General features: G+C 37.8%; 2 protein-coding genes and 2 pseudogenes across 3 annotated transcripts; 2 read left to right on the plus strand and 2 right to left on the minus strand.

Annotated features, from left to right (window-relative positions):
• Nucleotides 1-1,352, plus strand: part of LOC139187351 (craniofacial development protein 2 pseudogene) — a 12,750-nt pseudogene extending 11,398 nt beyond the window's left edge.
• Nucleotides 1,353-54,814: 53,462 nt separating this feature from the next.
• On the plus strand, nt 54,815-72,282 carry EIF3M (eukaryotic translation initiation factor 3 subunit M). 2 transcript variants are annotated; one of them, XM_019975412.2, is made up of 11 exons: nt 54,815-54,971; nt 57,410-57,542; nt 58,280-58,418; nt 58,670-58,793; nt 58,894-58,988; nt 64,830-64,913; nt 65,856-65,955; nt 66,517-66,598; nt 70,040-70,183; nt 71,357-71,417; nt 72,092-72,282. In XM_019975412.2, exons 1-11 carry the CDS (start codon nt 54,930-54,932, stop codon nt 72,210-72,212), a joined length of 1,125 nt encoding a protein of 374 aa, XP_019830971.1. In that variant the 5' UTR covers nt 54,815-54,929; the 3' UTR covers nt 72,213-72,282. The 2 variants fall into 2 exon arrangements, with proteins under 2 accessions (XP_019830971.1, XP_070660103.1); XM_070804002.1 differs by lacking the exon at nt 71,357-71,417.
• Nucleotides 72,055-188,431, minus strand: CCDC73 (coiled-coil domain containing 73). The gene is made up of 17 exons (XM_070804003.1): nt 188,147-188,431; nt 174,031-174,102; nt 161,432-161,503; nt 159,520-159,555; nt 158,617-158,691; nt 145,152-145,190; nt 133,249-133,384; nt 132,931-133,010; nt 117,052-117,180; nt 116,057-116,116; nt 114,528-114,611; nt 104,117-104,227; nt 98,889-99,023; nt 83,236-83,413; nt 80,666-82,168; nt 77,663-77,796; nt 72,055-72,909 (listed from the first exon to the last, which is right to left on the minus strand). The coding sequence occupies exons 1-17, from the start codon at nt 188,282-188,284 to the stop codon at nt 72,697-72,699; spliced, it is 3,195 nt and encodes a 1,064-aa protein (XP_070660104.1). The 5' UTR covers nt 188,285-188,431; the 3' UTR covers nt 72,055-72,696.
• On the minus strand, nt 86,580-87,269 carry LOC109569738 (splicing factor 3B subunit 6 pseudogene; annotated as a pseudogene).
• Nucleotides 188,432-253,217: the final 64,786 nt, after the last annotated feature.

Below are 253,217 nucleotides of genomic sequence, written 5' to 3' on the forward strand. Positions count from 1 at the left end.
AGCAGAGGATAAGATGGTTGATGGCATCGCCGACTCAATGGACATGGGTTTGGGTGGACTCCCTGAGTTGTGATGGACAGGGAGGCCTGGAGTGCTGTGGTTAATGGGGTCCCAAAGAGTTGGACACACCTGAGTGACAGAACTAAACTGAACCAAAAAATGTATATCAACAAGGTGAAAATGGGTAAGTACATAATAATATATCACTTTTAGGACCATCAGAAAGTGCTTATGCTAGAATGTTAAGTGAAAAAGAGGAGGATACAAAGCTGTATGCTACTGCCGCTGCTGCTAAGTCGATTCAGTCATGTCCAACTCTGTGCGATCCCATAGACGGCAGCCCACCAGGCTCCTCCATCCCTGGGATTCTCTAGTCAACAACACTGGTGTGGGTGCCATTTCCTTCTCCAATGCATGCATGCATGCTAAGTTGCTTCAGTGTTGTCCAACTCTATGCAACCCCATGGACAGCAGCCCACCAGGCTCCTCTGTCCACAGGATTCTCCAGGAAAGAATACTGGAGTGGATTCCCAAAAAAGCTATATAGGTGGTATTATCACAATAATAAAAAATATTACTGAAAAAATGAAAATTTGCATGGTCTCTGCTTCTTTATACTTTGCTTTTCATTCTGACCACAGTTAATGTATACTATACTTTTAAAAGCAGAAAAGATGCCAATGATAAAATATAAAAACATTTGATTGATTAATCTTAAAAATGCTATGAAATAGAGAAAAAGTCAAATGCCAAAATGAAATTTGTATAAAAACTTACAGTGTTACCAGAATAAATGCTAAATGGACCCAAGATCTACATGTATCAATAAAAAATAAAGCCAGAGCACTACCAAAAAGAAATTCCTTTATAATCTGCAGTGAAGAAAGCCTAACTATGTCTCAAAGGCTGAAAGTAATAAAAGGAAAAACAATAAATTTAAATGCATTAAAAACTTTTTATTGAGTAACAAAATAACACCGTAGGAAAACTACATCAGTAATAACAACAAAAGACAAAGATGGTGGTGGGGATATTTGCAACTTTTATTTATAACAAGGACTAATTCTCTAAAAATAAAGGGCTCTTAAGAAAAAGAGAAAAACTTAATAAAAAATGGGCATAAAACATGACCATACTATTTACAGGAAAAGATAAACAGATAACTCTTTAAGTACACAATAAAATGCTCAAGTTCTTTCATAATAAGAGAACTCTGAACTAACACTGCCCTGAGACACCATTTCTTACCTATTCAGTTCAGTTCAGTTGCTCAGTCATGTCCGACTCTTTGCGACCCCATGAATCGCAGCACGCCAGGCCTCCCTGTCCATCACCAACTCCTGGAGTTCACTCAGACACACAGTCCATCGAGTCAGCGATGCCATCCAGCCATCTCATCCTCTGTCGTCCCCTTCTCCTCCTGCCCCCAATCCCTCCCAGCATCAGAGTCTTTTCCAATGAGTCAACTCTTCGCATGAGGTGACCAAAGTACTGGAGTTTCAGCTTTAGCATCAGTACTTCCAAAGAAATCCCAGGGCTGATCTCCTTCAGAATGGACTGGTTGGATCTCCTTGCAGTCCAAGGGACTCTCAAGAGTCTTCTCCAACACCACAGTTCAAAAGTATCAATTCTTCGGCGCTCAGCCTTCTTCACAGTCCAGCTCTCACATCCACAGCTGGCAGAAATCCTAAAGCTTGATAACACTGTGAGGCTGTGTGGGAACAAGTTTCTCATACAGGTTTGGTACGATGCAAAATGCTATGTTCCTATGGAGGAGACTTGGCCATATCTATTAAAATTATACATGCATTTACCCTTTGGCAAGCAATATTCTAAGAGTCTGCTCTGAAAACAAGCCTCCACAAATTTGAAACAGCATATGCATGAAAGAATAGTTATTCACTGCAGCATTATCTCATGGCAAAAGATCAGAGATGGCCCACATGTCCATTAAAAGGGAGCTGTCAGGATCATCCACATAATGGAAAGTTTTGCAGCCATAAAAGAGAACGATGAACCAATACAGAGATGTCTCCAGGATATATTGTTGAATGAAACACAATGAAGATGCAGAACTGCATTATAGGAATAGTAATTTCTACCTTTTATGTAAGAAAGAAGGAAGACTATTAAGATATTTGTATTTGCTTATTTTTCTAAAATAGAACTACAGGAAGGACAAACTGCAGTAGGATTAAAATATCTACTTATGAAGGAGAGGGGTTGAGGAAGGGAGTGAGACTTCTATAAGGATATAAAAAGGAAAGGACATTTTTTGTATCACCTGGACTTTTGAACACTGTAAATGCTTATATTCTAAAAAATTCTTATATCAAATGGAAAGAAACAAGCCCTCAAATTTAATCAAAACAGGAATAAATGATCTTAACTGTGCATCAAACTGATACATAACCATACAAATAAAAGAATTTTTAAGGTAACTTCTGAGTATAGTATTCTTTAATGGGCTTCCCTGGTGGCTCAGCAGTAGAGAATCCACCTGCAGTGAGGAGACCACCTGCAATATAGGAAACGCAGGTTCGATCCCTAGGTCAGGAAGGTCCCCTGGAGAAGGAAATGGCAACCCACTCCAGTATTCTTGCCTGGAGAATTCCACGGACAGAGGAGCCTGGTGGGCTACAGTCCACGGGGTCGCAAGAGTTGGACATGACCTGGCGACTAAACCACCATCCACCATTCTTTAATGGGATATATTGTAAGGACAAAAAGAATTGTATGTAAGTCTTACACTTTTCTCAGGTGTACAGACAGAAAGAGAAAAATATCAAGCAAGTGTGGCAAATATTGACATTTGTTGAATGTATATGGAGTGTGTATTGTTCATTGTACTACTTTTTTCTGCTTTCCTGTGTTTGAAACTTTTCGAAATGAAAGGTGTATAACATTTGTTAACACTGGCATGACTATTAGAAGATCTGGGCTTCTGGACTTACCAGTGCCACTTATTTATTTTGTGAACTAAAAGAGTCATTTCACTTTCTTTTTTTTTATTGAAATATAATTGACTTACAATATTATATTAGCTTCAGGAGCACCACATAGAGATTAGATATTTTTAGACATTATGAAATGATCACCATGATAAGTCTAGTTACCATCTGTCACCATACAAAGTTATTACAATACTATTGACTATATTCCCTCTGCTGCACTTTATATTCCCGGGACTTGTTTACTTTATAACTACGAGTTTGGACCTCTCAGTTCCCTTACATATGTCACTCATCTCCCATTCTGCCTCCTCTTTGACAACCACCAGTTTGTTCTCTGTGAGTCTGCTTCTGTTTTGTGTTCATTCACTTGTTTTGTTTTTTAGAGTCCATATTTCACTTTCTTTTTCAGGAAAGTGAAGCTTTGGAACTCAGGGCTGCCTTGAGTCTCTTTCAGCTCTCTAGGTGTGATTGTATTACTCACAAGTCAATCTCTTACAACACTGAAAAACCTAGCCCCAGCATGATAAGAAGGGACAGCAGAAAGAAGTTACTGGTTTCTAAGACTGTTTCTTCAAAAAATTGTTCTGCCGAGCATGTCACCAAATGCCTGGTCATTTAAGATCTTTGGTCTATTTCTTGTAATGGGTCCTCTCCTGCCAAACACAGCCTGGAGTTGAAAATTTTGGTACTGTTTTATATCCACCATTAATGTGGGAAGAAAAAAACTCCTAGAAATGTGTTCTTTGTAGGAGTTGCTCCCAAATTTTCATAAGCAAATGAAAACCAAACAACAAATATTAGAGTTGAAAGTTATCTCATTAGAATGAAAATGTTTAGCACACAGATATTCCTTAATATCCTAACTAAATATAATCTTTTTATTAGTTGAACTTTTATTCTCTGGTAAGTCAGCTCAGACAGACACGTGTGTGTGTGGGTGTGTGTGTGTGTGTGTGGGTGTGTGTGTATGTGTGTGTGTGTACACATATAAAATATATAAAATTTAAAGCAAATGACTATAGACTTTAAAAATTTCAATAGAGACTGTATAAGCCCAAAAGCAACACCACATCTATAGAAATAATCTGCCTAATTGTCCTTTTACTGGGATATAATTATATTTTATTGCAATCATTCATGGGTTCAAGCTGTGTGTGTGTGTGTGTGTGTGCGTACACGCATGAATGCACACACACAGGCAGTAGGAAGAATGTTCTCGTTAGGAACAGCTATGTTGTTCCCAGAATGCTCCTTCCTCCTTTCTTCCTTCCTTCAGGGCACATAGACCTGGGTCCTACCACATGCCAGGCACTGAACCAGGTCCTGGGAAAACGGTATAGAGCAGTAAGTGAGTTGAAAGCCCGGTTCAGGTTAGCCTGAGAGCTGCTCTTAGGGAAGTTCTGCCTCCAGTTACTCCTGAGAACATTGGACATATGGGCTGTGGACAGTGGCAGAGGCTGCAGTGATGCGGGAAAGGTGAGACTCACGGCAAATGTGTGAGGACAGACATCCAGGGTCTCAAAAAGTGTCGGGCCAGGGCTTGTGCTTTCGGGAAGCATCACAAAGTCCAGCTAGAGGTGGTGGTTCTCCTCCTCCACCCTCATCATTGGACTCATCATTGCATTCTCATCACTCTGAAACTCGTTTCCTATTTAATAAAATAGAATGAGGATTTAATAACAGAAGATGGAGTAATGTGTCTGGGACTGGCATGCAACTTATGCCAAAGTGAGGGAGAGAATCAGTGTTTTCTGGAAATGTTTAGACTAACCCCAATAAGCCTTTATTTCATTTATTCTTTATCACCCTCTATGAGACAGCTGTTATCAAATCACCCCCATTTTACAAATAAGGAAAGTAAGATTCAGAGAGTTGGGAGACTTGTTCAGGATCATATGAATAGCTAGTGGGTGTGGATCAGGAATTCAAACCCAAGACTGTCTAAGCCCAAATTTTATGTTCTTGATTCTTAATGCCATGATGCTTGTGGGAAAGGGAAAGTCTGGAAAAGGTGCTTTGTTCCTTGACCCAAAGGAATGAGTTGATCTGTAAAGCTCTCATTTTTAATCCATTACTGTTTCATATTTCTTAACATGATTTCTACATACCAGGAGTTGAAAACTATTCCTACGGTAAATTTTTGGATTCCCCACCACCCCTTTTGGCTTATACCTACCCTGCTTTCCTCATCTACATCACCCACCTCTCCCCTTTGACAACTGAACTCATGGGCTCTACACAAACCTTTTCTATTTCTTACATTTATTCTTGCAAAAACACTTGATGTGTCCACACAGAGACTTGTACACAAATGTTCATAGTAACTTTATTAAAACAGAAAACATGGGGGGGGAAAATAAATGTTGGTACATGCATACCATAAAATACTGTTCAGCAATAAAAAGGGCAAGCTATGGACATACATAGAAATATGGACAGATTTTTAAAGAAATATTTTGATGAATGAAAGAAGCTAGACACAAAAGAGTACATACTCTATGATTCCATTTATATGAGATCCTAATCTATAGTGGCAGAAAATGGATCAGTGGTTGCCTGGGCCTGAAAAGTGGAGTGGGGGAGGGTGCGGACTGTGAGGGACACAGGGAGACTTGGAGGGTGATGGAACTGTGCTTTATCTTGATCACACTGGTGGCTGCACAGCCGTGTACATTTGTCAAAACTCAAGTTACACACCTGAAATAGATCTACTTAATAATATGTAAATTCTACTTTTAAAAGTTGAATTTTTTGTAAAGCACCCTTGTGTCTATTTTTTTAAAAATTCTCCTTGCTCCATAACTGTGTGGGCAATTTGTGGCTGTGGTGCTGTAAAGATGTCCTAAGGAGCCTGAGTCTTTGACTTGCCACTTCCTACAAACAGATCTTTCTGGGAAAGATGAGTTGGGTCTGTTTGGAAGTCAGCACTGTTTTTCTATCACCAAGGGGATTGCTGCGGAACGCCGCCCCCAAAGTTCATTATCTCAGCATTTAATGTTTTGTTTTTGTTTTTTCAAAATACAGAAAAGTAATTAGAAGACATGATGGGCAATAACCTCTGTGCCAAATTACCTTGTTTTAATTTGATGATGCTTTTGAATTGTTCAAGCTCAAATAATTAATTTAAAAACTGCCAGTCTTGTGATAGGATTTTTTTTTTTTTTTGGAATGTGCATGCCAAGTATTATAAGGAATGTTTTTCAGGGTAAAATCTTAACCCCCTAAGACACACAATGACCACCGGACCACTGATCTGCTTCAAATATTCGAAAGCTAATAAGCCACAAATTCACAGGGGGGAATTATTGCCTCGCCAACCACTAGCAGTCTAGGTTTGACTGTTTCTTTAGTGACATTTATAAAACCCCATTCCTTTCATCAGATCATAAGAAGACGGAATCAGGTTTCAGATTCACTCAGGGTTGATAATTGAGCTCATTCTTGAAAGGCCTGAGAGCACTAAAGCACTGAGGTGAAACCATGGAAATTAGTGATTTGAATAGGAGAATCGTGAACTTCAGTAAAGAAAACATTCCCCATCGGGGCGTTCAGGGAACAAGCTTTGCCGACGCCTAGTAAGATTAATGAAGGCAAAATGAGGGAAAACACCGTGAATCTTGTTTTCTATGGGAGATAAGAAGGGTAAGGGGAAGAGAACAGAAAACCATCAACCTCATTTGCACCCTGAGCTCTGTCATGAGGGGCCCACACAGAGGGGCCTTCTCACTGAGGAAAAGTTGGCCCGCAGCCTTGGGAACAGTTGGCCTCCCTAAATGACACCGGAGCAGAATTCCAGGCCATCTTTTGTAAATGTTTGTTCTCCACAAGGGCAAGGCGAACTTCCTAAGTGGGTAAGCTGGCTGAAGATCTGAGCAAGCTTAGAAAAGAAAGCCAGGCCTGCCCTTGAACTCCGGGAGCCTTGCACAGCAGCTCACATATGCTCCACCCTGGCGTGGGGCCCGGAAGTAGAGCCCCAGAGCTCCAGAGAGTTTGGGGGCATCCAAAGCCAGGCCTCGCATCTCCTTCCAAGGAGATGTTTCATTGAGGGCAAGTAGGGGATGACCCTGTTTAAATTGGTTTTTTGCTGATACAGCCTTACACCATGGCCTCCCAGCCCCTAAAAGGGTGGCTTGAGTTTTAGTTGTATCTATAAGATGGTTGAAAACCTCTGGGGTATTTCGTGGAAGATGGATCTGTGAGCCACACAGAACCTGTTAGACATCCAGACTATTCATTCATCTTTTACACCTGGCACCTGCCTGGCTGTGGAGTGAATGTGGGATATGTAGTGGGTACATGCTGTTGCTCAGTCCTGTCTGACTCTTTGTGACATCATGGTTTGTAGGCTTCTCTGTCCATGGGACTTTTCAGGCAAGAATCCTGGTATGCATTTCCATTTCCTCCTCCAGGGGATCTTCCCGACCCAGGGATCAAACCCACGTCTGTTGTGTCTCCTGCTTTGGCAGGCAGGTTCTTTACCACTAGGGCCACCTGGGAAGCCCTTGAATATGTAGATTTGACTTGAGATCTAGCCTATGAGCAAAGCCTGTCATCTAATTTTAGCGTTTACTTTTCTCCCACCATCATCTTTTCCTCTAGAAGGTGTTCCCTGAACTTCAATTTTACTGTTCCTGCTCCTCAGTTGCCCTCGTCTCTTCCTACTCTCCCCTCGTTCATGTCACCTGGGCCACCCTGGCCTTCAGGGAGTCCATAAACCCAGTAGGCACACCCTGCCTGAGGAACGGCCTTCTCCCAGATATGGGTGCATTCTCTTGACAAAACTCTGTTAGCCTTTCCCCTGCTTCGTTTTGTACTCCAAGGCCAAATTCACCTGTCATTCTTGGGTATTTCTTGACTTCCTCCTTTTGCATTCCAGTCCCCTATAATGAAAAGGATATCTTTTTAGGGTGTTAGTTTAGAAGGTCTTGTAGGTCTTCATAGAACTGTTCAACTTCAGCTTCTTCAGCGTTACTGGTTGGGGCATAGACTTGGATTACTATGATATTGAATGATTTGCCTTGGAAACGAACAGAGATCATTCTGTCATTTTTGAGACTGCATCCAAGTACTGCGTTTCGGACTCTTTTGTTGACTATGATGGCTACTCCATTTCTTCTAAGGGATTCTTGCCCACAGTAGTAGACACAATGGTCATCTGAGTTAAATTCACCCGTTCCAATCCATTTTAGTTCACTGATTCCTAAAGTGTCGACGTTCACTCTTGCCATTTCCTGTCTGACCACTTCCAACTTGCCTTGATTCATGGACCTAACATTCCAGGTTCCTACGCAATATTGCTCTTTACAGCATCGGACTTTACTTCCATCACTGGTCACAGCCACAGCTGGACGTTGTTTTTGCTTTGACTCCATCTCTTCATTCTTTCTGGAGTTATTTCTCCACTCTTCTCCAGAAGCATAGTGGGCACCTACCGACCTGGGGAGTTCATCTTTCAGTGTCCTATCTTTTTGCCTTTTCATACTGTTCATGGGGTTCTCAAGGCAAGAATACTGAAGTGGTTTGCCATTCCCTTCTTCAGTGGACCACGTTTTGTCAGAACTCTCCACTATGACCCATCCATCTTGGGCGGCCCTACACGGCATGGCTCATAGTTTCATGAACAAAGCTAGTGGAGGTGATGGAATTCCAGTTGAGCTATTTCAAATCCTAAAAGATGATGCTGTGAAAGTGCTGCACTCAATATGCCAACAAATTTGGAAAACTCAGCAGTGGCCACAGGACTGGAAATGTCAATTTTCATTCCAATCTCAAAGAAAGGCAATGACAAAGAATGTTCCAAGTACTGCACAATCGCACTCATCTCACATTCTAGCAAAGTAATGCTTAAAATTCTCCAAGCCAGGCTTCAACAGTATGTGAACCATGAACTTCCAGAAGTTCAAGCTGGATTTAGAAAAGGCAGAAGAACCAGAGATCAAACTGCCAACATCCATTGGATCATCAAAAAAGCAAGAGAGTTCCAGAAAAACATCTACTTCTTCTTTATTGACTACACCAAAGCCTTTGTGTGGATCACAACAAAGGAAAATTCTTCCAGAGATGGAAATACCAGACCACCTCACTTGCCTTCAGAGAAATCTGTATGAAGGTCAAGAAGCAACAGTTAGACCTGGACATGGAAGAACGGACTGGTTCCAAACTGGGAAAGGAGTATGTCAAGGCTGTATATTGTCACCCTGTTTATTTAACTTATATGCAGAGTACATCATGAGAAACGCTGGGCTGGAAGAAGCACAAGCTGGAATCAAGATCGCTGGGAGAAATATCAATAACGTCAGATATGCAGATGACACCACCCTTTTGGCAGAAAGTGAAGAAGAACTAAAGAGCCTTTTGATGAAAGTGAAGGAGGAGAGTGAAAAAGTAGGCTTAAAACTCGACATTCATAAAACTAAGATCATAGCATCGGGTCCGATCACTTCATGGCAAATAGATGGGGAAACAATGGAAACAGCGAGAGACTTTATTTTGGGGGGCTCCAAAATCATTGCAGACAGTGATTGCAGCCATGAAATTAAAAGACACTTGCTCCTTGGAAGAAAAGCTATGACCAACCTAGACCACGTATTAAAAAGCAGAGACATTACTTTGCCAACAAAGGTCCATCTAGTCAAAGTATGGTTTTTCCAGTAGTCATGTATGGACGTGAGGGTTGCACTGTAAAGAAAATTGAGCACCGAAGAATTGATGCTTTTGAACTGTGGTGTTGGAGAAGACTCTTGAGAGTCCCTTGGACTGCAAGGAGATCCAACCAGTCCATCCTAAAGGAAATCAGTCCTGAATATTCATTGGAAGGACTGATGCTGAGGCTGAAACTCCAATACTTTGGCCACCTAATGCAAAGAACTGACTCACTGGAAAAGACCCTGATGATGGGAAAGATTAAAGAAGGGGATGACAGAGGATGAGATGGTTGGATGGCATCACCGACTCGATGGATGTGAGTTTGAGTAAGCTCTGGAAGTTGGTGATGGATGGGGAAGCCTGACGTACTGCAGTCCATGGGGTTGCAAAGAGTAGGACATGACTGAGCGACTGAACTGAAGTGACTGAGACTTGAGTGGCTGCACTTTGTGATAAGAATCATAAAGTTATATGTCTTTTATGGAATCAGTGAGAACTGATTAAAGGATCTCTCTTCATTTATTCAGAGCCTTTTCAAGAGTTATCCCTTTGTCCTAAATTCCAGATCTCTTGTCTTGGTTTCTAGTGTCGAATGCCCATGTAATTTATCAATATGTCTTGAAATCATGAACTGACCTTTTGCCAGTTCTCATGGTGGATGTAAGAATGGCTTTCTTAATAAGGCATCTGGGGAGATGCTTTAATATCACTATCCTTAGTTAATACTTTCATGTTCTCACCGTTTTAAGAACTCATTGCATATATTTGACTTTTATTACTCCATACTTCCAAACCTGCCAGTGTTTCTGATATGCTAAGAGTGCCCCTGATTCTTTGAAAATAGAGGAAAGGGGGCCATAGGCTAAATCATGTGGCTATGCAGGCAGACTCTGGAAGCTGGGACCAGCCCTCAGATGACACCCAGCAAGAAAATGGAGATCCCAGCAAGGATTCTATTCCACCAACAACCTAAATAAGCAAGGACCTGGTAGCTCAGAAGTAAAGACTTGGCCTGCCATGCAGGAGACACAGGTTTGATCCCTGGGTCGGGAAGATCCCTTGGAGGAGGGAATGGCAACCCACTCCAGTATTCTTGCCTGGGAAATCCCATGAACAGAGGAGCCTGGAGGGCTACAGTCCATGCAGTCACAAAGAGTCAGACAGGACTGAAGTGACTAGGCACAGTACTCCAGAGGGAAACCCAGTCCTGCCACAATTTGATGTTAGCCCAGTGAGACACACATCAGACTTCTGACATGTATTACCTGTACATAAGTTTGTGTAGAACTTCAGAACTCTAAGTTAATACATTTGCATCATTTGAGCTGCTAAGAAAAAAAGCCCATGATTTTATTGATTCTACATCCTCAACAGATAAAGAGGCATTAAAATATTCCAAGGTTGACCACATTCTGTTTTACAGTACATTATTATAATTGTTCAGTTTTATTATTGTTGTTAATCTCTTACTATGCTAAAATCATAAATTAAAATTTATCATAAATAGATATACATAGGAAAAAATGGTATATATAGTATTCAGTACTATCTGCAGTTTCTGACATCTATTGGGGTGTTGGAATGTATTCCTTTTGAAGAAGGAGAGACTACCATATTATTGGGCTGATATTATCATATTATTAGATGATGCTGGTGGTAAAGAACCTGCCTGCCAATGCCGGTAGACTTAAGAGATGCAGATTTGATCCCTGAGTCAGGAAGATCCCCTGGAGGAGAGCAAGGAACCCACTCCAGTAGTCGTGCTTGGAGAATCCAATGGACAGAGGAGCCTGATGGGCTAGGGTTTCAGGGTAGGACATGACTGAAGAGACTTAGCAGCAGCAGCATATTATTATTTTTTGAACCACAAACATGTATTATGTGTGAGACAATATGCAGAGACATTACTTTGCCAACAAAGGTCCGTCTAGTCAAGGCTATGGTTTTTCCTGTGGTCATGTATGGATGTGAGAGTTGGACTGTGAAGAAGGCTGAGTGCCGAAGAATTGATACTTTTGAACTGTGGTGTTGGAGAAGACTCTTGAGAGTCCCTTGGACTGCAAGGAGATCCAAACAGTCCATTCTAAAGGAGATCAGCCCTGGGATTTCTTTGGAAGGAATGATGCTAAAGCTGAAACTCCAGTACTTTGGCCACCTCATGCGAAGAGTTGACTCACTGGAAAAGACTCTGATGCTGGGAGGGATTGGGGGCTGGAGGAGAAGGGGACGACAGAGGGTGAGATGGCAGGATGGCATCACTGACTCGATGGACATGAGTCTGAGTGAACTCCAGGAGTTGGTGATGGACAGGGAGGCCTGGCGTGCTGCGATTCATGGGGTCGCAAAGAGTCGGACACGATTGAGGGACTGAACTGAACTGAACTGAACTGATGGCCAGCATACTCAAAAATTCTGAAACATGATGTCCGTGTGCCTTTATAGATCAACCTGAATGATGATCAGATAAAATCCTGGCTCTTCCTCATGGAAGAAGCTTGGGGGCAGAATCTTCAAACAATGGGCATCACATGTCAATATCTGAGCTGTTGGCTGGAGTCCTGATTCTTCTGGAACAGGCTGTCCTGGGGACAGGCAAACCATGGATCAAGACCTTTTGAATAGAACTTCCACATTTCAGAATTTCCCTCTTCTTTTTGTAGCAGGATGTCAAAAGGATTCTGATTAATCTCAAGATACCACAAGTGTGAGAAAGAAAGATTTTTAACTACTCTGTATCCACAGACCTTATCCTAAAATGGATTTGTCAATTTTACCAATGATCACAAATTCAATGAAAAAAAAAAAAAAAGCCTTATAAGTCTGTTTCAGTACACCACACATGCTGATATCATGCTCAGCATCTGTGCTAAACAAAGCATTCGTTCATTGGTTTGTTTATTTTTTCACATATTTATTTAACAAATGTTTACTGAGTACATACACTGTAGGAACTATGGGTGATATAAAGATGAATAAGGTGATACCTCTGACCTTAAAGCACTTGGAGGTAAGAAGAGGAGGTGAAACATGCGTTTAAAGAACTACAGATGTAAAATGTGATAAATCATCCAAACTAATTAAAGTGCAGGGAACAGAAATCTGGTTAGAGAAAAGGGCTTCACAGAAGAGTAAGCTGGGTCCTTGAAAAAAGTGGTAGGAAACAAGTGTGAAAATGGGAATGGAGTTGAGGATTGGGAACTAACAGAAATCAAGGCAAAGATGCAGAAAAATGCAAGACCTGCTTGTAGAAAAGTGAATAGTTCCATTTGACAGGAGCAGAATGTGTATCAAAAAGAAGGAAGCGACAGTTTCTCAAAAAACCATAACCACCATGCACGCATAGTCGCTCAGTCACGTCTGACTCTTTGTGACCCCATGGACTGTAGCCTGCCAGGCTCCTTTGTGCATAGAATTTCCCAGGCAAGAATGCTAACAGTGGGTTGTCATTTCCTCCTCCAGGGGATCTTCCCGACCTAGATATTGAACCTGCGTCTCTGGCATCGCCTGCATTGGCAAGCAGATTCTTTACTACTGAGCTGCCTGGGGAGCCCAAAACTACCACACGACCCAGCAGTTTCATTCTTTATCTGAAAAAAAATCTGAAAAAAAAACCAACTCACTAATTCTAAAGGATATATACACCCCATGTTTATAGCAGCATTATTTACAGTTGCCAAGATACAGAAGCAAAATAAGTTTCCATCAACAGATGAATGGATGAAGACGTGGTGTAAATATATGCATTAATATACACAACGGAATACTACTCAGTCATAAAAAAGAATGAAACTTTGCTATTAACAGCAACATTGCTGGACTTCGAGGGCATTATGTTAAGTGAAATAAATTAGAGAAAGACAAATACTGCGTGATGTTATTGATCCATGGAATTTAAAAACTAAAATAAACTGCTGCTGCTGCTGCTAAGTCGCTTCAGTCGTGTCCAACTCTGTGCGACCCCATAGACGGCAGCCCACCAGGCTCCCCCGTCCCTGGGATTCTCCAGGCAAGAACACTGGAGTGGGTTGCCATTTCCTTCTCCAATGCATGAAAGTGAAAAGTGAAAGTGAAGTCACTCAGTCGTGTCCAACTCTTAGCGACTCCATGGACTGCAGCCTACCAGGCTCCTCCATCCCTGGGATTTTCCAGGCAAGAGTACTGGAGTAGGTTGCCATTTCCTTCTCCTAGTGAATATAACAAAAAATAAACAGGCTCACAGATATAGAGAACAAACTAGTTATTATCACTGGGGAAAGAAAAGAGGGAGAAAAAAGACAGAGATAGAAGATTAAAAGATACAAACTATTATGTATAAAATAAGCTACAGGAATATAGTATACAGCACACAGAATACAGTCAATATTTTATAATAACAGTAAATGGAGCATAACCTTTAAAGATTGTGAATCAGTATGTGGTACACCTGTAACTTATATAATATTGTACAGGAACTATATCTCAATAAAAACAAGAGAAGGGAGTGGAGACTCATGATACCCAACTAGGGAAGTCGGAGTTACGTTCACAGGTGAGGTGACCACATAATTTATCATCCAGATCATTATTTGAGAGTAAAAGGTGCATAAAAATAAAGTTTTATATATATATTTTAACATATTTCTTTATGGATCAATACATTTTTTATTAATAAAGTATAATCGGATATTCATGAGTTTCCACTCTATTCTTTTGAACACCCACTCTGCTCCTGTCAAATGGAACTATTTTTTCACATGCTTGCTGGCCATTCATAAGTTTCCTTTAGTTAAATTTCTGTTCACATCTTTTAAATTGGGGTTTTGTCTAATTCTTGAGTTGTAAACACTAATTATATGTGTTAGATACAAGTCTCTGGCAAGGTATACGTATTGTGAATATTGTCTGCTAGTCAGTGGTTTACGTTTAACGGTGGCTTAAGAAGAAGAGAAGGTGTTAATTTTAACAAAATCAAATTTATCAAATTTTCGTATGATTTGTTCTTTGCATGTGTGTCCTCTCTAAGAAATCTTTACTTTCCCAAAGTCACAAAGAATTTCTTCTATATTTTCTTCTAAAGATTTTATGGCTTAACTTTGACTTTTGGGTTATGATGTTTCCTGGTTTCCCTGGTAGCTCAGCCTGTAAAGAACCTGCCTGCAATGTGGGAGACCTGGATTCAATCCCTGGCTTGGGAATATCCCCTGGAGAAGGGAATGGCAATCCAATCTGGTATTCTTGCCTGGAGAATTCCATGGTACAGAGGAACCTGGCAGGATCTGGTATTCTTGCCTGGAGAATTCCATGGTACAGAGGAACCTGGCAGGCTACAGTCTGTGGGGTCTCAAAGAGTCAGAAACGACTGAGGGACTTTCACTTCACTATGATGTTTCTGCTATGATGATGAATAATTTTGTATGTATGGTTTGAGGTAAGGGATGAGGTTCATTTTTTCCATAAGAATATCCAGCTCAAACATTTCCATTTGCCAGGGCTGTGGGGAGGTGGGATGACCTCTTTTAGATTAGGTCAACAGCTTTGGTGATCAACTTTCTTGAAATATGAAAACTCAGTAATTTTTATAAAACTAACCCACCTTCCTCCTTCCTTCCTTCTCATTGTTGCTGTCATGAATGCCGCATGCTGTACCACCCAGATTCCCCCTGCAGGACCGTGGCAAGGTTCCCCTGGCTGCTGGGAATGTTGGCTGTTGACAGCTCACAGTTGGTTCCAGCTCCAGGAATTGCCCTTCACTGAAAACATGCTGCCTATCCAATGTCATGTTCTTGCCCCAGGGGCAGTTTCCATCCTATAATTTGTCACTGGTAAGGGGGATGGGAGACGTTGGTGAAAAATAAAGACCTGGCTTCATTTCAAGCAACCCTGACAGGCTTTCCCAGCGCCAGGACTCTCATGGGATCGGCTGAGGCCGATATATTCAGTGGACTATTACTAGGCCATAAATTATTAAATCTTGCCTTTTGTGATCTAGAAACTATTATGCTAAGTGAAATGTCAGAAAGAGAAAGACAGTTACCACATGATCTCACTTAAGTGTGAAATCTAAAACAAACCAACAAAACAAAAACAGATTCATAGATACAGAGAACAAACAGGGGGTTTTCAGAATGGAGGAGAGGTGGGGGGAAATGGATGAACCGGATTAAGAGGTGCAAGCCTCCAGTTATATAATAAATAAATGACAGAGACGTAATGTACAGTGTAAGGAATAGGTCAATAATATCATAATAACTGTATGGAGACAGAGTGTTACCAGACTCAGCTTGGCGATCATTTCATAATACACACAGATGTTAAATTACTATTTAGAACACCTGAAACTGCAAAATAGACATCAACTATATTTCAATTCGAATAAAGTGGAAGTCTGTCAGAAACATCCCAGCCTTTCATTCCACTGTTAATAAAAGTATGCCATCAGAACGTGAAACGCCTGGTACAAATACTAGGCAGCAGGCTGGGAAAAGAGGCGTAAACTCAGAGTGTTCAAGGCAAACCAACACTGTCGGCCACCCTAATTTATAAGTAATGGACTGCTACTGGAGCTGTGTACTCAAGAATATTATTTCACACCCCGTAACCTTGAATGGATGCAGGATTGCCCTTTGGCAATGCCAGGAGAACCAAAAACAGCTAAGAAGAGAAACTAAAATGCTCTACTCTGTTAAACACCCTTAGGAGATGTCACGGAATTTAGTAATCACCCAATAGCCTGGCCTTGATAAATATTCTGTGGGTAGAGCTGTCCATCCATACAGGATGTAAGATAACTAAGGTTTTAAAGATGAATAGCAACAAATGCAAACTGTGAAGAGTCAACGGCCAACTTCCAGAGTTTCCATAGTTTGCAAATGTGTACATTTTCTCTAGGCAAGTTGAGGACGATGGCACCCGTGGCCACTGTGAGCAGATTCAGAGGGTCAGATGTCTAAAACAACTATTTCAGACACGGGAGATTTAACTGGACAGTTTAAATGTGCCTGGTTGCATCCTATTTATGTAGAAAAAAAGTGAATACTTCAAAATGCCACACAAACAGAGTTTGGCTTATCAGCACAGGTTCTGGAAGGATTTGAATTGGTTATTTAAAAATCAGAGGCTTCTGGAAATTTCCTTGTGGTCCAGTGGTCAGGATTTGGCACTTTCACTGTCAGAGCCTGGGTTTAATCCCTGCTCAGGCAGGGAACTCAGATCCTGAAAGCCCCAAGGTGTGACTCAAAAAAAAAAAAAAGTTAAAAAATAAAATAAAATGAGAGGCTTTTGTAACAACTGCAGACATATGTAACTTGTACTCTTAGAGGATTGGGGAATAATATCATTTCCCAGTTAAATAAAATTTAGAAAGATATCAACTAAATCTCTTAATATTAGATACAGATTTCTGTTTGTGTAAGAACTTTATACACTTTTAATTTTTATAGCAACCCCATAGCAGTGTGACAATTAAATTAATACAGGCAAAACACTTAAAACAGTGCCTGACACCTAGTAGAAACTTATTAAATTTGAGTTGCTGACATTAATTTTCTTTTTAAGAGAAATAGAAACAGGAGAAATTTCAGAAGTGGACATAGATTACTGGAAAATTTCAAGCAACTATTAACATTTGTTTGGGACTTCTTTCCCCATTCATTATTGATTTCCTCAGCAAAGCATTTATTGAGTACCTAGTAACTGTAAGTATTCTGATTATTTGAGGCTGGTTGTCATGCAATCAGTATAACTTATCCATCAACATATGATCAATACAATTCTATTCTTGCATCTAATTTAATTTTTTACCCAGTCTTAACTGAAAGAAATAAACCATACAGTAAACATGTACAAAGAAAATAGCTTTAAAAATAATCTGCAGATTGAATGAATTCATTCTTCTGTTCAATTTCCAGTTGATAATTGCCCTTCAGAAATACCAGCAAGACACAAGATGCTGCAAAGTCAGGGAAATGTGGACATTAACAGAATAACTGGGTCGGTTATGATGTTATTTAAAAAAAAAACAAACACACACTCACATAACCCGAAGCCAAACAGACCATAAAACAATTAATTTCTTTCCACATAGAAAGACCAAATGCATCTCCCTTAAGAGTGAAGATTGTTTATGCCAGTTCAGTCCCTTAGTTGTGTCTGACTCTTTGTGACCCCATGGACTGCAGCACACCAGGCTTCCCTGTCCATCATCAACTCCTGGAGCTTGCTCAAACTCATGTCCATCGAGTCAGTGTTGCCATCCAACCATCTCATCCTCTGTAGTTCCCTTCTCCACTTGCCTTCAATCTTTCCCAGCATCGGGTTCTTTTCCAATGGGTCAGTTCTTTGCATCAGGTGGCCAAAGTATTTATGCCAGATAGGTTGTATTTTATATATTTTCCATAAGTTGAATGATTATATTTGGAAGCTCCTAGGATTTGATAAAAATGTATTTTAAGCATGTGGAAATATTTAGCAAAGAAAAAAAAGTATCAACAAAGGAGTTTTGAAATCAATTTTTTTTTAATATATTCCCTAAATCTTTCTGAACATAGAGGGTTAAATAAGATACAGCTTGGTGAAAAAGTAAGTGATATAATTAAGAGTCATTCAGTAAGTTTTGCTAAAAACTTTGGGTTTATGCTCTAGGAATTGAGAAGACAAATTACTCCACTAACTGAAGCACAAATCCTTTTACAAAATTAAGGGAGCATATAATAGAGTTGTTAAACAAAAGAAAGTCTTAAATAATTTTTATGCTAGATAATTGTTATTTTAAACAGTCATTTTGGAGGGCTCAAAGAGTCAATATGACATTGTCTTAATAACACTTTGATTCTAGTCTTAAATAATTTTTATGCTAGATAATTGTTATTTTAAACAGTCATTTTGGAGGGCTCAAAGAGTCAATATGACATTGTCTTAATAACACTTTGATTCTGTATGTGATTGAGATTTTGCAATGCTTACGTGTAAAAAAAAATTGGAATAGAATTGATGCAGAAATGTTATCTCATTTGGGTAATAAGTAAGGATGTGAGAGTTGGACTGTGAAGAAAGCTGAGCACCGAAGAATTGATGCTTTTGAACTGTGGTGTTGGAGAAGACTCTTGAGAGTCCCTTGGACTGCAAGGAGATCCAACCAGTCCATTCTAAAGGAGATCAACCCTGGGTGTTCTTTGGGAGTACTGATCCTAAAGCTGAAACTCCAGTACTTGGGCCACCTCATACGAAGAATTGACTCATTGGAAAAGACTCTGATGCTGGGAGGGATTGGGGGCAGTAGGAGAAGGGGACGACAGAGGATGAGATGGCTGGATGGCATCACCGACTTGATGGACATGAGTTTGAGTGAACTCTGGGAGTTGGTGATGGACAGGGAGGCCTGGTGTGCTGCAATTCATGAGGTCGCAAAGAGTCGGACACGACTGAGCGACTGAACTGAACTGATCCGTGGATATATAAATCAATTTTATGAAGGCCTGTCTCATTAATCATTTACTTCTGGGGTTAATAATTATTTATCAAAACTTGTAATATATTTTATAATCTTTTGCTTTATTGTGTGCTGCCATGTGCTATGTAATTGTAATGAAAACTCAATCCAGAAGGAAAAAATGTAACAAAATTTTGTGATCATGGGACTTTTAAAATTTCAATTTATTTACATATTTATGTGGCAAAGAGCTATGAGAGACTGATCAATGAAAGATTTTCAAGATTAAAATAATTTACATGGAGGTGAGAAGTAGAATGAAAATATAAATACAAAGGGAAAGCGAAATGATACAAAATTTCAAACTATTAAAGAGTGGTTCCATCTTTAAGAGGGTGATGAAAAGTATCAAATCACTGAAGTATTTAAAATATTTAAAGTCCAGTTTTGTTTTAAAATGTCAGTGTTTCCAGTAAACTAGAAATTAACTCATTTGCAACTTTCTAAACTTATGATAACACTTTCTGATGGTCAGCATAATTTGTGCAAGGACATGCATAGTTTTTTAAGTGAATTCGGTACTTATTGAGAGCAAAAGAATTGCAAGATCTCTGCTGTGGGAAATAAAATCCATGCTGAATCCACAAGGATGCAAAAGAGCTATCCAGAGGAAATGGACTGGGAGCTGGTGGCAGCCTCTGTAGGGCATAAGCCAAGGCTGGGAGACTAGAGAGGGAAGACAACTTATTTAAGGAAAAATATTTTAGGACAGCTAGAGTGGAGCCCCATGCAGGCAGCTGAAGCCATGGGAGTAGTCAGATCACCCAAGTGAAAATTTAGAATAAGCAGAGCAACAGAATCTAAGGATGGCGCCTAGGGAGCAGAGAAGGTGGAGAGGACCCCCTGAAGAAAGCAAGAAGGTGTCATCCAAGAAGAGGGAAGAGAATGGGAAGGGAATGTCATGAAGACCAACAGGGAGCTTCAAGAAAGGGAACTAACAACAGTGTCCATTGAATTTAAAGGGAATAAGGATTACTGATGAATGTGTTGATCAAGAGTCTCTGGGTGGGAAGCCTAGGTAAGCAATTTAAGCAACGAAAGCAGTCTTGTAAAAAGTCAGCATGCAAAGTTGATTCAGTCATGTCTGACTCTTTGCGACCCTACGGACTCTAGCCCACCAGGCTCCTCTGTCCATAGGATTATCCAAGAAAGAATACTAGAGTGAGTTGCCATGCCATCTTCCCAACCAAGGGATGGAACTGATGTCTCTTATGTCTCCTACATTGGTAGGGGTATTCTTTACCACTGAGCCACCTGGGAAGCTGGTAAAATGTCAGAGGAAGAGTTGAATCAAGGCAACTGCAGGAATTTGTGCAGGAGCATCTGGAGTCCTCTGTTCCCAGCACACTCCCATTTACCAGCTCAGCTCCAATTACTCCAGGCCTCTGGATTTCTTTTCAAGTTTCAAAGTTCTGGGACACTGGCCCAGGTCAGGTCATGTGTATATGTGCTCAGTCATTCAGTTGTGTCCAGCTCTTTTCAACCCCCATGAACTGTAGCCTGCCAGGCTCCTCTGTCCATGGGATATTCCCAGCAGGAATACTGGAATCAGTTGCCCCTCCTCCAGGGGATCTTCCCAAGCCCGGGACTGAACCCATGCCTCCTTCACTGTCAGCTGGATTCTTTATCACTGAGGCTCCTGAGAAGCCCATCAGGTCATGAATCTATTCTTAAATGATCAGCTGTTGTTGTGGGGTTTGATAACCTCGTGTGGAATGGCAGTGTGGACCTGTTTCTGAGTACTGGGGCTGAGTTAGAGAAGGGAGCACTATTGTCGGCTGGGACCCTTCCTGCCAAACTGCCACAGACCACCTTACCAAGACAAGTGATGGGAGCAGAAGTCAGACTGTAGTGCCCAAGGAACGAAGGTGACGTGAAAAAATGATGTTTAAGGACTTGGCCATGATAGAACTGAGGGTGAAAGTGGGTGGTAATCAGAGGGAGTGACTGGATTAAGAAAAGGTATCAACTTTGTCCACCAATGGAAACTCTATATACATCCAGTGTTCCCCTCTCCCACACACATAAGAATCTGGTATCAAAATTCACCTTTTTAATGGTTCCTCAGTGTGCCTGAAATATAAAGCAGCTGATGCATGGGGGTTGGGGGAATAGTGAGGCGGGGGAAAGAACATGGACTTTAGATAGGGCAGACATGGGCTGGAGCCCTGGGCCATGTCACTGAGTAGATGTATGACTTTGGGCAAGTTGCTTAGTTTCTCTAAGTAAAAAGAACTGTTCAGTTCAGTTTAGTTCAGTCGCTCAGTCGTGTCCGACTCTTTGCGACCCCATGAATCGCAGCACGCCAGGCCTCCCTGGCCATCACCAACTCCCAGAGTTCACTCAGACTCAGGTCCATTGAGTCAGTGATGCCATCCAGCCATCTCATCCTCTGTCGTCCCCTTCTCCTACTGCCCCCAGTCCCTCCCAGCATCAGAGTCTTTTCCAATGAGTCAACTCTTCCCATGAGGTGGCCAAAGTACTGGTTTCAGCTTTAGCATCATTCCCTCCAAAGAAATCCCAGGGCTAAGCTCCTTCACAATGGACTGGTTGGATCTCCTTGCAGTCCAAGGGACTCTCAAGAGTCTTCTCCAACACCACAGTTCAAAAGCATCAATTCTTTGACGCTCAGCCTTCTTCACAGTCCAACTCTCACATACATACGTGACCACAGGAAAAACCATAGCCTTGACTAGACGGACCTTTGTTGGCAAAGTAATGTCTCTGCTTTTCCTGCTGCTACTGCTATCTAGGTTGGTCATAACTTTTCTTCCAAGGAGTAAGCATCTTTGAATTTCATGGCTGCAATCACTATCTGCAGTGATTTTGGAGCCCAGAAAAATAAAGTCTGACACTGTTTCCACTGTTTCCCCATCTATTTCCCATGAAGTGATGGGACCGGATGCCATGATCTTCATTTTCTGAATGTTGAGCTTTAAGCCAACTTTTTCACTCTCTTCTTTCACCTTCATCAAGAGGCTTTTTAGTTCCTCTTCACTTTCTGCCATAAGGGTGGTGTCATCTGCATATCTGAGGTTATTGATATTTCTCCCGGCAATCTTGATTCCAGCTTGTGTTTCTTCCAGTCCAGCGTTTCTCATGATGTACTCTATATATAAGTTAACTAAGCAAGGTGATAATATACAGCCTTGATGTACTCCTTTTCCTATTTGGAATCAGTCTGTTGTTCCATGTCCAGTTCTAACTGTTGCTTCCTGACCTGCATACAGATTTCTCAAGAGGCAGGTCAGTGGTCTGGTATTCCCATCTCTTTCAGAACTGTCCACAGTTTATTGTGATCCACACAGTCAAAGGCTTTGGCATAGTCAATAAAGCAGAAATAGATGTTTTTCTGGAACTCTCTTGCTGAGAAGTGATCAAATCACAGAATGTATACAACTATTTTATAAACTGTAAAAAATGAACAAATCCTACTGTGTAACATCCACAACAGACACACAAATTAGAATTGGTCACGTACACCACCATCATTCAGTCTTCAGAAATTTACCTGCACTTGTTAGTTTAATAATATTTTTGTTTTGGAAAGCATAGAGCTTTGGAGGTAGAAAAGTCTATAGCAATCATTGAACCAAACTCTTGCACTTTGTTAAAAAGGAGATGCTCAGAGAAGTTTAGTGATTCATCCAAAGTCACACAGCTAGTAAGAGACAGGATGACTTCACTCAAGTTTTTCTGACTCCTATCCCGTACTCACTTCACTTTAGTATGCTACTTCTTGGATTTGATTTATATGTTGAAGTGTAACATACTATTTCTGCTGTCTCTATGTGCCTTTTTTCAAAAAGTCTTTCCACCATAGTAAAGTCTACTTCTTTGGAAAAAGAGAGAGGTCTTTTTTTTGCATAGTCTCAAACGGGAAGAGAAATTTCCATTAGGTCACGGAATCCTTGCCTTCCAGCCTTGAGGATAAAGAAATCGCACTGGTATAGTTGAAGAGAATGGCTACTCGGGGCCTACAGCAGTCTCAGAACATGTAGCCTTCTTGGGAGCATAGGTCTGAATCTTGGCAGGGTCAACATGAGAGCTTAACCTTTTAAGACAGATAAATTGAGTTCTTGGAATGCCCCTGTTTAGTGGACTCACAGGGGTCTTTCGGATGAGCCCCTTGCTAAGTGAAGCTCCGTCTGCTTTGCATCAACTTCACACAATCTCGAGATAATCTCAGACTGGATCTCCATGAAGCCAAAGCCAGCAATGGGAAATTCAGTCTATCAGTTCTTTATTTGGCATGAGAGAAATTGCTGTATTATCCATTGCAGCATTATTTATCCTAGTGAAGTTTGGAGATTGCCTACACATCCCCAAATTAGGAAAGTTTAAATGAATTATGATCCATTTTTATGAAGGAAGACTACATATGCAATGAAAAGTATGCTTTCTTAGAACCTAAGCATCTTATTTAGCTAAATTTTTTAGTGATTTAATTTATATTTTTGACAAAATGTTGACACAGTATTGACTCAGCCTGGTTGACAGCATGTATGAAGCACTTCATACTGTTTCCATCTACCCATCATATTATCTGGCCCTTCCTGTAACCTCTCTCCTGTGACTACTACAGAAAACTCTGGGGCTCATGAGGATGGGGGTGTAGTTACATAACTCTAGAAGTGGGGTTTTAATCCTGTATAGTATACCAAAAGATAGGAAAACCCTCAAAAAGTTAAAAGTAGTCTATAAATTGAATTGCTCTATCTCTGTTAAATACTTTTTTGTCTAATTATTTCATTAAATATTTTTTCTACTAATCAAATACTTTTTAAATATAACACTTTTTTCAGTGTCTAATTCTGACATTTGTAATGTCATTGTTAATTTGTAACAATGATACAAATTAAACTCAGGGAGGCTAAAATAAAAAGACTGTAATAAGAAGTTTTAGAAAGTATGTGGAGATATCAGGACCCTCATACCTTGCTTAGAGGAATGCAGAAATGGTGTGACCATTTTGGAAAACACTTTGGCAGCTCCTCACAATGTTAAAGATTGAGTTATCATATGACCCAGAAATTCCATTTCTGGTTATATACCTAAAAGAAATTAAAACACATGTTCACACAGACACTTGCATACAAAGGCTAACGGCAGCATGAGCCACCATAGCCAAAAAAAGTGGAAATAACCCAAATTTCTGTCAAATGATGAATGGGTAGACAAAATGTAGCATATCCGTAAAATGAAATAGTATTTGCCCACGAAAAGGAATGAAATACTAATACATGCTACAGTGTGAATGAAACTTGAAGATGTTATACTAAGTGAAAGAAGCCAGTCACAAACAACCACATATTGTATGATTCCATTTATATGAAACATCCAGAAGAGGCACATTTATAGAAACAAAAAGCAGACTCGTGGTTGCCTAAGGCCGGGGTGTTTGGAAGAAAATAGGGACTGACTGCTCGTGGGTACAGTTTCCCTTTGGAAAGATGAACTGTTGTAAAACTGATTGCTGTGAGGGTCGCACAACCTTGTGACCATACAAAAACCACGGAACTGCACATCTTACACAGATGAATTGTATGGCGTGTGAATTACATCTCAATAAAGCTGCTAGAAAATTACCCAGATACCAAAGGGCTTGTCTCCATTTAAGTTCAAAGTTTCTTATATTGGGAAAAGAAGAATTTGTTTCTTCTCTGAACTTGAAAGATTTGAAGTCCCTAAAATCAACATTTCAAATGAATATGAAAAAGCCAATAACAAATCGGGAAAATACACAGACTAAATGCAACACACCTACATCCATTTTCAAGACACCATCAAATGGTAAAATACAAGCCGAAGCTAAACACAAACCAAAGCATTCTGTTTTATACCTCTCCCATAAAAAATAATCTAAAGTATCACACAAGTCAGTGGAAAACAATAATTTTCATGGTAGTTAGTGGTACCAGCTCTGTGATTTCCTTAACCAATTGATCCTAATCTGCCTATCAGAAGTGGAGGCCAGTTTGATATATCTTTTGCTTTTGCCAAAGGGAGGAAGCCATTCCCACATCATAATCACATCCTTCTAGAAATCAAAAACGTGTGTTCAAGCCATGGTGGTCCTGCAAAAAACATAAACTCATAAAGGGGTTCTTGATTCATTGTCATCATTCATTCTGTTCACTGGAATAACCAGAGTTTTGCCAAGCTATACTATGACTGATAGCTTTTTCATAAAAAGGTATTTTACAAAATATTGAAATGTAGCCTATTTCTACCTGATAAATGCCTGGACCTGTAAACTTTGAACCCTCTTTGGCCTTTGTTGCTTGTGACCTTGTTTAAATGATTAATGTTCTTTTAACAACTGCAGGATGCAGAAGGCAGCATGCACTTACTATGTGCGGATTCTTTATTCGAGGCAAAACGAGGTTGTTCAAATATAAATAAAACTGATGATAATATTTACTCTACTACCCAGAGAGCTGTATCATTTTTAATTTCAGGTACTCTATGAAAGGGCAAGTATGTACTTTTGAGACACATATTTTTTTCTCTTTCTTTTTTGTTTTTTATATTATGGAAGTATAATAACACATTTATAGGAGACTTAGAAAATGCAGAACAGAGTTATACATAGTTCCACTACATATTACAACAATTTTTTAAGTAGATAAATTAAGATTTTAGTTGGTTTTTCAACATCGAACTCTCAAAAATTAATAAAATGAATATACAGAAAAGTAGAAGGATATAGCAGACCTGAAAATCACCATGAATCAATTCAACATAATTAAGAGGTATACGATTTTCACACAATAGTAGGATGAAAATTCTATTCAAGTTCCCATAGAACATAAACTAGGAGACACTGAAACATATCTGGGACAAAACAAGGTACAAAAATTTCATAGACTGAAGGTATTGAAATCATACAGAGTTGAGACACATAGTTTCCTATTTTAAAAAGTTACAAAGGAGCCCTCAGTTTTTTAATTTCAAAAAAGTACATTAACACAATTTATTTATCATCTCTAAACTAAAAACAAATGAATGAATAATAGGATTATTTTATCACACATTTAGAGTTATTGTTTTATCAGTGTTTAGTAGCATTTTGTACCACTTTGCTGTGATCATTAGTCAGTGAGTTATATCATTATTGAGTTATGTGAAGTCTCAAACCTCCCAACTCTATCTTCTGTTAATATCCATCACTTAAATATTAAAGGTCTGCATTTGCCAGAAGTCAGCAGAAATGCTTTCAGGGTCTAGATGAAAAATGGACTGCAAATTTCTTAATTAACATCACTCTGGAAATAGTGAAGACATACCAAATTTTCCTCATTGATTTTACATCAGAGTTGAAAACAAAATAAAATGTTCTGCTGGCCCACAAAGTGTCTTATGAGCCCAGGAAATAAACAACATTAGAAATCTTTAGCAACTTGCTCAACGTACACCCTTACTTCCAGTAATGATGCAACTCTGAAAACAAATGTCTTTGACAGAATATTGATACCTTTCCTTACGACTATGTAAAGGAAGATTCTCCTTGTTTAGGGATGGGGGAAACAGCTGACAGAGGGTGAACCAAAAGAATTAGGGAGAAGAGCTTTGTTTTAAAGAGCTCATCTGCAATGAAATCAGTGGATTATTACATCAGCACTGCAGACAAGGCATTTCCTATCTCATTTAGGATCCACATCGCCATAGGCAAGGTTTTTGTTTAGCAATTTACATAAAATATTACTAGAGCAGAGTTGTTGTTTTTTTTTTCTTAATGGCTTCAAGGTTAAAGTTGAAAATACCAACTTGAGGTTGTGCAGAGATGTGGCCATATTGAATGTCATTCCAAATATTCCAGTAAATCATTTCATTATCCATAATAATAATCTTCACTGGCTTTACAAATAATTGCTTTGCTAACTTAAAGGAAGTCTGATTTTAATTTGCTATCTACATCTACATTCTCATATTCTTTTTATAGATTTTTTTAAACAAGTTATCAGTAGGATCTTCCTTCACTCAAACATAAGTGAAAGTTTTATCTATCTTGAGATATCACTAAAATAATTTATTGCTGGGGAAACAAAACCTTTTGTCTCAAAATATATTTCTTCCCGACAGCTGTGGTATTTCAGGGAAAGCACCAAAGCTATGATGATCTGGACTGCAATCAACCATTCTTAATAGGAAATTTTACAGACTTTTAATAAGATATCCTCAAATAATTTATGAGGAGAGGTTTTGAAGTGAAGAGGCATTGTTTGGCAATATGTTCTTCCTCTAATCTCAGGAAATTTAAATAAAAGAGTACTCATTTCCTCTGAACTCAGCAGTTCTCCTTAAAAAAAAAAAAAAAGAAAAAGAAAAAAAGAAAGATTAAGAAAAACACCTGCTACAACAGTTGCAAAACAAAGCTTACTTGCTTCAAACAAAATTGTGCTAAAACAAACAAACACTTCAGTATTATTACAGACTTCTCTTGTAGACTCCCAGGTTAGGAATTTCCACCAACAAAACCACAGGCCCAGGACTGTTTGAAAATCATCAGGGAACTGTCCCCTGTCTTCTAAACGTATAGAATCATGCTTAGGTCACTCCGCTCCCTGGGAACAGTGATTCCCGATCTGGCCTGTATCCTGACCCCCCACCTCCAGCTGTTCATTGCTTTTGATGTTGTCTTGATGCTTCTCTGAATTCTTCCTGTTAAAGTTTCTACATTCATCTTCTTTGATTTCCCACCATTTTGTTGTGGGTTTTGTTCGGTAGATTGGTGTTGGTTTATAATGTTATCTTCCCACTTAAAATAGAAACTTTAAACCTTTCTTTACCCATCATCATAGTCATAATTTCATCATCTTCAGATATACTGACATTCATTCCATTTCGTTCCTACATGGGGAAAGAAATGGACGACATCCGAGTCTCTCATGCTTTAATGGATGTACATGTAAATTACTTCGGTGTCTCATTTAAAAGGTAGCTTTGACTTAGGGGTTCAGATGTGAGGCTAGAAATTCTACATCTCTAACCAGCTCCCAGGTGATATTCTATGCTACTAGCCTTTGAATCACATTGAGTAGCAAAGAGTAGATCTCTTCCAAGTTTAAATGCCATATCCTAGGAGTTTCAATGAAGTTCCTGTGGGGTCTCTTAAAACTCCATGAAATGACCCAAAATCCTTTTCAGAAAACTTTTAAAAATTTGACAGCCACATATACTGCCCTTCTTCAAGAAATGCAACCAGGAGAATTAAAAACAACAACAAACATTAGCTGACTAAAACATGCATGATGTTGAACACAATCTTTGTCTTGGGTCAAGAGAAAATTATTTTATTCATTTTCACACTAGCTCTTTCTCTCTTTTTTTTTCTACCAATAACCTTGACCCCTCTCCCACACACAGATTCAGTTGAGTAGCTTCTGTACTTACATAAATTTTGCTTTCATTCATCAACCATCATCCAGAAACCCACAGCTGTACTGTTAAAAGAGAAGAAAAAAAGATACTCAGCTATGCCTCTGATAAGATGTACACAAATTTACTCAAAGCACAGTTGTGTTCTCAAAGAAGAATGGGAGGAAATGTGGATTAATCGTGTATGTTCCCAAGATATCTTGTGGCCTTAGCCACTAATCCAGGAGAATTCTTTCTCCAATACCAACTCATTCCTTTATCATTCAGACTGAATATACAGCTAGCGATGGATAATTCTTAAACCTTCAGTCAAGATATAAACTGAAAATTTCTCCAAACTTAAAAAATAATCATTTAACTTATAATCTACTATTGTGGGCTCCATTTTATGAATTCTTTCTTCTTTTTTCTTTTTAGTAAAAGATATACTAATTTAGAAACGTGGAAAACTGATATCCCAGTTTTCTCTTCCTGTTTTCTGTATTTTCAACAGTAGAGATCAAAAGCGATGACCTCAGTTTTCCACTTCACTTCATAGATGAATACCTAGCCTAATGGAAGAAAAAATTTCAAGAACATTTATGTTATACTGGAAAAACCTAAGTGGAAAGAATTTTTAAATCTTTCAAGAAATTAACTTTTTGTAAAATTTCTAAATGCTTTTGCATACTATAAACCTTAGATCATATTGTTTGAACTAATCACAGACCAAAACAACCAAGGTCAGACATAAATTCAAAGGACTTCAGCAACAAGAGCAAAGAAAACAAAAAGATGGAGAATGGGGTAGGGCAAGGGAAGGAAGAGCAAGTTAGAACTGAAATAGTTGTCTCTTTCTGGGAAAGCTGCTTTTTGGAGAGCATTTAGAGTCACCAGGGAAGAATATCTGTTTAGCTAGTATAGTCAATCCAAGGGATCAACAGTATAGCCGATAGGTGTGTGTGTGTATTCAGTCGCTCAGTCATGTCCAACCCTTTGCGACGTTTAGCCCTCCAGTCTCCTCTGTCCATGGGATTCTCCAGGCAAGAATATTGGAATGGGTTGCCATATCCTCCTCCAGGGGATCTTCCTGACCTAGGGATCAAACCTGGGTCTCATGTCTCCTGAAATTGCACAGTAGATTCTTTACCACTGGGCCACATCCACTGTTAATTATACGACAATAGATTGTGGCTTGCACTAACAATGATATACTGGTAGCATATTGTAAGGTTCTCTGCTCAGTGGGTAAAGGAGCCACCTGCAATGCAGGAGACATCAGAGACATGGGTTCGATCCCTGGGCCGGGAATATTCCTTGAAGAAGGAAATGTCAACCCACTCCAGTATTTTTGCCCGGAAAATCCCATGGACAGAAGAGCCTGGCAGGCTACATTTCATAGGGTCACAGAGCTGGACACGACTGAGCAACTAAGCATGCAATAACACAAAATTTTTCAGAGTTTTACTGACGTACTTAAAAGCTTGGTCATGTTTGACTCTTTGCGACCCCGTGGACTGTAGCCTGCCAGAGAGTTTTACTGAATTCCCCTGAAAATAGATAATGAATGGTTTACAAAGTCCTTTGATAACTATGAATTAAACATTACACGGGGGCACAAATCATCGTTAGGAACAGTAGTCATGGTTTGTTTAGTGGTTTGGGGGCCAGATATTATTTTAGATTCTTTACTCACTATTTCTAAAGTGCTATCCATGGCTTTGTAAGTAGGTTATTAAAGTTTTATTACTATTAACTAGTAAAATAAATCAAAATCCAAGGAAGATTTTTTTGAACGAGAGTGATGTAAAATGATATATAAAACTGTGTACACCACTGTGTATCTCACACTTTTAGTTGTTCACTATCCAGATTGCTCTTCTCTACTCTGACAGCAGCTGAGATTTGCATGCAGTTAGAAAAAAATTGGGCCAGAATCAAAAAAATCAAGGGCAGGCCACAAGCTGGCTCATCAGAGAGTGGAATCCTCACACATCTGACGAGTCCATCTTAAGTCCCTGATTCTCATGGGTGATATATTCCTGAACAACCTCTTCTACTCTTTTATTTGTAGGTCAACTAAATACTGTAAAAACACTTGGGGAGTGACTGCTAATGGGGAACGGGTATTCTTTTTGGGAGTGATGAAATTGTTCTGGAATTATATAAGGGTAATGGTTGCACAGGTCTTTGGAAAAAATATCTACTGAATTGCACATTTTAAAAGGATAAATTTCATGGTAGGTACATTATAGCTCGACAAAAACACAAATATACTGTTAACCATACAGGAGCCTTATAGGAAAATTTGGGAAAGGACTATTATTAACAATTGAAACCCTTAAGAAACACTTTAATCAGTAAGTGAAGTTGTTACATACAAGATATTGTAGAGCATCATCTAATTTATACTTTCTACCATTGTGTTGACAGTACCAGCCACAGTGAGGTATCAAATTCTGCACTCGGGCAAATGAATAGTGAGTTAATCTTTGCCACTTCTCCCCACTTACTATCACCACACCAGCCACACTCCCTAAACCGCTCGTTAAAATGTCATGGAAGGAATGTGACCCAACCCCTTCAGTCTGGCTCTAACAAGACTATCATCGCTACCAAATCAATATGTAAACTCACACACTCCATTTGGTCAACTGTCCAAAGTCATCTTTACTTTGAAATTCATTTGAAGCCACAGCACTAAAAAATCCACCAAACCAAAAATTGCTGCTCATGGTTATTACACTTTTCTTCTTTGTCTTTTCTCCAGTTAAATGGTTTATCCCTTATTAAGGCTCACATTATGTTTTTTTAAAATAGAGTTTTTATTTGACTCTTTATTGCAAAAAGCGCCCCCCGCAAATGCCTGCCAATATCTAGAATTTAGAGAGTATGTCAGTGGAACTAAAGTAAGGAGATAATACATACAAGCTATCTTTTAAATTCAAAGCATATATTGCTAAAGAAAAATTCTTGAATTAAGTCACTAAATCCCAAGGTTGTAGCTATCGTTCTGTAACTCCCCACCATATCCTTCCAAAACAACAAAACATGTTACAAGATTTTTGTCACTGGAAATCAATATATGAAGCTTTTGCCTGCAGAAATAGCAGGGCTGTGCGGCTGCTAAACTCACTAAGAGAGTAGATCAAAGTCATACATCCGAGCAGCAAAGAGAATGCCAGCAAACACCTTGTAGACCTTTGTGTAAAGATGCTAATGTAGTGAAGTTACCTGGCAGCGGTCCCTCTCCTGGCCAGCCCAGGCCCCTGCTGGTCCCAAGTGCCCTCTCAATGCCTGGAGCCCTCTAATGTGTCTCTCCACTCTAGCTGTCACCTCTGGCCTCTGCGCCCAAATTAATCCTCCCTTATCTCTCCATCAAAACTCCCATTTCCTCCCTGATCTCTGCCCATAAATGTTAAAAAGTGATACAGAATATTTACAAGATGATAGTTTGAAAACTGCACAGCTCTACAGATATGACCTTTGTTTGCGTAACTAATATATTAATATTCAACATGGTTTATTTACATATGTAAAGAGGCTGTTTGTTGTGATATGTTGGCCAAGGAAGGAATCTATAATGGTAGAATGGCAAATGGGAGGAATGTTTTGGGAGTTAGAGGTTTTCTATGCATTCATCCATCCATCCAACACATCACATCATGAAGCTGCCTATCTACTCTGTGATATTGTTAAACATACACGGCTTTGGAATTTCCTTAGTTTATAGTTAGAGGCTGAACTTTGCATCTTTAATGCTAAATTGCTGGGCTTCCCTGGTGGCTCAGTGATAAAGAATTTTCCTGCCAATGCAGGAGACGCGAGTTCGGTCCTTGACCCTGGAAGATCCCACATGCTGCTGAGCAACTTAGCCTGTGAGCCACAGCTACTGAACGTGTGCCCTAGAGCCTGGGAGCTGCAAATACTGAAGCCAAATGCCCTAAAACCAGTGCTCCACAGCAAGAAAGCCACGCAGTGAGAAGCCTGTGCACCGCAACTAGAGAGTAGCCCCTGCTCGCCACAACTAGGGAAAACCTGTGAGCAGCAATGAAAACCCAGCACAGCCAAAAATAAAATTAGTTTTGAAAATGCTTAATTGCTTATTACTCTATGTATACTATCCATATGGCTGAGAATATGTGGATCACTTCACTTCAGTGAGTTTCTATGTTTATCAAATGCTTACTATTACACTGGGGTGTTCATTGTCCCATGGTCCTTTCCACTCTGGCCCTTTAAGTTGCCTAACCCACTACACATCACACCCCCGAGCTCTTCCTGAAAGGAAAGCACAAACAGCAGAAGCCTCCACACCCCTACTTCAGTATACACCACTACCCAGCCGAAGCTCCAATACTCTGGCCACTTGATGCACAGAGCTGACTCATTGGAAAAGACCCTGATGCTGGGAAAGATTGAGAGCAAGAGGAGAAGGGGCAGGCAGAGAGTGAGACGGCTATATAGCACCACCGACTCAATGGACATGAATCTGAGCAAACTCTAGGAGATAGTGAAGGACAGGAAGGCCTGGCACCACCAACTCAATGGACATGAATCTGAGCAAACTCCAGGAGACAGTGAAGGACAGGGAGGCCTGGTGTGCTGCAGTCCATGGGATCGAAGAGTCGGACATGTCTTAACGACTGAACAACAACAACAACTTCTGTTTGCACATCCCACTACTGGCTTTTTGAACTTAGGATTTTCACAAGATTCTAAACTCCACTCTCTCTCCTAGTTCTGGTCTCCCCGTTAGCTTCAAATGAGAAGTTCCACTCACACAGATCGGAACAACCCACCCAGTCTCCCCTCAAAGACGTGGTAGAATTCTCATAGGAAGAACCTTACCTTCAACACTCTATGTTGTTATATGAGATAAAAATTTGTTATATAATGGCTTACTTAGATTCAATTTTGCTGGGACTACCTAAGAAATAATTCTTTTCTTCTGTAAGACTATTAATTTCAGAAACCTCATATGATACCAGTAATGTGACATATTCTTGCATGTCTCTTAAAAGGAAGGTATATTCCATGGTGTGGGATTTTATGCTTCAAGGTGCAATAGTTAAGATGCCCCATAGACACATGAGTTTGCAACCCCTGAGATAGTGGGAAGATTCTGAGCATCCTATGAAAGACTTGAAGAGGATGTAGCTTATCCCTTCAGCTGCTGAGCTCTTCCCCAAACTTTCAAACTCACTTTACCCCTATTTCTTTCAAAGCTTCCAAACAGCCTTCCCATTTTCCCAGAGAAAAGTACTCAGATAATGTGTAACTTTACATAGTATCCTTTGCATTTGCAGAGCAGAGAGTCTAGAAAAGACTTTAGCGGAAAGCAATTGATCTTTAATGACAACATTCTAGGCACTGTGAGCCATACTCCTGGCCACAAGCCTTTATATCGCTAGCCTACCTATTTGTAAGACAGGTCACGGGCATATTCTTTGTATTAAGGCTTGAGAAGCATCTCCACAAGAGATTATTTTTGTCTTAACATGGACATAGTAATAGTGAAACGTACTGGCTAGTGAGCCTTTAGTGTTGAAAACTACTCATTAAATTTATTGGTTCTTTGATGTCCAATTCATAGCAAACTCTCACGGTTATTTTGCCAAAGGAAGTCAAAGTTATCAAGTTGTGTTTTTTAATGGGGATTAATACACTTTTATGAAAGGGACTTTGCGGAATTTTAAAAGAACATTCATTTCCCTTCTTCCTAAGTACAGTAACCTTGCCATGGCCCCTCGAGGCTGCTCAACACCAGTGTGAATTTGCTGCTCCCTCATGAATTTTACAACCCATCCAACAAAGCATTCTGACTTTTTCACCTAAATATCAAAAACTTTCAGTTAGCCAAGAGAAGAAAACATCATTATCTAAAGCCTTTCTCACACTCGGTTCTATGGAAACCACTGACCATATATAGGAAAAATAGCAAGCAGCCGAGACTTAGATGGGAGCATTCATCTTTCCTTTGTGATAAAAAGTTCGGCTGGTGACTCGGGACCTCACTCCACGCTTCATTGGCAGAAATGCTCTCTTTCTGCTTGAAAGCGTGGACACTTCAGAAGTGCCTCCCCTTGCAGGATGAGTAAAAACAATATCATTTTCCCTGATAGCTGCGGAATTGAAGTGAAGGATTATTTATTTAAACTTTTGAAGCATGAAGCCAAATGCAGCCAGTATGTACCGCGTCTGTCTTAGAAACCATAAGTCAGGGGGAGAGTTTACGAAGCATTCGATCAGCGGGCTGGTTCCCACTTTCTCCTGTAAACCACACAGACTGCAAGGTCGAAGCGCCAGTCTCTGAACTCCTATTAAAGAAGCAATTGTTTTCAGCTCCTCACTTCCTACGACGACGGCACAAACCCATTACCTCTTCTTTCCTCACAAAAATATGTTTCCAATTATTCCACGGTTGATGGTTGATGAAAAGCTCTTTTATTACTTGCTCACAGTCATTGTTATGACTAAGAGCAGTGGGTCTGAGTGCCTTGGCTGTCCCTCCTTCCATCCTGCTGCCGGCCCCAGGTAACCCGTCACATCAGCATCTGACAGCTGCTGTGAGCTTCACGCAGTCCTTACCACCTGGCGATGGCTACCTGCAGTCAGACCTCCTGCAGATCACCTCCACTGCTGCTTGAGCCCAAGTTCAAGTTGTTAAGACAGAGGTGGAAAGTGAAGTTTAACTACCCTGTTAACTAGTGCTTTTACTTTCTTTCTTCTTAGCATGAGCCCTTCACCAGACCCCTGAGGCCCTCCAGGGTAGCAGTTGCCAAACTCTTTGGCACCAGGGACCAGTTTCATGGAAAACTGCTTTTCCGTGGGAGTGGGGGGATGGTTTGGGGGTGATTCAAGCACATTACATTTATCGTGCCCTCTGTTCCGATTATCATCACATCAGCTCCATCTCAGATCATCAGGCATTATCAGATCCCAGAGATTGGGGATCCCTGCTCTAAGGCACAACTTTTCTGCTTCCTGCTTTGTTTTTATGATATCATTAGTCATATCTGAGAGTGAATGAGTTTATCATATCGTTCCTGAGACCAGGGGGAGGGGAGCATAGGAAGCCTTGACCAGAGCAGAAGGTCAGGGACACAAAGGAGAACAAAGCAGGGAACAAGCCTGAGAAAGACGGAGCAACTCCTCTAGCCTGGCCGAACAGGCCTGGGGATAAGTGAGGCAGACTGGCCTTTGAAAGATCCACAGAGACACCTACTGGGTGCAGACCAGACAGGTGACCCTGGGGTTCTTGCGGGATAGCATCGCCCTGACCCTGGAAGGGATCTAAGAGCAATAGTCTTTTCCAGACAAGACTTTGAAGCCCAAGGTACAGACAAGAGCGGAAAAGCAAAAAAACTCCAAAATATATTGCCCAAGTAAGTGTTAGTCATTCAGTTGTGTCCGACTCTTCGCAACCCCTTGGACGGTAGCCCACCAGGCTCCTCTGTCCATGGGATTCTCCAGGCAAGAATACTGGAGTGGGTAGCCATTTCCTTCTCCAGAGGATCTTCCCAACCCTAGGACTGAACCCAGGTCTCCTGCATTGCAGGCAGATTCTTTACTGTCTGAGCCAGTGCTGCTGCTGCTGCTGCTGCTAAGTCGCTTCAGTTGTGTCCGACTCTGTGCGACCCCATAGATGGCAGCCTACCAGGCTCCCCCATCCCTGGGATTCTCCAGGCAAGAACACTGGAGTGGGGTGCCATTTCCTTCTCCAATGCATGAAAGTGAAAAGTGAAAGTGAAGTCCCTCAGTCGTGTCGACTCTTCACGACCCCATGGACTGCAGCCCACCAGGCTCCTCCGTCCATGGGATTTTCCAGGCAAGAGTACTGGAGTGGGGTGCCATCGCCTTCTCCGGTCTGAGCCACTAGGGAAGCCTATATATCGCCCAAGTACCTCTCATTTTAGGGTAAGTTTTTACATTGGTTTTCTACTGTTGCTTTTAATTTATGTTTTTATGTGTGTGTCCTCGGTTGTGTCTGACTCTTTGTGATCCCATGGATTGTAGCCCACCAGGCTCCTCTGTCCTAAATTACCACAAATTTAAAGGCTTAGAACACAGAAATTTATTCTCTTACAATTCTGGAAGATGTAAGTCCAAAATAAGTTTTGTGGGGTTAAAATCAGTGTCGGCAGGGCCAATTCTTTCTGGAGGCTCCATTAGAGAATCTATTAGCTGCCTCTTCCAGCTTTTGATGGCTGTTGGCATTACTGGGCTTATGTTCGCATCATTTCCGTCTCTGCTTCTCTTGCCGTATCACCTTCTCCTCTTCTGCCTCCCTCTTTTAAGGACACTTGGGATTACGTTTAGGGTCCACTTGATGAAAGTGAAAGAGGAGAGTGAAAAAATTGGCTTAAAGCTCAACATTCAGAAAACTAAGATCATGGCGTTTGGTTCCATCACTTCATAGGAAATAGATGGGGAAACAGTGGAAACAGTGTCAGACTTTATTTGGGGGGGGCTCCAAAATCACTGCAGATGGTGATTGCAGCCATGAAATTAAGACGCTTACTCCTTGGAAGGAAAGTTATAACCAACCTAGATAGCATATTAAAAAGTAGAGACATTACTTGCCAAAAAAGGTCCATCTAGCCAAGGCTATGGTTTTTCCAGTGGTCATATATGGATGTGAGAGTTGGACTGTGAAGAAAGCTGAGCTCCAAAGAATTGATATTTTTGAACTGTGGTGTTGGAGAAGACTGTTGAGAGTCCCTTGGACTGCAAGGAGATCCAACCAGTCCATTGTAAAGGATTTCAGTCCTGGGTGTTCTTTGGAAGTACTGATGCTAAAGCTGAAACTCCAGTACTTTGGCCACCTCATGTGAAGAGTTGACTCATTGGAAAAGACTCTGATGCTGGGAGGGATTTGGGGCTGGAGGAGAAGGGGACGACAGAGGATGAGATGGCTGGATGGCATCACCGACTCAGTGGACATGAGTGAGTGAACTCCGGGAGTTGGTGATGGACAGGGAGGCCTGGCGTGCTGCGATTCATGGGGTTGCAAAGAGTCGGACACGACTGAGCAACTGAACTGAACTGAACTGAACAGGGTAATCTAGGATAAGTTCTGCATCTCAAGGTCTTTAATCACAGAGTTTCTTTTGTCATATCAGGTAATATCTTCGGGTGGGGCAGTAATGCACATTCAGCCTGTCATAGGCACCAAGTGTGAATTAATTATATTATTACTTCCTTCTAGATAGTATGCTTTCTTTCTAAACTTGGATGCTCAAAGAACACAGTGCTTTATCTAAGTAGTAGTTCTCCATGGGGGGAGAAATATTCTTGTGAGCTCCTCTAAATGACTGGTGCTCTAAATATTGAAAAGTTTTGGCATTTGGATCTAGAATTTTTAAAATTCAAACAAGTCCTAGGACCTCTAGTCCTCAGACTGTGGTTTATTAATACCATTTCCCTCTAAATGACCCATAACTCCTTGGATAAATAGCTGATTCCAGGTTTAAGGTAGGAAATCTACAACATGAGCCTGAAACATCTCTCTGTGAAAGTTAGAAAGTCTTTAAAGGCTCCTGACGGCTTTTAAAAGCAGTCAAGAGACAACTTGCAAAAGACCCCACTGGCCAATAATAATAATGGGTTGAAATACATAAAGTATATATAAGTCCATGAGTTTGAAATGATTCCTTGACAGTTTTAAAGGATGGTGGGGCATCAGCTTATTATTTTAAAATGTGATAAATAAAGAGAAAGACTCAAACAAATATCTGTCTTTCTTTTTTTTATATGAACTATATCCCAGGGTAATCAAAGAGTTGATCAGAGGAATTTTCTCTTTATAGAATTATTTCAGCTGATAAACACTGAAGGAATTAGAAAAATCAAGGTAATCCCTAATGAATCAGTGAACTGTGCAACCCCTAATGAATTAATGAATCTAGGCAATGATGATCCATGGCTGCTAATATCACAAAAATGAAATAACCAGGTTCACATACCTGTTGATAGAAGTACACATCTATAAACCACTACTTCTAAAACATCCTGTTAAAATGAAACTAATCAGAACCTTAGAGTTTAATAATAATCAAGTCACAGGAAATACAGGGAAAAAGGGAACATGCTAAAAAAATACTTGCTTAGACCCAATTTTTAAAATCCACAAGCGAGGTACCCTTCAGAACCAAAATCACAAGGAAAAAAAAAAGACATGCAGGGGGACCTGTAAATTAAAAGAGATTTCATTGACATAACAATCAATCACAAGGGATAAGATCTAGTTGCACCTTTACTCAAGCAAACTACAAAAATCTAACAAAACAATCAGGGAGATTCATTTTGATATTTGGCAAAACTAATACAATTATGTAAAGTTTAAAAATAAAATAAAAAAAAAACAATCAGGGAAACTTGAACTCTGTCTAGATAGGTAGTAATGTTAAAGAAGTGTGGTTAATTTTTAAGGTGTGTTAAGTTTAAAAAAAGAGTTTTTATTGTTTAGAGCTACAATGATGTGGTGTTTGGGTAATTAGAATCTGCTTCATATTAGTCTGGAATGGAGTACGGACAAGTGGATGAAACAAGATTGGCCACAAACGACTAACTTTTGAAACTGGATGAGAAGCCTTCATACTATTCTCTCCATTTTTGCCTATGTTTGAATTTTTCATATTTGTCTTTCGGTTTTAAGGTAAAATCTTGCTTTTGCTCTTGGCTTAAACCTAACAACAACAATAATAGCAATACTACTAAACACAGATTATTCAGGGCGTTTTAGTTTAAGCTAAATGCAGTGAAAGGTCTTTAGCTGCAGTATATTAGGAGTCTACAATTCCCCATGGACTTGTTAGTAAGGAACAGAAGTTTCAAGTTCAGGCACTGGGGCACTAGCTAGCTATTTTGTGCACCTTGCATTCTACATGAATTTTACTTGAATGTCCCACTGTGTTTTGTTATATATTAGGGCTAGACAGAAGACTTAAACATGCTATAAATCCTACTAAGTTCATAGATTGCTCTTATTAACTGTTCTCAAATATCTTGATAATATTCGAGGCAGTAAATCTCAGATTGGTTCCTGCTCTATTGTAACCTGGCATTGGAGAGAAAATTACAAGTGAAATTCAGCCCATCTCCTAATGCAGACTTTTCTAGGAAGAAAAGCTATGTATATGCTAAGTCGCTTCAGTCGTGTCTGTCTCTTTGTGACCCTATGGACTATAACCCACCAGGCCCCTCTGTCCATGGGATTCTCCAGGCAAGAATACTGGAGTGGGTTGCCATGCCCTCCTCCAGGGGATCTTCCTGACCCAGGGATCGAACCTGGGTCTCCAGCATTGCAGGCAGACACTTTAACTGTCTGAGCCACCAGGGAAGCCCTATTAAGCTGTAAGGATCTTTCAACTAAAGAATTAGCTCTCTCTCAGTAGTACCATCCTTGTCTTAGCTATCAAGACTCAATACTTTGGAGTTATCATTGATGTGTCCCATGTGCTCTTTGAAGTAAATATTTCTGAGTGTTGCTGCACACCTATGTGCCAGGCACTGTGCTTTACAGAGGAAACACGACACAATCCTGTCCATGAGGAGATCAGCCTGGTGGACGGGAGAGGTGCATGAATGAAAATACCTAGCAAATGCTCTGATGCAAGTTCCTAAGTTCTCCAGTTTTTGTATGTTCCCTCTCCCTTGATTCTCCATGGACATTGCCTGAACTACCATCCTGTGTGTCTACAGATGGTATGATCCCTTTCCAACAGACTAGCATTCAGTGCTTAAGAGCAGACTTGAGTCTCCACTAATTCCTAGGTATCTTTGAGGTGTTTAACTTCTCTCTGCCTCTGTTTCCTCATCTATAAACTGAGGATGATAAGGTTGTTGCTGGAATTAAAGGAATTAGTATCTGTGGAGGTCTCAGAATAGTATGTACCTGATATATTAAGGATCTTATCCATGCAAGTGTCTTAAGTGTCTTACTCATTTCTTCAGGCTGCTATGTTCCCATAAGTCTATGGCACTTCTAGCTGTTACAATTGCTTCCTTAAATTCTGCAAGTCACTGCTGATAAATAGTGTTTACAAAAGTATCGCTAGAACCTAGAGTTCATTAATGATACCCCTTTCCAGGAAGTCACTTACAGGACATCTCTTTGCTCAGGCCTCAGCCTACTACTGTTGGCTTACAAGAGTCAGCTCATAAACCTTAAGACAGAAGTTCTCAATGGCTTGTCCTCAGGCTTCACCCAAGTCAAGCATCCCCAAATCTCTCCCTTGTCCCTGAAAGCAAAAGCCCTGTTTAAATAATAATTTTTACTGAAACACTCCGATAGCAGCCAAACTGTCTTTTATGTTGCTATGAAAAAACAATTTAGCAACTAATCCTGAACTGCTCTATCCCAAAGCAGGATTTGCTTTTTTTTTTTTTTTTTTGCATAACTCAAAAGGCACATTATAAGTTGCTTTTCTTACAATTAAAAGAGCCATCCTCCCTTAAAGAAGAATTCTAAAGTCACTCCTAAAATAACTGACATTAGTTACATTAATTTCATTTGGTTTAAAGTTATTTGGGGGCTCCTGCTACATATGTATAAAATATTATAAGCACAGTGAATAAATCCTGCATGAAAATCCAAGAAGGCGTCCCAGAAGCATAACATATAAGCTTTACATCATCTTTATTTCAATATTCTCCCCAAATGTCTAATAGGGGTAATGACTGTAGAGACTCAAAAGAAATATGACAAAACATAAGCAACAAGTATCTCAGGGTGAAGGACTTGTGGTAATTATTTCCCTCTTTACATTTTGTGTACTTCCTGACCTGCTGCGAGGCTTCCCAGGTGCTGCTCGTGGTAAAGAATCTGCCTGCCAAGAGACAAGGGTTAGATCCCTGAGTCAGGAATATCCCCTGGAGAAGGAAATGGCAACCCACTCCAGTATTCTTGCCCAGAAAATCTCATGGACAGAGGAGCCTGGTGGGCTATAACTTGCTTCAATGCATGTATTACATTTAGAATAAGAGGACAAAATGGTATTTTAAAATATCTCATATCTAATTTTTTTTCTTTCCATGCTCACTTCCCCACCTTCTCCATGTTCCATCCCTTTTATCCTGACACCTCCCTGCTTGAGACCTACCAGTAAACTCCTGTTGTTCTTCTCCTGGAGCCTTAAGAACTCTGCCTGACTTTCAAGCATCTTCATAATTCATCCTGCCCCACCTATCAAACCATACTTCCACTGCACACTCTCAGAGCCTAAGGACAATTATCCTAAATTTCAAGGAAAGCAACTGCCTTTTCCTAGTTTTGGAGGGCTCTCAGGAAAATACCTAACAATGGCTGCTTTTCGGGGTAGCTGGTAAGAGGCAGAGCTAAATACAAAGATGATGATATACTGCACTTCCTTTTAGGAATTGCCATTATCTATCTACAAAAGTCACTCATGTGAAGAGTTGACTCATTGGAAAAGACTCTGATGCTGGGAGGGATTGGGGGCAGGAGGAGAAGTGGACGACAGAGGGATGAGATGGCTGGATGGCCTCACCAACTTGATGGACGTGAGTCTGAGTGAACTCCGGGAGTTGGTGATGGACAGGGAGACCTGGCGTGCTTCGATTCATGGGGTCGAAAAGAGTCGGACAAGACTGAGCGACTGAACTGAACTGAACTGATCTACAAAAGTCATGATTGTTACTATTAATAGCTGCATTTCATCGGTGAGGGTAAATAATTTGCCACACGCCGTGCAGCTCAAAGAAATCAGAGCCTAGATTAAGACCCAGGTCAACTGGATGCCAAAGCTATAATCTTTCCATTTTAGCAGACTCTTGGCAAGGGAAATAGTCATATTTTATATTCACTATCAGTTGCATTCATTGATAGATCAACACTGAAATTAAAAAATTGTAACTAAACTAATTCACTTCCATAGCTCTTTTAGCTTATGCCTCATAATTTAGTACAATGTATACTATAATGTGGGCTTCCCTGGTGGCACTAGTGGTAAAGAACCCACCTGCCAATTCGTAAGAAATATAAGAAACATGGGTTCAATCCCTGAATTTGGAAGACTCCTTGGAGGCAGTCCACTCCAGTATTCTTACTTGGAGGATCCCATGGACAGAGGAGCCTGCTGGGCTATGGTTCATAGGGTCACAAAGAGCTGGACACAACTGAAGCGACTTAGTATCCATGCACGTACTATAGTGTATTTTTACCAACTGCTTCTTGTGTGTAAATCTTGTCTCCTTTGTCAGGTTATTGGTTTAATAAAGTGATGACCACATGCTAAGCACATACTTAGAACTATCTATGCTGCTGCTGCTACTGCTGCTAAGTCGCTTCAGTTGTGTCCGACTCTGTGCGACCCGGCAGCCCACCAGGCCCCGCCGTCCCTGGGATTCTCCAGGCAAGAACACTGGAGTGGGTTGCCATTTCCTTCTCCATGCATGAAAGTGAAAAGTGAAAGTGAAGTTGCTCAGTCGTGTCCGACTCTTAGAGACCCCATGGACTGCAGCCCACCAGGCTCCTCCATCCATGGGATTTTCCAGGCAAGAGTACTGGAGTGGGCTGCCATATAGCACATTCTAAATATGCACTAAAAACTCACATAAGAAGAACTCCATTTCCGTTGACTGCTTGCTTTATCAAAGTAGTATCTTAAAGGTTATATAATTCCTAACCAAAAACCTTGAGTAAAAGGATAATTTACCAATTCAGAGAAGTTAATATATCTCTTATTAAGCTTAATTATTATATCATTGTTTATCAATATCCTCAAAACATCATGGATTCTGCCTCTCTTACAAAGATACACACCTTATCATCTCTACAAAAGAAAATACAGACGGACATAAAATTGTCAGTGTAATATATTTATGAACAGCATGTGCTAGCAGGAGATAGAAAGGTATAATTCAAAGGAGGAGATTTACGTTCACGAAGGAGCCTAGAGAAACAATTTCATATGCCAAGAATCTGTTTTTATCCCAAACATACCTGAGAATGGAAAAGCACTAGGTAGATGGACCCAAGATGTTTCTGTAATGAGGCTTATTTGTGTTTGTTACCAAGTAAATGTATGGATGCGAGATTTGGACTGTGAAGAAAGCTGAGCACCGAAGAATTGATGCTTTTGAACTGTGGTGTTGGAGAAGACTCTTGAGAGTCCCTTGGACTGCAGGGAGATCCAACCAGTCCATCCTAAAGAAAATCAGCCCTGGGTGTTCTTTGGGAGGAAGGATGCTAAAGCTGAAACTCCAGTACTTTGGCCACCTCATGCGAAGAGTTGACTCATTGGGAAAGACTCTGATGCTGGGAGGGATTGGGGGCAGGAGGAGAAGGGGACGACAGAGGATGAGATGGCTGGATGGCATCACCGACTCGATGGATGTGAGTCTGAGTGAACTCCGGAAGATGGTGATAGACAGGGAGGCCTGGCGTGCTGCGATTCATCGGGTCGCAAAGAGTCGGACATGACTGAGCGACTGAACTGAACTCATAATTTTGAAAATGTCATAATTTGTTTTCATTGCTTTTAGAAAGATGATCTGTATGATGCAACTGATAATGAAATGCAATTTTCTACCTGGTGAGATGTTTCCCTAGTTCTTCTGACCATTCTGCCTCATAGAGAGAGGGGACTAATGGCGATTTTGTTATTTATCAAATCACCATCTTCATTAGAGTAAATTCATGACTTTCTTTTCTCAAAGGAAGTCTCTCTTGACTCCTTCCATCTCTGCCCTCCTCCAGCATTTTCCTTTTGCATTGGATCATATTTTAACATACTTGTTTTCATTTGCTAGAGGTACCAACTCTCTCCAGTTAGACTATAAACTCCCCAGGGTTGGTTTAGTTTATTTTCTATAAAACCCCCTTAGCTCTTTGCACAGCAGAGAGCCAAAATAGGCATTTAATAAATTAAAGTATTATTGGGTTTTATTTCAGGAAGACAGAAATGGGGTCGTCCCTCTGCTTCGCTCCTTGATTCTTTGGGCCTCTCTGAAACCACATTCCCAAACACAGCACAGCTGAAATAACAATAGCACCAGCTTGCATTTTTACAGTACCATCCACTTTTCAAAGCGTTTTTACATCTCTTATCTCATTTATTTCTCACCAGAATCCTACGAGGTAAGTAGAACAGATATGCCTCGTTTCACTTGATAGATGGTAAAATAGAGGAAGGGAAAGGTTAAGTGACTTGCCCAGTCTCTCACCACTCTGGTCCATCTGCCAGAATTATCTTCCTAAAAATAAATATAAACATGACATTCCCCTGCATAAAATCATCAACAGGACTCCGGCTGTCTACAGGGTAAAGTGCAAACTCTTTAGCAGGGCATACAAGTCCCTTCACATCCTGGCCCCATGCTCCTCACCAACTTCATCTTCCACTGCTTCAGCCCAGCACTGCACCCTCCCCCAGCCACACGGAACTTCCGCCATCACATCAACAATTCTCAAGGCCATGTGCCTTTGGACACACGGGGTCCTCTGCCTGGACTGCTGTTTAGGGTTTAAACCTCTCATTACCACCTTCCAGCCTGAGAAATTCTCGTTCAGCCCCCTATATGTAGGTCAAATGAAACCTTCACATTCTTGCTTCTGGATTCTCCTCTGCTGGGTGAGGGGCTTCCCTGGTGGCTCAGATAGTAAAGAATTGGCCTGCAATGCAGGAGATCTGGGTTGGATCCCTGGGTTTGGAAGATCCCTTAGAGAAGGGACTGGCTACCCACTCCAGGGTTCTTGCCAGGAGAATTCCATAGACAGAGGAGTCTGGTGGGTTACAGTCCATGGGGTCACAAAGAGTCGGACACGACTGAGCAAGTAACACTTCCACTTTACACCACTGGGTGAGCTGGCCACTCCTTTATTAACCAGCCCCTGCCTGTTGCTCCCCCTTACCCTGATCAATATTTTTCTCTTTTTTTCTGTGGAACTTATCACCTTCCAACATAATATATGATTTGCTTATTTATTAACTCTTCCCATCTGTCTCTCTCTGACGGAATGTAAGCCCTACAAGGGCATGGACCTTTGCTGGTTTTGTTCACTGGTGTGTCTCAGGTACCCAGAATGGAGTCTGATACATAATCAATGCACAGGAAATTCAGAAAGCATTAATTAAGCAAATGCGATTTTGGCACTGAGACTGCAGAGATGAGATACAGTCCCTCTGGTCTAGGAGAAGGGGCGGGAACTAAAGCACCGCGATGGGAGCAGCTTGCCGCTTGCACAGATAGTGGTATGTGCTGGGGGAGATGAGAGCACAGATAAGGAGCAGCCAGTGAGGCGGGGCCCGGCTGAGTGTAGATGGAAACAGCAGACAGGAAAGGCTTAGTCTTCATCCAGAGGGCAATATGTAAAGAGAGCCTTGACAGCCGTGCACAAGTTCACTGAGTTCAGACAGAGGTGGGGAGAATCTTTGCATTTGAGAAATTACAAGGAATTTTTATAGCTTAATATTAGGGTATATATAGGGATGGAATATAAGGCCAGAGAAGTAAAATCTGTTTATATCTATACAGAAGATGGAAATGGAGCTCCTGAGTATAAAGGAGCATGGCTGTAATTGGGTTGTTTTTACCTCCAAAACAACTATGCTTCAGAACACCCTTTCCCTGTCATGAAAAACTACCAGAAATAATTAATTCTGATGTTAATAGTTTAGACAGGAAAACAGTCTGGAGTCAGGGCATTAGACCTTGATCTCCTGAGACTTTAGAAGAAAATCCTAGAGAATCTGTCTTGAAATATTAATCTTGCTCATTCATGGAGCTTCTGGATCAGCAGAAATTTGATATGTTTTCCTTCATTAAGCTCTTTATTTTGTCCTTTTATAGTTTGAAAAGAACTTTCATAGCTAGAGATATATCTAGTTAGAGATGAATTGTGGTACTTGGCTTCATTTCAAGAGACTATTATTTTTTTTCTTTGAGCAGTTCAGTGTTGTTAAGTCATCTGATGAGTATCAAGCACTGCGCTACACCCTTGCTCCAAAGACTAGTTAGGAAGCCAGGGCCATGACTGTTGAGGCTCCTAGACTATTGGGATAGACAGACATATGAATACAGTGTAATGTTGCAGGGATCGAATATAGATGTACACACAGGAGACAGAGGGCAGACAAAGAAGGGGGTGATTCATTCCTCCAAGGAGACAGAAAGAGGGAAGTGTGCACACCACACGAGGTTTTTCAGGAGACGTGATGCTTGATCAGAGTCTTGAAAGTTAGTGTGTGGTCACCAGTGGACAGTGAACTTCCAAGGTAAAGCGAGAAGCACAAGCACAGGCTTGAGGCTATGAAACAGGCTGGTGAGTAAGAAAGTACAAACAGTTCAACCTGACTGGACCTGGGGTGTGCATGTGGGCATGCTCTGTGTGTGTCTGTGTATGTGTGTGTGTGTGTGTGTGTGTAGGTTCTGAGGTACATAGCCCTTTATATGCTATGGTAAGGGTTGGGATTTAATCCAGTCAGCCATTGTGATTTAAAGAGCACTTGTCTCAGATTGCTTTAGAAGGTCCTCATTAAAATTCCCTGGTGGTCCGGTGGTTAGGATCTTTTATTGTGTCAGGATCTGGGGACCTTCCCCGGTCGGTGAACTAAGATCCAGCAGGCTGTGTGTTGCAGGAAAAAAAAAAAAAATTTTGCAGATCCCTGGGCAGGAATGCGGAGAAGCCAGTGGCACCCCACTCTGGTACTCTTGCCTAGAAAATCCCATGGATGGAGGAGCCTGGTAGGCCAAAGTCCATGGGGTCGCTAAGAGTCAGACACGACTGAGCGACTTCACTTTCACTTTTCACTTTCATGCATTGGAGAAGGAAATGGCAACCCACTTCTTGCCTGGAGAATCCCAGGGACGGAGGAGCCTGGTGGACTGCCGTCTATAGAGTCGCACAGAGTCGGACACGACTGAAGTGACTTAGCAGCAGCAGCAGCAGGGCAGGAATGATTTGGAATCCCAATAAGAACGGTGAGTGAGCTCAGAAAGATCAACAGTCTGCAAAGCTCTCTAGGTGATTTCTAAGTTTGAGGACTTCCATTATAGGCAATGGGGAACCAGTCAAAGCTTTAAATAGAGGCCGACAATCAGATTTGCTGTTACAAAGACTTTTAAAGTAGTTGTACTGTGTGAGATTCTAAACTCAGGGGCTTTCATTGACTAGGCTTGTAAAATAAATGACTGAACTAGGCTGGGTGGAATGGTTAGGGTGTGGTGGTGATTTAGTCGATAAGTCATATCCGACTCTTGGGACCCCATGGACTGTAGCCCGCCAGGCTCCTCTGTCCACAGGATTCTCCAAGCAAGAATACTGGAGTGGGTTACCATTTCCTTCTCCAGGGTATCTTCCCAACTCAGGAACTGAACCTGGGTCTCCGGCACTGCAGGCAGATTCTTTACTGACTGAGCGAGCTGCAAGGGAAGCCCCAGGGTGTGGTGGGGACTGAGGCAAACCAAAGAGCACCAACCTTGGCTAAGGGAGTGGTCACTGTGTGGCCTCAACCAATTGGTGACAAGTAGGAATTTGGGGCTTCCCTGGTAACTCACATGGTAAAGAATCTGCCTGCCATGCAAGAGACACAAGTTTGATCCCTGGGTCAAGAAGATTCCCTGGAGAAAGGAATGGCTGCCCACTCCAGTATTTTGCCTGGAGAACTCCATGGACAGAGGAGCCTGGTGGGCTTCAGTCCACAGGGTTGCAAAGAGTCAGGCACAACTGAGTGACTAACACTAGGAATTTTAACCCAGTGCTGTTGACCGTTATCTTTTTCACAATAAATTTTTCATCTGTATTTTACTGTAAAATCTCCCAGTATTTAAATAGTGGTTATATTAAGAAGGTTCTTGGATACAAAGAACAGAAGCAGATTCTGGATGATAAAGCAGAAAATACATTTATTAAAAAGATGTTTAACATAGTAAAGCCACTCTAGAAATTATTTGGCAAACATACATATACCTTGTGTTTCAACAACCTCATCCCTAGACACACACCTAACTAAAAGGTATGTTCCCCGAAAGACATATAGTAGGATATTTACAGGAGCACTACGAATCTTACAAGAGATGGAAACATCCCAAATGCCTATTCACAATAGAAAGGATAATATAGGGTAATACATTTACACTATGGAATACTGTGTACAGTGAGAAGGAACCATTTACCACCACATGCAGCGAATGGATACGTCTCACAAACAGAGTTGAGCAAAAGAATATGAACCAAAGGGTTCATATTATGTGATTCTATTTATGTTTAACACAAAGAGGCAAACTAATCCATGCAATTTGAAATCTGAATAGTATTTACCACTATTGTGTTGTGATTGTTAGGAATGTTGTGATTGGAGGGGCACACAATAGGGTATTTTGAGGTTCTTATTTTATTCTCTTTTGGTTCTGGTATTTTTGTATGTGAAGATTTATTGAGCAATATATTTATGACATGAGCAGAAATGTCTGTGGCATGTTTATTTTTAAACACCTACTCAACTACATGACAAAATCATTTTCGATGATAGTTATGAAATAAAACTATATAACTGGGACCATAAAAAATGTAGACAGTGAAATCATTTTTTAGTTAAATTTTATGAGCATGTATAAACCTATGCTGCTGCTGCTAAGTCACTTCAGTCGTGCCTGACTCTGTGTGACCCCATAGACAGCAGCCCACCAGGCTCCCCTGTCCCTGGGATTCTCCAGGCAAGAACGCTGGAGTGGGTTTGCCATTACCTTCTCCAATGCATGAAAGTGAAAAGTCAAAGTGAAGTCATTCAGTCATGTCTGACCCTCAGTGACCCCATGGACTGCAGCCTACCAGGCTCCTCCGTCCATGGGATTTTCCAGGCAAGAGTACTGGAGTGGGTGTCATTGCCTTCTCCAGTATACACCTATACACACATATATATGTATATAATTTTTTAAATAATTAACAATCTAAAAAGAAGAAATTTTTATTTTAAAGATATTGTTCAAATTCAGGAAAATATATTACGTATGAAGTAAAACTCACACTTACCATACAAAATATTACATCTTTCAGTTTTCTGTTTCACTGTTTTATATATTGAACACAGATAAAAACTTCAAGCACTCACATAGATTGATATACTTGAAGTGATTCAAGTTCTATTTCTTTGTCTTTAAAACCACTGTACCAAAGCATATTATCTATCTCTATCCATAATGAAGATGCTATTTCTTTCCCCATCTGCCTCTTCTGTACATTATTTAAAAAAAAAAAAAAAAAAAGCTCTGTTGATATAATTTCCATACCACACACTTCACCCATTTAAAACCTATAATTCTATGGTTTTTATTATATTCACAGAGTTGTGCAACCAGTACCTAAATCAATTTGGGAACATTTTCGTCTCACTCCATAACAAACCTCTTACCCTTTAGTTACCATTCTTCATTCTTCCTCTTCATTCTTCCTGCTCCCGCAACACACACACACACCACCAATGGAATCATATAACATGTGTTGTTCCTGGCCTCTTTCGCTTAGTATAATATTTTCAAGTTTCTTTCATGTGGTAGCATTCCTTTTTATTGCCAAATGATATACCATTGTATAAATATACCATATCTTGTTTCTCCATTCATCAACGGATAGATATTTGCTTATTATGAACGTTTTTGGCTATTATGAATAATGCTGCTATGAACATTTGTATATATGTTTTTGCATGGACATACATTTTCAGTTCTCTTAGATATACGCCTAGGGGAGGAAATTCTGCAACATATGACCATTCTATGTTTAGCCTTTTAAGAAATTGCCAGACTTTCCTGGAGTGGCTGTACCATTTTACATTCTCATCATCAGTGTATGAGGGCTCCAAATTCTCCACATCCTCATCAACACTTGTTATTGCCTGTCTTTTTTATCACAGCTATTCTATGGATTTGAAAGCATATCTTATTTTTGTTTCCATTTGCATTTCCCCAATGGCTAATGAATGCTCTTTATCTGACCTGCATAATGGTTCCATGTGTATACTCACTGTGATAATTCAGCAAAGTATCCAATTATGATTGGCACATTTTTCTTAACATGTTACACTTCAATACAAATGTTTATTTTGAAAGTACATATTCCATATCAGGTAAAGAACTCTTACATTCTATTTTGGAAATAAAATCATCACCAATCCACAAAAAAAGAGGCAAGAGAAACAACTTTCAAGTGAGACAGACTTGAATAGAAATCCATATTGACTGATGCTCTATGTCTCATGCTGGCAAAGCTGCCTAATTCATCTGAGCCTCTGTTCAATAAAACTTTAAAAATAATACCTCACAGGATTGTGGTTAGTGTGGCTTATACAGAAGCTAAAAATAATTTTTTCCCAAAAATGTAAAAATTATCAGCTCATAAAACTACTCTTGCATTCTCATGGTTTGCAGATGATATGCCCCTTGATGACTATGTTAATATTTTCCCTCTAGTCTAAACATGTCTTTCTAAAGTTATTTTAAAAACATAAATCATGAATGTGTCTTCTTTGGCTTCAACAGATTTATGAATGCTTCAGTTATTGACTATGTCATGTGAAATGAAGAAGTTATCCTTATGAATTTGGGAAAGTTAATTGAGAAGATTCATGTTTTCTAATGGTCTCTGGCACTGTATTAGTTCCACTGCTGAATCTACAGCTCAGATCCAATACATTTCAGTAAGCCACCAGTTAACTGGCTTAAACATTAATTGTTTCACCTACAAAGTCACTATAATCATATGTTGCATCACTAGTATAAAATTTAATTATTAAGATTTATAACTAATAATTAAATTTTATACTAGTGATGAGACCTTAATCTCTGAGACCTTAATATGATAGATGGTTTGTAAATTCAGTGCTATATCACAATAGCCCTAAGAGAGATTCCCACCATAAATACACATTACAAAAATGTGCTAACCTACACTTAAATAAACTTTTTATTTACAAAATTATGACTTTAGATTTCAAGCTTTTTTCTCTGTGTCAATCAGGATTAGATTCAGTTGAATATGAGAGAAATCCAATATAATGGTAGATTAAACAAGATGGAGGTTTATTTTTCTCTTATGTAAGACAAGTCTAGATGGCTCATCTAGACTTGTAAAGACTCTGCCTGCCATGTTGGAGACTTGGGTTTGATCCCTGTCAGGAAGATGCCCTGGAGAAGGGAATGGCAACCCACTCCAGTATTCTTCTTGGAGACTCCTATGGACAGAAGAGCCTGGAGGGCTACAGTCCATGGGGTTGCAAAGAGTCGGAGATGACTGACCAACTAACACTTTCACTTTTAAGACAAGGCTTTTCCAGCTTTCCTGTCTATTATCACAGATTCTACCTTTAAGATCACATCTTGGTTTTAGTTTGGTTACTGAAACTCCCACCATCAAGTACATGTGTTTTTAGGCCACAAGAAACAGAAAAGGCCAAGGACAGAAGAGTCAGCTTCCAGACTGAGGCTGCTCCTTTTATAGCATTTTCCCAGAAGCTCCTCCCCAGATTTTCATTTACGTCTCATTGGCTACCCCAGCCATAAGGTTGATAAATTTAGTTGCAAGAAAGGGGGCATTGCCACACCTACATTACAGGGAGGATTTCCAACTAAGGAATAAGAGGATGGACAGCAGGCTGACAAGTAGCAGTCTCTGTCACACCATTTTCCCTCACTCTTTTCCATGTCTTTCTAGAATGGCTGTAGTCATCTATTTTTCATTCAAAATTAAAATTTAAAGCAAAGACCAGAGATTTATTATATGCTAATTAAGGTTAACTTTTATGATATCATTCACTAATATAACACCTATTTATTACACTTTCTTTGTATCAGCCACTTCCATAAGTGAAGGAATGGAATAATGAGAACATTTCCACCTTCTCAGTGTTCAGAGAATATTGATTCAGTAAAAGAATGATGATTAATTATTATATATAATGCTCATTTCAAATAAGTTATCCTTTAAAATATAGCATTACTATTTATGTAATTAACTACATGTACTATTTTAGCATAAAAATATACTTTTATTTATCAGGTGAATAATTCCATAGTTTTGAGATACTTGATACAAACTTGAAGACAAATTTTGGGTATCAATATCACACAAAGAATTCTTCTTACAAAATATGTAATTTTGTTCCAATGATAAAATTTCATGTGAATATATTGATATGGTCCTTTCAAATAAGATAATTAAAAATATAGTTAAACCTAGGTTTTCCATAATTTTTAATTAGAAAAAACAAGGAGATATTACTAGAGCAAAAGCAGACAAATTAAGAAACAAAAAAAAACTATAAATATTTGGTTGTATTATTCACATAAAAAAATAATCTAGAAAATATTCCCTTTTAGAAAATAGGAGACCTGTTCAATTCACTTTTTGAAAATTTCGAGGTATACTTTCAAGAAACTCTATTAAAGAATATGACACAATAATAATAGGTTGCTATTGTGGCAGCATAAATGACAACTCATTTTATTGCCTTTAACACACCATTTGACCTGTATATTAGTTTTAGCCATAGGATCAAGCTGAAATTGGTCTGCTCAAATTTCAGCTAGCTCCAAATTTCTTCAAATGGCGCTACTTTTTTATCTGAAACTTTAGAATATATGAAACATGCCTTTTATAGAAAAATAGACAATATTTCTTGTACCACTTGTCTAAGTTAAAGAGACTTGTCTTCCTTAAAAAGGAAAAAAAAAAGCCCACAGAACATTTATTTTGTTTAACAAAACAAAGCTAAATTTTTTGATGCATTTAAAAACTAATTCGATCTGAGATACTATTTTTAAATATTAGTCCTCCTCATCTAGGCAACGACAATCTACAGTGCTGCTACTCTAGTTTGCGTTTTCTAGAGGTTATATAAGTGGAATCATACAGTATGTCTGGCTTCTTTCACACAATAAATTATTTTGATTCATCTGTATTGTTTCATGTATTGATATTTCATCATTTTTATTGCAGAGCAGTATTCCATGAATATATAACAACTTGTTTATACACTCATTTGTGTTTGGGAGTTTTTTTTGGCCATGCTATGCTACTTGTGGGATCTCAGTTCCCCACCAGGGGTTGAACTCAAGCCATGGCAGTGCAAGTGCTGAATCCTAACCACTGGATGGCCAGAAAACTCCATCCATTCACCTGTTGATGAACATTTGGGTTGTTTCTTATTTGGGACTATTAAAAATGAAGCTGCTGCCTTTTTGGAAAATAGCTCCTCAAAAAAATTAACATAAAGTTACCATATAACCTAGGATTTCTACTCCTAGGAAAAAGAAATATAAACACATGTTCCTGCAAAATCTTGTGCATGAATGTTGCTAAAAACATTGTTCATAGTAGCCAAAAAATGGAAGCAACCTAAATGTGTTCCCACTGATAAATGGATAAACAAAATATGGTATATGCATAACAATGAATATTATTAAGCAATAAAAAGGAATGAAGGATTAATACATGCTACAACCGTGAAAACATGTTAAATGAAAAAAGACGCAGGCTACATATTGTTATGCTTCCACTTATATGGAATGTCCAAAATAGACACATTCCTTGTACCTGCTTCAAGTCCCTTCCTTGCTGTCTTCTGCATAAAAAGGTTTCCGGCAGATTTATTCATTGGTACTTTCCTCATTTCCTTCAGTTCTCATTAATACTCGATCCATTTTCTTTGCTCACTCTATCCTAAAAGGCATGCACACACCACTCCTTTCTCTGCTTTTCTCTTAGTAGTGCCAGTTAACTGTTACGTGACTATTGAATAATAGCTAAGACATCCAAAGTTCACCGTGTTTTAATTGCTTTATTTATTACTTAGTTCTCACAATACCACCAAGAGGTAAGTACTTGATTTTATTTTTCCAACTGGAAGATGAAACGCCGCGGTTAAGCAATTACCCCAAATCACAAATCCATCAGACGGTACAGCAGGGATTCCACCCCAAGGAACTCGATTCGGCAGCCTGTGCTGTTAATCAGGATGCCATCCAGGACAGCATTTCTAATATACTTCGTACTGTTGTGTTCTGTGTGCCTCCACTGAATGTAAGCTGCTGGTGCGGGAGTTTACCTTGAAAACTTCTGCTATCCCCAGGGCAGAGTGCACTGCCTGCTACTTAGTCCCTCAATAAAGGTTTAAAAGTGGATTAAATTATAAGTCGAAAAAAAATTGCCTTAAAACTTCAAAATGCTAGGTAGGCTCCGCGAGCCACAAACTCGGCAGCAACTCGAAACACAGCCCGCAACTCCACTACCGAAGTTACAGGCGGCTGGAGGCAGTCCAGGGAGGAGGCCCCTTGAGCGTGGCCCGGCTCCCCTCTGCCCCGCCCCCAGCCAGAATGCGTGCTGGGATTGGTCTCTGTGGTTCCGCCCTTGTCGATGACCCCGCCCCGCAAGACCCGCGGTGGGTGACCCGGAAGCAGTTGTGAGGCGCCGCCGCGCGGCCCAGCTCCCTTTTCCGGTCGGCGTGGTTTGGGAGCGCAACGTCCACGGTGCCCGGGCGTTCACCATGAGTGTCCCGGCGTTCATCGACATCAGCGAGGAAGATCAGGTGTGTTCCCGGACCGCGGATGCCTCCAGGGTGGGAGGTGGGGGTAGACTCAGGGATGTGAGGGGCCGAGTCGGGGTTGAGCCCGGGCCAGGCGGGCGGAACGCTGCCCCGCGGAGCCAACCCCGGAGTCGAGAGCCGCGGTTGTCTCCTCCGCACCCAGGAGTGGGCAGGCCGAGAGGCAGGGGCGCACGTTGCGAGCCTGGAGTTGCACCAGCCCGCCCGCCGGCGCTCCCAGCGCTGGGTCCCAGGCTCGACAGCCTACTTCCTGGTTGGCGTCGGGACTCTTCCAGCCTGTAGTCACTTCTGTCTGTCGACACAGTACTTTTGACTCATTGAGACGGGTATCTGCTTCCGTCCCCGAAATGCAGCCACATCCGGAGTGGGAGGTGGCGAATCTTCAGAAGGCATAAGCAGTTCAGGGGAAAATTTGGTACTAAAGATCAAGATGGCTTTACTACTTTGTGACCGTATGTAGACTGTATTTTATAGTCTTACTTGAGCAAGAGTGAGAGTTCTGAAAGCATAACATCAGTTCCACCCCCAGACTTTTGAGGCATACACCTGTTGAACGGTCTTAATATTTTTAAGTTTCTGTTTGCTTTTTGGTATGTATGCATGGGTAATGCTTCTCATTTTAAACGGAGAAGTCTCAAGTTCAACTAAACTCGAAGTGAGTTTCTCGTTAATTTTGCAGAACTGAAAACTATTCTCCGAAGTTTTAAGTGTTGCCATTCTGTAGTTTTCTGCTACTCTACTAACATGGAAATTTTGGTTTCGATAGAAGAGAAAACATTACTAGTCTAAGATAACTTTCAGACCTGAAGAGCAGAGTAAGGGAAAGAAAAATGGGGGGTAAAAAGCTAGGGAAGGAGTTGAGCATTATTAGAAAAGACGTGTAAGGAAAAAAAGCCTATCTGATGAGGAATGAGATCATGTTATCAACAATAGGCTATTAGGTTATTGGGGAAAGAGAAGTTACTTGGTTTTTGTTTTTGTTTTAAATGGAAAAGGGTTGTTGATGCAGGAAGTTTTGCCATTGATTATATTAAAGTGTCTTTTCTAGTTAGGTTATGCTACTGTTCTTGTTTCACCCTAGCCATTCCTTTTGGGTAAATAGATGATTGCTTCAGGAATTTAACTTCCATCAAGTTCTCCGATTAGAATAACCACCTGTGACCAGTAGGGATGCCAGATGAAAACAGCAAAGTGTTGATTGAATAGTTTGCTTTGTGCATGCAAAGCAGAAAGTAAAGCAGAAAGAGGGGGGCACCGTACTATGTCTCCTTCATAGAGAAATATACAGTGGTATTTTAATGCTCTCTGAAATGGTGAGATTTGTTTTATGAAATCTTGTTTATACCAAGTCATGTGAAGTTTCTATGTTATCTGAAAAGATTGCGCTGTCAGATCTGCAGGTTTCATGTACTTAGGTGGCCAGACATAGCTGTGGGATTAGAAATGTGATGCCTGTACATGTGCTGGTGGTGTCCCTGCATCTCCATTTCATTTCTTTATTATCTTAAACACCGTTTACATTCATGTATAGCTGCCATAAATCCAAGTCCTCGAATAAGTTATTAAATATTATGTGTGCGTTAGAGTAGAAAATGCCTGAATACTTGATGTGGTCCTGTAGTTACGTGTTTATAGGCCCAACAGTGCTTTCTGATCCGGGTATGCATAGATGCAATTTGATAGAAACATTATATTAAGGGCGACATTCAAAGGCGTCTTCTTATTTTTATGTCTCTCACAGGGCTTATCTCAGATAGGTCCTCAAACATTTACTTAACAAATGATTACTCCCTTACCAGGGTAATGTGTGTAACTTTTTAAATTATCCATGTTACATAGACCTGAGCAATAAAACTTCACTTCTTTAAAACAGATCACTTATTCCCTTTCCCCACTTGCCCCCCAAAAAAGCTTGGACTATGTTAGAAAGGCTTGTGCTGTATACTGAAAATCCATCAGGATATATAGGTCATGTGAGAGAAATTCTGAAGGTGATAAGTGTGGGGGTCATAATGGGGGTTTGTGTAGCTACTTGTTTGAGGTGAAGTGAAGTTGCTCTGTCATGTCTGACTCTTTTGGATCCCATGGGCTATAGCCTACCAGGCTCCTCCGTCCATGGGATTCTCCAGGCAAGAATACTGGAGTGGGTTGCCATTGCCTTCTCCAGGAGATCCTCCCAACCCAGGGATTGAACCTGGGTCTCCCGCATTGTAGGCAGACGCTTTACCGTCTGAGCCCTTTGAGACTGATGGTGGATGAGCTGGGGAGAGAAACTTTAATATAATTTTAAGTCATCATTAAATGTGATATTCACATTTTGTTTATTATTTTTTTAAGAAACAGGACAGAATGCTTTTAGAGCTTGCCTTTTGTAATTTATAGTTCATCTAATAAATATAGAACAATCTTATTTGATTCAACAGGCTGCTGAACTTCGCGCTTATTTGAAGTCTAAAGGAGCTGAAATTTCAGAAGAGAATTCAGAAGGTGGACTTCATGTAGATTTAGCTCAGATTATTGAAGCCTGCGATGTATGTCTGAAGGAAGATGATAAAGGTTTGTTTTTAAATTTTTTGTATTATTACTAATCATAGACCTACTTTTAAAAACTTTGTTAGGAATTATATTTGTTTTGTTTTAGACCTTAGAACTTTAAAAACACCATTGTTTTTAATCTTTGCACACACTTTCAGTTTATTCTCATCTGTTAAACCTGTGAAGTAAGCCTATTTTGAGAAAACATCTTTTTCACATCTGTTTTTTGAGTGTTATTGCACACAGTAAATACTGGTAATTTCAGAATGAACTAAAGAAGAAATACGAATCTCTTCATAAGGTTTGCAGTATCAAATGGGAGGCAATTTCAGGTAATTGAAAAGCTAATCATTTGACTCATCCTCTACTTATTGAGATAAAATGGGAAATTTTGAAAATTAGGAGTCCTAAAATCTCTGGTTAAGGTTTGAGATTAAACTTGGCATATAAATAGTATCTTGCCAGTAAAAACTGAAACTGTATAGTATAAGGACGTGTAAATCAGTCTTCTGTTTTACTGGTTGAAAACCAGATCCTGGGTAGTAACTTCTTCCTCGTTTAATAAAATGTGGAAGTTGTTTTCTGAATGATAATGGTACAACAGAGCTGGTTATTTTAAATTCACGTGTTCTCTGTTTTTTAGTTTTTTTAAGTTTTAAGTTCAGTGGTCTTTGGTATATTAAAATTCTGGAAATACATATTTAACTCAATACATTAAATATTATAGTATCACTGTTGTGTCATCCATACACGTGTAGATGTTGAAAGTGTGATGAACAGCGTGGTATCCCTCCTGTTGATCCTGGAACCAGATAAGCAAGAAGCTCTGATTGAAAGCCTATGTGAGAAACTGGTCAAATTTCGGGAAGGTGAACGTCCGTCTCTGAGACTGCAGTTGTAAGTTAAGAACTGAAAGAGGCTCAGTTTTTCTATGGGGTTTTCATGTTACTGTCGTTTATTTGTAAACAGAATTCTAGAACTTGACTCTCAGCTGTGGCTTATTGGTGGTGTGTCTTGGGCTCCATTTCCCTCCTTGCAGTGTTATGTTCGTGACAGTATCTCTGCGAAGTTTGTTGTCAGGGCGGATGGCCTCAGTGTACTCAGCATAGTCACTGATCTCAAGCACTGCCTTATTGTTTGTTCACCAGGCTAAGCAACCTTTTCCATGGGATGGATAAGAATACTCCTGTAAGATATACAGTGTATTGCAGCCTCATTAAAGTGGCAGCATCTTGTGGGGCCATCCAGTATATTCCAACTGAGCTGGATCAAGTGAGTTACCATGTGGAATACTTGTTCTGCTTATAAGAAATAAGAAGCAAATATGTTCACCATGTCACTGCATTTTCTCCTTTTGTCAATCTCGTTGTAGGTTAGAAAATGGATTTCTGACTGGAACCTCACCACTGAAAAAAAACACACCCTTTTAAGACTACTTTATGAGGCACTTGTGGATTGTAAGAAAAGGTATTCAGAATTGATGCACTGTGAAGACAAGTAGGATAAGTGCTTTTGCTCTTTCTTTGTTCTCTGAGGAGGTGCTATAAATCTCTGTGTAAATTTCACCTACTAAATTCAAGATAACTGCAAAGTTTGAAATAGTTTTTCCCGTCTTTAAACTTTCTAAAAAGCAAAACTTGCTTTCCTAAAACTGGTACAGCTGTTAATCCCAAAGCTGTGTAATATCAGACTAAGTTATTTAATTAGACTAAGCTTTGATGTCTTAGTGCGGGGTAGTGCTGTCGCTTTTGTTTAATGGTGGTGAGGGTCTAGCAGTCAGTTCCCCTTAGTCAGTGTCTCCTATGTAAACAGTGTCCCTGAGGTGAAACTTTGCAATGAAAGTGAAAGAAAAGTGTTAGTCATTCAGTCATGTCCGACTCGTGGTGACTCCATTGACTGTAGCCAGCCAGGCCCCTCTGTCCGTGGGCTTTTCCAGGCAAGAATACTGGAGTGGGTAGCCAGTTCCTTCTCCAGAGGATCTTCCCAACCCAGGGATCGAGCCCAGGTCTCCCACATTGCAGACAGACGTTTACCATCTGAGCTACCAAGGAAGCCCAACTTTGCAATAGACTATACTGAATCTTATTGTGCTTTTGCAAGGTCTTGAGTTTCTAAGGCTTGTATTTAGCCCAGCAAACTGCATGCCCAAAAGATTTATTCCTCAGCCAGTTATGAGTGCAACCAAATGATAGATTTGGCCCAGATTTTAGAATCAGTATTGAAGGATAATCCTGCCATTTTGACCTAGCTTTTCAATTTCTCTTTTCACATAGTGGTTAAAAACTTTTAGAAAAAGTAATCAGTCTTCAGTTTAGTTTTATTGCACAATTTTTAGTGGCTTTCAGTGCTAGGGTGTTTGATATATTAGAGAAAATCAATAATAGTGTTTCTGTTACGTTAATGTAAGTTTTTGCAGGCCATTTACATTTAATAATACAAGAGAAAATTATATTTTTGTTGTGAAAGTTGCAGTGTTTTGTTATAAAAGAAGTAAGCAGGGGATTTTGCATTAATAGCCTTTTTCATTTTGTATCAGTGGCTACTGTCTGTTACATGCTTGCACACTTGTGGCAGCATTCCAGCCAGTTGTCAATAAGTGTTAGTTTTATATCAGACCATTTCAAATAGGGAGGGCATGAAAGCTACTGGAGAAGGAATCCGTATTTTAATGTACACTATAAATGTGTAGGCAGTGGAATAAAACTACTGGGATTCGAACCTTGGCCTTCCTACTAGCTATGTGTTAGTTGCTCAGTCATGTCCAACTCTGCAATCCCATGGATTGTAGCCTGCCAGGATCCTGTCCATGGAATTCTCTAGGCAAGAATACTAGGGTAAGTTGCCATTCCCTTCTCCAGGGGATCTTCCCAACCCAGGGATCAAAGCCGGGTCTCCTGCATTACAGGCAGATTCTTTACCATCTGAACCTCCAGGCTAGCTGTATGACCCTAAATAAATCTGTATACCTCAATTTCCAACTTCAAGATGGAAATAATAGTAGTATGTACCCAATAGCTGGAGAAGGCAATGGCACCCCACTCCAGTACTCTTGCCTGGAAAATCCCATGGATGGAGGGCCTGGTGGGCTGTAGTCCATGGGGTCGCTAAAAGTTGGACACGACTGAGCGACTTCACTTTCACTTTTCACTTTCATGCATTGGAGAAGGAAATGGCAACCCACTCCAGTGTTCTTGCTTGGAGAATCCCAGGGACGGGGGAGCCTGGTGGGCTGCCGTCTATGGGGTCGCACAGAGTCGGACATGACTGAAGCGACTTAGCAGCAGCAGCAGCAGTACCCAATAGCATTATTGGAAAGATTAAATAAGATATACACGAAGTTCTTAAAACAGTGGTTTTATTATTAAGAAAGCACTCAGTGAATATTAGATATTTTATTCCTGTCATTATCCTTTTCACTTTTTTCAAGCTCATCTTAAAAAATTAGTCTTTTTCTTCTGGTACAGTCGTTTAAAATGATGTATGTCGTTGATGACTACTCATTGGGTGGTGTCTCTGATTGCTATTTAGTAGATCCTCAGTCTTTTATTCATAAAAAGGAAGTAACTAAGGTCACCTTCTAAAGAATCCCAAAGCTAGTTCTCAGAGAAATTGAGATAGGACATCAGTACCCATCCGTCCCCTCCTAGACACACCCTAATGTTAACGTATGAAGAAATACCTGCAGCATTTGTCACAGGTGAGCATTCTTTCCCTGTTGAAACGCTTCCTTCAGTTGACTTCTGGGGCTTCTGTCTAGAGTCTCGCTTCATTCACAACTCATTTGTGGCTCCCTCCCTTCTTCAGATCTGCTCAGTTGTTGCCTCATTGGAAAGGCCTTTGGCTGTCTCTGAAAATAACAACATTCCTCTACCCTTGCGTTGCTTCCCCCCTACCTTCCCTCTTTTATTATCGCTCCCATTGCACTTATTATTAACTGACCTTCTATGTTGTAATGTTTATTATCTGTTAGTCCCCACCAGAATGTAAGTTTCACAAGGGCCTTAACTTTTTGTTCATTGCTAGGACAGTGTCTGACAAGAGTAGGCACTCAGTATGTATGTGCTAGGTGAATGATGACTATTTCTGGAAAACGAACGTGTTGCAACAGCAGTAGATGTAAGAAGCAGTGACGTAAGGCAATATGAAGCGGTGGTTTATGGAACTATAGCGTGTATGCCCTTCCCAGGCTTTCAACCCAGCTTCTCTTCTGAACTTTAGGTCTTTATGTTCAGCTGATTTCCACCTGTTTCTATTTAGTTTCGGCCTGGCCTTGGTGAGTCAGACAGTAAAGAATCCGCCTGCGATGCAGGAGACCTGGGTTCAGTCCCTGGATTGGGAAGATTCCCTTTGGGGAGGGCATGGCAACCCACTCCAGTTTTCTTGCTTAGAGAATCCCCACGGACAGAGGAGCCTGGTGGGCCACAGTCCATGAGGTCACAAACAGTCAGACGTGATTGAGTGACTGAGCACACACAGTTGCCTCAAACTCAGTATGACCAAAATGAATTACTGTTTTCTCTCTCTGAATTAGTCTATTTTCCTAGCTAGACATCTTGAAGTCATCTTCTGTTTATTCTATTTACAGTGAAACAAATTTCAGCATATGATTCTTCAGGTTTACATTTTCTTTAGGGTACAGTACAAAATTCTTAGTCTGATACAGAAGTCCTTTCTGACGTGGGCTTCCGTTTATTGCTGTAGTGTGACTTGGCAAATGTGACAATAATCTTGCCATTTTTGTATGGTGCAGTGACAAACTACAAAAAGTTTGCTTTCTCTATATAGATACTCCCTCCCTCCATTTCTCTCCTCCTCTTTTTTATGCACACCCACACCCACCCACATACTCTTCCTCTTGGTTATCATACTCTAGACATAGTGAACTGTGTCAGATACAAAAGCACCATGCTCTTTCCCAGTCTGGACCAGAGAGGCTGGAACTTGTTCTTATATGTTCTACAAGCTAAGAATGGTTTTTACATTTTTAACTGATTGATTGGGGTGGGGTTGGGGAGTCAAAAAAAGGCTATTTCTTAAAATGTGGCCATTATATGAAATGCAAATTTCAGTGTCCATAAAATTTTATTGGAACATGCCCATATTTACATTTTTATGTATTATCTATGTCTGCTTTCGCCAAGATTTGAATAGTTGAGGTAGAGACTGTGACCTCTAAAGCCAAAATATTTGCCTGGTGCTTTGTGGAAAGCTGGCCTCTATGTGGTCTAGACCCACACTCAGCTCCTTCACTCTGCCTGAAGTGCTCCTCCTGTACTTACAGTGCCCTCCACTCACATGGCGCCTTGTACCCTCAGCTAAGAGCTTTATGAGGATGTAGGCTCAGTGAGGGCTTCCAGGTGGTGCGGTGGTAGAGAGTCCACCTACCAGTGCGGGAGACACGAGACGTAGGCTCGATCCCTGGATTGGGAAGATCCCTTAGAGAAGGAAATGGCAGTGCACTCCAGTATCTTTGCCTGGGAAGTCCCATGGACAGAGGAGCCTGGCGGGCTACAGTCCGTGGAATAGCAGAAGAGTTGGACACGCCTTAGTGACTAAACCACAAAGCAGTAAAGCTCAGGGAAGGTTAGCAACCTTGTCTGCCCACCATTGCATTCCCAAGGTCTTGGGCACTGATGGGCCCTGAGTCGGTGAATGCTCCCCATGCTTAAGGAACTAGGAGAGGATACTTATTTAAACTCTGTAAATTTCTGTCATGCTGCTGCTTTAAGTTTTAAGATTTGGTTTTTGCCTAGTACACAGAAAATGGTCATTTTGTTGTTTTTGCTTCTTGGGAGTTACCTTGCCCTCTTAGTAAGAAATGCTTACACTTATTGGTGCCTCCTTCCTGATTTTATTCATATTGGTGGTTGATGAGTGCAAATTGTGTGATACCTTCGGAGGCCTTTAATATGTCAGATACTGTGCTCTTTAAATGGACTATTTGATATTTGTGAATTCAGATTTTCTTTAAAAAGATGTATTCGACTGAAGTATACTGTGGCTGTTAAAACTGGAAAGTGTGCCCGTGCTTGCAGTGTATCACAGGATAGTAATTTGTTTTTTAAATTGGAGGGTGATTGTTTTACAGTGTTCTCTCTGCTGTACAACATGAATTCAGCCATAAGTGTGTATATATATATATATATATATACAGCCTTCCTCCCACTCCCCCCAACAAGGTAATATATTTGAACCTTAGTTTTGTGGGAAGTTTTAGAATGTCATTTAACTTTTTAAAAATAAATGGTATAGCTCTTACTGATTTTATCCAGGTTGAATCCAGATGTGGGGAGAAGAGAAGGGTTTTTAGCAAATGAAAAGGGTATTTCTCCTACTTAGCAAACTGAAGCTTTCTGTAACTGGCTGAAGATTTTATCAGTTTAAAAGAAGAAATAAACGGTGAAGATAAACATTTTCTAAGTTCAGATTGAGCTGATGCATTTAATTATTTTGTACTTTTCACTGCAGTCAAAATTGATCATATAATTCTGGGGGTGATTTCATTGGAAGGGTGTCATTAGTGGAGTTATTTAAATATCTGGTGTTGGCTCAGGTTCAGCCGTACTATTCTCAGACAAAAAAACTTTTTCTCCTCTAGGCCTTTTTATAGCTTGTCTTCTCTGCCTGGAAAGTCATCCAGCCCCTGCCTCCCACCTCCAATACTCTTCATAGCCAATTATTTTACATCCTTCAGATCTCAGCTTACGTGTCATTTCCTCAGAGAGAGACTTTCCCTGCTCACTCTGTATGAAATAGCCTGCTCTTTCCTCTCTCAACTCTTATTACTGTATGCTGCTGCTGCTGCTAAGTCCCTTCAGTCATGTCCGACTCTGTGCGACCCCATAGATGGCAGCCCACCAGGCTCCCCTGTCCCTGGGATTCTCCAGGCAAGAACACTGGAGTGGGTTGCCATTTCCTTCTCCAATGCATGAAAGTAAAAAGTGAAAGTGAAGTCACTCAGTCGTGTCTGACTCTTTGCGACCCCATGGACTGCAGCCCACCAGGCTCCTCCATCCATGGGATTCCCCAGGCAAGAGTACTAGAGTGGGGTGCCATTGCCTTCTCCCTATTACTGTATAACATCACCATTTTCCTTTATGGCACGTACTTGTTAATTGTTATTTTTCCTTAGTTGTTTCTCTTTCCTACTAGAAGGAAAGTTCATGACTTTCCATAGAGAAGAACTGTGTCTCTGAGTCACCAGTGTATGTGTATCATCAGCACAATATTGGCACTTAGTAAATATTTTTTAATGAATGAATGGCAGTAATGACACTCTGAAGTTCCTAAAGTTGTATTTCTTTTTAGTGATGCCGCATCAAAAGTTATGGTGGAATTGTTAGGCAGTTACACGGAGGACAATGCTTCCCAGGCTCGAGTTGATGCCCACAGGTAATGTTTACCATGGTGTTCCAGTGATGGCTGTCGTCACTGGGGCAGAGGCAAGCTAGAGTATTTGGTCATATAGTGGAGGTCATGCCTGCATCCACCAGTGATCCAAAGCCATTTGATAGCACATGCTTCTTGATGATTCTAATGTAGCTACCAAAATTCAAGATTGGGTATTGAAAGAACCACAGAATGCATGTGAAATAGCCATATAGTGTTTGCTATTTGGGGTATTCCTGCAATTGGGGTTCCCAACCTGAGTAGTAGAACTTGATCTTGGTTTGGTGGGGAAAGGTTTCATTTGTATAAAAATTAACTTATTGCTAACGAGAACTGCTTCAAGCACTTTTAGGTCTATTTAGTAGCGATAAGAGTAGGATCAGTTTTTTAACTCGATGGAATGGAAATTGTGGTAATTTCTTCATAGGGTTATTGCTTCCCAAGAACTTGTATATAATGGATGTTGGTAGAAAGGGTAGTTAGTGGAAAAGATCGTCGTCGACTCAGGTTAGAATGCCTGCATTCAAATACTTGACCACTTAATTAGCCCTTAAAACCAGGCATGTTCTTTTCTGAGCTTGTTTCATCTTTGGTAAAGTGGGCTTGATAATACTGTTAAGTGTCTCAGGGTGCTGTGAGGATGAAATAAGATAATATATGTTAAAGCACTTAATGTCTGACATAAATGGTAAAATATTGCTATTTTATTCTTTATTTTGGTGGTGCTTTCTCTTCAACTATGTTTTTGTCTGAATAATTTGGTTAAAACAGGCGTCACTGATCAATTTATTGGCCTGTTTTAACCCCAGTTTTGTAATTTTTTTATGCCATGTATATCAAACTCTTAGATATTTCACTTAATTGAATATATTTTGCAGTCTGCAAAGCTAGTGAAATGTACCTGAATTTCAAGACTCTGAGCTTTGATTTTGTTTTCTAACTAAGGTGTATTGTGCGAGCATTGAAAGATCCAAATGCATTCCTTTTTGACCATCTTCTTACGTTAAAACCAGTCAAGTTTTTGGAAGGCGAGCTTATTCATGATGTAAGTAATTTATCCTTAATGTGAAAAGTGTTTTCTCCTCAATCTAACATACTGAACCCAGAACTCTTTGTATTAATGGACACAACTCAGAGAAATCTAGAAAGAGAACTATTTATTCATTTTTTATCAGGAACAGACTGAAATTTAGGACTAACATTTAGCTTTTCTCCGCTGCTGAACACTCCTGTTCTTCCTTTCTTTCCTTCATCTTCTCTATTATGAACTTAGAGAATACAAATTTCTTCATTTATATAGTGTCTGCTAGCCCCCAATTAGGAAAATAAGTCTGATATTTAAAAGCACATGAATGCAGTTTTCTAGTATAAATACATTACGGATTATTTTCTTTTAGTACTACGTCATTACTGCCATCTTTTGGGGTAAATCATTTAGAGCTCATTGTATTTACTGATTCTTTCATCTTAAGTGAATTTGATGAAAGCAGATTTACATGGTAATTTGATCAAACAGATTGAAATGTAGAGTCTCCTTGCTGGGAGTCAGTGTCCTAAATAGCTAGAATAAATCTTGATTCTGTTTTTTTTGTCTTTATTTGTATAGCTTTTAACCATTTTTGTGAGTGCTAAATTGGCATCATATGTCAAGTTTTATCAGAATAATAAAGACTTCATTGATTCACTTGGTAAGTTTTGGGGAATATTCTTTGGAGGGGTAGGGAGAGATAGGAATGTATGATTGAGAAAATACAATCATGGCCTTATGTGTAGATTACCCTAACCAGTGGTGTATCTTATTCCTTAGATGCATGGTGATTGAAATTTTTGGTACTTCTTTTAAAAAGCCACAGTCACATAATTGTAGCAGATAGCTTTTTTCCTTCTAATACAGTCTTACACTTGGTTCTCCATCACTGCCCCCAATGAACAAAGTATACTGTATTCCTAAGCAGATCTAAGTGAAGCTGTAGATGAAGTTAGATGTGGAGTTATGGTGATTTTGTGTGACAGTTTGTTGAAGACAGCATAGTAAGTTTAAGCTTTGTGATTTTTATCTTGAAGTTTTCTTTCTAGACCAACAGAGTTCAGTAAATGTTGCTGAATTGAATCTTACTCATCCTCATTGAGCAGACTGCATATATATTCAGTGTTTTCTTTCTGGAGCATGTTTTTAACATGGCTAAAATTAAAAAGAGAAACCTTAGGAAATCTGTAGTTGAACAGGTTTAATTGTTCTAAAACTCCGTTTTTTAGAGAGTGAAGACAAATAAAGCTAAGGTGCTTAGTTTTTCTACTGGACGATGATCAGAACACAAAGGCCAGTTGTAATTTTCCATATTAAAATTGAATTTAGTCTTCCTGGTTGGTTGAAGTGTAGATAAAGAATACATTTATAATCTACTTTGATTATACTATTAGTCCTCAATTTGGTAATCATTAATTTCTGTCACCTATAACTTTTGTGCAGCCATTGGAATTGGGGAAGATTGAATTATCCTGAACATAATAAGGCGTTTGAAATACACCAAGATAAAGTAGATGCAAGTGTGTTTGTGTGCAGTGCTTTGCCAGGTGCACTAGACCCAGAAAACCACATTCTGTCCCAGTTAATTTGTTTTGTGGCATGAAGTTATGTGATGGAATGTTAATGTCAGCAACCTCTTTATTTACGCACCAAAGAAAAAGGAGTAGTAATTAACACTTTGACACTCCCCCATTGATGTGTAATTGACTGTTTCAAAGGAGCACTGGTTCATAAGCTATTGCATGCATTAAAATTACGTTTTCTATATTGCAGCATTTTAAGACAGGGGTCAGTGACAATGCAGAAATTGCTCAATGATGCACATTTTTTTATTACTGCATTAAGGTTTTGACATATTAGTAATGAATAAATGTTTCCATAAAATTAGATTTTTTTATAACTTTAAAATTGAAATATGACACAGAACACTGTGACTTCCTCGTTGAAGGTAATCTACTTTCATGAAACAAAGCACAGCTTTCTACAAGTCTTTAACTCATACTTTACTGGCTTCATAGTTTGATTTTGAGAACAAGAATCCTAAAGACTTTAAATTTGGTTCTTTGTTTTAAACATCAGTTTGAAGTGTTTTTACATGCAGATTTCCATGAGTTAGACCATGGTTTTACATAATTCATTTGAGAAATAATCTTCCCTCTGATAAGTTTTTTGATTTATGGTAAGCTTGTAACTGCACAAGGAGTAGCAGTAAAATAAATTTAATTTCATTAGTATTTTAAATTATATCTTAGAAATTTTAGGAATTCCTATCATTTTATCATATTAAAAGAGGCCAATATGTATGTCCATAGAACTGGTAATGTTAAGGAATTTTCTTATATTAACAAATATTGTATACAAATAAACTTTGTATTTGTTCTCTGTGATAGGAAAAACATAATTCCTGTGTAAACCACAAATCAGATTCCCTGTTTGGCCTTTTGTTTGTCACAATCTATGCAGATTAGCAATCATTTATTAGTAATTTGTTTGTAAAAGATGTTTTGGAGAAAAACATCATATTAAATGTTTATTTTTGGGTTTTAAATGTATTAAGATGTTATTACAGCTGAAAGTCGGATTATAAATGTGTAGATGCCACAGGTGGCATCAGTTATTCTCAGAACACTTCGTTTTATTAACGGACAGCTTGGGCCAACAGTAGCACGACTTGTGTCAACTGAATTGCCCTAACATGTCCACATGTAATCTAGTGTTGTCCAGTTGCTACCTTCTTGCTTCAGAAAGTTAATCAGCATCTAATTTGCATTTGTTAATTAGGGTTAATGTGCACTAATTGATTTTTTGATGCTTGTAGGTTTCCATTAAATCTGCTTAGCAATACTTACTTGGGTACCTCATTCATTTGAGTTATGATGATCATGTTTTTGTTGAATCAGTGCCAAATAGAAAGCCTGCATCATAATTACAGCTAATTAACAATTATGTCCTATATTAATGGGCTTCCCTAGTCTTCTGCTAATATTGTTATAAATTTCAAATTTATTTATGGAGTACTTAGAACTTTTTTACCAGTACAAACTTGAGGCTCTTAATTACTAGAGTGTGTCATTCGCTGAGTTTACATAATTTGAAAGTTCAGAGAAAAGGAATGTGTGAGTATTTCTAAATTAACTTTAGAAATGTTTTAAGAAATTAACATGAAATAAGAGTAATCTGTGTGTTATAATTCGGCTTCTGTTTAGAAATAGATAGTTTGGGTATTCAGGATTTGTATATATTTGTATTTCTAGTTGTTTTGTAAATGAACTTGTTTTTTAGGCCTAGTACTGCCACTTTGTACCAATAAGTAAGTCACTTAATCTTACTCCTCAATTTTAATTTTTTTAAAGAGAAAGGATGGGGACTAGGTAGTTTGCTTTTAGGTCTGACAGTTGTTTGTGATCCGAATAATTATAATATTTCATTAGAAATTATAAGGCAAAATTTGAATTATTTGTAGTTTTCTACTTTTGCCTTAAAAAGAACAGGTTATCACTATTACTTTATCTAGTACTAATCATTTTAAACCTGTAAATGTTAAATATATACTTCTGCAGTTTGACTTTTAAGTATTAAATCCCAAGTGGTCTAAAGAGAAATTTAATGTTTTCATAACTGAATGTATGTTAAAATATTTTAAAATTCCATGCTTACCAGTAACACAGAAAACAGTTAAGTATCAATAGATACAGAATCCTGTGTTTAAATGAAGAGCTTATTAGTAAAAATAAGTTTTAAGTAATTTAGTTTAATGAGAATGTTCTTTATGAAATGTATTTTGTATACTTTATCTCCTAAGATATATAAAATAAATACTAAAAATAGAAAATGTGCAAAATGTTTAGGGCCTAAAAATACCATTTTATAGCCTGATCTTAACATTGAATGTGTCACCTGTGGCACTGAAGTAATAAAGAAACGTAGTTATAGAAAAATAATTTTAAATGCTCCATAATATGATTGTAGGGTCAGTTTATGGTTTGCAAATACAAGAAGGTTTGTGAAAATTAACACTGACACAATTTTACAGAAGCGTTGTTACCATGCAGGGCTGTAATTAGTATGGATGCTTATCTGGCTTCACTGCTGTGTTTCTCAGGCCTACTGCATGAACAGAATATGGCAAAAATGAGACTGCTTACTTTTATGGGAATGGCCGTGGAAAATAAAGAAATTTCTTTTGACACAATGCAACAAGAACTTCAGATTGGAGCTGATGATGTTGAAGCATTTGTTATTGATGGTAAGGCAATTGGAACATTTTCTTTTCTAGAATTTCCTTCTATCCTATGAAACATAAGATTTTTAATCCTGAAACTGAGTTTAGTAGTTGAGCAGATTATATTTGTAGTACTGGAAAATTCAGTGGGATTACATTCAGTAAGTTGCTTTGTGGTTTTTTTTGGAGAAGGAAATGGCAACCCACTCTAATATTCTTGCCTGGAGAATTCCGTGGACAGAGGAGCCTGTCAGGCTACAATCCATAGGGTCACAAAGGGTCGGACACGACTGAATGAGCACATTTGGTTTTTGGTGTGTATCTATTCCTTGAAGTCATGTAGAACAAAAGGCCTTTAGGGCGGTGGTATATTGTAGTGGTTAAGAGCCTAGATTTTAGTATTAAACCTGTGTTTGAGACTAGGCCTTCAGCTGTGAAACATGAATGTAGGAGTTAATTTGTGGTTGTTTAGATTAAATAAATTAATGCCTGTAATTAATGCATGTGCCAGCTCAGTAAATGATCTGAAAATACTAACCATTATCACATTTTTGTGATTGGCCTAGGAATAGGACCTCCAATAATTATATTGTGTGCTGTGCTCAGTCACATCCCATTCTTCGCAACCCCGTGGACTGTAGCCCACCAGGCTCCTCTGTCCCATGAAATTTTCCAGGCAAGAAACTGGATTAGGTTGCCATTTCCTTCCCCAGGGGATTTTCCCAACCCAGGGATCAAACCCATGTCTCTTAGGTCTCCTGTGTTGGCTGGGAAGCCTTAATAATTGCCTTATAAAGTGCAATGTAATTAGGATTTTTTAAGATTAATAAAATGCACGGAACTATTGACATTGTTTCATTGGAATGCTCTTAAGTCTCAAATAGTCCTATAATACCTTATTAAGAAACTGTTTCCTGCCTCCTCTGTTTTGTGATTTCAGGATGAACGCTAGAATTCTTACTGAAAATCGTTATGTGATATTTAATACAGATAGGTGCAGCAAACCAGAGGACAAATATATGTGGCCTTCCTTTTGGTTGTATCATACTGCTGCGCTTCAAAGAGCCAGTTTGTAAAATAGTGTTGGGAAACTGTAAAGTTTTATTATGGTTTACTTGGTCATAGTTTCATGCTTTAGACTGTTTTCCTTGGGAATTTTTCCATATAATAAGTCATGTAAAACATCCTTTTTTCTAGCTGTAAGAACTAAAATGGTCTACTGCAAAATTGATCAAACCCAGAGAAAAGTTGTTGTCAGGTAAGACACTAATACTTGGCAGCATTTTGTAGAACAGTTTATTCTATTTCACTTAAATGTTTATAGAGAACCAAGGTGTATTCTTATCAGTTGACTGTAGTTAAATAGTTCCTATTTATCATAATTTTATTAAAGTTCAGACTGAATGTGATTAGCTTATTTAATGAAAGAGTCCTATTTTCCAGCACATTTCATTTAATGGCTCAGCACTGGCTAGAATACTAATGACTTCTGTGTCTGGTTTATGTAGTTCAGGAAAATAGATGGTTTAGGATTAGTGTGAATAGTGAAAGTCGCTCAGTTGTGTCCAACTCTTTGCGACCCCATGAACTATACAGTCCGTGGAACTCTCCAGGCCAGAATACTGGAGTGGGTAGCTTTTCCCTTCTCCAGGGGATCTTCCCAACCCAGGAATTGAACCCAGGTCTCTGATATTACAGGCAGATTCTTTACCAGCTGAGCCACAAGGGAAGCCTGGTTTAGGATTAGTATGGCAAATAAAGGTTTTTTTGTTTTGTTTTGTTTTAAAAAACCTTATAGTCATTTTTACAACTCTATATTGTCTCCTATATATATTTAACCTTGCTGTTTTAACTAGATACAAGTGTATTGTATTATAAAAGAATACCAAAGGACAAAAGGTTGACTAATAACTTTATTTTTAATTTTTCCAGTCATAGCACACATCGGACATTTGGAAAACAGCAGTGGCAGCAACTCTATGACACACTTAATGCCTGGAAACAAAATTTGAACAAAGTGAAAAACAGCCTTTTGAGTCTTTCTGACACCTGAATTTTTATGCTGTATAGTTTTGCTCTTTTTGGAAAATCTAAATCATAGTAAAATATAGGCTAAAATCTGACTACAGTCTGGACATTTATTGTCTCATATTTAAAAGAAATAACCATCTTCAGAGCATACAAAGTAATAAATCACAAAGGGTCACTGTCTATTTTGTATAATACATATGTTGTGTTCTGTAAGGAAGGGGTTTGAGATGCACCAAGAGCTTTGAGTATATGGAGGAAAGACAAATTTAACTAAAGGGAATTAAATGCTAACATTCATTCAGTGCTAATATCAAACCTTGCAATCTTAGCTATCTTAAATGAAGCATTTATTGAGTGAAAACACAACAGTAATATAATTTCATCAAAGAAAAAAGTTGGTAAAGTGAGTACAACTATAAAGCTTTAGATATAAATTGTATTCCAATTGATACCACATCGATATTTCAACTAAATAATTCACTCTGAAAGCATTTATCAACATTATTTTAATCTGTTTTTTCTGCCATCTCTTCTGCTTTTCTTTTTTTAGGTTGGTTGTTATTTTCTAAGCTTAGAAACTTTTCAATTTCATTTATTTGATTTGTTACCAAGTGCTGCCAGTCATCTTCACCAGAAGACACATCTGAATCAGTATTTTTAATCTTGATTGCCTGAAAATGGCTTTGTAGCGGAGTTGATTTCAGAGGCTTTGTTTTCACCTAGGAAATACCAAACTTGTTTTACCACTGAAATTATTACTCATTTTCTAACCAGTCATCAATAAGCATTTAAAGAAAATCCTTCAGCCTTTGCAATTAGGGGTATGTGATAAAAACCCACTGTTGTCTTGGCTATTTTCCAGCTACCACCCTAGTAATTTTGGCACCAAAAAAAAACTATAAACTGTGAATTTGTAGGCTTATGTAGTAGCTCTTCAAGATCTTCAAGTAGCTCTTCAAGATATACTCCAGAGATACCACAAATGTTTTCTTAAAGGTCTTAAGCTTTCTTTGAAAGAAAACATATTTAAAACAATGCAGATTAAAATCTGTTTTGTCTGCTACTCCCCTGCCCTTCCCAAACAAGTCTATGTTTTGTATCTTCTATCAAGGCTGGGGAAATTTTTAAATGCTAACGGAAGTAAACTGCCATATAGAAACTGCCTTTTACTTCAGGTTTCCTCTTAGGCTTCAGAGCACCATTGTTGGAGAAACAGGAAAGCGCAATGAGGTGTTAAGTTGGTGTGTTTCCAAGGCACCACATTGGGTCACACTTCTAATACTGTGTTAAAGAAGTATTTTTAAGGTTTTTTCTGAATATAAAATAATTAACTACAAGTTTAGAAAACAGAAAAGTGTAAAGAAACTAAAAATCACTAGTAATCCACTATCCAGAGAGACCTGTCAACATTTTGGTATTGTTTGCTATTAGTCTTTCTATTTTTATCCTCTATATTTTAATGTTGACCATTCTGTAGAATTTTATATCAGTTTTTCCTTCTGAATTGTTTCCTATACAATACAGCCTTCTCATAAGCAAATGTCAGTGCTGCAAGACACTTCTTATGGATGTGTGATAATTCAACTAGGACCTATTGTTGACATGTTTCCAGTTTATCCCTATCAGAAATAAATTTGAGGGCTTCCCTGGTGGTGCAAATGGTTAAGACTTTGCATTTACATTGCAGGGAGCACGGGTTCAGTTCTTGGTCAGGGAATTCCCCACAAGCTGCAGGGTGTGACAAAATTCAATTTTTGAAAAAAATCTTTTATGGTCTTCTTAGATTCTCAGATAAAATCTTTTCTTGAATGGGAATATATTTTTGAAGTACAGAACAGAATAAGAATTTGATTAAAATTACCCAGTATTCACCACCATTAAACATTTTGATATAAATATCCTAGACTCTTCTCTATATATAGTTGTTAAAAATCTGGATCATTTATATGATTGTCTATGCTGGGTTAAAAACATTTTTAACATTTCCCTCTAGAAAGACCATGGCTCCATCATACTCCATGTTCCATAATTTAATATATTGTTGGACATTTGAGTTGTTAGAAAATGTTTACTGTTATTAAGCTATAATGAAGGTCATTTGTTCATAAATCTTTGTGAAGATCTTAGATTGGAAAATAATGTAAGGCAGTACTCAGTTAAAAGTGGCATATTTTTGTAATGTATTTTCAAAGTGAGATCATACAGTAACAATTTTTTAAACTGCATTTAAATATTTACATTTATCTCAGTTCCCTAAAGGATGTGTCCTTTTGGACTGCTCTGTTTGGTTCCTGCGAATTCTAGTCAACCGCCAGTCTCCTCAGAGTCTTAGCCTCTGATCCTTAGTGATGCTGGGTTCATGTCTGTCTCATTGCCTATGTTTTTGTGAAATAACAGATGAAAACAAAAGTATCAACAAAGGACCACCAGGAGACCTTAAGCAATTCATTTAACTTCTGTGGACCTCAGTTTTCTCATCAGATTCTTTTAGTTACAAAATGCTATTCTGTAAAGAGTAGCTGGATAAACTGCACATAAATATGTATTTTTCATAATGTCTGGCTTGTAAGTGTTCAACATACCTTATGTGGCTCACAGAGCCAAAATGAATTAAAGTCATCCATGCGTGGGTAGTGTGTCGGCCTCATGCAGTACTGAGAATAGTTAACAGAAGTAGACCAAATCCAAAGCTAGGTTGCTACTAATTTTGGAGTAAAATGATTTGATGATATGTATGACATAATGGTCCTGTTTTGCCAACAAAATGCTAGAAACATCTTGGTGCTTTGACACCAAGTACAAACTACCCAATTTCCCAAAATCTGTATCTTTTGACTTGATGGAAAAAGGAGGGAGACATTCACACATTACACTTCCCTTTTTCCTACTTAGTGGGAGGGGCAGAAGCAAGGATTGGCCATAGAGAGAAGCAGGATATAATTTTACAGTTTACACTTAACTTGTCCTATTTAGCTTAACTTAGGTTTTGCAGCCTACAGCAGTAATTCTAGTTATACACATGTTGCCATATATCTTTGCTCCTTCCTTTCCTTCTTAAAAAATCACCTCTTCACCTCTTTCTGCCTGACTCAAAAGATCTGCTCTTTAGCCTAAAATTTTCCCCAGCCTAGTAGCAGTAGTCCTCTTTCTTTAAGCCTGTGGTTACATTTTAAAATTCTGAATGAACCTAATACTGAATGTGTAAACAAGTGACTGCTTACTCTGGCCCCTCTCTCCCATCCTCATTCCTGTGTGTAATCAAGATTGCAGCAGGCTGCCAACCGAACCCCCTCTAAGAATAAAAAAAAAAACATTACTCTGGGTCTACAGGAGAAAAGTGAATTAACTCATAATGTAACTACCCAGAATTTTACAAGACTGATGTGGACAGTATACATAAAAATATGTTGAAAAAGTTAAAGAACTTATATTCCCTTTCTGGCCATAAGTCTTCATAAAATTCACTTTTCGTTTAGAACAAGAGTTGGCAAACTTTTGCTGTAAAAGAGCCAGAGTAAACATTTTTGGCTTTGTGGGCCAAGTGGCCTCCCTCACAACTGTGTCACTAACGCAAAAGCAGCCGTAGAACTACAGGTGAAGGCATGGGTGTGGCTGTTCTGATAAGCTTTTACTGTTGTCAGAATCAAGGCAATAGGCTGCATATGGCCCATGAGCTGTCATTCAACAGCCTGTGATGTAGAAAAGGATAAGTAAAAGAGGTTAGATTGGTCTTGTTTAATCCAGGGATCACAGCCTTTTCAGTAGACTAAGCAAAAGAGCTCACCTGCTTTTAAATTTGTCCCATATTAAATGTTAACTGGTAACCAAGCATCAGCTGGGACAATGATACAGAGCACACTACTTGACACCAAGTGATGATCACTTTTCTAAACAGACAGTTAGTGTGTGTTCCCCACACCAGTATTTTTAGAAGAGACTTTTCTATTAAAAAAAATTGAGAAGAAAAATTGAGAATGTAGCATGTAACAGCCAAGATACCTAGTCTAAGTCCACTGCAAACTGTTCTTAATGCTCTGGAAAATTATTTCACATTTGTGTCACTGCCTCAATATGGTTTTAAAGCTGTTGTGGGAATATTTCTTCAAAATTTTAAATTTTAGAAATTCTTAACTAATTACAGAAAAAGCATTAGGGATGCACTACAAAGAACTTATCTATTGGGTTTTTTTCTTTTTTTTTAAATAAAAATGGGCTTGAAAGGGCGATGTGAAATTTCCATCATACCCTTAAACTGTTTGAAAATAGAACAATTATGTTAGAAGTGTTAAGTATTCAACCCAATCAGAATGGATGTCTACCTTTGATACTCAAGCCTCTTTTTGCTTTTGATTTGATTCTATGACTTACCCAATTAGCTAAAGGTCAGAACTTAGATTTCCCAGTGCCTAGTCTACTGTGCATTTGTCACCACAGTTTAAAGATTGAACATTTGCACATCAAGCTGAAATGATTTGGTTTTGAGCTCAATTATGCAAAGGTGAAAAACGCAGATCCTGATTTTAGTTTCAACTTTCCCAAAGGGACAGTTAGGCTACCTTACTTGAGGTTTCTCAAATTTAAAAATGGAAATAAAATGTACTATTAGAAACTTACTCATAAGGCTGTGTTACTGCTATGATTTTCACTTTGTAACAGTGCTCAAAAAAGTTGTTTAATGTGCATCTTTAACATTTAAAATATACAGTGACTATGCAGTTGCTTTTTTGTCATTTTTCCTAACCTTTTTGGGTTCCTTATAGCAGCTGTATTTGTTTTTTAGACTTTGAACAATACAGCCATTTTTGCACTGAAGTTTTGCACACTTAAGTTTAAAAACTTAGAAATTTTCCAAAAAAACCCAACAAAAACCTGTCGATTGTAGTTAGTTGCTTTTCATATGACAAATGGACTCTTGGAGCCATATAACGTCTACAAATACTTTGCTTAATATTTATATCCATACTTGATATCATATACTTATGAATATTTGATCCTTTCACATACTGTGTTTTAATTGAAATAATTTAAAATAGACAAATTTCTTCCTTTGGAATAGTCAATTTCTGAAAATAATATAAATTACCTTTAAGCACTGTTAAAAACAACTTAAGACAGCTTTTATTATAATGTAAAATGCTCAAATGAGTCAACTATTTTTTAATAGTTTAAATAAGTAAATGCTCAAATGCCACTATTCCTAAATTTAGGTGACTAAAAAATAGAAGTACATGATACACTACCTCACACTCTCCTTCCCCAAACAGGCTGGATTATATCTATTTGATTTATACACTGTGACTTTTTCCTGCTGTTTTCCATCAACCTTAATTGTGAAAAATGGTGCCATGTTGCCCTCTTGATATTATTTTGGAGATCAGTTAGGTCTTAAACCATCCAGATGCATACAGTTCTACACATATCTGTAGAATTAGCTCACTAAGGTCTGCTCGGCAATATTTTTAATTGACTTACATGTTCTGTGGGAAAAGAAGAATCATAAAAAGTCTTTGCAATTGCATTCCTCTCTTCACTGGGCTCTCCCCTGGGATCTGGATGGATACTTGAGTTATTCAAAGTGTCAGCAACTCTGTTAATGCTGGTAGTATCTGGTTGACAAAGAGGAAATGACAACTGAATTTTATTCTCCAGGGACTCATTTTAGTGACTAAACTTGTTTTTCTCTGATCCCATGCTTTGGTATTTTAAAAGTAACAATTTCTATATTCTTATATTGAATACTGGTTTTCATAGACTTTGCTCTTACATTAGGTACTTCATTTCAGAAAACATTTCATTGCTACTTTCAAAAACCTGCTGATTTCACATTACCACCAGTGACACAGTGTTAGGATCTTCTCAAACAATATAACATACATTAAAATGTTATCCTTATTCCCCTGGTTACTGGACTGCCTATGCATATAAACATTTATATAGTAAACATCTTACTAATACAAAGGGAAAAGTCTGAACCAACTGAAAGATTTCTAAATTATATTTAAAAAGAAATTGACTATAAGAAGGCCAACAAAGGGCTGTCTAGTAGGGGGTCACTGTGTTTTAATAAATAGATAACAATTTAGAGCAACATGTCTTTGAAGGCTAAAAGATATTTAGGAGTATCTTTTATGAGTCTGAGTATTTTACAAGTTGAATTACTATAGAATTTTAGTCATCTCTCCTTGCATCCTATCACTGAGATTTAATTTAGAAGGAAAGACTTGTAAGAAAATGGTAAATGTTAGATCTGTCCATTGACTAACAGCATTAAACTGCTGCATTTGACAGACAAAATTAATGGAATCTGAAGTTAATGCATTTTATTATATTAGGAAAATGAGTTTGTGAAATGAGATTTTACAGTGTTTTTGTGTTTTGTATTTTTCCCTAATTACTTCTCCATTCAAATAAGATATACTTGCTTTGCTTTTAATTCCCACTTCTTTTTAAAATTTTCTCAATTTCCTTTTTAAAAGAAGCCTGTTAAAGTCAGAGGGGCCATGCAAAGCTTTCCTAATAAGCCATATTTCTGTAATGGGTCTAAATGCATATTGTTAAACAGGCAAAGAAGAGAGAAGTCGCTCAGTCGTGTCCAACTCTTTGTGACCCTGTGGGCTGTAGCCCATGCTCCTTGGTCCATGGGATTTTCTAGGCATGAATACTGGAGTGGGTTGCCATTTCCTTCTCCAGGGGATCTTCCAGACCCAGGGATCGAACCCAGGTCTCCCTCATTGTAGGCAGATGCTTTACCATCCAAGCTACCAGGGAAGCCCCAAATATTTCTTTGAGCCCCCCTTTTTTTGGGTGGGGGCAAGAATACTGGAGTGGGTTGCCATTCCCTTCTCCAGGAGATCTTCCTGACCCAGGGATTGAACCCGGGTCTCCCGCATTGTATGCAGATGCTTTACTGTCTGAGCCACCAGGGAAGTCAAGGCAAATTTCCCTAAAAATCTAAGGCTGTCTAACAGCCCCAACAACTTAAACATGTTGAGATTGCTATTAGCAAATAAACATTTTTATTATTATTATACTTCTTAAACAGTGATTATCTTTGTTACATTTATACAATACCTATACATGAGATATACTGCATTTCTATTTTAAAATGTCTTTAATATGAAAATTTTAAAGTACATAAAAGTAGAGAGAACGAACCTTAATGTACTTCTCACCTAGTTTCAGTACCTTCAATATTAAGTCATGTGTATGTCATCCATTTACCTCCCCATCCCTCTTTTTTTATTCTGGAGGATGTTTTTATATCATGTGGTAGTCTTTACTACACTCTAAAGAATAGAACAGTCCCTACAATCTGAAATACTGACTATTTGAATGTATCAATATTGATCTATAACTATTAAGGGATTCAATTTAAACTGTTTCAAACAATATATATCAAGGATATGAAAGGTAATGTTACACCTCACTATTACTTGGGGCTTTCCTGGTGACTCATGGTAAAGAACCTGCTTGCAATGTGGGAGACCCAGGTTTGATCCCTGGGTTGAAAAGATCCCCTGGAGAAGGGAAAGGCTTCCCACTCCAGGGTTCTTGCCTGGAGAATTCCACGAACAGAGGAGCCTGGTGGACTATCATCTATGGGGTCACAAAGAATCAGACACAAATGAGCAACTAACACTTTCACTTGGCTTCCCTGGGTGGCTCAGGTGGTAAAGAATCTGCCTGCAATGCAAGGGATCCATCCATGTTCCATCCTGGGTCAGGAAGATCCCCTGGAGAGGGGAATGGCTACCCACTGCAGTATTCTTGCCTGGAGATGCCATGGACAGAGCGGCCTGGTAGGCTACGCAGTCCATGGGGTCGCAAAGAGTTGGACACAACTGAGTGACTTTCACTTCACTATTACTTGCCAAACAAAAAAAAACAAAGAGCTGGATTTGTGGTGCTAGTGAAGGGACAGACAAAACAGAAAAATTAAGGAAGGAGGGAAAAATTAGAAGAAAGCGAGAGAAACTAAAACAGTTCTGAGAGAAGGAAGCTTGTTTTGTGTGTGTTCTTAGTATAGAAAGAAAAGGAGTAAACATGAATGCAGGCAGAAGCCTTATCAACAACTTTACTGCATTTGCTCTAGAAAGTAAGAAAAAAAGAGACTTGGATTAGGTAGATGGTCCTAATTTAAAATTAATGACACAAATGTGATTGTTTTTGCTAGTTTCAGTTCTTTGATAATGAAAAGGATTTTTTTTTTTAATTTCCAAAATGCAACTGACCTCTGTACATGTTATGTTGATAATACTGGTTCAGATTTAAATGAAAAGAAATCTGCTTCCATTTAAGTAAAACCTTTCCTACTTTTATATATATATATATATATATACACACACATATACAGAGTCTTTAGATTTAGGCAAAATAATATATATAGTAATATAAATTTTCATATTAAACAATCTGGAAAATTTTTACCAAGAATAATAAGTAGAAAAGCAATTTTTAAAATAATTATTTTCTTACCTGGTCCAACATCATTCCTGGCCTCATCCACACTAACATTTTTACAAAGTGTCATCGAAACAGTCTTTTTGTTTTCTAACAGACTTACTGGTCTCTCGTTCAGCAACAAAGGAATGCTAGATGTTGAAGTGCTCACTGTTTGACTTTCAATTTGATTTACTTTTGACCAAGAACTAGGGCCTAAAAAATTCACATACACTAGAGTTTTCTCAGTTTTTTTATCTGAAGTTGAAAGATCAAAGGCTGACCTTCCACTTATGTTTACTAAATCTCCAGATGGCTTTATGTGAAATGAACATGATTCTTCCAGCTGTCCTTCACTGTAAATTTTTCCTGAAACAATGTCATTTAATGACTCCGTTTTCTCTGTACTATTTAACAATGTATGCTGTCTTTCATTAGGGAAGTAGTCTTTTTTTTTAACTTCAGTTATCTGATTCTCATCAATCTGACTTTCTTTATTGGAAAACTGCATTTCTGTGGAAGTTTTCACATGACTAGCAGTTTTCATATCTTTGGCTTGTGAAGCATCTATATTCTCATTGTTAATTTGAAGATGGGAAAGAGTCACATTGTTTTCTAGACACCCCAAACAGTTCTCAAATTGACTGTTTTGCATATCATTTAGATTTTTCCATATAGTTCTTTTCCCAGGGCTTGAGTTGGGTGTCACCAACATAGGCATGATATTAACAATTTTATCTGAATTCTTTAAAAGTACATTCAAATTGTCACTGAAAACAGCAGAAGAAATGGGGTGGTTGATTGCTGTATCACAAGGAATAGCTAGTTGAGGTTGCTCTGAAGGACCTTCACCAACTTGCTGAACATCTGAAGTTTCTTTAAATGGCAATAGGCTACATTCACTTTTTTTATTTAACAGTTGTGTCTGTCTTATTTTACATTGTTTATCATCTAACATAACATTATTTGAATCCTGTAAACTATATTTCTGAGGCTGGACAAGATTCCTTTTTATATCTACAGAAGAATCCAGATCTGTTTTGATTTGGTGGCTATTTGTAATTACCTTCTCTGTGGTATTTTCTTGAGTCCCTGGAAACAATCTCAACTGTTGTTTGAATGGCTCATCTTCAGAAACATCTTTTTTATGATTTGTATGGCAAGCCATCTCATTTAAAATACTGTTAAATGATGTGCTGTTATTTTCAACCCCCAGATGTGTATTTGCATGGTGAAGATCTAATCCTTCAGTTCTTTCTAGATGGATCTTTTCTGTTTCCATTGATGAATCTGCCACTACAAAGGGAATACTTGGTGATTTAAGTTCTGTACACTCATTATCTTTCTCCAAGTCCACCTTGTTTTTTATTTCTGTAGTAACCACTTTTGTAAAGTTGGTAATATCCAAGGTTTGTCCTTCACTAATTAATTCTTTTTCTCTGCCGAGGGTTTTGCCTAGGGATATTTCACTTTGGTTTTCATCCTGTGGCACAACAATATCAATTTTATTCTTGGAGCTTTTTTCAAAAAGCTGTAAGTCTGTTATAAAGAGAACACAGTAAAATTTTGGGTTATATACTAAAGCCTGCTTTTATAACACATATTAACTGTTTTTAAAAAATATATTTAATTTTAAATATTTCACTGGCAAGCTATTATACAAACATAATGACATCAGTTTTACATAAATAGCGAGTTCCCTTTAATAAGCATGGTAAAATATTTGGTTCTACTTATATTAAATTTGTATTTCATAACAGAGAAAGTAGTTTTGGTTTAAAAAAGTAAGTTGAGGGCATTACAAACTGGTTATTTCTCTAGTCTGTTACTTCCTTTTGCATATACAGTACAATTCCATACAAACACACAGCTGATTAGATAAAAATTAATTTACACTAATAGTCATATTGTAATTTCTCTTATTACCTAGATCCAGAAGTTGCCAGCTGGTTTCTTTTCTTCACTTTTTTGCTCACTACCTTGTAAATATTTTTAAAATCTGGAATACTTTTGGGCAAAATGTACAGAATATCTACTTAAGATATTAATTTTATTCATCTGGGTTTTAACCACAGATTTCAAAATTTCAGTATAGTTACAATAATCTGTAGGCCATGAAGGGTCTTTTTAATCCAATCATTCTCTCTACAACATCCCCACCAAGTGGTTGTTCAGCCTAGGTTTGAACACCTTCAGATTACCTTCTTTAAACAACTCTTTTTCAATATGAATGAATTAGTCAATTATTTCAATGGTTACAGAAAGGTAATCTGAACTAAGAAAAGTGCTCTAGAATTTGGTCATCAAAAGGTTACTAGTAGCTCAGAGAACAGTCTCAGCAAAGAAACGAAAGCAGAAACCAGAATGCAAAAAGCCAACGAGTAAGTGATGAGAAAGGAAAGCAAAAATGTGTTTTTTCCCCTGAATACTGACTATTAAAGAACAGCTCAAAAGACATACAAGTCCTTTTGTTAAGACATACAAATGGAAAAGTATTTCTCCAATTATACTACTAGGTCCTCAAAGCGAAGACTGAAATTGATATCCCCCTGAAAGACCAATATAAAAATTAGAAAACATCAATATAACTGGGTTACCTTTATTACCTATAATGATTTCCTCTAAAAATGGGCCTTCTTTTGTTTCCCCTTTTTCTTTGTATTCAGTGTCTAAACAACAACTCTTGGTATTTTCTTCCCTTATTTCTTGCCTGGAATTATATTTCTGTATGATGGTGTTTCCTGATTTTTCCACTGACATTTCAGTGTTTACTTCTGGAAGATTCTAGTGTAAAATGGAAAAGATTCCTTTAATGTAAAAACATATTGTTAAAAAGCATAAAATATCTGAACAAATTTTGTTAATGAAAGTGGAATCTATATTTCAGTTAATCATCCAGCAATTTGTATTTGAAAGCCAAATGACTTTTTTACTACATTTAATATATTCCTCTTTATAACAAGATCACTCTAAGTTCATTTAAAGTCTATCATATTTAAATAAAATGGGAGAGCCTTAGATGTTTTCAAACATGCATTCCACATTATTACAAATACCACATATTAAGAATCACTCCTTTATTAAAAGCAAAGTAGTCATGGCAGGCAAATTGTTTTGAGTGCTTGGTGTTTCTATGCATCTTTAAAATAGTGATGCAATTCAACATCTTTTTATTCCCCCAAAATATTGAACATTATTACATGGAAGCACTGCACTAGGCTTTGGGATACAATGATGAACAAAATATAGTCACTATCCTCAAAAAATTTATGGTCAACTGGGAAAGATAGGAAAAGAAATAACAGACAATTTTAATATAGATGGGGATAAGGAAGCACTCCAGGGAGAAGAAATGGCATTTACAGATGTTAAAAAAAAGCAAAACTATAGTCATTTCATGTAGTTCTACTTCATGGAACTACCTGTGATTTACTTCAGCACGAGCTTAGATGCTGTGAGAAGAATGGGGAGAAATGAGTCTTGAGCTAGGCCTAGATCATTAAAGGCCCCCAAAGAGCATGCTAAGGAGTTCAGACTCTACCAGGAAGTCAATGAGAAGTCACTGAAGGATTTTAGATAAGGTTATTAATATGAGCTGATTGGAAAGACCATTCTGGCTACAGTATAAAGAATGGATTGTTTTCCAAACTTCACTAATTAAAAACTGCAATAAGAAATAAGTATGTCTCATAACACAATGAGCATACCCACTCAATGAGATACATTCTAATGTTTTCTATACTACATTAGTTTATTTCCTTTTTAAAACAATGCCAGTCATAAACTACTAGGCTGATTTCCATGAATCACTAATAAGTTGCATTTGGTATCTGACAAACACTGAATTAAGGGGAAACAATACATGAGGCAGAGAGATGCATCACAAGAATGCCACAGCAGTCCAGGTGATATCAGTAAAGTTGAAAAGCCTGAAGAGATGCATGAATTATGTACTGAGCTACTATCAACTGTTGAGTGACTGGATATAAAAACTGAGAGGAAAGTCAAGACTGACTTGCAGAGGTCAGAGTGGGTACCTAAGAGACTGGTGAGTGTTATTTACTGAGCTAGAAAACAGGAATAGGAGGTTTAGAGAAAAATATCATGAGTTCATTTTGAATCTCTTGAGTCTGAAGAGTTAAGACAAAAAGGTGGAGATGTCTAGTGAACATTTAGATGTACTGATTGGGAGCTTTTAAGAGAAAAATTGACTTGGAAAAACAGGTTTGAAGATCGCTGGCAGATAGACGGCAACTGCAGACATACTGGTTGATGAGACTGATTTGAGAGTATACTCTGAGAAGAAAGAATAAAATGCTAATGAAAATCCCCAAAGGAGAGGCAGGGAAAGAGAAACTTGCAAAAGAGAAGTTTGCAAAGGAGATTGAGAAAAATAGTATGATAGTTGCCAGGAGCTTTGGAGTTGGATAAATATAGGTTCAAATCCTGTTTCAATACCTACTGTGAAATCCTAGAAGGATACTTACAGAGTTGACATGTCAACATCATGTGTTGGAATAGCACTGGTCCAATTATACACAGATTTCCTTCAACAGTAAATACTCTAGTACTATACATCTGCAGTTGGTTGAATCTGTGGATGCTGAACCATCAATATGGAGGAACCATTTTTATGAAAGACTGATTATAAGTTATATACAGATTTTTTACTGTTGTGAGGGTTGGTGCCCCTAACCCCTGAGTTGTTCCAGGGTCAGCCATATTAAGAGTTAACAGTGGTTTAAAATAGCAAACATTTACTATCTCATCTTTTAGATGGATGAGGAATGGCTTGGCTTGATGGTTCTGACCCCGGTCTCTCATGAGTGTCTAGTCAAGCTATCATCTGAAACTTGGGGCTGGAACTTCTGCCTCTAGAAGGCTCACTTACATGGGTAACAGTTGTGTTGGCTGTTGGCTGGAGTGCCCAGTTCTCTTTTATGTGGCCTTTTATCCTCTAGGGCGTCTCCACTATATGGGCTCTCTGGTAGGATAGCTGGGACTTTTTTATATGTCTCAGAGAGAGAGAGACTGAGAGAGAGAGACAGACTGAGAGACAGGGTGTTCACCCAAGACAGAAACCACAGTCTTCTTATAACCTAATCTCAGAAGTAACATTGCATCACTTCTGCTGTAGTCTATTAACTAGAAGCAAGTTACTAGATCCAACTCCAACTCTATGGAGGGTATTACAATAGAACATGAATACCAGGAAGTGGAAGTCACTTGGTGTCACTCCTTGGTATGTACCTTCCAAAAATTAAAACTAGAGATTCAAACAGCTAGTTGCATGTCAATGTTCAAAACAGCACAACAGCCAAAAGGTAAAAGCCCAAGTGTCCATCAACAGAAGAATGAACACACAAAATGTGGTATATTCAAACAATGGAATTCCACCATAAAAAGGAATGAAGTGCTACAACATGCATGAACTCTGAAAGCATCATCTAAATAAAAGAAACCAAACAGGACAAATATTGTATAATACCACTTATATAAAATATATAGACAAATTCAGTGTCAGGAAGTAGATGAGAGGCTACCAGGACCCGAGGAGAGGGGGAAATCAGAAGTTATTGATTAATGGTTACACAGTTTCTGTCTGGGATGATGAAATTTTGGAAATAGATAGTGGTGATGACTATACAACATTGTAGCTGTAATTAATGCCATTGAGTTATAATTGTAATTTTAAACTTAACACTTTAAAATGGCAAATTTTATGTTATATATTTTACCACAATAAAATAAATTTCTAAATAAAAATGGTCTACAGAACATCAGAGAAAGTATGATTTTATTTTAGTTTTTAAGAAGTACATATATATGTATGTCTATTTGTTTCTATACAAACTGATGTACAGGAAAACTCTGGAAGTCATATACCATAATTTTAATAATTTCTGGGTGGCTGGGGTTATGCATGATCTTCACTTTCTTATTTTATTTATTTTTTTTTGTTGTTTTACCAAAAGCTACAAGTTTATTAACATAATATATTCTAACATATATCAGTTTCAAGTGGGTCTTTTTCAATCTCAAATAAGAAATCACAATATTCAGCATTAAAAAAAAAAAAATAGTGATTTTAGTCCAAAGTGAAAATGCAGAAAACGTTTACTTTGGTGGATCTGTGTTGATGCCATATTTCTCCTTAAGGAGCTTCAACTGTTCTTCCTTCTTCTTTGTGTCCATCTTCTGAAATGCCCTGTTGGCATTATAGTACAAAACCACAAGGTATCTGTTACAAACATTGAATCCTGACAGGTGATCACATGCATTCTTGGCATCAAAGATGTCCTCATAGATCACATAAGCTGTTCCTCTAGTTTCAGGTGTGTTCCCCACTCTGATTTGACGAATAGGTCCATATTTCCCAAATATATCATACATTTCTTCAGCTGTGATTTTGTAAGGCAAATTTCTTATATACAAAATCTGATTTACTTCTGGTGGAAGTCGAATGTTCGCCCTCTTGGCCGCTTGCATTGCCATCTTGGCGGGCTGATGAAGTTACAGCAGCAAAGACTTGAATTTCTCCGCACTCCTCTGGAGCTCGCTTACTTTCGAGCGCAACAAGGCATCAGATACAGGACATCAACATCCAGACCCCGCCGGAAGCTGTTCTAACTCGACGCACTTTCTTATTTTATTTTTTTAATTTTTTAATTTTTTTAGATTTTATTTTATTTTTATTTTTATTTTTTTCACCTCTCCCCCTGTCAGAGAGAGAGAGAAAAATTCTCACCACGGTCTTCTTATTTTTTTTTTTTTTGAAAATATGTACCATGAGGTACTTTAGTTATTTTCAGTATTCATCCCACTAGCATAATATCTAAGACAGAACTATGTCATACCATATTCTTTTTTTTTTTCTGAAAAATTTCACAATATAATGTTGATAGTTTACCATGAAGAAATTAAGAAAAGAGAATAGTTTCTAATGTTTATCCAAGTATTGACTGTTCGTAGTGCTCTTTACTCCTTCCTGTATTTCCCAGTTTTGTTTTGATATTATCATCATTCATAAAGGACTTTATCATTTTTTATAGCTCGTGCATGCTTCCTTAGCTTTCATTTCTCTGAAGGTGTTTTCACCCCCATTTCAAAAGATACTTTCAATGAATATCTATTACAGAATTGACAGCTTTAATTTTTCAGCACTTTATTAGTATTTTTTTTTTTTGATAAATTTAACACCTTTTATTGCCATACCTCATTTTACTGTGCTTTGCTTTAGTGAGCTTTATAGATACATGTTTTTTTTTTTTTTTTTTTCCTTGTTAATTTTCTGTTTAGTTGATCTATCCATAAGTGTGAGTGGGGTATTAAAGTCTCCCACTATTATTGTGTTATTGTTAATTTCTCCTTTCATACTTGTTAGGATTTGTCTTACATACTGCGGTGCTCCCATGTTGGGTGGATATATATTTATAATTGTTATATCTTCTTCTTGGATTGATCCTTTGATCATTATGTAGTGACCTTCTTTGTCTCTTTTCACAGCCTTTGTTTTAAAGTCTAATTTATCTGATACGAGTATTGTGACTCCTGCTTTCTTTTGGTCCCAATTTGCATGGAAAATCTTTTTCCAGCCCTACACTTTCAGTCTGTATGTGTCCCCTGTTTTGAGGTGGGTCTCTTGTAGACAACATATGTAGGGGTCTTGTTTTTGTATCCATTCAGCCAGTCTTTGTCTTTTGGTTGGGGCATTCAACCCATTTACGTTTAAGGTAATTACTAATAAGTATAATCCCGTTGCCATTTACTTTATTGTTTTGGGTTTGAGTTTATACACCATTTTTGTGTTTCCTGTCTAGAGAATATCCTTTAGTATTTGTTGGAGAGCTGGTTTGGTGGTGCAGAATTCTCTCAGCTTTTGCTTGTCTGAAAAGCTTTTGATTTCTCCTTCATACTTGAATGAGATCCTTGCTGGGTACAATAATCTGGGCTGTAGGTTATTTTCTTTCATCATTTTAAGTATGTCTTGCCATTCCCTCCTGGCTTGAAGAGTTTCTATTGAAAGATCAGCTGTTATCCTTATGGGAATTCCCTTGTGTGTTATTTGTTGTTTTTCCCTTGCTGCTTTTAATATTTGTTCTTTGTGTTTGATCTTAGTTAATTTGATTAATATGTGTCTTGGGGTGTTTCTCCTTGGGTTTATCCTGTTTGGGACTCTCTGGGTTTCTTGGACTTGGGTGATTATTTCCTTCCCCATTTTAGGGAAGTTTTCCACTATTATCTCCTCAAGTATTTTCTCATGGTCTTTCTTTGTGTCTTCTTCTTCTGGAACCCCTATGATTCGAATGTTGTAGCGTTTAATATTGTCCTGGAGGTCTCTGAGATTGTCCTCATTTCTTTTAATTCGTTTTTCTTTTATCCTCTCTGATTCATTTATTTCTACCATTCTATCTTCTAATTCACTAATCCTATCTTCTGCCTCTGTTGTTCTACTATTTGTTGGCTCCAGAGTGTTTTTAATTTCATTTATTGCATTATTCATTATATATTGACTCTTTTTTATTTCTTCTAGGTCCTTGTTAAACCTTTCTTGCATCTTCTCAATCCTTGTCTCCAGGCTATTTATCTGTGATTCCATTTTAATTTCAAGATTTTGGATCAATTTCACTATCATTATTTGGAATTCTTTATCAGGTAGATTCCCTATCTCTTCCTCTTTTGTTTGGTTTGGTGGGCATTTATCCTGTTCCTTTATCTGCTGGGTATTCCTCTGTCTCTTCATCTTGTTTAAATTGCTGAGTTTGGGAGTCCTTTCTGTATTCTGGCAGTTTGTGGAGTTCTCTTTATTGTGGCGTTTCCTCGCTGTGTGTGGGTATGTAGAGGTGGCTTATCAAGGTTTCCTGGTTAGGGAAGCTTGTGTCGGTGTTCTGGTGGGTGGAGCTGTATTTCTTCTCTTTGTTCAGTCGCGCTATGGGGAGGGAGGGAGGGATGCTGCAAACAAATGACACTGGCGTGCGCTCGCAGTGCCTCAGCCACACTGGGTCTGCCCCCGCTCACGGCGCGTGTAGCCTCCCTGCCCACACTGCTCAGGCTCTAGGTTGTTCCGCCGGGAACAATCCGAGGCTGGCCCTGGGTTGCATGCACCTCCCAGGTCCAAGCCGCTCAGGTTCAGGCACTCAGGTAGTCCTCAGAGGCGCAGACTCAGTTGGGGCTGCGTTTTGTGCTCTTCCCAGGTCCGAGCAACTCAGGTGATGAGGTGTTTGGCGAGCGCCAATGCTGCGACTTATCTCCTCCCCGCCACTTGGTTATCTGGGTGTAAAACCGGCGCACCTTCTCAGGCAGATGTTGACCAGACCCCCAATAAGTTTTAGTTAGCAAAGAAGCCAGTTTTATAGATAATGTCTCTCTGGGGCTGCGATTGCCCCCTTCCGGCTCTGGCTGCCTGTCACCGGAGGGGGAAGGTTTGCAGCCGGCTACCTCTGTTTAGTCCTTTGTTCCGTGCACGGGCTGGCGGTGTCTTAGGTTAGGGCTGGCTTTTCGCATGGTAGATATCCCACAGTCTGGTTTGCTAGCCCAAATTATTTCGCTCAGATAGTGCTCAGGGTATTCAGGCCAGATTCTTACTCTCAGTGATGCAGCCCGCGCCGCACCTCCCTGCCCAGCCCCCGCTTGCTAATGGTGGATGCAGGCGTCTGCGCTGCTTCTCCGCTGGAGGAGTTACCGTAGGGCTCGAAATCTGCGAGTTTTAATTGTTTATTTATTTTTTCTCCCTGTTATGTTGTCCTCTGTGCTTCCAAAGCTCGGCACGGATTCGGCAGTGAGAAGGTTTCCTGGTGTTTGGAAACTTCTCTCTTTTTAAGACTCCCTTCCCGGGACGGAACTGTCCCTCCCTCTTTTGTCTCTTTTATTGTCTTTAATATTTTTTCCTACCTCCTTTCGAGGAGTTGGGTTGCTTTTCTGGGTACCTGATGTCCTCTGCCGGCATTCAGAAGTTGTTTTGTGGAATTTACTCAACGTTTAAATGCTCTTTTGATGAATTTGTGGGGGAGAAAGTGTTTTCCCCATCCTACTCCTCCGCCATCTTGGCGCCTTCACCCGCACTTTCTTATTTTAAAGTGTCTGTACTATCTACATTTCTTAAAAACATGATTTATAGTCCGATTAAATAAAATAATGCTGATCAACTTCTTATGAAGGAAGTCTATATTCATTTTATAATCAATCAGAAGTAGGAATTACTTGCCACTTACAAGTAATATTACAAGCTATAGTACATTTATGAATATTAAAACAGCAATAAATATCTCCTGCCTGAACCACTTCAGTATTCTCCAAGCCGGGACCTGTGTCTTAGCTTTGTCTCACTGTCTAATCATATCATCACCAAAATGATATTTTTTAAAAAGTAATCTAATCACTTTACTCCCTTGTTTAAAATCCCCCAAATGACATGGTCAAGAACAAAGTTCCACGAACAGTCTATACAGCCATTTATAGTCTGTCTTCAGTCTCTTCTCAACTCTTCTCCTGGTACTTACTGCACTGCTAGCAACCTCTACAGCAGCCTCGCTAAACAGACATCTAGTTTACATACTGAATTACGATATTTCACATTTCTGATTCTTTGCTCATGCTATTTCATCTATTTTAAATCTTTATCTGGAAATTCTTAGTTATTTTTAACAACTCAGCTAAAATTCTCTTGCCATGTGAGATCTACTCCTTACATGCATGCTACGCTATGCTAAGTCACTTCAGTCGTGTCCGACTCTGTGTGACCCCATAGATGGCAGCCCACCAGGCTCCCCCATCCCTGGGATTCTCCAGGCAAGAACACTGGAGTGGGTTGCCATTTCCTTCTCCAATGCATGAAAGTGAAAAGAGAAAATGAAGTCGCTCAGTCGTGTCCAACTCTTAGCGACCCCATGGACTGCAGCCCACCAGGCCCTCCATCCATGGGATTTTCCAGGCAAGAGTACTGGAGTGGGGTGCCATTGCCTTCTCCACCTTACACACAAGTAAGGTGAAAAAAAATACATAATGCAAACACTAATCATAAAAGATGCAGTAGCTTACTAATACCAGACAAAATAATATTACTAGGATAAGGATGGACATGTTAAATGATAAAAAGGTTAATTAATCAGAAAGTAATAATAATTATAACTGTGTATACATCTAATAACAGGGCTTAAACACACGTGAACAAAAACTGACAGAACTGAAAAGAGAAATATAAATTCACAATTATAATTAATGATTTCTCATTGACTGACAGAACAAGTACACAAAAAATCAGTAAGGATAAAGAAGATTTGAACAATATTATCAACCAAACTGACCTGACATTTATAAAACATTCCACCAACCGACAACAGAATATACATTCTTTTCAAGAATATATGAAGTATTTGCCAAGACAGACAATATACTTGGCCAAAAACAAGTCTTGGTATTGGGAAAAAAAAAAAAAGTCTTACTTAAATTTGAAATCATTAACAGAAAGATACTTGGAAAATTCTTAAATATTTGGAAATTAAACAGCAAGGTTATAGATCCAACTCATATTCATGGGTCAAAGAGCTCACAAGAGAAATTTTAAAATACGTTCAACTGAGTAAGAATGAAAACACTATACATCAGAATTTGTAGAGTGAAGCTAAAGCAGTACTTAGAGGAAAATTAATAGCTTTAAATGTTTATATTAGAGAAGAAGAAGGGCCAATAACCAATAAATTGATAACTCAGATGAAAATGACAAGTTCCTTGAAGGAGAAAAATCAGCAAAATTGACAGTGCTGGAGGTCTCCAAGTTCACCCCCAGGTTTGGTGATTTGATATAAGGACTCAAAGAACTCAATATACAGTTGTACTCCTAAGATTTATAACAGTAAAGAATGTAAAGCAAAATCAGCAAAGGGAAAAGGCACAAGAGATGAAGTCTGGAAGAAACGAGGTACAAACTTCTTTCAAGAGTCCTCTCTTATGGCATGTAGGTATAATCTGAATTTGAAATCAGCTGATTTGTATCTCCTGTTTGTGTCATTTACTCTCTCCCTTCACTCTCACATGAATTTTGGAACTAAGTTCTATAAGTTCTTCCCCACATAAAACGTTACATAATGATGACAGAAGATGAGATGGTTGGATGGCATCACTGACTTAATGGATATGAGTTTAAGCAAGCTCTGGGAGTTGGCAATAGACAGGGAAGCCTGGAGTGCTGCAGTCCATGGGGTCACAAAGAGTCGGACATGACTGAGCAACTGAATTGAACTGAATAAATTTATCCAATTTCCAAAAAATAAAAAGAGTCTTCTCCTAGTGAAGTCACAGAGGACATGCTTAATTCCTGCAGCAATAATTGTGACCACAAATGTGAACTTTTGTCTACTAGGAAGCTCATTAGAGACTTGGTGCTCAAAGCTTAATTGGCCGCTGGTCACTCCCTGCCTTGCATGTACGAAAACTACTGACTTTCAGAAAGAAAGCAGACGTTCAAAGTAAACTACTTAATAGTTTAAGCACAGTGAATCACTCCTGTCTGTTAGGAAATGGTGGGAACCCTCCCCAAATCCAATTTCCAGTTATCAGTCAACAGCCAAACTGACAAGCAGGTCTTCCAGAGGCCTTTTGCAAACCTGCTATGTCAACTGTTTTCTGCACACTGGCATATTAAGAAATTGAAAATCTGAATAATCTGATAATTTAAAAGCTAAATTTGTTTCTAAAAATATTCCCACAAAGAAAAAGCCTCAATAGTTTCACCAATGAATTGTATCTAATATTTAGTAAACAGCAGCAGTTCAACACAATACTCTTTAAGGAGGAAGGAACACATTCCAATTCAATTTATGTGGCTAGTATTCAGTTCAGTTCAGTTGCTCAGTCACGTCTGACTCTTTGAGACGCCATGGACTGAAGCACGCTAGGCCACCCTGTCCATCACCAACTACCGGAGTTTACTCAAACTCATGTCCATTGAGTCTGTAATACCATCCAACCATCTCATCCTCTGTCGTCCCCTTCTCCTCCTGCCCTCAATCTTTCCCAGCATCAGGGTCTTTTCAAATTAGTCAGCTCTTCGCATCAGGTGGCCAAAGTACTGGAGTTTTAGCTTCAGCATCAGTCCTTGGAAGGACTGAACACTCCAATGAACACTCAGGACTGATCTCCTTTAGGATGAACTGGTTGGATCTCCTTGCAGTCCAAGGGACTCTGAAGAGTTTTCTCCAACACCACAGTTCAAAAGCATCAATTCTTCGGCATTCAGCTTTCCTTATAGTCCAACTCTCATATCCATACATGACTACTGGAAAAACCATAGCCTTGACTAGATGGACCTTGGTTGGCAAAGTAATGTTTCTGCTTTTTGATATGCTATCTAGGTTGGTCATAACTTTTCTGCCGAGGAGTAAGTGTCTTTTAATTTCATGGCTGCAGTCACCATCTGCAGTGATTTTAGAGCCCCCAAAAATAAAGTCTGACACTGTTTCCACATCTATTTGCCATGAAGTGATGGGGCTGGATGCCATGATCTTAGTTTTCTGAATGCTGAGTTTTAAGCTAACTTTTTCACTTTCAAGAGGCTCTTTAGTTCTTTGCTTTCTTCCATAAGGGTGGTGTCATCTGCATATCTGAGGTTATTGATATTTCTCCAAGCAATCTTGATTCCAGTGTTTCTTCTGGGCTTCCTCCAGCCCAGCATTTCTCATGATGTACTCTGCATATAAGTTAAATAAGGAGGGTGACAATATACAGCCTTGACGTACTCCTTTTCCTATTTGGAACCAGTCTGTTGTTCCATGTCCAGTTCTAACTGTTGCTTCCTGACCTGCATACAGATTTCTCAAGAGGCAGGTCAGGTGGTCTGGAATCTCTTTCAGAATTTTGCACAGTTTATTATGATCCACACAGTCAAAGGCTTTGGCATAGTCAATAAAGCAGAAATAGATGTTTTTCTGGAACTCTCTTGCTTTTTCGATGATTCAACGGATGTTAGCAATTTGATCTCTGGTTCCTCTGCCTTTTCTAAAACCAGCTTGAACATCTGGAAGTTCACAGTTCACGTATTATTGAAGCCTGGTTTGGAGAATTTTGAGCATTACTTTACTAGCGTGTGAGATGAGTACAATTGTGCGGTAGTTTGAGCATTCTTTGGCGTTGCCTTTCTTTGGGATTGGAATGAAAACTGACCTTTTCCAGTCCTGTGGCCACTGCTGAGTTTTCCAAATTTGCTGGCATATTGAGTTTTCCAAATTTGTTGGCACTTTCACAGCAGCATCTTTTAGGATTTGAAACAGCTCAAATGATTCCATCACCTCCACTAGCTTTGTTCATAGTGATGCTTCCTGAGGCCCACTTGACTTCACATTCCAGGATGTCCGGCTCTAGGTGGTGATCACACCATTGTGATTATCTGGGTCATGAAGATCTTTTTTGTACAGTTCTGTGTATTCCTGCCACCTCGTCTTTAGTATCTTCTGCTTCTGTTAGGTCCATACCATTTCTGTCCTTTATTGAGCCCATCTTTGCATGAAATGTTCCCTTGGTATCTCTAATTTTCTTGAAGAGATCTCTAGTCTTTCCCATTCTACTGTTTTCCTGTATTTCTTTGCATGGATCACAGAGGAAGGCTTTCTTATCTCTCCTTGCTATTCTTTGGAACTCTGCATTCAAATGGCTTTATCTTTCCTTTTCTCCTTTGCTTTTCATTTCTCCTCCTTTCACAGCTATTTTTAAGGCCTCCTCAGGCAGCCACTTTGCTTTTTTGCATTTCTTTTTCTTGGGGATGGTCTTGATACCTATCCCCTATACAATGCCATGAACTTCCATCCATAGTTCATCAGGCACTCTATCAGATCTAGTCCCTTAAATCTATTTCTCACTTCCACTGTATAATCATAAGGGATTTTATTTAGGTCATACCTGAATGGTCTAGTGGTTTACCCAACTTTCTTCAATTTAAATCTGAATTTGGCAATAAGGAGTTCATGATCTGAACCACAGTCAGCTCCTGGTCTTGTTTTTGCTGGCTGTATCGAGCTTCTCCATCTTTGGCTGCAACAAATATAATCAATCTGATTTTGGTGTTGACCATCTGGTGATGTCCATGTGTAGAGTCTTCTCTTGTGTTGTTGGAAGAAGGTGTTTGCTATGACCAGTATGTTCTCTTGGCAAAACTCTATTAGCCTTTGCCCTGCTTCATTCTGTACTCCAAGGCCAAATCTGCCTGTTACTCCAGGTGTTTCTTGACTTCCTACTTTTGCATTCCAGTCCCCAATAATGAAAAGGACATCTTTTTTTGGGTGTTAGTTCTAAAAGGTCTTGTAGGTCTTCACAGAACCGTTCAACTTCAGCTTCTTCAGCAATACTCGTTGGGGCATAGACTTGGACCGTGATATTGAATGGTTTGCCTTGGAAATGAACAGAGATCATTCTGTCGTTTTTGAGACTGCATCCAGGTACTGCATTTCAGACTCTTTTGTTGACTATGATGGCTATTCCATTTCTTCTAAGGGATTTTTGCTCACAGTAGTAGATATAACGGTCAACTGAGTTAAATTCACCCATTCCAGTCCATTTTAGTTCACTGATTCCTAAAATGTTGATGTTCACTCTTGCCATTTCCAGTTTGACCACTTCCAATTTGCCTTGATTCATCGACCTAACGTTCCAGATTTCTATGCAATATTGCTCTTTACAGCATCAGACCTTGTTTCCATCACCAGTCACATCCACAACTGGATGATATTTTTTCTTTTGCTCTGTCTCTTCATTCTTTCTGGAGTTATTTCTCCACTCATCTCTAGTAGCATACTGGGCACCTACTGACCTGAGGAGTTCATCTTTCAGTGTCCTATCTTTTTGCCTTCTCATACTGTTCATGGGGTTCTCAAGGCAAGAATACTGAAGTGGTTTGCCATTCCCTTCTCCAGTGGACCACATTTTGTCAGAACTTTCCACCATGACCCATCCATCTCGGGTGGCCTTACATGGCATGGCTCATAGTTTCACTGAGTTAGACAAGGCTGTGGTGCATGTGATTAGACTGGTTAGTTTTCTGTGATTATGGTTTTCATTCTGTCTGCCCTCTGATGGTGACGGATAAGAGGCTTATGGAAGCTTCCTGATGGGAGTGAATGACTGGTGGGTCTTGTTCTGCTGGGCGGGGCCATGCTCAGTAAATCTTTAATCCAATTTTCTGTTGATGGGTGGAACTGTGTTCCCTCCCCGCTATTTACCTGGGGCCAAACTGTGGTGGAGGTAATGAATATAATGGAGACCTCCTTCAAAAGATCCCATGTATGTACTGCTACACTCAGTGCCCCCAACCCTGCAGTAACCCTGCTGCATGGTTGGTGGCTACTATTACTCCGATACAAAAACTAGACCAAAAGCATGAAAAGAAAAAATGAACAAAAACTACAGATCAATATTCCTCATCAATTCAAAACCCCTGACACAGCATTAGCAAATCTAGCCATATATTAAAAGGACAATAGATATCTCAGGAATGCAAGGTATATTTGAAAATCAATCAATGTAATTAATTGTTAATGTTGACACATTAACAGAATAAAGAAAACAGAATGATCTTATCAACAGATACAGAAAAAGCACTTAACAAAATTTTGAACTGTGGTGTTGGAGAAGACTCTTGAGAGTCCCTTGGATTGCAAGGAGATACAACCAGTCCATTCTAAAGGAGATTAGCCCTGGGTGTTCTCTGGAAGGAATGATGCTAAAGCTGAAACTCCAGTACTTTGGCCACCTCATGTAAAGAGTTGACTCACTGGAAAAGACTCTGATGCTGGGAGGGATTGGGGACAGGAGAAAAGGGGACAACAGAGGATAAGATGGCTAGATGGTATCACCGACTCGATGGACGTGAGTTTGAGTGAACTCCGGGAGTTGGTGATGGATAGGGAGGCCTGGCGTGCTGCAATTCATGGGGTCGCAAAGAGTCGGACACAACTGAGCGACTGAACTGAACTGAACTGAATACCTATTCATGATAAAAACTCAGCAAACTAGGAACAGATGGAAATTTCAATCTGATAAAGAGCACATATAAAAAAAAATCTATGACTAATACTGGGTCACGAAAATCTGCTGGAGAACGGATAGGCTACCCACTCCAGTGTTCTTGGGCTTCTCTTGTGGCTCAGTTGGTAAAGAATCTGCTTGCAATGCTGGAGACCTAGGTTCAATCCCTGGGTTGGGAAGATACCCTGGAGAAGGGAAAGGCTACCCATTCCAGTATTCTGGCCTGGAAAATTCCATGGACTATATAGTCCATGGGGTTGCAAAGAGTCAGACATGACTGAGTGACTGTCACTTTCACTTTCAATAGACTATGAAATGATGAAAGACATCTAAGATGAAAAGTTAAGCAATCATGTCCACTTTTACAACTTTATTTAACACTGTACCTAAGAGTCCTAGCTAGTGTAGTGCAATAAGTTGAGGAAAAAATAAAATGCATAGAGAAGAAAAAGATGTAAAATCATCTGCCTTAAATTCTCAGACAACATACTATGTACAAAGAAAACTCCAAAGTTCAACCAAGAAAAACATACTACGAATTAATTAAAATGGTAAAAGAATACGAAGTCAATGTACAAAGATCAGTTTTAACCCTATCTCATAGCAAGAAACAATTAGAAAAACTCATATTAAAAATACTGCTTATACTAAGAGCCCAAAACATGAAATATTCAGGGGTAAATTTAACAAAATACTTGCAAGACCTATACAATGAAAACTACAAAACATTTCTGAGCGGTATTAAAGAAAATCTAAATAAATACAAAGATATACCATGTCATGAATTGTATGTTAAGATATAAATTCTTTGTAAATTAATCTATATATTCAACACAAGCCAAATTCAAATACCATAGACTTTTTCTTTTAGAAACTGATAAAACTGATTCTAAAAGTTATATGGAAATGCAAAGGACTCAAAATAGTCAAAACAATTTTGGAAAAGAACAACAAAATTGAAGGAATTATACTACCACATTTTAAGACTTTTTATAATGCTACATTAATAAAGAAAATGTTAAATTGTCTATCCACAAATGTATATGCTGAAATTGAAGATTCATGTCCAAGAAATGATTCTTAATCCTATGTCATATTGTATAAAAAATTAATTTAAAATGTACTACAGACTATATGCATACACTCATTTTTAGAAGTTGAGAAAGTGAAAATATAAACCATGGAGAAAATAATCAGCAATGGTCCTAATTTCTTTTAAGAGGTTATACCCCACATACTTGAATTTTACCTCAAACTTCTTGTCTTCCTCAAACTTTTTCTGATCACATAATTCATCATAATCTTCTTGTAACTTAGTATGAGTTTCTTTAAGTGATGATAACTCACTTTTAATCTCATTAATTTCTCCATTAAGTTCTTCAACCTAATATATAACATTTAACCAAAATGAACATGTATGTAAATTAGTTGTATATAAAAATACTTCATTAACACAAGTGTTTAGAAATTGTAAACAATGAAAATATTCCCCAAGTAATTACTAATATTAAAAGCTACCATTTGTTGAATTGTGCTGAGTACTTAATAAACATAATTTCATACTCTTAAAAATCAGCTCCCAACTTACAGGTGAGAAATGTGAGGCTCATAGACGTTAAGTAAGTTGCCCAAGATCAGGTAGAAAGAAAGTGATAGTCAAGATTCAAATGCAAGGCTAAGCCTAGGAGTTGTGCTCTTAAGTACTACATTAAATCACTTCTTGTTACAGATGAAAAATTAACTTTTATAAAACTTACTATAAAAATTCTGTAAAGGTTACCATTTCATTGCTTTCTTAAAGTTTTGTTTTCTTGTTGCAAATTAGATACACAGATTTCAACTCAACTAGATGAAGAATACTGAGTACTAAGTACTACAATTAGAAACTGACACTTCAGCATAATACTTATATCTACAAACTAGTTTCTACTGGCTATAAAATTTTATAATCTTTTTCTTGGTGGGATTCTCCTTCATAGGAACCTCAAATATGAGACAAAATAAGTTCCAGGAAAAAGAAAAATACTATTTTGTCATAAAATATTACAAAAGTTTCTCTTGAACAATTTTAAACTACCAAAAATTCTACTAATGCATGTAATTTTCCTTGTAGGGGTTAACAGACATGAGCTCACCAACTACTTTCCCTTCACCTTACCTATTTTAACCATCTTTTTACCTATCTCTGCAAGGTTCTTCTTCTCCAGGGCTCAACTCTTCCTGTGTTCTCTATCCTGTCCTCTCTTATCTCCCTTCGAGTCTAACTCAAGCAAAGATCTCTTCTCTCCTGCTGCTGCTGCTGCTAAGTCATTTTAGTCATGTCCGACTCTGTGCGACCCCATAGATGGCAGCCCACCAGGCTCCTCTGTCCCTGGGATTCTCCAGGCAAGAACACTGGAGTGGGTTGCCATTTCCTTCTCCAATGCATGAAAGTGAAAAGTGAAAGTGAAGTCGTTCAGTCGTGTCTGGCTCGTAGCAACCCCATGGACTGCAGCCTACCAAGCTCCTCTGTCCATGGGATTTTCCAGGTAAGAGTACTGGAGTGGGTTGCTATTACCTTCTCCCTATTCTCTCCTAGATATTCTCAATTTTCCCCACCATACCAGCATGTTTTCAGCCCACAAATACGCTCTTGTAATGACTATAACTTTTTTCTTCTTGACTCAATTACTCTCTCCCTCACTTCTTAAAGTTCACTCTTGGTACTTTCAAATTCTAACCTCTATTCACTCCTTAAGGGATTCCCTGGTGGCTCAGATGGTGAAGTGTCTGCCCGCAAGGCGGGAGACCTGGGTTCCATCCCTGGGTCAGGAAGATCCCCTGGAGAAGGAAATGCCAACACACTCCAGCACTCTTGCCTAGAAAATCCTATGGACGGAAGAGCCTGGTGGGCTACAGTCCATGTGGTCACAGAGTCGGATACAACTGAGCGACATCACTTTCCTTCTTTCACTCCTTAACAACCAGACTTCTGCCCTCATGTTCTACTAACTTTTTTTTCTATTATGACCTTCAAATTAGCAAAAGGACTTGTTCCAAGTTTCATACCATTTAACAGCATTGTAGCACAACTGTGTAGACTACTTATTTTCAAACAGCCCCTTTTCTTCATTTCATGGTACCACTCCCTCTTCATCCTCCTACCTTTCTCACTGTTCTTGTCAGGCTCCCTCTCCCACATTAACCACTCACAAAATCCTGGCATTCCCCAAAGCTCTTTCTTCTTTAGCCCTCTCTTCAAGTCTTCCACTCCTTCCATAGATGATCTTATTATACCTTCAAATTTCATCTCTATGCTATGCTATGCTATGCTAAGTCACTTTAGCTGTGTCCAACTCTCTGTGACCCCATAGACGGCAGCCCACCAGGCTCCCCAGTCCCTGGGATTCTCCAGGCAAGAACACTGGAGTGGGTTGCCATTTCCTTCTCCAATGCATGAAAGTGAAAAGTGAAAGGGAAGTCGCTCAGTCGTGTCTCACTCTTAGCGACCCCATGGATTGCAGCCTAACAGGCTCCTCCGTCCATGGGATTTTCCAAGCAAGAGTACTGGAGTGGGATGCCATTGCCTTCTCCATCTCTATGCTAGTAAGTCTTAAATCTCTATCTCATCTCCCAACCTCTTGCCTAAGATTAGATTCATGTTGCCAAATACATGATATAAATTTCAAGTCAGATGTCCTGCAGTCACTGTAAGTTAAGCAATTTCCAAACTAAACTCATTTTCATCCACCAAATCTGCTGCTTCTTTCACATTCCTTATGTCATTTAGTGATATTATTCTGCTAATCTGCATAAATTATTATACTAATCTCAGAATCAGAGTTGACTCCTTTCCCTTTTAAAATCCATTATATATAAAATGTGATTAATCCTGCTAATTCTACCTCCAGTCCTTCTTGCCTCTGTCTCTTTTCTCTGTATTCACTGTTGTTGTTGTTCAGTCGCCCAGTTGTGTCCAACTCTGTGCAACCCCATGGACTGCAATCCTCACTACTGTTGCCCTAATTCACATTCTCATGGGCTCATGGTTAGAATATTCTTCTTATTGATCTCTTCCCATAATGCTATTCTCCATACTACTGCAAGAGTTATTTTTCTAAACTGCAGATCTAAGTCACTTTTCTGCTTTAAAAATCTCAATGGCTTCCCCTTACTTATAAAATAAAATTCAATTTACTTAGAAAAGAACTCTTCAGAAGATGATTTCAACCTCATTTGCAATGTCACATTCTAGATCAGACCATTCATCCTTGAGAAAGCAATCTCATGCCTCCATCATTATCCCCTTTCTTAAATGGAATGCCCAGAGTGGAGTGAGAAGTATAAGAAGCAGGCACCTTATGTCTGGTGAAACCCTATTCATCTTTCAAGTCCAAATTCTAGGGCCATCTTTTCTCTAAAACTTTCTACAACCTAGTTAAACAATACAATTTATTTTGTGCTTTCATAGTAATTTGTTAATACTAATACTACTAAAAACACTCCATACTATTGTAGTTAATAATTATCTGTCTTTTGAGAGTGTGAGCTCTTTAATAATCTTTGTATTTTAGGCACCTTTGAAAATCCAGCACCTAGTATAGTGCCTAACACATAACAGATGCTCAACAAATGTTGTGAATTGAATTTCTTTTGTGACACCCCCTTTCTCTAAATAATTTCTGAACATCTCCATTTATTACTGTTTTACCTATAAATATCTATTGGCTATATAACTGGCCAAATAAAAGCAGGTATACATACCACATTCTTTATGACATTTCTATGAATTTTAAAATATATTGTCTAGTAATATTCACTGTTTGATTTGTACAGTATTCTTTCACTATTTAAAAAAACAGCAGTATATATGATTTCATCTTATACTTGTTACTATCTTTTAGTTTTTTAAAAAACCTATCTTGATCTGACCTCAGTAGCAATACTACAATTACCCTTCACTCAAGAGTGGTGAAATGCTTACAGAGAGACAGAAATACAATTAAAGAGTAGATCTGACCTCCCACTCAAGAAAACTCCTATAGAACCAAAGCAGCTTTTAAAAAATTTAACTATGTTCTGTTTAGTACTGAAGCATGAAATGAAATGAATGCAGATGCTAAAAATCCTAAGACAAAACCAATTTCATCCAAATTATAAACAGGTCTCACCAGGAAAGCTGAATGCTTATTTCTCTTAATTCAGTTGACTCCTGCCCTCCCCACACCCCCTGCCCCGACCCAGGGGAGGAACATAGCTGAAATATCAGTAGGAAAAATACACGTTTACTTTTCTTATCTCAACTAAGTTTGGGGGGCATGACTGGCATATTCAAGTTTATAGTCTCTTTTTACATCATAGTTTTCCTTACCCTGACAGTACTATTTCCATGGTCTTTTAAACATTAGAAATGAGACAGAAGTGTTAGGATGCAAGGCAGATTAGCTGAAGCTAAAATGAAAATTACTATGTTTGTTGCTTAATGATGAACTTTACCTATATGGGGATCATTAAGCATTTTGTAGTATTCTGATCTAATGAATTACAAAATACTTTTTGAGAATTTGGTAAAACTTGTCAAATTCATCAGTGAAAATCTGATCTCTCCAAAATACAAATTAAGAGAACATGTTAGCTGCAAATGTATCAAAAAATCAAGAATTACTTTTATAACAATTTATATCAAACAAACTCAACCACAGAATAGTACACAGATATATATTATTACAAACTATATTAATACAGTGTTAGAATTTTATAGTATAACTAGTATAATACTTTAAAATATCTTACTTTCCCAAAATATAGCTTCATAAACTTATAGTTACCTTCCATTTTTTTTTAATTCTTTTAAAAGAATTGAAGGCAATAAAAATAGATAATAAATAGAACAACTGATTTTGGGTTCACCAGTCTTTAAAGTGAACCTTATATTTCACAACTTTATATTACTTTACACGTTTTATTATCTACTTCACTGAAATTAAAATTTACTGTAAAATAAAAGAGTTGTGCCTTAAGCAAATAATCATGTTAATAACATAACAATTCTCTTGATAAAATGTTAATACTAAAGAACCCAACTACTGTATACATGTTCTAAACATGGCTTTAATATGACTCAATGAAACTATTGAGGAAAGCCAAAGAGATCAGCTAACAATAATAATGATATAATTCCTTATTATAACCATTTATTAAAACACTATCAATAGTTTTATGAAAAGGAAAATTAATTTTTGTCACCTATGAAAAGTCATACAAAATACATATAAATATACACATGTATATGTGTGGTTTTTCATGTATGAAAGCATTATAGAAAATTTTATTAAATTTAGCTTTAAAAACATTCACTTTTTAGAAATACAAGTGCAAGAAGAAAATGTGTCTGACTTTATTCCTACAATATTTTTGCAATATTTTCTTAGCATTTGTTATTTTAAATGTCTACAACTACTTAAAATATTTAAAAATTTTACTATTAAATAAACCTACATGCTTCTTCCAGGTTCCTAGTGCTTTCTCATGCTCATTTTGAAGATTAAGGAACTTTTCTTCATTTTCTTTTACCTTCTCCCTTTGCAGCTCATTATCTCTTTCAAGGGTCTGCAATAAAATTAATTATCCAAAAAATAATCAATACCACATTAATGAATTTTGATGTGTTTTATGTTGCTTGGACCTTTGCTTCTAACATGCTGAAAGTGCCATACAGATCAGTGATAATGTGCTATCTCAACAATAATTTTCATAAATTAACAGAAAGGTGCTTATAGTTTAGTTAACAGGAAATAGGGGGAGGTTATGAAAAAGAAATGGCTATAAAAGGGTATAAAAACATTGCCATTATTCAGTTTCACTGCATAAGTTTTAATGTACTGAAAAAAGTAATATAAAGTACAGCACTGAAAAATATGAAATGTAGCATAATCCAGCCTAACCCTACTAAAATTTTTTAACTATCACAGAATATATTTTCCCTATCTATTTATTTCAGAAATTAATTGGCTGGAAAACTCTTAAATACAATTAAAATTTTTAATTTCAAATTAACACTTTTTTAGTAGAACGTCAGTATTCACTCATTAACTTATTACTTCATAAATTAACATATTATATATTCACTACCACACTCTCCTCTTCCCTTCCCCAAAAAACTTTTAAAGAGTAAAATTATCACTGTTTTCTAAGACAAAGGTTTAAAAGATACTAAACCAGTATCACCAATATTATTAGGTTTCTTCAGTATCTGCTGATAATCCAAGTAAAATTCTGTAAAAAGACAAATAGTAAAACTCTAGCTGCATCTAATGTATCCGGAATTTCTATGTTAGTTTGTTTATCATTACTAAAGCTAAGTACATTCAGGGTCAACATCCAAGCCACACAAAGGATACAGAGAGAAAAGGCAAAGTTTTCCTCTACTGGTTTTCCAGCTCTCCCCACCAGAGGTAAAGTAGTTTCTTGTGTATCCTTTCAAAAATTGTCTATAAGCATACAAGTATATATCTTTCAAATCATACTATACATACTCTGTTGTGCTGCCATTTGCTTTTCTAAAAATATGAGTAATATATCTTGCTTAACTTCCATATCACTATTAAGATCTCATTTTAGAGGCTTCACAGTATTTCAACTATTTAAAAAGTCCTCAATTACTACACAGAATATCAGTATGTGATGACATAATTATGCAAAATTTTGAAAACATTTGATAAAACAATTTTAACACAAAGATTCTCCTCTGGCTCATAAAGAACCATGCAATTTGAGAGCACTCAATGAATACCTATTTTGACTGTCTCTATTTTAGGACAATGTAAATGTTTTTAAAGAAGTCATGATTTCATCTTGATTTATAGGTAATATGATTTCATCTTGATTTATAGGCTTCCCTGGTGGCGCAGAGGTTAAAAGGCCTGCCTGCAATGTGGAAGACCTGGGTTCGATCCCTGCGTTGGGAAGATCCCCTGAAGAAGGAAATGGCAACCCACTCCAGTATTCTTGCCTGGAGAATCCCATGGATGGAGGAGCTTGGTGGGCTACAGTCCATAGGTCGCAAAGAGTTGGACATGACTGAGCAACTTCACTTTCACTTGTGATAATAAGTTTCTAAATATATACAAGGGTATTATTTAATAGGTGCTTAGTACTTTAACATTCTAACAAATATTTACAGTATCTATTTATATTAGTAACACTATTTTAGAAGACAGACAAATCAAAAAATTCAGAGGAGATGTGGGAGAGTATACCACAGAGTATCCTAGTAAAAATAAATGACCGAAAGTATTATGTTCTTAAAAGCACATTAGATATATCAGTCATTTCCTGTCTGTAACTATACCCCCATCTAAAAGAAAGTGCCTGTATCTGGTATTCTCTGTTTCCATGTTTTGGAGACATTCCATCCTTATCCTACAATGTGAACTGACTGTTCTTTCATCCTGCTACACTGATCAGGCAATCTTTGAGAATTTCCTTTTTTCTTCTGTGGTGGGTCTCCTGTCTCCTAGATCCCATGATTTCCTCCTGGTTTATTCCCTTGTCTTGGTAAAGCAAGCTATTACTTTTTGATAAAGCAGACAAGTATCATATTTTTTGAAACCTTGCATGTCTGAAAGTTTGTTTATTCTACCAATACTTATTTGTTTGGCTAAATACAGTACAGTTCTGTTTTGGAACCTCTGAAAGCATGGTTCTATCATCTTCTACCTTCCAGGGCTGCCAATGAGAAGTCTGAAGCCATTATGTTGCCGTTCTCATTTTGGACCTTCATAGGTGACCTACTTTTTTTGCCCGTCCCCCCACCCCCAGAGAGTTTTATAATATTCTCTTTTAGTATGAAATTTCATAATGATATGCATTGGTTTAGGTAAGCAAAACAAACTCAGATCCTTCAATTCTGGGTTACTTTCCTGCATTATCTCTTGGGTCATTTGCTCTCCTTCCACTCTCTCTGTTCTCTCTGAAACTCACCAGACCTCTTCAACAACCCCCTCATTTTCTTCCTTTCCTATTTTCCGTCTTCTTGTCTTTTGGTTCTACTTTCTTATTTTTTTATGTTATCTTCTAAACTTTTCATTGTACTTTTTATGTATGCTAATATATTTAAGGGTTATATTTTATTCTATGAATGTTTTTTAGATCCTAAATTACTGTTTTTGGATTAACAAATATATTTCTCTTAACTGGGTATATTTTTTTAGCTTCTCCAAGTTTTTGTTCATTACCCTATTTGTTTTGTCTGTTTTTCACACTGGAGATTTTCAAATACCCAGTGATCCTTAACTGTTTGTTCCTATTTAAGAATGAAGTATTAAATAGCCAGTTAAAAGTTTTGTCAACTACGAAGTTTTTTCACTACAGTGGTGGCTTCACTGTGCATTGACCTGGCTGAACTGTTTCATCAGGAGACCTTAATTGCAGGTTAGTCGCCACAGAATCTTCCATTCTGCTGCCTGGATGTTACAAGGCACTTAACTGTCCTCCAAATGGGGAGACTGCTTGGAGGCTTCAGAATTCAGTATATAGACTTTCCAAACTATTTTTAAAATAATACTCTCTGTACTGTGCTAGTAAACTAGGTCTCAACAAAGCCTTATTTGTAGCATTTGCCAATCTCATTAAAGTTAAAAAAAACAACTCACTGTGGTTAATTCAAGCTACCACTTATTTAAACCAGCTTACAAAATGACAACAGCTCTAATAACCAGCTCTCCCCGGTACAAACTGCCTCCAGCACACCACTGGATCTTTCCAGTCTCAGTTGCTCCTCAAACACTCCAACTAGTTCTCTATCTTTTGCCCATTAGAAGATAGGGAGTGACTGTGCAGATTAGGGAGAAGAATCTGAATGTGCAATAGCTTTCCATGCAGACCTTCTAGCTACTGGCACCAGTTGTGCATCTTACTTTAGAGGCACATGATGCTTGCAATTCCTGATAATTTCTGTTGCTTTAACTTGGGTTTTTACTTTCTCTCATTTGGTGAGTAAATGACTAATTTTCCATTTGGTTTAAAACTTTATTTTTATTGTTTCTTCTCCCCATTTCTGCATTCTTGTGGTTTTTATGTCATTTTATTGCAGCTTCAGAAGGAAATAGAAGGGAATGTATAGGTTCAATCCAATATGTTTAACCAGAAGCCCTGACCTGGCAATATCTGAACTTGCAGAGTCTGAATTTACTCACTGTTAATCACCCATTAATTTAATAAGATTTAATGAGCTCCTATTATGTGTCAGAAACTTTTTTGGGCTCTTATACTATATTAGTAAAAATGTTAGTATTTTTATGGAATTTATATTCTACCAGGGAATTATTTGGTATTATCTGCACCTGGATTAACAAATTTGAAAACCTTCTCTGACAAAATATATATTGTGGAAAATCAAAATAAAACCACTAGTTAATGCTTTAATATACCAAAAACTAAGTAAATTATTCTGGTTAATACTATGTTAACACTATGACTATAGCAGCAAACTAAATAAATAGTCTTCCTAACACTATGATTATAGCAGCATAACTATACTTTTATCTGGACTAAACTATAATTAAATCACAGTAAAAAATATTCTCTATCATGAGAATTTAGGTCTTCTATGCTCCAAACTGTACTTTAAAAAAAATAAGACAGATGACAGCATGACTGCAGAGCACTGAAAAACAGCAGGCCATTATGAAGAGTAATGATCCCTTTTAGTACAGGTGGAATTAGAATGCTCCTCAGGAAAACACTTAAGATATCTATGCAGCATAATCCTCAGCAACAGTTCAACATTAATATTTTGTTATACTATATATCAGTGGTTCTCCAACACCAGTCTGTAAACAAGAACTGATCCATGACAAAAATCTCACTAGTCCATGGCAAAAAATGTCAATGTAAGGTCATTGAATGTGTTTTCCTATAAAGGACTGTCCTTTATCTGATATTACATCCTTAATATACTTTTGGTGTTAAAATGTTATCTTTTATAAAATGAAAGTGATGATAGATGGTACTATTTTTTTTAATGCCCTTAACTGTTATAATAAAAAGCAGACAATTCTATCTCATTCTTGCCAATACTTTGAAATTTTACTACTACATGAAATCTAGTTTCTCTACTATCAAGGCTTAGGCAATAACGGGTCTAGTATAAGAGAGAGGCATTTGGATTAACTAAAATATTTCCATTTATAGCTAAAAATCCTGGAAACAGTTGTTGTCATCATTAACTCAAAGACACTATTAGGTTGGTGCAAAAATAAGTATGGTTTTGCACTGTTGAACTTTGCCATTTGCTGTTGGAATCCATTCTTAAATAAATGTGGTTGTTATACATCATTTTGATGTGCATTTCTTCCCTTATGTTTTTTGCTAATGAATGATTTGCTGTTTATTTTATATGTACTTTAGTCTACAGAAATATGGAAATGATGTTAGACAAAAAGGAAATTCGAGAAATTTTTCTTGAGTTCAGAACAGGTCACAAAGCAGTGGAGACAATCACAACATGAACACATTTGGCTAAGGAACTGAATGTACAACGCAGTGGTGGTTTAAGAAGTTTTGCAAAGGAGACGAGAGCCTTGAAGATGAGCATAGTGGCGGGCCACTGGAAGCTGACAACGACCAACTGAGAGGATCACCGAAGCTACTACATGAGAAGGCCCAAGAACTCAATGTTGACATTCTATGGTCACGTGGCATTTCAAGCAAATTAGAAAGGTGAAAAAACTCGGTAAGTGGGAGCCTCATGAGCTGACCAAAAATCAGAAGCATTGTCGTTTTGAAGTGTCCTCTTCTCTTATTCTACACAACAACAAACCATTTCTCAATTTGGATTGTGATGTGCAAAGAAAAGTGGATATTATACAACAATCAGTGATGACCAGCTCAGTGGTTGGACCAACAAGAAGCTCCAGAGCACTTTCCAAAGCCAAACAAGAACGAAAAATAAGTCACGGTCACTGTTTGGTGATCTGCTGCTGGTCTGATCCAATCAGCTTTCTGAATTCTGGCGAAACCATTACATCTGAGAAGTACGCTCAGCAAATTGATGAGAAGCACCGAAAATGACAATTCTTGCAGCCAGCATTGGCCAACAGAAAGGGCCCAACTCTTCTCTGTGACAATGCCCAGTTGCATGTTGTACAACCGTTTCAAAAGTTGAACCAATTAGGCTACAAAGTTTTACCTCATCTGCCATATTCACCTGATCTCTCACCAACCGACTACTACTTCTTCAAGCTGTCTACAATTTTTTGCAGGGAAAAATGCTTCCACAACCAGCAAGAGGCTGCTTTCCAAGAGTTTGTTGAATCCCAAAGCACTGATTTTTATGCTACAGGAATAAACAAACATCTCTTGTTGGTAAAAAATGTGTTGACTGTAATGGTTCCTATTTTGATTAATAAAGATGTGTTTGAGCCTGGTTATAATTATTTAAAATTCAGAGTCCAAAACCATAATTACCTTTGCACTGACCTAATATATCATCTATGACTACCATAGGCCCTGTAGAATTCAACAATACATAAACACTTGATTTAGAGCTGATGAAGGGCAATTTGAAAGTTGTGGTCTTTGTATAACTGATACAGCAAGACTGGAATTTCCAACAGATCTAGGAAATATATCGTAACAGTGTAATGTTGTAGAAATAGTGCTGAAGTAGAATCGAGACAAAGATTTAATTCTGGTTTTGCCACTAATTTGGGGCCTTGAACTATACTGCTTGACTCTTGTGGATCTCCATTTCATCACAAAATGAAATGGTTGGATTGGTTAAACCAATAAGTCGGTTCTTTACATCAGGTGGCCAAAGTATTGGAATTTCAGCTTTAGCATCAGTCCTTCCAATGAATATTCAGGACTGATCTCCTTTAGCATGGATTGGTTGCATCTCACTGCAGTCCAAGGGACTCTCAAGAGTCTTCTCCAACACCACACAGTTCAAAAGCATCAATTCTTCAGTGCTCAGCTTTCTTTATAGTCCAACTCTCACATCCATACATGACTACTGGAAAAACCATAGCTTTGACTAGACGGACCTTGTTGGCAAAGTAATGTCTCTGCTTTATAATATGCTGTCTAGGTTGGTCATAGCTTTTCTTCCAAGCAGCAGTGTCTTTTAATTTCATGGCTGCAGTCACCAACTGAAGTGATTTTGGAGCCCCCCAAAATAAAGTCTGTCACTGTTTCCACTGTTTCCCCATCTATTTACCATGAAGTGATGGGACCAGATGCCATGATCTTAGTTTTCTGAATGTTGAGTTTTAAGCTAACTTTTTCACTCTCCTCTTTCACTTTCATCAAGAGGCTCTTTAGTTCTTCACTTTCTGCCATAAGGGTGGTGTCATCTGCATATCTGAGGTTATTGATATTTCTCCCGGAAATCTTGATTCCAGCTTGTGCTTCATCCAGCCTGGCATTTCTCATGATGTACAGTCCTGGGTGTTGTTTGGAAGGAATGATGCTAAAGCTGAAACTCCAGTACTTTGGCCACCTCATGCAAAGAGCTGACTCATTGAAAAAGACTCTGATACTGGGAGGGATTGGGGGCAGGAGGAGAAGGGGACGACAGAGGATGAGATGGCTAGATGGCATCACTGACTCGATGGACATGAGTTTGAGTGAACTCTGGGAGTTGGTGATGGACAGGGAGGCCTGGCATGCTGCAATTCAGGGGGTCGCAAAGAGTCAGACTCGACTGAGCAACTGAATTGAACTGACTCTGCATATAAGTTAAATAAGCACAGTGACAATATACAGCCTTGATGTACTCCTTTCCCAACTTGGAACCAGTCTATTGTTCCATGTCTGGTTCTAACTGTTGCGTCTTGATGTACACATGGATTTCTCAGGAGGCAGGTCAGGAGGTCTGGTATTCCCATCTCTTTAAAATTTTCCACAGTTTGTTGTGATCCACACAAAGGCTTTGGCATAGTCAATTAAGCAAAAGTACATGTTTTTCTGGAACTCTTGCCTTTTTCAGTGATCCAGCAGATGTTGGCAATTTCATCTCTGGTTCCTCTGCCTTTTCTAAATCCAGCTTGACCATCTGGAAGTTCGTGGTTCACATACTTTTGAAGCCTGGCGTGGAGAATTTTGAACATTACTTTGCTAGCATATGATTTGAGTTTAATTGTGTGGTAGTTTGAGCATTCTTTGGCATTGCCTTTCTTTGGGATTGGAATGAAAACTGACCTTTTCCAGTCCTGTGGCCACTGCTGAGCTTTCCAAATTTGCTGGCATATTGAGTGCAGCACTTTCACAGCATCATCTTTTAGGATATGAAATAGCTCAACTGGAATTCCATCACCTCCACAAGCTTTGTTCATATTTGCAGATAACTGGACTTTATGAAACTTTTAAAAATCTTTTATTGGAGTAGGTGAAAGGGTTAAAAGAAGGGAGAGATTTGGCTCTAGCATAAGTTTTCCCTCTCTGCCTTCCAGGTGAAATTTGTACAGTATTGGGGGGGCAGGCAAGAGAAATGAGCGAGGCAAACCTCTCTTTACATAACTAATCATAGAACATCAATGGTGAAAAGATAGTGTTTCACTGTTCAGGTTAAGTTTGGTTTCGTTCAGTGAGGATGGATTCAGTATAATTTCTGGGGCCATATGCAAAATTTAAAAAAAGAAGAGAAAAAAAAAAGCTATTAAAGATACTGATACTAAACCTTTTCTTTATGGTTCTTCCATCTCTCTTTGTCTCTCTACCCCTATCCACCTGTCAAGGTGCTTTTTATTTTCTCTTTAATGTCCCCTGGGATAAGATAGTCAAAGGCCAAAGACAGATCCTCACAGATGCCTAAGGGCCTCACCACACAACTTAGCTTTGAGTTCTACCTCCTGCAAGCTGCAAGACCCATGTATTATGTTCTGTCTGAAGTTGGGGAAGTCAGTCTCTCCATCCCATGGGCCCTCTGGCGTTCTGGCTGAAGTTGGGGAAGTCACTCTCTCCATCCCATGGGCCCTCTGGCAGATGGGTAACCCCTAAAGGATTGCAACTGCCAGGCAGGGATGCAGCTCACTACCTGGACTGAGGACTCACTTCCTGCCAAGACACCTACCTCATGTGCTAGGCATGGTCAACCTGGGGAAAAGATGCTGCAGGGCACATGTACTCAACTCAGACCCACCCTGCTACATCTAGGCCTCTGCCAGTGTGGGGTGTGCATGCTAAGTTGCTTCAGTTGTGTCCCTCTCTTTGTGACCCTATGGACTGTAGCCTGCCATGCTCCTCTGTCCATGGAATTCTCCAGGCAAGAATACTGGTTGCCATGCCCTCCTCCAGGGGATCTTTCTGATCCAAGGATCAAACCTACCTTTCTTATGTCTCCTGCATTGGCAGGTAGGTTCTTTACCACTAGCACCAGCTGGGAAGCCCAAACATTGGTAAATGACAATAGAACACACAGGCCTCTATCCACCAGTGTGACCCAGCCAACATAGAGTGGTGCAAGATAGGAGCAGAGAGGATAAGGCTGTGCAGGGCCCAGGGCACCAAAGGGCAGAAGAGACAGCAGCCAAGAATGGTTCCTTGGAGGCAATGGGGGACTGGAGAATGCCAAAGCTGGGGCTTCAAGCCCTGGTGCAAGTTCCATTTTACCATCAGACTTAATTTACAAAGCATACATTTAAATATAAAAGTTAATAAAAATGTCAAGGAAGTGACCACAGAATATTAAACCTGAAACTTGAGGCTCCTCTGGCTATCAGCCTTATGCAACTATACTGGTTACATTCTCATGAAGCTGGTCCAGGCCTCTGCTGATGGTGGTCTTTTCATCGGAGGTGAATATACTTTTCTTGGGAAATGTTGAGCTTCATGCTTCATTATCAAGAATCCCTTCAGAGGGGCACAAATATCTTCCACTGGCCACCACAGTGGAACATGTCCCCAACTCCTCTTGAGTTAGACATCCCATCACTTGCCAGTTTCTGCTCTTCCACTAACCACTACGTTCCTTCATGTGAAGCCAAGGAACCACCATGTTCTTGCTTATGACCCTTCTAGGGCCATACAGCGTTAGAACAAGCATAATACACACTTCAAGTCCCACTGGAACAGATTCCTCCAAAAACTTTACTCCTTGAAATTTCTAGACTGAAACCTGGGCATCAGTCTAGATGTTCTTGGTACAACTTCCAAACTTCAAGAAATATACATCAAATTCTCCCACAAAATGAATTTGTCACAATTTACTGGCAGCACCACAGTGAACCTTTAGGTTCAATAGCATCACAAGCATCCATCTAAAAAATTAAGATGGCAGTCTCCCCTTCTTGTACCCCAATTTTTACATAATTTTCCTGTAGACTCCTTCATTTTGATTCATGAGGGGAAAGACATCTCTCTAAACTAGGGATGTAAGAGAAAAGTATCACTTAATGAACCCTCATTCCCAAAACACTCCCATAACTTCTTCCTCTCCCCAGTCATTTTCTTATACATACTGGGAAGAAGATCATGAGGTGATTGCTGTGGTAAAGGACCAGTTCTATCATGGTCTTGTGAAAAGGGATCTGCCTCCCACCCCACTTCTGAAAGCTCACTGATTCCTCTCCTAGAATGTGGTGTCACTTGTCACCTTTTATTTCCAGTTTTGAATCTTGAGAAAAAATACCCAATCTGTTACAAAATTAAATCAATTACTTGTTAAAACTGAATGTTTAACTAGTGACTTAAACGCTAAAAAAATGCTCTTTTTTGTCTTCTTTGGACACTGATACCAAGTTGATGAAGGAGGTCAATACTTTACCCCTAAAATTAAAAATCTCAGATAAAGCTGGACATATGAAAGCAACTAAACAGGTAAAGTTCATTAGATAAAATATGCATATATATATAAAATCAGGGTATGTTTTTTATATATATATATATCCTAATTATTTTCTTTTATCACCTTCAATTTTTCTTCCATTTCAGTATTAGCTTGAGTCTGTTGCTGAAGTAACTGCTGCAATTGTTGGAAAGAAATGATGATACCCTTTAAAAAAATATAAATATGATATATTAATTGAAAAAGTTTTAAGGCAGTAGGTATATGTTTCTAAACTCACATTCTTAAAATATATTTTCTAGTTTCTTATTACAGTTTAATTTCAATGCCATAATAAACAATATATTAAAATAAACTAATGGCACATTTATTAATATTTAATGCAATTTGTATTATATGATCTCTTACAAAGTACTATTTCTAAGAGTTCCTCAAATAATTAACAAAGTTTTTGAAATGGGACATGGATTCTGAGACACTACTGAAAAATGTAAAGTATTCAAAACAAAACTACTGTTGGCTTTCTCCTCAAATAGTAAATATATCGCTACTAAAATGGCATAGTGCTAACGGGTGAGGATGGCCTGGTATGCATTCAGGATCAAACAGAGAAAAATCAGAAGAGAAAAAAAAAGAAAAAGGAGAAATTTTATTCACATATCTTTTTCTAAGAATAGAATAATTATAAATATGAAATTCAAATGAGAGTATAATGTCCTATAAAAGCATGCTATAAGGATAAATACATTTCAATAATTATCTACTAGAGTACCAGTAGTCTAAACTAAGGAAAACAGTGATTTATATTTATATACTTTATTTATAAATTATTTTAGTGTAATCTTTTTCCAGCTTTATTGAGATATAATTGACATATGTGTAAGCTTAAAGTATAAAATATGATGATTTGATACACATATGTATTGTGATATAATTATTAAAATAAGGTTAACATCTCTATTACCACACATAATCACCAACTTTTTTGTATGTGGGAGAACATTTAAGATCTATTCTCTGTAAAAAATAAATAAGCTACAAGGATATATTGTACAGAACAAGGAATTCAGTCAATATTTTAAAATAACTTTAAATGCAGCATAATCTAAAAATTTTGAATCACTGTTGCATAGTTAAAACTAATATAACATTGTAAATCAACTAGACCTCAACTAAATAAGTATTTTTAAACATGTCTTCAGAGTCTCATTAAAAAAAACTCTACTCTCTTAGCAACTTTCAAATATGACATCATGCTGCACATTACATACCTAGAACTAACTCATTTTACAACTGGAAGTTTGTACCCTTAGATGACCATCTCCTCATTTCTCCTCTGATTTTTTTTTTTGGCAGTACTTTATAGCATGTGGGATCTTAGGTTCCCAAACAGGGATCGAACCTTCACCCTTTGCATTAGAAGCGTGGAGTCTTAACCACTGGACCATCAAGGAAGTCCCTGATTTATTTTTTATGTGAATACAGGTTAGACTTGGTTTAAAAGGTACATATGTGATCTATTCAATATACACCGAGTGTTTACTGAGTGCTAGGAATTGACCTAGGCATGATTCAATTTGTTGTTTATCTTCCATACTGTATTTGGTTTTCAGAATATTTACTGACTTCCAAAATATCTCATGATTGCTTGCCTGTTTTTCGTCTTGAATACAGGTTATCTCTTCATTGATCTTCTTATTTAATTCCAATTCCTAAAAATTTGAATAATTTTAAAGTTAAGATACAACATTCAGCAAATTATACATTCAATTCAGGACTTAACAAATTCAGGAGTATCATGACCTATTTTTACTCCAGAGTACCAATGTTTGTCTACTGTTGAATTAATGATTCTAGTGAAGTGAAGATGGTGTTAGAGATTCAATACAGGCTGGTGCAAACTTATAAGTGTTAATGTTGAAGACAACAAAATTTCTCATCTCAAAAAGCTTTCCTGAAGATATCATTATGCCAGACGATTACCTGAAAGTGAAAGTGAAGTCACTCAGTCATGTCCAACTCTTTGCGACCCCATGGACTGTACCCCTCCAGGCTCCTCCATCCAAGGGATTTTCCAGGCAAGAATACTGGAGTGGGTTGCCATTTCCTTCTCCAGGGGATCTTCTTGACCCAGGGATTAAACCTGGGTCTCCCGCATTGCAGGCAGACTCTACTGCCTGAGTCACCAGGGAGTATTACCTCTAAAAGGAATTGTAAAGTGCAAGTCGCTCAGTCATATCTGACTCTTTGCGACCTCATGGACTATCCAGTCCATGGAATTCTCCGGCCAGAATACTGGAGTGGGTAGCCTTTCCCTTCCCGAGGGGACCTTCCCAACCCAGGGATTGAACCCAGGTCTCCTGAATTGCAGGCTGGTGCAGGCGGATTCTTTACCAGCTGAGCCACAAGGAAAGCCCTGATTACTGGACACCAAAGTAAAGTAAAAATAAAGTGGTTATAGATAGATAATGCCAAAAGGTATCTAGCAATTTTTCAAAAATTCATGAAATCTTTCTTTACTATGTATATTAACTCTACAAAGAAGGGAAAATTTTGTATCATACTCCTCTTATTAAATTGTTTACATAATCTCATAAATTTTACAAAAATTTTAATTTTATAAACAAGGATATATTTAAATAAATACCATTTTGAGTCTTTCTTCAAGTTCTTGAAATTTTTGTTCTTTAATTGTTAAATTGTTTTCTGCTCCCATCTTCTGTTGTTGACATGTGACTTTGGTCTTTATCAAGTCTGAGGTTACTGTTTTAAGTTCCTTAACATAAAAAACATCAAACAAAGAATTCAGTATAGATATTTCATTAAAGCAAGGCACTTTTCTGACAGTTTAAAGTTCATTTTAAATCTATTCTAGTACAGTCCATGGGGCTGCGAAGAGTTGGACACAATTGAGTGACTACGACTGACCCGTTAAGGTCTATTTTCCCTACTTGCCTTGCGAGATAATTAGCCAATGTGGAAATGCTGTCTGTGGTTACAGAATAGGCAAACACAATGACACAAAGCTAGAATGCATGATCTTTGTTCTTAAAAAGAATACACGAACTAAATGAACTAATCAACCAGAAGTAGGGTGTTTTCCCAGATGACTTATTCAACAAAAATCCTCTAAGATAAAAGATTATATGAAAGATTATCAATTTCCAAGTTATTAGCAGCTAATAAGAAAAATTTATTTAAGAAATAATTATAATGTGATGAGTGTTTTAACAGGAAAAGTTTAGGAAAGTACAGAAGTTTAAAGGATGAAACAGTTTGGTCGAGGGCATGAGGAAGGCATTACACAGGACAGTGGTATTTAAACTGAGTCTGTAAAGATAAATTTTTGCAGAGGACAAAAAATAAGTAGATATTCCAGGCCAAAACATTCAGAAAAGTACAGAAACATGAAAAAGCATGGTATTTTTCAAGGAAACAGAACTAAAATAATATGACCAGAACTAGTATGTCATGGGTAAAAGGGAGGAATTTAAGATACTTGCTCCTTGGAAGGAAAGCTTTGACAAACCTACACAAGTGTACCAAAAAGCAAAGACATTACTTTGCCAACAAAGGTCCATATATAGTCAAAACAATGGTTTTTTCCAGTAGTCATGTATGGATGTGAGAGTTGGACCATAAAGAAGGCTGAGTGCTGAAGAATTAATGCTTCTGAATTGTGGTGCTGGAGAAGAGTCCCTTGGACAGCAAGGAGATCAAATCAGTCAATCCTAAAGGAAACCAACACTATTCAGTGGAAAGACCTGATGCTGAAGCTCCAATACTTTGGCCACATGATGCAAAGAGCTGATTCACTGAAAAAGACCCTTACGCTGGGAAAGATTGAGGGCAAGAGAAAAAGGGGGCAACAGAGGACGAGATGGTTAGATAGCATCACCAACTCAATGGACATGAATTTGAGCAAACTCTGGGAGACAGTGAAGGACAGCAGAAACTGGTGAGCTACAGTCCATAGGATCACAAGGAGTCGGACATGAATTAGTGTCTGAACAACAAGTTTTGACTAGAAATTTGGCAAAATTCAAGTATCAAAAGATTTGTAGGCCAAGCTAAAGAGTTCTAATTTTACAGACAATGAGGAATTAACCACTGAAGGATTTTGCTTAAGAGAATGACATAACAAGATGTGCCTTTTAGAAAAATAACTCTGGCATCATTACAAAGGACAGAATTTACGGTGACATAAAAGAAGTCTACATTGTGAAGTTACATGTTCATGGAGTTTAACAGATACATCTGAATACATTTAAATCCAGAAATACCAACTTCTGAGGGGGTGTGTATTCTATAGTACTGCTGTTTTGTTCAAGGATCTGATTTTCTTGATTATACAGCATCATAACCAGAGATCAACTTGCCAACATCTGTTGGATCATAGAAAAAGCAAGAGAATTCTAGAAAAACATCAACTCCTGCTTCATTGACTACAATAAAGCTTTTGACTGTGTGAATCACAACAAACTGTGGAAAATTCTAAAAGAGATGGGAATACCAGACCACCTGACCTGCCTCCTGAGAAACCCGTATGCAGGTCAAGAGGCAACAGTTAAAACCAGACATGGAACAATGAACTGGCTCCAAATTGGGAAAGGAGTATGTCAAGGCTGTATACTGTCACCCTGATTATTTAACTTCTATGCAGAGTACATCATGTGAAATGCTGGGCTGGATGAAGCACAAGCTGAAATCAAGATTACCGGGAGAAATATCAATAACCTCAGATATGCAGATGACACCACCCTTATGGCAGAAAGTGAAGAGGAACCAAAGAACCTCTTGATGAAAGTGAAAGAGGAGAGTGAAAAAGTTGGCTTAAAACTCAATATTCAAAAAACTAAGATCACAGTATCCGGTTCCATCACTTCATGGCAAATAGATGGGGAGACAATGGAAACAGTGACAAACTTTATTTTCTTGGGGGTAAAAAATCACTGCAGACAGTGACAGAAGCCATAAAATTAAAAGACGCTTGCTCCTTGGAAGAAAGGCTATGACAAACCTAGACAGCATATTATAATGCAGAGACATTACTTTGCCAACAAAGGTCCATCTACTCAAAGCTATGGTTTTTTCCAGTATTCATGTATGGATGTAAGAGTTGGACTATAAAGAAAGCTGAGCACAGAAGAATTGATGCTTCTGATCTGTGGTATTGGAGAAGACTCTTGAGAGTCCCTTGGACTGCAAGGAGATCAAACCAGTCAATCCTAAAGGAAATCAACCCTGAATATTCATTAGAAGGACTAATGCTGAAGCTCCAGTACTTTGGCATGTGATGCAAAGAACTGACTCATTAGAAAAGACCCCAATGGTGGGAAAGATTGAAGGTAGGAGGAGAAGTGGATGACAGAGGATGAGATAGTTGGATGGCATCACCAACTCAATGGACATGAGTTTAAGCAAGCTCCAGGAGTTGGTGATGGACAGGGAAGCCCAGTGTGCTACAGTCCACGGGGTTGCAAAGAGTTGGACACAACTGAGCGACTGAACTCCCTTTGAACTCTGAAAGCCCCCAAGAGAAGCCACAAATGCCAGATACTAGCTTCAGAAACATGATATCAGGTTCTGCTAATCAGCAACACCTATCTTGGATATTGGATCCAGAACTAGTCGGTAGAAGCAGAGGCCATGCTAGTCGTGTCAAGCCTCCATGAACAACAGTGGTACTCCTGTAGCAGTAGCAGTATCCACTATGGTCAACAGCGATGGTATAAGTAGTATAAAACAGCTTAGTGGTGGAAGTTGGTTTCCTGCTACGGTTCTGGATATACATTCCCTGGCTGTTGACAATTTTCCAAGTCTGAGATGAACAACATCCAAATTCCTTTGCTGAAAAAAATCATCTTACAATTAAAAATCTTTATTAGTACATTTCAATTTTTAAAAACTGAAATTGGTTCATTAGGATGATGAGATTATAGGAAATTTTTATTTTCCTCATTTTGTTTTTTAAGTATTTTCTCTTTTTTTCTAAAATAAACACATTTCTCATGTATTAGTTTTTGAATAGTATGTAAAGCTATTGAAACAGGTGCAATCACTCCACTTTTAGTAAGAGGAAAGATGACAAATGACTGAGTTCTAAAAAAGTCCAAGATTCATGGATTAAATAAGCTGCTAATACAGAACTCAACAGAGGTAGGGATGAAACCAAGAGAGTGTGGTATCAAGGAAGCTGAAAAAGGAGTAGCAGAAAACTGGGCTCTCAATAGCTCCAGAATTCTATGTTACAGCCTTAGCCACCTAGACAGAAACTCACCTGATTAAATCTCTTTGGGTTTAGTCCAAAATCCAGGAGAAAAAATTCATTGTTCTCAGTTCACATATCCCCTTTAGATATGTATACTGCATAAAATGACTGCTAAAGTAACCACATGGGTCAAGAGATAGGGCTTTATTCTCCTATCTCCAAAAAGCAGGCAGACAAAATTATGCACTAAGAGAACAATCAGCATGTATTGAATAAGGAAAGAAGTTTAAATGAAGCTGGTGAGCCTAGAAGAGTAAGTAGCATACTGGATATCCTGCATTTGTACCTCCTGATTCATTTTCCACTCTTTCTCTATGACCTGTGTGGCTGGCATCTGTGGATACCGCAAGCAAGTTCCCTTTCCTCTCCCTTTGTTGGGTTCAATCTCTGGGAGGCACCAGTAATCAGTATGCTAGGAAGACAGAGTGATTGAGGTATTTTTCCCAGCTCCCTCCCTACATGACCACAAACTGGCAACAGCTCTGTACCTTTACCAAAGGCCACAGCTTCTGATTTGCAGCTTTCTTCAATAGCTTTACCTATAGCTCTCTCCAGGTTCCAGGATCTGTTTCCTTCCCTTGTCATCACCAGGTCTAGGAGGTGTAATCATTCCCCAACTGCTTCTATCCCTTGTTGGCTTCCCTTAACCCGACCTACAAGTCTGTAAATGGCTCTTCCATCAGACTTCTCTCAATTTCCCATTCCAATGTACCATGTTTCCCGACTCAATCCCATTTAATACAAGTAAATTGGAAGAAGGCATTTCAAGTTGCTATAAGGAACATGAAGGAGAAAAAGGCAAAAAGACAGGGAAAATTAAGAATTATGATAATGGAAACAAAGACTTTTAGATTACAAAGAATGAAGATACTTATTAGGAAGTACTAGGAAACAATGTTGGGACCAGATCATGGAAGTTCCAGAAAGCTAATTTTAAGAAGTTTAAGACTAAATCAACACATTGTATACCATAAGCTTAAATAATGTTGTATGGCAACTGTATCTCAATAAAGCTGGAAAAAAGTTTGGGACTTGATTTGAAAGACAAAGGAGAACCATTCAATTTAAAAGTCTTTCCACATGTGCTAAGTAGATGTGTCAGGCATATACAGACAATGTATTAAAAGAATGACTTAGTAAAATTAGTCTGGCAGAAAGAGTGAACAAAAACTGAAGGAAAGAACACTGGCTAAGAGGTATTTTATTAATCCAGGAATGAGATGATGAATGTCCATACTACTGGAAAATGGATAATGAAAATATGAGACATTCTGAAGGAAGATATAATCAAATAGGCAGAGGAAATGAAGGAAAAAGATTATTTCAAACTGTCTAAATGAAGCGAGAATAGGAAACTGAAATGTGAAAAAGAGAAGCATGAAAATGAAAAGAAAATGAAAAAGGTGCTTCACTGATGAAACAGATGAAAAATCTATTAAAGATAAGTAAGAGATGGATGATATTCTGAGACTGACTCTTCAGTTCAGTTCAGTGGCTCAGTTGTGTCTGACTCTGCGACACCATGGACTGCAGCATGCCAGGCTTCTCTGTCCATCACCAACTCCCAGAGCTTACTCAAACTCATGTCCATGGAGCAGGTGATGCCATCCAACCATCTCATGCTCTGTTGTCCCCTTCTCCTCCCACCTTCAATCTTTCCCAGCATCAGGGTCTTTTCAAATGAGTCAGTTCTTCGCATCAAGTGGCCAAAGCATTGGAATTTCATCTTCAGCATCAGTTCTTCCAATGAATATTCAGGACTGATTTCCTTTAGGATTGACTGGTTTGATCTCCCTGCAGTCCAGGGGACTCTGAAGAGTCTTCTCCAATACCATAGTTCACAAGCATCAATTTTGAGCTTTCTTAAGAGACTGACTCTTAAGAAAGCCAAAAAGCACAAATCACTAAACTTAAGTCATAGGGTGTTACTGTTCTAAAAGAAAATTAATTCATTATTTTTCAAATTATAAAAGGTTACATATGATAAATTCCCTCAAAAAAAGTTTCAGTGTATCAGTGATGAGTTCTTTATAGGCAGCAAGATGGTTTCCTTTGAAAGAGTTCTATGAATTTTTTTGGTGGGGGGGCAGGGTCAGAGGAGGAAGGATGGAAAGAATGAAGAATCAATGGGTGGGTGACCCTGAAACTACAGTAAGTCATAAAAGGAGATGACCTGCAAGCAGCTAAAAATACAGAACTGCAGATTAAAAGAAATGTAGGCTGGAAATATAGATATGAAGTCATCTACATAAAGTGAATGACTGCATTAAGGAGGATGAGCTAATTGAAGAAAAGAAAGATGTTATGACAGAGCTTTAGATGAATTGGGGAGAAAAATAGGACAATTAGGGAGCCAGAAGAATTTATTTGTACCCAAAGACAATGTATCACAAATAATTAAAATCAATAGATTTTGTATTTTAAATATCATTTTGTACAAAATACAATATTCTGTAATGAAAAACATGAATTAGTATCAGGATGCTTGGGTTATAACTATCAGAAAACCATACTTAAACCTTTAAATGATAAGGTTTTATAATTTAAAGAATAAATTTCATAAATAAAATGAAATTTATTCTGTAGTAAGAGGTAATTTAGGAATTGCATAGCAACTCATTGCATAGTCCCTTCGTGGAGCACCTTCTAAAGAGTAAGGATATTTTTTCTTTGAACCACCTCCCCCTGGCCAGAATTAGATCACATGCTCATTCCTGAACCAAATACTGGCATGGAGATTGGAGATGATATTAATTAGTTTAAAGTCAGACTGATCATATGAGACGCACTGGACATTGAGGAATTATCACAACATCTACTACGTGAAGAATTTCAACTAACATTATAAAATTTACAGGTTGTTTAGAATATTATTGTACTGTTCGTACAGTATGTGGTACAAAGTGATGATAAATAGAGACTCTTTTTTACAAGCTACTCGATATTGAGTAATTCACCTAACTGTTGGATCCAGTTAGTGGTTTTTAAATTGTGCTCCAAGAAGTCCTAGAGGTTCCACGGCCCCCCTCCATAGCTGCTGATAGAGAAGAAAGAGTCAACATGCATGGCTCCAGTGTTCTTTCAATTCTCCCTTCAAGCACAAGTGATCTCCTTTGTTTTATTTGTTGTTGTTGTTGTTGTTCTTTTGTTTTTAATATAAATTTACTTATTTTAATTGGAGGCTAATTACTTTACAATATTGTAATGGTTTTGGCATACATCAACCTGAATCCACCACGGGTGTGCACGTGTTCCTCATCCTGAACCCCCTTCCCACCTCCCTCCCTAAACCATCTCTCTGGGTCATCCCAGTGCACCAGCCCCAAGCATCCTGTATCATGCATTGAACCTGGACTGGTGATTCGTTTCACATATGATATTATACATGTTTCGATGCCATTCTCCCAAATCATCCCACCCTCACCCTCTCCCACAGAGTCCAAAAGACTGTTCTATACATCTGTGTCTCTTTTGCTGTCTTGCATACAGGGTTATCGTTACCATCTTTCTAAATTCCATATATATGCGTTAGTATACTGTATTGGTGTTTTTCTTTCTGGCTTACTTCACTCTGTATAATGGGCTCCAGTTTTATCCACCTCATTAGAACTGATTCAAATGTATTCTTTTTAATGGCTGAGTAATACTCCATTGTGTATATGTACCACAGCTTTCTTATCCATTCATCTGCTGATGGACATCTAGGTTGCTTCCATGTCCTGGCTATTATAAGCAGTGCTGCAATGAACACTGGGGTCTACTTTGTTTTAATACTGAGCCTCCAAATCTTTAACAGAAGGTTCTACAATTCAAAGAAAGATTAAAACCAATAAATCAGATGATCTCTACGATTCCATGAAATTTAGAGATGATATGAACAAGATAAATAGAAGATCTGAAGAAGAGAATTAGTCATTGAAGAAACAGAATATAATTCAAACATGAAGGGAGAAAAAGCAATTAATAAGTTGGAAGAAATTTCACACTTTCCTATCCGGAAAAAAGTTTATCAGATGAGGCTATGTTTCAGTTGTCTTGAAAGTCAATACAAATAACCCTTTATAGTTTTGGTGCAGAAAAACCAAATCCATCAAAATTTACCTTAATTTTAACCTAATTTCACTTGCATGTAACAATAATGCCATAAATTTCTACAGCATGATAAACTTTCTGAAGTGCTTTTCCATATATTATATTTGTTATAAGGGGCTTCCCAGGTGGCTCAGTGGTAAAGAATCTGCCTGCCAATGCAGGAGACATAAGAGACACAGGTACGATCCCTGGGTTGGGAAGATCCCCTAGAGGAGGGCATGGCAACCTGCTTCAATATTCTAACCTGGAGAATCCCATGGACAGAGGAGCCTGGCAGGGTATGGTCTTAGGGTCACAAAGAGTTGGACACAAGTGAGTGACTGAGCATGCACACATGCACAATATATAAAACTGGAAAGGCAGATATCATTAAACTCATATTGCAAATGAGAATACAAAGAGAAAAGCAACACTTGGTATGGTCTGACTCATGCACCTCCTTAGGAAGACTACAGTGAAAGGTTTAGTTTTAAAGAAAAAGGTAAAGTTAAGAGAAACAGAATAAATGAGAAATACTATGCAGGGAATTATGTGTATGCAGGAACAGGCCAATGGACTGCGTGAAGTAATGGACACTGAAAGACTAGAAATACAAGAACTAAGTGGGGTGTTTAATGGTACAGATGATGGAAACTGATGCTCAGGTTGGAGAAGAGGAGGGCCGAATGACAAAGCCCAAAGGAAGCAGTATTTAATGATGAGTTTCAAGGTAATGGAAATATTAGTCTAGATACATAGTCTAGATACATAAACCTGGTAGTTTAGGAGGATTAATACTGGCAACTTCTCCTTTTAATAAATATATATGCTTTCTAATGGTGAATAAAGCAGAGAAGAAACTTATGTGGATAAACTGCTTATCTGCTCCTGTTATCAGTAGAATGGTTAAGATCACAGGTTCTGGAGCTGTGCAGAAATTCTGCAATTTGAATTGCAATCCTCTATTTTCCTTGTTGTGTAACTTTAGGCAACTACTTAATTGCATTCTGCCTCAAGTTCCTCATCTGTTAAATAGGAATATAATTTTTTAACAAAACAAAGTGCCTGGTATGTAATAATCCATGCAAGTATTTGTTGAGCATCTACTATGTACTAGGCATTGTTACCTATTATTACTACTAATGTGAATTCAGGGCTTCCCTGGTGGCTCAGTGAGTAAAGAATCTGCCTGCAAGGCAGGAAACCCAGGTTCAATCCCTGGGTTGGGAAGATCCCCTGGAAAAAGAAATGGAAACCCACTCCAGTATTCTTGCCTGGGAAATCCCATGGACAGAGGAGCTTGGCAGGTTACAGTGCTTGGGGTCTCAAGAGTCAGACACAACTTAGAGACTAAACCACCACCAAGGTGAATTCAAGTGGTTCTATGATTATTTTCTCTACTTTTAAAATAAAGTGGTCTGAAATCCTAATGGTGATAGGAATGAACTACCTCAAGGAAAGGTACCACGTTTCATACTTATCCCATAGCACCTTAATACATTCAGGGATCTAAGAGGTGCTAAAAACTTTTAATGAACATAAGAAGAAAATAATGATGAACATGATATTAAATAAATGTGACTCATCTTTGCCTAAAATAGGATTTGATGAAATCAAAGGTGATTTATTCAGGATACAGCAAATGGCAATAAAAAATAAATTAAAAACTTGGTGAGAACAGTCAATGTCGGCCAAACAGATAGTTGTTAATGGCACGATAGTAGTTCATAGTCAATTTGTAAAACTGCATAGAAAATGGTAAGTATAGTATAGTGCTAATTGTATAGTATATAGGAAAGTATAGTGCTAAGGGTTTAATCACTGATTGAACCAGATGGCTTATTCTAATCAAAGAAATAACCACAACCCTGTAGACAACCATGTGACAGATAGATGCTCCTCATTTGAATGTAAACAGATTACTACAGATTACTACAATTTCCTTACCAATAATAAAAAATAAAGCTTAGTAGTTGGTGAGTCACTGGCATTATGTTAACTTTAGAAGAACAGCATATTTGGGGCTAGAAACTTAACTGACTTAATTAACAACCCTAAACTTGTGAGATTAATATGGGTTAATTCTGCATTATAAATTCAGATCCAAGTATATTCTAGAAAACGAGTAAGACAATATAAAAAAACATTATTCTAGTTCATAAGCTAGATGGTCTTTGACTCAATGAACTTATTGAATAAAAGAATTTATTGCTCTTAATATATCCATCCTGGATAAATATTCAAAAACATGGGTTAACAGTTAAATTGACTATGGATACTAAAGAATACAAAAATAAAGACAGTCAATTCAGCAATTAATTAAACTTTTTAAAACTTTTGGAGACTAAGGGAAAGCATCTGTTAGAAGGCCTCAAAATTTTAATCTCAATTTGACTAATATTTGTGTTGTTATTTGGAATTTAGTCAAACACCACCTGATTAATAAAAAAAAAAGTCTTATACGCTAAATTGATTTTTTAAAAGACACAATGATATTAGATTTAAAATAATGTACATTTTTCTTTACACATGATGTTCTAAAACTTTGCTTTCAAGCTGCTTTTTTGTGCACTAAAATGATTTTTAAAAGAAAACTTGCAACCAATTTTCTTTAATTTTTTATATTGGGTTTTCTTAGAGCAAGATTCACCTATATGAACTAAACAACTTAGAAATTAATTAGATGGCTTGTTTTATACTAGTGATCTGTTCTAGACTCATTCCTAAGATACAAAGCCTTATTGATAAAAATATAATTAAACTAAGATATATGGCTAAAACTTATATTCAGATATAGTATCTTACAATTCTGTAAATTTAAAAAGGGTTGGTTTTCTATAAGTTTTTCTTCTGTCAAGGTTACAAAGTAGAACAAACTTCTATGTCTTTCCACATTTTTCAACAACTGAAACCATGGAGCCATTGTAATCAGCTAAGTTTTATAGAAGATACTCTGAAATATATCAATTCTTTTATATTAATTATTATGAAACAATAGGGAAGTGGGAAGGGAGAGGGAAGGAGAAAAAAATCCAGTATGCAACTGACGAAAGTAGAAACTTATCATTTCTTATGTCTGTTTTTCTCTTATAATTACTTAATCTTAAGAGCATATTAAATTAAAATCAGAAATCTTTTTCCACTGAAAATATGCTTTTGATTTTACAGCCCTTATAGCTTTTAAATATCCTGAACTTTTAGTACATTGTCTGTTTTCTACCCATTTTATTCAAAGCTGTTAGTGCAGCAAATAAACAGCACATGCTTTGATCTCATTAAATTACAACTTATAGTTCCTAGAGTCATAAATATCATGCCCTTTTCTCCTTTACCCCTCCTCTTCTGGTATGAGGTAGTCTGTTAAATATCACTATCTCCTTGAGTGCTCTGACGTTTACTCAGACAAATAGCAGAGGTTATGAATGCAGCACACAGATAGTATCAGGAATCCTTCATGATTGCCATAATGGTGAACCCAGCATTCAGAACTGTAATACTTAGTTTTATCTAACAACTAAGTTTGGTCTGTTTAACTTTGCTCCACACACAAAAAAAAGAATTCCATCTTATCACAAACCAATAACTGTCCTGGACAAAATCAAACAACAACATAAAAGAAAAATAAAAATTAACTTTGGAAAAATTAATGATTAAAAGTTTTAAATGAGTAATCTAAAAAAATGTTTTTAATACTAGGCTTGATTAGCCTCCTCAGAAGAACAGAAAAAAGTTTTCTTAAAGTTAAAAATAAAGACTACACTAAGAAACACAAAATTCTTATACCAAGAATGTCTGAAATATTAAAAACTATCTGTTAAAATACATTTATAAATTCTTATCCTTTCAGCTATTTGAATATGGAACTCTTAAAGGCAATAACATTCCCACTTGACCCTTCTATAAACTCTCTCTTCCAAGAACTATTTAGCAGCATGTTTACTGACTTCATGCTTTCTATAGTGACAGAGGCCACCATCACAAGACACATCAGTGTATTTAGGCAGCCCTGAACAAGGTGGCAAGGTCTGGGACAAGGGGGCAAGTGTGCTCAGGAGCAACACTATTCCACTCATTTATACAGACATTCTTTACTTTTTTCATATAAATCCAGCACGGGAAACTCTCCATGGATTTACACAGACCTCATCTCCTTCTACAGGTGGGTCTTATTTTTTTTTTTTTTTTACAGGTCGGTCTTAAACTATACATTAGAAATACAATAGTCTAGAAGGCAATGGCAACCCACTCCAGTACTCTTGCCTGGAGAATCCCATGGACATAGGAGCCTGGTGGGCTACAGTCCATGGGGTCGTAAAGAGTCGGACATGACTGAGTGACTAAATAACAAACAATAACGTTACAATGAAATATTTGTTCTTATTTAACAAAAAATACATAATTTAGTAGAGAACTTTATGAGGTATAATATTTTCATAATAATGCAAATACTATTTGAATAGAGGCATATATAACTCTTAATATAATCACCAAATTAATGATTTAATCATTTAGGACAATGGTAACAGTGTCAAAAAAGTAAACTAAAGCAATATCACTAAAAATGTGTTTATTCACAACTATTCAGTCAGTATTGCTTATATTTCCATTCAAAGTTTATACTGATAAAAATGAACAGCCCAGGGAGGAAGGTTCAAAAGGGAGGGGATATATGTATACCTGTGGTGGATTCATTTTGAGGTTTGACAGAAAACAACAAAAATTCTGTAAAGCAATTATCCTTCAATTAAAAAATAAATTAATTTTAAAAAGGAAAAAAAAGAATCAGAGTATTTTCGCATAAAAATTGAACGGTCCATTTAACAATTCTCATTTGAAATGACAGACAAAATTTTTGAATTACAGCTTTTTATCCCTATATTAAAAGAACCATCTTTAGTATTCTTAAATGTGACTGAAATGAAATATTCTTTACATATAAACTGTCCTCTTAGGTAGTTTGTTGGATAGACATAAGACTTTTAAAGGCTAGAGATACATGCTTATTACCATTCTAACATTCTGTACTGGGCTACTCCTATGATCTTACTTCTGGTCCCTTGATAAAGTCCAGGGAATATGAAACCAATTTATGGGCAGTTATACAATCAAGTCAGGAAGATCTTCTGGAGAAGGGAATGGCTACCCACTCCAGTATTCTTGCCTGGAGAATTCCATGGATAGAGGAACCTGGCAGGCTACAATCCATGGGGTGTCAAAGAATCGGACACAACTGAGAAACTAACACTTTCACTTTTTTTATATATAAGAACAAGACTAGATATGATAGTGTTACAAATATTAATGGTCTTTGTAATATTAGCTTAGCATTTAGAAGTCACATTAATCTTAAACCCAAGTGGTCCTGCTTTCCTTGAAATGATACTAAAAGATAAAGCAGTAAAATTCCCTGATTTCTTGAATTATGCACTAAAGTATATGTCAATCATCTGGTAGCACAAACATTCTCAAAACTTAAGCCTGTGTCTCTATAAATAAATTATCTTTATATTTTTAATTTTGGTAAAATTACAGTTAAAAAGTTTTCCAGTTTCTCTCCAGCATGTAAGAAGCTTAGTTACAAGTTTCCATTTGATTCTACCACACATAAAAAGCTGAGCAAACTGAAAATCAACAACTCCTCTTACATCTGTTAAAGAAATGAGGTCATAAGACAAACTGCTGCCTCAAAAATCAGAGGAACGGAGAAGTCACTATAGAAAATCATAAACAGAAACCTTCACAGGCACCAATGCCAAGGTAAGAAAAACTGAACTGTAATTGACTAATTCCTGGAGGCTTAGAGTAGACAATTCTGGGAGTTAAAAAATTCAGAAGGATACACTCAGGGGGCCCTCAAACTTTTGTGACATTTTATCTCAAGGTCCTCTCACAGTGAATATCAGTGAAAAATTCATCCTGCTAGAAGCAGGAGGAAAAGGAACCATTCTGAAATTCACCAACTCATTCTGTTCTTATCAACAAGTCCTGCCTTTATGAGAAATTATTTGACTTGAAATATAAACTACCTGAGGGAAGAGTAATATCCAACTCTCCAACCATATGAGAGTACAATATGAGGTGGGTGGGCAGGGACTGAGAAGCACTGGTGAAATTCACAATCCAAGGGCAATAGGGCCATCTAATCATAAGACACCCATTCCCCCCACCTTTATATTACTATAGGCCTATTAACTGCAATTCCTTTCACCCAGTATATCATGTCTGTCTTCCAACAAATAAATTACAAGGCATACTAAAAGGCAAAAAACAAAGTTTGAAGAGATTAAACAAGCTTCAGATCCAGAGTCAAATACTACAGAAATTTAAAACTATCAGACTTGGAATTTTTTAAAAACTATGATTAATATGCTAAAAGCTTTAATAGAAAAAACAGACAAAACATGACAGAATAGATGGATAATGTAAAGAGAGGATGTAAATTCTAAACAAGAATCAAAAAGAAATGCTTCAGATCAAAAACACTGCAATAGAAATGAAGAATGCCTTTGTTGGGCTCAAAAGTAGATTGGACATGGCTGAGTAAATAATCTCTCAGCTTGAGGATATGAAAATAGAAATCCCAAAACTGAAAACTAAAAATAAAAAGACTGAAAAAGGCATAAGAGAACATCCATCAACTGAGGATCACATAGGCAAATTATAACACACGCATAAAGGGAATACCAGAAGGAGAAGAAAAGAAGGAAACGAAGCAATATTTGAAACACTGATGATTGACTTTCCCCAAATTAATGTCACACACCAAACCACAACCCAAGAAACTCGGAGAACACCAAGAAGAAAATGTGACCAAAAAATTAAACCCAGGTATATCATATTCAAACTTCAGAAAATCACAGACATTTAAATGTCACTTAGTGATTGATCCAAAGGATTTTCTGAGTGTCAGTAAAGACAGGTACTTAATTCTCTTAGGGATAAGGAGGTGGTCCAAAGTGGTATTATTCCATTTAGGGCTTTGAAAAGATTAGGAGAAGGTAATAAGAGGTCATGCTCAGTAAAAACAAAAAGGCCTTGCCTAACTTCTCTTTCCTCTCATACCACTCTCCCCTTGTATCAGAGGAGATATTTTTAGTTGCAAATAATGGAAAATTAAACTAGTCCTAATGAAACTGGTTTAAAAAAATAACAGGGATTCATTGGCTCACAAAACTGAAAGTCTAGAGGTAGGGCAAATATAGGGTTGATCCATTCAGGAACTCATAAATGTCATTAAAGAACAGGATTCTTTACATCACAGAAATCTGGCATCCACATCGTCAGGTTGCTCCTTTTTAGCTTCTCATGATTGTATTAATAGTATGACTGCCAGCCCCAGTAGGGGTTACATTCTTCCGGTTTATAACCACTGGCTAAGCTCATTTATCTATTCCTGAACCAATGATTGTGGCTAGAGTAATGAAATATGTTTATGGCTTTCTGCCAATTTAGGGTTCCTGTCTCAAGTTGGAGGCATCAAAACAAGAATCTGTGTAAGTTTAGGAAGGACAAAGGGGATATTGATGCTCAGTAAGCAACCAATAAATATCCAATGCACTCCTTCACTCAAAGTGCTCCAGCCATACCAGACTTTTCCTAGTTCCTTAAATATACAAAACTCTTCCCCTTATCAAGGCTTTTGCCGTTCCTTTGCCTGAACTATTAATCTCTTCCCTCCCCCACCACTTTATCTTCAATGTAATAAAGTCACCTATGAAAATATCATCACATCCTTTATTTTTCTTCATATCATTTACAACAATTTTAAATTATTTTATCTGTGTGACTATTTTATATATAACTCCTCCATTGGACTATAACTCAACAAAGCAGGAACATGTTTATCTGTATCCTCAGTGCCATATAGTACCTGGCACATAGAGCTACTCAAATATTGAATGAATGAATGGTGCTAATGAGATTAACATATAGCAAATGCTTATTGATAATACATGTTACCATAAAAATGTTTGCCACTAGTCATGAGTCAAAGAAACAATATTTTGAGTGGGTTAGAACAAATTCATTCATTATGCTTATTGAAATCTTAACTCAAAGTTTATAAATCTGTATTTAAAACTATCTTTCTACAAATAAAACTATCCAACTGTTCTGATATTATTTCATAAAACTAATTATGTTAGGTCAATTTTTATATAATACAAAAAATTATATCAATCATACCTTCTTTAAACTGTTTATCTCAGATTCTTGCTTTTTATTTAAAGCTGAAAGTCTTTTGTTTAACTGTATTGCTTCTTGTACTGCAACATGAAAGACACTTAGGAAAATGTTATTTCAATGTACATTTTAAGGAAATACTATTAACATGGACAAGGAAAATGACCTCAATGAAATATATAGTTATTGCTGAATTTAATAATGTTAATTAAACTGCCATTTAGTATTACCAATATCAGATAGGTTCAATTTATTCATTACAAATAAGTCCATTTAAACATTTTCTATTAAATATGTAAGTTTAAGTAAGATGGAACCTACCATTTTGTTCTAACTTTTCATGATTCTCTTTTACCAATCCAAATTGACCTGTTATTATAGTATAGTATTTCTCAATTTCATTCAGTTGCTTCTGATGATCTTCTTTAGCCAGAAGATGTAACTGGACTTTCTGTTCCTATTTTGAAGAGTTATTTTAAATGTTCTACATACATAAATACACACATTTATTAGATATATATAAAATTTATCATTTTTAATAACTATTGTTATTAACATAAGTATGTCATGAAAAAGTCTCTGAGTATACCTTAGGGAGAAAATGTTAGTTAACAGACATTTCTAAATCTAGGTAAAATTAAAGCATTTTTTTCCTATAACAAAACAGTCACTTAAAATTTTATTTCCCTTGTTTATAAAATTTTTAAAAAATCAGTTGGTTGTTCATAGAAAAGTTAATTAGTCCAGTACAGCACTAAGCAAAGTGAGGTGAATATTATTAAAGCAATACTTTTGACAATTTAGGAAATAAATTTTTCTCTAAATTTGCTGGCATAATCATAATATGCATCCTCAAAACTTAGATAATTTTTTTGAAATTCATTTTAATGATACAGCACCTTCTCACTGTGTTAAAAATGGAATCATAAAAACAATATCTATTAGTGACAGGGAGACAATATAATATAGCAGAAAGTTAACTTAAGCTGGGAGACATAGTTGATAAAAACTGGACCCTATGTATCAATAGGCCTTCACTGCTTTCAGCTAAAGAAGCCTGTCTTTCCATACTTAGAAAAATGACTTTTTTTTAATGTAATTTTATTTTTAAACTTTACATAATTGTATTAGTTTTGCCAAATATCAAAATGAATCCGCCACAGGTATACATGTGTTCCCCATCCTGAACCCTCCTCCCTCCTCCCTCCCCATACCATCCCTCTGGGTCGTCCCAGTGCACTAGCCCCAAGCATCCAGTATCGTGCATCGAACCTGGACTGGCAACTCGTTTCTTACATGATATTTTACATGTTTCAATGTCATTCTCCCAAATCTTCCCACCCTCTCCCTCTCCCACAGAGTCCATAAGACTGTTCTATACATCAGTGTCTCTTTTGCTGTCTCGTACACCGGGTTATTGTTACCATCTTTCTAAATTCCATATATATGCGTTAGTACCAACAGTATTCTTCACAGAGCTAGAACAAATAATTTCACAATTTGTATGGAAATACAAAAAACCTCAAATAGCCAAAGCGATCTTGAGAAAGAAGAATGGAACTGGAGGAATCAACCTACCTGACTTCAGGCTCTACTACAAAGCCACAGTTATCAAGACAGTATGGTACTGGCACAAAGACAGAAATATAGATCAATGGAACAAAATAGAAAGCCCAGAGATAAATCCACGCACATATGGACACCTTATCTTTGACAAAAGAGGCAAGAATATACAATGGATTAAAGACAATCTCTTTAACAAGTGGTGCTGGGAAATCTGGTCAACCACTTGTAAAAGAATGAAACTAGACCACTTTCTAACACCATACACAAAAATAAACTCAAAATGGATTAAAGATCTAAACGTAAGACCAGAAACTATAAAACTCCTAGAGGAGAACATAGGCAAAACACTCTCTGACATACATCACAGCAGGATCCTCTATGACACACCTCCCAGAATATTGGAAATAAAAGCAAAAATAAACAAATGGGACCTAATTAACCTTAAAAGCTTCTGCACATCAAAGGAAACCATTAGCAAGGTGAAAAGACAGCCTTCAGAATGGGAGAAAATAATAGCAAATGAAACAACTGACAAACAACTAATCTCAAAAATATACAAGCAACTCCTACAGCTCAACTCCAGAAAAATAAATGACCCAATCAAAAAATGGGCCAAAGAACTAAATAGACATTTCTCCAAAGAAGACATACAGATGGCTTACAAACACATGAAAAAATGCTCAACATCACTCATTATCAGAGAAATGCAAATCAAAACCACTATGAGGTACCATTTCACACCAGTCAGAATGGCTGCGATCCCAAAGTCTACAAATAATAAATGCTGGAGAGGGTGTGGAGAAAAGGGAACCCTCTTACACTGTTGGTGGGAATGCAAACTAGTACAGCCACTATGGAGAACAGTGTGGAGATTCCTTAAAAAACTGGAAATAGAACTGCCTTATGATCCAGCAATCCCACTGCTAGGCATACACACTGAGGAAACCAGAAGGGAAAGAGACACGTGTACCCCAATGTTCATCGCAGCACTGTTTATAATAGCCAGGACATGGAAGCAACCTAGATGTCCATCAGCAGATGAATGGATAAGAAAGCTGTGGTACATATACACAATGGAGTATTACTCAGCCATTAAAAAGAATACATTTGAATCAGTTCTTATGAGGTGGATGAAACTGGAGTCTATTATACAGAGTGAAGTAAGCCAGAAAAATGACTTTTAAAAGTTTTTAAAAGAAATATTATGTTAACAGAATCAGTAACACTCTTCAAAAGTTTTTGATTTTGGCATTAGCAGAATCATTGATTGGCTTCGTAACTTTCATTCATTTCTGCCACATGCTTTCGTTTCTACTGAGAGATGAAAAACAAAGAACAATGTAGGCCTATCAACAAGTACACAGTAATTACTTTCTGAGTGAACTGCTATCTCATACAGTTCCAACACTGGCAATTTGTTAGATTTACCTAGCCAGCATCTATTTCCCTTACACAAAAGTAACAGAATTTCAAGTATATATTTGAAATACTTCTTCATTACAATCTGGTAGGACTAAAATTCACAGGCTCCTATACTTCCCTAGTAAAGTGTAGGGCATATTACCCCAAATAAACCAACTGATTTCTACTTTATTGGAATTTCAATTGTGAGCAAGAGAGACCATAAAACTAAAGAAGTTCATTTTCCAGTTTTTTAAGGAATCTCCACACTGTTCTCCATAGTGGCTGTACTAGTTTGCATTCCCACCAACAGTGTAAGAGGGTTCCCTTTTCTCCACACCCTCTCCAGCATTTATTGCTTGTAGACTTTTGGATCGCAGCCATTCTGACTGGCGTGAAATGGTACCTCATAGTGGTTTTGATTTGCATTTCTCTGATAATGAGTGATGTTGAGCATCTTTTCATGTGTTTGTTAGCCATCTGTATGTCCTCTTTGGAGAAATGTCTATTTAGTTCTTTGGCCCATTTTTTGATTGGGTCATTTATTTTTCTGGAGTTGAGCTGTAGGAGTTGCTTGTATATTTTTGAGATTAGTTGTTTGTCAGTTGCTTCATGTGCTATTATTTTCTCCCATTCTGAAGGCTGCCTTTTCACCTTGCTAATAGAGCATGTTGTTCAGCCTCCATATGTTGGAATTTTTAATAGTTTTTCTCCTGTAATTGAGATCTAACTGCATTGTGGTCAGAAAAGATGCTTGGAATTATTTCTATTTTTTTGAATTTTCCAAGGCTAGATTTATGGCCCAGGATGTGATCTATCCTGGAGAAGGTTCCATGTGTGCTTGAGAAAAAGGTGCAATTCATTGATTTGGGATGAAATGACCTATAGATATCCATTAGGTCTAACTGGTCTATTGTATCGTTTAACGTTTGTGTTTCCTTGTTAATTTTCTATTTAGTTGATCTATCCATAGGTGTGAGTGGGGTATTAAAGTCTCCCACTATTATTGTGTTATTGTTAATTTCTCCTTTCATCCAGCAATCCCACTGCTGAGCATACACACTGAGGAAACCAGAAGGGAAAGAGACACGTGTACCCCAATGTTCATCGCAGCACTGTTTATAATAGCCAGGACATGGAAGCAACCTAGATGCCCATCAGCAGATGAATGGATAAGAAAGCTGTGGTGCATATACACAATGGAGTATTACTCAGCCATTAAAAAGAATACATTTGAATCAGTTCTAATGAGGTGGATGAAACTGGAACCTATTATACAGAGTGAAGTAAGCCAGAAAGAAAAACACCAATACAGTATACTAACGCATATATATGGAATTTAGAAAGATGGTAACAATAACCCTGTGTACGAGACAGCAAAAGAGACACTGATGTATAGATCAGTCTTATGGACTCTGTGGGAGAGGGAGAGGGTGGGGAGATTTGGGAGAATGGCATTGAAACATGTATAATATCATGTATGAAACGAGTCGGCAGTCCAGGTTCAATGCACGATGCTGGACGCTTGGGGCTGGTGCACTGGGACGACCCAGAGGGAGGGTATGGAGAGGGAGGAGGGAGGAGGGTTCAGGATGGGGAACACAGGTATACCTGTGGCGGATTCATTTCAATATTTGGCAAAACTAATACAATATTGTAAAGTTTAAAAATAAAATAAAATTAAAAAAAAAAAACAAAAAACTAAAGAAGTTCAGTGGTGACCCTATCCAGACTGATATGAGACCTCTGTCCTGGGTTCCTACATCCTGCTTCACAAACTCTGGTATTAACCTAGTCCCTGTTCATTTTCAAAACTATTCCTGACTCTCTGATTGTGTCTCTGCTAAATTTCCTTTTGCATAAGTTAAGCAGAGCCATTTTATACTGCTTAACACCAAAATACAGGCAGTATAGTAAAGTGGTCAAAAGATAAGTCTGCCTATGTTTAAATCTTGCCTTTGTAATTTAGTTGCTGTGTAACCTTGGGAAAATAATCTACCCTGTCTTTAAAATAGACTATAACAGCATCTCCCTCATAGAGTTGTGAAGATAACACAAATTATTAATAATACATACATAGCACTAAAACAAGAGCTTGTTACATAACAAGTACAGTATAATGTTTTGTTATTATTATTCCTTAAATGATAAAGGTGCCTTCAATAGATTAATTAGTTTTTATTTGGAATAAGAATAACCCTCTGTAATATTAATAAGGAATACATGTTATAATTTAAGTTTTACCTAATTATATTAACTTGGCAAATCTGGTGAACATCTTTTCAAAGGTTTTTTTTTAATGATTTTAAGCAAAATGATAAGCTGGCAACATTTCTAAAAGATCAGTTAAATTTTTTTCATGTACTTCTATGGGCTTTTCAAATTCACTACTTAAGTTATTTGAATTAAGCATGCAGCAGTCATAAATTCAAACAAACTGACAAGTACACTAACTCCTGAGATCTTACGCTTACCTGTTCAGTCGCTTCAGTCGTGTCTGACTCTGCGATTCCATGGACTGTAGCCTGCCATGCTCCTCTGTCCATGGGATTTCCCAGGCAAGAATACTGGAATGGGCTGCCATGCCCTTTTCCACTTATGCTTACCTAGGTAGTCACTATTATCAATAACCAAACAATGAAAAATAATGACCCATATTCTGTTCCTCTAAAATACCACTTAATTCTCTAATCTAGAGGTCCATCTAGTCAAAGTTATGATTGTTCCAGTAGTCATGTATGGATCTGAGAGTTGGATTATAAAGAAAGCTGAGCGCTAAAGAATTGATGTCTTTGAACTGTGGTGTTGGAGAAGACTCTTGAGAGTCCCTTGGACTGCAATGAGATCCAACCAGTCCATCCTAATGGAAATCAGTCCTGAACATTCATTGGAAGGACTGATGCTGAAGCTGAAACTCCAATATTTTGGCCACTTAATGCAAAGGACCAACTCACTGAAAAGACCCTGATGCTGGGAAAGATTGAAGGTGGGAGAAGGGGACAACAAAGGATAAGATGTTTGGATGGCATCACGGATGTGAGTTTGTGGCATCACAAACATGAGTTTGAGTAAGCTCCAGGAGTTGGTGATGGACAGGGAAGTCTAGCGTGCTACAGTCCATGGGGTTGCAAAGAGTCAGACACGACTGATCGACTGAACTGAGAGAATTACACTCCTTTCAGGAAATGTATAGCAACCCAATACAATCTCACTAAAGATTGGTCTAAAAACATTTTTTTCAATTTAAGGAATTCTCTCAATCTACAAGTCAGATCAATTTTCATATAGCCTTTATGAGAATACTGTCCACTACATATATTCAGACATTAATACTGTCAATGCCTGCAAAGGTTAACTAATCCTGATAATTAAGAATGCAGCAAAGGGGAATTCCCTGGTAGTCCAGGTGTTAGGACTCTGCACTTCCACTGTAGGGGGCACAAGTTCGATCCCTGGTTGGGGAACTATGATCCTGCATGCCGCATAATGCAGCCAAAAAAAAAAAAAATGCAGCAAAGATTAAAGTGAGTTTATAGGTATTCTCTACATACATAGAGCTGTATACACATTAGATAAGTTTGTGATATACCCTATTCCAACATTCTTTGCTTGAAGCCAAAGTTGAATTAAAATGCAGTTTCATTTGTTCTGCATGACACAACTTCTGATTTTCAAATACAATTAGTCTATTCAGTGGCCATGATAAATGTTATAAAGTCCTTCAAATCACAGTAGGCACCTATAGCTCACTGGCTCATATAGGACGCCACAGGACTGTTCACATGTGAACCTAGTTGGCTGCCTTGATTTAGTTTTGAGATGAAGAGGGCAGTTTGCCACTAACTGCATGACCGTCAACAGTTTAAATTCTTTGGGAAGCAATAACAAAAAGCAGATTGGTAACACCTGCCTGAGAAACCTAAGAACATTATAAAGAATAATACAACTATAGTGATGGTGCTGTTATAACATTACATATGTGTGTGTGTGTTAGTTGCTCAGTTGTGTTCAACTCTTTGTTACCCCATGACTATAGCCCACCAGGCTCCTCTGTCCATGGAATTCTCCAGGCAAGAATACTGAAGTGGGTTTCCCTTCCTTTCTCCAGGGGATCCTCCCAGCCCAGGATCGAACCCAGGTCTCCAACAATGCAGGCAGATTCTTTACCATCTGAGCCACCAGATGGTACCATAATAAAGATTATGACTAAGAAATTGCTGAGTATATAGTGTTTTTGTTCTTTTTAACTCTGTGAATTGTGTCAACTTGTTTTCTCTTTCACACAATTTTACTAATAAATGCAAAGACTGTTCACAAGAAAATAATGTCAGGATTCACTGCTTTCTAAATACATATTTTAAACAAATTTAATCTTTGAAAATCAAGATTAGAGGAAAACAGCATATACATAATTATGAGCGTGTGTGTGTATGTGTGTGTGGTCTAAAAGTTTACTTAAAAGACCCTTAAGGCACTTAAAATAAAAATAATTTTAAAATAACTCAACTTCCTACAACTATCAGATCAGATCAGATCAGTCGCTCAGTCATGTCCAACTCTTTGTGACCCCATGAATCACAGCACGCCAGGCCTCCCTGTCCATCACCAACTTCCAGAGTTCACTCAGACTCACGTCCATTGGGTCAGTGATGCCATCCAGCCATCTCATCCTCTATCGTCCCCTTCTCCTCTTGCCCCCAATCCCTCCCAGCATCAGAGTCTTTTCCAATGAGTCAACTCTTCACATGAGGTGGCCAAAGTACTGGAGTTTCAGCTTTAGCATCATTCCTTCCAAAGAAATCCCAGGGCTGAGCTCCTTCAGAATGGACTGGTTGGATCTCCTTGCAGTCCAAGGGACTCTCAAGAGTCTTCTCCAACACCACAGTTCAAAAGCATCAATTCTTCGGCACTCAGCCTTCTTCACAGTCCAACTTTCACATCCATACATGACCACAGGAAAAACCATAGCCTTGACTAGACGAACCTTTGTTGGCAAAGTAATGTCTCTGCTTTTGAATATGCTATCTAGGTTGGTCATAACTTTCCTTCCAAGGAGTAAGCGTCTTTTAATTTCATGGCTGCAGTCACCATCTGCAGTGATTTTGGAACCCAGAAAAATAAAGTCAGCCACTGTTTCCACTGTTTCCCCATCTATTTCCCATGAAGCGATGGGACCGGATGCCATGATCTTCGTTTTCTGAATGTTGAGCTTTAAGCCAACTTTTTCACTCTCCACTTTCACTTTCATCAAGAGGCTTTGTAGTTCCTCTTCACTTTCTGCCATAAGGGTGGTGTCATCTGCATATCTGAGGTTATGATATTTCTCCCAGCAATCTTGATTCCAGCTTGTGTGTCTTCCAGTCCAGCATTTCTCATGATGTACTCTGCATAGAAGTTAAATAAACAGGGTGACAATATACAGCCTTGACATACTCCTTTTCCTATTTGGAACCAGTCTGTTGTTCCATGTCCAGTTCTAACTGTTGCTTCCTGACCTGCATACAAATTTCTCAAGAGGCAGATCAGGTGGTCTTGTGTTCCCATCTCTTTCAGAATTTTCCACAGTTTATTGTGATCCACACAGTCAAAGGCTTTGGCATAGTCAATAAAGCAGAAATAGATGCTTTTCTGGAACTCTCTTGCTTTTTCCATGATCCAGCAGATGTTGGCAATTTGATCTCTGGTTCCTCTACCTTTTCTAAAACCAGCTTGAACATTAGGAAGTTCACAGTTCACATATTGCTGAAGCCTGGCTTGGAGAATTTTGAGCATTACTTTACTAGCGTGTGAGATGAGTGCAATTGTGCGGTAGTTTGAGCCTTCTTTGGCATTGCCTTTCTTTGGGATTGGAATGAAAACTGACCTTTTCCAGTCCTGTGGCTATTGCTGAGTTTTCCAAATTTGCTGGCACATTGAGTGCAGCACTTTCACAGCATCATCTTTCAGGAATTTAAAATAGCTCAACTGGAATTCCATCACCTCCACTAGCTTTGTTCGTAGTGATGCTTTCTAAGGCCCACTTGACTTCACATTCCAGGATGTCTGGCTCTAGGTCAGTGATCACACCATCGTGATTATCTGGGTCATGAAGATCTTTTTTGTACAGTTCTTCTGTGTATTCTTGCCATCTCTTCTTAATATCTTCTGCTAATAAAGCAAAGCTGCTCATTTTCTCCTTTCTTGTTTCCTTATAGAGACTGATTTGAAAAGTCTCCGTAAGGAAATAAATGAGCAATTAGTTCATATAAGTAAATTTTGAAGAAAAAGATTTAAAACCCAAAACCAAACTTTATATATTCATCATTCTATTTATATACTTATAAATAAACTTTATATATTTCCTCATTTTGCAAATTATCTTTCAGTTTCTTCAATATAAACCCGAAATAAATCAATGGGCTATAAAATTCACTTTTAAAAAACTCATGGTAACCTTAAGATATTTTCACTTTTTTGGTCACAACTTAAAAACACCAAAGTTACATATTCTATGTGTACAGATATATATATTATAATCACAAAGATTATTTCCAAATAGTCTAAAAATATTCTATTCTGAATGAAATAAGTGGTAATTGCAAATCTCATCAAAACCTTCAATGCTAAAATTTTGTTATAATTTAATAAAGAAAACTAAATCCTTCTTGTAAGTCTTTTCTTTAGAGGAAAAGTAATAAACAAAAAAGAAATAAACTGTAACTAAGAGATGGTTAGATAAGTTTTTATTTTGTTCATTAGTTCTATTGGTTACTCAGTTACTCAAAGTAATCACCTACACCAAACAGGAAAGATTTTCATCAATGACCAAATCAATTAATTTGATGTTCGATAGTTTATTTTTTACTATATTTTGTTGTATTTGTCTTATTGGTAATGATCCATATGATCATTTGTTCAAGAGAAGGTTTTGGTACTTTTAGAGACAGATGAATCTTTCCATTCATAATTGAGTTAATTTATCTAGAGACACGCTACCACTACATGAAAATCACCTTACTGAATTCCCATAAGACAGAATTTTACTAACAGTTAAGAGCCTGCCTATAGGAAATCATGAACTTCTTTATAACATTAGATTAGTACTATTTTTAAATGATTTCTTTTGGGACACAACTTTATCAACTGCTTCCCAAAGTCCTGCCTTGACACAAATGACTATCTTTTTCCTGTCTTGCACAGTCAAGTAATATATAAAGATAATGTGCTAATCTGAATAAAATTAATTGGATTTTTGAACACTGTTTACTACTTCCCTGGTGGCTCAGTGGGAAAGAATCTGCCTGCCAATGCAGGAGACAAGGTTCAGAATCTGATCTGGGAAGATCCCAAATGCTGCAGAGCAAACTAAACCCACGCACCACAACGACTGAGCCTGTGCTCTAGAGCCCTCAGGCCTCAACTACTGAGCCTATGTGCCACAACTACTGAAGACCACACACCCCAGAGCCAATGTCCATAAGAGAAGCCACTGGAATGAGAAAGCTGCACGCTGCAACTAGAAAGTAGCCCCTGCTCACCACAACTAGAGAAAATTCTGCTCAGCAATGAAGACTCAGCACAGCCAAAAATAAATAAACAAATGTCTTTTTTTAAGTCACCTGAACTATATAAGAATAATATAAAATGAATAATAAAAGAATGTTTTTAAAAAAGATTTTTAACTTTTAAGTCAATCATCTAAAATAGAGTCTAATAGAATTGGCATAAAATATTGTGTACCTATCAATATACAAAATAATTTTAATGCAAAGTGATTCATTTAATGCCTTGAAATGTCAGAAAAAATTATAACTATAATACAAATATCATTTTAGTAGGTTCTTAAGAATCTTAATTCACAATACAATGCTCAAAACTGACCAAAAACTATCACAAGTATACTGCAATGTTTCCACTTGTTTTTAAGATTACAAGTATCTGTCTGATGAAATTTTAAAGTGGAATAAAACAAAACACATTTTATGTTGCCTTTGATCTTTAACTTGTAGCTTTATCTCCCAGGTCAGAGGGTACATTATTCAATTTCACTATATTTTGTGTAAAACCACTGTAGCGTTGAAGATGACTTTCAGTACAAATGTCATGGTACTTAAAGCTAAACTGGAATCTAGTTTTTCAGCTCCTTAATTAAAATCATAGTTTAAAAGAGTCTGACAATATTATCTTTAGTCTTTCCAGTTGAACAGTGACAGAATTTTCAGATCTTTTATTCAATCAAGCTTAGCAATCTCTCTGAGGCTTTTATTTTCTAACCCATCAAAACATTTCAATAAGCAAAATATGTACTTTATATTTTTGTATTCAATGTCATAAGGAGTGATTTCTCATTTCTTACTTCTCATAGATATAATAGACAAACCTTACTCAAAAATTAGTTTCACTTGCCTTATGGTCTGCTCCAAAGAGAATGAAATAGCATAAAGACATCCAAAAAGTCCTCTTAAGATATAAGTGGATATGGGAGGATTTTGCTCAGTCAAAAATACAGAGAAAAAATTCTTTTGTATCAAATAGGGATATAGAGAATATGAAAGTAAATATTTCCTAAAATATTGTTGTAAAAATGCAAATATTAATTTTACTATATTACATAAGAGGAATGTGCAACAAACAAACACTTGTTGAATGATAAAGGATGAGTACCATATCTCAAGTGCAGTATTCAAATGTTACTTCATATTATTTCAATTTTTCAGGCTAAAAGTAATAACTACACGTTTACACAAATACCTATGAAAGACATCATTAAAGTAAGGGATTTCACAGTTCTGATTTCACTTCTTTGTTGTTTAATTTTGATACAGACCTCTACCAACAATTCAGTAACTGTTAAACTTATTTTATCATATGTAAACACTGAGCCCTGGTGACTCAGATGGTAAAGAATCTGCCTGCAATGCAGGAGACCCAGATTCGATTCCTGGGTTGAGAAGATCCCCTGGAGAAGGGAATGGCAACCCACTCCAGTATTCCTACCTGGGAAATCCCATGGACAGAAGAGCCTGGCAGGCTACAGGCCATGGGGTTGCAAGACAGTGACTAACACACACACACACAGGTAAACACTGGGTAAACTGGAAATACACTTGTGAAATAATTCATTTAAGCTACATCTGAAATTGTAGTCCTTTAAAACGGATATCAATATCCAGTTTCAACTCCTTTTTACTATAAGTATCACATTAATTTGACAAAAATACTGTACACATTATGTACTAATTTGGGGTGAGTGGGTAAATATTTTGAAATTTCCTTACCATTTCACTCACTTTCTTCTGTAAAGAATATTTAGAAACCTTGAATAAAATAAGCAGAAAAAAACTTTGTTAAAACTTTTTAGCTATTTTCTATAAATTCCTTCTGAAACTAAAATTGTATGCTATATGACATTTATCTTCTATGTACTTCTTTCCAATGACATTTTTTCAAAGTGTTATTTGCCATAACTTTATTTCTCATAACAAAATACATTTATTTATTCAACACGTATTTACAGAGCAAGTACTATATGCCAGCCATTTTCCTAGGATCCTGTGATACAATAGCAAACCAAGTCCCTGTTCTTAACAAGCTTTCTGTCTACTGGGGGTGGTGGCAGACAGACAACAGAATATAAGCAAAAAGTATAGAAATTAGAGAGTGACAAATACTATGAAGAAAAATAAAGCAAGAAGAACAGCAAAGAACTCTAGGCAGGTTTGCTACTTAATATTAGCTCTTTTGTTGAAAAAATTTTGATAAAATAGATAAGCACAAGGAAAAATGTTACCTTAAAAAAAACAATCCAGAAATAACAATCATTAATACCATAGTGTTTCCAGGTACTTTTCTATGTATTTTAAAAAAGAGTCAGTGGGGGGTAGAATAATAATATATGTACTATTTTGTACTGTTATTTTTACTTAATATATAGCAAACACTTTTATATCACAAATTAATCTATAACACAAGTTTTTAATGGCTGAATAGTATTCCACTGTTTAACCTTCTACCATAGTTTTATCAAACTGCTATTTTTGTAGACTTACCCAGTTTTCAGTTCTATGAAAGAATTCTTCTTTCATATAAACATACTGTACCAAAAATAAACATGCTGCACCAAAAAAAAGTCTGTAGTTACCCATTTTAGCAGAATGAACCCCATGAAGCAGAACTCCTAAGATGTGTTCATTTTTATAGACTTAACAATTGTCATTACACATAATAGTCCTCCAGAGTGGTAGGCCAAGTTAAGCTCCAACTAGCCATGTATGAGTGCTTCTCTGCTTACTCAGCAGTAAAGAATCTGCCTGCCAATACAGGAGATGTGGGTTTGATCTCTGGGTCAGGAGGATCCCCTGGAGAAGGAACCGACAACCCAACTCCAGTATTCTTGCCCAGGAAATCCCAGGACAGAGGAGCCAGGTGGGCTACAGTCCATGAGGTCACAGAGTCAGACATGTCTGAGCGACTTAACAACAACAACAAAGCCATGTATGAGTGCTTATTTACTTGAATTCACCTAGTATTTGTTAAAATTTAAACAAGAGTTCACTACTTCACATTTCCTATAAAATAAATTCTTCAGCATGCTGCCTTGAGTAAGTTAATAATTTCATTTCATTTTGGTGTAATCAGTTATGTGTGATTCATTTCTTCAACAAACAATGAATGCTTACTATAAGTAAAGCACTCATGTAGACACTGAAGGTATAGTATTGGACCAAAAAATCCTGTCCAGTATAAATTCTGGGGAATGTAGATAATGAGCAATATAAATAAGTTAAAATATATGGCTCTACTAGATATTGATAAGTGCTTAAGAAAAATAATAAATCAGGGAAGAGGATTACATAGATGGCCAGGAAAGTCTTTCTGAAAGGACAACTTATGAGTAAAGACTCAACAGAAAGTAAGGAAGATTATTCCAGCAACTGCAAAGGCCCTAAGGTGAGAAAATGTCTTATGTAGTCATAGAACAGCAAGGACGCCAATATGGCTGGAAGGTTTAGTAAGCAAGGGGAAAAAAAAAAACAGCAAAAACTGAGTTCAGAGGAGAGTAGGAGAGGGGGTAGGACCAAACCATTGTAGGTCTTATAGCACATGATAACGATTTCCACTGAATGAGACAGGAAGCCACTGAGGAGTAGCAAGCACAAATGTGACATAACCTAACTTATTCTTTAAAAGGATCACTCTGTTATGTTAAAACTGAAGGAGAACAGAAGTGGCAGCAGGAAAAACACTTAATAAATGACTGCAATTGAGATGAAAGAGGATGATAAAAGAGGACCAGGGTGTTAGCAAAAGACACAATGAGAAGTGGTTGGATTCTTGGTATACTCTGAGAGAAAAGCTAAAAAAAAAAAAAAAATCTGCAACAGGAAGAAAGAAGTTGTAATTAACAACAACAACAACAAAAAGACAAATAAGTTATTTAGTTTTCAGGGGGATGAGATTTTAAGAAATTAGTTTTATTTAGTTTTCAGGGGGATGAGATTTTAAGAAATTAGTTTTGAACATGTCAAGTTTCAGATGTCTTTTAGACATCCAATAGTCAATCCAGGCTGCTTCTGGAGCTGGAGATAAACATTTGGAAGCCCTTTGCATGTAGATCCCATTTTAAAGAAAAGACACTGGACGAGATCACAGTATATTTTAGGGGAAACAGACAAAAGAAAAGTAAAAGGGTAGAAGTTAAGTGAAGTGAAAGTCTCTCAGTCGTGTCCGACTCTTTGAGACCCTATGGACTATACAGTCCTTGGAATTCTCCAGGCCAGAATACTGGAGTGGGTAGCCATTCCCTTCTCCAGGGTATCTTCTAAACCCAGGGATCAAACCCAGATCTCCCACATTACAGGCGGATTCTCTACCAGCTGAGCCACTAGGGAAGCCCACCTAGAAAAATAAGAAGAAAAAAAGAGACAATCCTTGGAACTCAGACCAGAATTATACCTTCAGTTTTTCACAGCACTTTTCTGCCTCTAAATTGTGTGAATGTGTGAATATGTGAGTCAATTCCACATATCATCTCTACAGATATAGATATATGTGGGCTAAGTCACTTCAGTCATGTCCAACTCTTTGCAACCCTACAGACTGTAGCCTGCCAGGCTCCTTTGTCCATGGGGTTCTCCAGGCAAGAATACTGGAGTGGATTGGCATTTCTTCCTCCAGGGTATCTTTCTGACCCAGGGATGGAACCTGCATCTCTTACTTCTCTCCTGCATTGGCAGGTGGGTTCTTTACCAGTACCACCACCCGGGAAGCCCCTGTGTGTGTGTGTGTATATAATATTGGTTCTGTTTCCCAGGAGAACCCTCACTAATATAGCTACCATTTGCCAAAGAAAAAACTGATAAACAGAGCAAATTTACCAAATTTTTTCAGGTCACTGTCCTTGAAACATTAATATCCTGCATTAATATCCCTTTTATTCTTTCTGAATCATGACTCACAACTCTATTTTATTAACACCTCTAGAGCACTTCCCAACTTAAAAAACTACCATGTAGCTGCATCCCTATGACAAGTCAAATCTGAAAGTAACATTACTAGATTGACATGAAATTTTTATGGATGTTCTATAATGATTTTTCATTCTGAAATCACATAAAATGGGCTCACAATATCAGATATAGGCATCTTTCTAACACAGGATAAAAAAGATACTAAGACTAATTAATGTATTAACTATAGAAGGCAATTTTAAAGATAAAGTACAAATGATTTCCTAGTTATCCCTCACTTTATGGAAAATTTTATGAAAAATTGACTGTAAAGTACATTTGTTTAGAGCAAATCTTTTTTCCCATTAACTTTCCATTAACTAGATTTATGTTACTTGAGAATAATTTTTTTTTAAATACTGTGATAAAAATATTTAACTTCTCACATTCCTGAACAAATCAGTCCCAAATTCATTAGGTGGGGAAGAAGTGAAAGGGTCATGGCAGCAGCATTCCAGAACAGAGAATCAGGCCTGAATGGTGAGGCAATTTACTGTGGGGAGTCAAAAGCTGAGCAAGGTGGTTAGTAGGCAGTGTTGAAAAAGGGTGACCCAGGTATCAGAGTTGAAGCAGGGAAAAGAGGGTATCCACATTAGGAAGGAAGAAGTAGCAGAATGGTAGCCTGGTCACATATAGGGTAATTTATCAGATAAGTAAATCTATTAAGAATAAAGAAAGTCATATTTTTACTGTAAAAGAAAGGAAATATATAAATATTGAAGGGAAATAAAATTAACCTCGGGTTTTGGATTAGAATTGGAAATAATGTGAATTCATGGTTTTTGACATACATAGATTGATAAAGAAACAAACATAATTATAACTGCATGTTTATATATTTGTGTGTATATAAATACATACATCAATTCCCTAGCTCTGCCCATTGACAGGGTCTGAGACCACTGACACCCCAATAGTAATGAAGTGTAACAGTGCTGAGATCTGCATGTCTACATTCCATTTTACACTGAAAGGAACCAGGGCAATGTTGAGAAATAATTTATTCTAAGGCAAGGTTAGTTAAACTACAAGGTGATCCTGGTATATTTTGTTTTTACCTAACAGCAAGAAAACACTAAAGAATGATAAAGACATGTCCATAAGGCTAAAAAATCAGCCTGAATGGATAGCTACTGGCCAAACTAATGACAATCTGAGCACTGAAATAAAATAACTGAAATAACCAATTATCTGACAGGATTAAATTATAGGAGCAAGGCCTTATTTCTGTAATATTCCTGCCAAAAGTGCATAAACTGATTCTATTCATGAAGAAATATCATATGAACATAAATTGGGGGACATTCTACAAAATAACTGGTCTATGATCTTCAAGAGTTTCAAAGGCATAAAGCTCATGCAAAGACTGGGGAACTGTTACAGACTGAAAGAGATCAAAGAGACATGACAACTAAGAGTAACGTAAGATTTTAAACTGGATCCTTTTGCTAAGACAACTGGTAAAACCTGAATGGAACGTGAGAATTAGATTACAATTATATATCAAAATTAACTTTAAGATTTTATGGCTGTGTTATGGTTTTGCAAGAGAATGTCCTTGATTATAGGAGAGACAGTACAGTATTGGGGGAGATAGGGCATCAGATTGGCATATTACTTTTAAATCATTCAGGAAAATACATTCTGTAATGCAGAATTACTAGAGAATTGATATTTTTGAGCTGTGGTGTTGGAGAAGACTCTTGAGAGTCCCTTGGACTGCAAGGAGATCCAACCAGTCAATCCTAAAGGAAATCAACCCTGAATATTCATTCGAATGGCTGATGGCGAAGTGCCAATACTCTGGCCACCTGATGCAAAGAGCTGACTCATTGGAAAAGACCTTGATTCTGGGAAAGATTGAGGGCAGGAGGAGAAGGGGGCAACAGGGGATGAGATGGTTGGATAACATCACTGACTCAATCAACATGAGTTTGAGCAAACTCTAGGAAGTAGGGAAGGACAGAGAAGCCTGATGTGCTACAGTCCATGAGGTCACAAACAGTTGGATACAACTTAGCAACTGAACAAGAACAATGTATTTCTAACATCTCTGTAAGTTTATGATTCTCCAAACTACAAAATTATCCAAATATCTAAGAGTTCCTTATGGATAAATGTAGGAGAAGGGGACGACAGAGGATGAGATGACTGGATGGCATCACTGACCCAATGGACGTGAGTCTGAGTGAATTCCAGGAGATGGTAATGGACAGGGAGGCCTGGAGTGCTGTGATTCATGGGGTCGCAAAGAGTCGGACACGACTGAGCAACTGAACTGAAATGAATAGTAATTTGTTTACTCAACTACAATAACAATTTTAAAAATTTCTCTACTGGGATCATTTTTAACTAGATATCTGAGGTATGAAAAGAATCACTAAACTGTGTAACTACATAAACTTTAAATAGTAGCCTTAAACTTCTATTTCTTTTCCATCTATTTTAAAGAATATTTCTGGATATCACTATCAACTTCAGTTCCCTACATTTTTACTTTCTCATCAACAAGGTTAATAACATTTAAATTTTATTATGTAATCATAATTAAGTCTTCCATGCTTTGCTTATAGGTTAATTCTTACAAAATGAGAAGTCAACAGTGTTTATGTCATTAAAAACAACACAGATTTTTTTAAAGCAAAACCTAACAGGCTGTTAATACTACATTTTTTCTGGGACCAATATGCTATATGAAGGATGATTTTACTAGGGTCAGGACCTAAATATCTTCTCTTTTGTTTTAACCCATCAGTTGCTCAAAACCACTCCGAAATGTAATTTACTTTATATCCTAGTTATAGAGTAATCTGTTTTCTCTGGAGTTTCTAATCACTTACTGCTTTGTTGTTACATTGCTGTTGTTGTTGAAACAAAATATAAGGACTTTTTACCATATCAGTATCTTCCAGCCTCTTATTCATACAATCTGACAAACAGAATCCATGCCCTTCTTTTTACTGAAAACATTCTTCTTGGAACTCATTGACATTTTGTTTTACTTAATTTTTATTTACTTTGTTACATCAAAGTAACTAAGGAAATTCAAAATAAAAATTGCTTAATATCTCAAATGAGGAGAATCTAAACAATATTAAGACCATTTAATAACCTGAAAAAATATAGACTTAGATCCGTATCTCATACTGTGTTACAAAAGATAAACTTCAAATTGATCAAAGATATAATGTAAAATTTGAGTACATAGATGTAATAAAAGAAAACATGGGAAAATCCTTTTTATAACTTTGTAGTTGTGAATGCCTTTCTAACCATGACAAACTTCAAAAGCCATAAAAGGAAAATAATTTATAGCAAATGGTAAAAGTCAAACAAAATCAAAATACAAATGACAAACTGAAAAAAACATCTGAAGCCCAGAACACAAACAAAAAGGGCTTATTTCTGAGAAATAAAGAATTCACAGGCGTGTTATCAGAAAGATGGTAGATCAGGAGGACCCAGTCCTTTTCCCCCAATTCCACCTCCTCCACATGACTTAACAAGTACCTATGAATGATAACAGTTCTGGAAGACCTCTGGAGTACAATTAAGAAGCTGCAGGAACCCAGTAGAGCACCAAAAATCAAGGATGTCTGAACAGAAGTGTAGGCAGCAATTCACCTGTGTCATTCCATCCTCTAGACTCACACAGCTTGGTGCCAAAAGAAACGCCCTCAACCACAACTCTCCTCAAATGGGAGAAAAGGAGAGCAGGAGGACACCAGCAGCCTTCACCACAAAGACCTCAACAGCCCTTATCACTACCATGGACATGAGTGAACTTCACCTCCAAGGACCCTTACAGTCTTTGCTATGTCCATACCTACTTGAGTTGATGGAGATCCCTGGAGCCCAGGACACTGTGCTCTTTCTTGGAGCCAGAGGCACCACTGCTCCCAAACCAAGTCAGAGCTGCCTGACCCAGCACTATACCTAGTACCACCACATACCCTACTCAACTAGCATTCTCACACCCACCAGTAGGTCAAGATTTATACTCACCAGAGCTAGTCCAAAAACACTGCTCCTTCAATGCACAAATACCAACAAAGGACTACAGGAACACAAAAATCAAGGAACCATGAAACCACCAAAGGAACTTTGCAAATTTCTAGTAACTGACTCCAAAGAATTAGAGATCTATGAACTACTTGACAAAGAACTCAGAATAATTGTTTTATAGAAGCTCAGCAAAGTTTAAGACAACACAGATAGAAAATTCAACAAAATTAGGAAAAAAAAATTACATGAATAAAATGAGAAGTTCAATAGAGATAAAAGTCACAAGGAAAGAACCAAAAACAAACAGAAAAAAAACTCTAGAGCTAAAGAACACAATGAATGAAATTAAAAATGTAATACAGAGTTCCAACCAGCACACTCAATGAAAAAGGAGGAAAAAACCCCAGTGAACTCAAAGACAGGTCATTTTAAATTGACCAGTGAAAAGAAAAATTAATGAGAATGAAGAAAGCGTGTAAGATTCATGGAACACCCATCAAAAGATAAGACTTTTAAAAATCACTACAAAAACTTCAAATAAAAGAAGAGATGAAGAGATATATAAAACAACTGAAACAGAAACAGTCAACAGAATGACAACAGTAATTCCACACCAATTAATAATTACATTAAATGTAAGTAGATTAACTCTCCAATAAAAAGGCATAGAGAGGCTAAATGAATTTCTAAAAAATCCAATGACACAGTATCTATAAGAGACTCAATGTAGATTTAAGAACACACATAAGACTAAAAATAAAAAGATGAAAAGACATACCAAAGAGTAATCAAAAGAAAGCAGAGTGGCTAAACTTATATAAGATAAAATTGCCTGAAGTCACTCAGTTGTGTCTGAATTTTGTGACCCCATGGACTGTAGTCTGCCAGGCTCCTCCATCCATGGAATTTTCCAGGCAAGGATATTGGAGTGGTTTGCCATTTCCTTCTCCAGGGGATCTTCCTGACCCAGAGATTGAACCCAGGACTCCTGTACTGCTCCTGATGCTGCTGCTAAGTCACTTCAGTCATGTTCGACTCTGTGCAACCTCATGGACGGCAGCCCACCAGGCTCCCCCATCCCTGGGATTCTCCAGGCAAGAACACTGGAGTGGGTTGCCATTTCCTTCTCCAATGCATGAACATGAAAAGTGAAAGTGAAGTCGTTCAGTCGTGTAGTCTCTTAGCGACCCCATGGACTGCAGCCTACCAGGATCCTCCGTCTATGGGACCCTCCAGGCAAGAGTACTGGAGTGGGTTGCCATTGCCTTCTCCTGCACTGCAGGCAGACTCTTTACCATCTGAGCCACCAGGGAAGCCCCATCACATAAAATAAATTAAGTCAAAACTGTCTCTAAAGACAAAGAAGGTCATTATATAGTGCTCAAGAGTCAGTTTGGAAGATGCAATAAATATATATGTATCCAACATCAAAGCACTTAAATATGCAAAGCAAATATCAATAGACTTGAAGGGAGAAATCAACAAAAACACAATAATGGTGGAGACTCCAATACCTTACTTTGCATACAGATAGAAGAAAGAAAATTAATAAAGAAACAGTTGACTTGAACTTCACTATAGATCAAATGGACCTAACAGACATATACAGAAGTTTCACTCAAAGGAAGAAGAAGACACATTCTTCTCAAGCACACATGGAACATTCTCCAAGATAGAGCATATGTCTATCATATGGTCTATCACAGAAAAATCAACTTTAATGTGATAGGCCACAAAAAAGTCTTACATTTAAGAAGATGGAAAACATTCCAAATATTTTTTCTGGTCACAATGGAATAAAATTAGAAATTATTAACAGTAAGAAAACAGAAAATTTACGAATACTTGGAAGATAAATAACAAATTCTTGAACATTCATTATTTTTTAAAAAAGGATAATTTTAAAAATAATCTCAAGACAAAATGAAAACAATAACACAACATACAAAAACTTACGGAATGCACCAAAAGCAATATAATAGAAGATTTCATAATGATAAATGCCTACATTAAAAAAAAAAAAACCTCACACAATCTAACTTTACATCTCAAAGAACTAGGAAAATAAAAAAAGAACTAGCCAAAATCAGCAGAAGGAAGAAAATAGTAGAATTTAAACAGAAATAAATCAAATAGCAAATAGAAAAACAATAGAAAAAAATCAACAAAACTAAGACTTAGTTTTTTGGGAAGAATAAGCAAAACTGACAAACCGTTAGCTAGACTAAGAAAAAGACAGAAGACTCAAGTAAACAAAATTAGAAATGAAAAGGAGACATTACAGTGGACACCTCAGAAATAAAAAGTATCATAAGAGACTATTAAAAACAACTATATGCCAATAAATTCTCCCATTAGAAGAAGTGGATAAATTCCCAGAAAAACACAACCTACCAAAACTGAATTTGAATGAACTAAAAAGTTTGAACATACTGATAGCAAATGAGGACACTGAATCAGTAATTTAAAACCTCCCAACAAAGAAAACCCCAGGACTAGATGGCTTTGTGGAAGAATTCTACCAAACATTCCAAGAAGATTTAACAGAAATCCTTCGTATATCCTTCCAAAATGCAGAGCAGGGAACACTTCCAAACTCATTTTATGAGGCCAGCATCATTCTGACAGCAAAACCAGACAAAGACACTATTAGAAAACTATAAGCCAGTAGCCCTGATGAACAAAGATGCAAAAATCTTTAATAAAATTCTAGAATATCAAATTCAAGAGCATATTAAAAGGACCATACACCATTATCAAATGCACTTCAATCCCTGGGATAAAAGGATAGTCAACCATATGCAAATCAACCAATGAGATACACCACACTGACGAAAGGAAAAAAACCACACGTTCATCTCAATAGACACAGAAAAAGCATTTGATGAAATTCAACACCCATTCACGTTAAAAAACTCTCAACAAAATAGGTATGTAAGAAACATGTGTATGCTCAGTTGCTAAGTTGTGTCGGACTCTTTGCAACCCCAAGGGCTGCAACCCGTCAGGCTCCTCTGTTCATGGGATTTCCTAGGCAAGAATACTGGAGTGAGTTGCTACTTCCTTCTTCAGGGGATCTTCCTGATCCAGGGACTGAACCCATGTCTCCTGCATTGGCAGGTGTATTCTTTACCACTGGACACCAGGGAAGGCCATATAAGAAAGTTACCTCAGCACCATAAAGGTCATATATAAAAAACTCACAGTGGTCATCATAATCAATCCTGTATAAGGCATGAGTGCCTATTCTCACCACTTCTATTCAACAGAGTACTAGAAGTCCTAGCCAGAGCAATGAAAAAAGAAAAAAAAAAATGAAAGGCATCCAAAACACAAAGGAAGAAGTAAGATTATCGATATTTTGAGGTTAACATAATCATGTATATAGAAAACCTTAAAAGCGCAACAAAACCTGTTAGAGCTAATAAATGAATTCAGCAAAACTGAGGATACAAAATCAACATACAAAAATCAGCCACAATTCTATAAGCAAAAAAAAAAATATTTGAAAAGAAAATTAAGAAAATCACAATAGCAACAAAATGAATAACATATTTAGGAACAGATTTAAGCAAAGTGGTAAAGCTTGTACATTGAATACTATAAAACACTGATAAAAAGAAATTTAAAAGACATATATAAATTTGATGGTTGAATGGCATCGTCAACTCAATGGGCATGAGTCCGAGCAAACTCCAGGAGACAGTGAAAGACAGGAAAGCCCGGTAGGCTGCAGTCCATGGGGCCACAAAGAGTCGGACATGACAGCAAATGAACAACAAATATAAATGCAAAGGAATCTTGTGTTCATGGATGGAAAAATTAATATTGCTTAAATGTCTATATTACCCAAAGTGGTCTACAGATTCAGTGCAATCCTTATCTAAATCACATTGCCAATCTCTACAGAAATAGAAAAAAAAATCCTAAATTTATGTAGAACCATAAAAGACCCTAAATGCCCAAAGCAATCTTAAGCAAGATGGAAAAAATCGAAGAAATCATACTTCCTGATCCCAAAATATATTTCAAAGCTATAGTAATCAAAGCAGCATGGTACTGACAAGAAACAAAACAAAACAAAAACCAACAAGAGACATATCAACCAATGGAACAGACTAGAAAGCCCAGAAATAAATCCACATGTCTGTAGCCAACTGATCTTTGACAAGAACACCAAGAACACATAATGGAGAAATGACAGTCTTCAATAAATGGTGTTGGAAAAACTGGATATCCACATACAGAACAAGGAAATTGGACCCATATCTCAAACAATGCACAAGATTTCATACCATAAACAAAAATCAACACAAAACAGATTAAAGACTTAAATACTGAAGCCATAAAACTACTAAAAGGAAACACAGGAGCTTCTCTTAGTCTAAGCAATGATTTTTTTAGATATGACACCAAAAGACCAGGCAACAAAAACAAAAATAGAAAAGCGGGACTGCATGAAACTAAAAAGGTTCTGCACAGCAAAGGAAATAATCAACGGAGTGAAAAGGCAACCTACACAATGAGAGAAACATTTGCAAACCATGTATCTGATTAGGGATTAATATCCAAAATATAGGTGCTGCCCAGATGGGAGAGTGGTAAAGAATCCACCTGCCAATGCAGGAAATACAAGATATGTGGGTTCAATCCCTGGGTCAGAAGATCCCCTGGAGTAGGAAACGGCAAGCTGCTCCAGTATCCTTGCCTGAAAAATCCCATGGACAGAGGAGCCTGGCAGGCTACAGTCCATGGGACCACAAAGAGTCAGACACGACTGAGTGATTGAGCATGCACAGAGAGACACACACACAGACACACAGACACACACACACACACACACACACATACACATCCAAAACATAGAAGGAATTCATACATACATACTCAGTATCAGAAACCCCCAAATAACCCAATTAAAAATTGAGTTGAGGAACTAAATAGACATTTTCTCAAAGGAAGACATACAAATGACTAACAGGAATATGAAAACATGCTCATCATTACAATAATCAGGGCAATGCAAATCAAACTCATAATGAGGTTATTAACTCACACCTAATAGAATGGCTGTTCTACAGGCTGTTCTCTGTCTAAAAAGACAAGAGATAAGAATTTTTGGCAAACATATGGAGAAAAGGAGTGCTTGTCCTTACTGGAATCAGACTAAAGGAAGAAAGCTTGTCAACTGCTTAAACAAATGCATAGTATGGTATGAATTATCTGATTAAGGTAGTAACCATCAGAATCCTTCCATTGTGAAAATATACTTTGTTCTTTATAATTATCTGTAAGTGGTACTCTGAAATCATATGAATATCTTTTCCCCAAAAACTCTCTACTTAACTTTTTATTTAGTTTAGAATGTAAACTCCACAAGGGCAGAGGATAAAAGTTCCTTTTATTCACTGCTGTATTCCCAGTGCTTAGAGAAGCATTTAGCACATGCTGCTGCTGCTGCTAAGTTGCTTCAGTCGTGTCCGACTCTGTGCGACCCCACAGACGGCAGCCCACCAGGCTCCCCCGTCCCTGGGATTCTCCAGGCAAGAACACTGGAGTGGGTTGCCAGTGCCTTCTCCAATGCATGAAAGTGAAAAGTGAAAGTGAAGTAGCTCAGTCTGTCCAACTCTTAGCAACCCCATGGACTGCAGCTTACCAAGCTCCTCCGTCCATGGGATTTTCTAGGCAAGAGTACTGGAGTGGGGTGCCATTGCCTTCTCTGATTTAGCACATAGCAGACCTTAATAAATATGTATTGAATTAACCATCATTTGTTGTATACCTCTGTATTCTCTGAGACTGAACAACTTAAAGGCAAGGGCTATTTCTTTACCTTTGTATTTGCATAAAATAAACATAGTTTTGTACTTAGCAAATAATAATAACTAAATAAAGGCTATTTATGTTAATTTTTAAGGACCACAGATAAATCAGTTATAATATATAGGCCTAACGTGTTGTCTATAAAGTGTTAAAAATAACATATATCTAACTATAGTACTGTTTAAAATAATAAAAGCTATTTTAATATTTCCTTTTAAAACAAAAAGTAAAGCAAAAATCCTACTAATTTGAAATCAAAGGCCCTCAGAAAAAAAGCACCAAGTTATATAATATATGACATGAACTTTTGTCAGCTTCACTTTGCTAGATTACATGTTTAATGGTATTTTACTGATACAATGTTAAAATGCCAAGTTACTTATCAAGAAATACTAAATTACTTTACCTGTAATGTCTTTAATGTTTCCTTCAATCCTTCTATTTCTTTTTCCTTTATTTCTGTAGCAAGTTGAAATTTTCCCTTTAAGCAAAAAACTATATTTCACTAATTTCCAATGTAAGTGACATTATTAACAGAGAAAACAAGAGTTCAAGAACCAAAATCTCTACTTGAAACTAAATACTTCACAGACTTTAAACTTGGAACTATACTATAACCCATATTTCCAGTGATTACAAATATCACAAAATTACAATTAGGTCTATACAAGATTACAAATATCATGAAATGGAAAACCTCATCATAACAATAAATCATTTTATCAGGAAAGCATTCCTGAGAACTTATGGACACTATATAATTATTTAATTCATATAGCTAGAATAAATATATTCTAATTAATAAGACACAATTACATTTGTTTTATAAATATAGGGATATTATAAAAATTTTTAAGAAAGGCCTTTTGCTAAAAATAGCTATAAATTTTAATATTATAAATGGCATATATTTTGATATAATAAAAACATGTATTAGCTATTTTACTGTGTTTTAAAGAATGTAATTTCATTGAAAAGGCATTAAAAACATATTATACGTAATAGAAACACTGTAGTATAGTGGAAAGAGCATTAATTTAAAGGCTGAAGAAATCTAGGTTCATTTCAACTTTACCGCTTCAAAATGGGAACTTCAGCAAGTCATTTAAATCTTGCTAGGCCTCAATACTCTTAACTGTAAAATGATAAGAGCTGAAGTAACAGGATTCCCTTAAATCCCTCCTGTTTCTAAAATTTTAGGAAATTAATAGTCTCCATTGTTTATTACCAATGCTCCTTTCCATTATAGTGAACAATTGATAATTAAAAGCATTTAACTGTTTCAAATTATTAAAAAATTAATAAATACCTTTTCTTCTTCCAAGGCACACATCTTCATTTGCAACTGATAAGAATTTTAAAAATCAAAATACAGGTAAATGAAATGTTACCAGTGATTTACACTGGCCAATGAGACTATGTGTGTGCTAAGTCGCTTCAGTGGTACCCAACTCTTTGCGACCCTATGGTCTGCAGCTTGCCAGGCTCCTCTGTCCACGGGATTATCCAGGCAAGCATACTGGAGTGGGTTGCCATGCCCTCCTCCAGGGGGTCTTTCTGACCCAAGAACTGAACCTGTGTCTCTTATGCCTCCTGCATCAGGAGGCAGGTTCTTCACCACTAGCGCCGCCTGGGAAGCCCAATGAGACTACAGAAATGTCTATATTGTTTGAACTTAGTACAATGTGATTATGTTTTCACACTGAGAAAATAAATAATAAAAATATAAAATAGGGGGAAAAGCCAGTCACCAAAGTAAATGAACAATTTAATCTTAGGATCAGAGTATCCACGTTTTTTCCCCCCAGTTTCTTAAATGTTTCAGTATGTTGCATCTACTCATAAACAATAACATATAACATTTTCTAAAAGCACACTTTTATGAAATTGATATAGTTTATATTTGCACTGACAGTATTTTCTGAAATTTTTTAAAAATGCATGTGTCAGTCTAATAAATAAATAATGACATTTTAAAATAGGAAAACTAAAGTGAACTTGCCAACAAAAACTAATTAAATATTCCAAGCAACACAAAGATACTAGACAAAGTTGTTAAGAAATAAAACTTCTTTGGCATTTCTCCATCTCATTTTCCATATTCCTCACTTACATTCAAGAATCCCTTCTTTAAAAAAAAAAAAAGAAGAAACAAATATTTGTTAAAGGAAAAAAAATAATAATAAAGAATGCAGTAGCACTTTCTCCTCTAACTTTCAGATAACCTGGATTTCTTTCTTGCCCAGAGTCCCTTGTGGTAACAGAGACTTAGACTTGCTCTCTCCTAAGGAATACTATGCTGTATAGTTGGTTTCTGCTTCCTTACCCTTCAATTAAAACTCCCATAACTTAAGTAAAGCCAATTTCAGACTACAAGGAAGAAGTTTACCATCTGCTCAAACAAATCCACGCTACAGTGTAAATTAGCCATAACCTTAACCCACTAGTAATGTAGATTATATAGGTTTATTTCTTTTTATGCATTTCTTTCTAAACACACACACTTGTATGGAAATAATAAAAACAAAAAGAGGGAAGGAAAAAGGAAGAAAAAATGATAATGTTGGCATGGCTATAGGAAAGGCACTTTCAGAGTATATTTTTCTTAGGCACATTTCTTACACTTATATTTTATAACTAGGGACTGAAGATCAATTTGAGGTAGTAAAGAAGAGCTATAGAATTTAGAATTCAAAATAATGGAAGGAGTTGTTTTTCATTTCTTTAAAATATTTTTCCTTTATTTTTTCTATTTTTCTACTAATTTTTCTTTCATTTGCTGATACCTGAAATTTACAGAGGTGAATGATAATCATATCTCCTCATCCTTTATATCCCCCTACTTGCATCTCAGCTTTTCACCAGTGTTATAATTCTTGCTTGGGTAAAGGAATAATGTGACAATGTAAGCTCCTGGATATGCTAGTTAAAGAAAGAGGGGAGAAGGGAGAGAAAGAGCAAGAATACACATTCACTTACATAGATTATTTAGGACAAATGAAAACACCTCTCCAAGGAAATAATTTTCTCCTTAATTAAGTCATTCTACTACAGTACAGTATTATCAGTTGTGATTCAAAATAACCTTGTTCATTTCCTGCTTCCAATAACACACTTTTTGTCTTCAGTGAGTATGATGAACAACATGTCATAATATTCATGAGAAGTGGGAAAATTGCAATATTTAAAACTGTAGTGTTTTTCTATCCTTAAGAAATTACCTGCTTTTTAAAAACTGCCATGGCTTCTTTGTGTTGCTTTGCTAATGTATCCTTTTGATTCTGAAGAGTTTCCTATTTCAAAAATTATGAAAAGTTAAAACATAAATTATAGCAACTCAGTTTTAAATTTTTACTGGATTCACAAATTATACATCTTCATTGTACATATTATTTTAGGCTCTTAAGATGCAACTCACGACAGTTTTTATAATTTTTTTAACTGTCATGAAACTCAGCATACAATAATTTTGCTTCCAGTTGCGTCTTCATGATAAAACATATTGCTTTTTAAAATTCTAAACTCTGAATATAGCTCACTCTAAAATTTTCTTCAAGAAAATATCATCGAAATTATTAAAATTAACAGTCCAATACAAAGTAGACTAGTTTCAAGAGTTTCAAAAAAAACCAATTTTATTACCTAAGCACAAGTGTTTACATGGTAACGTTTGATTCTTTAAACTCACTAAAATAATTTTTTACAAAATCAGAAGTACCACAGGGCATCTTAAAAAAATTCATATAAACGATTCCATTTCTTTCCTCTACACCTTTTTTTAGTTGAAGTTGTATCCTGTCATTTAGATTCAAGATGAAGTTTTCTTCTACCTTTATCAAGTAATTCTTATAATTAAAAAAATTAGATCTAAAACTGACAACCACTTTCAAATGTTTCTTTTATTTTATTCGATAGTCCTACATATACATTGATTTATCAATTAAAAAAAATTTTTTAATGATCTACTGATCTATTATGATAGTTGGGAATTTGGCTTTCTTATACAACCATAATCCTACATGTCCTCCCTCTATTCTTCCAACAGTTATATAAAAAATGTGACAAATATTAATAGTATTTATACTCTTGTAATTATGCAATTTTTATTCAATGCTAAGCCACATGGCATATCATGATTACATTTCTATTCTCATACAACTTTTATTTTTTCTGAAGCTAGCAATTACTTTAAAATATTTTAATTCTCATAACTAATTTTTAGAAATAATATGCCATTTCCAAGGTCTGTTATCAATTGGTTCAGCTGCAAAAAAGAATAGAAAAGGCAAAGTAAGAAGATCCCAAGAATGACTTAAGAAATCCCAAACTGTATAGGAAACCAGACATTAAAATTTTTTTTTGGCCAAACCATGTGGCTTGGAGGATCTTAGTTCCCTGACCAGGGATTCAACCTGGGCCCCAGCAGTGAAAGCACCAAGTCCTAACCACTGGACCACCAGGGAATTACCCAAAAATTAGGCATTTAGAAAACCTGTAGATATTGTACAAAATTTTTCAGAGGCTACTGCCCAGTTTATTAGACTCTAATCTACTGCTGCAACAAGGAAAGAATGAATTTATAGGAAACGTCAGGGACAAGTACTTTGAGGAGAAGATTATGAAGTAGGTGTGAACTCCAGCTCTCTCCCCACTTTTTGTGAATAGCTGTAAAATCTAGAAATAGATTTCCAGGTGCATGCTCAGTTGCTAAGTCATGCCTGACTCTATGACCCCTTGGACTGTAGCCCCAAAAGCTCCTCTGTCTATGTGATTTCTCAAGCAAGAATACTGGAGTGGATTGCTATTTCCTTCTCCAGGATCTTTTTGACCCAGGGATTGAACCTGCATCTACTGTTAGGCAGGCAAATTCTTTATCACTGAGCCATCTGAGAAGCCCAATCATACCCATACTGGTGTTAAAACACTACTGTTCCCCATTCAAGAACCCAAAGGGTGAACATTTGTTCAAGACCTTAAGGCCATAAATAAAATAACCACTTCCCATTCCTGATAAATTATGAGCCATTCAGTAATTTCTAAGACTGCTTACTAAGAGAAAATTAGAAAGTTGTCTAGATTTCACTGACTACTATAGATATTGGATAATTTAAGTTCTCAATAATGGAACTTTTCCCTTAGGAACTTAAACAAAAACAAGAATATTTTCTTTTAAAAAAATAACTTTTCAACAGCCCCTCCCACACACACACACCTGCAGTTAAAGCCCTCCAAATTGTCATAAAGCTTTCTATTTGTATCTGAGCAATGCAGACAAGTCCTTAATACTCTAACAGAACACCGCAAGTATCGGCAGGACCCAACTGCTTACTACAATCTTCCTCTTGACCCACTGGCAAAATCCTACTCCTTATTTAAGGATAGTATTAGCAGCAGCCAAACTAGCAGAAGCTTCTATTGACTTAGTTTAAGGATCTTGTTTAAATTTGATAGTTCTATATGCTGAACAAGCCTGGACACTTACTAAAAACACATTTCTCAGCAAGCAGGCTTACTTCCTATGAATTTTTTATTACTTTCTCCCTCATACATTTCAACTCAGTGCTATCCTCTAAACATTGCTAATTACCCAAAGAAGAGGAATTTCACAAGATCTAGCCTCTATTCAAACAATCACTATGCCTCAAACGGATTTATTTAAAAAACTCCTAGAAAATCTGGGTTTAATAATACATGCTTAGTCGTTCAGTCATGTCTGACCCTGCGATCCCATAGACTGTAGTCCGCCAGGCTTCTCTGTTCACGGGGATTCTCCAGGCAAGAATACTGGAGTGGGTTGCCATACCCTCCTCCAGGGGACCTTCCCAACCCAGGGATTGAACCCAGGTCTTATCTGTTGATATATCATTTTCTGAAACTAAAATGGGAACTATCAGGTAAGATATACTGTAAGAGTCTCAACTGACCCCTAAAACAAGACTCTTTACCAGAGGTAAAACCAGTCCAGATGACAGTACTTACCCACTCAGCAGAGTTTGCCAAGTGTCAAGAGATAACAAAGTTAACATAAAACTATCAATAATATCAAGGTTATTTGGAATAGTATCTGAAGTAGTCCATGATTTTGTAATACTGTAAAAACAATGAATGTTTCTAACCTCAATAGGATTACCAATTAAAATGAACTCTGAAGTAGGAAGTAAGCTTCCTAAAGAGGTGGCTATCATGAAACCACACTATACAGGATAATAAAGCCTAAAGGAAATATCCCAGTTTATCTTTATGACACACAGGCAGCCCTCAGTTAGCTCCTGGCCCAATGATACTCTAAACAGCTAAATCTTCCTGTAGATAAAACAACAACAACAACAAACAACGCTATTCTGGAATGTCCACAACTGGCTTCAGAGTCTGAAAAGAATACATGGTTGTAAAATATAAGAGAATCCCTGACACTTTCAGGACAGACACTTGGTGGCACCAGAGAACCTCAATGGAACTCTGCAAACATTTACAAGAAATTACCCATCGGAACAAGGACATATTAAAAACTATATTCTATTAGCATTGGTGGGGTAATTTTAATAAGATTTTTGAGGATGTCTCTGGTGCAAATCTTATGTCTCCCTCACAATCCTAGTAAAACTGTTATCCTTCTAAACCCAAGCTTCAGGACGCCCCACTGAACGTGTCCAAATAGATTTCCTAAAATTAACCCTTGAAAAGGTTTCTGAATGTGTTCTGATCATTGCTTACTACTTTTCTGGATGGACTGAAACTTTTTCTTGAGAGACAGCTATAATTATGAGAGTAGGAAAAAATTACTTGATTTTGTGCTCCCAATATGAGTATTTCCCGTAATAGAGGCACTTTCTACTGGACCTGTTATTACGGAATTTTGCAAAGTCCTGTCATTTATTTGGATATTTCATTGTCCCAATCATTTCCACTCTTGAGGGAAAGTAGAAAGTTAATGGCATCTTAAATCTGACATTCTTGAACTGCCGGGACCAAGAAGGTTATGTCTAATGCTCAAGACCATTAAGTCCACACTCTCCTACACTCATTGGCTTTCACCACACACATCTGTTAGAGCTTGCCACATGAAACTGGCTACTGATATCCCAACCTTAGACATTTTCTTACTTTGGATAAACGAGCAAAGTATTATACTCCAAGGACTCAGGAAATATACTGCATAGTCTTATCACCATCTCATGTAAATTGCCTTTCCTCTACATGATCTAAAATGCAGATCAAAGCTAAGAGAATTCATTACCCATTAGACCTGCCCTGCAAGAAATGATAAAAGGAGACCTGCAGGTTGAAATGAAAGGACACAAAAGACTCCATACGAAGAAATAAAAATCTTTATTTCCATATGAAGAAATAAAAATCTCAATAAAGGTAAATACATGAGAAATTTATAAAAGCTTGTATTACTCTAACAATTTTTGTTTGTTTGTTTCTATGTGATTTAAGAAACTAACACTTAAAAAATTATTAGACTAAAAGCTAGTATTATTGTAACTTTGATTTGTAACTCCACATTTGTTTTCTATGTAATTCAGAGACTAGGGAATTCCCTGGTGGTCCAGTGGTTAAGACTCCATGCTCCCAATGCAAGGGGAATATGTTCAATCTCTAGTCAGGGAACTATATCCTGCCTGCTGCAACTAAAGATCCTGCAAGCCATAATGAAGATCCCACATGTGGCAACAAAGATCTATGCGTCGAAGCTAAGACCCAGTGCAGCCAAATAAATAAATAAATATTGTTAAAAATCTACGAAGTTGCTATTATTATAAAAAAAATTCAGAGATTAATACATATTTAAAACTACTAGTTTATTTTCTTGAGCATACAATATGCTATGCTATGCTAAGTCACTTCAGTCGTGTCCGACTCTGTGCGACCCCATAGACGCACCAGGCTCCCCCCTCCCTGGGATTCTCCAGGCAAGAACACTGGAGTGGGTTGCCATTTCCTTCTCCAATGCATGAAAGTGAAAAGTGAAAGTGAAGTTGCCTAGTCGTGTCTGACTCTTAGCGACCCCATGGACTGCAGCCTACCAGGCTCCTCCATCCATAGGATTTTCCAGGCAAGAGTACTAGAGTGGGGTGCCATTGCCTTCTCTGAGCATACAGTATATAAAGATGTAATTCTGTAATATCAACAACTGAAAGGGGTGTAGATAGAACTATAAAGGAATAGAGTACTTATATGTTATTGACATTAACCTGATACATATTCAAATTAGAGTGCTATAATAATAGATGCTAACTATTGGACTGCAATAGTTAGCATCCTTGGACTGCAAGGAGATCCAACTAGTCCATTCTAAAGGAGATCAGCCCTGGCTGTTCTTTGGAAGGAATGATGCTAAAGCTGAAACTCCAGTACTTTGGCCACCTCAAGCAAAGAGCTGACTCATTGGAAAAGACTCTGATGCTGGGAGGGATTGGGGGCAGGAGGAGAAGGGGACGACAGAGGATGAGATGGCTGGATGGCATCACTGACTCGATGGACGTGAGTTTGAATGAACTCCAGGAGATGGTGATGGACAGGGAGGCCTGGCGTGCTGCAATTCATGGGGTTGCAAAGAGTCGGACACGACTGAGCGACTGAACTGAACTGTAATACCTATGGTAACCAAAAAGGAATTAGCTAGAGAGTATACACAAAAGGAAATGAGAAAGGAATTCAAACATTTTACCATAAAAAATCAACTAAACACAAAAGATGATGGTAATCAGGAAATGAGGACAAAAATCTATCAGATACATATAAAACAGACAGCAAAATGATAGAAGTTAGTCATTCCTTATCAGTAATTACTTTAAATGTATATTTAAAGTCTCTCATCAAAAGACAAACACTGGAAGAATGCATAGAAAATGTGATCCAACTTTATGCTATCTACAAAAGGCTAACTTTAAATCTAAAGACACAAATACGTTAAAATAAAAAAGTGGAAAAAGATATTCCATCAAAATAACAACCAACCAAACAAACAAAAAAGCGGACTTTAAAAAGTTACAATAGACATAGAAAGACATTATATATTCATAAAACATTCAATAAGGAAAAAGATAACAATCATAAACATTTATGAACCAAATGACAGACCATCAAAATATATGAAGCAAAAATGGACAGAATTGAAGCAATAAATAGTTCTACAATAACAGTTGAAGACTTCAACACCTCATTCTCAAAAACAGAATACCCAGTTAGAAGATAACAAGGAAATAGAGGAGACTGGAATAACACAGTAAACAACCTAGATCTAACAGACATAAACAGAACACTCTACCCCAAAACAAAATATATATTCTTCTCAGGTGCATATTGGACATTTTTCCAGGACAGACCATATGCTAGGCCACAAATTAAGTTGCAATAGATTTTGATTGCATTCAAAGTATCCTCTCTGATCACAATGGGAAGAAGTTAGAAATCAGTAACAGGAGGAAAACTAGAAAACCCATATATTTGTGAAAATTAAACAACAAACTCTTAAACAACTGTGATTAAAGAAATCACAAGGAAAATTAGAAAATAAAGAAGGACAAATGAAAACAAACAAAAAAACATACCAAAACTGATGGGATGCAGCAAAAGACACGCTAATGGGAATATTTATAACTATAAATACTTACATTAAAAAACAAGAAAGATCTCAAATCAACAACCTAACTTTACCCTTGATAAAGAGAAGAACAAACTAAACCCAAAGTTAACCACAGAAAGAAAATAATGAAGATCAGAGCAGAGATAAATAAAATAGAGAATAGAAAAATAATAGACAGGGCTTCCCTGGTGGCTCAGTGGTAAAGAAACAGCCTGCCAACGCAGGGGACACAGGTTCGAGACACGGGTTTAATCCCTAATCTGGGAAAATTCCACATGGCGTGGAGCAACTAACCGCATGCACCTCAGCTACTGAGCCTGCGCACTCGAGTCCGTGAGCTGCAACCACTGAAGCCTGCATGCCCTAGAGCCCACGTTCCACACAACAGAATTCACCGCGGTGAGACACCTGTGCTCCACAACTAGAGGGTGGTCCCTGCACTCCACAACTTGACTAAAGACCCAATACAGCCAAAAATAAATCTAAAAATTTTAGAAAAGAAAAATAGAGAAAATCAGTGAAATTAAAAGTTGGTTCTAAAAAACAATTAAAAAAAAAAAAAGTTGGTTCTTTGAAAAGTTAACAAAATTGACAAACCTTTACCTAGATGGACTGGGCTTCCCTGGTGACTCATATGGTAAAGAACCTGCCTGCAATGAGGCAGACCTGGGTTCGATCCCTGGAATGGAAAGATTCCCTGGAGGAGGGCATGGCAACTTACTCCAGTATTCTTGCCTGGTGAATCCCCATGGACAGAGGAGCCTGGAGGGCCTCAGTCTGTGGGGTTGCAAAGTCAGACGCGACTGAGAGACTAAACACAGGACAGATGGACTAAGAAAAAAAGAAAAGGCTCAAATTTTGAAAGTGCTCAAATTTCAAAAATGGAAGTGGGGGCATTACTACTGATTCTGCAGAAATAAAAAGTATTATAAGAGTACTTTGGACTGCAAGGAGATCCAACCAGTCCATCCTAAAGGAGATCAGTCCTGGGTATTCATTGGGAGGACTGATGTTGAAGCTGAAACTCCAATACTTTGGCCATCTGATGCAAAGAGCTGACTCATTTGAAAAGACCCTGATGCTGGGAAAGATTGAAGGCAGGAGGAGAAGGGGGACAACACAGGATGAGATGGTTGGATGCATCACCGACTCAATGGACATGAGTATGGGTAAACTGCAGGAGTTGGTGATGGACAGGGAGGCCTGGCATGTTGTGGTTCATGGGGTCACAAAGAGTCGGACATGACTGAGCGACTGAACTGAACTGATAAGAGTATTATGAACAATTCTATGCCAACAAATTGGGTAACCTAGATGAAATGGAGAATTCCTAGAAATGCAAAACCTACCAAATAACAAAGAAACAGAAAAATTTAACAGACCTATAACTATTAGGACTTCCCTGATGGCTCAGACAATAAAGTGTCAGCCTACAATGCGGGAGTCATGGGTTTAATCCCTGGGTCAGGAAGACCTCCTGGAGAAGGAAATGGGAACCCACTCCAGTATTCTTGTCTAGAAAATCCCATGGATGGAGGAGACTGGGAGGTTACAGTCCATGGGGTCGCAAAAAGTCAGACACGACTGAGGGACTTCAGTTTAGCTTTAGCTTAAGCTTGTAACTATTAAGGAGATTGAATCTGTAATAAAAAAATAAACACCCAACACAGAAAAGCCCTGAGCTTGATCAAACATTTAAAGAAGAATTAACAGCAATCCTCCTCAAACTTTTCCAAAGAGTTGAAAAGGAAGGAATACTTCCTAACTCATGCTTTTAAGCCAGTGTCACCTTGATACCAAAGCCAGATGAAAAAACACGTCAAAAAAAGAATACTATAGACCAATACCCCTAAAGAACAGTGATGCAACATTTCTAAAAAAAAAAAAAAAAACCCACTAGCAAACTGAATTCAGATAAAAGGATCATACACCATGACCAAGTAGGATTTATCCTTGGGATAAGAGAAGAGTTCAACAACAAAAAGTCAAGCAATGCAATAAACCATATTAACACAATGAAGGGGGAAAAAAGCACACAATTATCTCAACTTATGAAATAAAAAGTAAATGACAAAATTCAATACCCTTTCATGATTTAAAAAAAAAACTCAACAAACTAGGAAAAGAAGGAAACTACTTCAACATAATAGCCATATTTGTAAACCCCACATGAACATAATACTCAATGGTAAAGGACTGAAAGCTTTTCCTCTAAGGTTAGGAAGAAAGCAAGGATGCCCACTTTTACAGCTTCTCCTCAACATAGTATTAGAAGCCTTAGTCAAAGCAATGAGGCAAGAAAAAGAAATCCAGTTTGAAAAAGAAAAAGTAGAATTATCTGTCCGCAGGTCTTATATGTACAAAACCCTAAAGATTCCACCAAAAAATTGAATAAATGAATTTAGCAAAGTAATAAGATACAGTCACACCAAAATCAGTTGCATGTTCAATACAATGAACAACCCAAAAATGAAATTAAGAAAACAGTTACATTTACAATAGCACTAACAAGAATAAAATACATAGAAATTCACTCGGTCAAGGAGATAAAAGACCTGTATAATGAAAACTACAAAACAGTGCCAAAAGAAAATAAATTAAATAAAACATAAAAAGTGTAAACACATCCTTTGTGCTGGGATTAGAAAGCTTCATGTTAGTAAGATGTCAATACTATCCAAAGTTCCCTATAGATTCAACGCAATCTCTATGAGAATTCCAATGATATTTTTGCAGAAATAGAAAAACTCATCCTAAAATTCAAATGGAATCTCAAGGAACCCCAAACAGTCAAATAATCTTGAAAAAGAAGAACAAAGCTCGGAGATTCACATGTCCTGATTTCAAAACTTACTGGAAAGCTCTAGGAATCAAAACAGTGTAGTAATGGCATAAAGAAAGACACATGGACCAATGGAACAAAATTAAGAGCCCAGAAATAAGCCCTCTTACATAGTCAAATATTTTTGACAAGGGTGTCAAGATCATTAAATCAGGAAAGAACAGTCTTGCCAACCAAAGGTTCTAGAAAAACTGGGTACAAATATGCAAAAGAATGAAGCTGAACCCTTACCTAACACCATATACAAAAATGAACTCAACCAAAACACCCAACCAACCTTTTAATAAAGCAAAACCATGCTTATTAGAATTCACTGCAGTAACTGAGGACACTACCTTGACAGTCTTCAGTTCAGTTTAGTTGACTCGCTCAGTCGTGTCCGACTCTTTGCAACCCCATGAATCGCAGCACGCCAGGCCTCCCTGTCCATCACCAACTCCCGGAGTTCACTCAGACTCACGTCCATCGGAGTCAGTGACGCCATCCAGCCATCTCATCCTCTGTCGTCCCCTTCTCCTCCTGCCCCCAATCCCTCCCAGCATCAGAGTCTTTTCCAATGAGTCAGCTCTTTGCATGAGGTGGCCAAAGTATTGGAGTTTCAGCTTCAATATCAGTCCTTCCAATGAACACCCAGGACTGATCTCCTTTAGAATGGACTGGTTGGATCTCCTTGCAGTCCAAGGGACTCTCAACAGTCTTCTCCAACACCACTGTTCAAAAGCATCAATTCTTCGGTGCTCAGCTTTCTTTATAGTCCAACTCTCATATCCATACATGACTACTGGAAAAACCATAGCCTTGACTAGACGGACCTTTGTTGGCAAAGTAATATCTCTGCTTTTTAATATGCTGTCTACGCTGGTCATAACTTTTCTGCCAAGGAGTAAGCGTCTTTTTATTTCATGGCTGCAGTCACCATCTGCAGTGATTTTGGAGCCCCAAAAAACAAAGTCAGCCACTGTTACCCCATCTATTTGCCATGAAGCGATAGGACCAGATGCCATGATCTTAGTTTTCTGCATGTTGAGCTTTAAGCCAACTGATTTACTCTCTTCTTTCACTTTCATCAAGAGGCTCTTTAGTTCTTTTTTGCTTTATGCCATAAGGGTGGTGTCATCTACATATCTGAGGGTATTGGTATTTCTCCTGGCAATCTTAATTCCAGCTTGTGCTTCATACAGCATTTCTCATGATGTACTCTGCATATAAGTTAAATAAACAGGGTGACAATACACAGCCTTGACATACTCCTTTCCCTATTTGGAACCAGTCTGTTGTTCCATGTTCAGTTCTAACTGTTGCTTCTTGACCTGCATACAGATTTCTCAGGAGGCAGATCACGTGGTCTGGTATTACCATTCACTAATTATCTCATGTATTTGGATCTATTTCTGGACTCTGTTATATTTTACCTGTTCATGTGTCAGTTCAGTTCAGTCGCTCAGTCATGTCCAACTCTTTGAGACCCCATGAATTACAGCACGCCAGGCTTCCCTGTCCATCACCAACTCCCGGAGTTCACTAAAACTCATGTCCATCGAGTCAGTGATGCCATCCAGCCATCTCATCCTCTGTTGTCCCCTTCTCCTCCTGCCCCCAATCCCTCCCAGCATCAGAGTCTTTTCCAATGAGTCAACTCTTTGCATGAGGTGGCCAAAGTACTGGAGTTTCAGCTTTAGCACCATTCCTTCCAAAGAATACCCAGGACCGATCTCCTTTAGAATGGACTGGTTGGATCTCCTTGCAGTCCAAGGGACTCTCAAGAGTCTTCTCCAACACCACAGTTCAAAAGCATCAATTCTTCGGTGCTCAGCTTTCTTCACAGTCCAACTCTCACATCCATACATGACTACTGGAAAAACCATAGCCTTGACTAGACGGACCTTTGTTGGCAAAGTAATGTCTCTGCTTTTGAATATGCTATCTAGGTTGGTCATAACTTTCCTTCCAAGGGGTAAGCATCTTTTAATTTCATGGCTGCAACCACCATCTGCAGTGATTTAGGAGCCCAAAAAAATAAAGTCCGACACTGTTTCCACTGTTTCCCCATCTATTTCCCATTAAGTGATGGGACCGGATGCCTGTTCATCTATGCTGCTGCTGCTGCTGCTAAGTCGCTTCAGTCGTGTCTGACTCTGTGCGACCCCATCGACGGCAGCCTACTAGGCTCCTCTGTCCCTGGGATTCTCCAGGCAAGAATACTGGAGTGGGTTGCCATTTCCTTCTCCAATGGATGAAAGTGAAAAGTGAAAGTGAAGTTGTTCAGTCGTGCCTGACTCTTAGCAACCCCATGGACTGCAGCCCACCAGGCTCCTCCATCCATGGGATTTTCCAGGCAAGAGTACTGGAGTGGGTTGCCATTGCCTTCTCCTCTGTTCATGTATACTACCAAGCTATTTCAATTATTGCAGCTTTAAAATACGTTTATGATTCTTGTGGGACTATTTCATCCTCTTTGTTTTCAAAACTTTCCCAGGCACTTTTTTCAAGTTTATTTCCACATAAATCTTAGAATCAGCGTAAGTATCCCATATACACAAGTGGTATTTTAAACTGGACTATATAAAACTTACTGATTAACTTAAAGATTCCGATAACTTTTGACTGTTAATGCTCTCTATTCAAAATAAGCTATGACTTTACGTTCTGAAATATGCTTGGAAGTTTCAATTGCATTTGGAATTTATCTGTTTTTTCCTCTGCACAGACAGGTTTCTTTATTTCAGACCTGTCCCTCATGTAACCCAACTCTGGTTTTACTCCCATTTCTACACAACCTTGTTGATCTGTCTGGCTTCAAAATTCCCATCGTAGGCCTGTCCTCTCTATTATGTGAATTCTGATTCTGACGTGTTGTCTCTGTGTTCCTGTTTCAAAACTACCTAACACTGCAAAGAAGGGCCATCTTGATTAAGCTTTCAGTTTTTAGTTGTTAAAGTTACTTTGCTGGAAAGGCAAGAGAAGCACTATCAAAAATGCTTCTATATGGATAAGGATCAAAAGAGAATCAGATTTTTTAAATATTTGGTTATAATATGTAATAATAGCCTAGGAAAATATGGAACTATTCTGAGGTTACATTTCTTAAAAAATACTTTGACTCTTCTATAATACACAATATGTTTTTCAGATATGAAATAATTCACAATAGTTTCCAGAGTTATCCTTTGCTATTTTCCTATTAGAAAGCATGAAAAATAAATGGTTATTCTGTTTTTTGGAAGCCCAAATGTTATTAATAGTTTTAGCTGTAATTTTTTGGAGACTCTGTAAAGTGATGCACAATTCTCCAAATATTATATTTTGGAAATTTAAAAATTATCTTTGCAAGTAAGGATTAAAATACATTTTTAAATAAAATGATAATCATAAGAGGAAATACTCACCTTTTGCCATTTAAGTTCTTGTGTCTCCATAATAATTTTAGCAATCTGCTCTTCATACTGAGTTTCTGCTTCCTAAGTCAAAAAGAAGAAAAATGCTAGTAAATAAGGACTTGAAAACTTCCAGTTTTGGTTCATTCTAAGGAGAAAGAGATCTAAAGAGATAAAAAACAACATCCTCCCACCCTTACAACAAGAAAAAAAAGTTGGAAATGTTGCAAGTTAAATAGTTAAATCCATCAGAGAACTGAGGTCCCATATCAACCAAGTAATCCAAAATCTGGATTGAGACAGGTACCTGCAGGGAGAAAAGAACCACAGCATTTGCTTACCTGGAACATAAGCCACTGAGTACTGATAAGAAAACTCAGCTACAAGTCCTTAATACATTTCTAAAGGCAGAGCATGGGCTGGTGTAAGAAGATGAATCTCCTGATGGCTAGAGAAATAAGGAGGTTAATGCTTTCTGACAGGTTTTTCTTCCATGAAACCCACTAGGTGCTTACAGAAAAGGAAGGAAAGAATCTGAGAAAACTTTCCCCCTGTGGTACTGGTTGGAGAGGAGAAGAGCAGTCACAAGCCATCTTCCCTAAATCTACTACAGACCAAAAACTTAATCTGCAGGGGAAAGGAAAATCAAAAGTACATCTAAGGACACTAGTGGAAAACCTCTGTAGCTAGGAAAAGGAATCAACTGACAACACTAAAAACTTACTTAGACAAGACTATCTTTCTTATCTCCTTGAAAGAACAAAACCGTTAATCTACGGGGGGTAGGGCAATAAAAACTGTAGCATGAGAGCACTTGTGGAAACCCCCTGAAGCTGAGAGAAGGCTACAAAAATAAAACAACAGTTCTATCACTGGGGCAGGGGAAGGAATACATTCTAGGCCTACCATTAAATACAGAAAAGGGATCAGAATTCTAGTGAAGGCTTCACCTTGAGAATCAGGTTCACTAAAGACTGAGGGCTTAATAGAAACATCAGAAAATGCTCCTATTCCCTACCTGATACCACCACCCAACTAATTAAGCAGTGAGATACAGCTGGAAGAGCTGCAAAGACAGACCCTCTCTGGGAAGCAGCACAAAGAGACCCAAAATCAAGGGAGGAAGTCTAAAGTCAGCCAGGAAGCAGTTATTTCGAAAAACTCTGATTTTGTTTAAAATATTGTAATATTCTTGAATTTGTCCGCACAATAAACAGAAGTATCACTAGAGAAATCTGAAGCTTCTATTGGAAACTTTGACAGGTAGACTTGAAAGGGGACTGGTTGAGTGTTAGAGGACTGTCACCACACACACACACTTATCACACACACACACACACACACACACACACACACACACACACACTCACAGACAGCTCTTCTGCAAAGACTGAGAGGTTTTCTTGTTTGTTTTGCTTCCAGGTATTTTAGGCTATCTCTGTCAGACAAAGCACTAGCTGATCACTAAGCTAAGAACATGGCACACGTGACAAAAACTGAAGACTTAAAATTATTTCAGAAAAGTCACTAAACAGAGACAAAAACAAGCAGCAACCCTGTAGAGAAGGAGGAATCGTATTTCCAGAGCTGTCACATACTCAAAATGCCCATTTCTCAACAAAATGTCCATTTCTCAACAAAAAATTATAAGGCATCCAGGTAAACAGAAGAGTGATTCATACACAGGAAAACAAACAAACAAACAATTTAATAGTAACTGTTCCTGAGCAAATGCAGACAATGGACCTAGACAGACTTTAAATCAATAATTTTAAAATATGTGCAAAATGCTAAAAGAAACCATGTACAGAAGTTCTATAGCCATTAAAAAGTTAAGGGAATGCTACAAACAAGTTTATGGTCATAAATGTGACAACTTACAGAGACAGACCAATTATTCCAAAACAACAAACTACCAAACCTCAACTAAGGAGATAAACAAAATCTGCAACAGCTCGATAACCATAAATTCAAAAGCTCCTAAAAAAGAAATTTCTTTCTTAGGAAACAGCTTTTCTTTAAGTGTGAACATTTAGGCTATTCCATGCATATTAGAAATACTTATTTTTGATACTTGGTACTTAATCAAACCAAGAAACCCTCTGAAAGAGTGATTAATATTGTATTAGACAATATGAAAAACTGAATTGGGCCATTTCGTAGGAGGTGGATTATGAGTTTGAAAAGGAGAATGAAAGTACCCAGTTACAGTTTTGGCTACTTGGACAAGAGCCTGCTATATATACTACATCCCTAAATCTGTTCAGGGTCAAGAATTGAAGAGGCCTGACCAATGCACAGTCCATCGTGTAAAACTACAGCCTGAAGCAAGTACTTTAAAAAAAGCATGTCACTTTCTAAAGGTTATAAAGAGTAAATAAACCAGCAAATTACTCCTCTTTTATTGTTTTTGTAAAAACAATAAAATCCTTGTAGTCCTAAGGCAGCCAATAAAAAATAAACACTTTAAAGTTTAGTTTTTAAAGTCTTTTTTAAGGTTCTATATTCTTGGATATTTTATTGAAGTTTCATATGGGATTTCCTTACCAAATTTATCATATTTTTTTCTCATTGACAATTTAATAAGAATTTTTATTAATGATTTTTGAAAACTGCCTGAAGAATGAAAAAAAGTGAAAAGTTCAAATAAAATGTAAATAATAATTTTTAATAAAAAGCAAGAAGTTATACCAAAATCCTAACACAGTAGAAGTATATTATAATGTTACTTTCAGCAATGTGGATAACACTCATTTTCCCAGTTTTCCATGTGGTTTAAGATACAGATTCTACAAATCATTATAACTGCAAAAGGGTTATGACAGCACAACTAATTTTACGGGGAACTGAAATGCTGCTTAATATTATTTACCACATTGTACGCATGTTCAGCTGGTCAGTTATGTATGACTTTTTTGACCCCATGGACTGTGGCCCACCAGGCTCCTCTGTCCATGGGATTATCCCAGCAAGAATTACACCATTAATTACCCAGTTTCCTTCCTACTAATTTCCTTAGCAAATCATTGCTTTTTTTTTTTTTTTTTGGCTGCACCCCACCAAACATCAAATGACCCAAAAATGAAGGAAAAAAAGAGACAACAGAAACAGATCTACAGGTCCATATATTAGAGTTTATAGGTATTGTTGTTATTCAGTCACTAAGTCGTGTCTAATTCTTTGCAACCCCATATACTGCATCATGCCAGGCTTCCCAGTCCTTCACTATCTCTCAGAGTTTGCTCAAACTCACACCTTATTGAGTCAGTGACGCTATCCAACCATCTCATCCTTTGTTGCTCCCTTCTCCTGCCCTCAATCTTTCCTAGCATCAGGGTCTTTTTCCAACGAGTCAGCTCTTCCCATCAGGTGGTACTGAAACTTTAGTCCAATGAATATTCAGAGGATTTCCTTTAAGACTGACTGGTTTGATCTCCTTGCTGTCCAAGTAACTCTCAAGAGTCTTCTCCAGCACCACAGCTTGAAAGCATCAATTCTTGCCTTCTTTACGGTCAAACTCTCACATCCATAGATTACTACTGGAAAAACCATAACTTTAGCTATACGGACCTTTGTTGGCAAAGTGATGTCTCTGCTTTTTAATATGTTGTCTACATTTGTCACAGCTTCCTTCCAAGGAGTATGCATCTTTTAATTTCATGGCTGCAGTCACCATCTATAGTGATTTGATTTTGGACCCCAAGAAGATAAAATCTATTATTGTTTCCACTTTTTCTCCATCTATTTTCCATGAAGTGGTGGGACTGGATGCCATGATCTTAGTTCTTTGAACGTTGAGTTTTAAGCCAGATTTTTCACTCTCTTCTTTCACTCTTATCAGGAGCTCTTTAGTTCCTCTTTGCTTTATTCCATTAGAATTATATCATCTGCATATCTGAGGTTGTTGATATTTCTCCCAGTAATCTTAATTCCAGCTTATGAGTCAGCCTGGCATTTTGCATGATGTACTCTTAATATAAGTTAAATATGCAGGGTGACAATATACTCATTGACAGCCTTGATGTACTCCTTTCCCAAATTTGAACCAGTCCATTGTTCCATGTCTGATTCTAACTATTGCTTCTTGACCTGCATACAGGCTTCTCAGGAGACAGGTAAGGTGGTCTGGTATTCCCATTTCTTTAAGACTTTTTCACAGTTTGTTGTTGATTCACACAGTCAAAGGCTTTAGCATAGTCAATGAAACAGAAGTAGATGTTTTTCTGGAATTCACTTGCTTTTTCTGTGATCCAACGGATGTTGGCAACTTGATCTCTTTTTCCTCACCTTTCCTAAATCCAGCTTGTACATCTAGACATGTTCAGTTCATGTACTGCTGAAGCCTACCTTGAAGGATTTTGAGCATTACATTGCTAGCACATAAAATGAGCACAACTGTGTGGTAATTTGAACATTTTTTGGCACTGTCTGTCTTTGGGATTGGAATGAAAGCTAACCTTTTCCAGTCCTGTGGCCACTGCTGAGTTTTCCAAATTTGCTGGCATATTGAGTGTAGCACTTTCACAGCATCATCTTTTAGGATTTGAAATAGCTCAGCTAGAATTCAATCACTTACACTAGCTTTGTTCATAATAATGCTTCCTGAGGCCCACTTGACTTCACATTCCAGGATGTTTGGCTCTAGATGAGTGACCACACCATCAGAGTTCGTTGTTTAGTTGCTAAGTCATATCTGACTCTTTGTGACCCCGTGGATTGTAACCCACCAGGCTCCTGTGTCCATGGGATTCCCTAGGCAAGAATAGTGGAGTGGGTTGCCATTTCCTTCTCCAGGGAATCTTCCCGACCCAGGGACTGAACCCATGTCTCCTGCATGCAGGGAGATTCTTTACCACCTGAGCCACCAGTAAAGCTTATCTGGGTCATTAAGACCTTTTTTGTATAGCTCTTCTGTGTATTCTGCCACCACTTCTTAATATCTTCTGCTTCTCTTAGGTCCTTGATGTTTCTGTCCTTTACTGTGCCTATCTTTGTATGAAATGTTCCCTTGGTATCTCCAATTTTCTTGAAGAAATCTCTAGTCTTTCCCATTCTATTGTTTTTCTCCATTACTTTGCATTGTTCGCTTAAGGTTTTCTTATCCCTTTTTGCTATTCTCTGCAACTCTGCATTCAGTTGGGTGTATCTTTCCCTTTCTCCCCTGCCTTTCGTTTCTCTTCTATTTTCAGCTATTCGTAAGGCCTCCTCAGACAACCATTGTGCCTTCTCACATTTCTTTTTCTTGGGGGTGGTTCTTGTCACTGCTTCCTACACAATGTTACAAACCTTCAGCCACAGTTCTTCAGGCATTCTGTCTACCAGATCTAATCCCTTGAATCTATTCATCACCTCTACTGTATAATGATACGGGATTTGATTTAAGTCATACCTGAATGGCCTAGTGGTTTTCCCTACTTTCTTCAATTTAAGCGTGAATTTTCAAATAAGAAACTCATGATCTGAGCCACAGTCAGCTCCCGATCTTGTTTTTGCTGACTCTGTAGAGTTTCTCCATCTTCGGCTGCAAAGAATATAATCAATCAGATTTAAATCCTGGCCCTCTGGTGATGTCCATGTGTACAGTCGTCTCTTGTGTTGTTGGAAGAGGGTGTTTGCTATGACCAATGTGTTCTCTTGGCAAAACTCTGTTAGCCTTTGTGCTGGTTCATTTTGTACTCCAAGGCCAAACTTGCCTGTTATTCCAGATATCTTTTGACTTCCTACTTGTGCATTCCAATCCCTTATGATGAAAAGGATATCTTTTTTTAGTGTTAGTTCTAGAAAGTCTTGTATGTCTTCAGAGAACTGTTCAACTTCAGCTTCTTTGGCCGTAGTGGTTGGGGCATAGACTTGAATTACTGTGATGTTGAATGGTTTACCTTGGAAATGAACAGAGATCATTCTGTTGGTTTTGAGACTGCACCCAAGTACTGCATTTCAGACTCTTTTGTTGACTATAAGGGCTACTCCAATCCTTCTAGGGGATTCTTGCCCACATTACTAGATATAATGGTCATCTGAATTAAAATCACCCATTCCTGTCCATTTTAGTTCACTGATTCCTCAAATGTCAATGTTCACTCACACCATCTCCTGCTTGACCATGTCCAATTTATCTTGATTCATGAACCGAATATTCTAGGTTCCTATGCAATACTGTTCTTTATAGCCTCAGATTTTACTTTCACCACCAGACACATCCACAGCTGAGTGTCATTTCCACTTTGGCCCAGACTCTTCATTCGTTCTGGAGCTATTTCTCTGCTCTTCCCCAGTGGCATATTGGACACCTACCAACCTGGGGGCTCATATTCTGGAGTCATATCTTTTTGCTTTTTCATACTGTTCATAGATATATATATACTATATATAGATATAGACTTTAAATATATGAAACTATATGCAAGAAACTATATGACAATATCAATTTCAGCAGAGGAATGAAAGTTATAAAAGAAGAACCAAATGAAAATATTAGGACTGAAAATATAAGAAGGAAAATTAAGAACTCAACAGATTGACCTAATCAGCAAACTACATAACCTGAAAATTCATTAACTGAAAGGAAGGGGAAAAAATAACCAGACTGAAATATGTACAGAAAAATAAAAAGGAGAAGGAAAATGCAGACAAAAAATAAATAAATAATTATACAGAAGATTTGAACAAGATTGACAAAGTTGACCAAATTCACAGTCATTCTATATTGCACCCAAGAAACACAGAATACATATTATATTTTTTTCGAATTCATCTCTGTTGGCCTATTCAGCAAATTTGATTATATGCTTGACTAGAGAACAAAGTTCCACAAATATTATGTGACTGAAATTATATAAAGCTTATAATCTGACATAAAATTATCCAAAAAAATGTTTTAAAGTTAATAGAAAGTAAAATGAAACTCTCAAATATTTGTAGAAGTAGTAGTATACATCTAAATAATGCATGGGTCAAAGAATAAATTACAATCTGAACTGAATGATAATAAAGATGTAGATAATATAGTTAATGAATCTACATAAATTTGTGGGATCCAACTAAAGGCATGCTAAGAGAAAAATTTAGTCTTAAATGCTGTACATTAGAAAAGGAACAAAGATGAAAACTAATCAACTAAATACCATCTTTAGAAGTTCAAGACAAAAAGAACAAATTAAAGTAAGGAAATAATAAAGATAAGAGTGAATAGTAATAAAACACAAAACAAATATGCAACAGAGAGAATCAAAGGGGAAAATTAATTCCTTGAAAAGAACAACATAACTGATAAATCTTGAAAAAGACTGATCCAAAATTCCTACTCATTTACAACATCTCTGCATCAGTTATTTCTTCTATGAAGCTTTCCTCACTCCCCTTAGTAAAATGAGACATTTCATTGTCCAGACTCAGAGTATATTCTGCAATCCTTTATTATTACATGGTATTATATTCTCTAAAACCTGGCATAAGTGTTCACGAAATATTAAATGAATGATCAAATATAGTTTTGCTTATTATCTCTTTAAAATTAAAAAGAAAAGAATCATATTGATTTCTACTATAGTATTTCTTGAACTTTCAGTTTCAAAGTCTAAATTTCCTTTTACAAACTTTTTATTTTGAAATTATTTTAGACTTACAGAAGACTTATAAAGATAGTAGAGTTCATATATACCCTTTATCCAGCTTCCCTAACTTTAAATTTTACATAAGTAGGGTACATTTATCAAAGTCAAGAAAATAACATTGTTATAATATTATTGATTAGACTATAAGGTTTCTTCACATTTCACTAGTTTTTCCACCAATATCTGTTTCAGGATATAATACGGGACACCATGTTATGGTTAATCATGTTTCCTTAGACTCCTCCAATCTGTAATAATTTCTCTCTTGTTTTTTATGACCTTGCTCTGACAAACACTGAGGAGCTATCTTGTAGAATGTTCTACATATGGTGTTCGTCTGCTATTTTTTCATGATTAAACTAGGTTTCAAGAATACCACAGCAGTAAAGTTCCCTTCTCATCACATCATATCATGAGTACCTGATGTTCACACGAATTACTGAACCACACCAATTCTTTCTGGGGATCTTAAACTTAATCATTTAGTGAAGGTGGTATTTGCCAAGTTTCTCCACAGTAAACTATTTTTCCCTTTATATTTTCTATCTGTTAAAACTTAGTCCACCATCAAGGTGAGGGAAATTAAGCTCCACTTCCTAGAGAAAAGAATATCAAGCAATTTGTGAACATGTATAAAACCATCACAGTAACTTACTAAACAATTTGGGAAAGGTACTACAACTATTCTATTTCTCCTTAAAGTTTCATCCACTAATTTCAGCATTCATCTGTGGATCTTGCCTGCAGTAATTATTACTGTGATGCTTTAAGGGTGGTTTCTGTTTCTCTCCTTCCTTCTACATTTATTAATTGCGATAAAAGATTTGTCCCATCTCCCTCATTTATTTATTTTATCATTCACTTATGTTAGTAGGGTACAATGGATATTTATTTTATTCTTTGGGTTACAATCCAATACTATCATCATTTATTTTGTTGCTCAAATTCTTCCAGCTATGTTCATGGGAATTCTTTAAGGCTGGTTTCTGTACCCTTTTGACATGCTGTTTTAAGTACCTTCTTAAAGTACCTTCCAGCACTACAAGATATCCAACTCTAGAACAAACCACTTCTTCAAGGGGTCCTGGTTCCTTTTATTAGATAATGACATATAGAACCAAAAAGTGAGTACTATAGATGGTTCCTGCTATGGGAGTGTTGCTACCTCTATGCCCTTTCAGCAGAGCCAGAAAATCTATGTATATAGTCTAGCCAATATGTATACATGTCTGTATTTCTGTATCTGTTTATACTAAATGAGTTCATAGTGATACCTTCAACTTTAATCCCACACCACAGAATTCATTCTAGCCTCCCCAAACACATACTTATTTGTAACTTCTTCCTTCAACAGAGAAAAAAATTCTACACAGCTCTATAACCTGCTTAATTTGTTCAACCCTAGCATAGCTATAAGTAGTGTCGGTATTACTCCCATGAAAAATAAATCTGCCAACCAGAGAGTGTTTAATGCAAACATTTAAGCATTTTTGTCTTCAGCCTTACAGTATCAACTCAACACGACAGAGGATGAGATGGTTGGATGGGCTTAATGGACGTGAGTTTGAGCAAGGTCCAGGAGTTGGTGATGGACAGGGAAGCCTGGCGTGCTGCAGTCCTTGGGGTCGCAAAGAGTCGGACACGACTGAGCGACTGAACTGATCAACTCAACGTACATTCTCTAAAGTTCTTAAATCAGCTTCTTTTCCCACCCACGTCTTTCACTGAAGTAATGGTGAAACAGTTATATATATTTTCACAGTCTGCATTCCATCCTGAAATTCTCCCCACACTCTGGTTGAATTTTTATAAAGGTTGCATATAGTATAGTTCACTGTGGTGTATAGTTTTATGGATTTTGACAGAAGCATGGAGAAATGTTTCTACCATCACTGTACCATACAGAAAAATCCATCACTCCTCAAAATTCTCTTATGCATTCCATTTATAGATAATCCCTATCCCATCCTTCAACACCTGGCAACTACTGATTTGTTTCCTATCCCCATAGTCTTGCCTCTTCCAGATCAGATCAGATCCATACAAATGCACTGCCTAGTATGAAGACTTACATAATTACTTCTTCCACTTAGAAAAACTCATTCAATACTCATGATATCATTTTTGAGGCTGTTTGGGGGGGAACAAAATTGTTTTAAGCACTATAAAGTATCATGCCATTGTCTCCTGGACTGAGCAATTATTATCAAGAAGTCCACTATGAATAGTATTATTGTTCTTTTGAAAATAATGAATCTTTTCCCACTTCTGACTGCTTTTAAGATTTCCCATTTGTGCTTTCTATTATTATTACTGAATGAAAGATTCTTCAAATTCTACAATGCTTCACAATTCTCAGAAGTTTCACATACATGATTTTGCATTGTTGTTGTTGTTCAGCCGCTAAGTCATGTCCAACTCTTTGTCACCCATGGACTGCAGCATTCCAGGCTTCCCTGTCCTTCACTATCTCCCGGAGTTTGCTCAAATTCATGCCCATCTGGTTGGTGATGCTACCTAACCATATCATCCTCTGCCGCCCCTTCTCCTTTTACCTTCAATCTTTCCCAGCATCAGGGTCTTTCCAGTGAATTGGCTCTTCGCATCAGATGGCCAAAGTATCAGAGTTTCAGCTTCAGCATCAGTCCTTCCAATGAATATTCAGGGTTGATTTCCCTTAGGATTGACTGATTTGATCTCTTTGCAGTCCAAGGGACTCTCAAGAGTCTTCTCCAGCACCACAGTTCAAAAGCACCAATTCTTCAGCGCTCAGCTTACTACATCTGTACATGACTACTAGAGAAACCATAGCTTTGACTACATGGACCTTTGCTGGCAAAGTGATAGCTCTGCTTTTTTAATACAGTGTCTAGGTTTGTCATGGCTTTCCTTCCAAGGAGCAAGCATCTTTTTCACATAACCTCATAATAATCCTTTTTTTCACCTACCCATGTATGTCTCTCCTCCTCCCTTTCCTATCCCTATTAGTAACCACTAGTTTGTTCTCTTTATCCATGAGTCAACTTTTCTGTTTTATTCACTAGTCTGTTGGGCTTCCCTCATAGCTCAGTTGGTAAAGAATCCACCTACAATGCAGGAGACCCCAGTTCAACTCCTGGGTCAGGAAAATCCTCTGGAGAAGGGATAGGCTACCCATTCCAGTATTCTTGGGCTTCCCTTGTGGCTCAGCTGGTAAAGAATCCACCTGCAATGTGGGAGACCTGGGTTCAATCCCTGGGTTGGGAAGATCCCCTGGAGAGGGAAAGGCTACCCACTCCAGTATTCTGGCCTGGAGACTTCCATGGACTATACAGTCCATGGGGTTGCAAAGACTCAGACACGACTGAGTGACTTTCACACACATGCTAGTCTGTTTTAATTTTTAGATTCCACATTTCATTTTGCATAATGCCTTCCATCTACGTTGCTGCAAACAGCAAAATGTCATTTTTCGTGGATTAGTAGTATTCCATTGCAGTATTGTCGGAGAAGGCGATGGCACCCCACTCCAGTACTCTTGCCTGGAAAATCCTATGGACGGAGAAGCCTGGTAGGCTGAAGTCCATGGGGTCGCTGGGAGTCAGACACAACTGAGCAATTTCACTTTCACTTTTCACTTTCATGCATTGGAGAAGGAAATGGCAACCCACTCTAGTGTTCTTGCCTGGATAATTCCAGGGACGGGGGAGCCTGGTGGGCTGCCGTCTATGGGGTCGCACAGAGTCAGACACGACTGAAGCGACTTAGCAGCAGCAGCAGCAGCATTGTAGTATTGTAGTAGTATTCCAATGCAGGAGACCTAGGTTCAATCCCTTGGTTGGGAAGATACCCTGGAGAAGGAAATGGCTACCCACTCCAGTACTCTTGCCTGGAGAATTACATGAACAAAGGAGCCAGGTGGGCTACAGTCGATGGGGTCTCAAAGAGTCAGACTCGACTGAGCAACTAACATTTTCACTTTTAGTATTCCACTGTACATGTATGGACGAATGAATGGATGGATGGATATGTATACGTCTGTGTGTGTGTGTGTGTGTATACACCACAATTTCTTTATCCATTCATCTGCTGATGGACATTTAGATTGCTTCCACATCCTGGCAACTAAATAATGCTTCTCTGAACACTGGGGTACATGCATCTATTTGAATTAGCATTTGAGCTCTTTCAAATATATACCCAGGAGTGCAGTAGCTGGGTCATATGGTAGTCCTATTTTTAGTTCTTCAAGAAATCTCCATACTGTTATCCATTGCGGCTACGTCAATTTACATTCCCCAACAGTGCATGAGGGTTCCCTTTTTTTCACATCCTTGCCAGCATTTGTTGTTTGTGTTCTATTTGATGACAGCCATTCTGATGGGTATGAATCAGTTTGGTTTTGATTTGCATTTCCCTAATGATTAGCAACGCTGAGCATCTTTTCATGTGCCTGTTGGCCATCTGCATATCCTCCTTAGAAAAATATCTACTCAGTGCTCCTTCCTATTTTTAAACAGGTTGTTTGTTTTTCTGATGTTGAGTTATATGACCTGTTTATATATTTTGGATATTAACCCCTTATTGGTCATATCACTTGCAAATATCTTCTCCTTTACAGCAATGGTTAGAGGAACTTCTCTAGGAGAAAAAAGAAGAGGCCACAACTGGAAACAAGAAAATTAGGAAATGAAAAAGCTCATCAGTAAAGGGAAAGAAACAGTAAAGGTAGGAAATCATCCACATACAAAGTTAGCAGAGTTCTGAAAGACAAAAGTAGCAAAATTATTTATATCCACAATAAGCAATTAAGGGATACACAAAATAATTAGATGCAAAATATGCTATCAACAACAGCAATAATTAGGGGAGTAGAGTATAAATGTAGGGTTTTAAAAATGCATTTGAAATTGAGAGATGAGTAAATTAAAACAATCATGAATATATATAGATTGCTATACAAAAACTTCATAGTAAACCAGAAACCAAAAATCTATAATAGATATACACCAGAAAAAGAAATGCAAACATAACCCTAAAGACAGTCATCAAATCACAAAAGAATAAAGAGGAAGAAAGGCTTATAAACCAAATCCAAAACAATTGACAAAATGTCAGTAAGAACATATATAATGATAATTACCTTAAATGTAATGAACTAAATGTTACAACCAAAAGACACAGAGTGGCTGAATGGATACAGAAACATGACCCATATATACACCGTCTATAAAAGACTCGCTTCAGATCTAAAGACACACATATAAACTCAAAGTGAGGGGATGGAAAAAGGTATTACATGCAAACGGAAACCTAAAGAAGGCCAGAGCAGCAATACTTATATCAGACAAAATAGGCTTTAAAATAAAGAGTAAGACTATTAGAAGAGACAAAGAACAACACTACATAGATCAAGAGATCAAAGAAGATATAACAAGTATAAATATATATGCACCTAATATAGGAACACCTCAATATATAAGACAAATATTATCAGACATAAAAAAAGAAGTCAACAGCAACACAATAATAGTAGGAGACTTTATTCAGAAAAGATACTATTTTAAGCTAGTTTTATAAAAAAGTTATTTTCAAAACTTATCCAAGATACCTATTTTTTAAAGCATAATTTCTTCTTTGTTTAATAGACTTTTGTTACATTGGTTGAAAGTAGCTTTATATATAGGATGGTAATTAAATTTCCTTATTATGACAACAAATTTCAGTATTTTAAAATCTTAAAACAGGGTTCATAAAAATAAAACTGTTTCAGGTTATTTTTTTACTCCTACTTATACTTTATTTCCAGGAAGTCACCAAATTTTACTGATTCTCTCTACGGTAGAGAGAATCTACCCTCAGTTACATGTAAGTCCTAATTACTTCATCCCTAGATCATTATTACAACGATTAAGAATTTATTTTTTTCATCTCAGAATCTTACCAACTCAAATCTAACACAGAGGTGATAACTTGTTCTGCAAATTCAGAGTCTCAGAAATGAAATGCTTTTCAGGGTTTCTGTCCAATACAAATCTCCTGCTAAAACCAAACATCTTTTACAATTTAATACTAGATATCCCCTTACTAAAAATTTCAGGGTTATCATTTTTAAAAACAGGGATATTTTATTATTTGAAGTCAAAATACTACATATATTTATTGTCACTTAATCATGTTATTTGTTTATTTAATCATTTAATCATTTCATTAGTATCTATCAAAACTGTACTGTGAAACTGCAGTTCTTTTTTTTTAATCAGTCACAGTATCCAACTGTAATGCTAACTATGCATTCCAAGGCACTCAATGCTAGCTAGCTTATGAAATCTCTTTTATTTTTTACCTTGGTTTATAACTTCTTTTCCACCTCCAGATGTTGACTAAATCTGACCTTTTCTCTTTTACTCTGTTGGCGAGGCTAGATTTCTTTTTTCTAAATAAGAAGCTATTTTGTTGTCTTTTTCTCTCCTTAAGACAAAAAAATAATGAACAAAATCAAGTTCTCTGACTTAATGTTTTAAAAAGAAACTCACCCTTCTCATACGTAATTCTTCTAATGCTTCCAGTAAACTTGTTTTGAAATCTAATAGCTGAATAGAAAACAATGTCTCTGAAGAACTTTGAAGAGAGAAGGCAGATGATGCTGACTCAGTCTTAAAATCGTTCTCCATATTAACATTTATTTCCTGTAATATAAATAGGTTTTAACTGAAAAAAATTTATTTAGGGTTTTCAAGTAAAAGCACAGTCATCGTAAAAATAAAACAACTTGTATCCCATAACCCTACAGGTTTAACACTGAATAACAATTTTGTCATCACTGTTATTCTGATCTTGATACACAAAACACTCAGCAACAATGATCCTATTCTATTTCTCGGTGGCTGAGGCTTTTTCTTTTACCTTAGTACCCTTAAGAACAAATTTTCTGCTCCTAACCACCCAAAGACTGGGTTCCTAATGTTACAGACAAGGCTTGGCTCAGTACTAACCTGATCATACCAAGTCTGAGATAGATACTGTGCTTCTTAACTTTGTTTTGATATAAAGCATTTTGTAAGGACAGTGTGAATACTAATTAACAGAAATGCCATCTTTAAACCCAACAAAGTTGGGAAAGGGGGAATGTGATAACTGCCTTTTGCTATAAACCAAGGCATTTAAATGTGTTTCTCAACCCAGAAAAAAGTATGAATCAGGCTGCAAGAAGCTTTTCAACTTTTCATTCTAATAACTGATTCACAAGCGGCTGCAAAGAAATGTACAATGAGTCCTACGCACCATTCACTCAGCCTCTCCTAATGTTAACATTTTGTATAGTAACAGGACAATAAGAAAACTGTGTGTCTGACACTGGTACAACTCAGAGAGCTTATGATTATTTTACTGATTATACATACACTAGTTTGTGTATGTGTCTGTGTTTATAATTCTATGAAAGTTTATTATACATACAGCTTCATTCAACTACACTACAATCACGATATAGAACTGTACCATCAACATAGGCTCCCTCATGCAGCTTCTTTGTCTCCATACCCACTACACTGATCTTTTCTCTAATTTTATTATTTCCAGAATATTATATAAATGGAATCATATATCATGCAACCCACTGAAACTGGACTTTTTTCACTTATAATAATTACACTGAGATTCATCCACGTTGTTGTGCATATCAATAGTTCATTCCTTTCTACTGCTGAGCAATATTCCATGGTATAGACATATTATAGTTTAACCATGCACTCACTGAAAGACATCTGAGTTGTTCTCAGTTTTTGGCTCTTATGAATAAAGCTGCTATGAACATTCATGTACAAGTTTCTATATGAACAAATGTCTTCATTTCTTAGGGATAAGTGTCCAAGAGTGTAACTGCTGGGCTGAATAAATATTGAGTCAATTTTCAGTTTTAAAAGTCAAACTATTTCCCAGAGTGGTTATGCCATTTTACACCCTATTTGGCAATGTACAAGTGTTCAGTTTCTCCAAAGCCCCACCACTATTTGGTATTATTACTACTTTTTATTTTAGCCATCCTGATAGGTATTATATTAGTAAATGTTCTTCAGAGAAAAGAGAACTAATAGAATATATATATAGAAAGGTTTATTTCAAGGAATTGGTTCATGTGATTGTGGGGTCTGACAAATCGAAAATCTTTAGGACAGGCCAAAAGGCTGGAGACCCAGGAAAGAGGTAATACTACAACTTAAGTCCAAAGGTAATCTGGAAGCAGAATTCCTTCTTCCTTAGGGAACCTCAATCTTTTTTTCTTACAACCTTCAACTGATTAGATAAGGCCCATCCACATTATAATTGGAGAAGGAAATGGCAACCCACTCCAGTGTTCTTGCCTGGAGAATCCCAGGGCTGGGGGAGCCTAGTGGGCTGCCATCTATGGGGTCGCACAGAGTCAGACACGACTGAAGTGACTTAGCATAGCATAGCATAGCATCCACATTATAAAGGGTAATTTGCTTTAGTTGAAGTCTACTGATTTAAATGTTGATCTCATCTAAAAACTATCTTCACAGACACAGATATCTGACCAAGTATCTGGGTACTGTGACATAGCCAACTTGACAAAAAAATTAACCATCACAACTGTGTATGTAAGAAACTTTATAAAAGGGAAACTTCCATTCCTAAAAATAATGGGCTATGTTATTTGGACTAACAGTCCAACTAAAAACAACAATTCCAAATAAAATATTTTTAAAATCTTAAAAGTATCAAAGACCTAGCCAGTGGGATTGACTGATGGATTGCATGTGAGGTGAGACAAAGAGAGGAGTCAAGGATAATTTTGAAGTTTTGGGCCTGAGCACCACCTGGGTGGATTGAACAGTGGAGGGAAGACTGCAGGCTGGAGCATTTGGGGAGGCAGGGCTGGCAAGTTCAGGAGTTCAGTTTTGGACATGGATTTTGGATGTCCAAATGGAGCAGACATCAAGGTAAGTGGATATGTGCTCTGGAGATGAAGAGGACTGGTTCCACAACTTGTGGTGATGTGTCAAGAGATATCAGTAAGAAGAGGGCAATGGGAACTTCTTTTATCTTCAAGTTTCCCATTATTCCGTCTTAACAGAAATGCAGTATTCCATTCCATTTCAGTTTTCCATTCTATTGCTAATTCATGTGTTCAGGTGAAGGCTTTTAGACAAATGGTTGTTCAGAAATAACAGTTAACACTTGAAGGACACAGACTACCTGCCAGGTGGGGGTCTCAGCTCATAATATATATTATTATAACTCAATCCTCAAAACAAATCTTTCTTGGATAAGTAAAATCATCATCCCCATTTTTTGCAGGTGAAGAAACAAAGGAACAGAGAGGTTAGTAAACTTCCAGAGGTTTCGCAGCTAATAAGCGATGAAAGCAGAATTTGAAAACGGACACGTTGACTCCGGAGTCCCTGCCCCAAACACTATATTGTACTGTTTTTGTAGTGCTTGGAAACCTAATGTTCTTCCATGTTAATGAAATAAAGATACTGTAGCCCTTTCAACTTTTCAGAGTTGACTAAAACAGAGTTCTGTATTACTAAATGATGTATGATGCTGTTTTAAATTGCCTTTAATAAAATATCAACACTTTTATTGTGTCAAGTTCCTATTAGTCTCTATAAATCAAGGTATTTTGACTATGAATTTTATGTTGTTATAGCTTAATGATGCTCACTGATTAGGTCAATAGATTTTTTTTTTTCTTGGCTGTACCGCCCAGCATGAGGGATCTTAACTTCCCCGATCAGGAATCAAACCTGCACCCCCTACAGTGGAAGCATGGAGTCTTAAACACTGGATGTCCAGGGAAATCCCAGGTCAATAGAAGTTTAAAGTTTGCCAAACTCAACTCTGTGGTTATGAAGCTACTGGCAGGAGAAAACAAAAAAGTAATTTAAGTTTCTTCCTGAATTTGACTTCTCTGCTCACAAATATTTTTCTGTTGTGAAACTTGTCTGAGACTGAAAAGGTGAGCAAAGGGGTGGAATCTACTTTCAGAGTGAAATGGATTTCTTGGACAATGGCCCATTATAAGGAATACTTTTCATTTGACAGCCTTACATCACACATGAATGAAAACTGCTATTTTTAAGTGGTTTATTATGTTCAATGAATGAAACTGTCTTATTGAATTTGGTGATGAATATTACATGGTATATAAAATTTAGTAACAGCTTTGGTGGCCTCTGGCTTAAGAGACATGGAATTCAAACCTAAGGCCTGCCAAAGCAGGGAGCCTAATAAAAAACCAACTATATTAAGTAGAATTCAGAAGAGTTAACTCTCAGATAAAATTGAAGCAAAAATAACCATCTTCAATAGGAGAGTTACTTTGGTGCCAAGCAAATAAATCGTAAAGGAGAAAAGGGAGGGGGAGAGGAAGAATGAGAAGATTAAACAAAAAGTATCATCACAAGAAGTGTTTAAAAACTTAACTTCAGATGAATTTGTTAACAAAAGTTACTTCACAGGATAGTGAAAGATACATCAATTTGTGAATATGATTTTAAATGTTTCCATACTGGAAGTGCCGATTAAGCAAATAAAAACTCTCTTTATTGTAGGTATTCAAAGAATCTTCTGGATAATTTTTCAGGGAGAGTGAGTAGCACATAAAGATAATTAGGCACAGAAAGAAGCACTGCATTATGAGAACAAGTTTAAAAAGGCACACACATACCGTAGATTTCTGGCATTATCACAAACAGACTTAAAAAATAAATATGCTTAGTATGTTTAAAGAAATAAAGTCAAGGTTGAAACTATTATATCTGCAAAGAATATCAGATATTTTTAAAGATCCAAGTATAATCTCTAGGTATGAAAAATATATAATCAACAATTGATAACTCAATCCATATGTCTGGTAGAAGACTGGACATAGTTGAAAAGAGAATCAGTGTACTAGAAAATAGATCAGGTACAATATGGAGGATGCAGTAAGGAAATTTAAAAAATGCAAAGTACAGAAGAAAGTTAAGAAAGATGAAGTACCATTCCCCAATGGTACCAAAGAATGGTACCATTCTTACCATTCCCCAAAGAAGAGAGAAACAGGCTATATTCTGAAAACCTAATAACTGAGAATTATCCAAAACCTAGATAGCATATTCAAAAGCATAGACATTACTTTGCCAACAAAGGTTCATCTAGTCAAGGCTATGGTTTTTCCTGTGGTCATGTATGGATGTGAGAGTTGGACTGTGAAGAAGGCTGAGCACCGAAGAATTGATACTTTTGAACTGTGGTGTTGGAGAAGACTCTTTGAGAGTCCCTTGGACTGCAAGAAGATGCAACCAGTCCATTCTGAAGGAGATCAGCCCTGGATTTCTTTGGAAGGAATGATGCTAAAGCTGAAACTCCAGTACTTTGGCCACCTCATGTGAAGAGTTGACTCATTGGAAAAGACTCTGATGCTGGGAGGGATTGGGGGCAGGAGTAGAAGGGGATGACAGAGGATGAGATGGCTGGATGGCATCACTGACTCGATGGACGTGAGTTTGAGTGAACCCCGGGAGTTGGTGATGGACAGGGAGGCCTGGCGTGCTGCGATTCATGGGGTCGCAAAGAGTCGGACACGACTGAGCGAATGATCTGATCTGATCTGATCTGATCCAAAACTGAAGAAAACATCAAGCTTCAGATCAAGAATCCCAATGAATCAAAAAATGCTGCATTTGATTTAATTCTGACTGAGAAACTGAAGAGAAAAGGATCCCTTTGTTTTAATCTCACGTTAAACTAATTGTACTTAGTTCACGGCTCACCTCTTCAGTCCATGCAGAATTCTGTACTTGACTCCTTTGTGCTTGATTTCTAATTCCATTCCTTTTCCAAACCTTCACAGAGCACCTCTAATACTTTTGATATGCATCCTTAAAGCTATAGTTATCCTCTTTAATGTACATAGTGTATGTATATTAAATTGACATAAATTCTATTTATTACAGAGGAAAAAATTGTAGTTAGTCCACAATGGATTTTTAAAAATCCGTATCTACAGATAGCACAGTAAAGTGTCAGAAAAAATTTCAAAGGACTTAAACCATACAGATAATACCAAAACAAGGAATCAAAATATGGAAATGAAATATTATAGACCAGTATAGCTCATGAAAGTAGATCCAAATTCTAAACAAAATAAACACATACTGAAGCTAACAATGGATAAAAATGATGTATGATAATAAAGTAAATTTACCACAGAAAGGTAAGATTTAACAATAGAAAATCAGTTAATGTAATTCTATATACTAAGATGCTAAAAGAAAAAAACTACATGATCACAGATTTTTTTAAAAGCATCTGAAAATATGCAACAATTGTTTATGATATTTTTTAAAGCTCTCAGAAAACAATAAGCAAATGAGAATTTCCTTAATCAGCAGAATCTACAAAAAGGTTTCAGCAACATCATGCTTAATAGTAAAAAATTGAAAGCATTCTCTTTGAGATCATGAATAAGGCAAGAATTTCAATTACCACTACATTTTATTAAAGGTAGTATGAGAAAGCAAGAAAAAGAAATAAAAGCCATATAGACAAAAGCAATTCACTGATGAAATAACTGCAAATAAAAATAACTTTTTAAAACTACAAATGACATACTAGAAAAAATAAGAGAATTAGCAAACTAGAGAGAAATAAAAATAATACACAATAACCAACTGTATTCCTGTACACTAAGAAAAAAATCTTGGGAATAAAACTTAAAATAACATTTGCAATAGCTAGAATAAATCTAACAAAACATGTTTAAGATTTTTAGGCAGAAAAATATAAAACTTGATTAAATAATATCTAAATAAATGAAGAAATACACCATATTCATATACCAGAAGCCTCAAAAGTGAAAAGAAGCCAATTATTCCCAAATTGAAAAACTCAATTCAATGCAATCTCAGACAAATCCTAATAGTTCTTGCAAAATTCAGTAACGTAATTTTTAAATTAATACAGAAACAGAAATGCAAATAATGAAAAATAGCCAAGATACTCTTAAAAAGTGGGAAGACTTGTTCCATCAATTATGAAGTTTTATTATAGCACTAGAGCAATTAAGACAATGTGACAATGTTGCAGGAAAATACAAAAAGACCTATGAAATAAAACCGGGAATCCAGACCAGTGGATGTTCTTATGTGTGTACATATATTTATATATCATATACACGTGGAAGGACTACTTATTTTCAATAAATAGTTCTGGGATGACTACACATCTATTTCAGAAAAAAAGTGAAATTTGACCCCTGCTTCACATAATATGCAAAGATAATCCCAAATGGATCAGAGAACCAATTTTAAAGCAAAAGTATAATCCTGTTGTGAGATACTACAGAATATACTAGTTGCTCTTGAACTGAGGAATGATTTTTTTTTAAACAAGACACCAAAAGCACTAGTAATGAAGCAAAAGACTAATCTCTTTACTACTGAAATTAAAAACTTCTGTTCACCAAAAAATATCAAAGAGAATAAAAAGATAAACACAAACTGGAAAAAGTTATTTTTAACACATATAACCCAAAAAAAGACTAACACCAAGAATATTTTAAATGTAGGAAGAAAAAAAATGACAGATAAACTAACAGAAAAGTATACATAGTATTTAAACAGGTACTTCATAAAAGAGGATATTCAAATAGCCAATATACACAGGAGAATGTGCTCAGTTTCACTGGTAATTAGGAAAACGAAAATTAAAACTCCAAGATTCCACAAACATACTCATCAGATTAACAAACATTTTAAAATTGGACATTACCAAAGATTAGTGAAGAAGTGAAACAATGGAAACTCCCAGACACTGTCAGTGTGTACACTGGTGAAAATAGTTTGGAAGTATAAAGTTAAACATATAAATCCTTTATCGGTTGTAACAGCCCCCTCAAAACCTAATGGCTTAAAATAACAACGATTAAAAAGAAAACGAGTACCTCAACATTTGAGGTACATTTGTTGTTGTTCAATCCCTCAGTCGTGTCTGACTCTTTATGACCCCATGGGCTGCAGCGTGCCAGGCTTCCCTGTTCATCACGAACTCCTGGAGCTTGCTCAAACTCATGTCGATCAAGTCAGTGATGCCATCCAACCATCTCATCCTCTGTCCTTCCCTTCTCCTCCTGACTTCAATCTTTCCCAGAATCAGGGTCTTTCCAATGAGTCGGTTCTTTGCATTAGGTGGCCAAAGTATTGGAGTTTCAGCTTCAGCATCAGTCCTTCTAATGAATATTCAGGACTGATTTCCTTGAGAATGGACTGGTTGGATCTCCTTGCAGTCCAAGGGACTCTCAACAGTCTTCTCCAACACCACAGTTCAAAAGCATCAATTCTTCGGTGCTCAGCTTTCTTTATGGTTCAACTCTCACATCCATACATGACTACTGGAAAAACCATAGCTCTGACTAGACGGACTTTTGTTGGCAAAGTAATGTCTCTGCTTTTTAGTATGCTGTCTAGGTTAGACATAGCTTTTCTTCCAAGGAGCAACCGTCTTCTAATTTCATGGCTGCAGTCATCATCTGCAGTGATTTTGAAGCCCCCCAAAATAATGTCTCTCACTATTTCCATTGTTTCCCTATCTATTTGCCATGAAGTGATGAGACTGGATGCCATGATCTTAGTTTTCTGAATGCTGAGTTTTAAGCCAGCTTTTTCACTCTCCTTTTTCACCTTCATCAAGAGGTTCTTTAATTCCTCTTCACTTTCTCCCATAAGGGTGGTGTCATCTGCATATCTGAGGTTATTGATATTTCTCCTGGCAATCTTGATTCCAGCTTGTGCTTCATCCAGTCCAGCATTTCTCATGATGTACTCTGCATATAAGTTAAAGAAGTAGGGTGACAATATACAGCCTTGATGTACTCCTTTCCCAATTTGGAACCAGTCAGTTGTTCTACGTCCAGTTCTAACTGTTGCTTCTTGACCTGCATACTGGTTTAGCAGGAGGCAGGGAAGCTTGTCTGGTATTCCCATCTCTTTAAGGATGTTCCACAGTTTGTTGTGATCCACACAGTCAAAGGCTTTAGCGTAGTCAATGAAGCAGAAGTAGATGTTTTCCTGGAATTCTCTTGCTTTTTCTGTGATCCAATGGATGATGGTAATTTGATCTCTGGTTCCTTTGTCTTTTCTAAATCCAGCTTGAACATCTGGAAGTTCTCAGTTCACCTACTGTTGAAGCCTAGCTTGGAGAATTTTGAGCATTACTTTGCTAATGTGAGTGCTAATGCTAGTGTGTGAGATGAGTACAACTGTGTGATAGTTTGAACTGTCTTTGGCATTGCCCTTCTTTATTACCTCAACATAATAAAGGCCATACATGACAAGCCCACAGCTAACATCATAATGGCAAAAAGCTGAAAGATCTTCCTCCAAGATCAGAAACAAGACAAGGATGTCCACTCTCTCTTTCCTTTTGCTGAGCAATTTTAATAATATGTAACTATCTTAAAATACGTCTTATATCTGGAGTCACAGTGGTTAATTCCCAAACATTATCTTCAGCATAGAAGATTAAGACTGATTTATAAATAGGCAAGCAACTCAATCCTGGTCAGAGTTCAGAAGGAAAGTGTATTCCGAAGGGAGGCTTCTAAGAAAGTTCTTTTTCCTCCTAGGAGTCACAGGAAGAAATGAGTCTTTTCTTATGCTGGATATTATTCTGTCTCATCTTAACACCTGGAATTGCTGAAGCCCTATTTGACCACAAGGGGAGTCAGCTTGAGGGCAGTGAGGATGGCAGAGTGGTAAAAAAGAAGGAACCTTGGTCCCTGACAACATTGCTCAGGCACCAACTATACCATATCAGGAATCTACTCAACCTCTATACTTGTATAATTTAAGATAATAAATGTCCTTCTTGTTTAAGGCAGTTTTAGTAAAATTTTGTTATCTGTTGCCAAGGAATTATGATCTATCATGCTACCATGTAACTGAGAATCTATAATAACTATGTACATCTACCTATGTTTAACAGTAATTGAAGGACTGATGCTGAAGCTCAGTCCTTTGGCCACCTGATGTGAAATACTTTGGCCACCTCATGTGAAAAGCTGACTTATTGGAAAAGACCTTGATGCTTGGAAAGACTGAGGGCAGGAAGAGAAGCGGGCAACAAGGGATGAGATGGTTGGATGGCATCATGAATCCAATGGACTTGAGTTTGAGCAAACTCCAGGAGATAATTAAGGACTGGGAAGCCTGGCCTGCTGCAGTCCATGGGGTCACAAACAGTGGGTCACAACTGAGTGACCGAACAACAACAATTGGTATATAAGATCACTCTTACATTAGATGACCCCCTAAGGGCAAGGTTATGTCTCATTTAATTTTCTTTCTTTCCTGTGTTTTGTTAATTTTTAATTTTACCCAAAGTAATATTTGCAGTTGTGTAAAAAAAAAAAAAGAGCCAGAAAGCAAACATGGGAAAACAGTGATCAGCTGGCCTCCCTTTCGCCATTCCCACTTTCCAAGTCACTTTCAATTATTTTGGCTGTTTCTTTGGATATATACCTAAATATTTCTAAATGCTTTAACTCTATTTTTTTTAATGTATCCATTTTTACTGTATTTTTTTACATCCTATTATATTAATTAATTTAGCTCACTTCTTCCATCTTCTTAACAAACTCACAGCACAATTTTAGGTTGACTCCAAGGTCAGTTTACATCAATAGTTACAAAAATGTGAGAAGATCTTTAAGGGGGTCTGCAACTTAAAAATTATTTTCATTATAATACTACAGTGTTATATGCCTTTATTTTTATATTCTCATTAGTATACAGTGGAATTTTCCATAAGCTACATAATAAGATACTGCAACAGAAAAATGTAAAAGCAGATACGATAATCTACTTGTGTCCTTTTAAGCCAGATATGAAGGAGATTCACAAATAGAAAACAATGCCATTTTTATTACTAAGGATTTTTGTTTAGGAAAATATGTTCTTTTTTATAAAAATGTCATTTCAAATTACAATTTATGATTTTATTTGAATAAACATCAAAAAATTTTCTCAGTTTTAATTCCTCATCTCATACAGAAAACAGCAAAAGATATATGCCACATCAACAAAAGTTTTCTAAGATCTTTAATAACCTTTAAAAGTATCTTTAAACCTTTGAGAACTACTGGCTTAAATTATTGTTAACTATGTAAATTTAATCCCTGGGTCAGGAAGATCACCTGGGGTAGGAAATGGCAACCCACTCCAGTATTCTTGCCTGGAAAATTTCATGGACAGCAAAGCCTGGCGGGCTACAGTCCATAGGGTCACAAAGAGAGTCAGACACAACTAAGCGACTGAGCACACACACAAATGTTGTTTACTGCCAAGCCAAGAAAAGTATCATTCATTACATGCCTTTTTGTTGTTAAGTTTAGATACTGTTAAGACTTTTTTTTCCCATTTCTTATTTTGCTTTGTACCTGCTATTTACTTTTTTCAAATGCTCCAAAAAAATGTCAGTCAACAATTTTTCTAAGTTTTCAAAAACATCAAATTATTTAGTCATGACTCTCCCACATCTTTCCATTCTGTTGCTCCAACCTGGCCTGGTCTGGATGCACAGCCATTGTTTTCCAGTTTTCCACTGACATCATCTCCTATGCCTTCTTTTTTTTGGCTTTTTTCCTGGTCTTGATAAAAAGTAACCCTCCAGTAGCTTCCTATGGGTGGGTGAATGGAAGCTAAGTTCTTTTCACGTAAAAATGTCTCAAAATTACACTATTCCAACCTCATACTTAATATGACAGTTTGGCCTCAGCTATAGAAAAGGAGGCCTATACTATTTATAATATCCTCCCCTCATTCTCTGTTCTCTCTGGAACTCCTTTTAGTAGGATGCTGAATCACATATATTGATCATCTACTTTTCTTCTCTCTCCTATTTTCTTATTTCTATCTTATTGTACTTTCGTTCCACTTTCTGAGAGATCTCCTCCCCCTTATCTCCCAATCATTCTGTTGAAATTTATCTTTTTAATGTCCAAAATTTATTTTCTGTTACAGAACTGTATTTTTTTCATAGCATTCTATTTCTGCTTTATGAACATAAAAACCTCTCTTATCTAGTAGTTTTTTATATACTGTGTATATATTCTTACATACATGTTTAACAGCCACAAATTCCTCCCATTCAGCACTCATACCTCTTTGCAATATGACTTTCTTGCTTCTCCCATCCAGAAATGGAATGTATTTCTTTTCTCTTTTGAATCTAGGTTAGCTGTATAACATTCTTTGATCAATAGAATGTGTGAGAATTGACACCAGAGTTTAGAGTACCAGAGTTTAGGCTTCAGAAGTCTTGTAGTTTCTGCCTTTGAACTCTTGGAAAGATCCCCAAAGAAAACCCTGCTTTATGAAATCTGGGGTGGAAAAAAAACATATAAAAACGCAAGAGTTCTAATTTTCCTATCTGAACTCAGCCCTGAGCAAACCCATCATTAAATAATACTTGTATTTAATAGCCTAATAAAATCAATAAATTAACATCCCAATCTACAAAATTATGAGAAATAATAAATTATTATTGTTGTAGCCACCTAGTTTGGGTGGTTTGTTATTCAGCAACAAGTAAATGATACAGAAAAGAATATTAGAAATGGAATGATACCACACAAAAACCCAAAATATGTAGGGCTGACTTAGGGACTGCATGGTAAGCAGAGGCAAAACTGGAAGAGCAATGAGGAAGTGTTACTAGAGTCTGTAAACCTAGTAATCGGCCAGAGGACTAAGGCAACTTGGAACATAAGAAAAACAAAATGTACCTAATTAAAATGTGAATATGACTAAGGAGATTTCCAGGTAGAATGTTGCAAGTGTCAACTGGTCTTTTTTTCCCTAGTGGAATATTAAAGGTATGTAAAGACAGATAAATTAAAGAAGGAATTATTTAGGTTCATTCATTCAAATCTGCAGGAAATATAAAGGGCCCAATATGTGCTAGGTTGGAAAATTAAAACCATTTCACACTTCCAGTCTCAAATTAACAAAAATTCTCATAGTAAGAACGAGTTCAAAATAAATATCAAACCAAGACCCTTTAATGTCTCAGAAAATGCAAGGCAATATTACTATATAAGAATCTCAAGGGCTTTATCTCAGAGCAGCCTGATATGTCCAAAGTAGACAGAGGTCCATCTTAGAATTATGGGTGTGGCTTTGGAGAAAAAAATCATAGGAAACCCAGAAAGTGTTATGCTTTTTGTTCTGAGTTAGTTTATGGGTTTTGGGTTTTGGAGAGTTTTTTTGTTTTTGTCTTTTCATAGTATTAGTAGGAGCACTACCAGCTTGGACTAAAAAAGACTGAGTCAGCTCAAACTGAAGGATCCTCTGGGCCACAAAGTTCAACAGGTAGAAAACATGACTGAAAGAGCTACTCAGTTGCAAAAAAAAGACTATTTCTCATAGAAAATGAAAAGCCTTTCAAAGAACTGAGCCAAGAATCCAGAGGTAGCACCAAGAGGAAAACAAAGGACTGGAGAACACATCTAGGGAGCAGAATGGACACTGTAAAGAACAACTCTATTGTTTTCCTTTTTTACAATATTTCACTTCTGACCACTCTAGTCACCAAATGTGTAGAGGTTTCCCACACACCAAACATTTCTGCCAACACTAACTGGGTGTCCTACAATTTATCTTAACTCTGATATTTTCTACCTAGAGACAGAATCAGATCCACAGGTTAAGGACTCAGTCCTACAAGACTATCCCTACCACCACTTCAGATACCAATCACAAGTCCAGGTTGTCACCTGTATGTCTGAACAACTAACTGGCTGTAAATCAGAGATTTCCATGACTCGCCCTCTGCAGGTTTGATCGGTTTGCTAGAGCAGCTCACAGAACTCAGGAAAAAGTTTATTCACTAGATTATCAGTTTATAAAGGAAATTAAAAGATGTGAATAAACAGCCGAATGAAGAGATACAGAGAGAGAGACCTAAAAGGGTCCCAAACAAAGGAGCCTCTGTCTCTATATATAGAGTCTGGAGTATGTCGCCTTCTCAGCACATAGAAGCATCCTTGTTCATCAGTCTCTCCAAATGTCTGTAGTTCAGGGATCTTTATGGAGGCTTTATTAAATAAACATGATTGATTGATCATCAGTGACCAAGTCATTCTCCAGCTCTTCACCCCTTCCAGGGGGTCTAGCTGAGGGTTGAGAGGCTGAAAGTTCCTATCCTTTTAATCACAGGGTTGCTTCTCCTAGCAACCACTTCCCATGCTTAGGGGCTTTCCAAAAACCACCTCTTTATGGCCAATTGGCACATGAAAAGATGTTCAATATCACTAATTGCCGCTGCTGCTGCTGCTGCTAAGTCGCTTCAGTCATGTCCGACTCTGTGCGACCCATGGAAGGCAGCCCACCAGGCTCCCCTGTCCCTGGGATTCTCCAGGCAAGAACACTAGAGTGGGTTGCCATTTCCTTCTCCAATGCATGCAAGTGAAAAGTGAAAGGGAAGTCGCTCAGTCATGTCCAACTCTTAGTGACCCCATGGACTGCAACCTATCAGGCTCCTCCATCCATGGGATTTTCCAGACAAGAGTACTGGAGTGGGGTGCCATTGCCTTCTCCCTCACTAATTACTAGAGAAATGCAAATCAAAACCATATTGAAGTATCACTTTACACCAGTCAGAATGGCCATCATCAAAAAGTCTACAAATAACAAATGCTAAAGAGGGTGTGGAGAAAAGGGAACCCTTCTACCCTGTCAGTGGGAATTTAAGTTGGTGCAGCCACTATGGAAAACAGGAAGGGTCCTCAGAAAACTAAAACTAGAATTACCATATGATCGAGCAATCCCATTTCTGAACACATATCCAGACAAAAACAATTCAAAAAGATACATGTACCCCTAAGTTCATAGCAGCACTAATCACAATAGCCAAGATATGGAAACAACTTAAATGTCCATTGACAGATGAATAAAGTAGATATGGTATATATATACAATGAAATACTATTCAGCCACAAAAATGAACAAAGTAATGCCATTTATAGCAACATAGATGCAACCAGAAATTATCGTACTAGTGAAGTCAGAAAGACAAATACCATATGATATCACTTATATGTGGAATCTAAAACAAGATACAAATGAACCTATCTATGGAAAAAAAAAAAAAAATCAAAGACACAAGAGAACAAATTGTTGATTGCCAAGGGGGAAAGGGCTGGGAGAGAGGTGGAGTGGGAGTTTGGGGTTAGCAGATGTAAGCTCTTAATGGATAACAGTAAGATCCTACTGTATAGCACAGATAACTCTATCAATATATTATGATAAAGCCATAATGGAAAAGAAGCTTTTAAAAGATATGCATAACTGAATCACTCTACTGTACAGCAGTAATTAACAAAACACTGTAAATCAACTATACTTCAATTTAAGAAAAGGATAAAATAAAAAAACAAAATCACCTCCTTAACACAAACTCAGGTATGCTTAAAAGAGGCTTGTTATAACAACAACAAAAAAGATACTTTACAGTTCCTTATGATTATACACTGGAAGTGAGAAATAGATTTAAGGGACTAGATCTGATAGAGTGCCTGATGAACTATGGATGGAGGTTCATGACATTGTACAGGAGATAGGGAATGACCATCTCCAAGAAAAAGAAATGCAAGAAAGCAAAATGGCTTTCTGAGGAGGCCTTACAAACAGCTGTGAAAAGAAGAGAAGCAAAAAGCAAAGGAGAAAAGGAAAGATACATCCATTTGAATGCAGAGTTCCAAAGAACAGCAAAGAGAGATAAGAAAGCCTTCCTCAGCGGTCAGTGCAAAGAAATAGAGGAAAACAATAGAATAGGAAAGACTAGAGATCTCGTCAAGAAAATTAGAGATACGAAGGGAACATTTCATGCAAAGATGGGCTCAATAAAGGACAGAAATGGTATGGACCTAATAGAAGCAGAAGATAGTAGGAAGAGGTGGCAAGAATACACAGAAGAACTGTACAAAAAATATCTTCACAACCCAGATAACCATGATGGTATGATCACTCACCTAGAGCCAGACATCCTGGAATGTGAAGTCAAGTGGGCCTTAGGAACCACCACTATGAACAAAGCTAGTGGAGGTGATGGAATTCCAGTTGAGCTATTTCAAATCCTAAAAGATGATGCTGTGAAAGGGCTGCACTCAGTATGCCAGCAAATTTGGAAAACTCAGCAGTGGCCACAGGACTGGAAAAGGTCAGTTTTCATTCCAATCCCAAAGAAAGGCAATGCCAAAGAATGCTCAAACTACCACACGATTGCACTTATCTCACACGCTAGTAAAGTAATGCTCAAAATTCTCCAAGCCAGGCTTCAGCAATACGTGAACCGTGAACTTCCAGATGTTCAAGCTGGTTTTAGAAAAGGCAAGAGGAACCAGAGATCAAATTGCAAACATCCGCTGGATCATGGAAAAAGCAAGAGAGTTCCAGAAAAACATCTATTTCTGCTTTATTGACTATGCCAAAGCCTTTGACTGTGTGGATCACAATGAACTGTGGAAGATTTTGAAAGAGATGGGAATACCAGACCACCTGACCTGCCTCTTGAAAAACCTGTACTCGGGTCAGGAAGCAACAGTTAGAACTGGACACGGAGCAACAGACTGGTTCCAAATAGGAAAAGGAGCACGTCAAGGCTGTATATTGTCACCCTGCTTATTTAACTTAAATGCAGAGTACATCATGAGAAACGCTAGGCTGGAAAAAGCACAAGCTGGAATCAAAATTGCCAGGAGAAATATCAATAACCTCAGATAAGCACATGACACCACCCTTATGGCAGGAAATGAAGAAGAACTAAAGAGCCTCTTGATGAAAGTGAAAGAGGAGAGTGAAAAAGTTGGCTTAAAGCTCAACATTAAGAAAACTAAGATCATGGCATCTGGTCCTATCACTTCATGGCAAACAGATGGGGTAACAGTGTAAACAGTGGCTGACTTTATTTTGGAGGGCTCCAAAATCACTGCAAATGGTGACTGCAGCCATGAAATTAAAATATGCTTGCTTCTTGGAAGGAAAGTTATGACCAACCTAGAGAGTATATTAAAAAGCAGAGACATTACTTTGCTGACAAAGGTCTGTCTAGTCACAGCTATGGTTTTTCCAGTAGTCATGTATGGATGTGAGAGTTTCTATAAAGAAAGCTGAGCACCAAAGAATTGATGCTTTTGAACTGTGGTGCTGGAGAAGACTCTTGCGAGTCCCTTGGACTGCAAGGAGATCCAACCAGTCCATCCTAAAAGAAATCGGTCCTGAATATTCATTAGAAGGACTGATGCTGAAGCTGAAACTCCAGTACTTTGGCCACCTGATGTGAAGAACTGACTCGTCTGAAAAGACCCTAATGCTAGGAAAGATTGAGGGCAGAAGGAGAAGGTGACATGAGATGGCTGGATGGCATCACTGACTCAATGGACAAGAGTCTGGGTAAACTCCAGGAGTTGGTGATGGACAGGGAAGCCTGGCATGCTGTGGTTCATGGGGTCGCAAAGAGTCGGACACAATTGAGCAACTGAACTGAACTAAAAGGTTTAAATATAGGAGTTACCACACAACCCAGCAACTACACCTCTAGGTACTCAAGAGAACATTTTATGTGAATGTTCATAAGAGGATTAATCATAGTATCAAAAAAAGTGGAAACAACCCAAATGTCTATCACCTGATGAATAGATAAAATGTAGCATATCCATAAAATGGAATGTCAGCATAAACAGAACAAAGTACTGATACATGCTACAATGTGGATGAACTTGAAAACATAGTAAGGGAAAGAAGCCAGTCACAAAGGGCCACATCCATTTATGTGAAATGTCCAGAAAAGGTAAACCCCCACTGGCTGTTACTTAGGGCTGGGGTTGGTAAAATTAAAGGGAAATAAAAAGAGACTGCTATGAGTTTGAGATTTCTTTTTCAGGTGATAAAAATGTTCTAAAATTGATTGTGGTAGGTAACAGTTGCACAGCTCTGTGCATAGACTAAAAACCACTGATTTGTACACTTTGACTGAATGAATTGTATGGTATGTAAACTATTTACATAAAACTTCTATTTTTTACAATGGAATAATGTACTAAAAAGCTGGATGGAAGTTCTGGGAAGGACTTAACGACCAACAGGCTTCAATACTGGTTGACTGGGTGGCCAAACAGTCTTTTCCTTAGGAGACTACCTCCCCAACATCCATATATAGATATTGTTTCTCTCAAAACTTTCATTTTCTCTGGAGAAAATGTCTCCATTCTTGTCTCAGAATGCAAGAAGAGAGGAAGATTTTATCTGGGCATTGTAATAGAAGTATGACAGACAGGATGAAAAGGGCTCCACACTGAACAGATTTTCATTCAGTTTTCATTTTCAGTCCTACACCTCACCCCTGTCCTGCACTGTGTCTTGTGCACTTCTGACTAGGACTGCATGGTTTAATTTTTTCAGCATAAATTTCCCATCTCCTCTGGGGAAAGAGACTGGGAAGATTCAAGTATTCTATACAAAGATTTTCAACAAATCACCTTTTTTATGCTCAAGCCTTATTCTCATCTTTGGTATTTGGTCCTTCCAAATGATAAGCATATTTCCAAACTTTTAAGTCAGTCACCACTTGTCTATCTGCTTTCTGAGAAACACTGTTGAATTATCTTCTGCTCTCTTGTCTCTCTGAGTTAATATTCCTTTTATGTATTTTAATGACATTGAGGAAAATAAATATATGTGGTCAATCCATCATGTCAAACAGGATTACAAAACCCACTTCCTATTTAATTAGAGAAATGGCTGTACATAGAATACCTTGAACAATGTTAGTCCTCAAAAAAATACATGATGAATTATACAGAGCAGTTGATTAAAGAAACTTTAATTAGGTTAGCACACGCAGAGCACTATGCAAGTTTCCCAAGGTAGGAGCTCACAACCTGGCTGGAGAGAGAGACATGGTAGCCAACAGTGTGAAAAGCACTAAAACAGATGCAACACAAGTTGTCAATGAAAATACAAACAAGAAACTAACTAAGTTTGTCCACAGGGCTTAAAGAGAAGGCTACAGAAAAAGATAATAGCTGTGCTAGGCCTTAAATTTGTTTGGTAAAGACTATGTGGGAAATATAATCAAAATGATAATTATATTTATATTCATCATTTTACATAAAAAATATCAATTTACCAACAGAAATATTTACCAGATAGTGCAAATCTACATGACTTTCCACTCAGTCTGGGAAGCCAGTGTTGTCCTCTTCACTTCTGTATCTCCCAGAGCCTAGCATTATATCTAGTACATAAGAGGAACTGAGCAAATCTTCTTTCAGTTCAAAACCAAATTTACTTTAGCTTTAACCTCCACATACTTGCTATTCCTCCTATCTAGAATGATCTATCACCACACTTACACAGAATTTCTTTCACGTTTTTCAAGTCTTAGATCAAATGTTACCTCTTCAGTATGTACCACACCTCATCACTCTTCAGTACATCATACTGTTTTATTTTCTTCACAGCACTTCCCATTACCCAAAATTATCTGTTAATTATCTTTTTACTTTTTTTAATAATTACCTTTTACTAATTATCTTTTACTCTTTACTTGCTCCTTTTAAAAAAATGAGCTTGTTAAAGCACAAGCTCATCTGTCTTGACCATGCTGTTGTCTTCAGCACCTAGGACAGGGCCTGATATAAAGTATAATAATATCAGAGATTACAAAATACTTATCAACTATTCAATGAATTGAACTGATTGCACCAGAGATCAAATTACCAACATCCATTGGATCATTGAAAAAGCAAGAGACCTCCAGAAAAACATCTACTTCTGCTTTATTGACTATGCCAAATCCTTTAACTGTGTGGATCATAACAAATTGTGGAACATCCTTAAAGAGATGGGAATACCAGATCACCTTACCTGCTTCCTGAGAAATCTGTATGCAGGTAAAGAAGCAACAGTCAGAACTGGACATGGAACAGCGGACTGGTTCCAAATTGGGAAAGGAGTACATCAAGGCTATATATTGTCACCCTGCTTATTTAACTTATATGCAGAGTACATCATGTAAAATGCTGGGCTGGATAAAGCACAAGTTGGATGAATCACAAGCTGGAATTAAGACTGCTGGGAGAAACATCAATAACCTCTGATACACAGATGACACCACCCTTATGGCAGAAAACAAAGAACTAAAGAGCCTCTTGTGAAAGTGAAAGAGGAGAGTGAAAAAGTTGGTTTAAAACTCAACACTCAGAAAACTAAGATCATGGCAACTCGTCTCATCACTTCATGGCAAACAGATGGGGTAACAATGGAAACAGTGACAAAACAGTGACAGACTTTATTTTCTTGGGCTCCAAAATCACTGAAGATGGTGATTGCAGACATGAAATTAAAAGACGCTTGCTCCTTGGAAGAAAAGCTATGATCAACCTAGACAGCATATTAAAAAGCAGAGACATTACTTTGCCGACAAAGGTCCGTCTAGTCAAAGCTATGGTGTTTCCAGTAGTCATGTATGGATGTGAAAACTGGACTATAAAGAAAGCTGAGCGCTGAAGAATTGATGGTTTTAGACTGTGGTGTTGGAGAAGACTCTTCAGAGTCACTTGTACTGCAAGGAGATCCAACCAGTCCATCCTAAAGGAAATCAGTCCTGAATATTCATTAGAAGGACTGATGCTGAAGCTGAAACTCCAATACTCTGGCCACCTGATGCGAAGAACTGACTCATTTGAAAAGACCCTGATTCTGGGAAAGATTGAAGGCAGGATAAGAAGGGGATGACAGAGGATGAGGGTTGGATGGCATCACCATCCAACGTGAGTTTGAGTAAGCTCCAGGAGTTGGTGATGGACAGGGAAGCCTGGCGTGCTATAGTCCATGGGGTTGCAAAGAGTTGGACATGACTGAGCAACTGAATTGATTCAATGAATTTACCGCATTTTCCAGCTCCTTAAAGGTATTTAGTTAGTGACCCCTCCAACAGGCACATAATCATTCGAACAGCAACAGACCAGGAATCACTTGATATTAACAAACCTGTTAGTAGGTAGTCATGTGATTTTGGACAAACTGCTTGACTTCTGGATCTACTTTCTTGGTTTATCTCTAAATTTACTTCCAGTTCCAAAGTTCTATCTTGTGACTACCGTGTGAATGATTCCAAATGTATCTTCAGTTATCTCAAAAGTTCTCACTAGCATTTTTCCACCTCAGATTTACAAATGAAAACTCCCATTTCTCTCTCAAATCTTTCAAACTTTATTTCTGTCAGCAGTAACACATTCTTTATTTAAATCTCCAGTGAACACAGAATCTTTGATCTCTTTCTATCTCGCTGTCTTCTCTGTGCCCTCTCTCTCATTTTCACTCCCTTTCATCCCTGAAATCTAATCTCTAAATGGACCAGTTTGTTCTTCCTTCCAATTGGTCCTTAGATTCATTCTGCATCACTACTCCTACTGCTATCAATCTAGTCAAACCCTCATTACCTCAGACATGAATTATAATCACCTTTTCCTGTTATCCTTTTATTTAATCTTCTCCCCTTTCAGTTTATCCTGTATATTTTCTCCAGAATTATTTTTTAAAACACCACTTAAATCTCATCAATTTCCAAATTCAAGAGGGCTCCTCTTGTCTACAAATCAAGTCCAAATGCATCTGTCTCATTTTTAAAGCTTTCCCACTCTCTAGTTTCATCCTCCTATTCAAATTTAATCTTCTACACCAAACACAGGTTCCAACAGAGAGCCAAGATGTCTTCTGTTATAGTTTTCTACTGCTGCTGCTGCTAAGTTGCTTCAGTCGTGGCCAACTCTGTGCGACCCCATAGATGGCAGCCCACCAGGCTCCCCCGTCCCTGGGATTCTCCAGGCAAGAACACTGGAGTGGGCTGCCATTTCCTTCTCCAATGCATGAAAGTGAAAGTGAAAATGAAGTCGCTCAGTCGTGTCCGACCCTCAGCGACCCCACGGACTGCAGCCTTCCAGGTTTCTCCGTCCATGGGATTTTCTAGGCCAGAGTGCTGGAGTGGGTTGCCATTGCTTTCTCCAATAGTTTCCTACTGTCTCCCACCTAATCCACACTCATTCCCACCTTGGTACCTAGAATAATTTTTCAACTCCCCTTTCATTTAAATTCTACTCCACCTCTTATGCCCAATTCAAGGCCCCTTTTCTCCAGAAATCCTTCCCTGACCACTCTAAACCCTCTATTTTCTAAACTCCTGTTGAGTGGTTAAAGTCAACACTACAGTTTAATAATAACTTACCAGTTGTTCTATATGTGTCCACCTGCCTCTCCAAATTAGATGTTTCTTAAAGGCAAGAACTGTTCCACATGCTTTCATTTACTCCCCCACATTTCTAGACCCAAAGTAAGCATTCATTTAATTAACTTGCAATTAAAATAGCTTATTTTTATACAACTTCACATATTACAGAGCAATTTCACCTATATTTTTCTTTTGATCCTTAAATTGCTTCTGAGGTGTATAGGCATTACTTCCTATGGCATATTTTTTTAAAAATCACCAAAGTCAGACTCCTAAAGGTGAAGATTAATTTTTCTGAGATAAAGTTCCCTAATCTGTCAATAAATTTCAAGCTTAACCCAAAAAATGCTTCCTATTTTAAAAGATGAGCACTCTCAAAGTTCTGAAATAGATTTTTAGATGGATTAACACCACCAACCAGTTCAATTAATAAATAATTGTGAAAAGAACACAGAAAAAATTGACAACTATGTCTAATTTTATTTTCTATACTATTCAGACTTTTAAAAATAGTACACAAAATAATAGTAATAAGCTTAAGTGTAATTAATATTTTATCAGAAAGCTTTGTTTTTTTAAATAGATGTTATCTATTACTTACATACCAACATATCCCAAAAGAGATTGAATATAGTGATCTCTTTAAGAGGTTTGCTATATTTTTATCTTTGATTTTTATTACTAAAGAAGGCTCGATTATTTCCATCAGAAGGCTCCTTCTATTTTATATGGAAAGTCAATGTCAAAGCATTATTCACTTACCAGAAATATACTTTATTTATGCAGAAATAAACTGCATTTATTTGGTGACCTGGTATTTGTTTCTTGCTATATAACACTGTGTGTGTCTTCTCAGTTGCTTCAGTCATGTCCAACTCTTTGCAACGCCATGGACCATAGCCTGCCAGGTCTCTCTGTCCTTGGGATTTTTTTCCAGCAAGAATATTGGGCTACCATGTCCTTCTCCAGGGGATCTTCCCAGGGATCGAACCCTCATCTCCTGCATTGCAAGCGGATGCTTTACCACTGAGCCATCAGGAAAGCCCATGTAACAACAGTACTTGTCCTAAACACTAAAAGTTCAAAATATCTGCAAAATTTGAGAACAGTACCTTTATGTTAAGAGTAGAAAATCACACTACCTACCTGTTAACTTTAATAAAAATCAACAGTGGTAAGCAAACAACAAAAGCATGAAATAAATCAGTGTTTCTCAAAGTATGGGCTTCCCTTGTGGCTCAGCTGGTAAAGAATCCACCTGCAATGCAGGAGACCTGGGTTCGATCCCTGGGTTGGGAAGATCCCCTGGAAAAAGGAACGGCTACACACTCTAGTATTCTGGCCTGGAGAATTCCATGGACTGTACAGTCAGTCCATGGGGTCACAAAGAGTTGGACACGACTGAGTGACTTTCACTTTGCTTCACTTCTCAAAGTATAGTCCTTGGACCAACAATACCAGCATCACTTTGCTAGAAATGCAAATTCTAGGGCCTAACTCAGATCCACTGAGTCAAGAACTGGGGGCGGGCTACTTCAATCTTGCTTTAACGAGCCCACTCAAGTGTAGAAAAATACTGATATAAATTAACCAAAGCATGGGATACTTACTTGGTCACTGAATTTTTTTTTAATATATTTTTAAAATGTAGATTTTAGATCCCATCTAGGAAAGGATTTGTTTCCTTGTTCTAGTTTACCAAATACTGATTTAAAGTACTAAATAAAACTATGAGACTTCTAATCAGTCTTCAACAATGGAAATGAGAAAACTGGTGACAACTCTATCTTTTGTATAAAGAATCAGAGAAAATTAATGCTGCGGCTACTGCTGCTGCTAAGTCGCTTCAGTCGTGTCCGACTCTGTGCGACCCCATAGATGGCAGCCCACCAGGCTCCCCCGTCCCTGGGATTCTCCAGGCAAGAACACTGGAGTAGGTTGCCATTTCCTACTCCAGTGCATGAAAGTGAGAAGTGAAAGTGAAGTCGCTCAGTCGTGTCCAACTCTTAGCGACCTCATGGACTGCAGCCTACCAGGCTCCTCAGTCCATGGGATTTTCCAGGCAAGAGTGCTGGAGTGGGGTGCCACTGCCTTCTCCGAAATTAACTCTAAGTATTCACAAATTTTCAAATATTCCCAAAATCTGAACCAGGGAAAATGATTAAGATTTGTTTCCCCACTTGGTACACTTTTTAAATTCATGATCAGAATTAGGAATGTTATAGAAAGAGCAAAATAAGCAAAGTATATGGGAATTGTTAGGTAGTTAGAATAGGAAAAAGGAGTCCAGAATGGCGGTGGCTAAAAGACAAGGAAGGGAAAAGCCCGAGAAAATAGAACAAAGGAAGGTCTGAGGACCGGAGTGAGGACCTCGGGTAGAAGAAACAGCACTCCTGGCTAGCCCAATTTATATAGGGCAGGCCCAGTGGGAGGAAAAAACATATAAAAAGAGGAGCCAAAGGGGCTGGGGGATGTCTCTCTCTCTCTTTCTCTCCTGTGCAGCCGTGTGCTTGCGTTCTCTCTCTCTCTCTCCTCTTCACGTCTTTTGGGATGGCATGCCCTCATGCCTCGAGGATGTATTTTCCTTTATTTTTTAAATAAAACTAATCTATCTGAGAACTATAACATGGATTGTCCAAGAGCTGTGATGCGCTGAGGGCTTTAATGTCCGTCATTTCAAATCTTTGTTATGATGAGACAGAACCGAGGAGATTACACTCCCCTAACAGAATCAATCCCATGATCTTAAGTTTGTAAGTATTATGTTCTAGCCCAGAGATTTCCAACTGGTGTGCTAAGACCGTATACTATGAGTAAGTTACAGGTTTGAGACTCATTACTCCTCTCAGTTATGCAAAGGCCAGGCATAGCCTGGGAAAGCCAAACACCCAGGGATGCATACAACTGGTCAGGAGTAACTTTGTCCACATGCCTTTCTGCTCTGTACAAATACTGTGCTATCATCTTTCAATTCATCTTTCAATTGTGTGGTGATGTGGGGCATAAAAAAATAGGAAGCACTCTTCCAACCATTACTGCTAACTCAGATGAGTATAGGATACCTTCAGTTCCAAATATAGAAAAACCAACTCAAAAAAGAAAAGGAAATTTAGGAGAAGGAAATGGCAGCCCACCCCAGTATTCTTGCCTGGAAAATCAGATGGATAGAGGAGCCTGGTGTGCTATAGTCCATGAGGTTGCAGGCATCTGGACAGGATTTAGCAACTAAACCATCATCATCAACTTGCATTTAAAAATATTTAGAAAGCCGAACAAGGTGTTTTTGAAAAAACATTAATGGAGTTATCTCTGTACTCTTTGTTGTTTCCATCAAAATGCAAAATACTAAAATGGTTTGTTTCAAATGTTAAATCTTGTAAAGAGATTCATTTCCATTTCAATGTAACCATAAAGAGAGAGACACTGGGAGGAACAAAGAGAATGCAGAAACTGTTTATGATTGCCCTCTTATGTCATCTTCTTAAATAAACTCATGATTTCACTGGGGGGTGGGGGGAAGCCAAACAAGGATAACTTAAAATATTGGCCAAAGAGCTTTCTTTAATGGAAACCATGTTATCCATCCCCTACCCTCTTTGGAAGGAACGATGCTAAAGCTGAAACTCCAGTACTTTGGCCACCTCATGGGAAGAGTTGACTCACTGGAAAAGACTCTGATGCTGGGAGGGACTAGGGGCAGGAGGAGAAGGGGACAACAGAGGATGAGATGGCTGGATGGCATCACTGACTTGATGGACGTGAGTCTGAGTGAACTCCAGGTGTTGGTGATGGACAGGGAGGCCTGGCGTGCTGCGATTCATAGGGTCGCAAAGAGTCGGACACGACTGAGCGACTGAACTGAACTGAACCCTCCATTAAAAGGACATCTCCAATAAAAATTTTCCCTTAAGTTAAAAAAAAAGAAAGAAAAGAAAATTTATTGGCTTGTCTGATTTAAAAAGCAGAGACATTACTTTGCCAATAAAGTTCCGTCTAGTCAAGGTTTTTCCAGTAGTCATGTATGGATGTGAGAGTTGGACTATAAAGAAAGCTGAGGGCCAAAGAGTTGATGCTTTTGAACTGTGGTGTTGGAGAAGATCTTGAGAGTCCCTTGGACTGGAAGGAGATCCAACCAGTCCATCCTAAAGGAAATCAGTCCTGAACATTCATTGGAAGGACCAATGCTGAAGCTGAAACTCCATACTCTGGCCACCTGATGCGAAGAACTGACTCATTTGAAAAGACCCTGATGCTGGGAAAGACTGAAGGCAGGAGAAGGGGACAACAGAGGATGAGCTGGTTGGATGCATCACCGACTTAATGGACATGAGTTTGAGTAAATTCTAGGAGTTGGTGATGGACAGGGAGGCCCAGTGTGCTGTAGTCCCTGGGGTTGCAAACAGTCGGACACGACTGAGCAACTGAACTGACTAACTGATTTAAACACTAGAATTAGATTTGGCTTAAGGTAATCAATGTGACCAGCACTTGTATTGTTATTCTTTTAATTTTTGCTATTTTCCCTTAATTCTGGCTACATTTTCAACAGGCTATCATGTCGTAATGTCAAAACTTCTGCAACCAGCTTCCAAGGCTATACACTTCCTTATTCCTTATTTCAACAAGAAAAAGGAGAGCCTGTGTCCCAATAAAAGTCCTAAAGTTACCACACTGGGGATGCGTGTGTTACCTTTCCATCCCTGAACCAATTACTGAGCTCAGGGTTAATGTAGACACAGTTTGACAAACTCAACCTTTGGAATGGAGATGAAGTCAATCCAGGTTAATCTCCCAAACATCACATGCCTGAGAAAGTGAAGAGGACTACTTCGGGGAAATGTCACATACTGTCATCAAGAAAGAGGAAGAAGGAATTCCCCGGTCGTCCAGTGGTTAGGACATGTTTTTCCTGCTGAGGACCTGAATTCAATCCCTGATCTGGGAAATAAGATCCCACAAGCCACAGAGCATGGCCAAAAAAAAAAAAAAAGGAAGAATGTATGTGGGTCAATAAAACAACTTTCCATGATAGTTTACCACACATCTCTAAATGAGCTAAAATACAAGACAAGCTAGCTGACTGCTTTTCTTCTTTAACACTGTTGTACTAGTAAGTCAAAAAATGTATGTTAAAATGACGTTTTTACCTACCAAATTAGCAACGTTTTTTTTTTTTTTTAATTAATATTTAGTACTGGTAAAAGGATAGTAAAACAGGCATTCAAATGGTTCTGATTGAAATTAAGTGAAAATAATCCTTTGGAAAACAACTTAGAATATCCCAAGAGTCATAAACTATACACATTCCATTTAGAAGAATCTATTCAAAAGAAAAAGAAAAAATTATTCAAAAGAAAAAATCTTAAATGCAGGAGAACTTTCATGTTAATAGATGTCTACTACTGAATACTTAATAAAAACAAGAAAGAAAAATTTGAAACAACCTAAGTGTCCAGTAATAAGAAAACAGTCAAGTTATCACTACCTGATGATATATGTAGTCACCTAAAATGAAAATATAACAATATTTATTAAGCACTAACTATATGCAAGCACTTTCTATATCTGATTTTAAATATTAAAAAACTAAGATCATGGCATTCAGCCCCATTACCTCATGGCAAATAGAGGGGGGAAAAGTAGAAGTAGCGACAGATTTCCTCTTATTGGCTCTAAAATAACTGCAGATGGCGACCACAGCCATGAAATCAGAAAACAATTGCTTCCTGGCAGGAAAGCTATGACAAACCTAGACAGTGTGTTGAAAAGCAGAGACATTAGTCTCCTGACAAAGGTCCATATAGTCAAGGTTATGGTCTTCCCTGTGGTCACATACAGTTGTGAAAGCTGGACCGTAAAGAAGGCAGAGCAGCAAGAATTGATGCCTTTGAACTGTGATGCTGAAGAAGACTTCTGAGAGTCCCCTGGATGGCAAGGAGATCAACCCAGTCAATCTTAGGGGAAATCAACCCTGAATACTCACTGGAAGGACTAACGCTGAAGCTGAAACTCCAGTATTTTGGTCACCTGATACGAACAGCTGACATACTGGAAAAGTCCCTGATGCTGGGAAAGACTGAGGGCAGGAGGAGAAGAAGGTGTCAGAGGATGGGATGGCTGGATGGGATCACCAATACAATGGACATGAACTTGGGCAAACTTCGGAAGATGGTGAGGGACAGGGAGACCTGGTGTGCTGCAGTCCATGTAGTCACGAGTGAGACACAACTGGGCAACTGAACAACAATACTATATGCAAGACTTAACACTATATTTAGTTCACCAAACTACATTATGAGATATTTACCGTTAGTATTTCCATTTCTGAAATGCCTTTTTGAAGGCAAAAAGAGATGGAGTACCTTGCCCAAGGTTACACAGGAAGGGGTGGAACTAAGCTATGAATCCAGTAACCAGATTCTAGGCTTCATTCCTAACCACTACATTATATCACCTCTCAAAAATGTGTTTGTACAGTTTATAATAGCAGAAAATATTTACATTATAATGTTTTGTTAAAATATCAACAAAAACAACGGGACTCAGAGTCGTTCAGTTAGACATAGTGGGTTGAACACAGGCATTTAGCTCATCCCCCATAAATGACAGTGACCAATTTAAGGCATAAACCCTTTGACCAAAAAGAATGAGAAATGAGACAAAACCAACAAAAATTTGGTTTGGGGCAGGCAGACAGGGGAGCAGTAATATTTTTAAGACCTATAAAAGTAAAGCCAGGAACAGGAAAAACTAAGAAACAATTTGGTTTATATCATGTGCCCCCTTTTCCAGCCCCTTCCTAGTCTGTCCTTTCCCACCTCTTGAAACAAACAGTCTGGTGAAACTAGGGCTCTCTAAAGTAACGATGAAGGGAACATAAGCCAAAAACAGAAACAGCTGCTTGAAAGTCTACTTAAGAAGAGTTTAGACCCACAGATTCCCTCTCTCCCTTCCCTTACCAGGACAGATTAGAAGTTGTTCTGAAGATGATAAAACAGAGTCTCTACAACAGGAGATAACAGGCACAGCCAAAAAGGGTGAGGGTGGGGATGGGGGATGGCTATTATTTTGAAAAGTTCATTTACCAAATTTTGAGACACCCCTGGCTGACAAGCCTTCTTCCTCTACAGGGCTTGCACACCTGACGATAGGCAGCACTCAAAGGAGGAGACTGAGCATGTTTTCAAGGATTTGACTGGCCAAGAGAAAGGACAAAGGACTGTGACACTGGGAGTTTGCTCACAAAATGTTCTGGTCAGGTTACACTAAAATGAAGGCCACAGTCATAAGCCCTAACCATTTATCTAAGGGCTTCCCAGGTGGTGCAGTGGTAAAGAACCCACTTGCCAGTGCAAGAGACGGGAAGATTCCCTGGAGTAGGAAATGGCAACCCATTCCAGTATTTTTGCCTGGAAAATTCCATGTCCATGGAGTTGCAAAGAGTTGGACATGACTGAGTGACTGAGCACAGGTAGCCCGGATCTAGAGCTTCCAATTCGCTTTTTTGGTACTCTGATCTTAAATACAGAGCAGAGAGCCAAAGATCAATAGACTTTCAGGGCAAGTGTCTAATTTCAAAGACAAGCAAAATCTAACAGTAAAATTTAAAAAGCAATTTAAAGGAAGCAAAGATTAAGCAGATGGAATTCTTTCAAAAGAAACATAATAGTCTTATTAAGAGTATATACAGGAAAAAAAAAAAAGGAAGATGCTAAAGTAAAATTCACAGAAAGAACGGTTCTTTTCAAAATTAAGATAAAGAGATGAAAAATTCAATAGAAGAATTGGAAGGCAAATTGAAGAAATCTTAGAAAAAAGAACAGAAAGTCAAAGAAATATAAAATTGAAGCAAAAAAAGGATAATTCAGAAGGTCCAATTAACTGTACCCCAGAAGTCCAAAATAAGCCAAGGGAGAAAATAGAGGAGAACAAATCAAAAATTTTCAAAATCAATTTTCACAGAACTAAAAAACAGGAGTTCACAAAGAGCTCATTAAGAGCTGGGACCAAGACACACAACATGGTGAAATAACAAAACACTGGACAAAATGGAAAGATCCCATACGCTTCCAGAAAAGGAAAAGACTTTTTTCCATACGAAGGAAGAAGAATTACATCAGAATTTTTCAGTATCTACAATGAAAGCGAAAATAAAGACGCTAAGCCTTCAAAATTAAGGGGAAATCATTACAAAATTGCAATTTCACCAGCCACACCAAGTGTGAAGGTAAAAGATCTTTTCTGACATGCAGTGTCCAAAACAATTTATCTTTCCTGCATCCTTTCTCAGATAGCCACTTCAAAGATTTTTCTGAAGGAGAAAGGTATGGGATCCAGGAAACAGGGGACCCTATACAACAGAGAAAGAGGAAAGGAACTCCTGGAATGGTGAAGGGAGATAGCAAGATGACACTTGTACAGCAAACGTAGAAAGCAACCAGTCCAGACTGGAGCTGTAGTAAGCTTTGGTAGAAAGTTCCTCAAAAGGATGAAGTTAACAGATTATCAATTGTTTTTAAGTCGTTAACAGGAATTTTATATAACTGATAAAAGTCTGAAGTTTCTCAGAATTTTGACGAGAAAGTCTGACGGATATATTAAAAATTAAGGAATGGGGGAAAACAAAACAATGCAATTGAGGAGAATGTTATATAAGAAAGGAAAGATAATCATAGCATACTACAATGGTTCAGCTATGAAGAGCATTTACACAGTCATAATAATATAACTCTAAATAAGAAAACTATGGACAGTCATTTAATAATGCCTAATGGGAAAATGAAGTAGTAGTAGTGGTAAGTATATTATTTAGAGCTGTGGAAGTAAATGTATAAAGAATCAGCTGAAACAGTTTATAGTAGTTGCTCTGGAAAGGAGGAAATGGCAAGGGAGATTACTGCTTTTCTGAACAAACCTTATAAAAAAGGTTTAATTCTTTCCATTACATGCACACCTAACTTTGATAAAACACTGAATTTTTAAAATTTGGATCCAAAATAATATAACCATCATAGTTAAAACAACACATATAAATACCATAGGAAAAAATATTGAAAGAGAATACATCAAAATGTTATCTGCAGTTGTCTTTCAATTATCAAGATATGAGTGTTGTTTTCCCCTTCGTTCTGCTTTCTACGAAATGTACACATAAATTCTATGATGGAGGAAAAAACTTTATCATGTATGTTCTAAGTTGGTTCAGAATTACTGCAGTTGAGAATGCTTAGAGAGATATAAAATCAGTTTAGGTGCAAGTGGCAATTCTTACCATGAAAAAGAACAGAAAAGAACAGAATAGAATATACCAGCAATTGTCACATGTTAGAAATTTCATAACTTTTGTCTTAATTATATGTAAATGCAGACACATGTCAGAGAAGGCAATGGCAACCCACTCTAGTACTGTTGTCTGGAAAATCCCATGGACGGAGGAGCCTGGTAGGCTGCTGTCCATGGGGTCGCTAGGAGTCAGACACGACTGAGCAACTTCACTTTCACTTTTCACTTTCATGCATCGGAGAAGGAAATAGCAACCCACTCCAGTGTTCTTGCCTGGAGAATCCCAGGGACAGGGGAGCCTGGTGGGCTGCCGTCTATGAGGTCACACAGAGTCGGACACGACTGAAGCGACTTAGCAGCAGCAAACACATGTATGTGTGCTGGATCATAATGTGAAATGTATTTTTTACTGAGAGTCACAATCCAAAAACAGCTTTCACAATATGACACAACCAGCTTGATAAAGTGAGAAATACACTAGTTTTGAAGATTTGTGGTAAAATACAGATTTTTATAATGTACTTTGAAAACAACATATCCACCTTTATAGATTCCTTTAAGAATCCCCAACAGATGTGGGTTCAAATTCTGTCTCTTACCACCTGTATGACTTCTCTGGGTCTCGGTTTCATCTATAAACAGGGATACTTATTTTACAGGGTGTGAGGATTAAATGAGGTAGTATATTAAAGTCCCGGCATATATATAGTAAGGGTTCAACAGCTAATGAACAAGAAATGAGAATGTTTTTATGCTCTAAACACACCTCTTTGGACATTTAAAGTAGACATGTAATATTTGAGGTTTCATCCATATTTTACTCTTAACAGATCAAAACATTCTCACATTTCAATACTGGTTTTATTATCCAAAAATGCTTAGGGCTTCCCTACCCTGACAGACAATGTGAAGAGCTAAACTCAAACAATGGTTCCATATAGGAAAGCAGTCATTAAAAAATGCTGACTGCATCTTTATTTTTAACATTTAGCATTGTAGTGTTACTAACAAAGTCTTGTAAATAGTTCATTTATAGAAGTTTATTATAATAAATTTATTGATAGTATTTGTAAATACAGGTTGATAATAAAAACTATATTTACATTATCTATATTATTAAAATATTTTAAATAAAGTCATAATACTATAAAATGCCTAAAGCATTACCTCAGCATTCACCATATAACTTGATTCAGTATTTTACAAGTATTGCAGTGTTTTTAAAAAAGAGTTTTTTTTCAGAAGCACATAAAAAATATCTATATTTTACCACAATTTAAGAGCTCTACAGGCCTTTTTACCTTTGTAAGTATTTGTTAAAAATTACATTTTAAATACTCTACAGAAGAAAGTAAGTTAGCCTACAATTCTGATAGGGGTCAGAGTAATAACATAGAATGGACAAATTACACTGTCATTCTACTTAAATTATTTAAGTTATTTAATTTGACCTGTAGATAGTCTCTTGTCTTCTCATCATGCCTGACTTTTAAGTGGGAGGTCTTCATTCATGATGATCCTTTAATAGAAGCAAAGCTTTCTCCATTTAACCCATGCTGTTATCAATCATGTACAGGGATAAATGAGCCTGTAAGATTTTGCCAGTATCACAAATGACACTGTGACCTGAGGCCAACATCTTTATTTGCTTCTCCAGTGATTCACTTCAGCAGATATTAACCAATTTTATAATCCATGAAAGGCAAAATTAAAGGACACCATCCATAAAACAGAATAATTCCTATCAGCAACAAAGTGATGTGTGTATTATCTTATAAATTATATGGCCATACAGTGTGGTAATGTAATGAAGTAAAGATGGTAATAATCAAATGCCTAGGGCAAACGCTAATATGCATTTAATCACACAGCATGAAGCCATTTGTCACTACAGTTGAATGCATGTGTACATAAAATACATGAGTCACGTCCTTATTGTTATACTATAACAGCATCAATTTCACACTATCATTTCACATAATAACAATTGGTAGTCTTTGACATTAGCTAAAACATTCAGAGTATAAACAAAATCATCAAAAACAGCTTTACAAATATTTAACAAAAATTTGATTTTTCAGTTACTAAAACTTCAAGAGTTTTCCCACAAAACTCTTTGTTAAAAACCTGTAGTTCCAAGTTTCCTTTTTTTCCTTAAATAGCCCACAGTTAGCTTTTCATCATGCTTTTTATTATTGGAAATACTCTTACAACTTGAACTGAATGCTGTATCAATTTTGTAAGCATGTCTCCTTCATAAGTAATTTATTAATATTTGTGTAAAACATGAATGACATGTCAAAAAAGTGAGCTCATATGTAAAAAACTGCATTCATTAATTAGTGTGTACAGATTGAAAAAGACTGAGAAAAAATGAACAAAACAGGATTTAAAAATACACAATCACTATTTAAGTATCTAATCTTGGATTGCTACAAGATTCACTGGAAAATCACCTTAACTCCATCAGGACCATTTGTAACAGTATGATAATCATGACAAACATTTCCTAGAGTGTATTCCCTCTAAAAGTGAAGAACCAAAGGGTTTTTTACGTTCCACACTGCACAGTGCCAAACTGGAACTGATTAAATTTGCACTCACATTCTACCTTGTATTAGCAATAACTGTGTGTTAGCTATTACCTTTTGAGTAGTGAGACTAATGGCCAATTCTTTTTTTTTTTCTTTAAAGCATCTAATTACATAGCATATATTTAATAGATAGGACAAAAGTTGAGAGGTACAAGTCATACAACTGAGCAAAGGGCCTGAGTGACAACCTCCCTCCTTATACTGCCTTATACAATAATTTACTGCAGTCAGGCACTCAATTTTGTTGCACTGCATGCTGTGGTGAAAGTGTTTCCTGAAACTGTATGTGTATCTTAAGATATCTTAAAATATATGTGTTTATATCCTAAGACATCTTAAGGATATCATAGGGAAGAATAATTATGTAATGAAGAAAAACGGGAAACGTGTCCACTATGGATTTTTTAAATTAGACTTCTTATATAGAGATAGCAAAGAATAAGAGGATAATTAAATGCATCTCTCTGTTCAAGAAACTGCAAGTGATACAAATGTGAGTTAATGGTTTTTATCGTCAAAGTCTAGAAAGGTAGATAAAACATTTATTCAAACAAGTGTAAACCCAGACAGATAACACTAGGCATGATATAAAAGACATGATAGATAAAAAAGGGTTTACTAAGGGGCTTCCCTGGTGGCTCAGATGGTAAAGAATTTGCCTGCAATGCAGGAAACCTGGGTTCAGTCCCTGAGTTGGCAAGATCCCCTGGAGAAGGGAATGGCTAGCCACTCCAGTATTCTTGCCCTGGAAAATTCCATGGACAAAAGAGCCTGGTGGGCTATGGGGTCCCAAAGAGTTGGACATAACTAACACTTTCAACTTTCATTCTCAAGGGTTCAAAATACACAGCGCCCAAGCCTCACTTACTCACCTATAAAATAAGGATGTTAAGCTAAATTTAAATTATAATTTGACTGTTAATTCGTAAATATCCTGTCTCATTACCCAAATAGTTATAAGTACAATAGCAAATTGAAGCAGATGATGTCTAGTGCTACTTCTAGCTGTAAAACTCTGATTTAATTAACCTTCAGAGAAGAGATTTTAGTCTATTGAGGAATTCAAGAAACAGTTCATGAGACAGACCTGAGTAAAGGGAAATCAAATTTGGCTGAAGGATAGGAGGGTAGTTCTTACTGACACAAACTGATTTGGAAAGCAGGAGGTTGTTCAGTTCAGTTGAGTCACTCAGTCGTGTCCCACTCTTTGCAACCCCATGGACTGCAGCACGCTAGGCCTCCCTATCCATCACCAACTCCTGGAGTTTACTCATACTCGTGTCCATTGAGTCGGTGATGCCATCCAACCATCTCATCCTCTGTCATCCCCTTCTCCTCCCACCTTCAATCTCTCCCAGCATCAGGGTCTTTTCAAATGAGTCAGTTCTCCGCATCAGGTGGCCAAAATACTGGAGTTTCAGCTTCAGCATCAGTCCTTCCAATGAATATTCAAGACTGATTTCATTTAAGATGGACTGGTTGGATCTCCTTGCAGTCCAAGGGACTCTCAAGAGTCTTCTCCAACACTACAGTTCAAAAGCATCAATTCTTCAGTCAGTCTCTCCCATCAGGAAGCTTCCATAAGCCTCTCATCCTTCTCCATCAGAGGGCAGACAGACTGAAAACCACAATCACAGAAAATTAACCAATCTGATCACATGGACCACAGCCTTGTCTAACTCAATGAAACCATGAACCTTGCCATGTAGGGCCACTCAAGACAGACAGATCATGGTGGAGCGTTCTGACAAAACATGGTCCACTGGAGAAGGGAATGGCAAACCACTTCAGTATTCTTGCCTTGAGAAGCCCATGAACAGTGTGAAAAGGCAAAAAGATAGGACACTGAAAGGAGGTTGTTAATAAGCAGTCTTCACAAAATGAAACATTAAGTGAGATTTAAGGTCATAAGTAATTGAAGTGACTTAGCATGCACGCAATCAAGGAAAAGTAGGGGACAGAAGAGAAGAAATTCAAACATTTTAAAGAAAAAAGATCATGTGATTAAATACAAAAAGAGAGGGCAGGCATAGAGAAGGAAATGGCAACCCACTCCAGTATCCTTGCCTGGAAAATCCCATGGACAGAGGAGTCTGGTGGGCTATACAGTCCATGGGGTTGTAAAGAATCGGACACAACCGAGTATCTAAGCATGTTAGGTGAGGACCCCTAAACTTCCCTCTCTCATTACTGGGTGGGTGTTAGCCTGTTTCTGCACATTTCAGCATGAACCTGGCATAAGAGAGATTGCTTCAGACTGAGAGAGTGCCCGTCTGCTCCCCTGCAGGTGTGTGGGAGCCTGGGGCTTCTTGGGGGGAAGTGATGCTCTCGGTTATGGGAGTTGGACTCCTTTGGTGCTGCCTTGAGCTAAGGATGGTTAGGGAGGGGAAGTGCAGCATCAAACTAAGTGCAGTGGCTGGCTAATAGCTTTCTTATAGATCAGTAATCAATTAGAATTAAAAACCGAGAAACAGAACAAAAAATAATAATAACACTAAAAACCCAGCACCAAGAAAGAAGAAGAAAGGAAAACAAAATATTTAGGTATAAATCTAACAAAATATGTACAAGATCTCTGTGAGGGAAAACTACAAAGCTCTAGGTCTATACATACAATGGAACATTATTTAGCCTTTAAAAAAAAATTCTGAAACATGCTACAATGTAAGTGAATCTTGAAGACACTAAGCTACATGAAATAATCCAGGGGCAAAGGTCAAATTCTGTAGGATTCCATGTATATGAGATACCAAGAGTAGTCAGATTCACAGAGACAGAAGGTAGCATGGTTATTGCCAAGAATGGGAAAGAGGGAATGGAAAGTTATTGTCTAATGGGTTTCGAGTTCCAGCTTGAGAAGTTGAAATTCTGGACATGAATGGTGGTGTTGGTACAACAACGTGCATGTCTGTAATGCTACTGAACTGTATATTTTAAAACATTAAATTTCATCTTATGTTTATTTTCTCACAATAAAAAAAAAAGGACCAAAAAAAAGAGAGAGAGGACAGGCAGGCAGGTCTTGAGGATATTCAAGCCATGTTAAGGAACTTGAACTGATTAACATCATCACACATTCAACTCTCTAACATAGAAGGTCTTTCTCTACTTTTTCTGTTTAAACATATTTAAACAAAAATCAGATCAAATTCCGTTTCTTCCATAAAACTTTCTTACAAATCTATTTTTCACCAATTGCTCCTGTACTTGCTGCCCATAAGATTAGTACCTTACTGTGTATACTGCTCTGTTCTTATTGTCTAGTTCACATAATCTTGTATGTCAATTGATAATGCTGCCACAAAAGTTATTTTTCATTAACTGTTTTGTGTTTACAGGTTTCTTAAGCTCCAGTGAGAAATGCACTATGGGAACACCTGGTAAGTATTTCTTCCAATTTTCTATCAATTATGTGTAGCTACCAAAACACTGAACTTCTTACAGAAAATTTTTACACTATTATGAGTAAAATATTCTCTATTTACAGTAAAAAAAACTTTGCCAAATTTCTTCTTGATTTAAGAAAAGGAGTGGGGATTTCATATACAAATCCTGTAAAGTCAGAATACTTAAATTCTAAAAATGAATGGTCTGAGATGTGTAAAAGAGAGAACTGGAAATTCTCTCCCTAACAATTACTATGGAACCAAACATGAAATAAACTATTACAGGTACCATAAATTCAACTAATCTAAAACAACTTTGGATCAAGTACATAAGCACTGATTTTGCTCAGCATATAAATAAAGTGTAGGAAAATCCTTTACACATTTCTTAAACATTTAACCTTTAACTAAACATCAAATGTTCCCAAATATGAAACAAAAATTGCCAAAATGTCTTCACGTGGCTCACTCTAACATACCTGGAAATTTACTGCTCACTGAATTTAAACTGAAAATAAAAGTTTTTGTTTATATGAAATTTACCAGTACCAGAGAATTTCATAAAGACTTTTCTTATTAACAGAAAGTTTCCATGGGTAAGAAGAAAACTAAGAAGCTGAAAGGCTTTCTGACATATTTTCTGCCATGTCAATACCAGCAAATAGGATAAATGAGTTATAAAACTTAGGTGAATAATTTACAACAAAAATTTTCACCTGAAACGCATACATTACAACAAAAACATTTTGGCCCTAATTATCAACATGATCGTTTCCCAAAGTGTATTCGAATGGTCACAAGGTAAACCTCTAAAAATAGGTTCCATGGTCAAATAAATCTGGGAAACACTGAATACTAACTCCTCATCTTAGAAATGAATAGTACCACTAGTATAGGTAGAATTGGTTTAACTTTAACCTAAATCCCCCAAGTTTATCTTGATCAGGAAACACTTTTTTGATTATTCATAATATCAATTAATATTCTGGGGAATATGTGTTCCAAAGAATGTATTTTGGGGAATTCTATCAATAAAATTTTTCCTATGTTCTTACTTTGCCTGAATTATTATCAGGAATAATTTCCCTGCAAGAAACACTGTGTTCATTCAACTACACAGTTCAATCCAGTCACTCAGTCATGTCTGACTCTTTGCGACCTCATGGACTGCAGTACACCAGGCTTCCCTGTCCATCACCAACTCTGGGAGCTTACTCACACTCAGGTCCATAGAGTTGGTGATGCCATCCAACCATCTCATCCTCTCATCATTCAACTATTACCAGGACTAACAGAATAATAAATATCAACAGATATTTACCATTTTTTAAAAAAAGACTGGAAAAAATAGAAAATATAAAGTAAGTATTTCTTCATGTGTATTTTAGTATTTTATTTCAGGTGTAAGTATTGGGTTGGCCAAAAATGAGTCTGTGTTTTTCCATAACATCTTACAGAAAAACTCAAACGTTTTGGCCAACCCAATATATGTTTATATTGGCCTGCACATAAAATGTATTTTTCAATGTGGAATATTCCAAAAAAGTTGGGTTAAACAGGTTTCTTTACTGCAGGATTTTTGAGAACCTTTATTGAAATTTCCAAGAGCATTTCTGGTTACAGAAATCTTTTTTTTTCCTGAAGCATCTCCAAGGACTAGTGCTGCTTGGAACACAATTTAGGAAATACTGGCTTTTGACCATGCACCTCCAACCGTCTTGAGGCACATTATACAAAATCAATGTTCAGGGACTTCCCTGGCAGTCAAGTAGCTAAGACTTCACCTTACAATGCAAGGAGTGTGGGTTTGATCCCTTTGGGGAGGTAAGATCCCACATGCCCTCATGGCCAAGAAGCCAAAGCATAAAGCAGAAGAAATATTGTAACAAATTCAAGATAAAACATAAAACAGAAGCAATATTGTAACAAATTCAATAAAGACGTTAAAAATGATCCACACAAAAAGCAAAACAAAAAACTAAAAAAGTGTTCAGGTCTCACCTCTCTCAGAATATCCACAGATTTCTCATTTTAATTGCTGGTTCTTCACCACTTGTTCAAACTTCTAGTAACTTTAATTTGACTAACAAGTTGTAATTAAGCACCTGTATTCCAATTCGGGCTCTATGACTTATTGGTTGTGTAGTTTATCAGCCTTGTAGTTTATAGGCCTTGCATTATTACTTAATCGCTTTCCCACATCTTTCTCAGATGATAAAAGAATAATGGGAATAGCTAGGTCACAAGGTTTGGGATTTGTTGTTTAGGATTAAATGAGATTAAATGAGATAATATGCCTATTTAGTCCAGTGCCTGGCATTCAGCATGACAGATACCTACTGCAATCAGAATAGCACTATGATAGCAGGAGGAGTTATGAAATTCATAGTCAAAACTTAAGAAACTATTTAAAGACACTATGCTGCCACCTAGTGGCACTCTGATATAAAAATTAATGTTAGTTCCTGATAATATGGTATGAAGCAGTATAAAAATTAAAATATTCTCTCAAGTTATATTTGCACACTTCATAAATTGAGTAGAGAAATATAATTTTGAAAAATTCACTAACTACTCCAAACCAACCCTGAAACCAGATAGGGTTATCATAAACACTCAAATTGGCTAAAGAAGTAACAGCAAAGAACTGTGAAGGCCTGCAGAATAAATTCCACTCAAACAGTATTTGCTGATTTTCAGGTTGGAATATTTCAGCACTGGTTTTCCATTCAAGGTACAAACAAAAACAGCCACAGACATTTATAACCAACGAAAAATAGCAAATAATCAAAAATAAAGAATTTCATTAATTTAAGGGGAAGAGCCTTAGTGGAATCTTCACACTTTTTAAGATCATTACAAATCTTTCTGGAGTTAAGAGTATAACAAACATATAATAATAAGTATATGGGTTTGGTTCAATATCAATTTATTAAGTAACTTCTACATACCAGACCAAATGCTTTACAGAACAGATGGGAAATCTTCGCTCTTTCTTTCTAAATGAATTGCACTGGGTTTGTTTGTTTGTTTGTTCTTCCTGGCCCCAGCTTGTGCCATGCAGGATCTTAGTTCTCAACCAGGGATGGAACCCTTGCCCGCTACAGTGGAAGCCTGGAGTCTTAACCACTGGACTGCCAAGGAAGTCCCCTAAATGAACTAATTATAAACGTCCCCATAAACGCTTTGAGAGACATCACTGTCCAAACGTAAAGCTAAGAGGAAGATTAAGACAACAACATGAGTTATTTAAACCCACAATTCAGCATCATCAGGATTAGGTCAGCCATTTCCTCAGGGAGATTCCATTTCAGTCAGCTTGTGCAAAGCACTTCAGAATAAAATTACCCTAAGAATAAAGAAAACCGGAGAAATTTTCCTCAAGAATGTACGCACTTCAGTAACTGCTCACAGCCTGAGAAGAATTTTTGCACGATACTTCAAATATTCTGCAAAGTAACATCCACCAAAGAAAATTGAGACTCATTATAGCCTGAAATGATACTAACTTTGAGCACCAAACTCCTTCTAAATTTTTCACAAGAGTGACCAACACGATTACAGATTCTAAAATGCAAACGAGATGTTTACAAACAAAACCACCCTAAGGTACGCGTATAAGATGGATGCGGCTACCCTTCCCTATAACGCACACACACAAGACCCGCGTACTAACCTGCAGCCTCCACAGCCTTTTCAGGAAAAGCCACGAGACGCCCAGAGAGAGGTCCAACAGTGCGGGACCCTTCCAGGTGCGGCGGGTGGAAGATTCTAGACGCCACAACGCAAAAATCAGGGGACCTGGGGGCAAGTCAAATACCCTGAGCAGCCAGAGATGCAGGTCAAACTCTTAAATGGACCTTAGACGAAAAAGAATCGGGACTGCCTTGAAACAGTCACCCTCAAGCTATTGACCACTCCGAGTTACCTCAGTCGAAGGCCTTTATTGCCCCGTCGCCCCCATGCTTCCGGTTCGCCTTACAGTACTTCCGGTTTTCATTCCTCTGGATCCCTAGTTGAGTGTGGATGGAGAACCTTGAGCACCTGGGGTAATACGATTGTTTTTTTTGTTTGGTTGTTTTTAAGATAAAGCTCCCGGAACCTTATCTCTGGATGTTCCATGTTTTTCTTTGTTCCCTCTAAGTATTGGTTTACATATCCATGTTAAAAAAAAAATTCTTGGGATCCTGTTTGTGTTTCTGAGAGTGAACGGGTTCACAGCTGACAAGCACCCAACAGAATCAGCTTACAAGGAGACTGATGAGTGGCAGCCATGTGTGTGATGGTGCATGATCTCAAGTTTTCAGTCTGAAACCTCCTGAGAAGAGAAAAAAAATCTTTGAAAGGATAAAGTGAAACCTAATAGGAGCAATAGGAACTTCGAATGGGGACAGGAGAAAGAGGGAGCCCTCACTGATCTTTATATACTTTTTATGTTTGAATCAGGTGAAACTATTATCCATGCAAAAAATTAGATGTTTAAGTGAAATAATAAAGAGATAATCACAACACCTATTTCAGCACCGAACTAATATAGAATACAATATATTTCAGGCCTCCTATCTATAGTTTTTGCTCTGTTATCAAAATCTGAAAGAAATGGTTCCTGTCCTCAAATTTTTAACCATATTTGCAGGTAAAAGTCTATCTGGAACTCTCTTTTAACTCTCTCACTTCCTTCAGGTCTTTGCCCAAATGTCACCATTTTAGGGACACCTTGCTTGACTACCCTAAATAAAACAGTGACACCCATACATGTAGCCTACTACGCCTTTCCCTTGCCTTTTTTTTTTTTAATGTAAACAGTGCCCCTGGAATTAAACTTTGTAATAGACTGCACTATTGGCTTCCCTACACAAGGTCTTGAGTTTCTTTGTTTTCTTGGTGGAGCTGCAGGGCTAGCTTGTGGGATCTTAGTTCTCCCATCAGGGGCACAGCAGTGAAAGCAGAGTCCTAAGCATTGGACTGCTGGGAATTCTGCCACCCGCCTCTTGCTTTAAACTCTGCAACACAATCACCAGCTAACATGGTATATTTGTTTATTGTCTATATCCTGAAACATAAGCTCCATGTAGGCAGAGACTACTTTTACTTTTTTAAAAACTATTTAAACTATAGTTGACCTATGATATTATGTTACAGGTGTATAACAGTGATTCACAATTTTTAAAGGTTATACTCCATTTATGAAAGTCAAAGTGTTAATCACTCAGCCGTGTCCGAATCTTTGTGACCCATATGGACCGTAGCCTGATAGGCTCCTCTGTCTATAGAATTCTCCAGGCAAGAATACTGGAGTGGATAGCCATTCCCTTCTCCAGGGAATCTTCCCAACCCAGGGATCAAACCCAGGTATCCTGCACTGCAGGCAAATTCTTTACAGTTTGAGCCACTAGGGAAGCACATACTCCCTTCATAGTTATTATTATAAAATATTGACTACATTCCCTGTATTTTACTATATATCCTTGTATTTTATTTATTTTGTACGTAATAGTTCGTACCTCTATTAATCCCTTGCCCCTTTCTTGCCCCTCCCCACCTTCCCTCACCACAATGGTAATCACTAGTTTATCCCCTTTATCTGTGGGTCTGTTTCTTTTTCTTGTATTCAGTAGTTTGCTGTATTTTTTAGATTCCACATACAAATACAGTATTTGTCTTTCTCTGTCTGATTTATTTCACTAAGCGTGTAACACCCTCCAAGTCCATCCATGTTGCTGCAAATGGCAAAATTTCATTTTTTTTAATGCATGAGTAGTAGGCCCTTGTGTATATATACCACCACTTCATAATACATTCATCTATTAATGGACATCTAGGTTGCTTCCATACCTTGACAATTTTAACTAACACTGCTATGAATATTGGGGTTCATGTGTCTGTTCAAATTACTGTTTTATTCTTAAAGAGATGGGAATACCAGACCACCTGACCTGCCTCTTGAGAAATCTGTATGCAGGTCAGGAAGCAACAGTTAGAACTGGACATGGAACAACAGACTGGTTCCAAATAGGAAAAGGAGTACGTCAAGGCTGGATACTGTCACCCTGCTTATTTAACTTATATGCAGAGTACATCATGAGAAACACAAGCTGGAATCAAGATTGCCAGGAGAAATATCAATGACCTCAGATATGCAGATGACACCACCCTTACAGCAGAAAGTGAAGAAGAACTAAAGAGCCTCTTGATGAAAGTCAAAGAGGAGAGTGAAAATTTTGGCTTAAAGCTCAACATTCAGAAAACTAAGATCATGGCAACTGGTCCCATCACTTCATGGCAAATAGATGAGGAAACAGTAGAAATAGTGACAGACTTTATTTTTCTGGGCTCCAAAATCACTGCAGATGGTGATTGCAGCCATGAAATTAAAAGACACTTACTCCTTGAAAGAAATGTTTTATGACCAACCTAGACAGCATATTAAAAAGCAGAGACATCACTTTGCCAACAAAGGTCCATCTACTCAAGGCTGTGGTTTTTCCAGTAGTCATGTATGGAAGTAAGAGTTGGACTATAAAGAAAGCTAAAGAAAGCTGAGCGACGAAGAAGATAAAAGAACTCTGATGGGTTCTCTGGAGGCTAAAGATGAGTAAGTCTGTTCTTTCCTTTGATAAGAACTTTACTCAGCCACATTCTTAGATATAGCTCTTAGATTAAATTCCCCTCCAGAACAGAGATTGTGGTGTTTCTCTCTGTAACCTCAGGGCTAAATCAATGAATAAATAGAAGAATGAGTGTTCTAGTAGAGATGTCCCCTGTTTAAGATGTAGACTACAAGAAATCGTTTCTAGCCTCTTCACAGAGTAATCAAAATTGCTTAAGAACAATAAAAGGATTGAGGAAATATCTATCATGAAGTCGCTCAGTCATGTCTGACTCTTTGCGACCCCATGGAATGTAGCCTACCAGACTGCTCCGTCCATGGGATTTTCCAGGCAAGAGTACTGGAGTGGGTTGGCATTTCCTTCTCCAGAGGATCTGCACCACCCAGGGATTAAACCCAGGTCTCCTGTAGTATAGGCAGACGCTTCAGTGTCTGAGCCACCAAGGAAGTCTATAATATCTATCATAGAAACAGTTTAAAGAACAAGGTGGACAAGTGGAAATTGAGGAAAGACTGGGAGAATGAAAAAGAAAAAGCACTGTCTAGAAGGAATCAGTGGAAACAGAGGCTGACTTTATTTTGGGGGGGCTCCAAAATCACTGCAGATGGTGACTGAAGCCATGAAATAAAAAGACACTTACTCCTTGGAAGAAAAGTTATGACCAACCTAGACAGCGTATTAAAAAGCAGAGACATCACTTTGCCAACAAAGGTCCATCTAGTCAAGGCTATGGTTTTTCTAGTAGTCATGTATGGATGTGAAAGTTGGACTATAAAGAAAGCTGAGCACCAAAGAACTGATGGTTTTGAACTGTGGTGTTGGAGAAGACTCTTGAGAGTCCCTTGGACTGCAAGAAGATCCAACCAGTCTATCCTAAAGGAGATCAGCCCTGAGTGTTCATTGGAAGGACTGATGTTGAAGCTGAAACTCCAATACTTTGACCACCTGATGCAAAGACCTGACTCATTTGAAAAGACCCTGATGCTGAGAGATTGAAGGCGGGAGGAGAAGGTGACAACAGAGAATGAGATGGTTGGATGGCGTCACCGACTCAATGGACATGAGTATGAGTAAACTCCAGGAGTTGGTGATGGACAGGGAGGCCTGGCGTGTTGCAGCCCACGGGGTCCCAAAGAGTTGGACAGACTGAGCAACTGAACTGAACTGAATTGATAGTATTTCTATTTTTAGTTTTTTGAGAAACCTCCTGTTTCCAAAGTAGCTGCACCAATTTACATTCCCACCTATAGTGAATGAAAGTTCCCTTTTCTCCACATCCTCATCAACATCTATTATTTGTGTTCATTGTGATGACAGTCATTCTGACAGGTGTGAGGTGATATCATATTGTGGTTTTGATTTGCATTTCCTTGATTATTAGCGACGTTGAGCATCTTTTCAAAGGCCAGTTGGTCATTTGCATGTCCTAATTGGAAAAATGTCTATTCAGGTCTTCTCTCCATTTTTCAATCAGGTAGTTTGTTTTTTTAATGTTGAGTTGTATGAGCTGTTTATATACTTGGGATGTTAACCCCTTATCAGTCACAGCACTTGTAAATTTCTTCTCCCATTCAGTTGGTTGCCTTTTCATTTAGTCAGTGGTTTCCTTTGCTGTGTATTTCTGTTCATTTTTGCATACCAAATTCTCAAACAATGCCTGGCACATAAATGCCAAATAAATTAATGGATTGAATACAACCTTTCACTCTGGTATATGCCAACTATAACAGCTATATTCTAATAATGAGTAGTATATCTGATAATTTACTGTGTCATACAATGAGCTGTTTCACATGTATTATCTTGTTTCAGTCTCCACAACAACACTGTTGCTACATACTTTTTGCACATTAAGAAACTAAAGTGTTCAGAGAGGTTAAGGAATTGAACTTAATGACTTCTGATCTCCTTATAAAGTGAAAGTGAAAGTCTCTCAGTCCTGTCAGACTCTTTGTGACTCCATGGACTGCATGCAGCCCATGGAATTCTCCAGGCCAGAATACTTCAGTGGGTAGCTGTTCCCTTCTCCAGGGGATCTTCCCAACCCAGGGATTAAACCCAGGTCTCCCCCTTTGCAGGCGGATTCTTTACCAGCTGAGCTACAAGGGATCTCCTTATAATTCAATGCAAATTTCTCAATGGTTAGTAAATATAAAATATAACTTGTCCCCAGAAGAAATATTTAAAATAACTTTTGGAAAATTTTTTGCCACTTCTTTTCTCAAATATTCTCTATAGACATCTGATTCAATGGAAAACAGCTGGTTTCAACTGAAGTGCCTATTTTAAAACAAGAGTAGCTAATTGATTAAAATAATGCATTCTTATGTTAACAACAAGTAACTATTCAGTTCAGTTCAGTTCAGTTGCTCAGTCGTGTCCGACTCTTTGTGACCCCATGAATTGCAGCATGCCAGGCCTCCCTGTCCATCACCAACTCCCAGAGTTCACTCAAACTCACGTCCATTGAGTCAGTGATGCCAGCCAGTCATCTCATCCTCTGTTATCCCCTTCTCCTCCTGCCCTCAGTCCCTCCCAGCATCAGAGTCTTTTCCAATGAGTTAACTCTTCGCATGAGGTGGCCAAAGTTCTGGAGTTTCAGCTTTAGCATCATTCCTTCCAAAGAACACCCAGGACCGATCTCCTTCAGAATGGACTAGTTGGATCTCCTTGCAGTCCAAGGGATTCTCAAGAGTCTTCTCCAACACCACAGTTCAAAAGCATCAATTTTTTGGTGCTCAGCTTTCTTTATAATCCAACTCTCACGTCCATACATGACTACTGGAAAAACCATAGCCTTGACTAGACAGACCTTTGTTGGCAAAGTAATGTCTCTGCTTTTGAAAATGCTATCTAGGTTGGTCTTAACTTTCCTTCCAAGGAGTAAGCATCTTTTAATTTCATGGCTGCAATCACTATCTGCAGTGATTTTGGAGCTAGAATTAGGCAAATCCTTTGACCTAGTAATCCCAGTTTTGAGACAACATTCCAAGGAGAATAATCACATGGAGACAGGAGAAGGAAGAATAACAATTGTACAGAGGTGTTCATAGCAGTGCTATTCATAGTAATGAAAACTTTGAAATAATCATTCTGAAATGTCAAATATTTAGAAAACTACATAGTATATTAATATATTCAAACTTTTAAAAAATAAGTATACTGTTTCAAAGCATAAAAATATAAGTAATCTCAAAGAACACAGCAACAGGTATGCTGATTAAAACTATAACTTTGAATTCTGAGAAGGATCAGAGAAAACTTTAGCACAATATAACATCAATTAAATTTATGGAATTAAAAATTTTTTTAATATTTAACAAGACCTGGTAAATTCTAACACCTTATTCTTTTATGTTATAACTATGTAGACTTGCCTTAAGCGATAATTAAAATTTTCTTTTATATATAGCAAGAGAACCCATGAGATGACCATTCCTGTAGTCCCTCAAAGAATTGTAAGTCAAAATAAACGTGAGACTTTTTTTTACTTTCTTTAATTTTTTAATTAAACTTTTTATTTTGTATTGGTGTATGGCCATCTAACAATGTTGTGATAGTTTCAGATGGACAGCAAAGGGATTCATCCATATACATGTACCCATTCTCCCCCAGACACCCCTCCCATCCAGGCTGCCACATAACATTGAGCAGGGTTCCCTGTGTTATACAGTAGGTTCTTGTTGGTTATCCATTTTAAATATAGCAGTGTGGACTTGTCCATCCCAAACTCCCTAACTATCCCTTCTCCTCATCCTTCCCCCCAGGCAACCATAAATTCATTCTCTAAATCTGTGAGTCTGTTTCTGTTTTATAAACAAGTTCATTTATATCATGTCATTTTAGATTCCAAATACAAGGATTCATACAATGTTTCTGCTTCTCTATCTGACTTACTTCCCTCAGTGTGACAATCCATGTTGCTGCAAATGACATTATTTCATTCTTTTTGATGGTTGAGTAATATTCCATTATATACATCTATCACATCTTCTTGAGATTTTTTTTATTCCTATTAGCAAATTTTTGGTAGTGTTTGACAGAGCCATGTAGCATGTGGGATCTTAGTTCCCTGGCCAGGGATCAAACCCAGGCCCCCAGCAGCGGAAGCACAGAGTCTTAACCACTGGACCTCCAGGGAAGTCTCTATATTAGCAGTTTTTGTGGTTGAATTGTAAGACCTGTTGTCAGTGAAGTATGTGACTAAATTGGTCATTCATATCTTTGATGCCTTTATAAACAGCATGCCCTTTTTGGAAAGCAATATGGTAATACACAGAAAAGCTATGAAAATAATATTTTTTTTCTCACTCAAGAATTTATAGTAAAGAAAAAACATGTGGGGAAAATATGCATGAAATGCTATTTATTGCAGCATTATCTGTAAAAGTATGAAATTGAAAATAATCTAAATATCAAATTAAAGAATGAGTAAATTATAGTGCACTAAACTGGTTTTTTGAAGATTACACATAAAATAATAAGGAAATTTTGAGGGGAAAAAACCCTTTCTCTTATAATCTGTAACATTTTTATCATATATAACTTTTTTTATCATGGTAGTGGTGGTTTAGTCACTAAGTCGTGTCTGACTCTTAAGACCCCATGGACTGTAGCCTGTCTGGCTCCTCTGTCCATGGGATTATCCAGGCAAGAATACTGGGGTGGGTTGCCATTTCCTTCTCCAGGGGATGCACTGCAGGCAGATTCTTTACCAACTGAGCTATGAGGGAAGCCCAAACTATATATCATAGGATTGCTATAATACATAATTACATAGTTATCACATGATTATTTAATGGTCTCATACTAGAAATGATGCTACCAACACTTGTGTACCTTTCGAGATCTAATTTACTGCCTTAGTCAGTTGTGTGGGAAAGAGATGAAAGGAAGAGTCTAAAGACAAGAAGTAAGAAATCCTGAAGGAGGACTTTCGGATTCTTTGACCCCAGTCGCAGATTTTTTATGAAAGGGCCTGAGGACCTAAGTGAGGATTCATTTTAAGTTAGACAGCATTCCCCAAGCTGAGATTTTCTGTTTCGTACCACGTAGACAGAAGCCTTAAGACTTCATTCTGTAAGTTATGTTGCCGACCTTGTTTGATCATCTCTGAACACCAGAATTTTGATGCTAGTAGCCAGATGGAAAGTACCTGGTCCAGATATCTATGTCAAAATATCTAAAAGTTATTTTAATGTAGTGTAATAAGATGGAAATTTGTTTTTAAAAATCTCTGTGTGTACAAAGGCCTAAAACTGACATCCCAAAAGCGAAAGTGATACTCTTGAAGTGCAAATAACTGTTGAAAAAGTCATTTAATTTTTAAAATTTTATTTTATTTACAATGAATTCTATTTAGTAGATGACTATCTTGTTGAATAACTTGCTAATAGAGACATGCCTTACCTAAAAGTTAATAAACACAGTAAAACTGTTTAGAATTCCCTACACTTCTTTCACTTGCCCGGCATACCCTTGGAGTCCTTTCCAGGCTCCCCCTCCCCAGTGAAAGAAAGTGAAAGTGAAGTCGCTTAGTCGTGTCCAACTCTTTGGGACCCCATGGACTGCAGCCCAGCAGGCTCTTCCATCCATGGGATTCTCCAGGCAAGAATACTGGAGTGGGTTGCCATTTCCTTCTCCAGGGGAGCTTCCCAACCCAGGGATCGAACCCTGGGTCTCCTGCATTGCAGGCAGACGCTTTAACCTCTGAGCCACCAGGGAAGCCCCCTCTCCCTCCCCAGTACCTTGCCACAACTCCAAGTTCCCTTAGCTCTTAAATATGCTGTTCTCTCCACTTTAACTATTATCCTACCTGCCAAAAATCACCTTCTCATTCTTTAAATTCCTGCTCACAAGTTGCCCCTTTGAAATTTCATCAACTCTTTATTCTTACCCAAGCAGAATTAATCATTCCCTCCGTTGTATAATCACTGGATTCTACATATGTTTATTGTAGTGTTTCTCACACTGTAGTGCAATTATTTGCACTTTCTCCAGAAAGACTGTGAACTCTTTCAGGGCAGGGACTCTGGTCATACGTACATTTTAATCTCCAAAGGCTAGCACAGTGGCTGGCACATATCTAGTGGTTAAGAGCAGATGGCTTGATACAAATTCTGACTCTGTCATTTACTAGCTGATGACCTCGGGCATGGTATTCAATCTCTTTGTGCCACAACATCCACATCAGTAAATGGGAATAATAGTAGTGTCCAACTATAAGATATAAATACGATAGGTAAGGTACATAACGGAGAAGGCAATGGCACCCCACTCCAGTACTCTTGCCTGGAAAATCCCATGGATGGAAGAGCCTGCTGAGCTGCAGTCCATGGGGTCGCTCAGAGTCGAACACGACTGAGCGACTTCACTTTCACTTTTCACCTTCATGCATTGGAGAAGGAAATGGCAACCCACTCCAGTGTTCTTGCCTGGAGAATCCCAGGGATGGGGGAGCCTGGTGGGCTGGCATCTCAGGGGTCGCACAGAGTCGGACACAACTGAAGTGACTTAGCAACAACAGCAGCAAGGTACATAAAGAGCCCAGTACTGTGCCTGGTAGGTAGTGAGCACTCATACTTGATAACTGTTATTATTATTATGCCTATTATTTATAAGAACTCAATAAGTATTAAATGATTAAGTGAATTAATGAATGAGTGAGATAAAAAGTTAAGTGGCTATCAGGCATTTAAATCCAAGCCCAGTTGATGGGAAATTCTTCTTTCTTCTGCACTCTCTCTTTTTTTTCCCCTTTTAGCTCTCTGTCCTCATTTCATCCTCTCAATCTGATGTAACTTTACATATGCTTTTGAACGTGGTGCGGAGAAGACTCTTGAGAGTTTCTTAGACTGCAAGGAGATCAAACCAGTCAATCCTAAAGGAAATTAACCCTGAATATTCATTGGAAGGACTGATGCTGAAACTGAAACTCCAATACTTTGGCCACCTGATGCAAAGAGCTGACTCACTGGAAAAGACCCTGATGCTGGGAAAGACCGAAGGCAGTAGGATAAGCGGGCTACAGAGGATGAGATGGTTGGATGGCATCATCAACTCAATGGACATGAGTTTGAGCAAACTGCGGGAGATGGTGAAGGACAGGAAAGCCTGGCATGCTGCAGTCCGTGGGGTTGCAAAGGGTCAGATATAACTTAGCCACTGCAAAACAATAACAAACTTTACATATATGCAAAGTAAGAAATTTCCTCACTACAGAATGTGTTCATTTATGAACAAACTATAGATCTTTATTATAATGTAGAATCATTTTTACACTTGACACAGATTAAAGCTTCAGAATGTCTTAATCCAACCTTAACCATAATTGTCAGAGTGAGAGTGTGTCATTTTTACTTGGTGTCTAAAGGGAGTAAGCGTATTTACACGTCTCCCAAACTAGGTTCTCTATAATCACAGTTTTCATATCCTATATTAATAGGCCTGGAGCTACTTAGAGTTTGTCATGAATGACTCCCTAGGAGAATAACAGGAGATAATACGTACATTGAAGAAAAATGTTATATGCACAAAGTAAATGAACAGGTTCTATAGCTTATATAAATGCTATAGTGAAAACAAGTGCTTATAACTTGTTAGTCACAGCACTTACCACATTTCATCATAGTTATTTGTTTCCATGTTTGTGGACAGAAATTGTGTCTTACTCATCTTTGTATCTGCAGCCTCAGCACAGTGTTCAGCACGTGATAGACATTTAATATATATTTATGGATATATACTTAAATTTAAAGTAAAAATTGCACATAACAAAGAATTTCATGTTGCCATAAATTGTAGTCAAAAATCTCTCTAAAATTCTTTTACCTATTGGGTCTTCACTCTGGCATTTCACTTTGACATATATAACAATGTAACATATCAATTAACTGTTGAATTTTAGATGGCAATATCAGGACAACAGATTAATCAACTACAAAACATTTACTATATGTACTACATACACTATGGGAGAGGTTTTATTGTGAGGTTATAATTTGGTGGGAGGTTTTTTGAACTTATGATTAGTTGACTTCATTTAACCTTTTGTGGTGTATATACACTACATAGAAGAACAAATCAAAACTTCCTTGGGAATTCCCTGTTGGTCTAGTGGTCAGGACTCTGCACTTTCACTGCCAAGAGCCTGGGTTCAATCCCTGGTTGGGGAACTAGGGAAACTAAGATCTCACAAGATGCTTGCCCTGCCCCCCAAAATACCTCATATCATAAAACTTGCCTTAAAGATATTCTTCCTAAGACTTTTTTCTCCCTAATATACTGAGTTTTTCTTTTAACTTCCAATCCAAATCTTAATGAAAAGGAATGAGACAAACCCAGCAAGTTTATGAAATTTATCTCACTTGCCCCCTCAACCAGATACTCTTTCTGACCCCTTTACTTATATTATGCCATTGCTGTAGCATTATTCTCCTAGTTAATCAAGATAAAGACTTCACAGTAACAGTATTCCTGTCTTTTCCTTTCTCTTATTTCTTTCCTCCAAGTTTTAGGACTTACTGATGGACTTTGCCTAGGGCTTCAAATGCTGGGTATTACCCTCTTCAGCAGGCCAAATATTTTCCTGGAAATAGTGTGAATGCGCTGCTGTGAATCTTCAACACTCTCTTTTTTCTTCTTTCTTTTTTTACTAGATTAAAAATTTAGTCTATCACCTCGAAACAAAGATTTACTTAAGCCCTGTCTATATAGTTTTGATCAATGAAGCTGAGATATTACTCACTGAGTAATAAAATTGAGACAAAATAGAGACTCACTTATGCTGGAGTATATAATGGAATATTCAACACCCACCTGCTTCTTCCTCCAAAATTAGTTGTAGAACACAGATTAAAACATCCACCTGTCTGACTGAAACTGTGAGATAAAGGAAAGGATGCAAAGAGAAATTCACCTGGAAGACAGTGATTTTATCCTCGCAGCCCTTGATTTACTAACTCAAACATACTGAATTTTATATCTCAAAGAAAGCACTTCATCATTCAACCCGAGCAGCAAGCCTTTCCTAACACTCTGTCTCAAACTTAAAGTGATAAAGAAGGCAATGACCCACATAATTAATTCAATTTCCTCTCTGATTCTCTTCAATAGCTAATACAGACATATATTTAACATCTTATTTTGTTCTGTTCATGTTAATGCTATTTAAAATTTTATATGTTGTTCATAAATTTGTAATACAATTTATATATCTAAAGTCTGCTTACAAACTTTTAAGGACACAGACTTCTTTCATTTCAATCACAGTAAATCCCACTGACATTAATAAGAATTCCACATAAGTAGGGAAAAGATGAAAGAGCTCTTAAAAGTTATACTGCTATAAAATATACTAAAATGCTTGTTGGGCCCCTTTATTCACAGAGTTCAGTAAGTACAAAACCGTATCTGAAAGGTGGATCTAAGTTAAAGAAAGATATAAAACACAAGGCTAAATTGAGGTAATTTTCTGAAGATTATATTTATCTAATAAATTCATATTCTAACCAAAAGTGACTTGAAACATCCCTATTAAGTCAGTTAAAAGCAATTTCACAAGATCAAGTAAGAGAAACCTGGACCAGTCCTGGGAAAAACTATGGTATTATTTTTTTTAATTATTTTCTACATCATTTGCCTTTCCCCTGTCTCCTAGCCAGCCCTCTTAGCCAGCAGAGCTCCTCTGTGGAGACTTGGAGCTTAACACTAGTATAAGGTCCACAGCTATATTCAAGTATTGTTATGGTAAAGAATTTTAAAGTCAGAAGGAAATAAAATTCTCAATTCCTACTCCAATTCTGGAACTTGAATAACCAGAAGGGCAAAAATTTCAAAGACTTAAATCACAAACAGGCTAACAATAATTCCAAATTAATGATTACTTTTTTGCCTATTCAGGGTGTAAGACTCATTTTGGAAAGTCCTCTTTTTTTGTTATGAAGTAGCAAAGTCATCTGACCTGAGATAATAGTAGTGTTCACTCACATTACCCTATGTGAGTTAATATGTATAAATGTGTATAATCTGAACTCTGAGTAGGAAACCAGTTAAAGGAGGCTAAAAGTGCAAGTTTATTTTGGTTACTTATTACTGTTATTTATGACAAGCCCAAATGGCTTAAAATAACATTTTGATTCCTGTTGGTTTGTATTAACATAGAGGAGAAACAAGGAAAAGCATGAAGAACAAAGCTAATCTTCCCAAGTAGACTTTGTCCAGACAGTTAGCCTCCCTCCCCAGGTACAAATTACAGAGCTGGCCATAAAAGTAGACGGTCAGGGTATCTTCTTGACAGTGGAGCCAGGGTAATGAGAAATAGAAGGTTGGCACAATGGAGAATTCTGATTTGGTAGGTCTAATGTGGGGCCCCAGGCAGGAAAAATTTGAAAGGACCTCCTTTTGATTCTGGTACTAACCTCTTGCTCATAATCCTTGTTGATATGCAAATAAAAATCTCTGGAACTCCGAAAACATTCTGAAATTCAAAAATAAGATGCCACCTGGGAAAATCGTCAACAAACTTTGTTTATAAAGGACCAAATAGTAAATATCTTAGCTTCTGCGGGCCAAACACTCTGTGACAACTGAACAGTTGTATTGTAGCAGGAAAGTTATCTTAGACTTTATAATACAACAGCAGCCATGGATACTATGTAAACAGAGGGGCATGGCTGTTTTACAATAAAACTGTTTTCAAAAGTAGGCACCTGAGAGCTGTAGTTTAACCACTCCTGATCTAGGATAATCAGAGGAATGGTTCCCTCTAAAATAAATTCAATATGAAAACAAAAAAAGTTTAGAAAAATTTCTGATTCTGATTCCTTTTCTCAATAAGATTGAAGAACAGATTGCATTTATGAGAACAAAATAATCGTTCACAAAAACAAAACACTTTGAAAATAGGAAAGATTGGATTTAAAATTGCATTGAAGGCCGCAAACAACAAAGTTAGAAGCAGAATTAGTAAAGCTGGAGGCAAACGTAGAAACTTGACCAGAATAAAGAGACAAACGATAAAGGAAAGAAAAATATAATAGGTTTAGAGGAGTGAAAGACGCAGATGTTGGTTAAGAATTCCTAAAAGGGAGAGTAACATATGCAAAAGAAGGAATAATTAATTAAACGAAAAAAAATTTTCTGAGTTGATAATTTAGCATGAGTGGGAGTAAAGGACACATCAGATGAAACAAGGAAGCCATATGTTGGTAACTGTTGAAACCAAATGATGACTACTACTTTTCTTTCTATATTTGTAACACATGGACCAGTTTTTTCCTATTTTTATAATGTTAGAGTAAACAGAGGAGGCCGAAGCTGGAGCTACTCATGGTAAGCCCCATGTCATCTAACCAAAGCTTAACTATGTTTCTATGCTTGGCTTTCCTAGGAAAAGAAGTCCTAGGTCAGCCAATCAGTGCTTGCCTGCTCAGCATAAGTTACCCGACCTGCTCCAATATGCTCTTTCACTTCATATAGAAACCCTGCTCTAACCAACCAGCAAACACCCAGTACAACTTCGTTGTCCCTGCTCACTTTGGTCTATAAAAATCTCTAACCTTGATGCTGGGAAAGACTAAGAGCAGGAGAAGAAGGGAGCGACAGAGGCTGAGATGGTTGGATGGCATCACACTGACTCAATGGACACAAGTTTGAGCACACAACTATCTCAGGGAGATAGTGAAGGGCAAGGAAGCCTGGCACACTGCAGCCCATGGAGTCGTAAAGACTCGGACATGACTGAGCGACTGAAAAACCATCTTGTGCGGTTCTTCAGAGTACCTGTCTGTCTGCCGGAGAAGGCAATGGCACCCCACTCCAGTACTCTTGCCTGGAAATCCCATGGACAGAGGAGGCTGGTAGGCTGCAGTCCATGAGGTCACTAAGAATGGACACGACTGAGCGACTTCACTTTCACTTTTCACTTTCATGCACTGGAGAAGGAAATGGCAAGCCACTCCAGTGTTCTTGCCTGGAGAATCCCAGGGACGAGGAGCCTGGTGGGCTGCTGTCCATGGTGTCGCACAGAGTTGGACACGACTAAAGTGACTTAGCAGTTAGCAGTCTGTCTGCTAGTTTAAATGCTGCCCAATTCATGAATAGTTGAATGAAAGCCTACCAAATCAGTAATGATTGGGGCCTCCCTGGTGGCTCAGACAGTAAAGAATCTGCCCACAATGTGGGAGATCCGGGTTCAAACCAGGGGTCGGGAAGATCCCCTGGAGAAAGAAATAGCAACCCACTCCAGTATTCTTGCCAGGGGGCCTGGCTGGCTAAAGTCCACGGGGTCATAAAGATTCAGGTCACAGAGAGTCGGACACAACTGAGCAACTAACACTTTCACAAATCAGTAAATTGTGTGTGGATATGTTTAACAGTAAATTTCCATTTGAAAAAACAGAATTTTAAGTTATTATGGGTTTTTCTTAAGTATAAAATAATAAATGTTAATTTTTTATGTCAAAATAAAGCACAAAGGAATGAAACCTATTTCCCACTACACATCAGTATTTTCATTATCTATTCTTCTAGTACTTTTTTCTACTCACAAATGTCTATAAAATTGAGAATATTTTACACATTCTTCTTTGTATTTGCTAGAGTTCAACTAATATGTAGAGAACATTTTAAGTTTAGTGCAAAACTTAAACATCCTAAATATACAGGACAATTCATTGATTAAAATACGAAGCCTTCAACAGCAGTTAGATTAAGGAAATCTGTATTCTTGTGTGCAAGTAATTGAAATCAACTATGACTAACATAAGAAAAAGAGGAGTTAATATTAGAAGGGTATTGGGCAGCTCACAAAACTATTGAGAACCCTGGGGGAGAAAATTCAGAAAATGGGCTGAAGCAAAGGAAGCTTGATCATCAGGAACCACAACCCAGATAATACCAGAGGAATGGTCTGGCTTGGAGGCTGGCTGAGGTCACACCACAGGATATGATTAACATCAGACACTCAACACCATTGTAGATTCTGGCTGTCTTTGCTAGTCTGCACAAGCAATTCCTAAATTGTTTCTGCATCTGTATGTTACTCCCTCAAGAGTCAAGGACCTGACCAAAAAGCACATGAAAAGATGCTCAAGATTGCTAATTATTCAGTTCAGTTCAGTTCAGTTGCTCAGTCATGTCCGACTCTTTGCAACCCCACAGACTGCAGCACACCAGGCTTCCCTGTCCATCACCAGCTTCTGGAGCTTGCTCAGACTCGTGTCTGAATTGAGTCCATGATGCCATCCAACCATCACATCCCCTGTCATTCCCTTCTCCTCCCGCCTTCAATCTTTCCCAGCATCAGAGTCTTTTCCAATAAGTCAGTTCTTCGCATCAGAGAGCCAAAGTATTGGACTTAAGTTTCAGCATCAGTCCTTCCAATGAATATTCAGGATTTATTTCCTTTAGGATGGACTGGTTTGATCTCCTTGCAGCCCAAAGGACTCTCAAGAGTCTTCTCCAACACCACAGTTCAAAAGCATCAATGCTTTGGCACTCGGCTTTCTTTATGGTCCAACTCTCACATCCATACATGATTACTGGAAAAACCATAGCTAATGCAAATTAAAACTACAATGAGGTATCATTTCATGCGAGTCAGAATGGCCATGATTAAAAGTGGTTAAGACTTTGCCTTCCAATGCAGGGGGTGGGGGTTTGATCCCTAACCCAGGAGAAAAGATCCCTCCTGCCTGGAGGTCAAAACACCAAAACAGAAACATTATTGTAACAAATTCAGTAAAGACTTTAAAAGCAGTCCACATCAAAAAAATCTTTAAAAAAATAGTCTACAAACAATATTTGCTGGAGAGGGTGGGGAGAAAAGGAAATGCTTCTACACGGTTTGTGGGACTGTAAATTGGTGTAGCCACTACAGAAACCAGTGTGGACGTTCCTTAAAAAAGTAAAAATCAAAAAAAATAAAATAAAATCTACCTTCCTAAAAAAGAAAAAATAAAAGTAGAACTACCCTATGATCCTGCAATCCCACTCCTAGGCATGTATCTGGAGAAAACCATAATTTGAAAAGATACAGGTACTCCAGTGTTCATTGCACCACTGTTTACCATAGACAAGACACGGGAGCAACCTAAATGTCCTTCAACAGATGAATGGATAATGAAGGTGTTGGTATGGGCTTCCCTGGAGGCTCAGTGTTAAGGAATCCGCCTGCCAATGCAGGAGACACAGGTTCATTCCCTGGTCTGGTAAGATCCCACTTGCCTCAGAGCAACTAAGCCCAAGTGCCACAACTATTGAGCCTGTGCTCTAGAGCCCAGGAAGGGCAACTATTGAGACCACATGCTGGAATGAAGAGACGTTTGAGCACTCTAGAGCCCATGCTCCACGACAAGAGAAGCCGCCACAATGAGAAGCCTGTGCACAGGAACAAAGAATACCCTCCACTCTCTGCAACTAGGGAAAAGCCTGTGCAGCAACAAAAACCCAAGAACACCAAAAACAAATAAATAAAAAATGAAAGCAAAAAAACAGCTGAATATTACTCATCCACAAAAAAGAAAGAAATTAGAAATTCCTTGGCAGTCCAGTGGTTAGGATTCTGCACTTCCATTGCAGGGGGCAGGGGTTCAATTCCTGGCTAGGGAACTAAGTTCCTGCATGCCAGTGGTGCAGTCATTACAAAGAAAGAAAGAAACAATGCCACTTGCAGCAACATGGATGGACCTAGAGGCGGTCATACTAAGTGAAGTCAGCCAGAAAGAGAAAGGCAAATATCAAATGGTGTCAAGTGGGCCTTAGAAAGCATCACTACGAACAAAGCTAGTGGAGGTGATGGAATTCCAGTTGAGCTATTCCAAATCCTGAAAGATGATGCTGTGCAAGTGCTGCACTCAATATGCCAGCAAATTTGGAAAACTCAGCAGTGGCCACAGGACTGGAAAAGGTCAGTTTTCATTCCAATCCCAAAGAAAGGCAATGCCAAAGAATGCTCAAACTACCGCACAATTGCACTCATCTCACACACTAGTAAAGTAATGCTTAAAATTCTCCAAGCCAGGCTTCAGCAAAATGTGAACTGTGAACTTCCTGATGTTCAAGCTGGTTTTAGAAAAGGCAGAGGAACCAGAGATCAAATTGCCAACATCCGCTGGATCATGGAAAAAGCAAGAGAGTTCCAGAAAAACATCTATTTCTGCTTTATTGACTATGTCAAAGCCTTTGACTGTGTGGATCATAATAAACTATGGAAAATTCTGAAAGAGATGGGAATACCAGACCATCTGATCTGCCTCTTGAGAAATTTGTATGCAGGTCAGGAAGCAACAGTTAGAACTGGACATGGAACAACAGACTGGTTCCAAATAGGAAAAGGAGTATGTCAAGGCTGTATATTGTCACCTTGCCTATTTAACTTATATGCAGAGTACATCATGAGAAATGCTGGGCTGGAAGAAGCACAAGCTGGAATCAAGATTGCCGGGAGAAATATCAATAACCTCAGATATGCAGATGACACCACCCTTATGGCAGAAAGTGAAGAGGAACTCAGAAGCCTCTTGATGAAAGTGAAAGTGGAGAGTGAAAAAGTTGGCTTAAAGCTCAACATTCAGAAAACGAAGATCATGGCATCCGGTCCCATCACTTCATGGGAAATAGATGGGGAAACAGTGGAAACAGTGGCTGACTTTATTTTTCTGGGCTCCAAAATCACTGCAGATGGTGACTGCAGCCATGAAATTAAAAGATGCTTACTCCTTGGAAGGAAAGTTATGACCAACCTAGACAGCATATCAAAAAGCAGAGACATTACTTTGCCAACAAAGGTCCGTCTAGTCAAGACTATGGTTTTTCCCGTGGTCATGTATGGATGTGAGAGTTGGGCTGTGAAGAAGTCTGAGCGCCAAAGAATTGATGCTTTTGAACTGTGGTGTTGGAGAAGACTCTTGAGAGTCCCTTGGACTGCAAGGAGATCTAACCAGTCCATTCTGAAGGAGATCAGCCCTGGGATTTCTTTGGATGGAATGATGCTAAAGCTGAAACTCCAGTACTTTGGCCACCTCATTCGAAGAGTTGACTCATTGGAAAAGACTCTGATGCTGGGAGGGATTGGGGGCAGGAGGAGAAGGGGACGACAGAGGATGAGATGGCTGGATGGCATCACTGACTCGATGGACGTGAGTCTGAGTAAACTCCGGGAGTTGGTGATGGACAGGGAGGCCTGGCGTGCTGCGATTCATGGGGTCGCAAGGAGTCGGACACGACTGAGCGACTGATCTGATCTGATCTTATCACTTACATGCAGAGTCTAAAAATTTGATACAAATTAACTCATTTACAAAACAGAAACAGACTGACAAACATAGAAAAACAAACTTACGGACACCAAAGGGGAAAGATTGTGGGGCGGAGGGATAAATTTCAGCTGCTGCTGCTAAGTTGCTGCAGTCATGTCCGACTCTGTGCGACCCCATAGACGGAGCCACCAGACGGCAGTCTTCCCAGTCCCTGGGATTCTCCAGGCAAGAACACTGGAGTGGGTTGCCATTTCCTTCTCCAGTGCATGAAAGTGAAAAGTGAAAGTGAAGTCGCTCAGTTGTGTCCAACTCTTCGGGACCCCATGGACTGCAGCCTACCAGGCTCCTCCGTCCATGGGATTTTCCAGGCAAGAGTACTGGAGTGGGGTGCCATTTCCTTCTCCAACATATACACGATACTATATATAAAATACATAATTAAACAAGGACCAACTGTATAGCACAGGGAACTCTACTCTCAATACTCTAATAACCTGTATGGGAAAAGAAACTGAAAAAGAATAGATATATGTTTATGTATAACTGAATCACTTTGCTGTGCACCTGAAAAGAGCACATCGTTAAATCAACTCTTTGTTTTTGTTGTCGTTTCGTCGCTAAGTCGTGTCTGACTCTTTGTGACCCCATGGACTGCAGCATGCCAGGCTCCTCTGTCCTTCACTACCTCCCAGTTTGCTCAAACTCATATCCATTGAGTCGGTGATGCTATCTATCTAACTTATCCTCTGTTGTCCCCTTTTCCTATCGCCAGTGGTAAATGCCAGCCAATGCAAAAGTCACAAGAGACACAAATTCAATCCCAGGGTTGGGAAGATCCCCTAGAGTAGGAAATGGCAACCCACTCCAGTATACTTGCCTGGAAAATTCCACGGACACAGGAGTCTGGCGGGCTACAGTCTATGGGATCACACAAGAGTCGGACACAACAGAGCATTGAGAAAGATCTGCACCCGAAAATCAACTGTACTCCAATATTAAAAAAAAAAAGATTCTAGGCCCTGAGCTGGAGTGGCCAAATCCTGGATCCTAGAAAAGATGGCCTTACTCACTAGGGAGAGAGAATATCACTGCTCTTTGGTTTCTTTTGCTAGTGGAAGGCAGATCCCTGCATCCAACTAGGATGGACGTGGTAGGGAATTCCCCCTAAATACTAAGTGGATAGGGGAGGAAAATACATAGAGAGAGAGAAAGAGAGAGATCTAATCTTAATATTCATGACAAAAATTACTATGTGATCATGACCTATGATTATTGGCTTGTAATACTCCTAAAAATTATGAGAACAGTGCTTCTCCTACTAGCTTCACTGACTGATGGAAAGATAAATGATTTAATATATGCTAACTACATTGAACACCCTAAGAAAGCAAGGAATTATAGATACAAGTTAATTAGGAAAATTATAATTAGTAAAGATCATAATATCTGCTGTGCTTCAGACACAGAAAATGCTCAATAAATTTTCCAAGGTCAAAGATACTGGAAACTGTCTGCAGGTAACTACAATCCTATGAATAAACTTAAGTTTTAAAATAGCATTCATTTTTAGCTAACTTTTTCAACTTCGTTTATATAAAATACAGTTTCTGGGCTTAGAACTGGAGAGGGGAAAAAAGATGCATGGGCTGTTCAGTTGGTCGGATCTGTTACATTAATTTACAATCTGTGAAGGAGTGAATTGCCCCTTGAATAGTAATGGAAAATTAGTTTCTTTATTTCTTCATTAAGACTGTGGGAGGAAAATTAATACTCTCTTCTGCTTTTCCAAATTAATAGAATATATCTTTATTAAAATGATGAATATACATGCCTACTTTCTTTTTGGTTGAGAGGCTCTCTAACTTACAGAACAACTGAACTTAAAGCTGAGCCTTAGAAATAATCTTGTTAAGGAAACATGCAGAGAGACTAAATTAGTTACCCAAGCTCACACAATTAACTAAGGACAGAGCAAAACTAGAAACTTGGGTTTCTGGCTCTTAATCCAGTGCTGTTTCAAATTTATTACGCTATTTAAAGGAGGGGAAAAGGAAATTCCTTTATTGTATGTTTCACACTGTTAGTGTTTTTTATGTTTGCAGTTCCTATTCCCTGAGGGGTAGTCATCTCTTATGCAAAATAAGGGGTAGTCATCTCTTATGCAAAACCTTTCCCCAATTTTTTTGACATTAAGATGTAAAGAAATAGAACCCTTATCTTGGGTGTGGCCAAGATGATACTAACAATAATCAGCCTAAAATTTATTTTCATATATTGTATGTATGAAGACCGAACTCTTTTCCCATATAGATAACAAATGGTTTCAGTATCCTTTATTGCAGAGTCATTTTATCCTTTTGATTTGTAATGCCACACTTCTTCTGAGTCATGTGGAAATCTGGTAGAATAACTTTCCCATCACCATGTTTTTCTCAGGAATGTCTTGGTTTTTCTTGGCCTTTTGCCTTTCTAAATCAACTTTAGAATTCTAATGACACAGTTATAGACGTTGTGTCAAATTTTCACAAAGAAGCCTGTCAGAATTTTTATTGTATTGTATTTATTTTGTTGTATTGCCCTGACTTAGATTATATTAGGGAGAATTCAATCTTTCTATCCTTAAACATGTTATTTCTCTTCATTTATTTAGGTCTTCTTTGATTTCTTTCAGTAAAGTTTTATAATCTTCCCTATAAAGTTTATGTACCTTCTTAATTAGATTTGTTTCAAAATCCATTTCTATGTGAAGAACATTATACTTTGCTCTGCAAGTCAATATTCACAATGAACTTATGCCAAATGGCTTTAACCAGGACTTGAAAACTCAATTATCTGTGGAGCCAAGTGAGAACAATGTGAAAAGCAGCCCAAGTATAAGACAGGAGAAGATGATGAAGGTTGGAGGGGCTCTACTGAGCTCCAGCCAATCGATGCCAAATGTTACTAGAACTTCCAAATATTCTAGACTTTCTGGAAATTTCCTGATTTTTTAAACACTGTGTAGGCTGCCAATTTTGATCATCCTCAGATGATTTAAAATGAAGAATAATAAGTGAAATGTCAGCTTTCAGCCCGCAAGTGAAATAAGACTTCAAAGAGAGAAAGCATACATCCACAAAAAGGCTTGTCAACAGAGGGTTAGTGGACTTGAAAAGGAGCAAAGACAGCAGAGTCAGGTGTGTTGAGGCTATGGCCTTTCAGCCAGCAGGCCACCTGGCCCAGCTGCTGGAGTGCTTCTGGACCGTGTGAAGGTTTGAATCACAACTGTCTTGTTTTCAACCAAAAGAGGTTATTTAAGTTCAGTTTGGAATTGAGATTCAACACAGAGAAGCTCCTGAGTTGCAGTCATCCCTGGCAGTTTCTCTAGAAAGAAAGCAGCAACTTACATGCATCTTCTGCTGCTATTTGCTTAATCACAATGAAATTATTTTACAATCTGAAGGCTGATATCTGATTTGAAACAGGTGTTTAGATGGTGGTATTTGTGAATTCTTTACCTTTTGTTCCAAACAAGAACACTAAACATAAATGGTAACTATGGGGGCTTCCTTGGTGGCTCATGGTAAAGAATCCACCTGCCAATGCAGGAGAATCAGGTTTGATTTCCGGATCAGGAAAATCCCCTAGAGAAGGAAAATGGCAACCCATGCCAGTATTCTTGCCTGGGAAATCCTATGGACAGAGGAGCCTGGCAGGCTATAGTCCATGGGGTCACAAAGAGTCAGACACAACTTAGTGATTAAACAACAACAACAAATGGGTGACATCACGGGGTTTTTTTTTTTATGTCTTCAGTTTTAGCCAGTATCATGATGAGCACAGTTGAGACTTGAAGCAGTAAGTTCCAAACATATGTTCTAACTTGAAATGAGAGATGCTTAAAGAATTACCTATATATCTAAATTCTGACTCATCCTTTACCATAGATTTACTGGATAAGAAAAAAGGTCCAATTTTGCAATAAAACTGTTGATGTGATAAAGAAGCCTAAAGACAAGATATCACAAAGTTACTTTCATATATGAGTAAATCATCACAACTCTATAAATATATATTTTCCCATATTTGAGTTAACAGTATGGGATGGTAAGAAGGATTTTTCTCCTGGAGAAGGAAGCTGTGGTTGACTTCTTTCTCAGAAGCTTTTGGATATTCGGGGTTTTTTTTTTTAATGTTTTTCATTCATCTAAGGAATGACTACACCATGCACATGCTTCCCCTATGAATGTATTCTTGGGTTTAGTGAAAGGTTGGTAAAAGGAAACAAAACAGGTTTTGAGTCCAGTGATGAAACCTCTCTTCACCTCTCTAGGGTGGAGAATGCACGAGTGCATGCTAAGTTGCTTCAGTCTGGTCTGTCTCTTTGTGACCCCACGGACTGTAGCCCTGCAGGCTTTTCTGTCCATGGGATTCTCCAGACAAGAATACTGGAGTAGGTTGCATGCCCTCCTCCAGGGGATCTTCCTGACCCAGGGATCAAACAGGAGTCTCTATGTCTCCTGCACTGGCAGACAGGTTCTTTACCACTAGCGCCACCTGGGAAGCCCAGGATGGGAGACTGCTGCTGCTGCTGCTAAGTCACTTCAGTCGTGTCCGACTCTGTGTGACCCCATAGACGCACCAGGCTCCCCCCTCCCTGGGATTCTCCAGGCAAGAACACTGGAGTGGGTTGCTATTTCCTTCTCCAACGCATGAAAGTGGAAAGTGAAAAGTAAAGTCGCTCAGTCGAGTCCGACTCTTAGCGACCCCATGGACTGCAGCCTACCAGGCTCCTCCATCCATGGGATTTTCCAGGCAAGAGTACTGGAGTGAGGTGCCATTGCCTTCTCCGAGGATGGGAGACTACTGTAGTACAAAGTACACATTCTTTTTTTGTGGAGTCTTATGTAGCTCTTGGGGCTTCCCTGGTAGCTCTCCTGGTAAAAAATCCAGCTGTAATGCAGGAGACGCTGGTTCAATTCCTGGGTCAGGAAGATCCCCTGGAGCAAAGCATGGCCATCCATTCCAGTATTCTTGGCTGGAGAATCCCCATGAATAGAGGAGCCTGACGGGCTATAGTTCATGGGGTCACAAAGAGTCGGACACAACTGAGCACAAGCATGTGTAGCCCTTGAGACTTGGTTTTACTTGCTGCTAGGGCTGGAAGAAAAGTGGCGTAAGTGGTTTTTCATTCAGAAGA

Source organism: Bos indicus, chromosome 15, assembly GCF_029378745.1.
Source record: "Bos indicus isolate NIAB-ARS_2022 breed Sahiwal x Tharparkar chromosome 15, NIAB-ARS_B.indTharparkar_mat_pri_1.0, whole genome shotgun sequence".
Lineage (NCBI taxonomy): Eukaryota > Metazoa > Chordata > Mammalia > Artiodactyla > Bovidae > Bos > Bos indicus.

Coding starts and splice junctions, on each gene's coding strand:
- CCDC73 (XM_070804003.1), bottom strand. CDS start 188,284: ATGGAGAACGATTTTAAGACTGAGTCAGCATCATCTGCCTTCTCTCTT. Junction 116,117..117,051: donor TTGAAGAAAGACTCAAAATG/GTATTTATTTAA, acceptor TCAAATTTTTAG/GAATTGGAATTAAATAAGAA. Junction 82,169..83,235: donor TTTAGAGGAAATCATTATAG/GTAATAAAGGTA, acceptor TCTTTATAACAG/ACTTACAGCTTTTTGAAAAA.
- EIF3M (XM_019975412.2), top strand. CDS start 54,930: ATGAGTGTCCCGGCGTTCATCGACATCAGCGAGGAAGATCAG. Junction 57,543..58,279: donor TCTGAAGGAAGATGATAAAG/GTTTGTTTTTAA, acceptor ATACACGTGTAG/ATGTTGAAAGTGTGATGAAC. Junction 58,794..58,893: donor TTCCAACTGAGCTGGATCAA/GTGAGTTACCAT, acceptor ATCTCGTTGTAG/GTTAGAAAATGGATTTCTGA.